We start from the raw sequence: 271,429 nt of genomic DNA, 5'->3' as shown, positions 1-271,429 counted from the left end.
TTATGTCTATATGACTTCAGTTGGTGTGAAGTTTAGACAACTATTTAAGATCAGTAACTGTTTCTAGTGAAGGGATGTGCTTTTTTCTAATGCAAATGGAAAGCCAGCTTGGCAGATTTCTTTCCCTTTTTTCCCCCACACAGAAGGATACAGCATCTCAGACTTTGTCCTAATTTTTTTGGCAGATTTGGACTGCCCTACTCAAGGGCATAAAGAAGCCTCTCAACATTTCAACAATAAAAATAGGACAATGACCTGCCAAATGTAAGGAAATTAATAAACTGAGGGACAGTAAAAGTCACTGAAGTAGGAAACTTCAAGCAATGAGGAAATGATTTCCTATACAATATAAGCAAAATGTTCTGCTGCTTCAGTGTCACATTGCTACACTGAGGGCTAATACATTTTAGTAACCAATTCTGTTATGAAAACCAGTTCCATAGGTAGATCAGGTTGGCTTATGGATTGGGCAGTTTGATTATTTTGCAAAGGAAAAAAAACAACAGTCGTACTTTCCTCCTATTTGCATATATTCTTAACTGAATGAGACTAGACTCCTAATTCAGAATATTCAAATGAAATGTTAAGTCTCCAGGCACAATTACAGGTCCTGAATTTGTGTTAGCAAAAGGTAAAGCTACATTAAATTTGTCACCACATAGTAAGAGTCAGCAAGATGACATTGTACAACAGGGGTCGGCAACCTTTCAGAAGTGGTGTGCCGAGTCTTCATTTATTCACTCTGATTTAAGGTTTCGCGTGCCAGTAATACATTTTAATGTTTTTAGGTCTCTTTCTATACGTCTATAATATATAACTAAATTATTGTTGTATGTAAAGTAAATAAAGTTTTTAAAATGTTTAAGAAGCTTCATTTAAAATTAAATAAAAATGCAGAGCCCCCTGGACCAGTGGCCAGGACCTGGGCAGTGTGAGTGCCACCTTCAGCACGCATGCCATAGGTTGCCTACCCCTGTTGTACAATATCCTTAGCACTACTCAGTTAGAAAGTCTGCAGGGAGAAGGTCAAAGAAAGGTCAGCTGCTAAGATCAAATCAGGAGCCAGATGTGCTGACCCTTAATCATAGGCTTTATAGACTGCAATTCAGAATAACATTATTGAATTCACCTTTAGATTAAGCTGTTCTGCTTTGACATATACAACCCCATAGGCAAGTTAATGGCTGTGTCATCTACTTAATTATGCAAACTTTGATAACAGACCAGTGAGGCCACCTCTGCAACTGAGAGAAGTCTTTCAGGGTCTTAATTGTTGGCATTTTAAACAAAGTGACATTCCCAGTGTAGCTAATGTTTGGTAATTAGTTATATGTATACAAATTAAAACTTGAGAACAATCATAGTGAGAGAGAGACTTTTTTAAAAAATCAGGAACAAAGGCTGTGAGACTACTCAGGGGAATAAAACTAAGTATGTACATAAGTGTTTGAAGAGTTGGGACCTCTGTAAAGAGAACATTAAGGTTGCAAGGTAAGCACACAAAAGTCAGGAAATGCTAAAGTTAAGATTACACACAAAGCCATAAATCTTTCTCTTTGTCCTTTTGTATTGCTATACAGTCTTTAATTACATGATCACATATCATTATTTCCATTGAATCCCAATATTAAAACGGAAGTGAAGAAGAAGGCTTCTCACAATACAATTTCTGTGTGTTTATCAAATTTTAAAATACTTACTTTTTGGAAATTAAATTATGTATTTTAATAATTTATTATCATCTTTGTTCAATGAATGTGCTTCTGATTTATTCACTGCACATTTTTTAATCTGCAAATTGCATGATAACTAGTGACTGGCAGCCAGCCCTACCTCATTTACTGTGCACCACCAACCCATGAACTGAGGGATACATTTTGCTCCAAGTTGCACCAATGTAAATTCAGAGTGTCACTTCCGATGTCCGATGTCACTAGAGATACTCTGATTTTACACTGTTGTAAATGAGAACAGAGGATGTACAAGAACATGTCAGGGATCCTTATGGCCCTTGCCTCATTCATTGAGTACATGAGGTAGAGGTGTGACAGAAACAGTATTTTGTGATTGTATAGGGCCTGATCCACCTTCCACTGAAGTAAATGGAAGTCTCTCCCATGACTTTAATGGGAGTTGGACCAGGCCCATAATGAAAGGCTATATTCTGTCTGTCTATATACGACCTGCCAACCCACCCAGGTTTTTATAATCATGCCCATTATCACAGTGTTTCAATACATCACAGGGAATTATAAAACACAAACCAAAAAAGCCCAATGATCCGGTTTCATCCCTACTTCCGCCAAGGCAGTCAGGGCTATATAAGTGTATACATGGGGGGTTTTTTTGTTGAGTATTTCCTTCTTCTCTGTCTTCTCACCACTCATACTACTTTTTTCTCTTCATTATTGACTTACCTCTTTCATTTTCCTCTTTCTCCTTCTCTCTTCCTTCTTTGCTGTTATTCGTGTAGCTGTGGGAAGCTCAGTTGAAAAAAATATTTTTACACCTAGGTCTGAAGGCAGTGAAACTTGTGGTCATTCTAATCTCCTCCATATGTGCAATGTGCCTCAGGTGGCTCGTGACCAAGATTCATCACTGAATTTGGTCCACTGGTTGGATCATTAGCTTCCCCGTCTTGGGCTGGGTGAGTTCCAAAGCCTTGACCTTAATATCTCCTGCTTGCATGAACTTCATTCTGGTGACTGACAACTTCATCATTCCTGAGGAACATGGCTGCCAAGGGAGATTGTCATCACAGACAGAAAGGATCTCTTTTAGCTACACTGGAACAATTCCATGGAGGGCCTTGAAAATTAGAACTGAGATTTTGAAATGACTCACTATTATATTGTTAGCCAGTGTGCTATACAGAGCACTACAGTGATGTTGTTGGTGTTGAGAAGATAGGCTGCTGCTTTCTGAACTAATCAAAATGTTTTTAAGAGGTCTATTTTGATCATGCCTAGGTGGAACAAGTTACAGAAAGGTCACAAAGGCATGGATAACTCTGGTCAAATTATCATTCCACTAGAAGGGATGGTCTTTTACCTGAGCTTAGTTATGAGTCATTTTTCACAGTTCTAGTTATTTTAGACTCCAGCAGTAACAAGGAAGAGGGGGAAATCCAAAGGCTGCAGATTAATTTGAAGATGTGGGGTGGCCAGACATCCTCAGTAGAGGGTGATGTGATGCTAGCGAGTTCTTAAGAGTATCTCCCTCTTCATACTATTCTAACAACATGTCATTGTTTAAAAGGGTGTGGGAGAACTGAGTCTTGTAGAACATTACAGTTAAACGTCCTGAGGGTGAAAGAACTCATCACCATGTTATTCATCAGCATTTTATTTCATGTCTTGAAAGAAAGAATTGTAACTGTTTCAGTATTTTCCTATTGACCCATGGTAGTGTCTGAAGAAAGAAAGTAGTACACCATGGTCAACAATATCAAATGCTGTAGACAGATTCAAGCGTATGATATTAACATCCTCTTGCTTCTACTGTCAGTAGGAAGTCACCTGTCAGTGCCACCAGCACAGTCTCTCTTCCAGAATCAGATCTGAAACCTACCTGTGAGGGGTCTATTGGCAGTGGACAGATGCCTTCAATGATGACTTTTAGCTGCTTTCTTGATTACCTATCTCAAAGATGAGCATTGGATACCAGTGGCAGTTTGTGAGGGACACTGGCTCAAGAGAAAGTTTCTTGGGGAAAGGCCAGACTATTATATCAATGGATAATTATGACAATCTCTAGCAGCACACAGTATGGCAGAGTTGAGATTGTATAAGCAATCTTACCTTTGGCATTTGTTGCCTTTTGAGTGATTAACTTTGCAGCCTTTTTATAACTTTTTATATGGAATGTACTTTAATATCTACCATTAATAATTTCTCTCAGATGTATTCAAGACAATTTAGGTACTTGAAATGTAGGGTTTATTTCCAGGGATGCCATTCAGAAGTCCACTCTTTGCCATTTATTTGATGAGAACTTATAGGCTTTGTACATTGAACATTTGTCCGTGATCTTGCACACGACACCATCTTCTTCACATCCCTCCTTATATCTCACTTCTTTCTACATTGGACATATGTACTGTGTAAAAGCAAACACAGTACATTTGAAAAACCTAATTTTTAAAAATGTCTTCCTCTTTGCATTATTTGAGCTCTCTGTGTGTCCTGTTACATAGTATCTAATTAGACTGTAAACTCCTTGGGGTATGGAGCATGTCTTTTTTGTCTAGGTAAATGCTTTGATACATCACAGTGTGATATTAAAATTACCATAAATATAAAAATAATGTACTACATGAAATTAACAAAAGTTAGGGAAGAATATTTTTCATACATCAGACTAGGTATCTCATAATATGAATTGCTGTTTACATAAATATTATCAAACACCTACAATGCATACTTTATTTGTAAAAGTATATACGTATAATTTCATCCTGTATTGGATCTCTTTTCACCGTTGTCATACCAATGTGGTCAGAAAACATTAGCATTTCAGCGGCATCAGTGTAACAGGCATCCTAACACAGTCCCACAGTTACCCTGAGCTGCCTCTTCTGACTGCTTTGGTCAATGCTTTGCACCTCCAACCAGATATGTGTCACCTGTAAATTATAACCTCTTAAATGTTACATGTATAATTTCTTTAGGTTTTATATGTGTGCAGAATATTCATATGAACATTATCGATATAAAATATAATAATTTACATTTTATTAGGTATCCAGAATGAATTGCTGTGGTATTTGTGCAGATTGCACTGTGTGAATCTGAAACAGGATGGCTTGTGTTGTGGACATTGCAAAATTCACCAGTTCAAATATACTAGTGCAGAATGCAACAATCCAGTTCCCATATGGAGAAAACTTATAAAATATACTGGGATTGCATTCTAGTTCCTAATTGCCAGGTGTCTACATCACAATTGACCATTTCAGCAGATGTCAAGGAATGAATGGACACTGAGTGATTAGACTGTACCTTTTTACTCCATGTCATCCTTCAAGAACAGGGTGCATTGATGCTGCAATACATGGAAGCTTGCATTACTACTGCATCTATAATGAAGGCCCCATGTGCAGTTTGGCAAGGTGAACCTAAATTCTGCAGCAAGTCCCTGGATTCTGTTGCACTCCCAGATGGTAGAAGAGACTGAATAATTTAAACGAATCTGCTGTATACTAATTACAACCTTCACTTTTTAAATATGAAAAAGAATGATACAATCAGGGTGTTATCCCCTGAATTCTTATTTTGTTAAAAAATTATCCACCGGATTGCCAGCTTTAGACTATGGTTTAAGAACATTAGCTGGATGTTTCTGCTAAAATGATCAGCAGTGAAATAGTCACTAATATTGACATTTAAACTTATCTTTAGGTTCCAGACTTGTCAACCTATTGAGATGAATGGTCATACCCCTCTGATATACTGTTTCAGACTGTCTGCAGACTCAGAAAGACATCACTGCATTGGTTTACACTCAGTTCATGTTTTGTAGGTGACCTCTATGATGATGAGGGGTAGAAACTTTTTAATGAAAGCTGAGATTCTTGAGCATAGCTCTTCAGGAAGGGATTAATTCAATGACAAACTCCATAGCTATGGAATATTGGAATATATGGGACCCTGTTAACACTATGAATAAATTGAGGGTTTCAGATTACTGGGCTAGCAGTCTAGCACCTTGCACGAGTAATAAAAATTCTCTATAAAAGGATTTTAAAAGAGTGGGGGAAATTAAATTCAGAATGCATTAGTTCATATGTATCTGGTGCAATTTTTAAAAGTAACAGAGTAATAGAGTAAGCAGATACATTACTTCTAGCAGCTATATTCATGTTTATCATTTAATCCTATGAGAGAGAAAGGAAGAGAAGCAATTGCATTCATCTGCATAAATCTGAATTTTCGTAGAGGGATGTTCAGGTTTATTTTTAGTAAAAGTATTCAAGTCAGAAAGTAATTTTATCCTTAGTATGTCATCTCTGTGCAGACTGAGCATAGAAACTGCAAATGGATATATTACCAGGACTTTTGGAGATAGCTGCTGCATTTGCTAACACAATCACTGCATCACAATTTCTAGAGTACAAAACGCATTGGATCAAACCAAATTCTATTTTATTGTGTAACATCAACAGTAAATTCATGCTTGCACCAACTGAACTACCAATAAATACATAATTATTCAAATAGCTTCTACTTGAGATAAACTCAGTATCTAGAACTTGGAGAGAAACTGAATTAAAGGCTAGGTGGAGTTGCTCTACCTCCAGTTGAAGTCAGGAGGAGAAAAGATTGGAGAGCTATATTCCTATTGGGGGCATTCCTTATTCATGAAAAGTTTCTGTAGAATGCCCAGATATTACTGAGATAAGCACTTAAAATATGTATTTATTAATAGTACTTAATATTATGAGATACAGCCAAAGCAGTCAATAATGTATAACAAAGAGTGTTTATCTTTCTCACAAAAAAGGAAAATCCTCTTTTTAAAAAAAAAACCACCACATTTTATTAGCACTTTCCTAGCTGCAGGGCTGGCCTATAACATTTTCGCACCTGAGGCAGGGAGCTCAAATGATGCCCCTATGCCCGTGCCTTCTTGGTTGCAAAGATTTGTACTGCTTCCTGAAGGTCCACAGACTGGGCCAGCTCATGCTCTACTGAGATGGTCGCAAGGCCGACCAGCCTCTCCTGTGTCATTGTGGAGCGTAGATGTGTTTTTAATAACTTCAGCTTGGAAAAGCTGCGTTCTCCACTGGCAACTGTTACAGAAAGTGTTAGAAGTATGCGCAGAGCAACAAAAGCATTTGGAAAGAGGGTGGTCATCTTACTTGTGCACATATATTCCAGAACAGCCTTTGGAGTTGATCCTGCTGAAATGGATCTTGAAAGGGCTTTCAGTTCATCACTTAAATCACTCGCATCAATATCGCACATGTAATCGTATGTCAACACTGTCTCTAATGCCCTGCATTGCTGGTGTAGGTCTTCTTCAGATACAGTGAGGAGTTTTGGAATATCATACAGCATCCCAAATATACTGCTGTGTTCCTTGAGCTGGATGAAACATTCTTCAACTGACTGTATTACACAATCTTGCACCTGGTTAAAAAATTAAACTTTGAATTGTTGTTTGGGGGTCTCTTATGGGATTATCACGTGTCTCATAATCAAAATGTCTTCTTCTTCGGTGATTGTTGTATTCTTGGATGGGTGGGAAAATAGCTTCAGTGTGAAGTTCCTCTGCCAACTTCAGAATGTTTTGAAATCCCTCATCTGACCGGTAAGATTGTAGGTATGACTTTGCTTTGTCCAGTTGTTCCATTGCTCCAGATATATCAAGGTCAGCACCTTGGAGTCTCTTGCTTACAACATTTATTTCAAACAGTATGTCATGCCACAACACTAAGCCATGCAGAAATTTGAAGTTATGTATGTTTCTGGTGATTCCATTTCCCTCTGCCACTATTCTTCCACAAACAGTTCCTGTCATAGCATTATCCTCCATAATGGCAACTATGGCATCATCTATCTTTCCAATTTGATGTTTGATAGGCTTTATCACCTCCACTCGACTTTCCCATCATGTGGCACTTAGTGGTTTCAGTGTCAGAGGATGTTCCCAGATGTTGCTTCAAAATTTGCCATTGATGAGTTGATGCAGGGAAAAATACATAGATGCTTTGAATTACATTAAAAAATTCAGCAGCCTCACTAGAATCTGATGCTGCATCACTGACCACCAAGTTCAATGAACGAGGACTGTATGGGACAAAAATAGCTCGAGGGTTTAACTCTTGGATCCGAGTCTGCATTCCTCTGTTCTTTCCTCTCATTTTGGCACCATTATCGTAGCCCTGACCTCTCATGTCAGCTATCACAATTCCCGTATCTTCCAGCTTTTTAAGAAGCACATTTGTCATACCAGCTCCTGTAGTATAATAAATAAATTATTGTCAATAAATTCTAGAAAATGCTCTCTGACAGTCACCATTGCAGGGATATTTTCACTAGGTTCTGTTGTTGTTACAAAACTCACCATTAAAGTCATTTGTTCCATATGGCTGTCATCAGGTGTGCAGTCCAGAATAACAGAGTAATATCTTGCTGACTTCAGATCTGCCACAATCTTCTGTTTGACTTTTGTTGCCAGTAGCTGTATGATCTCATTTTGAATTGTTTTTCCAAGGTAGTGGCATGTGTACATTTCTTGGGTGGTGACTCTTCTTAGATGCTCCTGGAGTACAGCATCAACCTCAGCCATCAGCTCCACAATTTTAAGGAAGTTTCCATTGTTTGGCACATACAGTGGATCTGAAGTTCCACGCAGTGCTAGGTTTTGGGTAGCAAGCATTCTCGCAATGGCAATTAACCTTTTCAGAACATTTTGCCAGTAAAGAGACTCTGATGCAATCTTCTCTTGATGCTGATCATCTATGGTGGCCTTTAACCTTAGTCTCATCTCAAGCTCTTTCTACCTATGGAATGCTCTCTGGTGATTTGCTGCCTTCTCAAGGCATGCCAGATTTCTAGACAATTTTTTCCAGTCCTTTGTTCCTGTAAAACCCAATGTGGCTGGAACATTAGACTGGAAGAGTTTGCAACAAAAACAGTATGGAGCATTCTGGGTTTTTGAGTACATAAGCCATGGCCTCTCCACTTTGTCACCATTGGGGATTTCACACCAGCAATGTGTTGGATGGAAACTTATATTTTCATTGTCTTTGGGGAACATGAAGTTTTTCATTTGCTGTGGCCCATGCAGTACAAGGAAGTCCCTCAGGCTACTGCTCAAGTGGGTCCACAGTCCTGGATCATCTAGACTTAAGGAACTAAACTCAGCAGCAGCTGTTTCTTGCGCCTCCACCACACTCTTCTCTGATCTACACTTTTCTTCAGGAATGTGCATGGTTACATCCATTTGAGATGGAGATATGGATGCTGCAGTAGCTGCCAGGTCACCTGCACTCTGACTAACTGGAAGATCAGGCATCTCCTCACCACTCACATCCTGGGGCTGGAAGGCTCACCATAAACATTTGTGTCTATGTATCTCAGGAGAGCTCCTTCCTGCTTAGATAGAAAAGCTTCCTTTGCTTTCTTTCTTTTTCTGAGGGGCATTTTCTTCTTTCACTCATGACTGCTGTTCTGTGCCAGCTATAGTGGCTCTCAATACTCAATTGAAGGGGACAAGTAAGCAGGCTGGTAGCAGGGCCTGAGTGAGGAAAGATATCAGCGTCTTAAGGGGCTAACTGGCTCCTACTACTTCAGTTGACTGCTTGTTCTCCTCAAGTGGGTTCAGGGAAGCAGCAGGAAACAGGAAGCTCCCTGAGAGGCTGGTGTTAATCGGTCCAGGGGGTACTAGAGAGGTACATAAGAGGCTCCTCCTCCTCTCTCTCCCTGAAGCTCCTGCTGCTTTCTGTTATTCCCTCTCACCTTTTCTCCTGCCTGCCTGTTATGTCTCTTGTGCCCTCCTTTCTCCAGCACAGCACTCCACCATCTCTGTGCATCTAGAGCAGATAGAATACATATGCACCAGCAGCAGACACAATTTTCTACACTCTGGGTCCTAGTGGCGCCCCCACGCGCACACACACAGTCCGGCACCTGAGGCAGCCACCTCAGTTCACCTCATGGTAAGGCCAGCCCTGCCTAGCTGCATTAAAGCCTCTCTCTGTATTGCAGTTGGTAAACAGAATTAACTAACCAGATTTGTCTATTATTGTTAGCAAACAGATTTTTCACTTCAAGTTGGAGGTCTCACCATAACTCACCTTTTACTTTTTCTTCTCGAAGCAATCAGGGAGAGATGCAGATTCTATTCTAGTTCCATGATTCCTGCATCTAAGCAAAATAAAAGTGAATATAAGTGAAATTTTTAGAAAACATTATAATATTTGTAAAATAGCTTTTCTTTAAAGTACATAGTAGACACAAAATACTTGATGACATTGTGTGATAAACATACTTATAGGTACAAACACTGCTTTGGTATAAGTTAGGGCTGTCAATTAATTGCAGTTAACTCACGCAATTAACTAAAAAAAATTGATCGTGATTTAAAAAATTAATCGTAATTAATCGGAGTTTTAATTGCACTGTTAAACAATAGAATACCAATTGAAATTTATTAAATATTTTGGCTGTTTTTCTACATTTTCAAATATATTGATTTCAATTACAACACAGAATACAAAGTGTACAATGCTTACTTTATATTATTATTTTTTATTACAAATATTTGCACTGTAAAAATGATAAAAGAAATAGTATTTTTCAATTCATCTCGTACAAGTACTGTAGTGCAATCTCTTTATCGTGAAAGTGCAAATTACAAATGTAGATTCAAAACAAAACAATGTAAATCTTTAGACCCTATAAGTCCACTCAGTCCTACTTCTTGTTCAGCCAATCGCTAAGACAAACAAATTTGTTTACATTTAGAGGAGGTAATGCTGCCCACTTCTTATTTACAATGTCACCAGAAAGTGAGAACAGGCATTCACATGGGACTTTTGTAGCTGGCATTGCAAGGTATCTACGTGCCAGAAATGCTAAACATTCGTATGCCCCTTCATGCTTCGGCCTCTATTTCAGAGGACATGCTTCCATGCTGATGAAGCACATTGTATGTCTCCGGCTCTGTTTTAGCCGCATTCTGCCATATATTTCATGTTATAGCAGTCTCGGATGATGACTCACCACATGTTCATTTTAAGAACACTTTCACTGCAGATTTGACAAAATGCAAAGCAGGTACCAATGTGAGATTTCTAAAGATAGCTATAGCACTTGACCCAAAATTTAAGAATCTGAAGTGCCTTCCAAAATCTGAGATGGATGAGGTACGGAGCATGCTTTCAGATGTCTTAAAAGAGCAACACTCCGATGCGGAAACTACAGAACCTGAAACACCAAAAAAGAAAATCAGCCTTCTGCTGGTGGCATTTGGCTCAGATGATGAAAATGAACATGTGTCGGTCTGCACTGCTTTGGATTGTTATCGATCAGAACCCGTCATCAGCAGCATGTCCTCTGGAATGATGGTTGAAGCATGAAGGGACATATGAATCTTTAGTGCATCTGGCATATAAATATCTTGAGATGCTGGCTAGAACAGTGCCATGCAAACACCTGTTCTCACTTTCTGGTGACATTGTGAACAAGAAGTGGGCAGCATTATCTCCTGCAAATGTAAATAAACTTATTTTTCTGAGGGATTGGCTGAACAAGAAATAGGACTGAGTGGATTTGTAGGCTCTAAAGTTTTACATTTTTTTGTTTTTGAATGCAGTTTTTTTTTCTATATAATTCTACATTTGTAAATTCAACTTTCATGAAAATGAGATTGCACTACAGTACTTGTATTAGGTGAATTATTTTGTACAGTGCAAATATTTGTAATAAAAATAAATATAAAGTGAGCAATATACACTTTGTATTCTATGTTATAATTAAAATCAATATATTTGAAAATGTGGAAAATATCCAAAAATATTTAAATAAATGGTATTCTATTATTGTTTAACAGTGCGATTCATCATGATTATTTTTAATCACTTGACAGCCCTAGTATAAATAGTTTATTGGCATAAAATTAGGTTGATGGCATTACTCACAAACAAGGTGCATTGAAATGTATTAAAAGTGATATTAAGTACTGTTTGAACAATAAATTGAAGCTTATAATAATTGCATTATATACTTTAGGGCAATCGAAATGTACACCTGAGAAAAATCTATGAAATGCTAAGAAAAATGGTGTTTCCCTAAAATGTTCCTTAAAATAAATCACTGTCACTTATTTTTCAGTTGAATGGCCCTTTTTTCCATCCAATAAAGGTGATCACCCTACTCACAAATCATAAAATTCAGAGTCTCGTCAGTCTCTGTGCTATCTCAGATGGAAAGTAGTCTGAAACCACCTCAGAATTAGTAGTGTCTCAAACTCTGGAACATTCAAATTTAGATGTCCATAACATTAATATTACTGAATAATTTTCTTCAAACTTGGCTTGTTTTGTCAGTCTTCTGGAGATTTAAAGATCAACACAAGTCTGAAGACTCTGTATATTATGGTAACTTCCTGTAGTAAGATTTTAAGAAATTCCAGAATACCTTTATGAATTGTCAGCTAACTGATAATTTATAAGTAGGGCTTTTGATTTTAGGTTTTAACTGATAAAATACCCCAATACAAAAGAAAAAAAGGAAATCAATGTTTATCCAATAAACCCTGGAAATGGTTACTTACAATCTAAAGGTCTGTCTACATGGAGCAGTAATGCAAACTATGGGAGTTTGATTTCTAAAGTGCACTAATGTGTTGGGCATTAATTGGTCCATAGAGACCCTACTGGATTGCACTAAAGCTTCCTTAGTGTGCTTTCACATAGTACTGTTTGAAACAATAGTACGTTAATACACACTAGAGAATATTATAAAGAGATTACTCATTACAGTATATACAAAAAGAAGTCCCCTCCCCCCCGAACTCCAATTTTTGGATATCTATATAAAAATAAAAATTTGCTAAAAATAAATCCAAAAAAATTAAATTAATAAACCCTGAAAAACAGAAGTCCTGTTTTTAAGATATAATGAGATTTTAGGCTTCTAGAGGCAAACATCTAATTTTCTTTCTTGTTTGTAAAGCATCTAGCACACTGCTGGCACTACACAAATTAATGGCAATCATATTAAGGGAGGCTATATTAAGGCTGGGCTTTCAACATTAATTCTGCATTACTTGACTTTTTAGTCTTGCATTCCTCAGCTAGATGTTTGCATTAGTGCTAGTTTTTTAATGAATAAAAATTGCCATTAGACCATATGAATTACATTTTTTGGAATTTTTTTGACTGAATAAGTCCTGAACCCAACTACCCTCTACCAAGGCCAACAGAACTCAGCCTCCTTTGACTGAGGCCTCCTGGGCAAGCAGGAAAATGTAACCCTTAACCTTTATTTGTCATTTCTGTAGTTCAAACACTAAAACCAGAGTTTAGAATTTCACACCAGTTTAACAACTGGTTGAACACCACTTTGGTCAAAATTCCTAAATTTGGCAGGTCAGTTTGAGACACCCAAGTTTTTCTAGTGGTATACACAAAATTTGAGGCATCCAGGATTGGTAGACACTTTTGAAAGGGTCAATATTAACTACTTGGCATTAATTAAAACTGGCCCTATCACAATTTTTTGTTAACATTGTCACAGTTAAGTAGCAGTCATTGTCATTCACTATTATTTAGCTAAAAATCATTTTCCAGGGAAGTGCCCAGTAAAGTGACTGTCTCAATTTAGGCCTGGACTACACTAGGGTGGGGGGTCGAATTAAGGTACGCGACTTCAGCTACGCGACTAGCGTAGCTGAAGTCGAACTACCTTAGTTCGAACTTCTTACCTGTCCAGACGCCGCGGGATTGAAGTCCGCGGCTCCCCCGTCGACTCCGCCACCGCCGTTCACGGTGGTGGAGTTCCGGAGTCGACGGGAGCGCGTTCGGAGTTCGAACTATCGTGTCTAGATTAGACGCGATAGTTCGAACTCCGAGAAGTCGAACGCTACGCATTGACCCGGCAGGTAAGTATAGACCTACCCTTAATATGTGCCATTTAAATAGCATCTACTGTAGTAAGATTTTAAATGTATATAGAATCTTTCATTCTAAAGCTTTACAGTAGACTGGGGAGTGGAGGAAAGCTGCTAGTTTGTGAGTCGGATGCTTCAAAACAGTCAAGGAAGGGAAAGGTTTGTGCATTGGTACCAATGAGAAAGGGTGTATTTTTGTTTTTTCACACATGTGGAACTCAAACAGGTTGCACAGGTTTTGCTTATACATTCCCAAAATAATTTGCCAGCTTCTTGTCTGAGATGAGTCATAGAATTTGAGCCTGAAAAGCATTTGAGAAAGTTGTGAAGCATGGGGCTAAAAGGGGAGTTAAAATTTAAGCTTAACACCAGTTGCTATCACTACCGTTCCAGATACGATAAACCATATGAATTTACAGAAGTGCCAAACTCAAAACCAGGCATATTCCAATAACAGCTGTCAATGCTGGAAGATAAATGTAAATCCTTAGTCACCTTTATTGGTGGATGGACAGAACTAAAATGAGGATTAAACACAATAATAAGTATGATAAAGCATGGTTATACCATATCCTTGTTATAAAATTTTTGAAAAGCATTTTCACTGAAACAACCCCTAGATAATGATCTGCTATTTGAGAATCATCTGGAGAACAGGAATACCTGTGCACTTAGGATACCCAAGGGAAAAGAAGCTTCTGAGAACATCGCTTTCATTGAAAAATTTATTGCTGAACTACTTGATCCTAGAAGTAGAGTTCAAAGTGCTTACCAGGAACCTAGATGTGGATAGAGGTAATGGATGTATTCTAATAACTACTTTGTCAAATCAAGATGACTGCAAATGGATTTTAAGAATATCCCAGAAAGGTAGTCTAATGTTGGAAAGTAGCAAAGTTTTATTTTCTTGCACTGAAATTAACCATACAAAGAGAGAGGGTTTTGTTGGCATGAACCGTGTTTTTCTAAAGAAGTGAAATTGCTACACCAATACTGCCTGGATCACACTTAAACTACACCCTCTTCATAAACACAAAGATATTTTCTAGTACTCTGCCTCACCTCAGAAACTGCTCAGAGAGTAGGGTTTAGGAGAGGTATGGGACTCTAAATGGATTACTTAACTAGTGCTTTGAAGGATTTCCCTTTCAGTGGCTCTTTTTAGAAGGCATTTATTGGATTCTTTAGTGTATTGACATTTTTTAAAAAGTTCTTGGCAGCTTTGTCCATGTTTTCTGTTTGAACTGTATGGGATTAATACTACTGTTTACTAAATGTATGTCTGATTTCCCTTGAATCTAGAAAACTGTTTTTCATTTCTGTTCTGTTGTGTTAGGTGTATAACCATACAGTAACTGCTAAAAGACTGGGGGAGATGTCCTCATCTGAACTTCTTTCATCATTAGTTATGCTTTTATCCCTGGAGACTCTGCTTACAGAGACTGGATTTGATTCTACTTGCCTTATGCCATGCTACAGGGTGTCTAGAGGATTACTGCAATATTGCTGAGTTTGCATTTTGCAATCTTAACTTTTCATTAGCTTGTCAAAATCTTTGGAGAGTTGGATTCTAATTAACATATCTTATAAGATAAAAATCAATAAGCAGAATACATAAAACAATATATGAAATAAACAAATTGTGGGTTCCAAAGCAAACACAAAGGAAGCACATCTAGATGATTAGTGTGATTTCAAAAAATTAATAGAATGTCACACATGATTTAACATTGTAATTAACTATTTTAAAGCTGCTACATTTTCAGTATTAAGTTGGCATGTTTATTATGGTCCATATTGACTAGAACCTAAAGGCTAATAGATTGTCCTTTCCAGTGATCAGAAGCTGAGGTGTTTGGCATGATGTAATTAAAAAGAATACAACACACTTAGTTTACTAATCCTTGTTTAATATCCAGTAAATAAGAATTTCATTTAGCTACATATCTGTCTGAATTTTTAAAAGGGACCTTAACCCAACCTTCAGTTTTGCACTCTCAATCAACTGTGGGCATAAGTTAGCTGATGCAAATAATTGTGGGTGCAAAAGACTCCTCTAATCCTGATCCACCCAGTTAATCCCTCTTCCCCCAAATCTACCTCCAATCCTGCCCCTTAGCCCATCCAAACCTGCCACCACTCCCTCTTGCCCCTGAAATCTGATTCCCCAAACCTGGCCATCTGTATCCACCCCAATCTTGCCCCTAGATGCTCAAGCCCCAAAATGTGCCCCACCAGGTTTAAACAGCAGTAGAAACAATTCTTACAAGACTATACCACTGCAGTAAAAGAAGGTAAAAAGCCTTCTACTCCTCTACATTCAAGGCAGCAGAAACACAACTGGCAGAGCTATTCCACCTAGTAAACTGGCTAATCAATCAAGACTGCATAACACAGATGCTGGACCCAAGCATTGACCATTGTGAAAGGTTGTCAGTGTACTTTGTTAATAAGATCAACAAATACATATGGAACTAACTTGGAAATAAAACTTGATTCTTGGCCAGACTGTACTACTATCCATCCTGCCACCCATGATTGATTTTGTCTCCATCACACATGCTGAAGCACAAGAAGCCCTGCAGTGTATTAGAGCCACAACCTGTGAAATGGGTCAGTGCTTCTCCTGGCTGATAAGAGTCACTGAAGAACAGTCATACCTACCACTAATGGAAATAGTCAATGCTTGCTTTAGAGAAGCACACCTGCCAAACTTGAAAAATTAGTCCATCCTCTCCTCAAGGAGCCATCACTCAAGCCTGATGCCCTCTCGAAATACCATCCTATTTTCAGCTTCCCATTCCTAGGCAAAATAATTGAGAAATTAGTAACCACCAAGCTCCAACAGCATGCCTCATCACCCATCACCTTGGAGTCAGCACAATCAGGGTTAAGATGCACAGCACAAAACCTAGAGGCACTGAAAGACAGCTTCCTTATAGTCATGGACATAGAGAAGATCTCCATGCTTATACTGCTAAATCCAGGTACTACGAATCCACCTAAATGACATATCAGGAATAGATGGCACAGCACTACAATAGCGCTAATCATTCCTCTCCTGCAAAACTCAGAGAGTAGCAATGGATAACTGCTCCTCCTCTCCAAAGACCTGCGAGTTTCCACAGGGATCCATACTATTCTTCCTCTTCCATATCCACAGGAGACAACTGTGAGGGATAGTGAGACACCAGTATGATGATAACACTCAATTGTATATCTCATTCACAAATGATACAATCACCAGCACTGCTAAAGAAGTCAGAATACATACAAGAAATCAGCTTTTGAATGAACAACAGCTGGCTTATGCTGATCCCAAGCAAGATGGAAATGATGTTGGAAGAAAGAAACTATTGACCAAGATACTGTCCAAGACACTGTACCCTGCCCCCATTTGTCCAAATGGTGCAGAGCCTCAGGGTCCTCTTTGATGCTTCACTAAGCCTGCATGACCAGATAGCATCAGTGGGAGGCATTCAGATAAAGTGGTGATGAACAATTAGTAAAAAGGAAGACGGATACAGTGAGAACACATATTGGAATTCCAGAAGAGGAAATCTAGCAGGAATTAACAGAAAAAGATAAGTGGAAAAATAAAAAGCAGAATGATACAATGCTAGGGTGACTGTCCCTTTAAAGAGCGGGAGATCTCAGACCCATCTGTGACATAGCAAATTCTCCTTTCTAGAGGACAGGGGGGAAATGAAGGTCATTTGACCAGTGGGTCATAGGACCCAGTTAGGCCTCTGGGGTAGCGCCTGGACTGGGCCAGCTCCAGCTTTTTTGCTGCCCCAAGCAGCAAAGTGGGGGGGGGGGGAAAGATAAAGCCACGATCGGCGGCAGTTTGGTGGTAGCTGTACCGCGCCGCTTCATTCTTTGGCGGCAATTCGAGAGGGACCGAGGGACCCGCCACCGAATTGCCGCCGAAGACCTGGATTTGCCACCCCTTTGGATTGGCTGCCCCAAGCACCTGCTTCCTTTGCTGGTGCCTGGAGCCAGGCCTATGCCTGGGCTTATATCAGGGCAATCTGACCTAGTGGTCAGGGCCAGGGGGCAATATCAGGGTCACAGTCAGAAGTAACACCAAGAATCAAAGTCAAAGTTCAATGGTTAATCCAGAATCAGGGGACACACCAAGGGTCAGTACTAGTGTTGGAGTCAGTAGCCACACCTAGGCTTAAACCAGAATCAATCTTTGGAATTAGGGCAAGGAAGCAAGCAACAGTAGCAATGAGTAAAAACCACATAAAGAGGCAGAAACTAGGAACACGGATCAAGGTGTGGTAACAAGAGCAAGGAGCACCAGAACTTGGTCTCAAGGAGTCTAGTCAGCAGCAGACCTAGCAATTAGTTGCTCAGGCAAGGGTTGGGATAGGATTAGGAAGCTTTATGCCCAGTCAGCAGTCTGCTGCTAGCCACCGGACCCAGCCTCTGGTGGTGGGGTATTAGCTGCAGTTCCTTCACATGCCCTTGCAGTGTTCTGGTGCAGCAGGTAAGGCTGTTGCTTAGCAACCCTATAGGCCTAGGTTTGAGACCTGTGATACTTGACAGGTAGATAAGGAAGAGGCCTGTGGAAAGATTCAAGGTGGGAAGGCGTAGAAGTGGGGATGAGAGGGCTGTAGAGAATTAGAAGGGGTGGGGGAGCCTGAAACACTGAGGGAGAAAAGATGCTAGCTAGGTTGGGTGAAAAGTGACCTATCAAGGCAGAGAATACCAGATAGGAAGGCTTGGGAGTGGCTTGACGAAGAGCGGGGAAGTATGACTATATAGACCTTGAAATACTTGGACTTCGAGGATGCATTTTGGAACTGTTTATGATAATAAACCAGCCCAAATAAAGCTGTTGTTGGCTATGAGAAAGCCTTTCTGAAATTAAGAAAGGTGTCTTACAACTATATCAGTGGAAACAGAAATAGGTCTATTGATAATTAGAACTCAGATTATAAAAGTTTGAGGTGGAAAGGATCTGTCCAAATCATCCCTGCCCACCCCTTTGCCAGTACGCAAGATTTATATATATATATATTGTTCAGTCTAGTTTTAACTGTATCAACTGGTATGTCTTCCACACATTTCATTGTTAAGAAATTATCCCCTGATATTCAAATTAAATTATCCTTTACTTCTTCGAGTGGTGTCCCTGTGGGTGGTCCACTTTAGGTGGTGTTGTGCCCTTGTGCTCGTAGCCAGAGATTTATGGTAGCAGTGCCCCGGTTGGGCCGCACATGCACAGTCCCATCTTGCACTGCTTCAGGCGGTTAACTGGCACTGTGCGACCAAACCCTCCGCCCCCAGTTCCTTCTTTACCATCATTGGCTTGAGTTGGAAAACTCAGCAGCACCTCGCAGCTAGAAATAATCCTTTTTCCTGTCCCTTTAGCAGTAGTTCATAGTTCTTAGGCCTGGTCTACGCTATGGGGTTAGGTTGAATTTAGGCTGGGGGGCACATTCTATACAGGCACACTGGTCTCCAGCGAAGTCCCAGCTTCATATCAACCTGCTGGAACTACAAGCGGTTCGAAATGCCTGTTCTCATTTCTTACCACTAATCCAAACAAAACAGTTCAGATCCTTACGGACAATGTAGCCACCATGTTCTACATAAACAGGCAAGAAGGAGTGTGGTCACACTCCCTATGTGCGGAAGCCATGCATCTTTGGCAATGGTGCATCAAACACAATGTCTGTGTTATAGCTTCGTACCTACCTGGCTGCCAGAACAACACAACAGATGCCTTGAGCAGGAAGTTTTATCAAGACCACCAATAGGAGCTGAACACATGGGTCATCCAAGATATTTTCCAGATGTGGGGGTTCCCAACAATAGACCTCTTTGAAACCACAAAAAACTCCAAATGCTCCCAGTTCTGCTCCGGAGCAAGATTCGGTTGACACTCTCTGGGCAACACCTTCCTCATCAAGTTGGAGCGCCCTCCTCCTGTACGTCTTCCACCCTCCTCCTTGCCCGTGTACTATACAAGATAAAGCAAGATGGATCCAGAGTGATCCTAATAGCCCCCACATGGACATGTCAAATGTCATACCCTTACCTTCTCCACATGTTGGTCTGTCCCCCACGCATGTTCCCATTTCTGCCTTGGCTTCTATCGCAGGATGCAGGTCGCATCCTCCATCCAGATCCCAAAAAACTTCATCTCAAAGCCTGGTTACTACATGGCTCTCAGGATCTGCAATGACATGTTCCACAGAAGTTGAGAACATATTATTAAACAGCCGTAGGACACCTACCTGACACACATATGGACATAAGTGGAAACGATTTGAATCATGGTGCCAACGCAAACGGACTGTACCTGTGTCAGCCTCCTTACCTCTTATTTTAGACTATCTACTGGAACCTAAATCAAATGGGACTTTCCATGAGTTCCATCCACGTACACCTGTTGGCCATCACAACATTTTATCATAAAGTTGACGGATTCTCTGTTTCCGCACATCCCATCACTAAACGCTTCCTAAAGGGTCTCTCCAACTCCTATCTGGAAGTGAGAAATCCTGCCCCACCATGGGACCTCAACCTAGTCCTCCACGCCCTCACCAGGCCCCCTTTCAAGCCCATAGCCACAAGCTCGTTACTACACCTCTCTATGAAGGTTGCATTTCTAGTGGCCATTACATCTGCCAGGTGGGTGGGAGAACTAGCTGCTCTCATGATGGACCCACCCTAAACGATCTTTTTTAAAGATAAAGTATCTCTCAGACCCCATCCTAAGTTTTTGCCTAAGGTGGCTTCATCGTTCCACCTTAACCAATCTATATACTTACCTACATTTTTTCCGAAACCACATATAGACAGTAGACAATCCAGACTACACTCCTTGGACATCTGCAGGGCTCTCGCTTTTTATATAGATAGAACAAAATCTTTCCGCCATTTCCAAACAACACCTATCCAAATGGATATCAGACTGTATCAAGCTCTGTTATCTCCAGCATGAACGACAACCCCCTACAGGGATCTGTACGCATTCTACTAGGAGTCTCTCAACCTCCATAGCATTTCTCAACAACATCCTTATTAAGGAAATCTGTAGGACTGCAACCTGGACCTCACCGCACACTCTTACACAACAATATACATTGCAACAACACACATCTTCTGATGCCCTCTCCTTCCACTGGAAGGCACTACTCTGAAGTCACCTAAAGTGGAATTCCCACAGGGACACCTTATGCAGTAACAGAGGTTCTTCGAGATGTGTCCCCCTGTGGGTGCTCCACTACCCTCCCTACTCCCCTGTGCTTTGGAGTTCTATCAAATACAGACTCTGCAGTAGAGAAGGAATGGCGGGTGGGGGGGTTGGTCGCACAGCACTGGCTAACCACCTGAAGCGGCATGAGATGGAGACTGTGCATGTGAGGCCCAACCGGGGCACTGCTACCATAAATCTCTGGCTACGAGTGCAGGGGCGCAATGACACCCAAAGTGGAGCACCCACAGGCAGGGCCAGTTCCAGGCACCACTTTATCAAGCAGGTGCTTGGGGCGGCAACTCTGGAGACGGGCGGCACTTTCACGTATTATGCAGCAATTCGGCGGCGGGTCCCTCACTCCCGCTCGGAGCGAAGGACCTCCCGCTGAATTGCCGCAGATCGTGATCGCGATCGCGGCTTTTTTTTTTTTTTTTGGCTGCTTGGGGTGGCCAAACCCCTGGAGCCGGCCCTGCCCACAGGGAGACACATCTTGAAAAACCTCTGTTACTGCACAAGGTGAGTCACTTTCTCTTTATTTCACCCTATTACTCCTAGCTACATCCCTTTGAACAATACTCAACAATTCCACTCTTCTTTATGGCATTAATACCCTTCAGGTTCTTATAGATGCCTACTCTATGACAAGATATCTTCGCCATATGCTACCACCCTGGGGCAAGACCATCTTCAGTGCTTTGATTTTTCATGTCCCTATTGATTTCATCATACTTTTATCATCATACTTTTAAATCAAGAACTGCTTGAGACTGGCACTTTTTGTAACACAGAAATAAAAATACTTATAAACTGGATTAAAAACTGCACCATCAGTATCTCACTTTGGAAATCAGTGTTCCTGGGAATATTGTTCATAGAGGGGAAAAAAACCACCAAGAATTAAAAGTGAAAAAGTTTCTATGAAGTGTGGAAACCTTTTTTTAACTTATTACAGAGAAATCTAAAGATAATAGATCTAGGGATTCCAGGTTGAACAGTCTAATTTGGGAATTAACCCATCATATTATTTAGTTTGCTCTTAGGTTCATAGTGCAGCACTGGAAATTCCTTGTTACATGGAAGAAGTGGGAGCAGGGCTCCATCTCTCTCTCTCTCTTTAGTTAGGGAGGTGGGACTGAGATGGGAAAAATACAAAAATTACTATAACTATGCAATGTTATTAACACACAGTTCTGAAGAGAAAAGATGGATTAACTGATTACTGTTACATAATTGTTTTACAAATTAACTGGACAAAACACAAGAGAATATACAGGAGAAACCATCTGAATAAACAGGAGCATGGACAAGATAATTTAATAGGAGTCTTGCAATTCTAATTTCTATGATTCTGTGAACTATAACTGCTAACAACTGGATAAAGCATTAAAGCTTACTGTAATAGATCTGAAGAGTCTCATTACTTATTCTACATGTTCCTTGTATACAATATGTTTCTGCCTCAGAGATGTCAGTGGAAGTTGTGGGTGTAGAAGGAATGCAGGATCCAGCACAATTTTTCTATGTGTTTTGTATTTGTGCTATAAACATTGCATTTGTAGCATTCCTCTGATAGGAAAAACAACCTGTTTGCTTAAAGAAGTAATTACTAATTTATCATGTAGAATAAAGCTACTTCAGGAATGTAACGATTCTGATCTTAGGGAAGGAGCTAGGCAAGTATCATCTATGCTGTAGGACACGGAAAAGTCAATACTATCAGTCAACTTAGAACAAATAAAAGATGTAATCAAATCAACTTTGAAACAAGGATTATAATAATGGGTACATATGCCATCAGATAATATTTAGCACGTAGTGGTTTTATGGTCAAATTGTTTTATAAAGACTGTATAAGTGTGAACCTGTGCAATTCTCAGGAATAGGGAAGGGAAAATAGGGAGGAAATATAAAGGAGCTAAGAATACTTACAAGCTGAAAAAGAGGAAGATGCAGCAATCAGATCAAAAATGGTCAGTGCTTAGTCCTGCAAAAAGTGAAAGGCCAGCTCCAGAATGGCATGTTGGAAAAAGGGTTCCTAAACAGCCTTATACCGAGGAGAACTGAAGGACACCAGGGAAGGTGCCCATGTGCAAGGGGCTACCACCACAAACAACAAATGTAAGAGAGTAAAACCTGCTTAGTATAAAAATGTACATAACATTTTTAAATTTTTCAAAACCACTTAAGTGGTTCAGGTGCATAAGAATATTGACTTTCAACTGGACTTGGGTACTTTTGAAAATTTAACTATTTTGTCAAAATATTTTTTTTAATTTAATTTTTAGAAAATAATAATAGGAAAACAACTTAAATATGCTCCACAAAATACATCTTCATCCAAGAATTAAAATGTCACAGTATGAAGCTGGAGTCTGTGCCAAAAAAGTGGGATGTCAGTGGCAAACACATGGCTTCCAGTTTTAAAACCCTGTTTATTATGAAAAGTCTGATGAAGAAAAGAAATGCATGGTTAAATATTATTTAAATGGGAAAATTCATAGTTTGTATAGCCCTTGCCACCAGATTTGCTATGAGTCAGTTTGTGAACTGATTGGTAGCAGTGTTCATATGATCATATGATCAATGGGGGTTGGATCAAGCCATTAGGACATGAGGTGAAAAAAATGCCCAGAAAATGCGGCTTTCCTGATCTACATTTTTTTTCCCCAGTGGTGCCATTTAGGGTTAGAATTTTGTAAGTCTCTTCAACAGGAGAAACAGGACAGAGAGTTGGGAGTAGCAGCTGGTATAGGACAGTCCTGAAAAAGTTAGGAATAGCAGGTGGAATTAGAAGCTACCATGACAGTTGGGATCGGAAGGTCTCTTTGCAGTTGGGAAGAGCAGTTGGGACCAGAAGATCCTGCTATATTTAGAATTGGGATAGCTGATGAGGGAAGATCTGATTCTTATCTCACACTAGTTTACAACTGTGTAACTCTGTTGATTTCAGTGAAGCTACTCCTGATTTATGCCCCTGTAAGTGAGTCTGAATCAGCCCTAGAAGTCTGAAAAAAAATTGACAGGAGCAGGATCCCTTTTTATAAGGAGAGAACAGGGAACAGTCACTTAGGAAAGGTCAATAGAAAAGAGAGCAAAGTATGTAAGAAGTGTCAAGGGAGTGAAAAGGAGTTGAGAAAAGAGAGAGAAAAAGAAACTTGTGAAAACCGGGGGACAAAAAGCAAACTGAAATTCACCTGAATAAATATAAATAAATAAAGATAAATATGAAATGGGCTCTCACTGCACTGAGGGTATATGTAGACTTTGAACTACTGACTGACCTGTCAATATTTCAAATGCAAAAATTAAACATATTAGGCTAGAAACTCATGTATGTTAGAGCTCTGCTTGGTGCTGCTGGTATATGTGTGTGTGGACAGAGGTGGCTTTAGGCCAAACTAGTCCTCACAGTAATTTACACTACAGCTTCTCTAAATTCTGCTGGCTTGCAATGGCCCTCCTATAGATTGTTCTACCAGCCCAGGACCACCAACACACTAGGTTCCTCTGGCCCATGACCGTCTCCTCAGCATGCCCACTATATTGGGTTTGGTGGGGATATGGTAGGAGTTGATGGCATAAATCACCCCATTAATCCTCAGCTACCTATTTAGGGCAGCGTTGTAGACCCTTTGTACTCACAGAATGATACAATGAAACTTTAGCATGGGCCAGAATCTGGTACATTATTATATTTCCTTCATTTCTCCATAATGAATACATTTATTGTCTCTAGGCAATAGTTAGTTCTGGCATATTTAAATATGTGTAACCTCCGTGCAGGGTGAAGGTGTTTGAGAAATATAATTGTGTTGGTTTAAGGATCCTGCCACAACCACCAAAATGGACCTCTTCATCATCCATGTCTGCTAAAACAGACCTAGCCCCACAGAAAGAGGATAGAAAGGGTACAGACACATCCTGCTTGTTTGGTTTGCTGTCCTGCACACTTGAATATTGTTAGATTGTAAAAAAATTGAATATTTCAGAGTTTAATATGCTACAGATCCAAGTTAAAACAGCTAGGAAACTTCTCCAAGATGGTGTCTGCTGGGATGTAAACTGTCCACTAAAGTTGTAGCTTTGAAAGCCTGATAAAAGTAGTAGAAGATGTTCCCTTTTATAATGTATCAAATGAAGGGCTCAAATCTGTATAGAAATGTTTGAGGACAGTTATGGAAACACTCAATTTGAAAATCAGAAATAGAATACAAAATCTTGATATCTGCAAGTAAGTTTGTTGTTGGTGATAAATGAGTGGACAATCCTGTCTGCTGAGTGTGGACATTAATGATCTCATGACTCTTTTTTAAAATGTAAAAGTGTACCCCATTATTCTTGTTCCAAATCTCCCCTCAATCATTCTTGTGCAGCATGCTGCATGCCAGACGTCTGTCCACCTAAAAGTGACTGTATTTCAGTGTTGTATATCCCAATATCATTTATGAAATACAGTGGGATCATTTGGAAAGAAAAGCACTGTATACAGTAAATGTAATACATTGTTATATATTACCAGAAACATAACACAACTTCAAAACTTATCCACTCAACAACAATACCCAAATCTATGTTAGGTGTCTACACAGGTGCATGTGCCTCTGGGGGCAGGGAGAAGGAGTACAGAAGTCATGCTATCATAGACAGCTGCACCAGTTTGAAAAGCAGCAGTGTGCACCACCCACTAGCACAGGCTGTGATATGCAGGATGTACACTAGTTGGCTTTGGGGTCTGGCCTTGCCCTATGGTCAACAAGCCATACCCCCTTGGAATTCTTCATTGACTGGCTGGCGTGGTAGCTAATCACTGTTCTCAACACACATTTAAGGCTGAAATTCCGCCAAGGAGCAGCTCCATGAAGTGTGGGGATGGGGGTGAGGAAGCTCCCGACCCTGTCCATACACAGCATAAGGTAAGATTTGATCCATAATGTGCTGAAATCCAGTGTACAAGAAGCTGATTTATTTTTGGTATAACTTCTTGCTTCTTTGCTTAACGATTTTGCAAAGGGTGCGTATTTAGGGTACTGACAGTGGGAAAGAGAAAGCCATATAGGTGCATTCCTGACCACTTCTTAACAATTTGACTCTGTTCCTAGGTATTGCACAATATAAATAATAATATAATAGTTATGTAACTGGCATTTTATCTAGATTATTAACTCTAAGAGGAAAAGACATTAAGGCTGCAATGATGCCTCTTGTCATCTCTAAGCTCTCCAAATTTTGCTGAAAATATTTCAATGAGAACATTTCATTTTGTTTAGATTATTCATTATTTAAAATTATTTTACAACTAATGATCATTTGATAATATTCCTTGCAATAGATGAACATTACCTAATGATTTTACATTAGTTATTCCATGTTTGGCAGCACATAAATGCAAATAAAATTAAAATTCTGCATTGTAATTCAATATTGAAAGTAGTTATGAACATTGTTATTGCATTTTCTCATATAGATTATCAAACTAAAAGTATCATATCAATAACAGTCTATTCACTAAATATATTGCCAGCAACATGCATAAAGAACTTTTAAACTATATCGAATATGTAGATTAATTCATGTTCCAATAAATGTATAGAGACCATTAAAAAAACCCAGACCAATCTGGAACCTATAAATATGCACTCTATATTTGGAGTGGAAAAGATAAAAGATGTTCAAAGATGTTTTAATGAACTGTCCTGGAGATGGCAGCATTGAGTAATTTATTTTTTTAGAATTGGATTGCAACACTTCTCGTATCGTCTTTCACCTTACAGTGAAATAAAAGTTACGCATACAGCACATTTCAGTACTGTAAACGGCAAATCATGTTGAATATTCAGTTTAATGTAGCATATAATGATTTCGGGAAATATATTTAACTGCTTGACACCACATTGGAGAAATTCTACAGGAATCTCTACTACACAATTCTTCTGTAAAATATAATGATAGCATAGCTTTGCATTTCCAGCGATAAATCTCCACTCATCAATAAAAGTCTTTATTCAGGGCCCAACTGCGCCGACAAAAGATAAAATCTGTGATTTGTGGCTCCATGCTAACAGGAAACAAAAATAATAAAATCAGTCACTGCTGAGTTTGAACTATAAACACCCCCAAAAATGAAAATCACACAAAAATCTTCTATTGTCAATGTTGCAGTCAAAATCGGTCTCAAAACTATGCATCCTGTGTATGATTATTCTATTTTCAATTCCCAGCCCCAAACGTGTCTCTTCTTTTAATTTCTCATACCCTTTTGCTATTACTGGTCTTCTTTGGGCTTATACTATTTAAAACGGTACCGAATTTTCGGATCCAATTTATATGGAAAACATTATGCAACATAAAGTTGCGTTATTTTAATTTTTTGCTCACGGGTATAGTCTCAGCTTAATGTTCTGAGCCGCCCAGAGGACAACAATCTTACTTCAGCAGAGGAAAGTCACTCTGTATTGTTACAGAAATCTCCAGTGCCATAGACATTCGTGAACGGTTTGCGGATGGATTTTATTTGTTTGAGTGGGAGGGGGTTGGGGAGAGGGGGACTTTTCTGTTTTGAATTCAGCGGTTGCATTAACTTCTTTCGATCTTTACCCTCTCTGAAAGGGAAGCCTCAATTGCACTAATATGGTGGAGAGCTGGGATGGATGCGGGGGGAGATGATTTTCAGCACCCTTATGTCTATATTGCAGATCAGGCAGAGGCAGCACTGGAGTTTAGACGCAGCTTGAATGTGGAGGGGGGGAGCCTCGTGGTTACAACGCAGCAGCAGCAGCGCCTCGATCAAAGTTGCCACACTGCAGAGATTCACTCACAAGCCCCTAGTTTATAAATAACACGCCAGTGAATGGCGTCTACGCCTTTTTACTACGCTCCACTCCTCAACCTAGCCTGGGCACCTCCCCCCGTGGAGGAGTTGAGGGACAGGCCGCGCTGCCAATAGGAAGGCGGCCCCCCAGGGCGCCGAGCGGCTCAGGGCCCGAAGGTAATTGCAGCCGCAGCGGCGCTGAATGAAAGGAGCGGCCGGCGGGCGGGGAGGAGGGGGCGGATTGGAATGCCGCGGCACCAGGCTAGGTTGGAGCCTCCCTCGGCTGCTGCTGGGATGGTCCACGCACTGGCGCCGTCACGTGTTTCTCTCCTTGGAGTGAGACTGAGTCTCGGTGGCGGCTGGAGGGGGCCGGACTCATAAACACAGACACCGCCGCTTGTTTGGGTTTGGGGCGCTCCGAAACTCCGAGAAGCAGCCGGAGGAGGAGAAGTCAGCCAGGCAGCCCCAGACCCGCCTTCAGCCTGGGGCACGGGAGGGGGCTTTGCTGTTGGCCCCGGCGCCTTTCCCGACTGGAATGAGGAGGAGGAGGAAGAGAGGATGTTCCTTCCCCACTTGGGCTGCTTCCCCTCCTGCTGCTGCTGCCTGGTTGCATTTTGTGTTGAAATGGCACTTTCTCTTCCTAACGAGATGGGACTGAATGGGGTCGCCAGCCTCCTCACGCATAAGCAGTAGCAGCAGCCTCGGCGCTGATTTTGGGGCTGGGCTGTGTTTTTTGGGGGGGAGAAGAGGCGTGTGTTTTGGGGTGTAAGCCCCGGACTTTGCAAAACAAACCGTTACCCAGAGGATCTTTAATCTGCTACAGAGATTGCGCTCGCTGAGGCGAAGTTGTGAAGGGGAGGGGTGTTTTGGAGCGAAGCAAGGGGGACCCCTTCCTGCTCCTCTCTACAGAGGAATCCGACCCATACGACTGAAAGATGCGTTTCTTCTCCTCCCCGGCGGCGGCTGCTGGGAGAACTAGACTTTCATCTGGACTGACTGAGACTGGACTCTTTATGGATATATTGACCCTCCTGAGGGTGATTTGGGCATAAACAGCCATATAAACGCTGCTGTGGTGCTGGAAGCTGCCTCTGCCACTGAACAGCTGCTCTCACCCTGCCAGTATCCCCTCCCCCCATCCCGTTTTGGAGAGGGGATTCCGAGCTAGTTTGCTTTTTTATTATGATTGTTGTTGCATAAATTGCATTTTAAGAGGTGTTTTTTTTTCCTGCCGTGCTTGGCAGTTTTGGGGGCCTGTGGGCTGATAGCTACGGTAAAAACACCACCACCTCTCCTTCCACCATGGCTAGCCCCACGGATAATAATGAGGGCTTCTTCTCGGATGTCAGGAAGGTGGGTTACTTGCGCAAACCCAAGAGCATGCATAAACGCTTCTTCGTGCTGAGGGCAGCCAGCGAGTCAGGACCTGCCCGGCTGGAGTACTATGAGAATGAGAAGAAATGGAGACATAAGTCAGGAGCCCCCAAGCGTTCCATCCCACTGGAGAGCTGCTTCAACATCAACAAACGGGCAGACTCCAAGAACAAGCACCTGGTGGCCCTCTATACCAAGGACGAGCACTTTGCCATTGCAGCTGACAGCGAGCCTGAGCAGGAGAGCTGGTACCAAGCCTTACTGCAGTTGCACAATCGGGCCAAGGGCCACCACCACCTCCATCACCGTCACCACCACCACCACAGTGATGTCTCCTTTGGGGGTGGCAGTGCAGGGCTGGGGGAGGCAGGTGACGATAGCTATGGTGAGGTGGTCCCTGGCCCGGCTTTCAAGGAGGTTTGGCAAGTGATCCTGAAACCTAAGGGTCTGGGCCAGACCAAGAACCTGATCGGCATCTACCGCCTGTGCCTGACCAACAAAACCATCAGCTTTGTGAAGCTGAACTCAGATGCAGCTGCTGTGGTACTGCAGCTGCTCAACATCCGCCGCTGTGGCCACTCAGAGAACTTCTTTTTCATAGAGGTTGGGCGTTCAGCGGTGACTGGGCCTGGTGAGTTCTGGATGCAGGTGGATGATTCAGTGGTGGCACAGAACATGCATGAGACCATCCTGGAAGCCATGCGGGCCATGAGTGAGGAATTCCGGCCCCGCAGCAAGAGCCAGTCCTCTTCCAACTGCTCCAATCCCATCTCTGTGCCCCTCCGCAGCAGACACCATGTCAACAACCCCCCACCCAGCCAGGTGGGGCTCAGTCGCAGGTCCAGGACTGAGAGCGTGACTGCTACCTCCCCTGCTGGGGGTGGTGGTGGTGGAGGAGGAGGAACAGGGGGCAAACCCAGCTCTTTCCGAGTCCGAGCCTCTAGTGATGGGGAAGGAACTATGTCCAGGCCTGCCTCTGTGGATGGCAGTCCAGTAAGTCCCAGTGCCAACCGGACCCACTCACATCGGCACCGTGGCAACTCCAGGCTTCACCCTCCTCTCAACCACAGTCGCTCCATCCCAATGCCTTCTTCACGCTGTTCCCCTTCAGCCACCAGCCCAGTCAGCCTGTCATCCAGCAGCACCAGTGGCCATGGCTCCACCTCAGACTGCCTCTTCCCACGCAGGTCGAGTGCTTCGGTATCAGGCTCCCCCAGTGATGGTGGTTTCATCTCCTCCGATGAATATGGCTCCAGCCCCTGCGATTTCCGCAGCTCTTTTCGCAGTGTGACTCCAGACTCTCTTGGTCACACCCCGCCAGCACGGGGGGATGAGGAGCTCAACAACTACATCTGTATGGGGGGCAAGGCTGCCTCGTCCTGCAGCTTGGCAGCTCCCAATGGCCACTTCATCCCTCGCAATTGTCACCCACAGCATCAGCAGTGCCGCTATCCTGGCACCCCATGCTGCCCCCGGAGTGGTGGAGAGGAGGTAACTGACCTGGAGAAGGGCTTCAGGAAGCGGACTCACTCTGCAGGCACCTCACCCACCATCTCCCACCAGAAGACACCCTCGCAGTCTTCAGTAGCCTCCATTGAGGAGTACACGGAAATGCTGCCTTCCTACCCTTGTGGTGGCAACCGGCTGCCCTCCTACCGGCACTCTGCCTTTGTGCCCACTCACTCCTATCCTGAGGAGCATTTGGAGATGCACCACTTGGAGGGCAGCCACCACCGGACCAACTCCACCCCACACACTGATGACGGCTACATGCCAATGTCACCTGGGGTGGCCCCTGTGCCCAGCACTGGTGGCACTCCTAAAGGTGGTGACTATATGCCCATGAGCCCCAAGAGCGTGTCAGCCCCACAGCAGATCATCAATCCTGGCAGGGGGGGTCGCCACGCCCAAGCCATGGTGGACTCCAATGGGTACATGATGATGTCCCCTAGTGGCAGCTGTTCGCCTGATGGTGGTCCCGCCGGCTACGGCAAAATGTGGACTAATGGGGCTGGCCACCACCCAAAGCTCTCCGTAGAGAGCAGCGAAGGGAAGCTCCCCTGCAGCGGCGGTGACTACATCAACATGTCCCCAGCCAGCGGCTCCGCCACAAGCACCCCCCCGGACTGCTACTTCGCCAGCTCGGGGCCGCCGGGCCCGGAGGAGGCCTCGGCGCAGGGCCCGGCCGAGCCCCCCCACAAGCCCATCTACTCCTACTTCTCCCTGCCGCGCTCCTTCAAACACGTGCAGCGCAGGGCAGCCGAGGAGAGCGGCCCCCAGCTGCGCATCTCCCTCAGCTCCGGCCGCTTGCTCTACGCCGCGGAGGACTCGTCCTCTTCCACCAGCAGCGACAGCCTCGGGGGAGGCGGGGGCCAGGAGGGCGCCGGAGGTGGCTACCAGGCGCAGCCCCTGCCGCCGCCGCCGCAGCAGCCTACCCGTCAGGCGGCCGCGCAGAGCAGGAGTCGCCTGACCAGACCCACCCGCTTGTCTCTGGACGGCCCCAAGGCCAGCACCCTGCCGCGGGCGCGGGAGCAGCCCCCGCTGCTGCTGCCACCAGAGCCCAAGAGCCCCGGCGAGTACGTGAACATTGAGTTCGGGGCCAGTGACAAGCCGGCGGCCGCGCGGCCCCGAGAGGATGAAGGCTCCGAGTACATGAACATGGAGCTGGGGCCGCCGCGGGCTGCCTGCCAAGCCGGCTTCGCAGCCGTACGGGCGGCAGCTGCGGCCCGGCCAGGCCGAGGAGCTGCTGCCCTCAGCAGCCGGGACTACGTGACTATGGAACAGGGGGGCGGTGTCGGGGGGCCCTGCCCGGGCTGCGCCGACCCCCCGTCCCCCGCCCTCTTGCTCAGCTACGCCGACAGGCGGCCGGGCCGCGCCGTCCCGGAAAACCCCCCTGCTGCCCCTGCCCCCGCCCAGGCGCAGCCGCCGGCCGAGCTGGCCGCGGCGCCACCGCGCTCCTCCTCTCTGATGGGAGGCCCGGGGGTGAACAGCGCCTTCACCCGCGTCAGCCTCAGCCCCGGCCCCGGCCGCAATCAGAGCGCCAAAGTGATCCGCGCCGACCCGCAGGGGGGCCGCCGGCGGCACAGCTCCGAGACCTTCTCCTCCACCCCCAGCAACGCCCGCGGCGCGGCGGGCAGCGGCGGCCTCAACGCGCCCTTGCTCTACGGGGCGGGGGGCGCCGAGGAGGTGAAACGCCACAGCTCGGCCTCCTTCGAGAACGTCTGGCTCCGGCCTGCCGCGGGGGAGTTGGGGGCGGCCGCCAGGAGGGAGCAGCAGCCCCTCGGGGCCGGGGGTGGCTTTGAGAACGGACTCAACTACATCGACCTGGACTTAGTGAAGGATTTTAATCAGCGTCGCCAACACCCCCACCACTCCCAGGAGGGCACCTCTGTGCTGGGGGGGAGGCAGCCTCCGCCCAAAGCCCCGAATCAGCCTTGTGGGAGTAGCCACTCTAGCGATGATTTGAGTGCATATGCCAGCATCAGCTTCCAGAGGCGGGAGGACGTCTAATAGCTGGGCAAGAGCCAGAGAGAAGGTGAGTGCACAGGAATGGGGGAGGGGGGAAAAGGCGTTTAAACGAGTAGAAACGCCCACTTAAAACTGAGCCCAAAAGGCCAGGAAAAATCAGGCACCTAGGTGTTGGAGGTTGTTCAGACCACTGAACTGTGTCCTAAAGGGATAGCTTAAGGTGCGGTCTGTTCCGTTCTCTTGTTTTATTGGAACGTTGTTTTTCTACTGTTTCTTTGCACGTTCATATCCTGCTCTCAAATAGAGCCCTTAAAGTGTGTGCAGTGCTTGTTGAGGCGTGGGAAGAAGATCCAGGTTCACTCACTGAGTTAATCTTTAGATAGCTGCAGTTTCAAATATTGCACAATTAAGGGTCTGTGATGAAAAATAGACCTAAGTATGGTCCCTGCTTAACTTATGACAAAAATAGGTTGGATAAAGTCTGGAACGGTGATTAATCCGTTGAAGCTTATTTCTTATAAAAGAGGTTTCTGTAATTAGATTGGTGTGGTGATTTTTGTAAGCTAGATGATATGTTCTTAGATCTGAAAATATTTTTTCCACGTGGGAAGTGTTTTGGAAAATATTGCGGCCGCATTAAGTCTTAACTCCGAAGTGTTGAACGTTTTGGTTCATTTTGATTTTAAATATGCTGTTGCTTCCTGTAGCAAAATTAGCATTTGACACTGCCTCCTTGAGTCATGGATGCTTTTCAGACTTGACACACTGTAAGCTTGTCTAAGCAACCGGGACTGGGGTCTCATGTTTTGTGAACAGTTATGGTGAGGTGGTTCACTCTGTGAAATCTGCTTGAATATTGTTGCTGAGACTAAAGTGCTTTTTAGTGGCACTTTTATCTCACTCCTTTAATCTTTAAGAATACATAGTTTAAAAGACCCAGTAAGTGGAGGGAGAGGGTGTGGGGGAGGGGATGTAAAAGAAAGAGGTGTGGTCTATGTTGAACATGGGAGTGGGGATCAGATTCAGAAGCTTCTGCATTCTAAGTTTAGTTGTGGCCAGTTATGATTCCTGTATCCATAGGCAAATGAATTAACCTTTCTAACTCATTTTGCCCATGTGTAAAATGTGGGTATCTACCTCACAGGGTTGCTGTGAGGATTAATTAGGTAATGTTTGCAAAGTGCTTTAAAGGGACTCAATGATAGTGTGTTTAAAAAAAAACAACAAAAAAAAACACCCCCCCCCAAAACCCCAACAACTTTGTGTTTAGACTGATATTGATACTAAATATAATTTAGCAAAGGACAATTTTGTAAGTATCTGCAAACTGCAGAAGAAGCAAATGGTGTAGAATGGACTCTGTGATTATAAACTTAAAATGTTTAAAAATGAACAAGTTAAAAATCTAGGCATAATTTGTCAGCCTGTTGTATTAAGACTGGCATTACAAGGTTTGCCTGATGGATCTGCCAAATAGAAACTGAATACAGAGTATACACTGAAGAAATACAAAGTATTTTTTTAATAAAACATTTTCTCCACTAAGTATGTATTCCTGTATAATACTGATATTTTATACAACTGCGTTTTGCTCCAAGGTCTCTATTATGAATAGACAACTCCAATCTAAATGTTAACACCCTTCCTGATCTCTGCAGTTTTTCATGTATTTAACTCCTTGCAATCACTGTACAGTGAACATTTACAACATAATTGGACAAATTCATACTATTTATTTGACTGTAACTGTGGTTACACACTTATTCAGTGTATACTTTTATTGCTGCTTTGCTTGATGTAAGTACTAACACCACTTGGAGTGGATGTGATAGAAGATTTAACAATCATATGTAGGATTTTCCTTTTGCCTGAACTGGTGAGCCTAGCGTAGAAGTGTGAATTTCAAATACCTGGAAGAAAAACAATACACCCTTTCCCATATTTGTTACTTTAACATTGTTCAAATAAGTGATAATTGCAAATGTATTATTAAGGTAGTCTCACTTTATCTCATCGGTATATGCTAGACTAGTCATGCCTTTGGGCAGGACTTAAAATTTGGCCAGGGTATTGCCGCAGTGTCAAGGGGTGTGTGCCTTTTGCATACCTTGAAAAAAATCTGCTCAACATTGGCTGTTATAGGTTCCTGAAAAATCTGTTTACTACACACGTAGTAGAGTTGTAGAGGCTGGCAGCTAAATGACTTCGCTGCAGATTCCATCTGCATGGCGCATACTCCATTCACACAGATTCTGTGGGTGAGCTGGTTGTGCATGCACCATTTCCACAGAGCCAAGGGAGCATGCTCCTTCCTAGAACTAAGCTGGACTTCCCCTGAAATTCCTCCTTCTGGCTGCTAGGGCTGCACTGATCTGGCACTAGAAAGAATTGAAGGCAGGAGACTCTCTCACCTGTGCTTTCATTGCTCCCTTTTCTGGTGCCCCAGGCACTGTGAAGGAGGAGGAGGAAGCAACCTGATCAGAATGCAGAGAGAGGGTCAGATGGGTGAGAAGAGGTGTGGGGGCTAGACTGGAGGAGATATACCTGGGTGTGGCTCAGGGAGAAGAAAAGGGGCAGGAATCAGGGCAGGGGATAGAGGTGAGTAGGAGCAGAGAAGGATAGAGACAAGCTTATGCAACCTTTATTTGGCTCCCTTGTTCATATGCATTATGATGAAATCTTTAAGCCCAAAATTTGGCAAGGAGTTATACATATGATTCCATTCTATAATATATATTTCATAGGACAGCTTTCATCCCCAAAAGGTTTAAACTACTTGGACAGATTTTATTTATCCAGACCAAAATATTTTGTTGTCCCAGGTTGTCAGATCAGGACTTTGAGCATTTTCCAGCTTCTCATTAGCAGGTGAATAAACCATGTGCCACCTTGCCACAACCTCTCTCCCTCCCTCTCTCCCCCCAAGCCATGCATGTTATACACATTTAACTATATGGAAATATCTTCCATTGTGCATCTCCCTCAAAAATCAGTTATGCCCACTCTAATAGATTTCCCCCTGAACAAATCACTTGTTTCCAGATCTATTCTATTTCTCTGTCCTCCTTGCCCCCATCCATATTCTTGTCCCCATACCTCTTTGCTGTTGCTGTCCCAAGCCCTACTGCTTTCCTGAGTTTACAGGGAGGCTCAAACTTTTAGCTGTTTCTCAATACCGGAGTCCTCTGCTTCTTGCTCCTCTCCTAGCCTGTTAAAGGATCAGCAGTTTAAATGCCACCCTTTTCCTTGAGTTCCTTTACAGTGGTTCCAGCTGCTCTAATCCTTCCTTCCTCAGAAATAACTTCTAATGCTCTGGCTATTTCCCCCCCCCCCCCTCTTTCTAGAGAAGGAGCCTGTAGCTCTGTGGTTGCACTTACTAGCAACCTTGAGGAGCTGACACAGTCTTTAAGACCTGTGCCAGACAACTGCATTCCCCCCCCCCCTTTCCTCTTCTCTTCCTGGGTTATGGGAAAAGAGAGTTCTCGCTTTCTCTCTGTGCTCTTGGTAAGGAACAGTAATCTACTTGTATATGTACCACTCTTAGTTTTTTTTCTTTTCTGTGTCCTGCCTCTTCTGGAAGCTGTAAACGCTAGTATAGTGAAACTGACAAGATTCTTGTAAGTTTCACTTGCTTTCTCTTGGGATTTCTCTGTGCCGAATTAGCTGAGGCAACTACTTCTTCCTGTGCTTCTGGTGTGGTATTGAGGAGCCTCTCTCAGTTGGCAACAGTAGGAAGATGAGCAATTGATGGTTGATGTTCTGAGTACTGAGTCACAAAACATTTGAAGTATGAAGTCATGTTGAAATTCTTGTGTAATATATTAAGAAATTTTCAAATACCTCTTTTTTTCTCCAACTTGCAGTTAAAAATAGTTTTATAGCTTTCTTCTAAGTTTAATTCATAATTTAAAAAAGTTTGTGGAGTTAAGGAGTTACTCTAAAAATGTAACACATTTATCTACATGCAATTAAAAAAACTGAAGCACTTCCAAAGACAAAAGGTTCAAAAGTCTCTGTACCTCTGGGGAAGCAGTAACTTGAACATCAGCAAGATACAAGTTATACATGCTACAGTATTATTATAGACTGAAGAGGGTGTTTCATACTGTATGTGCACATTATTTCCCCCCTCACCTAATCATCTGCTAAAACCTAGCCTGTGTATCACTGTGTGCCTGCAGTTTGTTAAATTATTAGTATATTCTGCACTCCTTAAATATTTTTTTCATTATTCAAACTGCAGACCTATTCCTTTAATGTAGTTACTGTAGATGCTGTTAGCTTGGACTTCTGACTTACATGGCAGTTTTAGGAAAATTGCTTTCAAGATTTTTCTCTCTGGTTTATAGAGTCCTATAAATTGAGGCTATGTAATCAGAGACCAAGTAGGCGATAAAATAGCATCTCGTGACGCACAGGTTTTGTATTCAGTTAGTATTAAAATCATATTTAGGATCATGTTTAAATTAGAAAAACAAGAAATTCAAAGTTAAGGATGACTCCTTTTTTAGCTGATGATTGTAAGAAGAACATATGTATTCTGGATTGGTTTAAAACATTTAACAGCTGGGATGTAGAGCCCTAAAGAACATATGCAACTAACACCTGTGGAGTTGGAATGTGATCTGACCAAGCTCTTCAGTGTATTCTGTTACTTGTATAACTTAAGGGATGTAGCCTGGTGAACAGCTGAATTTGAAAATTTCAATTAGGAACATACAGTTTTATAATGGTTTTGCAAAAATTTGAATACAACCACTGAGGCTAATTGAATTCACATCTGAATATCTTTTTGATAAAGTTGCTGTGACTTTGTGTGTTTGTGCATGCACATGTAAAGGAAGGGAATTATTTTTTTAGTTTTCAAAACGGACTAAATTCAGTATTGATTGTAGTAACTATTTTTAAAAATAAAGTCTCAAGGGAACAGTCTTAAATTCAAATTTCTGTTTTTCATGACATTCAGGTGAAAATATATTTTTTTTCAAAACTAATTAGCTTTTGGACTTAGTTTTCGTGTACCAAGTTTCAACCTAGAACAGATCTTTTGTATTTGAATTTGGAAATCAAGAAAAGTAGAGCTCAGAATAGAAAAACTGTCAGTCTGTAAGCTTTAGATGCTATGGATAATTTTGAAAAATGTTCACAGTAGAAATCATTACACTTTTGTAAATTCATTCATTTATATTTTTCTTTCCTCCTCCTTCATTACTTAGGATAGCTTATTTTGGAAAATAGGCTCTCTTCCTTAGAGTTCCTGCTGCCTATTTATCACAGAATCCCATTCACATTGTTGTGCATCCTATTGTCCTGAGTGAGGGGAGCAGGATTTTTCCACTTGCTCTTTTGTCCTGTACTCTTTGTCATTGCAGTTGAATGCTGTGATTATATAATACACAGAACCCTGTTTGTTAACATTGGACTTTAAGTACAGAATAAGCATGAATGAATAACTCCTTAAGCAATAAGGATCTCGTTGTCATGTAAACATTCTCATAGTAAAAAGAGAATGATATTTACACTGATTTTTAAATTGCTCTTTTTTTCTTCCAGTTTTTCATTTTACCTTTTTTTTTTCTTTACACTGCCCTACTACTGAGACTACTATAATAAACCTGCTAGATGAAAAATCTGGATACAGGCTAATTTAATTATTCATATCCTGCATTTATAATTAAATCCCCTCTAAACTATTTAATTTAAAGGGTAGCTCATAAAAAGAAAAGCTCAAATTGCAAAATGATTGTGACTTACTGTTGGAATAAATCTTCTCTTACAAGAGTTAAAATACAAATAACAATGTCTACAATTCCAGATTGTCAGAATGCTGAAAACTGGAACTTGGTCTCTGAAATATAGTCTGAAAGTGTACATCTTCACTAAACTGAATAGCGTTAATTCTGTGTTTAATTGTTCCATGTTTTGGTAAATGAAAGATTTTGATTATAAACAATTATAGCAGTTTGAATATTACAAAATAGTGGCGAAGAGGAGAGTCTTGTGTAACACTTCTTTTGATCTATTTAAATATGGTGGGAAACTGAATAAAAACAGAGGTGTGAATAGATAAAGGAGATTTAAATAAGCCTGGCACTCTTAACTAAAAGATGACTTGATATGTATTCTCTCTGATTATGCTTGATATATCTAGGTCACATTCTTTGAAGACTGTCATTAGAGATTTAAACTAGAATAATTGGAAAGTGCTGTTTTCTTCACAATAATACACTACGGGGTTGGGAGGACAGTGAAAAGTTGGTGTGTGTATATGGAACTGTTAATCATAATATATTAGACTAAAAACCTAATATTTTAGTATCTGAATTGTAATATTGATTAAATCTTCTTGCTAGTATACATAATAGGTTTGCTATTCAATATATATTGTCAGCTACATTTTAAAATTCTATTGTTGTATGCAGTGTAGTTGTAGCTGTGTCTTTTCCAGAGAGGCAAAGGGGTGAGATAATATCCCTCATTCAGAAATTAGGCACATAAACTCTGCATGCAAAAACTGATCTGCTTAATGCAAGAATGGAAACACCTCTCATTTGCAGAAGTATTGTAGAAATGTCTGAGTCTTTGCAACCAAACTCCAAATATTTCTATTGGTTTCAGAAATTTATTCCTGATGAGTGTCTGCGCATATGTCAGAAGCTGGAAAGATACAATCTGTGAGCTCTTAAGACGGCACCCCCAATTTGATTTATGTCTTGTTTGCTTTTATCTAGATTTTTTTTTTTCAATTGCTATGTGGGTGAATGTTTCTAAATCATAGGAATTCTGAAATATGCAATCAGCATCACCAGTGGTTTCTTTGAAACAGTGAATTTCAAGAAACGAAGGGGAAAAAGCTACCTACCCCCTCAACCTCAGACATCCTCTTGGACTCCAGTTAGAAGCCTGATCTCACATACTCAACAAGAGGGCTGCTCTGTTTAACTCAACTGCTTCTTGCAGCATGGGAGGTAAAAAAATGAACCAAAAATGAGGTAGGAATTAGAAGTTCTAATAATCCATTCTCTCAAAGCAATGGGGAAGGGAATTGAGAGAGACACCTGCATCATCAGAAATACTAATATTAACTTAATATTTTTTTTTAAAAAAGTCTATTGACAGCCTTACTGTATATACTCGTTCATTATCCCGTTTGTTTATAAGCCAACCCCCCAAGATGGTTAGGTAAAAATAGCAAAACCTGTATGACCCTTTCATAAGCCGACCCTATATCTCAGGGGTTGGCAAACTTGGCTCCTGGACCATTAGGGTAAGCTGCTAGCGGGCCTGGACATTTTGTTTACCTTGAGCATTCACTGGCATGGAGCCCCTCGGCTCCCAGTGTCCACAGTTCGCCGTTCCCAGCCAATGGGAGCTGCGGGAAGTGGTGCTTCCCACAGCTCCCATTGGCTGGGAACGGTGAACCACAGCCACAGGGAGCCGAGGGGCCTCCATGCTTGCAGATGCTTCATGTAAACAAAACGACAATGTATTAAATATTCAATTCAATGATTCCATAGTGTTTAAAATCATCAAATTTTGGTGTAGATCCATTTACCAGCCAACCTCCGCTCTTTGATGCGTAATTTTTTTACCAAAAATATTCGGCTTATGAACGAGTATATACAGTATTTTGTTTCTAGCTCTGTAAGAGACATGTCCAGAAACAGCTTTGCAGATCAGCAGTTTTAGCATCTATGGCATGCGTTTTTGGAGAGTCTCCTTTTTTAGTCAATAATAAAAAGGAGCCCTGCATGCTATTGAGCATTTTTTTTATTTTATTTTTTTTAAAGATTCATAGTCTGTTTCAACGCAAACTTAACCTCCACAACCTTCTCTATTCAGGGAATGAAATAGCCCGCTGCCCTGTTTGTTTGCTTTTGTTTTTTGTTTTGTTTTGTTTTTCCTTCTTCAGTAAAAAGGTTCCTTATCTTTTGTAGTTCTGCCAGGGCCTGATCTGACTTGCTCTGAAGTCTCTTGGAGTCTTTCCATTGAAGTCAATGGAAATTGGATTGGGCCCTTAATGACAGTTGGTGTCACCTGAAAAAAGATTTTTGCATGTACTCTCCCTCTCTTCTGCCTCTGCCCCTTTAGAAATGAAATCTGATAGGGGAGTGTCTCAGTGGTTGTGGGTAAGTATTTGTAATACTTACCTAGGTTTTGTTTGTTTCAAAGGGGTACAATAAGTGACTCATCAGTAATAATTCTCAAGTCAAGCTCTCTCTAGAGAATATGAGAACATGATGGATTTTGTACTGTGGTAGAATCAGGATGAATTGATCCCTTTTTTTTTTTTAATCAGCAAGTAGGTACCCTTGTTTTAAATAATCAGTTTTGCATTTGTATTTCAGTCATATTCCATAAGGGCAGTTGATTTCTCATTGGTTGGTAACCATTAAAACATTGATTTGCAATTAAGCATTTACCTCTGCACCAATTTTGGAATTACTTGCTCACCAGGGGGATACACCGTATCTATATGCATCTAAGCAGTTATATAGCTTAAAAATATGTATTCAGATTTGTGACTTACCTTTTTATTATGTTAGAAATAGTGAATGATGGATTTCTTACTACAGTAACTTTTTCCTTTCGATTTGTGTCAGGCTGCATTTGGATGGAAATTTTAATTCTATTAAAAATGCACTAAAATAGCATTTTTAAATAGCCTTATTTAACTAGTAAACAATGTTAAATGTTCTGGATGCAGGGTAGTTGTAGCTGTCGGTCCCAGGGTATTAGAGAGACAAGGTGAGTGAGGGAATATCTTTTATTGGACCAACTTCTGTTGGTGAGACACACAAGCTTTCTTAGCGAGGGGGTGGATTTGATTTAAATCACTAGTCAGGAAGACTCTCTTTAATCATGAATTTCTACATAAAAGTGCATTCTTGTTGGTTGTTATAACCTTAATACATATTCTTCACAACTCAGAGAGAGATGTAGGTTTCACTTTTAGAAGGTACACACTATACATTTTTAAAGTGATTTATTTTGAAAACTTTTCAGATTAGTTTTACAGCTATATCAGAAGATGAGTGAATGATTGTTTGGTTATTTCATTTACCAAAGGTAATTGAAGCAGGCAGTTCACCTCCCAATTTCATAAATATCTCCAATTCAACAGGTTAATCATTAATATTTGGAGGATTTTCTTGCCATGCTGTATTAGGAGGAGAACATCACCAGAAAGACATTTAAGTTGTTTTATTTAAATAAAACAACAACGTTACGTATTCTGGGTTTTTTCTTCAACAGCAAAAATATAACATTTTAACAAAACAAGATATGAATTTTTGAATTTAGTTAAACATTAAAGTTTTTTAAAATCTGGTTTGCTTTTGTTAAAATTGTTTTAAACTAAAATAGTTACATGAAATATTTTCTAAAAAATACAAAAATTAAATTGACTATGTCAGCCAGGTCAACATGAGAAACTTAAAATATTGGCTTCTGCAGCTAACTCATTCATCTTCCCCTTCATTTTCCTGTTTGTTCATAATCTGGAAAAGAAAAACAAGCTTTCCTGCTTTTTCAGGTCCCAAATGATTTCTCAATTTTGAATGAATTAGTCCAAAGGAAGAAAATATTCTTTCCACACTGCCAGAAGAAGCTACTGCTGTTAAAAGTGAGATTATCACTACAACAGTCTCTGAATCCAAGTGCTTAAGTGACTTCCACCAGTACACTGGTGTGACTTTCTTTAAAACGTCATCAGTAAACATATATTTCTTGAATGGTTCTTATTCCCAAACTGGGTGTCTTTTACGGCCTATGCCCTTTTAGGTTTTCCTTTCTAGTGAGAGAATGGTATGGTAGATCTCAAATCAATGAAGGCTACACTCAGAAAGACCTCAAGACTTCTGGAATATGCTGCTCAAACAGTTTGACTTTTGTTTCTACTGCCTGTCCCTCCCTTCTCACATTTATCTCCAGACTTCTCCTTGTCCAGATCTATTCCGCCCCCAACAATCTTCTATTGATTTAACTTTTTGAAACTTTTCACTTTTAGAGAGAGGTAAGGGATTGACTGTGTACACAAATGTGCAGAGGGACAATATAGTTGAGGTCTGTTATTTCTCACCTCTATATATTATTTATTTAAAAACATTTTTGGATTTTACAATAATGTTATCTCTGGAGACACAAATCCACAGTTTGAGAACTGCAAAACTAAGCATCTCTGATGGTATCTTCTAGACTGAGCACTGAGTCCCATTGGGTAGATAGAAAGATTCACCTAAATAATCTATACAGAAGCCCCTGGAACCCCATAAAATTGGGTCCCTAATCCATGAACTATTGGAACTCATTTACAAAACTTTTCTTAAACATTATATGAATATATTTTCATACAATAGAATTAGACTTTCTAATCCCTATTCCATGATGAGACATTATAGCTCAAAGCTGTATCTTTAGATAGTTTTTTTCCTCTCAAAGATTTTATCAAAAAAATCCGATTTAAATAAAATCGGATTTTTTTTTACTTTTATTTATTTTTTTTATTTAAATCATTGAGTTTTATCCACCCTGGTGACAGAGAGTTCTTCCTTACGTCTGGGAAAGGTACTTCCAGTGTCGCACCAAAATGCAAGGCAGAACAGATTGCTTAGCGTAAGTAGTTGGCACACATTGCACAGGACCATTTAAGGCAGAGTGGCCTGATAGCATCTCAGCAGTCATAGGACAAAAAGAGGGCATTAGTAGGTTACAGGTAGTTGTAATAAGCCATAAATCCAGGGTCTCTGAATGGAAGCGGAAGCTCTGTGTGGCTCAAAATCTCTCTCTAACCAAAAGAAGATGGTACTACTTCTCATCCACCTTGTCTCAAATGTACTGGATGAATTTATAAACATTAAATTTATCAAAACACACTTGTATTTAAAACTGATTCCTTAAACGAAGTAAGTATTGTCTGTAATTAATTAATGGAACCGATTGGTTTTGGTTATCATGTCCTTCAATATTTTAGTACTAGTAGATGTCATCCTCACACTCCTTATTTTTATTCATAGCTTGGAAGCAGAAAACAAGCCTTCCTGCTTTTTTAGCTCTCCAATCAGTTTCTCAAATATTTGAATGAACCGGTGATTGAATTGAACTTGCTGAATAAAGTGAAAGAAAGAAAATACTCACTGCACCTGCACGAGAGAGTGTCTAAAGCTGGTTTAGGACTTTAAAAAACTCTGGATCCAGATGTATAGCCAGTGACTTCAACCAGTTTACTGATTTAACATTGATAGCAAACACATACTGCTTGAATATGTTTTATTTAATGGCTGTAACAGATTACGGTAATGCTTGAACATAGATTGTCAATTTCAAATTGATTTTTCAACATTTTTATTTTTAAAAAGAAAAATCTGATTTTTATTTAAGGATGGATTTTTATCCACTTTGTATAAAATTAAGGTATCCTATTTACATTTCAATTTTTGTGTTTATATTTTTTCTAACTACATTTTTATAATAGATTAAAATAATTCTGTGTTTAAAAAAAAAACAAAAAAACAAACCATGGCTTTACCACACAGAGCACAGCATGGACTGTTATATATAAGATCAGATTAGATGATTATAATAGTTTCTTCTGGCCTTTTTTCACAGAATCATTTGTTTTTTGTTTTTTTAAGAGGTTCCCACGTTCCTTCACAAGCTATTGAACTTAGAGACATTCATGAAGCATTAAAGGGTGGATGGTGCCATCTCAGGAATTGCAGAAAGGACAAACATCCTGGTAGAAGGGGAGGAAGAACCAAAAAGCCTTCTTGGTAGGAAAGTTGAGGCATTCCTGAAAAGATTTGAGTGTTTGATTCTGTTGGTTCAAGCTTCAGTTTATTCTACTCATGCCTCTTGTGCTGTGTGTAGGTGTCTACAGAAATTTTAAATGATCTTCAGCGGCCAAGAATGATGGCTGTTACCCATCTGCAGTGCTCTGTTTTATGGAGTGTACTCTTTTGTTCATCTCTGATTCTACGGTCAGAATAATACAAATTACATCCAGAGCTGTGGCCTCATTTTTGTCAGAGAGGGGATTTTTATGGCTAAAACAATATACAACAGACCAATCTTAGAGGTTTTTTTAGTTGCCTTTCCTTTAAAAGAGGCAACTCTATGGAGAAGAGCCTTATCAATTCTGTTTATTTAAATGACTCAAACCAGAGCCTGCTCTAAGGGAAGCCCGTTCAATGAGTCTCCGGCCTACTATCCTGGCAAAAGGGATCAAAACCTGCCGAATGAGAGAATAATCTTCAACTGATTTTAGTTCCTTTCATCCCTAGACAACAGGAAGTAAGCCACAGGGAGCCCCCTTAGGTTTTAAGCAGGTGCCTGAAGTTCAGAAGGTGCATGTGCAGAGCTGCACAATCAGAGGGAGGCCAAGAAAAGTAATTCATGTGTAGGCACAGGTGATGTCCAGTTAGTGGGTCCTGGAAATTACCTATTCAGGTATGCAGAAATACTTCAGCAACTCACTCACCCTGCTCCAAGATAAGCACAACACATCTGGGAAACCTAAACCATCCCCTGAAATAGAGGCCATCCTCCCAGTCCGTTTATGCCTTTCAATGTAGGCTTTCACATTAATATTTTACAGGCTGCAGTGTCCATAGAATATTGCAGGTTTTTAGAGGGGGGGGAAAAAAAGAAAAGAAAATGAAAACAAGGTTGGAATAATTTGGTACTGTCTTAATTCTCTCCTTCCCATGTATGTGTCTGTCTAGTCTTTAAAGTATGGATTAATTGTTTGCTACTTCACCGCAACGTCCTTTGGATTGATAGGGTGACATTTTATGGAAAAATGAAGTCTTGTCTTATCTGAACCTTTTTCTACGTTAGCTTCCACCAGTGCAGAGCACCCTATCTTAGGTTAGTTTAAATTGATTGTTTCATCTTTTATTTGTTTTTAGTTTTAGAATTTAACTCTGAGGGTTTCCTTTCATACTGTGGTCAGAATTTATGGAAGTAGCTAACAGTGATTGGCCCAGCTGCTTCAGTAGTTGAATAGCATAGATGTGTTCTTCAGCTTGTCATTACAAGAAAACAAATCTTACAGTTGAGTGGTTTTTGTTTTTGTTTTCTTTGAGATGGGGTAGGGAAGGAGGGAAGTGGGTTCACTGCCTGAACCTTGTCTCCACTAAGATTTTTTGCACCGAGATGGCTAACAATGTAAAAATACCCCCCCCCTTTTTTTTTTGTAGTGAAGACATAGCCACAGACTCTGAAATGGAACCATCTGGTAAAGGCACAACTCACTTGTACTTTCAATCTCTGTATCTTGATTTTCATTTTGCTTAGGAGCTGCTTTGTTGAAATGAGATTTTTATCTTCTTTCTCTGATATATAAATAGAACTTTTTCTCTCTGCCTGGTTCACTTTTCCCCTACGAAGTCTGGGCAGAGTTGAATTCTTTCCTTTGTATTCCTGTATGCTCTATTACATATTTTATCGAATGCTCCATTTATTGTTTCATGATGTGGATAATTAACAAGGCTGAGTTATAATTCTACAACTATTAATTAAACTGGGCTGATGAATATCTGCTTTTCTTAGAAATAATAGGATGTGTTTGTATTTAATTGCTAGCATATGTATATATCAAAGCAATAAAACATTTTAAATATAGGTAAGGGGACATTTTCCAACTTTTAAAAGCACATATTGTGGAAAAAAATGAGCTTAAAAATCCCCTAGACTCCTAACAAATAGAGAAAAATTTTATCACTTCTGTTATTACAGTTCAAAAACCTCAAAAACAGTAAACACATTTTACCTCCTCTAGTAGTCAAGTGTCTTAAGCAGTCTTGTTCCATAACTGCCAAGTTATTTTGAGTAGGCTTATTTTCTTTTTAATAAATTTGTGGGTTTTTTCCTGACTTCACAACAATATTCAAACTTAGGAGAAAAGCAAATTGAAGAAGGCTTTACAAAAAAACTACTTTGTTAGCAAGCAACTTGGTAAAAACTTTAATGAGCAACATTTTAACGTTTCTATTTATTCCAACAGTTTGTCATTATTTATGAAAAATAGTATTTTTTAACTTTCATTGTTTAGGTTTGTAGATAAGTAATGAGCAATTAATAATTTATTAATTTTATATGAAATGAAAACTGATGAGGAAGAGAGAGATGAAAATACACGCCAACCCTTCTGTCCTCCTCTTACAGCTGCTCCTTCTCCCCCCTCCCCGATTTAATGAACAAAAGTTAAGAACACATCCTCTGTAATAATCAGCATATGCAGTACTAAGTTGTGACTTACACATGTAAATAATTAAATATTTCAATCTTAAATGGGTTAATATTGCTGTTGGTGGTGTTCTTAATATTTCATTTTGATTATAATTTGAAGCAGTTTAACAGTTCTGTTTTTTGTTGTGTTTTTTTTTAAAGCCACACAAACCCAAGAACCCCCAAACACCTTAAATATTTTTCATCATGCAACTTGATCACATAGCAAGTTGTTACAAGGGAAAAGCCTTTCAGAAGGTGTGCAGACAAGTAGCTAGGGCATGTTGTTTTTCAGGCCTTTGAACTAAGTTAAGAACGTGTTTCAAGATGGAAGAATAAATGGTTGTTTGCTGCCTTTAGCCTCAGGGCTTGAAAATCATGAGGCATGTTATTGTTCCTTCAAAGCCTGTTTTGCATAAGCAAGATTTTGGTTAGAGCTTTGTATTATCAAGGACACAAGAATAAAACACTGAACCACCCAGTCTCACTTAATTGGTTGGTGATGTTCAGAAATTACATGCACTTAAGGGCCCTATAAGCTAGGGTACAGCAATAAATGGATTTCAGTTGATCAGTTTATTAGGAAAAATCCTTCAGAACTAAGGCTTTGTCTATATGGATACATTTCTCCAACTAGTTATATTGCTATAGCTATACAGATATAACTCCCTGCCTAGACACTCTTATTCTGGAATAAGAGTTCTTTTCTCGGTTTGTTTGTCACTTCCAGAGGAGGATGATATTTAAAAGGAAAAATATGAAGTTCTGTCTTTTGTCCCTGTTTAGCTTGAGATGGCCATAGTACAAGGTGGGCTGAGTTGAAGGAGGCAGGCTAGGTATGGAGAAGTAGATTTGGGAATCATTGGCAGAGAGATGATAGTTGAATCCATGTGAACTAGATGTAGTCATCTAGGGACAAGGTAAGAAAGTGAAAAGGTACAGGTCAAGGACCTAGCTCTATGGAAAGAAAGTGGCAAAAGGAGATGGGAATGAGAGAGTGCCACTATGAGAAATACCAAAAATGGTTGGAAGGGAAAATAGAGGAACCAAGACTGGATAGGACTGGGAAAACCAAGGGAGGATGGTGTACAGGAGGAGTGATCAGCTCTTATTGAAGGCTGCTGGCAAACTGAAAGGTGAGAATAGAGAAGAAGCCCTGTGACTTGCCCAGGCAGAGGTCCTTAGAAACCACTGTGAGAGCGGTTTGTCAGGAGTGGAAAGGACAGAAGCAAGGATAAGAGGAGTCCAAGCAGGGAGTTAGCAGAGGAATTTTGGGCCTAAGAGCTTCTATTTTCACTGGATGCAAATGGTATTAATGGTTTAGATTTAAACATAACATTACATTCTACATTAAAAGTAGAAATAAATGGAGTACATGGAGCTATTTTAGGAAATAGAATAGTGAAAGGAATTAATGTGTAAAGAATAGTTAAAGAAGAAAACTGTACTGCAGTTACGCAATCAGAAATACTGGTGGTCCTTAAATCTTACCCTTTCTGAGAAAATATTTCTTTGGAGAGAGCCATAAACAGTTTCCGCTCTGTATAGGCCACTTAGTGCTATTAAAAAAAATTGCTCATCTTGGGCCAGATGTTGAACTTGTGTGACTCATCATAGCCCAATTGAAGTCAGTGGAGCTAGGACAACTTTCACCACCCAGGATCTGGCCCTTTAAACTTACAGTTTTCCATCTTTTGCTTTCAGTAAGCCATTACTAAAGCATTCTGTTTGAATTAATATTAAGTCCCAGTTGAATTTAATTGCAACTATATCATTAATGTTACAAAATGATCTGATTCAGTGTTAAATTTATCTCATAGCCATGGGTATTTTATATTTTCAGAAAACTGTTCTCTTGAAGATTGACAAGATTGCTTTGTTTTGATGCAAGTTTGTTTACTTCTGTGCTTGCTACAGTAACATATCAGGTTTTTATTCTCTAGTACTAGCAGATAGATCTTGTGATGCTAATTGCCTTTTACTGATTCAGGTCATATCCTAGCATTTACATTTAGGTTTAAAAAATCAAGAGCAAAACATGATTATTAGTAGTATTGCTGTACACTTATTGTTTAGCAGTAACTGTTACAACACTAATTAAATAATAGCTTTTGTGTTGAACTCATAATTTTGCTTTGAATAGCTTTTCAATCAGAGATTTTTCTTTTTGGTGATTCATTGACTTTTCCCCCCCAAAAAAGCCTTTACAAGCTCATTAGTAGTGGAGTTCATGCTCTGGAGTCTATTTCCAGGTCTATAGATATCTTGTTTTAAATCTATGGATGGTAGAAACTTTTATCATTTAGCTTAATTTTGTGTGACTGACTGCTGTCTCTGATCCTGGTTCAGGAAAATATTTTAAGCATAGTTCTCATTTCAGGATGGTATGTCATAGATTTTAAGGCCAGAAGGGATTATGATTTTCTGCATAACATAGGCTGTAGAACTTCACTGAGTAATTCCTACATTTAAGCACATATTTATGTGCTGTCCTGAATGGGTTTGTTTTCCTGAGTCAGTATCTTACTGAACATTTAAGTACTACTTTTTAAAAGAAGTAACGTCTTGCACCATACCTTCTTTGAGATCAGGTGGAACATTTTCTACCACTTACTATTACTTTCTTCTTCTGATCTGGGTGCCTCTTCTTGCCAATGCCAGATACACCCCTTCATCAAGCTGACTGTTCCGTTTCCAGGAGAGTTTACCTTTTGCTAGAGGTAACCTTGTCTCACTTGTAGACAGATCGTTAGGGCCACAACTCAATCTGGACTGTGTTTCCTCAGTCTGGAAGTACCTCTGAAGAGCTGAATTCCCTTATGCTCTCCCACCAGTAGTTCTTAACTCCTTGCTTTACTATGGGCTTGTGTACACTAGGAAACTTTGCCACTTTAACTATACTAGTGGTGTTAAAGCAGCAACCTGCCAGCTGTCTCTCCTCCTCTTCCTCTTCCCCTGCCCCCCAAGTGAGAGCACAGTTATATTGGTACAAAATGCTTATACCCAGTGATGAGCTGCCAAAATGATAACAACCGGTTCCCTCCTCACCTCAGGAGGAATCATACCCCCCCACCCAGGGACCCCTGCCCCGTCCACCCCCGTTCCCTGTACCCTGACAGCCCCTGGAACCCTTGCCCCTGACTGCCTCCCACCGCCCCCGTCCAACCCCTGATCCTTTCTGACTGCCCCACCAGGACCCTTGCCCCTATTCAATCCCCCTGTTCCCTGCCCTCTGAACCCCCCAACCCCTATCCACTCCCCCCACCCCCGAACTCCCCTGCCCTCTCTCCAACACCTCCTCCCTGCACCCCTACTGCGCTGCCTGGACGTAGCTGGCGGTGCTACAGTCCGGCTGCTGCTGGAGCCGGGAGCCCGGGGATGCGGGGCCGGGGCAGGAATCGCGCGGCCGGAGCCCGAGGATATGGCGGGAGCTGGGCAGCTGGAGCCACGCGGCTGGCCGGCCAGAGCCGGAGCCGCAGCTGGAGCCGGGCAGCCGGGGCTGCTGCCTCGCCCGGACCCCAGCATCTGGGTAAGTGGTGTCGGTCGCGATTCCTGCCGCCGTGCCCGGAGCCGGGTTGCGGCGGGTCCGGGCGGCTGGGGAGGGACGCGGGTCCGGGCAGGGCGCCGCGGCGGCGGGAGCCCGAGCCGGGCGGCCGGGCAGGGCGCCGCGGCGGCGGGAGCCCGAGCCGGGCGGCCGGGCAGGGCGCCGCGGCGGCGGGAGCCCGAGCCCGAGCCGGGCGGCCGGGCAGGGCGCCGCGGCGGCGGGAGCCCGAGCCCGAGCCGGGCGGCCGGGCAGGGCGCCGCGGCGGCGGGAGCCCGAGCCCGAGCCGGGCGGCCGGGCAGGGCGCCGCGGCGGCGGGAGCCCGAGCCCGAGCCGGGCGGCCGGGCAGGGCGCCGCGGCGGCGGGAGCCCGAGCCCGAGCCCGAGCCGGGCGGCCGGGCAGGGCGCCGCGGCGGCGGGAGCCCGAGCCCGAGCCGGGCGGCCGGGCAGGGCGCCGCGGCGGCGGGAGCCCGAGCCCGAGCCCGAGCCGGGCGGCCGGGCAGGGCGCCGCGGCGGCGGGAGCCCGAGCCCGAGCCCGAGCCGGGCGGCCGGGCAGGGCGCCGCGGCGGCGGGAGCCCGAGCCCGAGCCCGAGCCGGGCGGCCGGGCAGGGCGCCGCGGCGGCGGGAGCCCGAGCCCGAGCCCGAGCCGGGCGGCCGGGCAGGGCGCCGCGGCGGCGGGAGCCCGAGCCCGAGCCCGAGCCGGGATAGTTTTCTGTGGGATAGTTTTCTTCTACCTTAAGTGACTCTGGCAGTGTCAGATATTTTGGCACCTTCTAGTCAATGTGGGGGAGGTGTCTGTCAGTCTGTCTCTCTCTCTCTCTCTCTCTGGCAGGATTCCTCCAAGTTCATTCTGCCTCAGCAAGTGAAGGTCACGCAGCACACACTTCCTTTCATTTGCCATCTGGCAGTTTATTATTAGTGATGGTATGGAAATCAGAAATAAGAAAAGCAGGACCAAAATGCTCCACATACTGCTTCAGCCAGCCACTACAAGCTTAGCCCATTTGTACTGCTTGGTGGAATCTCCTTTCGTTGGTGTCCAATTCAAAGTCCTTTAGAACTAGAAGAAACTTACAATACCACAAGAAAAGTTGGACTTTTCAGTGTGCTCCTTCCTCCCCTTATTTTTTTCTGGAGCTCAGAATGCTGCTGGAGCCTCCCCAGCTCAGGGAACTAAGCTCAGTTTTGAGTTCTGTGCTGCTACCAGCATACTTCTAAGCCAGCTTGCTACTTGCACCCCTCCATGCCTTCTGTTGCATGAGGAGATGACATTACTTATAGACCTGCACATTGTGGGTGAAATTCTGTCCCCATTGAAGTCAGTGACAAGACTCCCATTAACTTCAGTGGGGTAGGATTGCACTCAATGTGTCCTTAGCAAAACAGGCAGGAACAGATGACAATAATTGAGGTTTGTGTCACCCTACTTACTGCTCTTTTCAGAACTGCTGGAGAGTGACTGACTAAATTCTCAGAATTATCTTTTTTTATATATAATTCTAGTCCATATATGAAAATCATTGGCAATCCTTATTGACTTCCTTTTCATAACTTACTTATATTCTCCTGAAGTGGTATACATGTCAGTACAGCAGGAATTGCAAGCATTGTGCTGTTTTTAATTAAGAATGATCACAAAATGTTTGATTTCATGATCCTACAGAAAGGAGGGAGTGAGAGTACAGGCGAGTCTCATCTTACGCTGGAGTTACGTTCCGCTGTCAGCACGTAAAGTAAAAATCCCGTATAGAAGACTCAGGGAATTATAGACCAGTCAGCCAAACTTCAGTAGCTGGAATGATAATTTGTGCCAATTATTAAGCACCCAGAGGATAATAAAGTTATAAATAATAGCTGGCATAGGTTAGTCGAGAACAAATCCTGCTAAACCAACTTAATTTCCTTCTTTGATAGGGTTACTGGCCTAGTGGATAGGGGGAAGCTGTAGATGTGATTTTTGTTTTTCTTTAAGTTTTTTGACACAGTTCCATGTGACATTCTCATAAGCAAAGTAGGAAAATCTAGTTTGGATGAAATTACTATAAAGTGGGCGCAAAACTAGTTGAAACGACTTTCTGTCAGGCTGGGAGAATGTATCTAGTGGGATCCGTCAGTGGTCTGTCTTGGGTCTGGTACTGTTCAACATTTTCATTAGTTACTTGGATGATGGAGAGGAGAGTGTGCTTATAAAATGTGCAGATAAGGGTAATTGGGTGGGGTTGCTTGTATTTAGAAGGACAGGAATAGAATTCAAATGACCTTGACAAATTGGAAGAATTGGTCTGAAACCAACAAGATGAAATTCAGTAAAGGTATGTGCAAAATACTTCACTTAGGAATGAAAAATTGAATGCAAAACTACAAACTGGGGAATAACTGGCTAGGTGGTAGTACTGCTGAAAAGGATCTGGGAGCTATAGTAAATGGTGAATTGAATATGAGTCAACAACGTGCTGCAATTGCAAAAAAGGCTGGAGTACTGTGTCCAGTTCCAGGCACTCCACTTTAGGAAAAAGGTGAACAAATTTGAGAGAGTCCAAAGGAGAGCACCCAAAATGATAAGAGAACCTGAGCTGAGAGGAAAGATTAAAAGAATTGTGTGTGTTTAGTCTTGAGAAAAGAAGACTGCGGGTTGATCAGATAATAGTCCTCAAATATGTTACGGGATGTTGTAAATAAGATTGTGATCAATTCTTCTCCATATCCACTGAAGGTAAAGAGATTTTAAGTTAAATATTATGAGAGATTTTCTAACACTAGGCACAGTTAAGGACTCTAATTTACCAAGGGAGGTTATGAAATTCCTCTTGTTGAAGGTTTTTAAGAACAGCTTAGACACCTGTCACTGATGGTCTAGGGGTTTACTTGGCCCTGCCTCTTCACAGAGGGCTGGACTAGATAACCTCTCGAGGTTCCTTCCAGCCCTACATTTCTATGATTATATTTTCTGGAGAAGGGGGAATCACTCATTTGAAATAGCAAACTATTGTTCTATATTCAGAAATCTCTTTGAAACATACCAATCATGAATTCCCAGATTCTGCTAGTTTTTTGTTTGGTGAATATATGGTATCCTAATTTTATCTTAACCCTAAATCTAATTTGGCTGGAAAGTAACCTGGTCATGTGTCAGTGTTTTCAAACACGAGGCTTTGATTAAGTATGGGGGAAGTTTTGTAATGAAACTAAGGACTAATCTATGTACAAACTCGTACCACAATAATAAAAGATGTGAATTAAAACTAGTTTAGTTATTTTAGTACAAGTTTGTGTGTAAACCAGGCATCAAACTGAGGGTTACATTTGACAGACCACAGGATTAAACAAATTTTATGAAACTAAATCTTTGAAGGGACACACAAACATTCCCTGAGATTACACCAATTGTAAACAGTTCAATTGGAGTTGGTTAATTTACTTTGTTGTTGTTTGCTTAGTATAGGTTTCAGGTGTAAATGACTGCACAAGGTGTGAGGCAGTGCAGAATTAGGCTTCTGGTTCACAGAATGTTTAGCCATTATCCGTCACTGTTTTGGTCGAGAAATGAATCCCATGAAGAAGTCATGCGACACCCAACTGATGTAAAGAGCATTAACCAAGGCATGTTTTTCACATCTCCAGCTCAATGTGGAAATATTATGACAAACTTAAACCTATTTAAAGTAAGTTGGTGCAACTCCACTGAGCTAAATTTTATCTTGTGTGTCTATTTTTAAAGGAGGTTGGTTGGCTTTCTTGACTGTAAAGGGACTGGAAAATCTTAGGCTGGAAGACCTCTTAATCTGAAAAATCTTCAGATACAAAATTTGCTTCAGCAAGTAGCTGGTGAATCAGATTTCATGTTTGAGGAGCTTGGATGAACAGTTCTCCTCTATTATTGGTGCGTTACTGACAGGCCTACAGTATATGGAAAACACCTAATGCAAAATTCAAAGTTTGAATGCCTCAATGGCTACCATAAATATAATCTTGATGGAGATGAGGGAGGTTTAGGTTGATCCATTGTATAGAACTATAGCGTAGAAGTGTAGATTAGTAATTTAGCAAGAAGACCTCCTTTTCCTGTTAAGCCAAAATTGAATGTTTAGCCTTTTATTTTTTATTCATAATGGGAACTGTAAATAAATATTTTGGTTTGGGCCTTTAGCTTGGAGGAAGTGAACAAAAATGTATTATGTTTAGTTTATTTTTAAATTTCACTTGGGATTTTGGAAATAAATATCTCACCATAAAGAAGTTAGCCTCCCCTCCTCCCCCCAGCTGTTTTTCACACACTATAACCTTTTTTTCCCTTTTTTCATTTTTTTTTTAAAGATGGAAGAGGAAAAACCACAAAAATCAGAAGACAGGAACTTTTTGGCTTCTAAAAAACAGAATGAAACATTTTAAAGTCTAAATAAGACCAATTTTTTATCATTTTGAAATGAGACCGTTTTATTTCAAAATGTCATTTATTTTTCATTTTGTTTGAATTTTATCATTTTTATGTGAAGCAAAAATTCTTGAAAACGTTTTTGGTTGAAAATTTTCAAAAGGGGTTTTTCCCCACAAAATTCTCTGCAAGAAAAATTTGTATCTTCCAAACAGTTCTACTGCCATCTCAGCAGTTGGTTCTCTGGGTAGGGAGTAGGGACACTCCTACCACCCTAGTGGAGGGCTCTTTGGGGAGGGGAGTGTGTCTTGTGGCCACAATCTTGGCAGAACAGAGGTGGCTGTGTCTCTGCAGCCAATAGTTGCATTGTTTACACTGGGTTCCTGTTTGGAAGGTTATATTCATAATCATGAAGGTTCAAAATTTAATATTTTGAAAGGAAAGTTTTTCTGCAGAGGCTGATGGCACTTACCTGGGAAAGTGGGTGAGTGATTTCTTCAGTCTCTGTATTGTAATGGTATGTGTTCTCTTGAATTATAATTAGCAGCCTTAAGAACAAGAAAGTTCATTGTTTTGGAACATATACATTCTCTAATATTGTTGTAAAATGGTTTTGAATAATTATGTGGACATGGCTGTACATTCACCAAATAGAGATGAATAGCTCTTCCTCCCCAGCCGCCCATGCAGAGACTCATAGGAGATGATGATGAGCACTACATACTGTCGCATTGCTTCCTTATGCTCCCCCGTCTGCCTGTCTGTAACCACTTGTCTTGTCTTGTACTTAACATGTAAGCTTTTTTTTGGTTCTGTGTTTGTACAGGGCCTACCACTGTGAGGTTGGTGACTGGGATACCGCAATACAAATAATGGTGATTATTACCTGTTACTTATCACAGTAGTGTCTGCAGCATGCTGGACATTGTCAAGACACACCCCAAGTTGTCAGCATCTTAGAGTCAGATTGTTTAATGTATTAAATAAATATTTTCTTGTGATTTTGTCTGATGCAAATGTGCTGCCTTCTCAGTGCAAGCAGCTGGCAGAACCAAATTTGGACTGAAGGGTAAGCCCCAACCTCCATAGGAAGCTCCAGCTTGTTATACCTCTTTTTGTGTTCTTTTCTGAGCCATAGAAAGGTGATCTGACTGATTTTACTCTCAGTTCCGCTAAACTTTAATCTGTCATGATCCCAGAAATGATGAACCAGACAGATTGGGAGGTTCTTCGTTCAGAGGCAGCACCAGGCAATATGCGTTATAGAGCCAAAGGCCAGAAAATGCACAGCATGCTCTCTACAGGAGTGCATGAAGGAGAGCTATGTAAAACAAACAGTAGAAATGGTAAAAATGAGACTTCAAAGAGAAAACACCTTTTCTTTTCATAGCCCAGCTTCTGCATTAGAAAAGGGGCTGGGTAATATTCATTTGGGAACTGGTTAAAGAGCTCTCCCTCATGCACTGTTTAGGTGGAAGGAAGAGGGCATTGAAGGAGTGTAGGGCTGTAAGGAGTGGATAGGAGAGTAATTATAGGCTTTGCAAGCCCAAACCACCTTCATTGAAAAGGAAAGCCTTTTGCCCAGTATCTGCATAGAAGGTAGAAAAGAAATAAGGGGAAAGAGAGAGGAAATCTCTCACACCTGGTTCCTTTTTGTTTTATCCTTTTGACATAAGGAATACAGAGTTTTTTCCTCTTCATTTCATCCTCTCTGCGCACTGTTGCAAGTTGGTTGCTTAGCTCTGATACCTTTGAAAAGTCTAAAACAGCAAATGTTGGGATTCGTGGTGGTTTTTTAAATTTTTTTTATTTTTAATTTTTTTTTTCAAATTCCACTAATTTAGGGACTGGAAATGACCTGTAAATTCAGTAAATGAGGTGCAGCATGCCCTCTCCCCCCTGAGCTGGCTGGCACATGCACCCTTGGAACCATGGCTGTGCTTACTCCCCACCTACATGAATCCGAGGTGGAGGAGTGTTCCAGATGTAACCCCTGGATTCCCTAGAGTCCTTATTTTTCCTACTCACAAGAACTAGCCCTATGTTTTATTACTTAATTACTAAGGTGCATGATGGTAGCATTTGAATTTCTCCATAAGAGAGACATATCCATACTTTTCAAGCTGCACTACACCTGGCAACTTTGGTATTCTTATCAGAGAGCTCAGAAGGCTCCAGAAAGAACTTGTGGCAAATATGGAGAAACTTGCTCAACTTCAGTTCATTGAGAACCTGATTTCCATATAAATAGAGGTTTTATTCTCCAAAGAGTAAACACAGAACATTTTACAAGGACTTCCAATGCTTAAAGCACTTTAAAAACTTTTCTTTAAAAAGTGTGTGTAATCATGTAAAATTTGTAATTCTTTTGCAAAATATGCCAAACATTCTTCTGTAAGATGAAAATAATTACAATTTGAAATAAGTTAATCTTCTTGTTTTTTCCTCAACCTTTTCTAGCTGCCATTAAACTTTCTCCACCATCTGCGTCTTGCTACTCAATACTACTTTCCTTAGACCAGCAACTCTTGTTAGGTTCCTTCTGCATGAGTCAAATGACAATTTTTACTAGAGCAAGCGATTAGGTTGTTCAGAGTCAGAGAGGGCAGGGCAGCTGCAGAAACTCAGAGCTCATTGCAGGATCTATGCCACTGTGCACTTGAATTTTTAATCCTAGTTATGCCACTCATCCTTGTATGCTAAGGTTTGGTACTATTTCAGTACAGAAGCACCTTTCAGCATGTTTGCCAGACATCCTTGTTATGTATTTATATTGCAACTGTTCAAGTATTTTAATATAAGAATTTTGTTTCAGGTTTCCTGAGATAACTTTTTAGGTATTTGTTTTTGTCTTATGACCAGAATGTACATGTTTTTCAGTTACAAGCAACATCTCTATTTATATCGTAAGCAGTTATTACTACAGCTAAGCAAACAAGATGTTTTGACCTTGCTGACAATTGTTGGGTGCTCTCGTTTAGCAATCTATATAGCCCTGATCAACATGGCAGATCAATTTGAAAAGATTTAAAAAACATATTAGATAAATCCTCCTCTGTTTGCTAAACTGCCACTATCATTACTGTCTGTGTTAATAACTTAATACTGTACCTTAATATACCAAACGTTAGTCAAAAACAATTCATATTCATAATTAAAACAAGCACAATAGAATAAACATGAATCAAAATATGCCTAAACAAAACTAGTCAACTGCAGTTAATAAATGGGGGCATTTTGTTTTATGCTGCACTCTCAGACTCACTCTGGCCATCAAAGGAAGGGAATTTCAAATGACATGTCCCTGCCACTTGCATCAGAGTTCATACCCTAGAAGTAAGAGTAAGAATGCCTTTCATTCTCCAGCAAATCTCCACTCTTGCAATGGGGTATAAAGCAAGTGTCAAGATTATCATATGTGCAGTTGAAAGATACTTTATTAAAAGTGTTTTCACTTGTAATCTTACAAGTTTTCTTCTGCGAAATACTATGACTTGTAAACTAATTTTTTTGAAATACATTTATGATTCAGAGAGAAAAGGTGGGTGAGGAAATATCTTTTATTGGACCAACTTCTGAGGTTGAAAGAGACTAGCTTTTAATCTTACAAAGAGCTCTTCTTCAGATCTGGGAAAGGTACTCACTGCTAAATACAAGGTGGAATAAACTGGAGTTAATATGTTGCGAGAGATGATTCAAGGTGAAGTGGCAGTTAACACCTCTACAGTACTACTGAGTATAGATTGTTGTAATGAGCCATACATTTGGTGTCTTTAAGAAATCCATGAATTTATAAAGTCTAAAAAAATTAGGAATTTAAGCTCCCAGGCTCATAAAGGTGTTCTGAAGGTTTCCTTTGAGGACAAGAACTAAGAGGTCAGGTATGGAGTGATTGTTTTGTCATACGTTTGCCCACAAGTAATAGGGCATTTTTGTCTTTTTTCCTGTGGTAAGTTCATTCAGAAGTGTAAACCTAATGAAAGGATTAGAGAAATAGAGGAAATTTCAGCTATAATGTTTGACACGCAGTCATTGCCAGTCATTATTAGATTTTAAGATGGTGTTATTTATGGACTTATTTTTGGGCAGGATGGATTTCTTTTTAGTATAGGAAATAAGTTGGTATGCATGGCGGCCATGATAAATTTGATAGGCCTTGCTCCTGTTTATTGGCGTTGCTTTTTTTTCTCTTCCCATATTAGATAAAACAAACCTATGGTGTAAAACATATTAATAATCAAATTTTATTTTTTGTAGTTCAGGTTTAGATCTAATAAAATATCACAACTGTATACTTTTTTTTACTATATTTAGCAGGTTTTCTTTGTATGTATGCATTGGGGAATGTGGACAGAATCTATTTTAAAAACACTAGACCTGTGTAAGGATATAAGTCTCCCAAGAGCTGAAATTAACAAGACATGCTAAAATGTCTCAAAGCTAATGAAGTGTCACTTAAGACTTTCAGTGTCCACAAGACGAAGACCAAAGCTGAGAGCATATAGAGGAGGTAGTGGAATTTTAATGTTTTCTTCAAATGTTTATGAAGTTAGTTTTAAGGTTGCCTTATGTTTTCTGTGATCGAAGTAGATAGTACATCTGGAATTTGACAAGGCTGGAAATGATTCTTGTGATGAAAGGAATAACATTTGGAAATGGCTTTTCTGACAGATCAACCATTTACATAATTAATTGTTAAAGATTTTGTTTAAAATGATTAAACAACCCCTTCTTGTTTTATTAGAAAAAGTATTAAAGTTGTAGTTAAGTGTGGGTGTGTAATTTTGAAAAAAAAATTCCAGAAAGAATTGTAGCACTTCATTAAATTGTTTGAAATAAAAGTTATCTTTAGCTACTTTTAAGAGACAAACAGTATATCCTTTGTTTCCAATCACAAGGTCAGAAATAACTTTAAGAGGTTATATTGCAGTTCTCTCAAAGTAGTATCTGTTGATCTGATCTAGGTTGAGGTTCCTCCATGACCATGATTGCAGGAAGCTAGAGCGGTCATTCTATGGGATTGGGATGAAAGAACCACCTAGTCACTTCCTTTTCCAAAGTGCTCTGCTTCCAAGCTGGCAGTGCATGACAGGAACTCTCTTATACTATTCTTAGGAAGGTAACCACTTCATTACTCAACTTAAGCTTTTTGTACAAATGCTCTCAACCTAATTATCCTGTCCTGGGAGTCTCTTACTTCCCTCAGAGCATGGAGTGTCCTTTCCTCTGTCTGGGAAATGCAGAACCAATTATCAACTCCCTCAGAAAAGCGCTGCTGCTAAACTGGAGGGAGAGGAGAGAACCAAGAAAACAACTCCTGAGTGCAAATTGAAGGGAGAGCCCTAGGAGGGCATTGTGTCGTGGTTGACTACTAGGGGATAAACATTTAATGTTTCCTGTATACCTCAGTACAGAGATCTTGCAGGAGCTTTTTTTAAAAAAAATCCTACTATGTGATGAGAGACGTGTGCAGGAAATCACAGCAATTTATTTAACAGAGCATGAGGTGTCTACTTTAGAGACGATAAACTTGCAGTTCAGAAGACTAACTTTACCTTTGTACATGGTTCACTGAATAGTTCTGGTATGGACAGATGGCTATTAGATGTGGTATTATTATTCAGAACAAAGAAGGCCTGTGGGATTGGTTACCCTGTTTATATTGGATCCATCAGCTAGAGCCATAGATTACAAAAATGGTGTACTGTAGGTACATGTGATTTCACTTGTGGCGTGTTGACTTGCAAGAGGATGCTTTCATCCACAAGGCAGTACAAGAAAGTGTACAAGCTGTTGTACAGAAACAGGCAGTGTGTGTTCCCCTTTGCAAAACAAAGCAGAAAGGGTAATCAGCTCTATGAGAATAAATGGAATAAGTCTGGGAGACTACAGTAGAGGAAAATTTACAGAATGGGCCTCATTAATCTTAAATCAAAGTGCATGACTCATCAGTGCTAGTCTGAAGAGGATGATTATCTCACAATATGTGTACACTGCAATAGGGAAATGTTATTGCAGCACCTGTAGAGTACCTGAGCTGGCTTTGATCTAGCTAGCTCCTGTAACAGTAGCAGTAAAGCTCCTGGCAGCATGGGTGGTGGAATGGGTTAGCCACTTGGTATGTAGCCCTGGTCCCAGGAGGGTGGAGCTAGCCTGTGCTGCCAGCTGGCTGTGGCTTCATTGCTGCTGTTACTTTAGCCAGATCAAAACTAACTCAGCTAGGTCTACTTGTGCTGCAGTCACACTTCTGGATTGCAGCAGAGACATACACTCTCATCTCTTCAATAAAAGATGGCCGGCAACTAGGTAGTTTTTAGTACTGGATATTGTCCAAAGTGGTGACTTCTGTAGAACTAATGCAAATCCACAAACACAAGTTTTTCATCTTTAGCAAAAAAAATCATCAGAAAATGAAGGCTATACAGGTCCCAATCCACCATCTAGTCCAAACTGGAGTAGTGGGAAAAGTTCTTTACTCCATTCTATTCTTGGAGAAATGCAGCAGGTTCTTGTTGAGCACTTTTGTTATGATAGGCACCAGGATTTCTGCATAGGAAACTATGTGGTGCTCTAGCATCGACAGTAAGAGCAGTGCATTGTGGGTACTGTCCCCCCATGCTACTCACCACCTTTTGCAGCTAGGAGTTGTGGGAAGGTGGAGTGGATCACAGTGCAATTGTGGGTGTGGATTCAGCATCTCATGATGCATTTCATTCCATTCCATGGGTTTCCAACTGTATTATGTGGCATTTTTCAACAGCCCTTGTTTATTGTCTACCCGCCATCTCTGTCTGAAAGGATGGATCCCACACTACTCTTCTGTTGTGGTCACTGTTATGAACGCATCACGGATGGTCATAAAGTATATCATGAGTAAGGTTAAGTTTTTGTCTCAGATATTTTTAGTAAAAGTCACAGACAGGTCACGGGCAATAATGAAAAATTCACAGACGCCCATGACCTTTCCTTGACTTTTACTAAAAATACTCATGACAAAATGTCTAGCCTTGGCAACTGCGGGGAGGGATGGCTGGGAGCTCCGGGGTTATCACCCTCACCTCCCCGCAGTGGCTGGGAGCTCCGGAGTCCCTCTTGCAATCTGCGGCAGCTGGGAGCTTGGTGAATTCTCCCCTGCCCCCCACCGCCTGTGGTGCATGGGAGCGGCAGGGATTCCCCCCACCGCCCGGTCCCCCCCCCGGTGGTTGGGAGCGGCGGATCCCCCCTGCCACCTGTGGTGGCTGGGAGCTGCGGGGCTCCCCCACACAGCACCCTGCCTCCACAGGTGACAGGGGATCCTGTAGCTCCCAGCCAGTGTTGACTGAAGTCATGGAGGTCTTTGAAAGTCACAGATTCCACGACCTTCGTGACTAAATCACAGCCTTAATCATGAGCTCCAACTCTAAACATGAATCTGAGTTGCCTGACCTACTGTGTGCCATAGAAAGAAACAACACCAGATTACTTTTGGCATTCACGGAGCAGCTGAACATGGTGGACTGGCTCGGGAAACAAGCACTGAGTGGTGGGATTGCATCGTTATGCAGGTCTGGGATGACGAGCAGTGGCTGCAGAACTTTTGAATGCGGAAAGCCTCCTTCCAGGAATTATGTGGGGTTCACCCCTGCACTGTGGTGCAAGGACACCAAAATGAGAGCTGCCCTCTCAGTGGAGAAGCGCATGGTGATCATTGTGTGGAAGCTGGTGACTCCAGACTGCTACTGGTTGATTGCGAATCAGTTTGGAGTCGGGAAGTCAACTGTTGGGGCTGCAGTAACGCAAATGCCTAGGACCATTAATTTCATTCTGCTACGAAAGGACTGACTCATGGCAATGTGCGTGAAATAGTGGATGGTTTTGCAGCAATGGGATTCCCTAACCACAGCAGGGCAATAGATGGCACGTATATTCCAATTTTGGGCCCAGACCATCTTGCAACGGAGTTCATCAATAGAAAGGGGTACTTCTCTATGGCATTGAAGGTGCTTGCGGATCACCATGGGCGTTTCACTGACGTCAATGTGGGGTGGTCCGGGAAGGTGCGTGATGCACACGTCTTCAGGAACACTGGCCTGTACAGAAAGTTCCAAGCAGGGATTTTCTTTCCAGACCAGAAGATTCCAGTGGGGAATGCTGAAATACCCATAGTGATCGTGGGAGACCCAGCGTACTCCTTATTCCTATGGCTCATAAAGCCTTACATGGGAAACCTGGACAGTAGCAAGGAGTGCTTCAACAACAGGCCGAGCAGGTGTAAAATGACTGTAGAATGTGCCTTTGGCAGATTAAAAAGTACGCTAGCGCTGCCTTTATGGTAGGTTTAACCTACATGAGAAAAATTAAGCCTGTTGCATGCTCCATAATAATTGTGAGGCTAATGGTGAAGTTTCCCCCAGGATGGAGTGTGCAGGCAGATCGCCTGGCTGCTGAATTTGATCAGCCAGATACCAGGCCTATTAGAGAGGCACAGTGGGGATCTATTAGAATCAGGGAAACTTTGAGGCAACATTTGGACAATGAGCACCAGTACTGTGTTTTTCTGTATAGCACTCTGCCATGCTTTAACTTGCCACCTTGCATGAAAATTGTGATGATTTGATTCCTGACTGGGATTTGTAGTCAGCAAATGATCAGACTGACACTATCAGCAGCAACCACTCCCTATAGGAGACAACTAAAGATTACTTATCTTTCAGAGAGTTGGTTTTTATTAAATTGCAATTAACAATACACACACACAAGGGATTAAAACAATTGATTTGTTTGACCTAAAATAAACTTAAATTTAGATCCTAGAATTTAGACATGAAATTCTAATTAGCCTTTTCTGATTTATTAAATGATACCTTTATAGGCAGCTATTGGAAAATATGCATTACAGGCAGAGTCACAGATTGGTTAGTAGAGTAATACATTGTAACATGGGAAACCTGGGTTTAGAAACACATGTTTCTAGAATTTCTGCTTGTAAGATTCCCGTGACTGGAGGTAAAGTATGTGGAAAAACACACTTACTAAAGAAGAAAATAGGCATTGCCTTACACTGCCTTATAAGAGCATCTGCAATGGCAATTTTAGGGAAATCCCCCACTGTGGCACTAGCAATGGTGATAATGCTAGTGTAGATTGCCCACAAGTGTTTATACTGCCATGTTTTCTAAGCTTTTTCATAGTAGAACTAGAGACAGTGTGGTGTTTAGCAATGACCTACTGGTAAATTTAATCTAGATAAAGCCCTCATGGCTGATTTTGGAAATAGATGACTCTTGTAGCAGATCAGGAGACCATTTATTGAGTGAAATTTGGTTCACCTGCATAAAGCCTGAATAATTCAGCTTTATGTGGGTGGAAGGTTGGGAGATAAATTATTTTCCCAAATCTGGTCTCAGAACAGGAGAGTACAGCGCAGTCCCCCAGTAGCTGCTACTCCAGCCTATGGGCTGGATTAGCAGCTGCAGTCCCTCTCTCCTGTTTGAGTTAGCATATTAGTACAACTTGTTCTATGTAAAAGACCTCTTGGCACCGGGCTTGATTCATGGCTTCCCTCTTGTTGGTTTGTATGGAGCTGACATGGAGGCATCTTCTGTAGCATTGCGTAGTTGCTTTCCTTGTAATCTCCCATGTCCTCATACAAACATGTAACCATAATGGGATCGCCATCCACATGTGTCTGAAGTTCACTCTCTAGTAAGCAAAGAGATGGAAAAATAAATTTAAAATATAAATAATAAGCATGACATTTATTTTTCTTTGTATAACTATTTTGGTTTTATTTGAGATTTTAGGGAATGAAGAGCAAACAGGCACATAAAGATGATGCCTGGAGTCTGCTGCTGAGAAAGTAAGTCTTAAAATCTGAAACTTCGCACCAGGTCACATGAATTCAGTATACCTTCCTGATGGTCTGAGTTACTGCAAAGCTTACATAATACTCTTTTGCACAAGGAGGCCCATAAATTCTGTATAATGGATCTTCAGCCTGTTCCCAGCTCAGGAGGAAGAACTAGAACTGTTTTTAATACCTGAAGACCTAGTCTGCTTCCTCTGTTGCAGGCAAGCTTTTTCAGGCCCTCCTTGCTGCAGAGCAGAAATTGAACCCAAACTGAAATCCCTAAAAAGGGATTTTTAAAAGTTCCTGTTGTTTGACTGTTGGATTCTAAGATTTGCTGGGTTATTATTTTGCTTTGGGATATTGGAAGATAGGTTTCTGGAAACACCTAATAATGAGGTAAGGTATGCTCCCTTTACAGTATATGTGGGAAAGCCTCGCAGGCAGCTGCATCCCCACAGGTATAGGAAAGCCAGCAGAAGACATGTAGCTCCAAGCCAACTGGAAAAAGCTCCCTGTTGCTGATGCAGACTACTATGTCCCACCAAGAACTAGACAAGGTTAGCTTAGCTGTATGGTATTTTAAATAAACTAATTAAAGAAGGGGGAAATATTCTAAGCTCATACAACCAAAGGTTGTCCAATAACTCATATTCCAAAACATGATTGAGACTGTCTTTGGTGCAGCAACATCACCGTACTGGTCAAGGCCAAAACAAAGAATATCCTGGAGTTCCTTTAGCAAACATTGGCAGTGCACATAGAACTGTAGACTTTGATAGCCACCTGGCTTGCTGTGTTCAGTCTTTCTTATTGCCACTACTTCAGCATCAAAGTTGTCAGAACTCTGTGCATAATCTATTGTACTTTTCATAAGGAAAATGTAATACTGTGGACAAACTTTGCCTTTATTTCCAAATTGAATACTGTGCTCCACAGATCACAAGTGATATCCCAAGCACCCATTATGAAATCTGTGGTGGGCACTATGAATTAGTAGAGCATTTAAAATCTGCATAGCCTGTTCTGAGGCTTTCAGAAACTCCTGATTGCTTCACTCTCTCCTGTCTATCAGCAATAGCCTGGACTGCCCCTAAGTTTATCCACATATGTGTAGGTAGACAAAATGCAGTAGCCTACAAATCTAGGAGACTTGCTCCTCCTTTACATGTTAGGGGTGAAATTTTGGGCTTGCTGAAGTCAGTGGTAGTCTTGCTGTTGACTTCACTGGGGCCATGATTTCACCCTAGAGCTCGTTCCTTAAGTGTAATGGTAACTAAATGGACAGAAAGATCCTTTGTTTCAGATGAAGAAACATGTGAACCTTGGTCGTCTTCTGTTCATACTTTTTACCACAATTATACAAACTAGATGTGGAAACCTTTTCAGTCTCTGCTCCAAGCTGTCAGATGGATCAGATGCTAGTTTGGTGTATGTGGTTATTCCTCCCTGGCTGCAGTAGATGTTCTGCTGTAACGTACTGAAGTCATTGTTATTCGTTTCAAAGTTAGCTGCTGCCATAGAAATACTTTATTTATAGAAGCTACCTCAAACTGGCTGCGTCTTCAGGGACTGGATGACACCTTCCTTGTCACTGACCAGCGTATGTCTGCCTCTCAAACTGGGAGCAGTGAAACATCCAGTTGTAAAGGATGTGTGAATCTTTTACTAGGAGAGAGAAAATTTTCAAGCAAATGCAGAAAAAGTGCCTATTTTCATTCCATTGTTTCTTATTACTAATAAACATGCATGCCATTTTATTTTCAGAAGATATTTTTTGCCACATAAAATTATAGGTCCAGTATTGTTGTCGTTACTCAGGCAGAACTCCTGTTTACGTCAGTGGAAATCTTTCCTGACTTAACACACGATTGGGCTCTCTTAAGTATATTCATACATACTTACACATTTGTCTTGATTTTTCTTGATGCTCAGTTTGGCTTCTAACTTTAATTTCACATAAACAGCCAGTGAAATGTAGATGTATTGGTTTTCATTGAAGCACTGAGGGAAACCTCAGCAACTCTTGTAGCTCTGCTGAAATGGACACGTATAATTGTATGGTGCCGTGTAGTATAACAGTATTGTGTTGCACTATGATGACTTTAAAAGATTTTCCTCAACATATGCATATTGATTACTGGTCTTTTTATAACTGTAAAAGAGAACTTTCTACATAGTTACTTGGTTTTGACTTCTTAAAAGCAATTTAAACGACTGATACTGGATGATGAGTATTTGATTTATTTCTGAAGTTGATTGTTATGCTGCAGAGTTCATATTTAACAGCAGTTTTTAGTCTTGGGCTTGCTGAAGTCAGTGGTACTCTTGCTGTTAACACTTAGTTAATAAAATTTTTATTGGACACTGTTTTAAATCTGGTACATTTTCTGAAATTCTGTTGACTTATTTCGTTTTAGTGATTAATTCTTCGTTTAGTGTGTATATATGTGCTGAATAAAATCTGAACCAGCTGTACTTGTACTCTTACAGAAGCTTGTTGAGGTCTTCTGTCTCTGACGTTACTCCTATCCATCTGGAATGTCTCTTTGAAAACAAGTTACGCATGCAGACTTTGTTTATTAAACCTATGTTGAATTTTTTTCTTAAATGGCTATAACTATTTGTGAAATGTAAGTAGGATGTCATAACAATTGTTAACTATGATCTTTTTTATTGACACTTAAACATTCTTTGTATCTTCTTGTGTATTTACAGTAGCCAGTGCAGTTGGGGCCCCAATCCTGATTTACACATCTGTGCTGTTGTAATAGAAATAATGGGAGTGTTAATGACTATTTTAAAACTCACATATGAACAGTGTGAAATCAACATAAAATGAAAGTTTAATTGAAATGTGTAAATTATATAAAACTTGAATGGTAATTGTGTTTATTTAATGAAGTTCTACTGCGTGGTGTCACGTTTAGAAGCAGTCTTCCTTAAAAAGTATTTGTAATGTTTATCTAGAAAATTGAGACATGAATATCAAATTTTCATCAGATAAGAACGGTGTTCATTTGATGCATTACTTCTTAACATTAAATCATTGTTTATTCTTTGCAGTACGGTAAACTCTGTCTGTGCAGATGTTCCAGTATTTTTGTAGTATCTAAAAACTGTAAAATAATGCTCTCATGTTTTAGTGTCACATGGTACTCTTTTATATACTTGCTTTTTCTTCTTCGAGTGCTTGCTCATGTCCATTCCAATGTAGGTGTGTGCTTGCCCCAAGTACTGCCACTGGAAAGTTTTGTCCCTCAGTGATATCCGTCGGGTTGGCTCTGGTGCTCCCTGGAGTCGCGCTCTCCTAGCACCAGTATAAAAGGTCTTGCTGATCCTCCACCCCCTCAATTCCTTCTTACTACCCATGTTGTTCTTGCTCCTGCAAGTACTCCTCAGTGGACTTTCTCTACTCTAGTTGCAGATAGCGTATTGTGTTTAGCAGCAAGTTTCAGTTATTAGCTACTTAATTAGTTAGCAAGCCCGCTAAGTGGTTTAACACACCCTGTTCCAGCACTGGGGCATGCCTGAGTCTCTGGGTTTTAAGCCTTGTGAATCTTGTCACAAGCCTATGCCTGTGAGTGACCCCCATTCCAGCTGCCTTAAATGTCTGGAGGAAGCTCCTGTGTGGAAGCAGTGCAAGATCTGTAGAGAATTGAAGCCCCACACTAAGGATAGAGATGCTAGACTTCACTCTAGCCTTCTGGAGGCAGCGCTCTGACCTCCATTGGAACTGAGCCACCCGGACTTAGCGCGGAATACTTTGGCCTTCATAAGGAGTCCCCGACCTTGCTTTGAGACCCCTGGTGCTGTTCCCTGACTCCAGCACCGAGTCAAGACACTTCATCTTCATCTAAGGAACCCCGGCACCGTCAATCAGATCTGGTGCCAAAGAAATATATGCTGGTGAGAGACACTAAGCACCGTTCACTATCTCTGGTGCCTAGGAGGAAACAAATTAAGACCAAGAGAAACTGATCACCAACACTGAGATCGATAGGACAAGTGGATACTGCCAGGATGTGACCTAGTTCGGGCCACCCTGTGGTGCTGACAACCTATGCTGCGCCATTGAGTCTGGCGCTGACAGACTCTCTGCCACGAGAGAGGCTCTGGAACCCCACAAACCTACTGGTGTTGTCGACAACGGAGGCCTTTGCGGCAGTGAGGGACTACTAGTGCTACCGGTGCAGACATCGCAGGCCGTATGGGAACTGTCAAGGATGGCACCGACGGGAAGGACCTCTGCAGGCTCGAGGTCGCAGATAGTTTGGAAAGGGAAACTGGCCATGATGGCACAGTTCTGGTGCCCTCCCGGTGCTGCTCACCGGTGCTGGTTGGCACTGCTCCACCCTGGTTTCCAGAGGGATCCTCTGAGGCAGGGTCTTATGTCTCAAGGAGGAGCCAGTCTAGGCATTATCCCGCTATAGGCCCGAACCATGGTGTGCCACCGGTGGCGTGGCTACCCAGGCAGTGGCAGTTCCACATGCAGAGGCCTTTCTGGAAACCATGGGCATTTCCAGCCCAACCAGGGTCCCACTCCAGAAGGTCATATTCGGTAGCTTCAGAACCCAGACTGCTTCCACCACCAGAACATGACCCAGGCTCCAGTACTGAGACTGGTGCCATGTACCACGAGATTGCACCGCAGGATCTGGCCAGTGCCTAGGGCGAAGAACAGGGCCCAGTGCTGGTCCAAGCATCCTCCTCCTCTTCCCCAAATGGGGTAGTGGTAGGAACTGATGTTGCGCCCCCACTAGAGGATTATAAGGCACATTAAGAGTTTCTAAGGAGGATAGCTCAGAACCTGGGGATCTAGGTGGAGGAAATTATAGAGTCCTCCCACTCTGTTGTGGACATCTTAGTGGCAATAGGCCCTGTGAGAGTGGCGTTGCCTCTGAATGACCCCATCAGTGCATTGTGGCAGACCCCAGCATCCCCGCAGCAAAAAAGACAGACAGAAAATATTTTGTCCCTGCAAAGGTGTTTGAGTTCCTGTACGTGCACCCAGCCAACGGACGAGAAAGGCAAGGTCAACGGAGACTGACACCCCAGGCCAAGGATGCCAAAAAGTTAGATCTTTTTGGGAGAAAGGTCTATTTGACAGGGGCTCTCCAGCTCAGGATCACCAATCAATAGGCGCTCCTGAGCAGGTATGATTTCAAGACCTGGGACTCAATACAAAAGCTTAAGGACTTGCTATCTCAGGAGTCAAGATGAGAGTTCATGGCTCCTATAGAGGAAGGCAAGGCCATAGCAAAGGCGTCCCTGCAGGCAGCCCTAGATGTAGTAGACTTGGTGGCTCATTCCATGGCCTTGGTGGTCACTACATGCAAGAGTTCGTGGCTCCACCTCCTCGGGCTTGCTGCACTAACGTTGCATGACCTCCCCTTTGAGGTTACATCACTCTTTTCTGAGCAGACTCCAAATTACGCAACTTAAAGGACTCAAAGGCCACACTTGAGTCTTTCGGCCTTCTTACTCCAACCCCAGTGAGGAAGCACCGTAGGCCACAGTAGGCAGCTCACTTCTTCCCCCTGCCTGCTTGACAGGACTATAGCAGGAGAAGGAGCAGGGGCTAGCGGAGGAGACCTCAGCCACAGTCTTCATCTGTACCTTTGAGACATTCAGTGGGGTTAAAGCAGATGCTTTGATGGGACATTAGGAACGATATGCCAGGACAGTTCATGGATCCAGATTCCCCAGTTTTTGTGGACTGGTTATTCCACTTCTATCAGGTGTGGTCCTGTAGTACCTTGGACTGATGGGTGCTACACACAATAGCATTGAGATACACCCTTCAGTTTTGTTGTACTACCTCCTTCCCACCCTCCTTTCCCATCCCTCTTTAGGGATCCTTTTCACAAGCAGCTTCTAGCCCTAGAGGTGCAGTTGCTCCTAAGAATAGGAGCAGTGGAGGAGGTTGTGCCAGAGCTAAAGTGCTGGGTGTTCTACTCTCGCTATTTCCTAATCCCAAAAACCAGCAATAGTCTCAGACCAATTGTGGACCTGCGAAACCTCAACAAATTAACAAAGAAGCTGAAGTTCTACATGGTCTCCTTGGCCTCCATCGTTCCCTCCCTGGATCCCGGGGTCTGGTACACCGTTCTTGACATAAAGGATGTTTATTTCTACATTGCCATGTTTCAGGGACACAGAAGGTTTCTTATATTTGTTGTGAACCATGTGCACTACCAATTTACGGTGCTAGCATTTGGTGCTCGATGGCCCCTTGAGTGTTCACAAAGTGCATAGCGGTTATTGCAGCCTTTCTGAGGGTAAGGGGTTCAGATTTATCTGTACCTAAATGACTGGCTGGTTAGAGGTCAGGTAGAGGCAGATGTGAGACTAATACAGTCAACCTTCCAGGACTTGGGTCTGCTCATAAATGTGAAGAAATATACTGTCTCCCAAGTCCAAAGGATATAATTCATTGGGGCATTTCTGCAGGCCGTGGCTTCTCTCCCAGAAGCATACGTCCAAACAAAGAGGCTTACAGAAAGCCTCAAGAATTACCCTGTCACTACAGCAAGGAATTGCTTACAACTCATGGGGCCCCATCGCATCTTGTACCTGTGTTGTTCAGTACATGAGACTCCTCAGCTCAGACCCCTCCAGGAATGGCTGGATTGGTATACTTGCCAAGCCGACATTAGCTATACTCAGTCAATGCGGTTCCCCCAAGGGTGATCACTTCCCTCAAATGGTGGACCCTATAGCAGCGTGCGCAGGAGTCCCTTTCTTGAGACCCAAACCATCATCACAGATGCGTCCACAATGAGATGGGGGAGTTCACTTGGGGTCCCTCAGAACTGTGGGCCTCTGGTCTCTGGAAGAGCTCTGGTTACACATCAATATCAGAGAGCTCAGGGCAGTTCGCCTGGCCTGTCGGGTGTTCCATCCCCATATAGCGGGCAGATGCATGTCAGTTCTCACAGGCAACTCAACAGCCATGTTTTATATCAACAGACAGGGCAGAGCACATCCTCTCACCTGTGCCAGGAGGCACTTTGCTTATGGGAATTTTGTGTAGCCCACTCGACTCTCCTCGAGGAGTCCTATCTTCTGGATTGTCAGAACGAATTGGCAGATCACCTCAGCAGGGTCTTCTCCAACCACCATGAGTGGTCCATTTACCCCGAGGCCCTACAAGTCCTCTTGCAGAAGAGGGGAACTCCTCAAGTACATGCAACAGAGCATGACAGGAAGTGTCTCCAGTTCTGCTCCTTCCTGGGCCACAGTCCAGGATCTCTAACAGATGCCTTCCTCTTGCCTTGGGCAGGTCATCTGTACTATGCATTTCCACCCATTCCTCTCATACACAAGGTTTTGCTGAGTATCGGACGGGACAGAGCACAAGTCATCTTGATAAGCCCCAGTGTGGCCATGACAGCACTGGTTTACTACGCTCATGAACCTGTCACTGGATACACTAGTTTGGCTACTTCAGGTTCCTGATCTGATATCTCAGGACCATAGCTGCCTGCGTCACCTGAACCTCAAATCCCTTCATCTCACAGCCTGGAAGCTCCATGGCTGAACCTATTGGAGCTAGCATGCTCCGGACCGGTTCGAGAAGTTCTTTGAAGGAACAGAAAGCTGTCCAGTAAAGCGACGTACTTGGCAAAATGGAAAAGGTTCTCGATCTGGTCAGTGCAGAAAGGCGTCTTGCCCGCACTTTTGTCAGTACCATTCATTCTGGACTACTTGCTACACCTGAAGCAGCAAGGACTATCAGTGGCATCAATTAGAGTCCACTTGGCTGCAATTTCAGTGTTCCACCCATAGGTGAATGGCCGATCTGTCGTTTTCTCAAGGGATTGGACAGACTGTATCCCAGGTATGACAACCAGTCCCATCCTGGGATCTCAACCTGGTGTTGTCAAGATGCATGGGTCCCCCATTTGAGCCCTTCATAATGTGTTCTTTACTTATTCTTGTCCTGGAAAGTGGTCTTCCTGGATGCCATTATTTCGGCCAGAAGGATTTCGGAGAACAGGGCCCTTACTTCAGAACCTCTATACACTGAATTCTTCAAGGACAAGGGCTAGCTGCATCCTCATCCAGTCTTCCTTCCACAGGTAGTTTCATAATTCCATATTCCTTCTGGTCTTCTATCTGAAACCACATGCCAATAACCAGGAGCAGAGATGTTGCTCACTAGATGTCAGATGTGCTCATAGACTTTAAGGTCAGACGGGACCATTATGATCGTCTAGACCAGGGGTCGGCAACCAGTGGCTTGCGGCTCGCCAGGGTAAGCACCCTGGCGGGCTGGCCCGGTTTGTTTATCTGCCGCGTCGGCAAGTTCAGCCGATCACGGCTCCCACTGGCCGTGGTTCGCGGTCCCAGGCCAATGCGGGAGGCAGGAAGTGGCGCGAGCCGAGGGATGTTCTGGCCGCGGCTTCCTGCCTCCCGCATTGGCCTGGGACCGCGAACCGCGGCCAGTGGGAGCCGCAATCGGCCGAACTTGCCGACGCGGCAGATAAACAAACCGGGCCGGCCCGCCAGGGTGCTTACCCTGGCGAGCCGCGAGCCACCGGTTGCCGACCCCTGGTCTAGTCTGACCTTCTGCTCAAAGCAGGCCACAGAGTCTCACCCACCCACACCTGTAACAAGTCCTTGACGTATGTCTGAGCTATTGAAGTCCTCAACTTCTCGTTTAAAGACTTCAAGGTGCAGAGAATCCTCCAGCAAGTGACCTGTGCCCAATGCTGCAGAGGAAGGCGAAAAAAACCCAGGGCCTCTGCCAACTGTCCTGGAGGAAAATTCCTTCCCAACCCCAAATATGGCGATCAGTTAAACCATTATCATGTGGACAAGACTCACCAGCCATACACCCAGGAAAGAATTCTCTGTAGTAACTCACATCCCACCCTGTCTAGTGTCTCATCACAGGCCGTTGGGCATATTTATTGCTAATAGTCAAAGATCAATTCCCAAAATTAGGCTATCCCATCATACCATCCCTTCCATAAACTTATCAAGCTTAGTCTTGAAGCCGGATAAGTCTTTTGCCTCCACTGCTCCCCTTGGAAGGCTATTCCAGAACTTCACTCCTCTGATGGTTAGAAACCTTCATCTAATTTCAAGTCTAAACTTCCTGATGGCCAGTTTATATCCATTTGTTTGTGTCCACAGTGGTACTGAGCATAAATAATTCCTCTCCCTCCCTGGTATTTATCCCTCTGATATATTTATAGAGCGCAATCATATCTCCCTTCAGCCTTCTTTTGGTTAGGCTAAACAAGCCAAGCTCTTTCAGTCTCCTTTCATGACAGGTTTTCCATTCCTCAGATCATCCTAGTAGCCCTTCTCAAACTGGAACAGGTACAGAATTCGACACAGAGTCCTGTGGCACCTTATGCTCCAATAAGTCTGTTAGTCTATACACTTTCGTGGGTCAATACTCCCTTCATGAGACGCATATTACAGATCCAGATTAACACAACTACCCCTCTAACAGTTTGAATTCATCCTTCTTAAACATGGAGACCAGAACTGCACACAATGCTCCAGATGAGATCTCACCAGTGCCTTGTAGAACAGTACTAACACCTCCTGATCTCTACTGGAAATACCTTGCCTGATGCATCCCAAGACCACATTAGCTTTTTTCACAGCCATATCACATTGGTGGCTCATAGGCATCCTGGGATCAACCAATACTCCGAGGTCCTTCTCCTCCTATGTTACTTCCAACTGATGCGTCCCCAGTTTATAACAAAAATTCTTGTTGTTAATCCCTAAATGCATAACCTTGCACTTTTCACTATTAAATTTCATCCTATTACTATTACTCCAGTTTACAAGGTGATCCAGATCTTCCTGTAGGATATCCCGGTCCCTCTCTGTATTGGCAACACGTCCCAGCTTCGTGTCATCCGCAAACTTTATTAGCGCATTCCCACTTTTTGAGCCAAGGTCAGTAATAAAAAGATTAAATAAAATTGGTCCCCAAACCGATCCCTGAGGAACTCCTCTAGTAACCTCCTTCCAGCCTGACAGTTCACCTTCCAGTATGACCCATTGTAGTCTCCCCTTTAACCAGTTCCTTATCCACCTTTCAATTTTCATATTGATCCCCATCTTTTTTCCAATTTAGCTAATAATTCCCCATGTGGAACCGTATCAAATGCCTCACTGAAATTGAGGTAAATTAGATCCACTGCTTTTCCTTTGTCTAAAAAATCTGTTACCTTCTCAAAGGAGGAGATCAGGTTGGTTTGGCATGATCTACCTTTTGTAAAACCATGTTGTATTTTGTCCCAATTACCATTGACCTCAATGTCCTTAACTACTTTCTCTTTCAAATTTTTTTCCAAGACCTTGTATACTACAGATGTCAAACTAACAGGCCTGTAGTTACCTGGATCACTTTCTTTCCCTTTCTTAAAAATAGGAACTATGTTAGAAATTCTCCAGTCATACAGTACAACCCCTGAGTTTACAGATTCATTAAAAATTCTTGCTAATGGGCTTGCAATTTCATAGGCCAGTTCCTTTAATATTCTTGGATGAAGATTATCTGGGCCCCCTGATTTAGTCCCATTAAGCTGTTTGAGTTTGGCTTCTACCTCGGATGTGGTAATATCGACCTCCATATCCTCATTCCCATTTGTCATCCTACCATTATCCCTAAGCTCCTCATTAAAGACTGAGGCAAAGTATTTGTTTAGATATTGGGCCATGCCTAAATTATCCTTAACCTCCATTCCAGTCTCAGTGTTTAGCGGTCTCACTTCTCCTTTCTTTGTTTTCTTCTTACTTATATGGCTATAGAACCTTTTACTGTTGGTTTTAATTCCCTTTGCAAGGTCCAACTCTACATGGCTTTTGGCCTTTCTCACTTTATCCCTACATGTTCTGACCTCAATAAGGTAGCTTTCCTTGCTGATCCTTCCCATCTTCCACTCCTTGTAGGCTTTCTGCTTTTTCTTAATCACCTCTCTGAGATGCCTGCGCATCCATCCTGCTCTACAACTCCTGCCTATGAGTTTTCCCCTTTGTTGGGATGCAGGCTTCTGATAGTTTCTACAATTTTGACTTGAAGTAAAAGGGGGAGGGATAGCGCAGTGGTTTGAGCATTGGCCTGCTAAACCCAGGGTTGTGAGTTCAATCCTTGAGGAGGTCACTTAGGGATCTGGGGCAAAAATTGGTCCTGCTAGTGAAGGCAGGGGGCTAGACTCGACCTTTCGAGGTCCCTTCCAGTTCTAGGAGATTGGTATATCTCCAATTATTACCTTTATTACCTAAGTAATTCCAGGCCTCCTCCGCCTTTAGATCCACAAGTTCTTCAGTCCAATCCACTTCCCTAACTAATTTCCTTAATATTTTAAAGTTAGCCCTTTTGGAATAAAAAACCCTAGTCGCAGATCTATTTTTGTTTATCCTTCCATTTAGTTTGAACTGAATTAGCTCATGCTCTGGCTTTCTGCGTAGAAAGGACCAAACTGTTTGTAGCAATTGTGGTTAGGATGAAAGATTCTCCAGTCAACCCAGAGATTTTCATTATGGATCACCTCCTGTATCTGCACTTGCTACAACTTAGCGAAGGTCCCTGCTCTGGCCCTGACGGCATATTCCACCTGTCCGGGCACAGGCATCTTCAGCTGAATTCGTTGCTCAGGTCTCTATCCAGGAAATCTGTAGAACAGCAATGTGGTCTTCAGTCCATGCTTTTGCATCTCACTATGCCATAATTCAGCAGGCCATAGATGATGCTGGGTTTGGCAGAGCGGTGCTACAGTCATCTTGTCAGTGAACTCCGAACCCTCTGCCTACACCTGCTTGGGAGTCACCTAAGAAAAAATGGTTACTAACCTTCCGTAACTGTTGTTCTTTGAGATACGTTGCTCATGTCCATTCCAAAACCCACCCTCCTACCCTTCTGTCGGAGTTAGCAGTCAAGAAGGAACTGAGAGGGTGGCAGATCAGCAGGACCCTTTATATTGGTGCTATGAGAGTGCAACTCCAGTGGGCACCAGAGCCGACCTGATGATTACCATTGAGAGAAAAGCTTTCCGGTGACTGTGCTTGGGGCAGCGCACCTATGTTGGAATGGACATGAGCAACACATCTCGAACAACAACAGTTACGGAAGATTAGTAACCATTTTTGTGGTATTCCTGTTACTGTAAATGTTTTGCCAAACAAAAACTTGTATCTCTCTCTCTCTCTCTCTTCCCCCCCCCCCCCCCCGGTAGTGATAGAAAATAGTTCTGATTGGTTATGTGCACTACATTGGAAACAAATTGTTCTGTGTTCTTATTTTTCCATTCATTTAATAATCTCTTGCATGTCTTTGAAAGACATGTATCTGGCTTAATTGGTATCTGTTTATGCGATCTTCAGTCAATGACAGTGCGTATCAAATTATATAGTAATACAGGATGTGCAGATGTTTCAGATGCCATTAACAAACTCCTAAAAGTAGGGAAGGTGTGTGTGTGTGTTTTTAACTTGTAACTTTGGGCTTAGTACTTGTGATTCATACTAACAATATTTTGTCCCCCTACAAAAAGGTAGGAACGAAACAAAAACCAAACCCAGAAAGGAAGAAATATTATAGTTACTCTTGTAATGCCTTGTTTTTAAGTAACTGCTTTGTATTCTCTTCATCAAAATACATTTCAGGCATAAAATATAGCTTTCTTCTCATGATTATTATTATTATTATTTATTTTGGTAATATGCTGCAAGAACCAATAATTTAAATAGTTTCAAGAGTAGTCTGAATCTCTATAATCCTTGTACAGTGTAGTTTAGGTATTGGGATTTTTTTAATTGAGCCTCCATTAATCGTCAAATTCAGGCACAGTGGTTTTGTTTTCTTAGTCATCGTTTAACATTATGTAGAATATGGTACCTGTGCCTGTGTTGCAGAGCCATTGATGACAACCAAGTCAAAATCTGATTGAATGATACCTTATCTGTTATTTAATAACACTTTGTGATTCCTGTTTCCAGTAATGTTCAAGTTTGTCTGTAGTGGAGCTGCTTTTTGACATTGAGCACAGATGAGGGACAGTATAGCCCTCTTGGTTATACTGAAAAGATAAGACAGTATTCCATTGTGTGCTTTTTACTTACCAGATGGTGTATAAAGCCTAGTAGTTTGGACTGATATGTCAGTGCTTATATCTAAATGTTCATAAATGTACATAATCTTCTTGGATATATTACAAAGCTCTTTTTTTTTTAAAGTATTCAAGTTAAAAGATAACTTAAGGAATCTTTCAAAATCTCAGAAAAACTTGCATGTGCTGCAAGTACGGTAGCTTATAGCAGCTTTTATGTTTTGTAGCTATTAAAGAAATCTGTGCTGTTCTTGCTGTTAAGTATTAAATGTCTCAAATTCTAAAGTATAATTAAAAATTTGTACTGTAATCCATTTCAATATTTCTGGCTTTCACCACCCAACACACCAGTTTAAAAATAAAGTAGTTGTATTATGCAGTGCTGTATGTTATGGAGTTTGTATTGTAGTGAATCAGTTTCCCAAGTTGGCAAGGGGCCAAATCAACAGAACTTGAGGAGGTTCTGGCTAGGCCTCTTCAGTGTAACTTTATCCAAGGAACAGATAAATTCTTTTCAAAGTCAAAGCAAGTAACCAGTTCTCTCCTGATACACACATGTTATACCAAGTTATAAATGGCTTATGTGATGTTTATGGCTTCCTTATTAGGTGTAAAAGGTGTGAGAGGTACAAGAGGGGAAGGACTAACATAGTTGTTTTAAAGAAAATAAGTTTCACTAAGTCACTTGCACTAATTTTTATTTTACCTACCATGTTAGGCTTTGTTATACATATAAGTATATTTTATTCAGTGGAGGATCATTGGATAGAGTTCTGGAGCAAATGTGCCCAGCCTGTTAACTGCATTCCCACCACGTTCTTTGCAAGGAAGGAGACTTCTATAAACAGTGTTGGAATTGAGCATGTGTAAAATTTTGAGAGATGGTTCATTAACTGCTAGCAATACTAGGTTTGCTTTTGTAATAAGTGCTTTCATAGTAGTTTTATTGACCTCAGATGATTCTTGGATATTTGTCATATATTTTTGTGTTTACTGACATTGAGTACAGTCCTGCATAACAGGTTTCTGTGAGGAAAATAGAACTAGAATTTATTTTAAACATACCTTGTACATGAAAGAATAAAACAGTAGTTTATTTCCTAAGTGGCCTTCCATCTTCTCCCAACTCCACTCCTTCCATGTAGCAAAAATACGTGTTAAAATTATTCGCTAATCCTAATAGGCACCACAGGCACCAATTATAAAAGACAGTTGAAAATGACTGTAAGAGGGTAAATGTTTCTTGATAAAATGTGCTTTAGTGCTTTTTAACATTGTGCAACAGGTACTCTTATAAATAGGACAAATCACTTTGCTCCCAGGTAATGTTTAAACTGAAATGACTAAAATCCTAGTTACATTTCCTCCCGCCCCCCAGTTAAGCTTTTGTATAAGCTTTGGTTTGCTACAAACTGAAAATGAATTAAAAATACCCAAGAATCATTTGGGATCAAGAGAAGTGTGCTAAGAAAGTATTTTATTACAAATGTAATGCGAACACTACTATCATTAGCAACACTTCTCCTGTAACAAAATAGCATAACTGTGATTTTTGTGGTTGTATACACTCATACATTTTAGGGTGCAATGGGAGCAGAGTTAGCCCAGCAGTTGGTGCTTTTGAAAAATCCACCCTGAAGTCTCTGTAGATACCGCTAGATTTACATCCTATGTAGTTGATACTGCTAACAGTATTAAAATTTGTGACAATATTTCAGTGGCTGAAACAATGCTTTCTAGGATTTCTATTCCCACAAGTTTAGTATTATCATGTTCATCACCAAACTCTTACAACATATTAGCTATAAAATATGGGTATAATTGTTTCTAAAATTGTATACATGTCTTGGGATTTAAAAGGTTGTTTCAGGTTCCAATCCTGACTTTTCTATGTGGGGCTCTGCGCCAAAAAAAAAAAAAAAAAAAAGAGAGAGAGAGGAGAATGTTTGTTTGTTTATTTTTGACTTTAGAAAAAAGTACAACTGTATCATTTACAAAAAGAATAAACTGTAGTTTTCAATTTGAATTCTCTGTCTTTATCATATTAGACCAAATATTTTAACACACAATATTTTTTAACAAACACACATATTTTAAGGACAGGTGTCAGCCTAAGTTTTGGGAGTTTGACTCTTTTAGTTAAAGGTAATAGTTTCTGTCTAATTGCAAATAAATGTGTGTATATCAAACATCCCTATAGTTAGTTCTGACATGAATAGGTCTTGGCTTTGTGCCACTTGAAGGAAATAATAAAATACACCTCTACCCTGATATAACGCTGTCCTCGGGAGCCAAAAAATCTTACTGCGTTATAGGTGAAACTGCATTATATCGAACTTGCTTTGATCCACCAGAGCGCGCAGCCCCGCCCCCCCAGAGCACTGCTTTACCACGTTATATCCGAATTCGTGTTATATCGAGTCGTGTTATAATGGGGTAGAGGTGTAACTCTGGACTTTAGGCTAACCTGTATCAGCAGAATAGGAATGTGGGATGTTCTTTGTGATTGCAAAAATGAACAAAACCAAGGTTACTTCCTAGATAGGAGAATATGTGGGACATTCCAATGACATGAATGATTTTCTTTTTAAGATTATGGTTTTTATATTTTCTGCAGACAGTGATAATATATTTGGTATATCTTAAGGATAAAGCAATAATTACTGTCGAGAGGTCATAAGCATAAGTTTAAGTTTAGCTTCAGTTATCATAAACCGTGCAGTGTTTTAAAACTAGTGTCATTGTTTAGCTCTCATTCAGGCACAGTGTATTTTGATCTGCATAGGGAATATTTTAAAGAGTGGATGCCTTAGAAATGTAAACAATTGGAAAGGAAAGTGGAGCTCTTTTCTATTACTTTTTAATCTTGTGCCCTTCTGTGGCCTCTAATGTAACAGGGTACTTGTTTACTTATTATAGTGTGTGAATTATAATTTTATAAATATACTGTTTATTTAGAAAGCCAAAATACAGCCATGAAGAGAAAAAAATTAAGATGTGCTTGCAAGGATTTCAGTTTTTGAAATCAGAGCAACAAGCCAATGTAAGACTGAATGAGAAAACGGAAGTGGAAGGGTTTTGTATGTTATAGAGTTAATTAACTTCCATCCTCATACCTTTATTTTGGAGCTCCCTTTGACAGATTTTTACTTGCCAGGTGAAATTTGGTGTCTGCCTCATGTTGAAGTTTATTAGAAAGCTTGATCCAGAAGAATCCAGCCATTTTCAAGGATATGGTCAATGGGAAAATGGGTAGTTTTAACTAATGTAATTTTTTTGTGCAAACTATATTTTGAACATTTCTAGTGTCTTAAAGGTTTTTGAGTAGGACCTTGAAATTTGGCAGGAAGATATCTCTCAAACTTTTAGTACTGCTTTACACTGTCCCAGTGAATATCTGCCTAAATGTGTTAGAGGTCTAAACCACTGAAAATGGTCACTTGGGCATATGCAGTAGAATTTGTTATCATCTTGGTCATTAGTTCTGAAAGTTCTAACTCTTTATCACAGTGGAGTTATCTGTAGATCTTAAATTTTTTTCCTCATCATGGTGTTTGATAGTAATCATTTTTTCCAAGGAACAACCACCACTCTTACTAACTGGTAAAATAGTGATAGTATTGTGTAAAGATTAAACTAGGAACAATTTTTCCAAAAAGTCTGCTAATATGCTAGAACACTTAACAGTTTTCAAACCTGAATGTATAGAGTATGGTTTGGTAACCCTAATAAGTTAGAATGATAAGATTTTTCATATTTTTGAGAAATCTGTTTTAATAAGAAATTAACCTGGGGATCTTTGTTTCTGAAAGTAGTGTGGTTACTTAACTGAGCTAAAGAATAACCTATCTTGTTTGTTGGTAGTAATAGCACTGACCCACTCTTGCAAGCAACTGCAGCTTACTTTGACCCCCATAATTACGGGTAGTTCATCTGAGGGTACTTGGATACTTCTGCAGTATGTTAATTTTAGTTTGTTATATGAAGGTTTGTAATGAAAGTGCTGATTCTATCTTAACAGCAGTACAGTATTGTTATGTGAGGCCACTTGGAGCCATTGTGTCCCTGGCCCCCGGTGCATGAGCATACAGGTGGAGGAGAGGTGCAAGGTACTTCCTGCCATCCTCCACATTCCTCCTCTCCTGCCATAAGGACTGGGGGGGGACATTCATAGTGCCTGCGCTCAGGGGAACACGGACTGCCCGCTGCATGCATCTGTGGAGTGCAAACCAATGAAAAGTATTCAATACGTCGGGGGAAAAAAACATTAAAAAAAAAAATCTCAGGAAGTAGCCAGTTCATTTGACACTGTTGGTTTTGAATAAATAGGTAATGTAAGGCTAATTTGGTGGCCTTAAAAAACATAAATTGATACATGAATTGGAACATACATTTTGGAAGTTAAAAGTACTATTTAAACAATATGTATTGCCTTTTAGGAGAGTAGTACATTTCCTCTCATTGACCATGGGATAACCAGTAAACTTGACTTTGGTGTTGAGACAGCAAGTGTGGGATTTTTGCTGGAATGACACGAGTAGTCTCTGATTTTTTTTGTGTGACGAATCTTATTATGTAGCCTACAGATAGTGCCCAGTAGTGAGTGCATTTTTTTGAAGATACAACACAGTTTGAAATTCAATTCATTTTAAAATGCCTTTTAATATGGTATTTTTCTTTGTGTAATAGGCCCTCTATTTGAGTTACAGAACCGTTGGTGGTGGCTGGTTTTTCTATTCAGTCTTTGGTGAACCCAAATCTCTTTATTATTCCCTTTCCTAAAGTCATCAATATTTGTTCTTGCCACTTTTCTGTCACAAGGAAATAACAGCTCTAGGATGGTAATAAAGAGAAGGGGGCCTAATGTAATCAAATGTCAGATACTTAAGGGATATGACTTGCATTAAAATTTCATTGAGTGTAAAACTCAGCCTTGGCCTTGTAACTAGCTGCCTAATAAATAGGATTGAGAGACATGCTGATTCACAGGTGTCTTATTAATGTTGTTCACATTGTTTAAAAACTTTTTAACTGGTTGCCACTGCTGACCTGATTTAAAACTGCACTGTTTGTGTGTTTTGTTGCGGGTGCTGATCTGTCCCATCGTTCCCCCCTACTTCCACCACTTCTCCAATCTCAAACATACAATGAACCATTTGTTCCTTGCATTCTTTTGTAGTATATTACAGATTCATAGAATTTTTTAATTTTTTTTTTTAAAGTCTGGAATGGGCCATTGTGAACATCTACTCTGACCTTCAGCGTAACACAGGCCATAGAACGTTACCCAGTATTTAATTTAATATGCACTTTGTAGAGAAGTAACACAGTAGTAATAATAGCAGCATAGTACTAGTATTAAGAAAACACTTTCATCATTTATATGAAAACTCTGTAAGATTTACTGAATTCAGCAGTGTGTGTGTGTATCTTCTCTCCCTCTTGTCTACCATGCACCTCCTGCTCTGCATAAACTCTTTTTTTTTTTTTTTTTTTTTTAAGAAAATGCTGGCGTACTGCAGTTCTGCTGTGGTGCCAACAGCCATCCTTGCCTGTTGACTAATACACTGTCAGCTGCCAGTTGGGTAATCCATTTGACAAACACTGGGGGGGGAAAAAGTGATGTTCTGAAAATAACTCTCTTGGGTAGATTAGCCAACAGGAATTTTGAGTCTTCAAATATATTACAAATGTTAATACTGGTGTTAAATTGTAGATAAAAAATACTTCTGAAACAGAAGTTTATGATCGTTAGATAATATGTGGGTTTCTTGAAGCACAAGGTAACAAGATTTTATAACAGTTTGACTTGAGAAAAGTTTCCTTAAATATTAGAAACAGATAATAGTGTTTATCCTCCTCATATTTCCCCACCCACCGTTTGCACATACATAGCTGTTACAGCACTGAAGAGTATTTTGGCTTGTTAAAATCCAACTGTATGCCTTGTCCTGGGCATGAAGGAAACCATGCCCCAAAGAGTGTATAATTGAAATGCAGACACACACAAGACTGATAGATTCAGAGAATGGTGCTAAAGTAGGGTATATCCAGACTAAAATAAAACGTTCTTTGTTTTGTTGTGTTTAAAATGTTTTAAAATACTAATAAAGACAGGGTAAGTTGTATTTTAATATGTTGTTTGGTTGAGATGGTCCCTTAGCTATAGTGATACAACCAGTTATAACATATTAATTCAGCTTGCCTTGTTGGTGCTAGGGTCCTTTAATCATAGTCTATGTACTCATAGAGGAATTTTAAGATGAGTTTGCATTGGTAGGTCTTTCAGAAAAAGAAGAATTTGTTGTATGCCTGACGCGCAAGGGTAGAGAGGATGCCCCAGGCATATGTTGCATCATAAAAGGAAGGCACAGAGAAAGAAACATGGAGATGAGTGAGCATCTCTTAGGTAAAGCATGGACTATGATAAGCAAGAACAGAAAACCAGGTGTGGGCAAAGTTTGTGAAGAGCCTTGAAAATGAGGATGAGAAACTTGAATTTAATGTAGCTGGTGAGAGGCAGTCATTGGAGGAATTTGTAGGGGATCTTAGCACAAAGTAGTGAAAATCATTCTCACTTTTGTGTTCTTAGTGCTCCAATGAGCTAGATGGGATTTGGGGATGCCAGGAAAATCACTAAGAACAGTAATGAAGCAAGAGTGTACAGAACACAGCAATGGACTTGTGTTCTAAGTTAGAACAGTTATCTTAGACTGGAATTAACATGGGCTATATTGACCTTTATATTAGGTGGAATATACAGAAGACTACACATTTGCATTAAACATTATTTTAAAAGGATAGAGGAGACTAGGGGGAACATTCAGGAGGTGAATGGTCCTGTGTGGAAGGGCTTGGAGAGGGAGTGCCACCTCCACCCGCTAACTCACTGCAGCAGACCACCCAGCCTGTCTGGGTTGGGGGGAGGGGCACAACCAAAAATTGGAAAGCAAAGAAGGAATGCGTGTAGAGTTGGCAATCACAAAATCCTAAATTCTAATCCCAGTCTTGCCGATGACGTGTTGTGTAGTTTTGGGCAGGTCACTGCACATTTCTGCCACAGTTTCACCTAAAGTAGCCTAGTGATAATGCCTTCATGGGATTGTAATTTGGATTAATTAGCTAATGACTGCACAGTGTATTGAAGTTGTAAAATGCAACATAGGTGCAATTTCCATTTAGATATATTGTGTGAAATTATGGTCTCATTGACTTCAGTGGAGCCAGGATTTCACTTACAGAACAATGCACGTCCATGGTTGGTAGGGAAACCAAGGATTACCAACAAAACTGCAGAAATGAGTTGGTAGTCTCTTGCTGTATCTCTGAGAGCAGACATGCAGTATTGCACTCCTGTGTGTTACTAGAACAAAATGAAACTAATTATTACAATAAGGCTTAAGAAACCCTTTGCTCTCACAAGGTGAGATTCCATGCTTATCCCCGGTATAAATATCTAGATGGAAGGTCAGGGCTGATTGTTCGAGAGCACAAGCTGTCGTCTTGGCGGGAGTGAAGAAGTGCATTTTTTCCCGTGAATAATTTGTAATGGTCCCATTTAGAAACCAATCTGCAACTTCATTGACTTACTCTATGGCAACCTTCGGCACACGAACTGATTTTCAGTGTCACTCACACTGCCTTGGGGTGGGGCTCTGCATTTTAATTTAATTTTAAAAGAATCTTCTTAAGCACTTTAAAAACCTTATTTACTTTACTTACAACAATAGTTTAGTTATATATTATAGATTTATAGAAAGAGACCTTCTAAAATGTATTACTGGCACGCAAAACCTTAAATTAGAGTGAATAAATGAAGGCTTGGCACACCGCTTCTGAAAGGTTGCCGACCTCCTGCTCTATGGACTAGAATCCTGCTCCTACTGAAGTTAATGAAAGTTCAGACATTTATTTCAGTGTGGCCAGCATTGACCCTCTGCATTAGATGTATACAGTTTGTTGATGCAGCTCTTTTTGGCAAATGTTTGTTAGTGTGTGTGTTAAAATGTAGCGTGTTCCCCTCTGACCCTTTGTGCACTACTATAGATGAAACCCCATCAATCTGGACCTTTTTTTTTTTTTAAATGTGATTTCAGAGGCTTGGCTCAGTCAGTCTGGGGTCTCGCTGTTTTTCAGACTGTACTTTAGCTTTCTCATCATTGTGAGAGTATGATTTGCAGGTCCCTACTGCTCTCCTGTTGCACCTAGGTAAAATTCTTAAATGAAAAGGAATTTAAAAGAAATTAAATCTGTGGCTACCTTGAAATCTTGACTTGGTGTTGGTGTCTGCTGCCACGAAACTACATCTTCTGTGATGAGTAACGTGTAAGTTAGTAAGTGTGAATCTGAGTTGCAGATCCTGTTATTTAGTTGGGGGGAAAACTACTTTTGTGGATTTTTTTTGTAATCTCAATTCCATAAATCTCCCTCCTTATTCTTTATAAGTACATAGTGATAACTGTAAATGGAATTTATTTTTTTAATACTGGTGTGAGTTACTAGTAGTTTTATCCCATTATTTTGTGTCACTGCTTTGGGAAACTGTTGATATTCTTATGCTAGTCAAGCAAATATTTTAAAAATATAAACCTTTCTGCAATGTTATCTTTGTTTCTGCTACAATATTTATTTTGAGTAATTTTGAATTAATTTATATATCAAGGATAACGGCTAATGTAAATGAATTGCTTTCTAGAGAGGCTTAGGTATGGCATCAATGATATCTATTAATCATTGGGGGCTTGTATACAGAGTCACTTGGTACATAACAAGCCAGGGTATATGTCTGCACTGCATTATCTTACCATGCACTGACTTGCTGTAGTATGTCAACGTGCACTATGGAACTTCTAGTGTAATTGGTATAGAATCAAACAAGAAAATGGGTTACTTATATTCATGACTTAGTCATCTGTAACACTTGCTACTGATGTGCTTATAAACCTTTATAAGTAGGGCAATAAATTAACGGTCCATTTTGGTCAATTTCACGGTCATAGGATTTTAAAAATCGTAAATTTTATGATTTCAGCTGTTTAAATCTGAAACTTCACAGTGTTGTAATTGTAGGGGTCATGACCCAAAAAAGGAGTTGTGGGTGGGGGTTGCAAGGTTATTATAAGGGGGTTGCTTTCTTCTGCACTGCTGCTGCTGGTGGTGCTGCCTTCAGAGCTGGGCAGCTGGAGAGCAGTGGCTGCTGGTTGGGAAGGCAGTGCAGAAGTAAGCGTGGCAATACTGTGACCCCTTAAAATAACCTTGTGATCCCCCTGAAACTCCCTTTTGGGTCAGGACCCTCTATTTGAGAAACGCTGGCCTCCCCCATGAAATCTGTATAGTATAGGGTAAAAGCACACAAAAGACCAGTTTTCATGGTCCGTTACGCATTTTTCATGGCCGTGAATTTGGTAGGGCCCTACTTACAAGCGTGCCTGTAACATGTTGATAACCTCTACTAATCCATTTATTAAGCCTCTATAAACTATTAATATACCCTTAATGTTAAGTGTGACCAAAAAGATCAGTGTCTTACATAATTGGCTACTACAACATGGTATTGGTTATTTACTTACACATTTAGTGAAGTTACTTTAAGCCATTTCCATTTTGTGCATCAAATGGCTTAACTTACTATAAGTTAAAAATAATTACAAAATCTTTTAATTACTGAATTAAAATATCTTACTCATTCTCAAAATCCAGTTTGAGTATCAGCTTCAATTATTTTAGGTACAATTATGCAAACAAAATATTATTCTCACATCATTAGATTTGTTAAAATTATAACAGGTTATTAATGTAGCTGTTCAACAATTTTTCACTTAAAATCTTAGTTTTAATGCCTCTAAGTATTAGTTCAGTGAACATACGTCCATTTATTATGTTAGTGCCTTTAAATTATAGCTAGGGCCCTACCAAATTCATGGCTATGAAAAACTCGTCACAGATCGTGAAATCTGGTCTCCCCCCATGAAATCTTTAATGGACTTTTACCCGATTACTATGCAGATTTTACGGGGGAGACCAGTGTTTCTCAAATTGGGGATCCTGACCCAAAAGGGAGTTGCAGGGAAGTTGCAAGGTTATTTTAAGGGGGGTGTGAGATTGCTACCCTTCTGTGCTCCCTTCAGAACTGAATGGCCAGAGAGATGCGACTGTTGGCCAGGCATCCAGCTCTGAAGGCAGCAGCCGACTAGCAGCAGAGCAGACCACCCCCGCCTCCCAGTTCTCCCCACACACCCCCGCACAACTTTTTGGGTCAGGACCCCTACCATTGCAGCACCATGGAATTTCAGATTTAAATAAGTGAAATCATGGAATTTACTATTTTAAAAATCCTATAACCGTGAAATTGACCAAAATGGACCATGAATTTGGTAGGGCCCTAATTACAGCAATATTTCAGGCTTTTATATTTTCACTGAATGAAATTGTAAAGAAACAGAAACAGAGGGCTGTTTTTTGTTTAATCTATCTTTCATAATTAGTCTTAAATTTATTCACAGCTGTATCCAAATCAGCACCCCGGGTCATGCTAGATGCTGCTTTCTGTGTCCACCTAGTATAACGGTTCTCAAACTGTGGTTCGGGACCCCAAAGAGGGTCACAACCCCATTTTAATGGGGTCACCAGAGCTGGCGTTAAACTTTCTGGGGCCCAGGGCCAAAGACCGACCCCCACCTCCTGGGACTGAAGCCTGAGGGCTTCACCCCGGGGTGGTGGTGCTCAGGCTTTGCCCCCCGGCTTGGGGTCATGTAGTAATTTTTGTTGTCAGATGCAGGTCGTGGTGCAGTGAAATTTGAGAACTGACCTAATGGAAACTCTGTGTGAAGTGTTCCCCCTGGGGTGCCACGAACTGGAGTACCTCTGCGCCCCCTGACCCACCAGCTTGGGCTTCCTCTCACACTGTACTGCTGTGACAAGCTGCAAAGCCCTCCAGCCTACACTTTCACCAGCATACATACAGGTAGGGACACACACAGCTGCTGTTACACGCAGGCTCTCTAACCACCAGCTTCCCAATCTGGGACCCCAGAATAGTACCGTCCTGCCCTGGTCAAATCTGGCCAGTATATGGGTTTAATACCTGGTCCACCTCTCCCTCATGTGAAGAGAACAATGCACACTTGTAGTAACCAAGCAGAGATTTACTGCAAGCACTCCAGTCAAAGCTCACTGGTATAGATTAAAACAAAAACAAGTTTATTAACTACAAAAGATAGATTTTAAGTGATTATAAATGATATAAAACTGATCAAAGCAGATTACCTAATACATTAAATAAAAAATGCAAACTAAGCTTAATATACTAAATAGATTGGATATGAATTAGCAGAGTCTCACCCTGAGAAATGATACAAGCAGCCTGCAGATCCTTAAGGGCCAAGCTGCACTTGTTTTACAGCTTGGAATCCTCAGGTGTTTCATACACAGGCTAGAAATCACTTTAGCCCGGGTCCAGCACTTCCCTCAGTTCAGTCTTTGTTCCTCAGGTGTTTCCATGAGTCATCTTGTGTGGGAGTGAAGAACCACAGATGATGTCACTCACTACCTTGTATAGCTTTAGCATATGGCAGGAGCCCTTTGTTTCAAAACTTGGTTCCCAGACAAGTTTGTGGAAAAATACTGACATCCCAAGATGGAGTCCAGAATCATGTGGCCTGGTCACATGTCCTTGTAAAGTCATAGCAGCCATTACTTACAGGCTCTTTGGAGTGTTCTCAGGAAGCTAATGGTGTCCTGAATAGGCTATTGCCCTGAATAGGCCCAACCTCGCCCACTATCTAGACTGAAAGCATCTTGTCTAGTGGGCATTACCCAGGTGTAACTACACTTGAAATACAGATACATTGTCAGTATTCATAACTTCAAATACAAAAATGATACATGCATACAAATAGGATAATCACATTCAGCAAATTATAACTTTTCCAATGACACCTCACATGACTTATTTTGCATAAAATACATCATAATTATGCTATAATCATATAATAATATCAGTATGAAAAATATGGGGTGCAGTGTCACACTCCTTATTTGCCTTATTGTTCTGGACTAGCATTGACTATTTTTCTTTTCCTCAATCACTGTCTAGCTCTTATTTTCCTACTACACCTCTTCAGAGAACAACTAGAATGACAACAATTGTTTTGAAAGCATAATCCTAATATAAATAAGTATTACAGTGTCTAACAGGTTCACCAGCTAATTTAGCCCTTGCACTGAGAGCTGATTAAATTGCTCAGTGCTTCTTTTGAGGTTAATCCCATTGAAGTCCAAAATATCTTGATAGTTAAATCTGGGGGTGGCATATATCTGCCCTTCCAAGCTCTTGCACTTATAGTAAAGATTCAGTTTGCTGTAATTGTTGTCAACTTGCTGAACTTTTTTTTTTTAAACTAGAAATCCTGTTTTAAGTATAGCCCGAAGTAACTTCCCTCTACTAAGAAAAAGATGCTTTGAAGAGCACTGTAAAAATTGTTTCTTTTTTTCAGGCATCTGTGTTATTACCTTCTTCTTGCCACCATATGCTTTATAATGAAAAACGTAGGTTTTGGAAGGTTGTGTGTGTACATGTACATTTTCTCTCTCTTTTTTTTTTGGAAATCTTTTAAAAGAACATTTTTTAGGTTGCAAAGTGAAGCACTTGAAAGTTAGGAAAATCAGATTTAAGGTTGTGTGAACAACCTTAATTCTGCCCCTTTTTGCATATACATTGTGATAGTCTCTAACTGCATGGTCACACAATTTTTTCACAGGACCCTGCCTAGTCCAGTGTGCAGGATGGATGGTGTTCAGGGAATGAAGCAGTTGTTCATTTTTTTCTCTCTTATCCTCAAGGGTTAATTTATGCCTTTGTTTTACTTATTGCACACCATCCAAAGCCTGCACTGAATATGCAATTATTAATGGCCATGCAGACATTTCTGTGGCACTCATCACTGTAGTATCTGAACCTCACAAATATTAATGAATTTATAGTCAAACTCCCCTGTGAGATAGACTATTGTCCTCCTGTTACACGCAAGAAACCGAGGCATAGGGAAATAAAAGCTAAAACTTGCAAAAGTTTCTGCTAATTAGAGGTACTGTAGTGACTGTCCTAACTTGAGACATCCAGAGCCTGATGGTTTTTTTTTTTCAGAACACTTAGCATTTTTATAATTCATATGTTCAAAGCACTGTTCAGACATTGACTGAGTAAACCTCACTACAATCATGGAAGGTAGATGTGAAGTAGTATAATATCTATTTTACAGATGGGGGAACCTGAGACAGAAGGGATAAGTGACATGTGTAAGACCAACAAGAAATCAGTAAAAGAGCCAAGATTAGATTTAAGGATCACCTGACTTTGAATACTGTGCTTATACCTCCAGACCACACTGCCTTATTATCAAAATTTCCATAACTTCCATGGGCTTAGTGCAGTTACGAGTGCCCAGCCCTTCTGAGAATCAGGTCCCAGGTGTCAAATGGAGAATACACAAATGATCACCTGTGAAAAATCAGTTAATATATTTTCATGTGCAAAATTGTAATTTCTTATTGTACAAATTGTGCAAAATGTATGTGGATATTGATGATTGAGTACATGAGAATTACTAACACTAAGCACTGCTACGGAAGGGCAAACTGAGTGCAGATTACTGGAAGTATATGTCAGGAATGCATCAAGAATATTCGTATCAAAAACAATTTTATGGGTTTAAATGGCATAGATTTATTTTAAGTGCTCCAAATACATCATTTGCATATGATCTGTGTTTTCTTGACATCAAGATCTTTTAATCAGTCAGCTAAACTCGCCTCTTTAATGGAGTCACTCTTAGGAGGACTCTGGCTTATGGTCAAATGACTGCTTTATTTTCTTTTATGGGTTTGTCTGAGCTAGTACCTCATCTCTCTGTTGCAGTTTTTTCATGGAGGACTTCTCACTCTCTCCTTTTAATTCTGTATTTTCTTGAATTACATTTTTTCTGCTGAGCAGAACCACTTGCTGTAAGGCACAGCGAGCTCTTTTAACAGAAATGTAATGTGTTGTACTAGATATACAGCATAATGTGGTAATTGGCTGAATGGATGTTTTGTCTATTTCTTGTGTCCCAATTTCTCCCCCCTCCCCCATTTTTTGGCAACTTTGTGTTTTTTCTTGTTGGTTCTAATCTATTTTGTGCAATTTTTTTGTCCTGCTTTCCTGGATGTCTGTTAATTCTTCTGTTCTGCCTCCCAGTTGCTCCTTCATTATCATTGTTGATCCTTAGTGTCCTCTTGTTGGACACTAGAGAAAGTGTTCCTTCTACAGTCAGTAAAGCACTTGTTCCTTCAGCACTTCAAGTAGTGCTGTATAGGCTAACCACTTCATTTGGACAGGCAAAACACCAGGGGGACCAGGAAGAATGGTGCTGTGGTCTGGTGTCCAGGTTACCCACTCCAGAGACTGCTGTATATTTTCCTTTCACAGAGCAAAGAGAAACCCATGGCTGGCCCATGCCCGCTGACTCAGGCTTGGTCGGTGGGACTGTTTCAGTGCTGTGTAGACTTCAAGGCTCAGACTGGAGCCCTGGGACCCTCTTACCCCGCAGGGTCCTAGAGCCAGCCCGATCCCGGAAGTCTGAACAGCAATGAGACAGCACCGCAGCCTGAGCCCTGCTAGCCCAAATCAGCTGGCAGTAGGCCAGCTGACGGTTTTTTCTTTGCTGTGTAGACATACCCAGTCTCTCTCCACCACAGTCAGGTTCTGCACTCCTCATACATGTTCATCAATAGAAATGGCCACAGCTAAGCAGAATTTTGCAGGCTTAGTTTTATGGTGGACATACATGAATTGTTATACATACAAAAATCCAGAATGGTCACCACAAGGCTTCTGTAGATGTGGCTGTAGGCACATAGTTCTTTAAGGTGCTGTTAGGAAAACATTTCTGTCTCACTGTAATGCCTGCCAGTTCACTTATCCTTGGACAAATAAGACTTGCTAAGTGTAACTACACTTTTTGTGTTTTAAAATTCCTCCTAAGTTGTCTAGCATTCATTTTATGTTAGGAAACTATAATATTACTTAATAAAAGTTGTCTTTGATATCTGTGAATTTTGCCTCTCCCTTACACTGGCCCTGGAGATGCTTCATACTAATAAAACTGGTGCTGAGACATCAGTTTTATATATAGGTCCCACTCTTCTTGTTTAAACCAATGAAGAGAATGCCTTCACTTTGTAAACAGCATATGAATTGTTAGCAGAGTTGCAGAAAGATGGCACAAGTGACCATTGAAAATTGAGCTCTGTGATAGTCATATTGGATGCTAGAAAACCTTTTATCTTTGCTATGGTGGTCATACCAATATACGGGAAGCCTCAGTGTATCTTTGTAAGTTCAGTCAGGGTTAATTGTGTGTTCAAACTAGCTACAATTTTGAGGTTGTGTTAATATATCAAGAGGCAGGTAGGTTACCTACTTTTTCCCCCTGGAGAGAGAGCAGTTCAAATTGTTAGTAGTATTGGTGGGATTGTTCAGCTCCTAACTACATTAAAAGAAATGAAGCAATATTCTTTTGTAAGAAATTCCTTTTGAGAAATGAATTGCATCATGAAGACCATGCAAGGTAATGTCTTCCAATTATTAGTAATTTTGCACTTTCAGCTGTAAATGGCACTTATTTTGACAGACCACTTAAAACTTAACTGCAGTATTTTAACCATCCAATTTTGTAGTTTTAAAATGGATCAAATAAGATTTTTTTTTTTAGAAAAGACTTTTGACATCTTTGGTTTTTTTCATTAAAAAAATCAGGATGCAAAATATGTTGAGTTGGTAGTGTATTTAAAAAAAATGCAATACACTTTTTTTCTGTTCCCTATGTTTGGAGATGTACAATAGGGTCAGATTTATAGTAGTTCCCAAAATAAATGTTTTTATAATGCATTTAAGATTTTTAAAAACCTTTGGTATAAAAATAAAAGATGGGATTTTTCATAAAGCTCAGCATTTGGCTAACTGCTCTCATTGACGTTAATAGCAATTTTACCAATTTTTACCAATGCTACCATTTTTATTGGCGACAATTAGGACATTGCTAAGTGCTTTTTAAAATCCCACCCAATGTATCATAATTTAAAAAAATAAATAAAGCCGACTGGGATGAGGAGTAGTTTACATTGAGTAAGATGATGAAAATAAACACTGATCCAACTTTTGCTCTTCAAAGTTAACATTCAACATTCAGTTTAAAAGGAAGAGAGTAAAAAGGGATTGTTACTAGCAGGTTTACTACTTTGGATTCTCTAGATTGTGGGCCCAGTCCTGGAAGGCACTCAGCATCCTTAACTTCTATCAACTTGAGAGTAGATATCTTGATCTTCTGTGGGAACTGAGGATGCCCAGCATCTCTCATGTCCTTGAGTTTCAGCAAACAGTGCAACTTCTACAATAACCAGTTACTGCTTTGGCTGTCTTGATCAATTTCTGTGAGAGTTTTAGAGCAGCAGCAAACACTTTGTGCAATGAACATTGAAACTATTAACATGATGATACACATTTGGTATCAGATATTTGTACTCTATGCTGCAAGTTGTGATTTTTGGGGAGGGAAAAAGAGGATGGGTACCATCACTATTCTTATGTAAGGAACACCAGAGGTAGTCTAAGTTGCTGGGAGTATTAGAGCAGCGTTATAAAAGGTTTCAAGGTGAGCTGGATGAACCAAATCTAGTTGGAGTCTGAATTCTCTGACTTTATGGGAGCCTTTATTACTTGTCTTTTCTTCCTGGGGGGAAAAAATATTCCCTTCATTTTGGTTGGAATGGTGCTTTAGTTAAACGCTCAGCCTGGATTATTATTTAAAAAGCCTGTAGAGAGGGCAAAGGGATCCAAAACACATTGTGTTTTTATTAAACGGGGGCAAAAAGCCAACAAGAACTTCACTAAAAATGTAACATTTTTCCACAGGGACACACACTCTCCTGTGGTTCCCATTTTATAAGAAAAAGAAACCTACAATCTGCAGGCTGCAACTCACTTTCCTGTTACTCAACCCATTGTTGGACAATAATTTCTTTTTCAAAATTGGAAAGGTAAAAATGATAGACTAGAAATGCAGTTTTTGAGCTAAGTCAGTTGTGTTCAATCTTCTGTCTGTTGAACTTCCATAATAAAGTAAGAGGTTCCCTGCAGCATCTCTTTCCATTCGCAACCTGATTAATTGCATTTTTTTTAAACATCTTTCTACAACAGCCCAGAAAACTGACTTGTTTTCTGCTCCTTATAGATGAAGCATACACATATGACCTGTAATTGTCACTCCCTCCTAAATTGATGTTTGCTGGCTGTCGCCCCCTCACTTTCCTATCGCTAACCTGTTCTAGCCCTCTCTTGCTGACTGAACTGATTGGTTTGGATTTTGTGCTGATTTTTCACTGAGTAGACAGACTCTAAGGCTGAATTTAAACTGGTTAATTCTTAAGTGTATCTTTGCACTAGTGCTATAGCCATGTTGGTCCCATGATATTTGAGACAAGGTTGGTGATGTAACACCTTTTATTGGGCCAGCTTGTGTTGGTGAAAGAGAAGCTTTTGAGCTACACAGAGCTGCTCTTTAGGTATGGGAAAGGCCATAGCTAAATACAAAGTCGAACAGATTGTTTAGAATAAGTAATTCACAGGTTCTATAAGACTATTCAAGGTGAAGTGGCTTGTTAACACCTCAACAGAAAAGGACAAAAAAGGGGGAGTTTGTAACCCACTAACAGTTGTAATAAGCAATAAATTCACTGCCTTTATTAAGGGCATATCTACACGTACAGCGCTGCAGCTGCATTGGTGCAGCACGTCTGGTGAAGATGCTCTATGCCGATGGGAGAGAGTTCTCCCATCAGCATAATAAAACCACCTCCACGAGCGGCAGAAGCTATGTCAGCAGGAGAAGCTTGTCCACTCCAGTACTTTTTGTCGGTGTAATTTTATGTTGCTCAAGGGAGGTGGTGGTTTATTTACGTCCCTGAGTGACACAAATTCCGCCGACCTAAGCTGTAGAACCAGGGATTCCTAAACTGGGGGTCGGGACCCCTCAGGGGATCGCAAGGTTATTGCATGAGGGGTCGCGAGCTGTCAACCTCCACCCCAAATCCTGCTTTGCCTCCAGCATTTATAATGGTGTTAAATATATAAAAAAGTATTTTTAATTTATAGGGGGGGGGTTGCACTCAGAGGCTTGCTGTGTGAAAGGGGTCACCAGTACAATAGTTTGAGAGCCACTGGTATAGACATAGCCTTAGACCAGGATTTTTATTGTCTAGCAAAGTTATGAATGTAAGTTCCCAGGCTTGTCTCTTGAAGATGTTGTTTTGTAGATTCCCTTTGAGGATGGGGGCTTAGAGGTCAGATAATGGAGTGATTGTTTTGTGAACAGTGTTTGTGGTGCCCCTCTGCCATGTACATTGGCCAAACCAGACAGTCTCTATGCAAAAGAATAAATGGACACAGATCAGATGTCAAGAATCATAACATTCAAAAACCAGTGGGAGAACACTTCAACCTCCCTGGTCACTCAATTACAGACCTCAAAGTCGCAGTTCTGCAACACAAAAACTTTAAAAACAGACTCCAATGAGAAACTGCGGAATTGGAATTAATTTGCAAACTGGACACCATTAAATTAGGCTTGAATAAACACTGGGAGTGGATGGGTCATTACACAAAGTAAAAACTGTTTCCCCATGCTAATTTTTCCCCTACTGTTACTCTCACCTTCTTGTCAACTCTTTGAAATGGGCCGTCCTGATTATCACTACAAAAGGTTTTTTTTCTCCTGCTGATAATAGCCCACTTTAATTGATTAGTCTTGTTAGAGTTGGTATGGCAACACCCATTTTTTTCATGTTCTCTGTGTGTGTATATATATCTTCCTACTGTATTTTCCACTGCATGCATCCGATGAAGTGGGTTTTAGCCCATGAAAACTTACGCCCAAATAAATTTTTTGTTCTTCTTCGAGTGATTGCTCCTATGCATTCCAGTTAGGTGTGCGCGCTGCGCGTGCACGGCTCTTCGGAAGATTTTTACCCTAGCAACTCCGGCGGCTCGGCTGGGCGCCCCCTGGAGTGGCGCCGCTATAGCGCTAGATATATACCCCAGCCGACCCGTCCGCTCCTCAGTTCCTTCTTACCGCCCGTGACGGCCGTTGGAACAGTGGAGTGCTCCTTTGACCTCCACATCCCTAGCTTATCTCTGGTTCTTATTGTATATAGTGTATATAGTTAGTTAAAATAGTTAGTTTAGTTAGTTGTTAAGTAGATTAAGGGAAATTAGGGGGGCTTAACCCCTTTTTTCCCGAACCGGTGCGGGCTCATGCCCAAGGCACCGGGGTTTAAGCCCTGTTCGGCGTGCCAGCAGCCCATGCCGATTGGGGATCCTCACGACTCCTGCCTGTGCTGCTTAGGAGAGGCCCATCGCGCAGATAAGTGCCCTATTTGTAAATCATTCAAGCCGCGAACAAAGAAAGAGCGGGACATTAGATTAAAGCAGCTCTTAATGGAGTCGGCACTTAGCCCTGCGGTGCTGAAATCAACAGCTCCGCAGTCGTCTTCGGCACGGAGCGCCCCAGCGGTTCCCGACTGGTACCGAGACTCGCAAAAAGCGGCAGCCGGCACCGTTCCCTCTCGCCATCGGGGAAACGCAAGCCACAGCAGAAGTCTGTCAAGGCACCTGCGTCGGGACCGCTCGTCCAGCCGCCAGCGCCAGCTCCCTCAGCACCGGCTACGACAGCGCATAGGCCACGCGCGATACCGTCGACTCTGGCACCGACAGGGCCGTTGAGTCCGGTATCTCCGTGCTCCCTGGTGCAAACCGTGGTGGAGCTGCCTCTCCCGTCGATGCCCGAGACTTTCTCGACGGCGAGAGAGCTCATAGAGCTTACAGAGGCACCGTGCCTCCAGCCCCCGACACCGCCCTCCTTCCCCACTGTCGGAGTAGCCGGCAAGAAGGAACTCAGGAGCGGACGGGTCGGCTGGGGTATATATCTAGCGCTATAGCGGCGCCACTCCAGGGGGCGCCCAGCCGACCCGCCGGAGTTGCTAGGGTAAAAATCTTCCGAAGAGCCGTGCACGCGCGGCGCGCACACCTAACTGGAATGGATAGGAGCAACACATCTCGAAGAACAACAATTACAACGGTGAGTAACCGTCTTGTCTCTGAGGTGCCACAAGTACTCCCCGTTCTTTTTGCTGATACAGACTAACACAGCTACCACTCTGAAACTTGAAAAATAACAAAAATCCTGAGATGCACCCTCCCCAGGCGTCTCACCCCATCTGTAAGGCTGAAGTTAATCAGCATTTATGCCCTCTCTCCTGCATGTTCTGCTTACATATGGCAATGGTTGGCATCCTGCTTCAGAGCAATTCTCCTTCTTAGATAAAGTCTGTCTCCTTATGCCATACACTCAGAGGCTGCACAAGACAATCCACGGCCCTAGCTGAAACTTCAATGTACACCCCACCCCACCCCCATAAACCTAGAGTGGCAGATTTAGCGCTGCCCACCCCTCTGACATGATGGGAAGTGGGGGAGTGACATTGTGACCTGGTACATGGGATGCGGTGCCACTCATGGAGGGTGACTGGGCTAAATCTGCCACCATAAACTACTGTGTAGTTTGCTTACAGCTAGAGCAGCCCCTGTATGTGCTCAACTGCAAGGCTCCAGTCCCCTCCCCAGTCAGTCTTGCCTCACCTGTATAGAAAAAAGGATTGTTCCAGGGGGTGGGCCAGTAGTTGAGACTTTCAAAGTTGATAGCCCCACACTAATGTCTTGATTGATAGTCAGTGATCCTTCAGTGGAATGTCAAGCCCCTTTCATGGGCTGGATGGCTATCTGTAATGTACCTTAGTAGGCTTGACTTGCATAGGTTTGCAGTGGTGTCCTAGCTGTGTTGGTCCTAGGGTATTGGAGAAACAAAGTGGGTGAGGTGGTTCATTTATTGGATCAACTTCTGTTGGTTATAGAGACAAGCTTTTGAGCTATGCAGAGCTCTTTTTCAGGTCTTGTCTTTTTCACCAACAGAAGTTGATCCAAAAAAAAAAGGTTGCCTTACCCACCTTGTTTTTCTTGAGCAAGTTGAGACGTGATCAGCACATAATACAAAATGGAGATCATAGTGTAAAAAAGAAAGTGTTCACAATTGGATACAGATAAATTCCACTCTATCACAATGCCCACTGCCCCATTTATCTTCTCTCTTTCATGTAGCCATCTGCTACTCCATTTCACACCCCATCCTTTGCCTTCTTTTCTACATCTTGCACTCCTTAAATTTCATCTCCCCTTCACCCCCACAACCCTTTTCATCTCGTGTTCTGCACCATTTCCCTTCTCCTGAAATGACTAAAATGATAGCTTTCATTTTCTTTAAGAGTATTCTCTGCAGCTGTCTTCACTAGGAAGAAAGGTCTGTTCTTAACTAGAGTTAGCAAACTTGAGGTAAAAATCTTAGTGATTACAAGATGGCTTGTAGCTCTCACATGGTCAAAGTAAGGCCATAGTCTTTAAGTAACTCAAGTTAAGTACACAGCTTTTTTGAACTTCTGAAGACAAGGTCTGCCAGCAACATCTACTTGAAAACTGCTCAGCAGAATACCTTCTGATTTGTTAGTGCAGAAGGTAGAGATCAGACTTCCAGCAAATAGGGTAGAGAGAGTCCTGCATTTCCCACTGGCAGAATGAAGAAACTGCATGTGAGATGAAATGGGGGAATTTAGCTGAAGGGGTGAAATAGTAGGAGGGGGAAGAACACTATATGAAGTAAGGAAGAGTCGTCCGTCGTCGTCGTCATTATCACCACTCCCATAACTGCATTGGTCATTGGGGCACCATCACTGATGAGCAATCAACCAATTGTCTCCACCCCTGACGATTGTGTGTGAGTGCTTGAGTCTCTGCGAAATCCATTCTTGTCCACTCATTTATGTTTCCAATCCCTCTCTTCTTCTGTCTACCTCTTCTTCTCTTCCCCTGTCCCTTGGAGGATGATCTTGGATAGGCCCGATCTTGTTACATGGCTGTACCACTTCAGTTTGCGCTTTTTCATCAGGATGTCTTCATATGACCCGCGCATTCGGTGATGATGTTGTGGACCTTTTCATTAGTGACATAGTTGAAGTAGGAGAGGCCCAGGATTTTACGGAAGTATCTCATCTCTTCTACCTTTATTTTCCATTCAAGTTCTGTTGTAAGGATCCATGTCTCTCACGCATACAGAAAAATGGAGATGACCAGTGCATGCAGCAGTTTGTTTGGATTCCAGGGAGATGTTCTTATTCCTCCAGTTGGCTTTAGCTTTGCCGCTGCTGTTTACACAGTTCTTGCCAGTATTTCTACCTTTGATCCTTCATCAATGATGGTTGCCCCCAAATACTTGAACTGTTTCACTGTCTCCAGCTTTTGTCCATTGACAGTGATATGTGAACTGATCCTGTCACGTTTGTTTGTCATTAGCTTGGTTTTCTCTGTACTGATTTCCATGCCGTATTTTGCGGAGGTTTCATTCAATTGTTTCACAAGGTTGGCAAGTTCATCTTTGCTGCCTGCCAGGCCATCAATGTCATCAGCGTACCAAAGATTTGAGATTGGGGGGTGAACAATGCCGACTCTGCATATGTGATCTTCCAGGGCATCAGTCGTCATGCACTCCAAGTAGATGTTGAACAGAGTGGGCAAAAGAAGGCAGCCTTGCCAGGCTCCAACAGTGGTGCGAAACCACTCTCCTATTGTGCCATTGATGAGACCTGCACTGCTGGCCTTGGCGTACAGTTGTTTAATGGAAAGAATAAGCTTACAACCAACATTGTACTTCTTCATGGCTGCCCAGAGAGCTTCGTGCTGTACTCCGTCAAAAGCCTTCTTGAAGTCAACAAAGATGTGGTAGATGTCCTGCGGGTGTCGTAAGTACTTCTCACATAGAACATGAAGGTTGAAAATCTGTTCTGTGGTGGTACTTCCGGTATGAAAGCCAGCCTGTTCTGTAGTGATGATATTCTCTGCTTGTGGCTTCAATCTGTTCAATATGACTTTCAACATCACTTTGCTGGGATGGCTAATTAAGTTTATGGTCCAGTAATTTTGACACAATTGCATGTTGCCTTTCTTTGGCAGAGTGATGATTAGTGACTGTGTCCACGTGGAGGGCCACTCACTGGTCTGCCAGATCTTGTTGCAGATCTTGGTGAGTACATTTATTACTATTTCTCCTCCGTTCAGCTGGGATGTTGTCAATACCTGTAGCCTTTCCATTCTTGAATGATTTCACAACTGTCTCCACTTCTTCATGCAGTATTGGAAAGTCATCCTCCTGTGTTGAATCTGGGCTTCTAGGACACTAGGGTCTCCATTTGTCTGGTGGTTGTATAGATCAGAGCAGTAGTTTGTCCATCTGTTGATGATGTCCCTTTCTTCTGTAAGACTGTTCCCTTCTTTGTCTTGAATTGCATTAGCTTTGGTCCATCTTTCCTTCATCAGATCTTTTACAACCTGGAAGGCTCATTTGCTATTTTTATTATTGATACACTCTTCAATTTTAGAGCATTGTTTTTCAATCCATATCTCCTTGGCCACCTTCATTCCTTTCTTGATCTTTCTGCTAATCACTCTGTATTTATCAGCTCCCTCACTGCTGTTCTTGTCTCTCTTAAGTTCTCTTCTAATGTCACACATCTGTAGTATTTCATTTGTGACCTATGGTTTTGTCGTCTTACGGTGTTTCCCAAGGATGTCCATTGTTGCCTCATTCGTTACAGTGTTGAAATTGTTGGTCATTGTTTCTACATCTTCCTTTAGAGCAAGCAATGGGGCAAATTTTCCGCCAATCATTGCTTGGAATGACTCTGCAATGTTTCAGTCTGAGTCTTTCTAAGTCAATCTTGGTTCTGGTGAACGGTTTTCCTTAGCCACAGCCAAAAGTTTAGCATCACAAGGTTGTGATCACTTCCAATATAAGCACTGGAGAAAGCTCCTTGTTTTAGCTCTGTTAATCCCAGAATGAAATTGGTTTTGCACCATGATGTAGTCCATCTGGCTGTGATGTAGACCATCAGGTGCATGCCATGTTGATCGTCTGGATGCTTTATGTGCTCCTAATGTGTTTGCAAGAACCAGATTGTTATAGCTGGCAAACTCCAGAAGTTTCAATCCTCTCTCATTGGTTACCGCATTACAGAAAGGACCACAATAATCTTGCCAATCTGCCTGTGCGTCAGTACTCACTTTAGCATTCCAATCTCCCTCTACAATCAGGATATATTTCTTGTGTACCTTATTGATGATGTCTTGGAACTGATTGTAAAAATCTTCAATTTGCTCATCGTCATAGTCTGTTGTAGGGGCGTAGACTTGTACCACTGTGATATTAAATGGTACTGCCTTTAGACAGGGAAATAAGACTGCTGGACGTTGGGCGGCATGCTAATATTGAATTCTTGACATCGTTATGCACACGAAATCCTACGTTGTTGACATGTTTGTCCTCTCCATTGTAATAGAGTACATAGCCTTCTTCAAAATTCTTCCATCTGACCTCAGAGATTACTAGGAGGTGCCAAGTGTATTGTTCCATTTCGTACGTGAGTTCTTTCACCTCCCTATTTGTCTCAATGTCCTTGCATTCCATGCGGCTATGGTGATGTTATCTGTTCACGGATCCTCTTTGTTGGGGTTACACCAGTAGTATACTTGTTGCATCCGCCCTGGTGGGAGACGGATGGTGCGGTCATTATTAACCCAGGCTGCAACCAATCCAGTATGGACATGGTTGACTTGCTTATCATACGGTGTGTCTTGGGCAAATTTCTAACCTGGTGGAGCCCATCCCTCTCCAGGCAGCCCCCTTTTAGTCGCCTCTTACGACATGCATGGAGGAGCCAGTGGGCCTATTCTGTCTCTGGACCCACAGGGGGAGATAGGAAGAATAAAGAGAGGAAAAACAAGGGATGGGGAAGAAATTTTAAAAAATTAAATTCCTTCTCCCCCATAATTAGTCCTGCCTTGTCTGTAAAAGTCTGGAAAGAGATTCTTCCCACCAAATGAAGAGAGTCTTGAAGTTGGGAAGAGCTTGATTTCCGCATATCTGTTGTAGGGATGGGGAGAGGACAAGGAAAAATGTGGGGTTTCGAATAAAGTGAACCTCTTCAAACAACTCCCAGTTTGAAACGCTGTCTGTATTGAATAGGGGTCTTGAGTGTTTTCCCTTTCCAAACCTCCAAGGTAATCTGTCCAGGTCTTGCAGAGCAGGATTCTGAATTAGGGGCAGCGAAAAACTATGACAGCAGTCTGAAAAATCCAGGCTGTACATTAGACAGGCACTATTTTGCTTAGACTAAACCTCATCCAAAGTGTGTGTGGGTTTTTTCCTGCCTACAATACAGGAAGATAGAATGGTAGCCCGGTTTTTTGTTACGGTAATCAGTATTCTAGCACCACCCCATAATTGACAGTTTTTCAGTCTATCCGGGAATATTGTCATGTATGGTGATCCGCTTCTCCCCCCCAAACAAACAAACAAAACAGTTGTTAAACTGATTCAGTAAGGGTGTGTTTTGTTTTGTTTTTTAAATTTCCCTGTTGCTACCTTTGTGGAGGAGGGGAGAGACATCCCTACCTTAATCACCTTCTAGCTGTTGCCCCCCATTTCTGTCTGTGCTCTTCTAGTTGTTCCCCCATTTCTGTCTGTGCTTTTTTTATTGTATTGACGTTCAGTTGAAATTACAATGTAATGTCACAGTATGCCAAGTAGATCCAATATTACTGGAGATGCATTTTGCCCTATTTGCCTGGCATGTTAAGCAGCTGTAAACTAGTTGCATCTATTTGCTGAACTGAGAACAGTTTCAGCTGAATCAAATTATTGTGAAGAAAAGTACATACTTGCATTTCTTCTTTTAAACAGGATAATCATGTCGTTTGTATGGGACTGTTTTACGTATGCGTTGTACAGCACCAAACACAGTGTTGGCACCCAATAAATCAGAATAAGAAATTTAAATGGAAGGCTGGAATGCTTCTTTTGCTTTAACATAGCTCTATTTTTCATTTTCATAGCTTGGAGATATTTTAGTCTTGTGTTTTTTCAATGAGAATTGCTTGGGGAGGAAAGAATGAGGATGATAAATTGAATACTTTTTAAGCACACTTCCCTTGTATGCATGAGGTTTCAGTTGACTTCAGGAAAAAAAATTCTTTTTGTCTAGACTATTTACTGTTTTAGGATAGTTAAAGACTTAAATGCCCCTCTCCCCCTTTTTATTTACCCCTTAAGGGAAATAAGTGAACTTCAGAAAGTCTTCAGTTGCTTTCTCCAGGAGATGTAAATCATATGTTGCTAATATGAAATCTTAAAATAGACTTTAATAGTATTGGGAACTACAGTTGACCTGTCTTGTATCCAGTCTGGCCTAAAAATCCAGTGAAAAGAAAGTTCTGCTGACTGGATCATACATTAGTGTTAACTGTATATTTTAAGAGATGATGAGCAGAGATCGCTTGTCAAACATACCATGTAGTAACTTTTAAAGATGCTTGTTTGTTTCAGTACATTTTTCTTGCATTACCAACTTCTTCCATAAAGTTAACCACAAATCATATTATTGGGGACTCAGCTACAGCCTGTGGTGAGTAGGAAATAGATTAAACACAGGTTTTCCCTTTTGTTAAGCTGCCAACAATGATGTCAGTAATGTTAATGATCCTTACCTCAGCTCGCTCCAGTCCTAGCACCATCTATTAGAACATTTGTCTTGTGTGTGCTGTTTTGTATGTTGTTAAGGAAACACTGGTGCTTGTTGATAAGAAACAATAGGACACCCAGATGATGACTTAAATCTATATCAGGCGCTTTCCCCATTGAAACAGTTCAATAGTACACTGGGGAGAGGACAAATAAAATGCTCTTACTGTTTTGAGAGAAAAACTTTAAATACTTATTTAAAAGAAACATTTTGAGTCCTTTTTCATTTAGTAAAATTTTAGAAAATATGAAACGTATTTTTAAATGTACTACCAATGGATTGAAAACTAAAATTTGTTATGTTCTGTTTAGGCTGTTTTGAGTCTGTAAATCAGGTGTTGAACATGTGCTACTAGAATTATAGTGTATTATCCCTGCTGTTTCACAGTTGTAGAAAATATCAAGTAAAATATGTGGCATAAACTCTGGACAGCAAGTTCGGTACCTAAAATTAGAACATGATGCAAAAACACCATAATAAAAGAATAATTTCTGCATTTGCCATCGAATAATTTTAAAGGAGACACCACAACTTTTGCCATTGAAAAGCATACTACTCGTCATGTAACGTTTGTCAATGTGAGTCCAGGTTGCACAGTCTAACACATGCAAATTAGTGAAGCAGGTTTATCTTTGTCAGGATAGGCAATATAATTGGGCATTAACTTACTTTACGGTTTAACTCAGGAACCTTGTATAAAATATAGATGTATAAAATGATATACCGTTCCATGTTTAATTGTGCCATGTATATCCGAGTCATAACTTTAATGAAAAATTCCCTCTCCTTTTCGGTTTTCTGCATTTGCACCTGAAGTATTATGTTAAATCTCAGTATGGCGCATTAATGAGATCATATATTCCTAATGCTCTGGTACTCACTTAACTTGAGAGGTTTATTCAGAAATCTATTTTGCAGTTTAATTTACTGGACAAAACAATGAAGTCAAAATTTAATTTTGGTCCCAAATGGCCAAAATTGAGAGAGGACTGGATTTTTATTTGACAAAGGTGAAAACTAGGGAATAATAAACAGCCTGTTCAAGAAGAGGTAGTATATAGCTGTTTAGTTTTTGTATTTCAACATTGAGTATGAAATCCTAGACTAGAGTAATTTAATGTACAAATAAAACCTCTTAATGTTCAGCCTGCTGGGATAATCTGTGGATCATTTTGTAATAAACTGTCCCTAGCTATATTCTGTTTTGGTTGTATTTTCATCTTTCACAGATGAGGATCCACTGTTACGGATATTTTCTGAGGAAAACTCCAAAATTTTATTTAAAATTGCTGGGTAACAATTTGGGTCAATAATTTGGCCATTTTAATATCAGTTCAGCCCCCAGGCTGGACTTGCCTTTTGGGGACTCTTTCTCCATGACTCTGCTTCTGCAACTGAGGCTCTGAAGTGGCAGGTTTCATACAGAAAGCTAGGTTGGAAAGCCAAAGGCACAAGGAAAGGTCTGCATCTCATATTTAGACCGCCCTCACTCAAGTGTCCTATGGGGCTATTTAGCTTTTTCTGTGCACAGAATGCAGTTTCTCCCTCACATTCCAATTTGGGCAGGGTCACCTCCTAGCAAAAAAGCTGCAAGCAGGACTGATAAAGCTGACTCCAGTGACAGGTGTCTCTCTCACTATCTTCTTGTGAGTCATAATGCCAGAGGCCTTGAAACAAGCCTCAGCGTAGACAATAAACACAACTTCTTTAAGGGTCCTAATCACCTGAAATATTTCTAGAGTAATCCCTGAGCCCAATTTCACTTCACCCTTTCAATCAGGAGCACAGAGCCAAACACCACAGGGGAAGGAAATATTATTATTTTATTAATAAAAATTCCTCCTCAGGGGAGGAAGAGTCTCTGTCTGAATCAGAATGAGAGGATCAAAAAGAACAACCTCCTCCCCCGCCCCCCCCCCCCAAAAAAAACAACCACCCACCGCCAACAACATAATAAAACAAAACACAGAAGAGAGAGCATTTTGATACTGTGGCCAAGGTCTGTGGCTCTTTGATAAATATTTATATCCCATCTCATGCTCTGTGGGGAGATATCATAAGAAACTAATAGGATTTTCTAACCATCCCTAAGACTGGGAAAAAGAGGTTAATGTCCTTTGCTGTGTCACTGTGGTCCTCCATCTGGGCTATTGTATCTAGCTTCTGCTCCACGTCAGTCTGCCATTCCAACCAGGCTGTAATGCTCAGCTGCCATTGTGGATCATCATTAAGGCTCCGAGTCTGTCATGGAAGTCACGGATTCCATGACCTCTGTGACTTCTGGTGCGGCTGGCTCTGGGCCGCTGTTGGGGCAGTTTGGGTGTTTGAGGGAGTTGAGGGCTGGGAGTTGGGGTGTGGGAGCAGACCCTCTCTGGAAGTGGCTGGCGTGTTCCTGCATTTCCAAGGTGGAGGGGCAAGAGGGCTCTGTGTGCTGCTCCTGCCTGAAGACACCGCCCTGCAGCTCCCATTGGCTGCAATACCCAGCCAATGGGAGTTGGAGCTCGTGGCGGGGCAGCACACGGAGCCTCCCTGGCCTTCCCTCCCCCTAAGAGTTGCAGGGACATGCTGGCCACTTCCAGAGAGCTGCGTGAAGCCCGGTAGGGAGCCTGATGGGCTGCCCCCTGTCCCCCCGCCCACCCAACACCAGCAGGGGTCCCAGGCGGCACACCACCTCCTGCGTGCCCTCTTCCCCTCCCCCCCCAACACCAGCAGGGGTCTCAAGCAACCACCCTGCAACTCCCTGGCCTAAGTTTTAGTTAGGGGTATATAGCACAAGTCATGGACTGTGAATCTTTGTTTACTGCCCATGACCTGTCCATGACTTTTACTAAAAATATCCGTGACTAAAACATAGCCTTAATCATCATACCCCACCACCTTCTACATCGCATTCCCCCCCGAAGCTGCATATGGAAGGATGAGAGTGGCCCAAGATGCAGAACAACAAATGTCAAGAGGCTTCTTGTCCCACCACTTACTACTTTATAGTCCTCTTGCCTTCATTTTAAAGAATACAGTTGTTTGCATGTAGTAGTCAAAGTCCAACCTGGTGACACTACAGAAGATGGACAAGGCTATCTTTCCTGGTGGCTAAAGACTCAGCATTTCCAGCTGAAGGTTATTTTTACCTGAAAGAGTGGGCTTCTCACTCAGGAGGACTTACGTGGGATTGTCTGACAATCTATAATCCCCATATGCCTTGCGTGAGCAGTGCTAACGTTGGGCAGTACTGCATGTGTAGTGCCTCTCAAAACTAAAGATTTCACAGCCTAAGAGCTTCTCTCTGGAAAATGTCTTTTGACAGCCACTTTCTCTGTGCTCACACTAGGTATGCCATGTATCTCTTACTCTGAATACTGGGATACAACTCCTGTTTCTTGTAAGCATGAGTGTCTTTGGTCATTGAGAGTGAATTCCTATAAAATTGGCTTCCTCCTTTCTTGTTATATCAGTGGAAAATGTTATGGAAGGCAAGAAACAAAGGTGGTCATGGAGTCATCAGAAAAGTCAAGTTATAATCCGGGCACCTGCCAAACACAATGTTGGGAGCTCTTTCTGATGAGACCCAGTATTGTCCATTTAATTCAGACACGGGCATCCTCACAAGATGGGAATCATTCCCACAATAAATTCAGTTATTTTGTCACAGAAGTCAAGAAATACTGTAAAGTTTTTAAGTCTTAGTGGTGAAGCACTTCATAAGTTCTAATTTATGTACACACACACACACACACACACACTCCACAGATGTAAGGCCCTATTTATGCTATATAGTTATGGTGATATTACAGTGACCTTGAGGAAGCAGGTCTGCTTTCAGTATGGATGTTATCTTTGTTTTTGTTGTGTGTGGAATCAGTCAGACCACGCACTACAGTTGTGCAGTTATAGTATGGGTTATCAGCTGTCCTTGCTCCAAACTATTTTACAAGGAAACTGAAGTTGCTTATGTGGCTTCACAGTAGTGTGTCAAGAGAATTTTCAGGAAATCTGTACAAGAGTATCGTATCCTGTTGTAACCCTGCAGATGTAGAAGGTGTGGTAATAGATCTGAAACTGACCCATGTTACTACTACTACTACTATAAGTATCCTTTTCATGGTGCTTTTCTAAGGAACTCCTGAGAGCCAGCTTACATGTATTGAAAGCGTGCTACAGTTACTGCTCCATATATTTTTGACCAGTCATCCTGAGTCACAGAAATTCCTAGATACGTAACCTACTCCAGCCTTCACCCTGTTTCACTTTCCCAAAGGTTTTGGTAGCTTATGCACCTAGTCTTCCATAATTACTATTTTCTTCAGAACTGCTGAAGTTTCTGAATGGTTTCACTAGATAATATTTCCCTGTCTCCAGTAAATGCTTTTTCTCTTGTATTAGTTTCTGTGTCCAGAAGACTGGAGAGTAACACCCAGAGATTGCACCAGGTTTATTTACAAAAGAGTGGTGATGGTACTGGTTGTGTTGGGGGAAGCAAGAGAGGATTTTTATAAGTAATGCATGACAGATTTGGGAGTTGAGGTAGATTACAGAAACATTAGATAATAGATATGATATATTGCTTTGACGCTGAAAATTTGTTTTTATTTATTGAAAATATCTCAAAACAACAAGCTTGACATAAGTAGAAAAACTGTACATTTCCCTCCCTGTTTCTTCCACTGTACAGGTTGGAGCATGTGACCATACTACTGAGTACAGTTTGTTCTTGCACTAAATTCATTCAGCTATGCTGGATTAGAGCCAGATATGAAATGAAAAGCAAATCATGCACATTTCACTACTTCTCAGTTTAAATTAGGCAATTTCTTTCTTTGTCACTCCTCCTTTAATAAAGTGTGGCATTACTGTCTATTTATAGGTCCAACATAGTTGAAAGCTGTGAAGCTATGTTAAGCTGTATATAGATATTCTGGTAGGAACATTCCAGTAGATTGCAATATGAGTTCAGGAGAAAGTTGAAAGTAAATGAGAGATCTGTGAGAGAATTCTCCAGGGAGTTTTCACAGCATACCACGCATCATTTGCAAGGATAGATTTTCCTTTCACTTGGAGGACCACACAAAGTAAATTCTGTTTCTTGGGAAATGAGAGAGTATAGGACAGGAGGCCTTTTCAGTTTTGACTTGTGTCCCTATGGGAAGTCTTTATTTGCAGGGGGGAAATATACTGTTACTCTATCTTTTTAGGACATAGTTAGTATGTTATGGAAAAATACACATTTAATAAAATCTGAATCTTAGCTTATAAATTCTATTTAGCCCAGAAGTAAAACAGAAAGTAGTGGTGTCATGGAATATTTTTCACTGGTGGATGGGTCACTTTGTCAAAGTCCTAGTTTTAATGATGTCATAACCTCCCTACTGAGAGTAGGCTCAGAAGCAGAATTATGTCTGCAACATCCTGTGAGGATTGCCTATATGATGCATTAGTCTGCATCAGTGGGATGTAAATTCTAGTCTAGTAGTCCTGATGCTCTAGGGAACTTCTAGTGCATGCCACCAGGGTCAACATGGGCCAGTTGATGCGTGACATGCTGGGTTATACTAGTATTTATACCCTACTAGTAGAGACTAACACACCGCGTGGATGAGGCATCGGTATTCTGTCATTGATATGAACTATATTTTTAAAAAGGTGTCAGTGGATATCACCAATATGTCCTGACTTCTGGCTCAATGGGAATATTCAAAATTTGCATTTTTATAGCTTTTTATAACTTACTAATGGTCAGTGGTGGGCATGTTGAGTGATGCATGGCAACTTCTCATACAAGAAATTGTGCACATGGGTAGACTGGAAAGTGGGGTCAGAAATGTAACCAAAAACTTCCTTGCAGAGAGTACAAAACACCCCAGAAGTATAATGGTCTGGACTTTTTTCTTTGATATAGAAATTGGTGTCAAGGAATCTAATCAGTATAAACACTTTTAATTGTTTTCTTTTTTCCACATGTGACTCTCTCAAATACATTTAAAATATATTTCTAGTTTTCAACATCTTTAATACTTTAGTAATTATTACATGTTTTAGTACTGTTTATGCATGTTACTCTTTTCTAAGGTGCTAAAGACTGAAGTTTGAATGGCACATGTCATTTTTGTTGTTCAAAGCAGTAATTGTAAGCAGTGTGTTTACCAGCCTAAGATGGTTACTTTTTTTCTCTTTCAATTTCAGAATGATGACCTATACAACCTCAGCAAATCCTTCTTTTAACTCATGGGTATCCAGACTATAAATGTTACATGAATCACAACTAGGACCTCACATCCTCCTCTTCGTCCATAGATGGGTACGATGCATCCAGTTCAGTTTGTTTACTTTACACAAACCTCAGGAGTTAGTTGACTGAACTGCACATTCTATGTTGTGCCAAGCAAAAGCACTGTGACACCTGGACAATGAGTTTCTTTTACTTCATCCTCTACCATAAGGACTTAGCTGGACACAATGAACTGATGTGCCCACCACTATGTCATGGTGAGAATGGGTATTGTACTAGCACATTTACGTGATACATTACATTTCATTTGCTGCTGAAAACCTGTATGACAAATCATCATTGTAAATTATTACATACAAAACTGTTAATGTTGGTTGAAGAGTATTAAATATTTAACATAGGTTTTGATTTATACATGTACTTTTTTAATTAAAATGTAACTTTTCCTACAGCACATCTTTTTTTGATGTGGAACTGAGATATACTATATTCTGTTGTAAACAGAGTGGGGAACCTGCTTAAAACAAGGCTAATAAGAATAGAGTAGGGTACTATTCTTGTTTTAAGATTGTAATTCAGAAAATAATATAATATGAATCATTGGCCCCTGAGCCTTGATTGTACAGTCATATTTACTGATACTATCAGTTGTAAGATAACCCTGATGTTGAGCTAAATTCTTTCCAAAATAAAAAATAATAATTTTGTACTCCTTGTAAAATAGGCTGTATTAACTCAAATGAAGATAAACTTACTGTAGATGGTATTTACAAGCATCAAATTGAACTCATCTGTTGTACAGAAACTTACAAAAAGCAGAAAAAAGAAATCAACGTCTTCCATTGTATATATTGTTAGGAGAAAAAAAGGAAAAAAAAGAACCAATGGTGAAGTCTTCAAATCAAAACTCTTCCTGGAATGAAAAATGTGGGTGTATGTAAATTCTGGAAATCTTTCTATACATAATAAATTAGATACTGTTTTATCTGCTTATTTTTTTCCTGGTAAATTGTCTCAATTGTCTACCCATCCACTCAGACATTCTATTGACATTTTCTTTTTGTGCTACCATGAATGGTGGCAGGTTACCATAGACCTTGCTACTTCTGAGTTCAAATTTCAAGCATAATTAGGTAATACACTATATTAATAGGGAGCACACATCTCTGCGTTAGTTCACTAATACTCTTTTCATGTTTCCAGGAAATTATCACTCCTCCTCATTCCACTGAAGTCAATGAAAAAATTCACACAGGCTTCATTGGAAGCAATGTCTGGACTTCCATGTTTAGTTTAAAAAAAGTGGCCTAGACAATTTTTTGGAGTTCACTGTGTGCAAAAGGGGCCGTGGGGCAGTGCTGCTTCTGTGGCACTATTCTGTGCCCTTCTCTGATTCGGAGAATTTCCATGAATAGCACCTGCAGGGCTTCACTATTTTGATGTGGAGTAGAGCAACAGAGGTCAGGCTCTGCTTCTGGATTCCCATGTGAAAAGATGGTCAAGAAATAATATAACTTGAAGCTGTAGTGGTTCGTCCTATGTCCTTTCTGCTGCTGATGTTAAGCAGCTCTAGGCCACTGTCAGTTCAGGAGCTGCATTCCCAAGGAGAGACAGGCCACTGGAACAGTACCTGTCTCTGCAGTATGGCCCTTGAGCCGCAGGGGATGGGTTTCTTTTCTCTAACTCTGCCTATCTTGAAGGAGGATGAGTGTGCTGCCTTTGAAATTCTTGCCTTTGCCCACAGAAAGCCTCTATCCAAAGAAGTTGATACCAGAAAAAGGCACGAACCCTTTTCTTTGCCCCTCTCCTATAGAAAACACCAATCTAGTCCCATGGATTTGGTCCATTATTCTTGAAGGGCATTGACATGGTTTTTAGTAAAGAAACATTAATGGCTACATCATAAACCACATAAACGTCAGACCAACACTTATAAACCTACGTTACCTTTCTTCATTTGCATTGCACCTTGGAATCCTTCAGCTTTTCTTTCCAGATTTAAATTGCAATTAAAACTTGCATGTGTTTTAAAGTAAATGTCTGGCACACAACTTTGTCTGTTTGGGGGGAGGGATAGCTCAGTGGTTTGAGCATTGACCTGCTAAACTCAGGGTTGTGAGTTTAATCCTTGAGGAGGCCACTTAGGGATCTGGGGCAAAAAAATGGTCCTGCTAGTGAAGGCAGTTCTAGGAGATTGGTATATCTCCAATTATTACCTTTATTACCTATTAATATAATATGAGCGTTCACTGCATTTCATTCAGTTGCTGAATATTGGCCAATGCTGCTGTTAAATTAACCTTGATGCCTGAGTATTTCGTGGCCAAAGCACTCTGCATTGTTTCAGATAATTTGCATGTTCTCGCAATTACTCAAATAAATAGGTTGCAACTACCGTAGGCTACAATGAATTGTTTTTTTTTAAATGAAGTATTGAATACCCTTTCTATTACATATATCTATGAACAAAACTTGTGTAAGGGTATTGACTTTTTATTCAATTTAATTTAAAAATCAGCGTTTGCCATAATATTGGGTGGAAGGGAATGTGTTGGGTGAGAGCACTCTTCCATTCCTGTTGCAGTTAACACTGTTATACATAGTGCTAATTTTAATTTACTCTAACTCTTTTTATGTTGGTGCTTATTTTTTCTTAGTAAAAATAAAAATGCCTATTTCAGCAAATATTTATTGAAAAGTCTCATGAAGCAAAATGCATTCATAACAAACTTAAATCTCGTAATATTTTTTTCCTTGTTTTTTACACTTGTAAATTCCACAACTTACTTTAAAAAAAAATTTGGACATCAGGAAGGAAACCCTATTATATTAAAGCTTGTAAACCTTTTCAAGAAATATAGTATTATCTTGTTGGATTATGCATTCTCTTGCTTAAGTTACTAAACTGTACAATTGGGATCAGTTTTACATCGTTTATTTTCCCTGATTGGTTTGGCTTAGTTTTGCCTTCAATCCTTTTCAAAGGAAAGCTGCCTGTATCTAAAGTTTTATCTGACTGGGACAATTACAATTGAGAAGTCTGTTCAGGGCCGTCGGGGGGGGGCGCAAGTGGGGCAATTTGCCCCTGGCCCCGCTGAGGCCCCCACAAGAATATAGTATTCTATAATATTGCAACTTTTTTTAATTGAAGGGGCCCCTGAAATTGCTTTGCCCCAGGCCCCCTGAATCCTCTGGGCAGCCCTGAGTCCATTCATATGTGGCTTTAGCAATAGTTTCACACCACCATTAGAGAATGAATGGAACAGAAGCTGGTGAAAGATTGTGGTGTTAGCAGCATTTACACCTTATGTTCTGAGGATTGCTGTAGTCAAGCTCAATTTGCTGCTGAGCTGGCATATGTACCACAGAACTGTAAACAAACCCTGATCCTTTTAGTCTTTGACATTAACCTGGTTTGCTAGAATTTTAAATGTCAGATGTCTCAAATAATGTTTGTGTCTCAAATATTAAACATTTTCCAATAAAGGCACACTCAGGAACAGGAAGGAAGTTATGTCCATGTTATAGGCAACTTCTAATGCTGCCTTCTGTCTGTTACGTATTTAAATAATAGACTATTGGAGAATCTTGTTTTCAGCTCAATTTTGTCTGAAGAGACAGTTCAGTCTTTCTCCTAATTGACATCCTTTAGAATACAATAGAATATCAATTGAAATGTATTAAATATTTTTTGATCTTTTTCTACATTTTCAAATATATTTATTTCTATTACAACACAGAATACAAAGTGCACAGTAGTCACTTTATATTTTTATTACAAATATTTGCACTATAAAAATGATAAACAAAAGGAACAGTATTTTTCAATTCACCTCATACAAATACTGTAGTGCAATCTCTTCATTGTGAAAGTGTAATTTACAAATGCAGATTATTTTTTGTTACATAACTGAACTCAAAAACAAAACCATGTAAAACTTTAGACCCAACAATTCCACTCAGTCCTAATTTTTGTTCAGCCAATCGCTCTGACAAACAAGTTTGTTTACATTTACAGGAGATAATGCTGACTGCTTCTTATTTACAATGTCACCTGAAAGTGAGAACAGGCGTTCGCATGGCACTTTTGTAGCCAGTGTTGCAAAGTATTTACGTACCAGATATGCTAAACTTTCATATGCCTCTTCCATGCTTTGGCCACCATTCCAGAAGACATGCTTCCGTGTTGATAATGCTTTTTTTTTTTCTTTTTAAATGCGTTAATTAAATAGTGACTGAACTCCTTGGGGGATGATTGTATGTCTCCTGTTCTGTTTTACCCACATTTTGCCATATATTTCATGTTATAGTAGTCTCGGCTGATGCCCCTGCACATGTTCATTTTAAGAACACTTTCACTGCAGATTTGACAAAAAGCAAAGAAGGTACCAATGTGATATTTCTAAGGATAGATACAGCACTCGACCCAAAGTTTAAGAATCTGAAGTGCCTTCCAAAATCTGAGAGAGATGAGGTATGGAGCATGCTTTCAGAAGTCTTAAAAGAGCAACACTCCAATACGGAAACTACAGAACCTGAACCACCAAAAAAGAAAATCAACCTTCTGCTGGTGGCATCTGACTCAGATGATGAAAATTAACATGCGTTGGTCTGCTCTGCTTTGGATTGTTATTGAGCAGAACCCATCATCAGCATGTATGCATGTATTCTGGAATGGTGGTTGAAGTATGAAGGGACATATGAATCTTTAGCACATCTGGCACGTAAAATCTTGCGATGTTGGCTACAACAGTGCCTTGCAAACGCCAGTTCTCACTTTCAGGTGACATTGTAAACAAGACGGGGCAGCATTATCTCCTGCAAATTGTAACCAAACTTGTTTGAGCAATTAGCTGAACAAGAAGTAGGATTGAGTGGACTTGTAGGTTCTAAAGTTTTATATTTTATTTTTGAATGCAGTTATTTTTTATACATAATTCTACTTTTTTGGGTTCAACTTTCATTATAAAGATATTGCACTACAGTACTTGTATTAGGTGAATTGAAATATACTATTTTGTTTTTTACAGGGCAAATATTTGTATTAAAAAATAAATGTAATGTGAGCATCGTACACTTTGTATTCTGTGTTGTAATTGAAATCAATATATTTGAAAATGTAGAAAACATCCTAAAATATTTAAATAAATGGTATTCTATTATTGTTTAACGGTGCGATTAATTGCGCAATTAATTTTTTTAATCGCTTGACCGCCCTAGTTTGCTTTTGAAATGTTTAGCTTTTTCAGTGGACTAATTTCAAATCACGGAAACCTAATAAAATACTTACATTTAGTTTTAGGCATTAATAATTTACTATAAAGTGTCACTAGTGTTTTAATCACTTCCTACAGAGGAATGATATTGAAGCCAGTGATTTTATGTAATGTAGCAAGGGACATCATGTTCTCTAACACTACAACTTGTGCAGGATAGCCTCAATCTTATCTTCTTAGCTATAGCCTGGTGGAGCTCCCTTAGCTATCAAGCTTTTTGATTCCTGAAGTCAGTAGTAGTAAGGTAAGGCACAGATCAAGTCCCCTGCTGCACTCACCTATTGAGTATAAATGCTGTCCAAATGTTTCAGTTGGTTCCTTTTTGACTATAGTCATCAAAGGAGGTTCCTGCAAGATCTAGTGCTACAACAGGCTATTGTTCCAGCTGTCTTTTGCATCCCAGAAATACTCATTAGGTATCCTTTCTTGGTTCCTTCCAGTCCTGCTTTTCAGCCCAGGTATGTTTCAGTAGTTCTAAATCTGAGCCCTTTGCTTTCGGTTCATCTCTGTGAGATTTTAGTGCCTGTCTATTTTTGGGATTGAAACTCATTTCTGTATTGTATTTATAGTTTGCTTGTGTGGAAGAAAACAGTCTTCACTCTCATGTTGGTTGCAACCAGTCAGAGACCGTTTATTTTCCTGACACTTGCAAGGGAAGAGTACACACGGGCGGGGGTTCCCCCCATCCCAGGCAGGTCTCCATTAGATAAACAATTAGGGCAAGCATTTATACCTTTTTGTTACAGACAATAATGATCAACCACCATATCTTGTTTATACATATTCCTTCTTGATATCTCACTTTTTCTCATTAATTTCTGCCACAGTCTACATTCCATTCTTATCTAACACAAGGACAAAAACCAGTATCTCTTAGTTTTTTGTTCCACTCACTTTCCACTTGCCCAGGCCCTGCCTGAAATCTCACATTATTAGAGCTAGTGTTAGCCTGACTCCTACTTTATTCCTAAAAGTTAAGATATCTGCGTTCAAATTCCTTTTATTCTTTTCTCTGCTTCCACACTTGACATGTTTGCATATGGGGCAGTTTTGTGGACTAAGATCATGGAAGCAAGTAATATAGAGACTCTCATGCCATTGGGTAATAGATTATTTTGATCTTGGCTGATCATGAATGCACTTTAGGAACAATCTGTAGCTAGAAATGTGCCTGGCAGGAGGAACACGGTTGCAGACAATTGGTTTGTAAAACCAATCCTTATAAAAAGTTTCTGGATCAGAACATGAGGGCCCAGGTTTTCCTACAGTGTGAGAGACTGTTCCCATCTCACTTAAGCAGAAAGCTATCAAAAGGAGGTTTTGGTAGTAAGGGCTGCCTTCTCCATCCACTGGTGAAGGAGACTTCTGTATGCCTTTCTACCATCTCTTCTGGTAGCAAAGGCCTTAGCAAAGCCCAGGATTGAAAGATGTTCAATAATCATAACTGCCCTGTACTGGTCCAGAAAGGTATGATTCTCAACTGAGTTTTGTTGAGCAAAGTTGATGCAATCAGGCTGAAAATCTAACCTCAGCTCATCACTTGAAACCACAGCTTCTTGGGTGGGGTCTCTGAGCAGGTGCCTCTTGTCCCCTTGCCATTTTATAAGCCATCTGGCAGATAGCCATACAATTTCATGTTACTTCCCCTCTTTATACTTTCTTCCAGCTTGTTAGAAAGATCTATGCTTTTGACATTGGGGTCCACACCCATTGGTCAAGCATTCTCCATTGTCTATGTGCTGTCTGAGAAATCTCCATTGTATACAGTTCCTGAGATAGTGGATTCTCTTTAATGGGCCATCAGCACGTATGGCTACTCCACTGTTTGTACTTGAAAGGCTAGTTGTGGGTGTTCCCAACCTCACAATATATTTTAGTAACACCAATGATAGCTCGTGCAATCCAACAGGATATTAATGTTCAACAGATCAAACCTTTCAAAATGATACCTCACAAGGCATAGTCTTTACAAAACATAATTATATGAAAGTGATGAATATGGGAGTCCCAGGATGTTGCTCTGTGGTATGGAGTGCCACAATGTGTTCTCCTCAAAGCCATTTCCTTTTGTGAATTCATAGCAAAACGTGCAATTCCAGTTTGAGAATAGTTTGTGTTTCAGACAATTTAAACTCCATGTTGATTTAGCAGAGTGGTCTGAGTTTTAATTTAAATAGCTCTTCCAATTTTATATTTGCTTCATCAAGTCCAAAAATGTGTGTGCAAAGATAAATACAGCCACATTCTCAGCATATCAAAAGTATGAGAGCCTCAAAGTGGTCTCCTTACATACTAATACACTGTATACAGAAAGAAAAATGTCACAGCTAGCTACTTCCTAAACATGGACCCGATTGGCTCTTATTGACATCAATGACAAAACTCTCCCTTTGGTTTCAATGGGAGCAGGATCAGACTCTTCAAGCTCCGTATACCAATCCAATAAATGTAACCAACCAGATGTGTGTTTGTTTTTAGAGAGATTGAAGTAACCTAGCTTGACTTTTTTTTTTTTAATTTTTTTTTTAAAGGACATTTTGCTTCATGGTTCTGACTAGGAAATATCTTATATAAGTGAGCCCATCCCATTCTCACCTCTTTGAATTGATGTTGTTTGTTGTAAAAGTGGTTCTTGAAGCACACAAGCCATAAGACTGTTCCATGACCTATGGGTAATGCTGCTTGGGAATTCCCATAATACTACACAAACATAAAGAGCTTGCTGCATGAAGATGCCTCTTACACCAGGGCTACTCCAGGACCTGTCATCTCTGATGTTATATTAAGAACTCTGAGATTGAAAGCAAAAAGCTTTATGCCCTCTAGAGATTAGACAGGTGAAACCAGTCATATAAAATAAACTACAATAGAACCTCAGAGTTATGAACACCTCGGGAATGGAGGTTGTTTGTAACTCTGAAATGTACACAACTCGGAACAAAACACTATAGTTGTTCTTTCAAAAATTTACAAATTAACATTGACTTAATACAGCTTTGAAACTTTGCTATTCAGAAAAAAATGCTGCTTTTAACCATCTTAATTCAAATGAAATAAGCACAGAAACAGTTTCTTTACCTTGTAAAATCCAAATGAAGTGTGTGGTTAACCGGTCAGTTCGTAACTCTGGTGTTGGTAACAATGAGGTTCTACTGTACGTTATTTGTAGGCAGCTAAAGGGTGTTGCATCCAAATTGAAGGAAGGGGAGCTAACCAGATCATGACCTGCAGAAAATGATGCGTTTCCAACTGGTCTCTTGCACAATGCTGCTACAGATTTTTTAATCTAGTTTTATTTATATAGAATTGGTTTGTAACTGATGTATGGGAAGAGTTCACTTTTGCCAGGTGAAAAACTTAAAAGTAGTAAACATATTAAAAACTACAAATATTTGCTATGTTGCCTTTGCTATTTTTGCAGATATTTACCTTTGAATAGGAAGTCTTTCCCTTACACCCCAGCTTCTGCTTGAATGTGAAATGAGTGAAAACTATAGTTTTGTGACATCACAATCTATTGGGGTATACTGATATCAGAAATTCTGTGTTTTGATGTCACTGTAGGTGTGTAAAGACAGGCAAGGAAACAGTGATGAAAGATGAATGTATATAGTTCCTCATGTGATATACTAAAGCTGAGTGTGAAAGTTCATCTTTTGGGGCCTTCCAAACATCAGTGTTTCATTCAGAAATCAGTGGTTCTACTTCCATATTCTTTTCAGGACTTTCTTTTCAAAATAATAAATTATTTACACTTTGGACCCAATATCAATAAATTTCTAAATGATTTACAGTTAATGTTATATAATTGAAATAATATCAAAGGTCAAGTATCAGGAATATCTAACTCCCCCAGCTTTATCTGGTGCTTGTGGCATTCCCTTCGGTAAGTTTCCTAATCAAAACTGCTCTCCTCTTTGTCCACTTGTCATTTAGTTTTGAACAGTAAAACTGAAGGAAAAAGGCATAATATTTATTAATAGATTGTATCATTTTAGTGTATGTGACTGAATTTTGACCATTTCAGTTTAATGTTTTGAGTTCTTATTCTTAGAATTTTGGGAAAGAAGTGGATGGAGACAGCCAACAAAATATGCCTTATTCATTTTGAAATCAGTACAGCATAGTACAGTACAGTACAACACACTGTCCCGCAGGCCCTAACTTCTGGAGTTCTGTGGTCGGATTAGGATTTCAGCTTTCATTTTAAAAAAGCCCCAAAACCAAAGGCAAGTTTCTTGCTCTCATGGTTGTGGAAAAATCCTTGAAAACAGGACCAGAATATGACACAGTGATGCCTGCCTGAGTCTGCAGACAGCATGAAGCAATGATTTTGAGAGGTATGAGTTGCCCCATCCATCTCGGGTTGTTCTCAGGGAGGTCCTGCTACTATCGCCCCAGCACAGGATGCTTGGGTGGGGGCTGCTTTCCAGCTCTTCTGGGCTGGTGTCAAGCAGAGACCCCCACACAGCAGAGTCTTTGGCTTAGGTGGGTGGTGGCTGAGTCCAACCTACTGAATGTAGGACAGACCCTAACCCACTTGAAGGAAGGAGAAGGCCCAGCTTTCCCAAAGAAGAGTGGTGATGGGTGCCCTCTGTGAGTGAGCAGAGCCACCTAAGGATGAGGGCTTGTGCTCCCAAGGTACAGGGGCAAGGCACTGGGGAGCTCCAGGTGTGGTGTGCATAGAGCCCTAGCTCATCTTAATCCCATCATGAACCAGTATTTTCAAGTCATTATGTCTGTGCATGTACAGCAGTGTTTATGTTAATTATTAAGCCCTTTGAACATGTGTGTCAGTGAATATATCATGGGGTTAGCAGGGGAGATTATATCAAGTGTCTTTAAAATGGATTGCAGATTTTCAGCATTCCTAGCTTGGTTTCTTGCTTAGTATTGAATATTAAACTCCTTAAAATCAGGACTGTCCTGGCAGTGATCATATTAGCAACTTATTTCTTTGCCATCACAGTTTCTTATACTTGGGCACTCGCTGGTATATGTGGTGTTTGACGTGGTAGCTCACTCCACCGCAAGGCAGCTAGGATTTTCTTCTTTCCCTTTTTGAATTCCGATGTTAGGCTGACTGTTCTCCATAACGCAGAGCTGTAGAGAATGAAATTTTCTTTTCAAACTGGGGGGGTCTTCAGGTGTATTAGATTTTCAATAACAAATCTATTTTCCTTTTAGGCCAGCCCGAAGACTCTGTGCTGAGTTTGTGTTCCTTCCAGCTCCCTCAGAGTGGGTGGATCAGTGCAGCCCAGCCCAGCCCAGCCTGCCATTTACTACATCATCTTCTGGCTTTCCTCAGCTGCACAGCAGAACAGTCTAGCTCAGCCTGCCAGCCTGCTTGTGCCAGTAGACCTCCTGCGTTCATTCCAGCTCCCTCCGAGTGTTTGAGTGTCCTCCTCCAGCCAGCCGTTTCGCTCCCCTTCCGCTGGCTTCTCTCAGTAATTCAGCTAGGTGGTCTATCCCCTAACGCCAGCCTTTCTGCCACCCAGATAGAGGGGTCCTGCAGGAACAGGTAAGCTGGAATTTAATTTCTCCTCAGTTCCTGTGTGTGTGTTAGAGGAGCCTAGTTTAGGCTGCTGCCTTGTTGAGCTCATCAGCGGTTCTTCCAAGAGTAATGCAGAATGTTCTGGTAGATCAGACCACCAGCCTCTCAGTCCCTGTAGATAAACCAAATGGCTGTAATCTGAGGCAAAAGATCAGTATTAGGGAGAAAAGTCCCTCATATGTGACATAGACTCTGTTCCCATACCTCTTATAGCTACCTGCATGCAGAGTATTTTACGTTAGAATACTAAACTGGGACTCGAGACCTCTGCCTTCCGCTCCTGGCTCAACCATAAATGTCTTTGTGATCTTGGTCTATTCACTGAATCTCTCTGCCTCGTTCTCTACTGTGAAAAGGCAATAATACTTTCCAACCCCACTGGGCGTTTTATGAGGATAGATTAATAAGGTGTGCGAGGGGATCAGATACAGCAGTGATAAGTGCTATAGAAAAACCTATAAACAAAAAACAAAGTTTCTTTAACAACAGTGCTTTTGTCCAGTTGTTCTAGTCTCCTATGATTTGTGCTCCTTTAATGTGGTCTTGTCCTGGGCCAGCACCCTCAGTTACCTGAAGGTTCAATCCTCTGCCCTTGGGGTTATTAATCCAAGAATGTTGGTATCACCCTTCTCCTCACCTCTTCTGTTTCTTCATAGCAGAAGTGAGACTGCCAGGGAACTGTAGCACTTCAATCTGGTTCTGCAGGCTGTCTCTAAAGCTCCTTTTTAAAAAATCCTTGTAAGGAAAGGAGGCTGCTTAAGTTCCCTTGTGCTGATCTTTACTACACTAAGTCCAGAGATTTTAAGCAAGTGCTTAAGGCAACCCAATTCTGAATAAGTATAGATTTAAGCACATGCTTAAGTGCTTTTCTGAATGACGGCTTCTGGTTGCTGCTTTTCCTTCTTTTTAGGAATAACCTGAGCTAGGGGAATAAGTGAGCTGTGTGCTCTGTCAGCTAAAGAGCTTAAAACTTTCAATTTTCAAAACTTCCTTGAAAAGATGGCACTGTTCTTAGTCTTCATGTTTTGACTTTGTATGCAGCCAAAAGTGAGTTCCACTTAAACTAATATAGCACCCTCCCCTCTTTACAAGCCCACTTCTTCTGTGAACCTTATGTTAGACACCTTACCAGTGATCATTCCACATCTCCCCCTCCTAGAACTGTTTTAGCCTGTGTTTTGTCTGGTATGTTATGATCCCATTCTGTGAAGCACTGAGCACCTCAAAACTCTCTCATTGACTTTAACAAGAATGGAAGATGTTTGAGGCTTTGTAGCATCAGGACCTTTGCAACAAAAGCTGCGTGACTGAAGGCAAAGGGAGTTTCCCTCAGACATCAGTGAGTGCTGAACTGAGCCCTTTGTTGTAAATTCTGTGGCGTAGGGACACTCTGTAGTTTCTGTTTTGTTAAACACCTTGCTAGCTTATAGTGCCATGTAATTTTTTCTTAATAAAAACTCCCATCAATCTGTAAAATAGTCACAAATCCTTGTTAAGTAAATAACCTCACAATAACAGCTGTGGTGTTAATCCATTGTCTTAAGTGTTATTTAAGCAAGATGTTTCTCACATTTGACATTAATATAAGCTGATGCTGAATAGACTAAATCTTTTAAGACTCGCCATGATCAGCATGGTTCAGCATTCGTTGTTTTGCTTTTTAGCCACTTAAGTTTCTTCCTGTTCATGTGGATAATCATTTAAAAAACCTTATTGTCGATGAAGAATCTCTGGTTACTCACATTGTAATAATTAGTTGATTAGGTGGACTTTACTGTATTTACATCTGATTTTGGGTAGACATTGCTAAGGGGGTCTTGTCAAGAAGGTTGCAGTTATTACAGCCCCATCTGGAGTGATTGATTAGGGTGCTGAAATGCTCTATTAGGAAAACGCAGTGACTATATCGCTGATTTTTTTTTGTCTAAATCCATGATCAGTTCCTAAATACGGGAGTTAAACTATGCATAACTTTAATCAAATAATGCTACTTTTTAAAAAAAAACGTGTTTCAATGGCTGTGCTATAATGAGAAGGATACAAGAATTGAGACTCAATCAAAACATTAAATTAAAAGGCTCTAATCTGTCCTTTATCATTTCTGGTAGCTGTTGAAAGGCTTACATTATTTCCTCACAGCTCTTTCTCAAAGCCAAAATTTACCCAAGCAGTGGCCTTAATGCAGTAGATAAACTACACCCTTTGGTTTCTTTCCCATTATATCTAAGGAGAAAGTTTCTGTCTTTCCTTTATCTATACAACTGAATATAACTTCATAATGTAACTTTTACTGTGCCTATCTGATAGATATGATGGGAATAAAGGGAGGAACAGCCAGCTTCCACAGCTACATTATGTCTCCTAAGTCAAATCGCTCTGTTCATCCTTATGTATTATACTGGCAAATGCTCAAAAACAAAATTGTTGGAAACCTTTAAGGCCATGCTTTGAGAAATAGATCTGAACATCTATTAATACTTCAATCTTCCGCAGAGAAAAGAGAGGTCAGGAGAGTTAAAAATATGGACTCTGATTCTGGTGCAGCAAAATTCAGTATTTCCATATGATCAGAATTTCAATAATTTATTCTTACACCTCTGCCACCACCAAAGCAATCTGGGCAACATACAACAGAAAGAAACCAAATACAGTAGCATCTGTCACATGTTCTTAAAATACTAATGAGTGGGTCTAATTTAAAAAAAGGAATTGAAAGGGAGGGGCCGTGGATACATTTTGAAAATATTTTTAACAGCAGAAACATAAAGCTTTACGATGGTTAGTCTTTTTTTAAATGGAGATGTTCAACATGAGGCTGACTACTTCAGATGCAATGATGAGAGCCTTAAATGATGGGTTGTGTGCAAATCTGGAAACACGGTGGGCTAAAGGAGCAGGAGCTAGAGGTCTAATGGCCCTTAAGGTTTTAAATAAAATAGTCATAACTGAAATCAGTGTGCCATTTTAGAGTCAGAGACACCGTGGGAGAGGTAATAGCTTTTATTGGACCAACATCTGTTGGTGAGAGAGACAAGCTTTTGAGCTTACACAGAGCTCTTCTGCAGGTATGGGAGACGTACTCAAACTACATCTACATTACAGCCAGTGATGAGCTGCAGCCGGTTCGCGGGAACCGGTTGTTAAATTTAGAAGCCCTTTTAGAACCAGTTGTTCCCCGTGGGACAAACTGGTTCTAAAAGAGCATTTAAATTTAACAAGCGCTCCCTGCTGCGGCCCCAGCTCACCTCAGCTCTGCCTCCACCTCCTGCCATGAATGCTCCTCCCTGCTTCCCGCGAATCAGCTGTTCGCGCGGGAAGCCTGGGAGGGCTGAGAAGCAAGCAGGCTTCCCGCTCAGGACAAGGAAGAGGACGCTGGGGTAGGGAACTAGGGGGGCCGTGTGCCCCGGCCGGTCTCCAGCCGCGGCCCGCCCCGAACCCCGCGTCCCCGGCCGCCCGGCCCCGCGTTCCCGGCCCCGACCCTCCCCAGCCCCGCGTCCCTGGCCGCCCAGCCCCGACCCTCCCCGGCCGCTCGGCCCCGCGTTCCCAGCCCCGACCCTCCCCAGCCCCGCGTCCGGGCGTCCCCGACCCCGGCCCCACGTCCCCGACCCTGACCCTCCCCGGCCCAGCATCCCCGGCCGGCCCGCCCCCGCCCTCCCCAGCCCCGCGTCCCCGGCCCTCCCCAGCCCCGCGTCCCCGGCCCCGGCCCTCCCCAGCCCCGCGTCTCCGGCCCCGGCACTCCCCAGCCCCGCGTCCCCGGCCGCCCGGCTCCGGCCGCGTCCCGCCCCGCGTCCCTGACCCTGACCCTCCCCAGCCCGGCGTCCCCAGCCGCCCGGTTCCGGCTGCGACCCTCCCCAGCCCCGCGTCCCCGACCCTCCCCAGTCCCGCGTCCCCTGCCGCCCGGCTCCGGTAGTGCGGGTCCGGGCACGGCGGCGGCCGCAACCCCACCTACCCGGATGCCCGGCTCTGGACACGGCCCCCCAGCTCCGGCCCGGCCTGGCCCCGTGGCTCCAGCCGCCCGGCTCCTGCTGTTTTGCCAGGGGGCCGGGCTCCGGCAGCGTGGGTCCGGGCGTGGCGGCGGCCCCGGCTGCCCGGTTCCACCTCTGGCTCCGCCCGCCCCGCCCCCTCGGGCTCGTGCTCCCGGCTCCAGCAGCGGCCGGACTGTAGTGCCGCCAGCCACGTCCAGGCAGCGCGGTAAGGGGGCAGGGAGGGGGTGTTGGAGAGAGGGTAGGGGAGTTCGGGGGTGGAAGGGTCAGAGGGCAGGGAACAGGGGGATTGAATAGGGGCAAGGTTCCTGGTGGGGCAGTCAGAAAGGATCAGAGGGTGGATGGGGCGGTGGGAGGCAGTCAGGGGACAGAGAGAAGGGGTGGTTGGATGGGGCAGGGGTCCCAGGGGGCCATCAAGAATGAGAGGAGGGGTTGGATGGGGCGGCGGAGGGTACAGGGAAGGGAGGTGGATGGGGCAGGGGTCCCTGGGGTGTGGGGGGGCGTCAAGGAACGCGGGGGGTTGGATGGGGCAGGAGTCCGGGGGGGGGGGCATGATCCTTCCTGGGGTGAGGAGGGAACCGGTTGTTATGATTTTGGCAGCTCATCACTGATTACAGCATTTACAGCGATGCAGCTGCAGCGCTTGTGGTAGAGATGCTCTAAGTTGACGGGAGAGAGTTCTCCTGTAGGCTTAATAACTCCTGCCTCTGTGAGAGGTGGTAACTGTCGATGGGGAAGCTCTCCCGCCGACATAGCACTGCCAACACTGGTGCGCAGGTCAGTATAATTTACGTTGCTCAAGGGTGTGCGTAAGTCACACTCCTGAGCGACGTAAGTTATATTGAAGTAACCTGTAGTGCAATGGTTCTCAACCAGGGCTACGTGTACCACTGGGGGTATACAGAAGTCTTCCAGGGTGTACGTCAGCTCATCTAGATATTTGCCTAGTTTTAAAATAAGCTACATAAAAAGCTCTAGCGAAGTCAGTAAAAACTAAAATTTCATGCAGACGGTAACTTGTTTATACTGCCCCATATACTATACGCTAAAATGTAAGTGCAATATTTATATTACAGTTGATTTTTTATAATTGTGGTGAGAAAGTACACAATTTTTCAGTAATAGGTACTGTGACACTTTTGTATTTTTATGTTTGATTTTGTAAGTGAGGTGTAACTTGGGGATATATAAGACAAATCAGACTCCTGAACAGGATACTTGAGAGCTACTGCAGTAGTGAGACAGGGTCTCAGAGTGTCACAGCTAAATACAAAATGGAACAAATCGTTTAGCGTAAGTAGTTAACTCACATTCAAGCTGAAATGGCCCATTAACACCCCTCCAATCGTAGGGAGGAAAGGAAGAGGGGAAAGCAACTGGGGTGGCTTATTAGTTGGTTATAGATTGTTGTAATAAGCCATAAATCCATTGTGTCTGTTCAGTCTATGATTTTAGTATCTAGCAAAGTTATGAATGTAAGCTTCCAGGCTCGTCTTTTGAAAGTGTTGTGCAGGTTTCCTTTGAGGGTCAGGACTGGTAGGTCAGATATAGAGTGACCACTTCGGGAAAAGTGTTCACCCACAGGTGATCTGGGGTGTTTTTGTCTTTTCTCATTTTCCTGGTTGAGTTTATTTGAGAGAATAGTGAGTGTCTGGTTTCACCCACATAATTGCTAGTGGAGCTTTTAGTGCGCTGGATGAGGTACACCACATGTTGTCATATGCATGTGTAGGACCCATGGATCTTGAAAGGTGTGGTATGGGGAAGGGTGGTGGGTGTTAATCATTGTAGCAGTGGAGATATTTCCGCAGGTTTTGCATCTGTTGTTTTGCCAGGGTCTGGCGCCGCTTTGAGTTGGTGGGTCCTGGTCTGTATGGAACTTGCTTCTGATGATGAGATGGAAGAGGTTGGGGGCTGTTTGACGGCAAGAAGAGGGGTTTCGGAAAAGATTTTAGAGTTCAGGCAGTTTAAAAAATGGTAGGCAGATGTAATGATGACTTAACGCATTAAGTAACTGAACTGCTGACTGAACAAGCTGCAAATAATGGAGCAACCCTTCATGGTTTGGACATGCATTGTTCTGAGGTGGTCAGACACTGTGCTTGTACAATCTAGACAACCTTTAGGGCCAGGTCCTGTGCTCATTCTAGTAAATGACAACATTCCTATTGCTTTCAAGGAACAGAGCCATGAATCTGATACAAGATTGCATGGCTTTTCAAATATAATTACACTTTTGTAAATGTTCTCAATGATTTCTTCATTTCTGTAAAGTTTCTGCTGCAAAAGCCCAAAATGACTCTGCATCTGCACAGATAATCCTACCTTTGTAATTGAAATGATGTGTCCTTAATTTAAAACAACACAAACAAAAGGATTTCCAGCTGCATGCTTTCATTTGCATTGAAATTGAACTTTATCAAGGCCTATGTACTTTGGGGAAAGTTCTGGATTGGGAGTAAGATTAGAGAGGAATTCTGGCAACTCAATCCTTACTCTCAGATCCAGTTAACATAATTACAGTTTTGCTACTGGCCAGTAGCCCTGCTCTTGATATCATCGAAGCATTCTTGTAAAACATTTTGAATTGCTCCCAGTGACCATTTCTGTGGTCAGTATATAGCACTCTTAATGCACATAGTGAACGCATGCCTTGTACAAAGAGCTATGAAGATTTTACATATAAACACCAGTATAGATCCACGTGAACTACCAAGGTACCAAACAGCTTTGTTGTAAACAGCATACAATTTGAAATTTTGGCACCTATTGTGCAAATATCTTTCAAATAATTTGGGGACTCTGTGGTCTATAGCTTTGCTGCTGTAATCTGTCACATCAAATAATACATTTCGAGGGGGCTGTGCCAAAAGCATTGGTGAATCAGTGCCCAATGAACAGTCAATTGACTTTGATCAGTTGCATTGCTAAGATGACAGAGAAAAAAGCTAGAAAGAAAGCTGTAACAATACAGTCTGCTTACAGACATTTCAAACTATAACTTCTAGGAAATAAATTGATTTGTTTCTGGGACACATCTGCTCAGTTTTCTAGTACAGTGCAATTTATGTAAAGAAATTGACCTTTTTGAAAGACAAGATTAAGCCAATTGTGATGTAGTTTAACCACTCATAAATACGTACCTATTACTATTATTTCATTTGTTTCTGGTAGCATTAAAAATGTCCTGGGTGTTTTCAAGAGCTTTAAAAAGGAAAAAATAACAGTCAAAGAGAGAGATGGTAGGAGGAAAAGGTTAAAAACAAATAAGTTAGTAGGGCCAAGTCTTGATGATGATATGTTTGTATAATTCAATGGAGTGTGGGTGTAATACACATGCACTGGAATACTAATACCTACTTGGTCTGCTGGAATGCTTTCCTCGTTCAAATCTTTCCTGAAGGACTCTGTCTGCTGCACTGATATCTCAGGAACATTAGCGTATATGCCTGTTAGATATTTCCATACTAGTGTGATGTGGGACTGTGTGCATGGGAAAATACATGGTTTTGCTTTATAGCACAGTAGTAAGAAATATGCTGTGTACAGTGTTACTGAACATGTTGGAGATGTACTAGACATAGGGGCAAAGTGTCAGAGAAAGCGGTGACTAGGGATTGTTGTGGGTGTGGCTGCCCTTTAGCGCCCCTTGCTGATCTAATGTGGTGTTCCAGGCACATGCTTGCTCTTTGTCCCTTCTCTCAGGGCCCCTAAGAACGCTAATAGTCCAAAAAGGTTTCAGCCAAAATTCCCCCACTGCAATTCTACTATTAAATCCCAAAATAAACTTGCAATAAAGGCTCTCCCTTTGCACTTGTGGGTTTCACAACCATCCTCTTTGGGGACTCTGGTCACTAGGATTTCCACTTTCTTAGGAGAGTTCTCTCTCTCTCTCTCTGAGCACCTCCAAGCAGCTGAGCCCTGATGACCTTTTATCGGCCCAGGTGCTGGTTGTTCAATTAACTACCTAGATGGCCTCCTTAAATTAGTTCATCAAAGGTAGCTTGGGCCTAGACACCCTTAAATAAGTCAGCAACCCTGTGACAGGGATGATTGGAGGTTAAAGTATGTTAACCAGTTTCACCCAGAACAGCTTTTGTGCAGTGAAACTATTTATATGAAGATTAGGCAAACGTCTATCTCTGTTAAATCAATGTAAATTTGGAATAAACTGCTGAAATTGAATTATTCTGGGTTTACGCCAGTTCAAGTGAGATCAGAATCTGCCTCCTTCCCCATAGAAAGCTGCCAAGTAGATAATCCCTTGGCACTGGTGTTTGAAATGAGGGAGATCTAATTCTGAAGACGACAAATGTGCAGATAAATCTGCTTACCTGTTTGTATCACATTTGAAGTATTTCTGGGAAAAATCCTTAATACTGTATTTCAAATACATTTACAACACAAAAGACTTGCACAGAAATTCTAAATTAATAAATCAAGTGTTTACATTTAACTATAGGGATTTATTTTTAATTTTTATCACATATTCATAATACCAAGCGTAACAAAAAGGATTATAATTAACTTTTACACAGATGTGCATCAGGTTTCAGTAGCCTTGTAACGGAACATTCTGATTAGGGTGACCAGATAGGAAGTGTGTCAAATCAGGACACTTCTTTTTTCCAGGGGATAGAAGAGGGAGGGATAGTTGTGTATATAAGATTAAAAAAAAATTAAAAATGGAATGTGCACATAGGCCTACCTTGTACTGTAGGGCTTCTTGAAAGAGTCCCAGCCTTGCAGTGCAAGTCTGAAGGACCATGAGCTCTGCGCAACTGGGACTTGAGCTCCTTCAGCCCCTTGAAAAATCAGGGCAAATGACGTCCCAACAGTTCTTTGATCAGGACGGGGGACAAAGCCTCTAAGATCAGGACAATCCTGATTTTATCGGGACATCTGGTCACCCTAATTCTGATAGAGCTCTGCATGTGGGATCTAACTTTTAAATGCTGCCCTTCCTCTAGTTCTCTTCCAGCGTGAGCCCATGCATCTTTTGCTCTTTAGCAACCAGTATTTGGATTGGAAGGGAATAAATGTAGCTATTTTATACCCATACTTCTCAATGATGCATGCTGAAAAAATGAAAGCATAACATTACGTCCCTTTCTCTTCCCGTTTGAGCATTGCCACTATCTACCGAGTATCACTTCATGAGCACGTTAACACAAACAGAAACCATTTAGGGTTTTTTTAGAGTTGTGAATTACTGTAGGATACAGAGAATCTTGGTTATTTATTTCCCACTTTCAGAAGTGAGTGGCCTGATTTTCAAAGGTGCTGAGCAGTGCAGTTCCCATTGTCTTCACTGGGACCTGTAGTTGGCCAGTATCTCTGCAAATCAGCCTAACTTTAGGTACTCAGGTTTGAAATTGGTGATTTATATGCATTCCTGGTCTTGTGAGATACTTAACACACTTCTGGGTGCTCAGTAAATAACTAAAATAATAACAATACTGTCTACATACTCAACCAACCTCTGAAAAATAGTGCTGTTTGAATGAAGTATGGTGAATCATTTTGTAACTTATTGTTGATTATAGATTGCATAGTATAATGCTGCCTTTTTTTTCAGATGGTGCTGATAATCAAATGGTTTCCCTCCATCCAGGAGGTACAAATTATTGCTTGGTAAGAACTGGCACCTTTAAGTTGTCGAGCGATCTTTTAAAAAATGATTTGTATACAGTCAGGACTGAGCCAGTAACTTTATGAAATGGTGGAGGTCTGAGTGTTAACTGTCCTTGAGAGTTATGATCATTTAAGCTTCTATTCCCTAGTGCTGATCACTTCTAGGCCAATTATTACTCTTCGTGCCTTGTATAATATTTCCTATTGGAACTGTTGCATTCTTTCTAGGTTCTGCTTGTTTCTCCTTTAGGATCTGTAGCAGATTGGCAGTCCAATTTTGACACTCTGGCACAGCAAGTCCTTCAGTGCCTAACTTTGTGCTCCTCTGGGTGACGTATCAGCTTTGGCTTTTCCCTCAGTGACACATTCTGTCCTTCATCAAAATAATTTCGAATGTACTAGGATTAAATAAATGGTATGTATTGAAATACCAACCTGCCAATCTAACCACACTTAAGTTTGCCAAACCAAACATGATCACTGGAAATTTGCCTCAGCCTTGACGTCTGTCTCTGATAGGATAGGGCTGGCTCCAGGGAGAAGAAGCTGCTCAAGAAGACACAGACTCAGAGATCCCCTTCCTGGAGCAACAGAAAGCAGACTTTGTTTTGCAAATTCAGACTTTGGGTCCGTGTTATGGGCTACAGCTGAATTTCCACATCTCTGGGTTTGCTAATCTCTGTTACTCACCAATGATTTATCATAGTCCCACCATTTCTAGACTATTTTTAAAGGATTATCTCAAGATTCTTGTAATTTATAAAATATTTTGTCCTCATTGCTATTTATAATAACTCTTTAGAGACTTCAGATCGAAATCTATTTCCTGGCAGAAGATTCTCCCTCCATCGTACATGCTAGTTTTGTAGCATATATAGTGAGACTTGAGCTCCTTTTGGCATTGTGGTGTATTTGGGTTTTATTTTTAAGAAACATTAAAGCATTTAAAGTATTAGAAAGAAAACCCACATACACCGAATATTACATGAAGAGGCTGTTAGGGGGAGGAGGAAAGGTGGTAGGTAAGCTAATTTGGGGTCTATCAACCTTGAGAGTGAGCCTTCCCAAACTTTAACAGCAGCTAAAGAACTATGGGTCCCCTGCACCCATCTGTGAATGGACCATTGCCTGTTCCCATGAGATGGGGTCATTGCTCTGCTGTGGCACTTGCCCCACTTCCCCAGGACCTAACACAAACCTCTCGGTAGCTAACTACTGGGTTTCTGACTTCAGGAATGTGCAGGGGTTGGGACAGGAGAGCAGGCTGGACTCCTTCCCATCCTCCCCCTCTCGAATCCGTAGAGGTAGGGTGACCATATTTTCCCAAAGGGAACACAGGGTACTGCCGGGGGCCAGCCCGAGCCCCCCTGTAGCCTGCCCACGTGCAGGACCGGCCTGAGGCTCCCTGCCTCCTGCCCACCCATGTGGGGCTGTCCCAAGGCCCCCCTCTATCTCCTGCTTGCTGGACTGGCCCAAGACCCCCTGCCTCCCACCTGTCCCCAACTGCTCTCCCAAGCCCTCCCTCCTGCACAGGGCTGGCATTGCTGCTCGTCTCTGCTCTGCCCCCCCTCTCCCCCCTGCATGTTCTTCTGTGTCCCTCTAGGGGTCGCACCCCACTTTTTTTTTTTTTTTTTTTTAAGCAAAACTGGATTTGTCCTATTTGCTCTTTCCAATGCAGCAAACGAGACAAATGCCCAGTTTTACCAAAAAAGTCAGGACGGCCGGGGCTTAAAAAAGAGACTCTCTCAGCCAAAATGGGACACATGGTCCCCCTGCATAGAGGAAACCGGTGCACATTAATACAATCAATTTCTTCATTGGGTGGAACCCCCTTTTAGAGAGTGGATCTGAGAGAAGTGGTGATTGGTTGACACTCTTCACAGTGGCTTCCTGGTGGGACGAGAGGAGTCACTGAGCGGGCAGTGGAATAGGTGCAAGGGGCGGAATCCACAGGATAAGGAACTTAAATTCCCAGGGTGACATTCTGGCCTTGCTGAAATCAATAGGAGTTTTGTCATTTACTTCAGTGGGGCTAGGATTTCACCTTCAATGTTGGGACAAGAGGAATCATGTCTCTCTCCCCATTCCCTAATGAAGTTGGAACTGAGTCTTCTCTCCCCTACATGAATGACTCCTATGGAGACTAGGCCCTAATAGGGAAATAGCCTAACTTTGTTAGAAATTTCATCATTTTCTTTCACTCAGAGAAGCCTTTCCCCCCTTTCTTTCACATAAACTCTTGCATCGAGGATCTCCCAAATCCATACTCCATTCTCCTTAAGAATGCACCTAGGGTTTCATTTTATCCTTTCTCAGAATCTATCCTGCAGCTCTGTTTTTCCGAGCACACGTGCTGCCTTTTTTTTCCCTTTCTTGCTATAGTTCCTGTCACACTTTAACAAACCTTGAATATTCTTTCAGTAGCTCTGTTCTCACTAGTCTGTATGTTGCTATTTTTGAGCTTGTCATGCAATATCTGTAGGACATAAAAACATGGGAAATGCCCTATATCCCTCAGTTATATTTAAAGTAGTAAGAGCTCTATTACAGAGTTCAGCTGTAAATTACAGCTGACCTAGTGCTTTCTCTGTTCAATATTTGCTTAGTCAGTTTTGCTGATCTTAATTTACTTACATTTGGGTTTTGATGCCTATTACTCCTTTCTGTTTGCTATTCCTAGTAAATGTGGTTTTTATATTGCCCTTGCTCTTAAAGGAGATGAGGTTCACAGCAGCAAATCTTGAGATTGTAGCCTGTAGAACTTGTGAAGCAATCAAGGAAAAGTAGAGTACATAGAGGCCTGCCTGCTTTATATTATCATACATATATAGATTGCTAATGCCAATGCTGAGTATAGAGATACAGATTATGATTGACTATTTTAGTGGTGGCTGATGCCAGTGGTAGCTATGAGGGGAAATTACATCTTTTAAAAACAATCTGTTAATGCAAGTTATGCAGACTTTATGAAATCAGATTTCATAAATTCGACATTAGGTATGTGCGACAAGGCAGAGTTAAAAAACTATATGGAGTTGATAATGTAATGGGAAATCACTTCTAATACCTAAATAAAAACCTCTCCCCAAACTAGTCAAAAGCACCCACTCCTTGCCAGGACTAACATCTTAAATCAAACTTGGAATTCATAGTCCAAGCCGTTTTTGAGTTATGACATGCTAAAGATCACATCATTTTAAAAACTTTGATATCTCCCAAACACTTTGTTTCAAACTTTCCAGATAAATTCTACCTTGACGTAAGCGCTTGCCTGTGAAATTTCAGATGGCTTGGTTTCATTTTGACGAAGTTAAGGCAGAATATGTCTAAATCAGCCTGCAAGTGGAAGGATTCTTTCAACCTGAACTATGGAGAGACTATTGTCTCTCAATAATAAAGTAATAGAAGTGCTTTGAAGTTGTTCCAGCCTCTTCATGGTGCTGTGAAATCTGATACTTCAGCTTTTAAGCAGTCTGTGAAAGTACAAACTGTAGTACTTGTGGAATTCATTTAGTGACTTCCAAGCTCAAGTCTGGCCTGGGAATGGGAAGAAAGAGTTTAAGGGGAGGTGGGGCCCAGGGGGAGGCTTCAATAAAATGTGGTGGGCAGTTGTCAATTTTGGCCTATTTTCAAATTTGTGGCTTCATGCTTTCTAGAGATAAACTGTGACTTTTCCCAAAGGATTGAAGGATTTTTTTTCTCCCATTGAAACTTTTAGAATCATATGGCTGTGAAGTTAAGTGAAATACGGAACAGCCAAAAAACATGCTTTGTTATAGCACTTAAATGTTAAATCTTTTGGTTTGTTGCAAGACCTTGTCTCCACTTATATCAGTGCAGTGCATTTGTCATCTTCAAAAAACAAAACAACCTCTCTGCCCCCCCCCCACCAAGTTACCATACTGTGTAACAGTCTAGCAATGTTTCCCTGAAACCCCTCATCCAGTCAGCAGATGTTGGTTCTTCATGGAAAGGAGTAAATGGGTTGTGCTGGCGCTGAGGCTCTCAGTTGTTACCTCAACAGTATATGAGGGAGGTGGAAGTGATAGAGATGGACATTTTAGGGAGTATGCTGGACCGGAAAGAGATGAAGGATCTTCTTGTCTGTTATCCTTCACAATCGGACAGTTTTGTTTTATTTTACAGTAGGCTAGAAAAGGCACCTGATTGTATATTGCGTCTTAGTTTTCCTTTGGACTTTGTTTTCACTGCAGAGTTAACTTCAAGTTATAACTTGAGAATTGTCTGTAACTTGAGTCATGGCCACACACAAACCCCTTTAAATTCAAGTTGTGGGTGTGCTTTTAACTCAAGTTGTCTAGCTCACAGGGGGCACAGGCTACAGCTCCAGTTAGCACAGCTCCTCAGCTGCTAGCAGAACCACTCTGTGCATCTCTAATGTTGTTCTACAGCGTGGCTGCTTTCCACTGAGCTCGGCTAACTCCAGAAGAATTAAGTCAGGTATGGATAACTGATGTTAACAATGCACCAAAGACCAGAAGACTAACTGTGATTCAGAGTCACCATTTCACCATTCCTCCTCTGCTTCTCCCTTGCTTTGAGGAAGGAGTGAGTTGTTCCACTCTTTTTTGGGGAACAGTTTATTCTTCTTCGAGTGATTGCTCCTATGCATTCCAGTTAGGTGTGCGCGCCGTGCGTGCACGGCTCTTCGGAAGATTTTTACCCTAGCAACTCCGGCGGGCCGGCTGGGCGCCCCCTGGAGTGGCGCCGCTATAGCGCAGGATATATACCCCAGCCGGCCCGTCCGCTCCTCAGTTCCTTCTTTCCGCCCGTGACGGCCGTTGGAACAGTGGAGCACAGCTCAGCTGACCTCCACTTCCCTAGCTACTCGTAGTTTTCTCTCGTTCTGTTTATAGTTGTAGTTAACTCTGTTTGTTTGTAGAATAGTATAGTGTATTTATTTTACAGGGGTTGGGGTTTATCCCCTTCCCCTCACCCGGGGCCGGGTCCGATGCCCGGTCTACAGGGTTTTCTAATGCTCGGCCGGCCACAAGCCGCTGCCGACAAGAGATCTTCTCCTAAGTGCCTCGAGGGATCTTACCTCACAGATAAGTGCCGCATTTGTGAGGCCCTTAATCAGTGAACAAAGGGGAGCGGGGCTTTCGTTTTAAACAGCTCCTGAGGGAGGCAGCTCTTGCTCCTCCGCTCTCAGCGCCGAGCGCTAGTTAGTTTTCACGGCGCGCTCCCTCGGCACCGGACCGCCGGTGCCGCCAAGGCCTCCTGGCACCACCGTCGCTGACTCCGACGTACCCTCGGCATGGACCTCTCTCCTGGAGGATGAAGAGTTACTCCGGCCAGGCAAGAGCCGTCGAGTCCGGTGCTGGAAAGCTCCCCGGTACGCACCGTGGTCGAGCTCGCCCGGAAGCTGCGTCCGAGCCGCCTGCTCTGCAGCCGAGCGCTATGCTCAGTCGGATCGCCCGGCACCAATGTCTGCCGCGGCACCGACAATATCCGCACCTTTCACTCCGGCCAGGCAAGAGCCGTCGAGTCCGGTGCTGGAAAGCTCCCCGGTATGGACCGTGGTCGAGCTCGCTATGAAGCTGCGTCCGAGCCGCCTGCTCTGCAGCCGAGCGCTATGTTCAGTGGGACCGCCCGGCACCGATGTCTGCCGCGGCACCGTCAATGTCCGCACCATTAACTCCGGCCAGGCAAGAGCCGTCGAGTCCGGTGCCGGAAAGCTCCCCGGTACGGACCGTGGTCGAGCTCGCCCTGAAGCTGCGTCCGAGCCGCCTGCTCCGCAGCCGAGCGCTATGCTCCGTCGGATCGCCCGGCACCGATGTCTACCGCGGCACCGACAATGCCCACACCATTAACTCCGGCCAGGCAAAAGCCGTCGAGTCCGGTGCTGGAACACTCCCCGGTATGGACCGTGGTCGAGCTCACTATGAAGCTGCATCCGGGGTGCCAGCTATGGTCGAGCTCACTATTCCCTCCACGCCGGAGACAGTGTCCACGGCGAGGGGGCTGATTGCAACGACAGCATCTACGCTGCCTCAACCCCCGGCACCGCCGGTGGGGGTTACATAGTCGATGGGCAAGCCTGCCTTGATCAGACCACCCTACCTCGGCACCGCACAGCGGCACCGTTCAGGGTCGCGGTTCCGCAGATGTTCTCGGTCCCGTCACCGATCTAGGTCTCGGCGCCGTTCTCCCTGTTGGTACCAGTAGTGCTCGCGGCACCGGTCAGCATCCCGTTCGCCGGTCCGGGACACTCAGCTCCGATCAAGCCTCAGGCACCGCCCTCGGTCGACCGCCCGGCACAGCTTCGGTGGCAGATCCCGTTCTCGGTACCGGTCTGTCTACCGGTACCGATCCCCGGTGCCGCATCGAGCGACGTCAGTTACAGACGGAGACTCTACCAAGAGCTTTCAGCTCCTCCAGGGCCATCCAGCCACGCATCAGTGTCGTCCCGTGCGGACACTTCATATGCGTAGCACTCTGTTTTCCGATGTGCCCTCCAGAGTCTTCGAGGAGACCTATCAGTGGTCATTCTGGACGCCGTGGGTGTACTACCACGCCAGAGGCGTACCGGTGGCACCCCATCTCGCTCCGTTCCCTCCGAGCTCTGGGTGCCAGAGGTGACAATTAGTCGTCCCCGTCCGACCGGTACAGAGCAACCCCCGGTTCGGCACCGGGCTCCCAGATCCCACCGGATCAGGAGGTCGTCCAGGAGCTCGAGCCCACACAGGACCCGCTTGTCCCGGGCCTTTCTTCTTCCTCCTCCCCAGATGAGGCGGGGGCAGGAACATACCCCTCCGGCCCTCCTCTAATCGAAATGCGACCAGCTCCTAAATCCAAAGAGGCTGGGCGTGTGGTCTTACTGGGCCATAAGATGTACCCGGAGGGGGCCCTGCAACTTCATGTAGCGAACCAGCAAGCCCTGCTTATCCGCTACTGTGGGTGGCGGTGGGCAAATTTACAGAGTCGGTTCTTCGGAACGCCCGTCAAGAGTTCGATGCCCTCCTGCAGCAAAGGACGGAGCTGGAGAGAGCTTCCCTCCAGGCCTCGTTGGACGCAGCTGACTCCGCTGCCATGACTCTGGCCTCGGGTGTTGCCACGCGGCGCGTTTCAGGACTCCAGTTATCGAGCCTTCCCTCGCAGCTGCGGCACGCTATACAGATCTTGCCCTTCAGTGGCACAGGCCTGTTCTCTGACAACACTGGCCCTAGGCTGCAGAACCTAAAGGGCAGCAGGGTCACTTTGCTCTCTCTCTCGGCATGCACACGCCGGTAATTCAGCGCCGACGCTTCCGTCCCCAACCTCCGCTCTTACCCTGCGCCTTGACAAGGTCAGGACATGGCCAGCGGGCGTGGCTTACACGGTCGTGGCCATCAATCCGCACCCCAAAGGAGCCAGAATTAGGGTCCTTCTGACCACCAGTGGGGCAAAAGCCTACCCATCCTCGCCCCTCCTAAGGACCCCTCTCACGAGCGATTCCTCTGGCAAGAGGTGCGGACGCTCCTCCTCATCGGAGCTATACAGGAGGTACCTAAGGGCGAAACCTATTCCCCTAAGCGAAGGGAGGTCTCAGACCTATCCTAGGCCTGCAGGAACTCAACAAGTCACGATGCAGATGAGTTCCGCATGGTACCCAGGGCGACCGTCATCCCATCCTGGGATCCCGGAGACTGGTACGCCGCCCTCGATATGAAGGGCGCGTGTTTTTCACGTTGCCATTTCTCTTCCACACAGAAGGTACCCTCGGTTTGGGGCCTACCATCGTTATTCCCAGTATACGGCCCTGCCGGTTGGCCTCTATACAGCCCAGGGGTATTCAAGGTGCATGGCTGTAATCGCCGCCTTTCTTCGCCACCTTCTGATACATGTTCTCCGTGTCTAGACGAGTGGCTCATTCGAAGAACCCCCGGGCCCAAAGTACCAGTCATGTGGGCATCGACACGAACCTTTTCCTGTGTCTAGGCCTGATGATCAATAGTAAAATCCACTCTGATTCCCATATAGGGAAGGGAATTCATTGGGGCCGTCCTGGACTCCAGACTCGCCAGAGCCTGCTTTCCTCAGCCTTGGTTTCAGGCGAGGGTAACAATTGTACAAGGTCTACGGACCTTCCCGCCAACTTGGGCTCGCTCTTGCCTCGGTTTCCTGAGTCACATGGCTGTCTACACGTTTGCAACTAAACATACCAGGCTTTGCCTCTGTTCACTTCAATCGTGGCTCACCTGGGGGTGCCACCCAGGCAGAGATGGCATACTCGTGGTTGTCTCGTTTCCACCGAGCAGCCTAGGCTCCCTCGACCGGGAGTCGGCGTCCTCCCCGGTGTATCCGGGGATGCTGTTTCACTCACCCCTCGGGGTCCCTCGTGACAGACAGCCCATCTCTCGGCTGGGTGCGCACCTGGTGTAGTTTCGCACTCACGGCCTTCGGTCAGCGCAAGAGCTGGCCTTACACATCAATGTCCGAGAGCTGAGAGCAGTCTGCCTTGTGTACCAGGCGATTCAGCTGGCGGATCGTCTCAGCAGATCCTTCCTGTCTCACAAGTGGTGGTTTCCTTCCGTCTTTATCTATTCCGTTTTCCAGAAGTGGGTCTTCCCCCGCATAGCCCTCCTCGCTTTCGCGAGAACGGAAAGAGGGAGAGAAATTCTCCTCATTCCAAGGCCTCTCCCCAGGCTCGGTCTTGGAGGATTTTCCTGAGGCCATGGATCAGCCATCTGCCGTACGCTGTCCACTGTCCCCGCTGGTTCACAAGGTCCTGCTCAAACTCCGCAGGGACAGAGCGCCCCTGATCGGGTTCGCTCCAGTGTAACCTGGGCAGCACTGGCACACCATGTTGCTACACCTCTCGGTAGCAACCCTCTTGGCACAGACCCCATGACGCGGAATCACGACAACCTTCACCACCCGGTCTTGTAATCCCTGCACCTCACAGCAGGACTCCTGCGTGGCTAAACCGATCCGAGTTACGTTGTTCGGCCTCGGTTCTATGGGATTCTCCGGGGTGGTAGAAAATTCGTCCATTCGATTAAAGTATCTGGCCGAGTGGAAGCGTTTCTCATGCTGCTCCGAAACGCGCAATGTTTCTCCCGCCGAGATCCCGCTCCATTCCATCTGGTTCCTCAGGGCTTGGAGCGTTTATGCACCCCCCCCCAAGTGGGGCCCCGCCATAAACCTGGCTCTTCAATCTGGTTCTACCCAGTTTTATGACTGCCCTATTTGAGCCAATGTCAACATGCTCATTGATATAACTGTCCTGCAAGGCAGTTTCCTGTAGTCTTTCCTGCGGCCACACGAGTCTCCGAGCTTCAGACTCTCACAATAGGCCCAAGGGATACTGTGTTCCTCAAGGACAAGGGCAGTTATTACCACGTCCGACCTGCCTCCCCAAGGAGGTGTCGGCCTTTTATATCCACCAGGATATCTTCCTTCCGGTCTTATTTCCGAAGCCACTCTCTGTGCAAGGAGAGCAACGGTTGCCCTCCTTCGACATGTGCAGGGCGTCCGCAATCTATATCTAGCGGACAGAGCCCTCTCGTAACGCCCCCACAACCTTCATCGTACCGGCATACCGGACGAAGGGCATACCTGTCTCCTCCTAGAGGATTTCATCTTCAATGACGTTGTGCATCTGCAGCTCTTCTGTTTCGGCCCATGTGCCATAGAGCCACCTTGCTGCACATTCCGCCAGGGCTCACGCTTCTCAGCTGCCTTCCTGGCTCGCATTCCCTTTCGGGGGATGTGTTGTACACCTACCTGGTCCTCGGTCCACACCTTTGCCTCATTGGTCCGGGAGTCCAGAGCTGTTGCAGCCTCTGGCTTAGCGGTTGCGTTCTGCAACATCTAACTCCGACCCCACCGCCTACGTAAGGCTTGGGAATCACCTAACTGGAATGCATAGGAGCAATCACTCGAAGAAGAAAAGACGGTTACTCACCGTAGTAACTGTTGTTCTTCGAGATGTGTTGCTCCTATCCATTCCAGACCCGCCCTCCTTCCCCACTGTCGGAGTAGCCGGCAAGAAGGAACTGAGGAGCGGACGGGCCGGCTGGGGTATATATCCTGCGCTATAGCGGCGCCACTTCAGGGGGCGCCCAGCCGGCCCGCCGGAGTTGCTAGGGTAAAAATCTTCCGAAGAGCCGTGCACGCGCGGCGCGCACACCTAACTGGAATGTATAGGAGCAACACATCTCGAAGAACAACAGTTACTATGGTGAGTAACCGTCTTTTCTCCCCTCTGTGTGCCTATGCAGCTACTCTGACCAGTGAGTATGGAGGGTGGAGCTAGGGCTACTGCCATTTCTCCCTTGCCTCTGACTCCACCCAGCCCACTTGCTTACAGTGGGGAACTGTGTCTGCAGAGTAGCCCTTCCTCTGCCCAGTAAAGCCAGAGTCACAATCTGAGCTGGGGAAAGAGGAAGCGTGTGTGTGTGGGACATCGCGCCCTGCACCGCAGAGTAAGGGTTGTGACCATCTAGCATATATGGAACGTCCAGACTGGAGTTTTAAAAACAGTGCAGCACAAAATTTCAGAACTGCATGCATAGAGTTGTGTACACACAATCTGCACATATTTGTGTCCCTAAGTAGCATTCACCAGTACCCTGACAACACCCAGAGTAGTGGTAACTGTACGCAATCAGATTTAGTGGTTGGTGAAGTCACCCCTATATATAGTTTGTATATCAGATTAAGTTTCTATTGTGTTTTGGGATCCTTTGGTTTGAAAGACACTATGTAAATGCAGGAGCTGATTATTTTATTAAGGATAAATATAAGAATATATATATACACTTAATTCTCCTGGTTGGGGGATTAATATGATAGTGTAATGGAGCAAAATTTGACCCACAGGGTATAATTTTCAGGTTTGTGTCAGATGAGTATGGAGCTTTCTGATGCCAACTCTGATAGAAGGAAAACAACAACTGAAAAGCCCAGCCAATTCTGTTTAGGAATGGCACTAAGAAGCAGACAACTTGGATCAGTGGATAGTCTGCATTGATGCATCCAAAACAACTGCTTTTGTTCCAAATTGAGCTGATGCATTCTATAAAATATTTGAGGAATGTTGTGCCGTTTGTGGTGCAGTACTATAGATATCATTGTAATGAAACTAAACACTCAAATCCATGTTAAAATAACATTACCGTTGAAACAAAATCAACAAAAGCAAGGCAAATTCCAAGGGAAGACTGCTGCCGCCCTGCAAGTCTACTGAAGTTTGAAATGAAATGATCTCCATTTAACGCTCAGAGCCATCACTCCGAAGACCTTTTGCTTATGCCAGTTCAGTGGCTCAGAGAAATAGTTTTTAAACTGCTTAGCATCAAGAGGTCAGAATTACAGACAGTAGTTTAAGAATTTAGAACCAACTGTGTGATTTCAATGAAGGTGAGCCAGGAAGGCTCCTTTATATCAGGGAATAGTATTTTTTCACTTGACCTTGTTTTCTAAGTCAAACATAGGCGCACCTATATGTACTGTTATGATATTGTGTTTGTGTGTGCGTGTGCAATTCTTACACATACTGTAGGTATTTTTGGTGACATCATAATGAACAGTTAAGGTTGCATTCATATTTTCAATTAAAGTGGGATTTCATTCTTGTAGTTAAGCAGGAAAGCAGCTGTTGAGCATAACCAAAATTACACTGCTTGCTCTCAGGGTAAAGGTTCATAAGGTTCAAATTTATTCAATGGTCTGGGAATTCAAAGAGGCTAAAAGTAACTTTCTAAAAAATATTTTAGAGCAGCTAACACTTTATCTTTCAGAAGGTTTTACTGCTTGAAACTTTAGGTAGATATGGATCAAAATACATTGGATACTTTGAAAACATTGTAAACTAACACATTTATTAGCATTATGTATCATTAGTGTTTCTGTTTACATCACAATAGCTGCGGGATTTAAAAAATCCCTATCAAATATCATTATCAATAGTCTGGCATTTTATAATTTTGGATGTTAGCTCTTTTGAAAGAGATGAGAAGGTTTCTAGCAACTAGAACACAAAGTGGTCAGCAATAATAGAATATTTGGGTTAATTACCTTAACCAGTCTCTTCTATTCTTAATGCTTAGGGTTTTGTAAATGTAATATTTTTGTCCTGTATTTTGTGTAAATGTTATAATGCAATTAGAGACTTGTGCACTGGGATGACAGTAATATATAAGTGCCATGTAAGTATTTATAAATAGAAATAATAACACTAAATGAACAGCCTCCTTTGTATGGGAGTATCTGTAGTTTGTCCGACTAGTGATTTTGGTGCTTCTGAAAGGGGTTGAATTCTGAAATCTTCTGTTAACCTGGAGAACAGGTAGAGCACAAGCAGCAGTGCCAGTCTTGCCATGCTCCTCTGCTTTGATCTATAGGGACCGCTTCTCAGCAATCTTTAAAATGTTACAGTGGGGAGAAACTGAGTGAAAAATACACACAACTATCATTTGGATTTGTATCTCTCCCCACCTCCAAGGGAAAAAACAAACAAACAACAAAAAACTAAGTCCTTTTTTTCCTTCTCTTTTGCAGCCTGCCTAGTTGTGATCATCAGCTGGGAAGTAGGAACAGCAGCATCTGCCTCTGGAGAACAGGCAGCTGCTGTGGGAAACAATATCAATGGTCTGCAGAAAATCAGGGATGGATTAGGAGGGAAGAGGGCCTGTGCTTCTGTTCCAAGGTATCTGCTAAGTAGGGAAAGGGTGGGGAGGGAAAGGGAAGCACTGTGATTGCCTGATATAAATGGAAGGCTATGCTGTCAGAAACCATGGACTGGATAACGGGGTGCAGAAGCAAATGGGATGAGGAAAGGGGGGATGGCAGCCAGTGAAGCTGCTTTGCCACAGATCTCCCTCCTACCCATGCAGAAACAGTAGGACTTGTTGGGGCTACCTCTGCTCTTCTCCTGGCAGTGCTGTCACAACACAGAAACTGCAACCATCCTTGCCCACAGCTCCTCTCTGACTTGCTTTTGGGACGAGAATGAGGGACGGGAACAGCATTTTTGTGGAGGCAAAATTCCACCAGTGCAGGGTTCTGAAATCCCCACCTCTTCTGCACTTGTAACTGCACCAGGTCCACTGGGTCAAGGCCCTTTGTGGCAACGGAAAAGGGGGAAGGATTTGCCCCTTACCATGAACTTCATTGTTTTTGAAAAATGAGGGTTAAAAATATTATAGGAGGTTCTTAAGCCCCACAACATCCTGAGAGAGGTAAGTAGTGGTATCCCCATTTTAGAAATGAGAAAAGGCAGGCACACAGGACAAGAGACTTGCACACAGCCACACCGGAAGTCTGTGGTAGAGCTCAGAGTTCAGGTCTACCTGCTACAGTCTTGTGCCTTGACCATAAGACCACCCACTGTTTGACAGATCACCCAGCGGACGACCCCAGTTTGGACACCAGCACTCCAGTAACCTACCTCATCAAAAGGGGTCATTGCTGAGGAGTCTCTCAGCTTATGTATTGAGAAGATAGCCAAATAGTGTTAAAACGATCCCTTTATAATTTCCATATACCCTATATTTTACTGTAACTCAACTCAGAAAATCCATTAATTTCTGCCTCTCTCCTTTAATCTCTAAATCCATGAACACTAACAGGCTCTCCTATCTCTTTAAGGTGATAGTTTATAGTAGTAATAACTAAGATAGTTAAGGGAAAAGAAACAGCTTATTTGTGGTGCATTTATTACCACCAAGAAATGACAAGACGAATAGTAAAATATTTCTCTCTGTAGAACACAGTTTTATGTTTTAACGGATAGGCTTTGTCAGAGCTGAAAGGGAGTCTTATAATACATTTTTTGAGAGAAAACTTCCAATGTTAATGAGCAGCTGAATCTGTCTCAGGGAAACAGTTTGTTGCTAAAAATAGATCCCAGCCTAACTGTAACTAAACTCAGATTGCAGAAACCAAGCTATTCAGACTCCTGATTTCTAATGCAGGAGGAGATGAAGCTATTACAAACAGCTCTGATTAATACATATTTTCAAAATGTGCCAAATGAGCCCAGTTTTGAAATTAATCCACTTGTGAACTTCTATCAAATACAGTTACAACATTCTCTGGTGATTTTCTTCAGATTTCCAAAAGCCAATCAGAAACCAGTTAATAGTTATGAGGCTAAAAGGAAACACACTACACACAATCTATTTATAGAATACTAAGCAAAACAGTGTGATAAAGGGCAAATGTAAGCTTTCAGTGAGACTTCTCCCTTGCAGTCCCAGTCATGAGGTCTTTACATACAAACCATACAATGAACCATGGAAATTAATTTGCTTGAGAACAACGTTATTCTGATTAGAAGAAAACATTACGGTGTTTGTTTACTGTTTAAAATGTGCTCATTTGCAGGCCCTCTGTGTTTAAGGGATCATAATGGCTTACAGGGCCTAGAGATTTGGGGCTATATTTTCCAGTGGGCGCCTGCAGCTCTGCAAGCATGGGTGCATGATGGAACCTTCCATTTTCAGATGGAAAAATTGCAATGTTGGCAGATTTATTTTTTTTAATGCTCAGTTATGGGTGTCCGTGCAGATGGAGTCTCAACAGGTCGGTGCGAAAGGACACATGCAGAGCTCTGCAGAACTACTTGTGTCTCATTCAACTGATGCTATTGTTGCCATTTTTAAAAAACCCAGGTGGTAGGCTCGGGTGTCAGCCAGCTGGAATAAAGGACCCAGTCCAGAACGAGAATGGCAGGTCATAGGAGGTTCTGCTATCTGTTTTGCAGGTGAAGTTGAACTCCTGGCCATGCTGAGTCTGACTCAGGAACCCCTTCTTACTGCCACTGTGAAGAAAGTGCCAGTACCAGAGTCTAGCAGCATAGGTTGGGCAAGCTCTGGATAGAAGAGATAAGAGAGTAGCACATCCTTGGGATCAGTTGTCATTCTCAGGGCCAAAAAGTCAACACATAGGGCAACCTAAAATGGTACATACCACCTATTAGTAACTAAGAACGGGTACCACCTGGTGTCAGATAGGAGACAAACTATCTGAGGTACTGCCTGTTATGAGCTGTTGTCCCACATTTCTAACAACTAAATAGGCCTTGCAGCTCTCTCTGGAACAGAAAGACTAGTGCTATAAAATCTGATACAATTAATTTGGGTGAGCGGCAAACAATAAGGACAGTGACTTTGAAAGAGTGATGCTACACAGCATGGGATAAGTAGCCAGCAGTGCACCAGTAGAAGAGAAAAACCATGTATTTAGCAATGCAGCCACAGAATTTGATGTCCTTTCACTGGGCATATGTTGCATATGGACTTCCTAGAGCCTCCATAACATACATCCATTTACAGAGCAAAGAGTGGTAGCAGTGAGAACCAGGCTCAGCTTGCATAGGAATCAGGTCATACATATGGCGCTGATCACCAGAAAAATGGGACAGCAGTTCTGTGAGGCAGATGGGCACAAGGTATGAACAGAATGTTATTCATAGCCAGGCAGAACAAAAAACTGCTCAAATAAATGCACAAGAATTAGGCAATGCATTGGAGGCAACAGAACAGTTAGCTAGGTGTGGCATTTGTCACAGGTAATAGGGATGTCTGTAATCACATAGTAGTAGGTCAGAGGGAATTGCACCTGTGGTACTGCTATTCTTGCTTATAGTGCATCTTAAAGAGACATAATAAAGTGTATTAATTAATGTACAGCATCCACTATAAAGAAGCTGAACAAAATACCCAGCAAATGCCAAAAACCTACCAATACCTGTATGCTTGTCATGTACTTGTATTTAAGATCTATCAATCAAAGGTACAATACGTATATGGCCCTCATAACCATAGTTTCTGAGTGCCTCACAATCTCTAAGCACCATATGACACCCCTGTGATGTAGGGAAGTGCTGCTATCCCCATTTTGCAGATAAGGGATTATGGTATGGAGAGGCTAAGGCCTGGTTTTTTAAAGGTATTTAGGCATTACTCCACTCAGCATTGCAAGGCCTAAGTCCCGTTGCCCTTCAATGAGACTTTGGCTCCTAAGTCACTTGGGTCTTGCAGTGTTAAACGGAGCAATGCCTAAATAACCTTTACTAGTGTGAGCCTAAGTGAGTTGTCCAGGGTCCTATAGGAAGCCTGTTCAGGAGCACAAAATTGAATCTGGCTCTCCTAAATGCCAGGCTGGCACCCTAACCATTGGAGCATCCGTCCTCATGACTTGCGTATCATCTGCTTACAGTGACATTGCAAGCCTAGGCCCCAGTTATCATGGTTCTTTTTCATACTTCTTTCCCTGACCATTAGAACATAAGAACAGCCATACTGGGTCAGACCAAAGGTCCATCTAGCCCAGTATCCTGTCTACCGACAATGGCCAATGCAAGGTGCCCCAGAGGGAGTGAATCTAACAGGTAATGATCAAGTGATCTTTCTCCTGCCATCCATCTCCACCATCTGACAAACAGAGGCTAGGGACACCATTCCTTACTCATCCTGGCTAATAGTCATTAATGGACTTAACCTCCATGCATTTATCTGTTTCCTAGAGACTGGCTCCATGGGGTCCCTCACAAACTGGAGATGGTTACTGTGGGTTTGTCTTTAGTATAGCTTATGTACATACTCCACAAACTGAGCATTTGAGCTTGTCCAGAATCTGGGATGAGCCTATGTTCTGAAAACTGAAATACTCAAAATAGCACATGCATGTGAATGGACACAGGGTGCTAAAATTAAATTAACCCAGGGGTTCTCAAACTGGGGGTCAGGACCTCTCAGGGGGTCACGAGGTTAATACTGGGGGTCGTGAGCTGTTAGCCTCCACCTCAAACCCTGCTTTGCCTCCAGCATTTATAATAGTGTTAAATATATAAAAAAGTGTTTTCAATTTATAGGGGGGGGGTGTCGCACTCAGAGGTTTGCTATGTGAAAGGGGTCACCAGTACAAAAGTTTGAGAACCTCTGAAGCCTCAGGGAATGCAGGGGAGGGAGGGGTCTCCCTTAGTAGGGTTGGGAAGGAGGTAGGTGGTGTAGGATATTGCTCTTCTTATGTGATCCCTTCCCCAGTGGCTAATTTTAAATGAAGCTATCCTCCTCTGACATGAATCTCTCTATGGCAGTGAAATTAAATATAGACTATAATTTGGCATTTGAGAAGTGAAAGGGATGGTAGCCCTAATGGAAAAGCTAACAGCTTGGCTCTTCTGCAAGCCTCAAACGGCTGAATGAGCTTTAGGGTAGGGAAGGCTGTGCCTCCCAAACAGCCTGGCCCTGCCCCCTATCCGACCCCCACCCATTTCCTGCCCCCCGACTGCCCTGACCCCTATCCACCCACCCCCCCGCTGAGTCCTGACAGACCCCCGGAAGCCCACAATCCAACCCCCCCATTCCCTGTCCCCTGACCGCCCCCCCAACCTCTGCCCCCTCCCTGTCTCCTAACTGTCCCCGGGACTCCCTGCCCCTTATCCAACCACCCCCGGCCCCTTACCCCCAGCTCCCCCCTCACCCAGGGCCTCAGCGCACCGCATCCAGGAGCATCCCTGAAAAGCGCTGCAGCGTGGCTCCAGCGGGGCCTGAGCTCCCTCCACTCGGCCTGGAGCTCACAGCCCCACCCCCTTACCACGCGGCTCTGAGCGGGGAGGAGCTCAGGCCCTGCCGGAGCCATGCTGCAGCTGTTCAGGGATGCTCCTGGAAGTGCTGAGGCTCCGGGAGAGGGGCGGAGGCGGGGTCGGGCTGGGGAGGGAGCCTCGGCCGTTCTCGTGAGGGGCCCTGCGGAGGCTGGGGCCTGGGGCAAATTGCCCCACTTCCCCCCCCGCCCCCCGGGCGGCTCTGTTCAGTGGGACCTTGTTACCTCAAAAGGGGAGGACTGTATCATGACCTGGCTGGAGGGCTGAGTTAAGAAGAGCAAGCACCTTGAGGCATGGAAGTGAGGGTGGGGAGGTTGGGGGAGAAACACAATGGGAACAACTGACAAATGGGATAAGAGCTAATTGTCAGATTTAGCCAGAAAGACATAACCTGTTGTGTGTGGACCCATTTACACCTTGTCACTAGAAATATGCTAGTCACTACCCCAACATGATTGTGATATATAATGTGGTTAAACAAAGATGAAAAACGAGCCCTAAGCATTAGGAGTCAATCAAAACCAATAGTATTCACTGGAGTACATTGCCACTCCTGTAGCAATGGTCTGGCCATAGTATTGATTCTGAAAAGATTCTGCAATTTGCTGCTGCAGTAGGTGAGTATAGCCTAGCTAATGATGAGAATAGCATATTTTCCCATATTTCCTCGTCTGAGGCTAACTCAGAAAAACATCTCCATCCTTTCACCTAACTTCATAACAAGGTTTTTAGGCCAAGAGGGCTTCCCAGCTGCTTTGCAGAAACTCTTTCATAGTGCTAAATTGCAGATACCTAATCTCAGATTCCAAAGCAGGCTTTTCTTGGCATCCTCTGGCAGCAGCAAACTATCATTTAAACTGAATATATCAGTTTGTTATACCCGATTTAACAACTTACCTTTGATGGACCAGAAAGGAGAAAAACTATATAAAGCTCCAACCAAAGTGAACCCGTTCATTCCTTGAAAAGCATGAACAATTGTAAATATACCTTTGAAAAGCATTATTCTCTATCATCTGGGCAGAATTCCTGCTCCTGGGTTTTAGTTCCTTAGCATGATGCTGGTGGATCTCCATTAGCTCTTCAGGTTGTATGGAAAGCAGTGGTAGTAAGATAGGGCTCAGGCCAAGCTCCATCACATGCCAGCAGCTGCTGAATTTAAATGCTGCTTTCTGAATGTTCCTGTCATTTGTTCTTAATGCGATCAGCAGAGGAGTTCTTTGCAGGAGACTACATCTGATCAGGTATTACTCCACTTCTTCCTCAGATCCTTACAAAGTCTTATCAGGTATCTTTTGAGTAACTGTCTCTGATGTTCTAGTAGGTCAGGACAGTCAGCTGAAAAGCTAAAGTCTTTGTCTTAGGTGCCCTTCTAAACCATCCTGATACTTTGGAAAAAATTTTACCTGGTTCTAAGTTTTGTAGCTCAGGCCCATTTCATATTTGATCCTCTTAGAAGCTTTAGAGTTGCTAATTATCTTACATTTACTTGAATTAATTACCAACATCATTTCTTCGCTAGCAGTGATCTCTCCAGGAGGGAGAATGGTGCCATTTTGCTGGGAGCAGCTACAGGAATTGCATCCCTGGCATCTCAGACAAATTACTAAATAAGAACTCCTTCCTCACTCTCAGGGAGATTGTTTTTAATGCCTGTGATAAGGTGTGTGGGAAACTGTAGGCAGCAGGGTATTTAGTCACCAGACTTATATTGTGGATGATGTTGCTACAAGCTGTAACTTTAAATGTTTGCATACATTTGACTGCAGAAGCCTCTGTTGCTATGCACTGGCAACACCTGTTCACTTCTTCTGGAATTGTGGGTTCTCAGCTGCTCCAAATATCAAGGCAGGCATCCAAAATTAGTGGGCACCCCTTGAATATTTGGCACTTAGTCTTCCTCTGTCATAATTCTCTTCATTCCGTACAGTGCCACATACAAACTAAAAAAATTCAGATGCTGCAAACTCATTCTAAGTTGAGGTAAGTTAAACAGGGAGAAAATATCAAGGCTTTCACGTCTAACTCTGCTGTCTCTGATCTATATTTTGCAGCTAGGAAGCTGGGTAGCAAAGGTCAACCAACATGATGCATGTGTTTGTATACCCATATGTCAGTCTCTCAGACAATTTCACAGATTAGCTAATGGGAACTAGGCTTTTCAATACAGCTTCTTCAGGGCTCTTATGGAGAGATGTGAATGTACTCCAGAACCTTGGTGAGTGATAGAGAAAGCTCTCAAAGACAAATTTCCACTGCTGTTACTCAGACACACGACCTATATAGAAAGTCAGGAGTCACTCTCAGGTTAAAGAAATCAACACTGGCTTCTACCCAGGATGTGAATTGTTTAAGAGCTCCGCTATACTTGTGTTTTTATTTATTTTCAAACACACGGTGGCAATGCAACAAAGTTACAGAAACAACAGCCTGGACAATGGCCATATCCTACGCCTGGTAACCCAAGTTTTATGGGCTCTGGGTAGACTTGAAGGAGGAAAGCACAGAACAAAGCAAAGCCAGGGAGCAGTTTTGGAAATGTTCCACAGAATATGGCAATTACACTGGAGTAGAGTAGCCTTTACATTCCCACTGCACGTGGGGAACCAGAGAATCCATGCAGTGGTGGACCCTCTGCACCTTCCCCAGTCCCTCTGACCCAGTTTCCCTGCATGTTGCCTCATAAGAAGCTTGCATGAAGGTCCAGTTCCATGCTTCACAGGGTGTGCTAATTCCCTGGTTATCCCATGCATGGCCAAATTCTGCCTCCCTCTCATCTTGGACACCAAAACCTGCTCTGCTGCTATCTGGCTCCTCATAGCCACAGAGATAAGAACAGGAATTGCCTGTGCATGTGTCACAATGATGGAAAACAACAAAGGTAAAAAGCAAAGCACAGTTTGCCCCATAGTGTTTGTTGCCAAACAGACTCCTGTGCATATTCATCCTCCTTTTCACTCACTCATACACACAGACAGACAGAGTCAATGTGAGAGTATCCTCTTACTGGTGCATAGCCGAATTAATCTTGATTCGCACTAGAGCTGGTCAAAAAATGGGGATTTTCTCCATGGAAATTTTTTTTCTAAAATGAAAATAATTTTGTTTTCATAGAAATGTTCTATGGAAAACTTAAAATTTCCAGTGAAATATTTAGATAATATTTAGATTCTGAAAGTCCTCCCTTATGGAAATTGTCATTCAGGTGCCTCTTGTTCTCATTCTCCTCTGTAGGTTGGACTCCCCCAACTGTATTTTATCTCCCATGATGCACTACAGCCATAGGATTGCCATGATGCACTGCCTCCCCTCCTAAAGAGTAAAGACCATGGATGGTGTGAAAGTGAAGAGGAGAGTGGTCACGTTTGCAGCAGGTTGGAAACTGTTTTCTAGCTCCATCTCCCAGAGAGGTACCACATTTTTCAGGACACTGTGTCCTGAATAAGAGAGGTTGCATTTTGACCCCAGTAGCACTGGCTAACATTGGCACCCACTGTCTGATGCATGTGGGAGGTTGTCTCACCACTGGGACTGCATGATCTTAGTTTTAGTTCCCCTTACTTACACAGTTCTGAATATTTCACAAGGTCTCAGCTCCTTTGCTCCTGGCTATTGTGGCATCAATTATTTTTTTTTTCCCTCTTATGGTCATTTGTGCATGAAGTCATCTCAAAATTCTCTCCCAAATAACTTATGACGTAAACTATACTCACTACATTAGATATCTCTCCCCCTGCCCCCGCGGGAAAAAAAATTCCCAATCTACCTAGTTCCCTTATTAACAACCTAGAGTGAGGGTTAGTGTAAGAGAATCTCTTAAAAGCTGTTCTACTGGAACACAAATGGGTACAAATGTGCCTCACCACAGTGTACTTCTCAGTCTGAGACTCACACCTCGATAGCATGGAACACACTGATCTGATCCATTCCTGTCACCTTCAGATATAAACCTGCTAGAACAGATAGTTCTGCACAAAGCCATCCCACACTCCCACTAAGTGCTAACAAATAGGATTGTGCTTGGAAGAGCACACAGTAAAGCAGCAGTGTGTTCCATTATTTTGTAAATGATCTAGGGGACAAATGACACACCAACCCGGTTGAGTGCTATGCAGATTATGGAGGCTTTTCAACAGAGAGAACATACAGCTTACTGCATGGGGCATGTGGGGGAAATAAACATCATCGTAAATATTTATATATATCTCCCAACTTCCTTCTCCTTGTGAAGATTTCTGCTGACTTACCTAAGAATCCAAGAGAGGAGTTCTGAGAATTTCTTAGCCCTTTGGCCCTGATTCTTGTACACATGAAGGTAGGAATGGAGTAGCCCAGTGAGCGCATAAGGGGGTATTTTCTCCTCTTAACTCCTGATGGGTCATTCCATTCCAACTCTGAAGCACCATACTTCAGATTGCAGTATGTTTAATATAGGTGTGTAGGTGCACAACTTACAGTAAAGATGCAAAAGAGAGACACTTAATAGGCAGCCATCTGCTTCAAAGTATTCCCAGCCATGTGGGCCAGATGGTCTGGTGTGGTCAGCTGCTTTGTGTTGCCATCCTGGCATAAACTGGCCCTGCTGCTGACATAACACACACGCAGAGGGTCACTTTAGCACTCTGGGGGCTGGTAGGGGGAGGCTGAATGTCTGGAAGAGGGGAGAGGGGGGAGGGCATGGCTAGGATGCCACTCTACCACTCTGATCCTCAGCTATGCTCTTGGCCCTACGGGGCATTTTCAGCCAGTATAAATTAGAGCAGCCTTTCCTCGAGGACACCTGCCTGGCACAGACACAACACCAGGACTGGAAGAGTGTCAGATTTTATTGTGTTTTTATTTTTACTGTTGGGAATATGTGATCTTAGTTTTGGTTTCCCCTACTTAGTCATTTCTGAATCTCGCCCTCTCCTCCACTCCCTGCTTGCTCTTCAGCAGGATTAGATCCTTTAGCCTCACAGCACAGACCTCTGTCATTTGAGCTAACAAAGTAACCGATAGCAGTAGAAGGTTCTCACGCGCTGTGTGGACTAGCCACTAAAGGGAGATGAGGCATGTGTTTTGCCAGTGGGTTTCACAGCCATTAAATACAGCAGAGGAACGTTGGAACACACAATCCTGGGTTCCAGAGTCTGAGAGGAGCATTCTCTCGTGATCACAGATTCTTCTGCCCCAAGCACTCCTCGCCCTCCACCAGGGGTGGTGGAACAATTTGTACAAGTGGGAGTGCTGAGAGTCATTGAACCAAGCTATAAACCCTGCATCTAATGGAAACCACTTCAAGCCAGGAGGTATGGCTGCACCCCTAGTTCCAGCACTTATGATCCCCACTCCTCCTTTCCCTGGCACCTTCAGCCTGTACTTTTCCCAATCTCTCCCTCATTCTTTGCTTCAGTCTGCCAGCTGACCACCCCTCAAGCCTGGCTCTGTGCCCCGCTGCATTTCAGTGTGCTTATTTCCTCCTCTGCCTGGGCGCCAGTAGTGAGAGTATTGAGAGCACAGGAGAGGCCATCTCCCTGCTGTCAGTTCCTGTGCTCTGTGCTACACTGGCTCCCTGGCAACCAGGAGGAGCAATCAGAGGGAAAGTCCTGTTCAGCTCATGCAGCCCCAGTTGCAGCATGCTCACTCATACTCTCAGAATGGCACATAGGAGCTATGAAGAGGTGGAGCATGATCAGTGCAGATGGACTCTTCAAAGAATTAAGCCGCCGAACTAACAAGTCTCTACTAAGCAAGTGTAAATTGAGATTTTTCAGAGGGAGCTTATAACATGGCCAAATTTGGGTGAATTTTCAGAGTGCTAGCAGAAGGCATATCTCTGACCTCAGGGCAATGCCCCTGCCAAATTCAAAGTTCCAGCTCCAAACAACAAAGGCACTAGAGGTTCTCAGTGAAACAGTTGTAGCTTTTTTTTCTTTTAACATGGACAGAACAAAGTCCTATTTCTGAACCTCGTTCCGAGAAATGGCGTACCTGTTTTTGCTGAAATTTTTTCAAAAATACTCAGCCTGAGGCATGGGAGATTTCAGCCCAAATGGTTCAAGTTTGTCAAATTATAAGAAACTAAAAACAGGTTCTTATCATGGGGAGTGTTGGGTAATTTTAACTAGTCATTGCTATCTGCTCCATTTTTATAAATCACATCCATAGAATAAGACTGTTTGGTGCGGTATAAAAGTTCTGGGATGGATGTAATATAAGTGGTAAAGCACAGGTGAGTTTTGCAGGTTCATCCAAATATATTCTTTATATAGCACATTACAAAAAATTATTTTAGAAAATGTTAAACCATTTTTATTGGGGTTATTTTTCGTACCCTTTGCCAGTAAACCAAGTGCCTTAGTTATTATATTCACAATGGTACAAGATTTTCAGGGAGCCATAAAATTGGTCCCAAGTAACCTTTTATACCTAAAAATGTCAACTATTATCTTGACATCTTCCTGGGCTAAAAGCTGGGAATCTCCTCCATCCAGTGGTATATGGTTTCTCTTCCTAACCCATGATATAGCAGATTCTCTCTCTCTCTCTCTCTCTCTCTCTCTCACTCACTCACTCACTCACACACACACACACACACACACACACACACACACACACACACACACACACACACACACTCTCACTCTCACTCTCACTCTCACTCTCTCTCTGCTACTGTCCCAGGATTGACACACACACACACTCTCTGCTACTGTCCCAGGATTGAATCGTGTCTACCCTGGGCTGCGGACATTTATGGGATTGTGGAGAAAATTCTACATTTTTGTGTAGAACGGTGAAAATTTCCATTGGCAATTTGATTTTAATAAATGGTGCTTGTTTGGAGAGGCACAGTGAGCTGTACTGTTACACTAAGTTTAGGGAGATGGGAACAGATTTATTAGACAGAAATCTCCTTCTTTAGGATGTTCTAATGGGTTTTACATCTGATGCCCTTTCAGTTTACTTGTCTAACTAGATAGAAATTTTGAAAGAAATATTAATTTGTAAAGTTGCTGATGGCTCAGAGAAGCATGGAGAATGTAGTATCATCCAGTTTATGCATTTCTTTTTCTTCAGCCATTACTATTGTAAGGATTCTACAAAAAGAGGAATTTTGTTTGTTCCAAGAGGTCATCTGCCTCTTCTCCATATTCCTCATCTGAAATGGATGATGTCAAAATCCAGAGATGTAAGATGAATTTTCTCAGCCAGTTTCCAATCTGAAAGGCTCCAAAATAGAGCAGCAATATTTGACTCCATCTAAACTCCATTCCACAGGTACATGTGATTTGGATGCAGTATACCAAATGCAGCTGTATTGCTTCATTCATGTATGTGCCACCTTTGGGTTTTCCTTCACTTTTGTATATTTCAGAATAAGATACAAACAAGCCTTCCCATAGAATGATCTGTTTGTGTGCATGGATATACACAGGTGGATAAGAAACAAGTTGTTTGCGATAGTTATGTGTGATGGATATATGTTAACGTAATAAAAATACAGTCGCTTCTCTTTCTGCTCTTTCACAAGCCAATCTGTATACTAAAGTTGGGGTCTAGTCTTTAACGCAATTACTGCCAGAGGACAGCAAAATTGTCCATGCAGCTAGTCTGCATAAATAGGTTCTCATATTATTGATACTTCATCCTCATCTCCCCAACCCTTGCTTGTTTGATTTCATGCACCAGTGGCATGTTGTCCTTATCTTAGGTTGTTTAGCATTTTAGGGCAATAATTTTTTTACTACATGTTTTTACTATGCCTAGGACTAGTGGGCTCTAACCCTAAATTTCGGCTTGTGTGCTTCTGTAATGTAAATAATAATAAGCATAGTGAGTTACATGCAGTCCCAATGGAATCGATGCAACTCTGCCTGCCAATAACTATATTTGTGCATTCAACTGTTGGCAAAGTTGTTCCGTTAATTGGTGACCAAGGAGAGACAGTCCATACAGTGTATTTAAAACAACCTATCACAAGTACTGTAAACCACACCAATAAATGATGCATTTCTTTGCAATACAGCCACTGCACTTTAAGCACTGCTCTGTTTGTTATACATTTGGGGATATGTAAATGTAATTAATTCCATTTGGATTATCCTAATATGAGTTTATTGAGGAGTCCAACGTCAGAAATCCTCAGAGAATAAGAGAAACAGGTGCTTTCCTGGAACACTGCAAATTATGTTGGAATTTCTTTCTTCCTTCCCTTTGGGCTTAATATGCTAATGCTGTGATACAATAGTGACGGCAACATTTATAACAAGAAATTATACTAATACAGCAAAAGTACAATATTTTTGCAGGATTATTAGAGGATAACTGGTTGCGTATGAAATGGACTCCAGTGTTGAACGTTACTTTCTATCACAGGCAGCTACAGTTATTTATGATAGCAATATAGCTGCTGTTTATTATTGGACAAATTTCTCATACACGAAACAAAAAGAACATAAACTTTCTTTGGAATCTCCTTAGTAAATAACAGAGGAAAGTTTTGGAGTTTCAGAAGTTCAGTCCCTTAGGATAAAAAAACAACAACCCAAAAGCTATAAATCAGACCGTACTAATATGAGCGCTTCTTATTAGCATCATAGTTTTCAAATAAACAATGTGTTTAATAAGCAGTTACTCTGGGATGTAAACTGCAAATGGAACCTATTGGTAGGTAACATAACACTAAAATCTGTCAATAAAACAAATATTGTTTTGCTTCAACAGCTCTGATTTTTTCGGAGGGAGGGATAGTTCAGTGGTTTGAGCATTGGGCTGCTAATCCCAGGGTTGTGAGTTCAATCCTTGAGGGGGCCACTTAGGGTTTTGGAGCAAAAAATCAGTACTTCATCCTGCTAGTAAAGGCAGGGGCTGGACTCAATGACCCTTCAGTGTCCCTTCCAGTTCTATGAGATAAGTGTCTCTCTCTATATATATATTTTTACTCATAGAGAACAGAGCTTTCTAGGCAGCTTTATGGGCTAATGTGTTACAGCACTTCTCTGTTTACATGACCGAATCATGTTATATGGAGTCTTTAACCTTTACAGTTATTTTAATGTTATAACAAAAATAAGCAAGAGATCATTATTTAGTTAATTTCAAAATAATCTACTATAAGCATTTGGATCAAATAATAATAAAAAAGCATAGCAAAATGTATCTTCTGTATAGTCTTGTAAACCTGAGGAAGTGTGCTGGAAGTGATCTTTTAAAAGTTTTTTCACAAAATAGAGACCAACAAATAAAAATTCAGAATGCTCATACTTCCTCTGGGATTTCTAAGGAAATGGAAGCTACATTTTAATTTTGTTTTTGCTTAACATTTTAAAATATAAAAAACAAGAAACCCATTGCAGCAGCATGAAACGTAAAACAATAATTTCTTGGAAATATATTAAAATATTGGATCATTTTCCAGTAATGTTTATTATTTCAAAGTTGTTTGTGTACACAATTTACCTGTCGTTGGAAGACTCTGTATACTCTGTTGGATTCTATTAACACAATTATTTCCCAGAAATCACATTCTCTCTCAATCTCTGTGTAAACAAGGATACTAGGTATTCCTTTCAATCCCCAGGTGATTGTAGTTCATTTTAGTTTATTTATAGCTTTGAAGAAACGGGATAATTTTTAAATGCAAATCTTGAGCCATTCTTATCTTTGTTCCATTTGGGACTGACATCATTTTGTGAAAATGCAAAGAATGTACAGTAAGGCGTAGAGTGGGAAGAAGATCTTTGCAGAGAGATGATTAATGGTGTTTAAAAGAAGGAAAACAATTATGTAATAAATACAACCCGTGAGATTCAAAGTGAAGAAAGCATCACAGGTGCAGACTGTGAACAGGCCCCAAAAGCAAGAATATTAGTCTCTTAAAGATAGATTCTGTAAGCAAACAGAAGATACATAGGATATCTCCTTTCATAAAGTCTGTATTTTATAAATCATTACATGGAGAATTTAAAGGTCTAAATGTTTATAAACTCAAAAGAACATCTGTACTCCTGTATAGTACAAATAGTACAACAGTGTTAATTTACATGAAGTGGGAAAGATGTGTGGGCTAATGGGTCAGTTTGTTTTTTACTTTTGCAAACTACGTGATTTCTGCCTCTCTTTGGTTTTGTTTTGTTCCATTTAGCTGTTCTCAGCTACATAATTGTTCTTTTAGCCTGTAAATATTATGGTCAATCTCCAGCAAAGTTTAGATGAGGCCAGTCTAATGTAAACAAGTGTGTCCATGCCAAATAATGAGAGTAAGCATAGCCATCTCTTGTGATATTTCTTTCCCCCTTTTCCCAAATATCCCTTGATTGCAAGAGCATTGCAAAGCCTGTCACAGTAGCACACAATTCTGAGCTCAGTTTGACTGTCCATCTGGTATTTAGTCTTGATGTTTGATGCAGGAAACATTCAGTAAAATGCAATGCGGAAATGGGAATAAGAGAGTTTCGGGAGCGTGTCTTGCCTCCTGCAGACTAGGTCCCTGATCTGCCACATGCATCCACACAGATGAGAAGCACCATCTGTAAGATGGACATGGGTGTAATGTAGTTTTCTTCTGATGCGTCAGGGGGTTCAGGTTCCCCTTTCTCTACTATTGCCTAGTAACCTCCCACTCTGTCCTCAGTGCCTGAATCTCCTTGCTCATCCTGTTGACCTGGTAGCCTTTCTTCATTAGGTCCTTAGTGCCTGAGTCTCCTGCTTCTTCCTCCAACTGTGGCAACTCAACTCCAGTACCAGGTCTCTCCCCCTTCCTCTGTCCCATTTCCCATGCCTGCCCCCCACCCCCACTCCGGTCGGTGCTTATCAACATCCATATCTGTTTGTTAGCTGTAGGACACTGATGGTCACTGTTTTGGTACAAGATATTCACTACAAATATGGAATCTTCACATCCTTATTAGTCCCTAAGGAGCTACGGGTGAGAGGAGCCTGACATTTTCCATTACCTAGGGGAGAGAAAGGAGTCAGGCTGTTCTCTTCTCTCCTTCCCTCCTCCTCCCCTCCCAAGAAATGTATGTATTTTTGAATGCAGAGTACTTTCCCTGCCATGGAACCCAAAACAATGTTCATTCACTGACTCTCTGTCTCTGGAGAATTTTTCCCCTGAGCTTAAGAGGCGAGTGTTGTGGTGATTTGCAGCTGGAAGAGTTGCAGCATGCTTGGCTAAAAACTATTTTAAATAGCAGGTAAAAATATAACCCATTTATAGGCACATCTCAGCTTTGGGGGCATATTCAAATAGTTTCCACCAGCACAGTCCCTCCATATTTACATTCAGAGTTACTGTAGAATTGATCATAATGGCTATTGGGGGGAGAATCCAGATGCAGTACATTAACAACAGATGAGTTATTCTGTATTTCTTGTGTAGGAAGCCAAGCTACAATTTCAAACGTTCCTGCCTTCTCTTAAGGGTGCTTTTACACTTCTTTTCTTTTTTCTTTTTTTTTCTTTTTTGATATAAAAATCCTTTAGTCACTACCTTGTTAAATCCGCTCTGTTGCCTGTTTGTTTATTGGTAAATGCTTTCAGATTAATCATTCCTTCTTGGGAAACAATCTTTCTAAAAGCTGGGCAAGAGCTAAGGAAAATCCACTAGACTGGATCTCTCCTCTTATGGCCTATGGTAGAATGTGGTGCAGAAACAATTTCTCCTCTAACCCATAGATTTGATGGGACAAATACAGCCATTAGGTAAATGTGATTAACTTATTTCAGTTCAGTGGAGATGCTTTCACTAGGACTGAATATAGGCTGTGTCTTTACCTTAACCCATCTCTCAGTTCCTGCTTCCCAACTCTGGATCTGAGTGGGTCCTTACTTCGCAGGATTCTGAATGGAACAGTGTGCTGTTTCCACACAAAGCACTTTACCAAAAAAGGTATTGAAGGCCCTGACTATATGTAGTTTATCTTCACATTATAAATTCCACACAATATATGAAACAATAGCAAATGTGTACATTAATGCTTCTCTTTGACTTTGATTTACTAGGAAATCTATGCACTCAACCAGTTCTTTAAACTAAAGTATAGGAATAGCAAAGTGGGACAGATTTTAAAGAAATGCTTGGAGAAATCAATTCTTTGGGCACTGTTTTGAAAATGTAGTACCTACTGTCTTGTCTCATGTTTTCAATGCTCTTGTTTTTATGCAGGTCAGTTTAGTTAGATCCGAGCCTCAGAGTTTGTCACAAGCAGCAAACAATTTTCATGAAGAATTTTGCTGCCATTTGGTTAATCTCCGTAGTCCAAAATGTGTAAGGCTTCAAACTGCAGCTTTATTTTAGCACTGCCTTTCCTGGTTAGGAAGTGTCAGAACATTGACCTGTTAATTGAACTTCTCCTGGGAAATCACTGGGTAAATGTCATTCATATGATGTTTTTGCATGTTAATTTCACAACTGGATGATTAGATGCAGTAGTCTCTTTTTTAAAAATCTTTCTGGTGGACAGAAGTGTAGTAGAGATGTTCAGTGTATACATTTTCATCAGATGCGCCTTCAACTATGGGCTCTTCGATCTCTTTGTCATCTTGATGGGGCTCAGCTTTCGCGGAAGTATAGTCTCCACAGAGATGCTATACAGATGAGTCCCTCCCAGGTATTCTGCCTTGGTGGCACACAGGTAAGCAGAATGCATCTTGGAGTTATGAGGTTGCACACTGAGAATTTGCATCTTACCCCTTCATCTTGGCGGTGGTCATGTATTCTCTCACTGCATCAGCTTTTGCGGAAAGGGTGGGGCCATGGCTCTATCTCATTGGTATGTCTAACACTGATGGCAGTGCCAACACTCCCTAATCTTTGCACTCAGGACTGGGATCATGACTGCCCCATGTGTGTGTTCAAACGGGTGTCCTTTATGCCTCCTTTCCCTGTTTGTTCATCATTGCCAGGCCCTAAATATCCTCATTAACATGTAGCCCTGTATGTTCTTAGCCAGGTACCATCTTTGACCTTGATCAGCAGTAATCTGGCTGCAAAGCAAAATTTGACATAGAAAACTCAGTCCATGATGCATTCTCTGAAGAATAATATCCTCTTCCTTCTATCAGCTAGAGTCCACTTGAAGTACAGAATAATTGCTCAAAACCCCTTCATATTGACTCTCCATGTCTTCTGTTTTCCATTATCTGTCAATTGCTAAATATCATAAAAGGCAGAGTTAATTATTAGAGCAAGCAAAAGCATTTCATCGGGATAACCAGTAGTTTCAGAAACTTCATATGTTCACCCTGCTTTGTCACCTATTTAAAAAAGTGTCCATATTTCGTTGCTATCTAACAAACAAACTTCTGCCCTAGATCCATTTCCTCTTGGGCAGTTTGCCAGAAATAACAAATTCAGCTTTAACTCTTTGCTTAAGAAGTTTCACTTTACTGAGTAGAGTTCAAGTGCAGTCTATTACCCTAAACTAAGTGATAAAAAGGCCTTTGATGTTAGCTTCTTGAGTGACTTATATAGGCCAGTGCTTCCTGTAGGGAAAATAAGACACCATCTAAAGGAAACGTTTGATTTATCAGGTACCGGTAACTCCCTCCCCAAGTGCAAATGCTTGACTGCCTTGTGGAAGAATTATACATACTCGTAAATAAAGGGCCTGATCCTGATCCCATTCAGATTAAGGGGAGTTTTGCCATTGACTTCCATAGAACTATAACCAGGCCCAAAATAACAAGAAAGCAGAGGATATGGTAATGTGGATATTCTGAATTCATTGCTAGTCATCTTCTAAACGTAATTCCAAATATAGAGATTGAAAATGTGTCTCCTCTCCCTCTGGTCAGTGGAACAACAGCTTCTTATTGTACAGTATCAGTAGTTCTTACTAAGCTGGAGCTAAAACGCTATTATATATGTGTCTTAGTTATGCGTATGTGATAGGTTATTTGTTTATTACTAATTTATTACATGCATTTGTAAGATGCCCATTGCCATGTTATCTGGAGTTATTTTTTTCCTGCAAGTTTGACAAGGCAAGATTTCATTATAGCCCCACCCAACTCCTACTGGTCAGTGGGAGCCTCCCCCGCCTACCCCCGATACCAGTGGGAGCAGGTTCAGGCCAAATCAAACACTAATTACAGAATTAAGACATATATCTCCATCTGCATCTTAATTCTGAGCGCTTTTATTTTTATGCAGCCTTATTATAAGGCAGTTAATATGTCAACATGTGGAAAGCCTGCATTAGAGGCTGTCTCTAGTACAAACACACAAACCTGTGTATGTGTAGAGTCCCTTCTGTATGTCTACACTACCACGGTAAGTCAACTTACACTATGCAACTCCAGCTACATGAATAACATAGCTGGAGTTGACGTACTTTAGGTCAAGTTACCGCGAGGTCTACACTGCAGGGGGTCGACTAGAGAAACTCTCCCGTTGATTTACCTTACTCTTCTTGTCAGGGGTAGAGTACAGAGGTCGACTGGAGAGTGATCTGCTATCAGTTTGGTGGGTCTTCACTAGTCCTGCTAAATTGACCGCCTGTGGATCGATCTCAGAGTGTCAGTCCCGGTTGTAGTATAGACATAGCCACATATGAGAGTAGCTCATGGGCTGTGATCATAGCCTGCTCGCTTCTAGTCCTCCCCCTCCCTCCTGTTCAGAACTCACTGAACCTATCGATGAGGGGATTTGTGAAGGGGCCTGGTTCTAGTCAGAGCTAATGGCACCAAAATGAAGTGATTCCCTATATGTTGCTGGCTGTGGGTTTGAATCCTGATATGGCATGTTAGCAATTCAAAAAAAAAATTGGTCTGGTTGGAAGAACTTTGACAGACCAGTTGGTTGTGGGAAAACGCAGCTCCATCGCAATTGAAATGCTTTGTGAAATCAAATCAATTTCGCAAAAATTTCATTTCAGAGGAAAAAAGGGAACAAGTATTCAGACAATAACTATTTTGATATTTTTGGAACTAAATGTTTCCATTTTTCCTTTCAAATAACTTTTCCCTTCAAATCTTTATTTTGTATTATATTTATATAATATAAAGTGTAAAAAAAAAAAAAAAAGTCAAAATCAAAATGGAATGTTTCGATTGAGCCAGAACTATTTTTTAAATTTTCTCGTGTAAAATTTTGAAATCTTCAGGTTTCATCCCGAATTGGAATGCAAACAGATTTCAAAATCCTCCATATAATAGGATTCCATTCTGCACACACCTCCGGAAATATATCTTCCATACTAGGGGACGGGGTTGGACAGTATTTGGTTAAGTTAAATTAAGAAAGTCAAGGCCAAGGGTAAGTGGACAACATCAGAACCAGGACTGGAGTTCTGCTGTATCTGGTTCTGTGGACAGTGCTCAGGCTACATTAGATCTTGCCTCTCCTGAGAATAAGGAATATTTGTTACTTTTCAAGAGAGCATGCCTGGCTGGGTGTCAAAGTCCAGATCTGAATCAGCCAGCATTGTCTCACGCTGAGCAGGAACAGAATGATTCATTGCATGATTCTGCCACCGCAGCAGTGTACCTTACTTCGCCAGTAGTCCTCCCACTGGCTTCAATGGGACTTCCCAGGAAGTAAGGTACTACTCAACTGGAGTAAGAGGGTCAGAATCCAGTACTAAACACATTGATTATATAATAAATTAACTGTATATTTCCCTAAGGAGGAGAAAAACCACACAATTTCCTGCCTATCCAAAAAATCAATCACTGGTTGGATTGTGCCATCTTGGATTTATGCCAGAATGTTCAACACTGGCCTGGGTGGATGGGGTTTTTGTCATGAACAGGATTGGCCACTCAAGGCAATTTAGATCAGACAGTTATTGCAGCCAAGTTCCATGAAGACTCTTTGGAAGCTGCAAGTGGGTTCTGGGGCAGGGACGTAGCTGACAGGCTGGCTGCTTGAGGAGGATTTCCAGCAGCACTCGGCGCCCCCAGGCATTCAGCTATGTGTTTCTGACTTGGTTGTGTCAGTGTCACAACTAAACCAACAGGCACAAAGGAAGCCATTGGCTAGAGCTTTCTTTCTTTCACTGCTGCTGAAGCTGCTCTGCTTAAATCCTTCCATGATGCATTCTGGCACGGTTCTTGAAACATATACATCAGGGGCGGGCAAACTTTTTGGCCGCATCGAGTTTCAGAAATTGTATGGAGGCCCGATTAGGGGAGGGGGTCGTGGCCCCGGCCCCCACCTCCTATCTGCCCCTCCCCCCCGGACTCCTACCCCATCCCAGTTTCCTGACTGCGCCCCTGGGACCCCTGCCCCATCCACCACCACCCGCTCCCTGTGTCCTGACCACCCCCAAATCCCCGCACCTCACTGCCCCCTGCTGCCCCACCCAACCGCTCATCTCATTCCTGACGACCCCCCTGAGACTCCCGCCCCCTCCAAACACCCCTTATACCTGTCCCCTGACTGCCCCCAGAACTCCTCCCCCTGACTGCCCCCCGCCAACCCATCCAGCCCCTCCTCTCATTCCTGACTGCCACCCAGGGACCCCTGTCCCCATTCAACTCCTCTGTTCACCCCCCTCTGACTGCCCTTACCCCTATCCACTCTCCCACCCCCTGACCACTCCCCCAAACTCCCCTGCCCTCTATCCAACCCCCCCGCTCCGTGCCCCCTTACTGCACTGCCTGGAACACTGGTGGCTGCCAATGCTACAGCTGTGTCGCCCAGTTGGAGCCAGCCACGCCGTCGCCACCGTGCAGCACAGAGCACCGGGTCAGGCCGGGCTCTGCAGCTCGCAGCCCCACTGCCCAGAGCATTGCACCCACGGCGCAGTGAGCTGAGGCTGCGGTGGGGGGGAAGGACAGCGGGGGAGGAGCTGGAGGCCAGCCTCTCAGGGCAGGAGCTCAGGGGGCAGGCAGGAGGGTCCCATGGGCCATAGTTTGCCCACCTCTGGTGTACATGGTTGAACGTGATGTACACTTGATTTCCGGTTTCAGAGTAGCAGCCGTGTTAGTCTGTATCAGCAAAAAGAACAGGAGTACTTGTGGCACCTTAGAGACTAACAAATTTATTTGAGCATAAGCTTTCGTGGGCTACACCCCACTTCATCAGATGCATAGAATGGAACATACAGTAAGAAGATATTTATACATACAGTGAACATGAAAAGGTGGAAGTACCCGTACCAACTGTAAGAGGCTAATTAATTAAGAGAAGCTATTATCAGCAGGGGAGAAAAACTTTTGAAGTGATAATCAAGTTGGCCCATTTCGGACAGTTGACACGAAGGTGTGAGGATACTTTAACATGGGGAAATAGATTCAATTAGTGTAATGACCAAGCTATTCAAAGTCTCTATTCAAACCTAAGTTAATGGTATCTTGTTTGCATATTAATTCAAGTTCAGCAGCTTCTTGTTGGAGTCTGTTTTTGAAGCTTTTCTGTTGCAAAATTGCCACCTTAACGTCTGTCACTGAGCGATTAGAGAGGTTAAAGTGTTCTCCTACTGGTTTTTGAATGTTATGATTCCTGATGTCAGATTTGTGTCCGTTTATTCTTTTGCATAGAGACTGTCCGGTTTGGCCAATGTACATGGCAGAGGGGCATTGCTGGCACATGATGGCATATATCAGATTGGTAGATGTGCAGGTGAACGAGTCCCTGATGGCGTGGCTGATGTGATTAGGTCCTATGATGGTGTCACTTGAATAGATATGTGGACAGAGTTGGCATCAGGCTTTGTTGCAAGGATAGGTTCCTGGGTTAGTGTTTTTGTTGTATGGTGTGTGGTTGCTGGTGAGTGTTTTCTTCATGTTGGGGGGCTGTCTGTAAGTGAGGACAGGTCTGTCTCCCAAGATCTGTGAGAGTGAGGGATCATCTTTCAGGATAGGTTGTAAATCTTTGATAATGCGCTGGAGAGGTTTTAGTTGGGGGCTGAAGGTGACGGCTAGTGGCATTCTGTTGTTTTCTTTGTTGGGCCTGTCCTGGAGTAGGTGACTTCTGGGTATTCTTCTGGTTCTGTCAATCTGTTTTTTCACTTCAGCAGTTGGGTATTGTAGTTTTTTTATAGTATGTAAGAATGCTAGATAGAGATCTTGTAGGTGTTCGTCTCTGGCTGAGGGATTAGAACAAATGCGGTTGCATCTTAGAGCTTGGCTGTAGACAGTGGATTGTGTGGTGTGTCCTGGATGGAAGCTGGAGGCATGTAGGTAAGTATAGCGGTCAGTAGGTTTCCGGTATAGGGCGGTGTTTATGTGACCATTGCTTATTAGCACAGTAGTGTCTAGGAAATGAACCGCTTGTGTGGACTGGTATAGGCTGAGGTTGATGGTGGGATGGAAATTGTTGAAATCATGATGGAATTCCTCAAGGGCTTCTTTTCCATGGGTCCAGATGATGAAGATGTCCTCAATGTAGCGCAAGTAGAGCAGGGGTGTTAGGGGACAAGAGCTGAGGAAGCGTTGTTCTAAGTCAGCCATAAAAATGTTGGCATACTGTGGGGCCATGCGGGTACCCATAGCAGTGCCACTGACTTGAAGGTATATATTGTCCCCAAATGTGAAATAGTTGTGGGTGAGGACAAAATCACAAAGTTCAGTCACCAGGTTTGCCATGACATTATCGGGGATACTATTCCTGATGGCTTGTAGTCCATCTTTGTGTGGAATGTTGGTGTAGAGGGCTTCTGCATCCATAGTGGCCAGGATGGTGTTTTCTGGAAGATCACCGATGGATTATAGTTTCCTCAGGAAGTCAGTGATGTCTCGAAGATAGCTGGGAGTGCTGGTAGCATAGGGCCTCAGGAGAGAGTCCACGTAGCCAGATAATCTTGCTGTTAGGGTGCCAGTGCCTGAGATGATGGGGCATCCAGGATTTCCAGGTTTATAGATCTTGGGTAGCAAATAGAATACCCCTGTTCGGGGTTCTAAGCATGTGTCTGTACAGATCTGTTACTGTGCTTTTTCAGGAAGTTGAGCAGATGGTGTAGTTTCTTTTGGTAACCCTCAGTGGGATCGGAGGATAATGGCCTGTAGAATGTGGAGTTAGAGAGCTGCCTAGCAGCCTCTTGTTCATATTCCAAGTTATTCATGATGACAACAGCACCTCCTTTGTCAGCCTTTTTGATTATGATGTCAGAGTTGTTCTTGAGGCTGTTGATGGTGTTGTGTTCAGAACGGCTGAGGTTATGGGGCAAGTGATGCTGCTTTTCCACAATTTCAGCCTGTGCACGTCGATGCAAGTGATCTATGTAGAAGTCCAGTCTGTTGTTTTGACCTTCAGGAGGAGTCCACGCAGAATCCTTCTTTTTGTAGTGTTGGTAGGAAGGATTCTGTGGGTTAGTATGTTGTTCAGAGGTGTGCTGGAAATATTCTTTGAGTCAGAGACGTCGAAAGTAGGATTCTAGGTCACCGCAGAACTGTATCATGTTCATGGGCCTGGAGGGACAAAAAGAGAGTCTCCGAGATAGGACAGACTCTTCTGCCGGGCTGAGAGTATAGCTGGAAAGATTAACAATATTGTTGGGTGGGTTAAGGGAGCTACTGTTGTGGCTACTACTGATTTCCGGTGGCCCAGGTAATACTGAGTATAATCCTCTGAAGGTGGCATGGCAGTTTTTGTTGTTGTTGTTGTTGTTGTTTCCTTCTCTGTGTCCCTGAAATATCAGGACATTGTCGTCAGTTCCTGGCTATTTCACAGTCAACCTCACCTATGTTCCCCATCTTGTGGGTGACTGAGTGTCCAGAGTCAGGGTGATGTTCAGTGTACAGAGGTGCTGCTGGCAAAGGATACTTCTTGATGAAGTCTTGTGTTTGTATGAGAAATGCATCAGTTTGGGGCGAAAGGATGCTGCAGTAGCTCCCTGGATAAAGTATATTCCTTTCCTGCAATATGTCTCCATCAGCCAAGCTAAGCAGGCAAATTTAAACCAAGAGGCAGGTTTTCTCACACCCTTCTCAGCACTTCCTTTTGTGCTGTTGTGCTTTTTTTCTTTTATCTCCATGAGTTCTTCCTGTCACCTAGTGTCTGCCTCGTAGACCCAACACAGTTTTCTGCTGAGTGCTGGGTACCCATGGTAGCAGTGGTATTTAGCAACAAGTGAGCAGAGCAGTGGCTGGATACTGCAATCCGATATGACAAGCAGGTTAGACAAACACCTGTCAGGGATGGTCTAGATAATACTTAGTTCTGCCATGAGTGGAAGAGACAGGACTAGATGAACTCTCAAGATCCCTTCCAGTCCCACGATTCTATGATTCTATGACAACTGCCTTCTGAGAATCCTGATGATTGGGCTCACTGCTAGAGAGAGTCTCAAGACATATTTATTTTTATGAAACATCGAGTACCACCCACCCTCAGCTCTGAAAATCCTTTCACTGGTCTTGGCTGCTAAAAGAGAGATCATGGGTTTCCTGTTGGACATGCAATACTCTCCTTTTGAAAATCCCTCAGTGCTAGTCTACACCTGGGCTGCAGAGACTCTTGTTTCTTCTGCAAAGCTTTTTCACCTTCCCTTGAAAATACAGCCTATCCACTGGTTCAAGGGGAACATTTGTGTCTTCCTTATACTGGCCTACAACCCAGCAATACCGGTCTGTATTCTGAAGGGGGATAACATTAGGGTTCTTAGATACATGGAACCATATTTCACCCCCTCAAGAGATGTGTTTTTATCAAGCTAGTTGCTTAAGGAAACATAAAAATGCTGGAAACCAGAGACGTGAGCTGCCGAAAGCCTTGGAAGCTCTTGGAACCAATTCATTTATCTGACTGCAAGCTCATCCTTATCTCACAGTGTATTGTGACTGTGTTGTCAGCCTGTCGGGTGCATGTTCGCAATAGGAGCAAATGGGGTTTACAAGGATTGTACAAATACATAAACTTGTTAAAAAATTTCACTGGCAAGATCTAAATCTCATTTCCTAAATCAAGTAAGATATGGCAAAGGTAAAGCAGGACTGCTTCTTTTCTCACTACACTCTGATCTTTGGGTGAGATGTTTAAAATGAAGTCCATTCTGCCCATTATATACAGGGCTTCTTCAGAAAGGGTAAGTGATAAAATCCTAGTCTCCTTGCCAAGATTCTTACATCTACAAGCAATAAAGCACGTTCTAATGCCTGTAAGGTTTTATAAGCCCCAGGAGCTGGGTTTATCATACAGAAGAATCAACAGTTATTATTAACTGCTCACATGTTCAGCTCAGTCTGAATCCGTTTAAGCTCCCGGAAACCTCTAGTTCACACTCAGCATGCACAGAGAGATGCAAGTGTAGTCACTCCAACATTAATGTTACATTATTTCATTTGCATAGTCACTCCTAGGCCACATGCGAGCTTATTATTGTGAGTGCACAATGGCAGCACACTAATTATGCAAGGTATATTGCATATATGTAAAGAGAAGCAGGATAGTCTTGCAATAACAGGAGTTGTGCTTTATGGCTGCCAGATTACTTCTGCCTAGAAGCAGGGGAAAGGCCTCAGACAGGCTTAAGATGGGGGTTGTGATAAACCTAACAAGCATCTTCTCCACCCACAGGTTTCCCCCCCCCCCATTTTGGTTTTCTGTGCACTTGGACATTAGGGAGCAAGCATGAAAAGAGCTCGAGACTTACTTGCACTTATGTGGAGGGAGGATCAAGTCTAGTGGCTGCCATTTTTTGCATATGTATATAGCCGCTCATGCTTGTGATTGATCATAGCAATCTTCCGCTTTCCGTTACACATCACCCAAGTTATTCCAGGCTGAAGTCAGTCATTCAGCTTGCTGGGTAGTTGGCAATTTTTCTTTGATAAAGGCTAAAAAATAAAATAATTGCCTAATTATAAAATACCATTATATGCATGAAAGGACAGAAGAAATATCTACATAATACCATAGACCAATGATGAAAAGCCTTGGCTTCTTCCTGATCAGCTACACTTTAAGAACCTCTCAAATCATGTTGTCTTTCATCTAGGAGACAGGAAATCTGAGCATCTATTTTAGAAACCCTGGGCCTGATCCTGTGACATAAAGAGCACCAACTCCTATTGTAGGGCTGGTGACTTTACATTTGATGTGATAATGGTAGATGCCTCAATGTTTATCTGTTACTGGTGTTGTAGCCCATAGAGAAACGTATGCTTACAGCCAGGTAATGTCATTGATGACAGTGTCTTTGCTCATTATCCAAGATATTGGATAATCTTTAACTGTTTCTTTAAAAATCACTGATGTATCTTTAAGAAGAGGATTTAAGCTTAGAGGTATGTGCACTTTGTCATGTCGTCTTATGCCTATTACCATTGAATCTGTTATGACAGGCTCATGCATAGAATAATGATATTCTGTTCGTCTGCTTCCTTTTCCAAGCTCATTTTCTTTGCACTCATATTGCAGAACCACTGTACCACTCACTTCCGTTAGTGTTGGGTGATATTAAAAAAAAACACTGTTGGTGAAATAAGGACTCTCCCAAACTCAGTTTGAACCCAGACTCGATCTTTTAAGGGTTTTAGAAAGTATAAGTATTTTTTTTAAAACTATTTTCCAGGATTTGCACACTGCTTGGTTTAGGGGGGCAGGGGGAGAGTGGAAGTGTCAACAAAAATCCCCAGAGAAAGTTTGTTCTCATTCTATTTCCAGCCCATTTTTTTTAAACAGAGCCAAGCGATTTGGAAAAGCATCTGCACTTGTGGATGTCAATCCAAACTGAACCTTTTGAGGTTCACCTATTACCAGGCTCACTTTGAGACAGGTTTAATTAGAAGTGGCACCAGCTTGCCCAATAATAGAGTTGTTGTCTACATTGTAGCTGGGAGTGAGCCTTCCAGCCCGTGTCGATAAGCCCCAGTAGTGGGAGTCTGCCTTAGCATGCCAATGGTACCTGTTTAGACGCTGCTTTGACACTGCAGGTCACGCTGGAGCTCGGGCTCTTGAGCCTTGGGAAGAAGGTAGGGATGGGGAGGGTAGGTGTCTTGAGAGCCTGCGCTCCAGCCCAAGCTGCAATGTCAAAGCCATGTCCATGCTGCTGTTTTTAGCACACTAGCACAAGCCCCGCTAATGCAAGTCTGTCCACTTGGGCCGGGAGGCTTGCTCCCCAATGCAACATAGACGTACCTGAGTTTGGTTCCAGCTGCAGCTCCTGATCCAGTGTTCCCCAAAGCTCAGGGATGCTGATATTCAGCAAGTAGCAGAGATAGTGTTTGATCATCCAGCCCAATGCTGCATGTACTTGGTTAATAACCCAGGCCGTATTTTTAAAAAAGCTGCCACTCTTACAAGGGGGAGTCAGCATGTGCCTGTGGAGGGTGTCACTCTTGCTGGGGGTGGGAGTGTAGCCTACTCCAAGGTGCTGTTAAAAGCTGAAGGCTTTTCTTCCTCTGCCCTCACCCCATTTCATAGGGGAGGTGGTGCCGTAGTCTCTGGCCATTCATGCCAGTTGCTGACACACAAGGAGGAGGCTGCATTGCAGGTCTGGAGGTAGAGCTGGTCAAAATAAAATTGTCCACACTTTTTAAGGAGAACAATGTCTTTGGCCAAGAATTTTGTAAAATGTTTTCATGGTAAAGTTCTTTTTTTCTTTTTTTTTCCTTTTCTTCTTCATCTCCCTCTCCCCCTCCCCCCCAATCAAAACAAAAATTTGTTTTATTTTGCGGGGGGAAGGAAATCATTGAGGTTTTTTTGTTTTTATTTTTTCCCCCATTGACTCTCGCTTGTTTGCCTTTTTCCACTGCAAAAATGAGAAAAAAAAATGTGGAAATCCCCTTAAAAAAACCTCAAAGGTTTTTTGGGGAAGGGCCTGAAAAACTGTAACAAAACAAAATCATTTTTCATTTCATGTTTTGATTTGTTTGGATGAAAAATTTCAAACCAAATGAAAACTTTGTTTCTTTGGAAGTGTTTTATGAAAATGGAATTCTATTACTCAGCGAGCCCTACCCACAGACTTCCTGCCAACGTTCAGACAGGCCTGCCAACGTTCAGACATTGGTGCCTGGGGTGTAACAGGACTGTGCATGTGCATATTTCTTTGTCTGATTCCTCTCCTGAATTGCCTTTCCTGTGCCCCCCACCTCAGTCACTGGGGGATATAAAGGGCGCCCAAAGGTCATGGACCATGCAGCATTGCACATGTGCAAATAGAGCATCTTTTTTAACCCCTTATGTCCATGCTACTTGCCAATAAAGATTCTTTGTATAAAACCATATTAAAAGTGGCGATCTGAATCCAAGGAATTATCAGTTATTTTCTGTTTCAAATATCTCCATACTTTCTGTGACTGCTTATTTGATCTTGAACACTTTGATTAATACAACTTAAAAATGTAAGGGGTCATGATAATTGCACTGAGCATTAGCGTTTTATGGTATACATGAAACCTAATGAACAAAAGGAAAGGTTATTATTTGCTGTAAACATTTTTATATATAAATGTCACATGAAAGGCTGCTGGATTAAAGAATTACACCGTATTGCCGAGTGCCTGGAAAAAATCACTTAAGCATTATGTTAGCCCTTGGCAGGATATATTGCAGTATATACTGTTTGTTTAAGGAATCTACATCTCTGTTTCTGAAATGACTTTCTTAGGACTCTGTGTATAGACTCAAGTACAGGAATCTATGTATAGGCTAGTAGAAATAGTCTATCCTCTTTGTGTATGTATGTAAGACCATGTAAGGGCACAGAAGGCCTCTGGATGTACCTCGGAACCCCAATAACCAGCATGGGTAAAAAAATTACTTCTCTGTAAATATTTTTGGCCAGGAATGCAATTAGACTGGGGGCAAGAGAGTATAGATTCACCATCCTAGTGCTCCTCTTCGGCTGCTGCTGATCATTTACCCATTTCCTCACAAAAGCTCAAAGGGAACTTGAAATTAATGCACTCAATCTGCATTCATGATGGCACAACCCTTAGCCAAATGCACATAGCCTAAACGTGAATAGTCATCTGGAGATTCATGCAGCCCTCAACCAATACGCAATGCTTATAGATTGACAGTTGGCAGCCTTTACTCATACCTTCTCAAGTTGTTTGGATTGTTTCATTAAGGCATGGGTTTAGCTGGAAATCCTGCATCATGGCATAACAAATACCATTGCCTTTTACAGGAGCTCTCTCCTCTGGGGCAGCAATACCACATTGATCTTCCATGCCTCATTCTTCTTGCTTGCACTGATTATTCTTGGGCATATAAAAAGAAAAAAGACAGCTGAAGAGCAAAGAAAGATTTCATAACTGGAAGATAGTCAAAGGGTTTGAACTTTCAGGTGGAGTTAAGACAAAAGAGATAGATCATTACCCATTAGTTCTGCACTTAATACTGTACGTCACTGCTTTTGTGGGATACAGTTAAAGTTGAGAGAGATCCCTTACATGTGAATAGCAGGTTAGTGCAATGGCTTGGAGCCTGGAAATACCTCTTGGCAGAGGGGAGGCACTAGTATGAAACATAAATGTCCTCTTTAAAGAACAATCCGTGGCAAGGATTGCCCCAAAGGTCCCTTCCTCCCCTCAATGTCACTGTGATTTGTAGGAATGATCAATTCCATCAGTAATAGAATACATCATTAGAGAAGCAGGACGGAGCTCAGGCTTGAAGTATGTTTTCAGCACTGGCTTAAGTTGAACCTCCCCTGCTGCTCATGCCATGTTGGTGGTTCCTCTGCCCTGAATTGTCTAAAGGCAGTGCCTTTAGAAAAGCCAGGTTAGTGTGACAGTCTGGTGATGGGAACATAAATCTCTTAAGGTATGGCAGGAGAACTGAAAAACAGGAAGGAAGACAAAAAGGTGAATTTAAAGAGAAAGAAATAGGGGGTGGGGGAGAGTAAAATGGGAAAGTGAATAGAAGGGGTGATCCCTGAATGTTTAAAAAACCTTTTCCACCTATGTGATAGTCACTGCTTACCTACATGATGGGGGTCTCATGAAGCTAGTTCTTTCTTCCAGGAAATTACTGTTTTTGAAATATATTCTTATATAATCAGGAGCCTAGAGAAGAGTGGTCTGAAATCTTCAGGGAAAAAATATAAATAAGAAAGTGCAACTAGTTATCAGTGAGGTCCTATTTTACCCCACAATTTACACCTAGGCCGGTGGGGTGCTACAGGGTCACATGACTTGCCCAAAGTCACATAATGAGTTTGTGGGTTAACTGAGAAGTGAGCCCATAGCCTTCCTGGTCCCTCTCCTTTGCTGTCACAACTAAACCCAAATTACCTTCAAATATTTAGAGATGTACCTTGTCAGAACAGAATTTCTGGATTTCTCCCTGCTGAGTTCCCTCACCTGCCTGACTTAATTAACACTTGGTCTTTATAGAATCCTTATTTCTGGTCACATGAAAAGCCTTCTAAGATTTTTTCCCCCATTTAACTGAAAAGAACCATTGAACCAGGAAGCTGGAGGTATTTCTGAGATTTCCCTGTCATGGCAAGTTGTCAGGAAACCTCCAGTAATTGTTTTTACTCTTATATCAATTGCATCAACTCAGATCCATCAACATTACTGTCCTACCATTTTTTTTACCTTTCAGCAAGATTGCCAGTAGCAACATCTCATTTGCCTGCTGCGAAGGGAAGCATAAAAAAACTGATTAGCCTTTGTGTGTAATTTCATTGACATACAAATAACGCAACCAGTTAGAATTCTAAATCCAAATGACTCTCATTATTGACTATTGGGATTCGGCTCTTTTGATTATACAAATTATCTGAACATAGAGATACTGTGTGGAAGGAGTCCGAGGAAATTATACTTTAAAGAATAACTAAGTTATTGGCATAGGCACTGATCTTGAAAAAACACAAGTGCGTAAGTGCTGACATGAGTAGTCCTGCTGAAGACAAAGTTACATCTGTGTGTTTGCTGAATCAGGACCACGGTACTCTTGGTGTATAGCCTACGTCTTGAGATAATTGGCTTTTAATCATCCCCACTGTATTCCATTAAGGTTTTTGGAGGGGTGTGTGTGTGTTATTTTATATATCTTATTATTTGAAAAATATAATAAACTTTCTTGCTAAGACATGTATAATGCATGCTACATTCAGAAGTTTTAGGGTATGGCTACACTGGCGAGTTGCAGCGCTGGAAAGCCTCCACCAGCGCTGCAATTAGTAAGTGGCCACACCTGCAGGGCACTTCCAGCGCTGCAACTCCCTGGCTGCAGCGCTGGCCGTACACCTCACTCAGCATGGGGAATAAGGATTCCAGCGCTGGTGCTGCAGCGCTGGTCATCAAGTGTGGCCACACACCAGCGCTGTGATTGGCCTCCAGGGTATAAGGATGTATCCCAGAATGCTTTTATAAATTACTCTCTTTGTTTTGTTATGCAGCCTCTCTTTGTTTTGTTGTGAACTCCGAGCTCCGTAGCTGTTTATCTACAAACTCCTGTTTGCTGTGATCAATCTGTGAACAATCAAATGAGATAACGAGGCAGGCAGGGAGTGAGTGTTTGCTTGACAGAAACAGCGGGGGCAGAGGGGAGAAAGGGAGTGTGTTGGCTGCAGGCTGTTTGCAGTTAAGAGTTAAGGGTAAGGGATCGGGAACATGTTCTGATTTTTCAAGTCAGGAAGCTAACACACAGTGTTGGCTCCAAAAATCCACTCTCTCTCTCTCCCCCCGCTCCCTGTCACACTACGCCCCACCCCACCCCCCTCTTTTGAAAAGCACCGTTGCTGCCACTTGAATGCTGGGATAGCTGCCCATAATGCATCACTCCCAACAGCACTGCAAATGTGGCCACACACCAGCGCTGGCCCTGCACAGCTGGATGACCAGCGCTGCAACTACCAGCGCTGCAGATTTGTAAGTGTAGCCATACCCTTAGAGAGGTTTGGTTTACTGTATCAATGTACTGTGTGTGAGAGACACCATAAGAAATCGGGGGTCAAATTCAGAGCTGGTGGAAGCAAGTGTAATTTGGTTGAAATCAGGGACAATTTCAGACATGATGTAACAGTGGGTGACTCCACTGTGATTTTAAGAAGGCAAGAGATGGAAAAGAATTGAATATATGTGGGATGTTTTGGGGTTTTTTTTATGGAGGAGGTAATATACCAAAATTATGGTATCAGTTGTAAGTGGTAACTGAAAACTGAAGGGGTTTGGGAAATCCTTACATTCCAGAATCACCTCTCAAAGGAGTATCCAATAAATGTTCATTAGTGACACATCCTAAAGCTGAATTTATCCAGCTCTGATTTCTGCAAGTAGAAGTACAAGAGACTTGTTTCTCTAATCTTTTTTGTTTTTAAGATAAGAACAAGTTATAGTGATGGGTGGTGATGCTCAAAAGGTTCAGCAATATGGTCTGTATAATCCCTGAAAATCCAGATAATTCCTGGAGTTTTCCTTTCTTTTTCCCCAGCCAGACTTTCTGACCTGATTACAAACCTTGCTGGTTTCCCACTTTGGAAGAGGGCCTGATATGGACCAGCTGCCTCTGTTCTTCTGCATCATTTGAAGAGACTTGGCACATCTTTCATCTTGGCTACCAACTTCATAGCTTGCTTGCTTTTGAACTTCCCTAGTATTAGATAGATGCAAAATGTATTACATGCCTCTGACCCTGGAGGAAGGCCACGAGTATGCAAGGTTTGAGACAGCAGTCAGCCCAAAAGAGAATGTCAGGTCTGTTAAGACACAGAAGTAGACTTTGCAGGATATAAGCAAATGTAAGAAGGGCCATTGGGAACAGATTGGGTGAAGTGGAGATATGCCAGGTTGATCTGAGTCTTCAAAAAGGTTTGGTTCTGTTCAATCTTTGTGAGAAAAGTCAGGGTCAAGATACTTCCATCAATGTACTAATATCTAATATAGTAAGTGTGACTTTTGGAGGAACCTAACTATATCCTTTCGTGGGTCTTGATAAGCCTCTTTCTGGGACACATTCCCTTCTTAGCACTTCCAGATCTTTTTGATTGTGTCAGACCAAGAGATTAGAACACCACAGCAACAATAATGTACATAATTTAACAATGCAGCAAGCCACTGTAATGGAAAATTTGGATTTCTAGCATATCCTGAGGATAGGGAAGTACAATGCCAGTTGAGAAGGTACCTGTATAGACTCTTCCAATCCATGCCAATTCATGCACAGGAGCAAAGGAAAGTGTATAAAGATATTGAAGCGTGAATGTGTTCCAGAAGACAACGAGGAGTCCTTGTGACACCTTAGAGACTAAAAAATGTATTTGAGCATAAGCTTTCCTGGGCTATAACCCACTTCATCAGAAAGTGGGTTATAGCCCACGAAAGCTTATGCCCAAATAAATCTGTTAATCTCTAAGATGCAACAAGGACTCCTCGTTGTTTTTACTGATACAGACTAACATGGCTACCCCTCTGAAACCTTCCAGAAGACACTTTCCTTAGCAAATATCATGAATTTCTATTACAAACTTGCTTTAATATTTACTTGCTTTAAACATCTATTTGATACCAAGCTGTAGTTGCTAATTTAAATCCATTGACATCTTGTGCGACCTATTTGACAGAAAACAGTTTGTAATAACAGAACAGGGCATGATTGTCTGAAGTGAAGGCTTTTTCAGCTTGAAGGAAAATTTGATAACTCCACATTCTTTTCAGTGTGGTATGTGATAAATCCATGATAACACCAGGAGAGTGCTTGTGTGTGTATGTATGTTTATATATATATATATATATATATATATATATATATAAGTCATCTTTAACACTGATGTCACTGATGAAGTGTAATTTAGGACAGCTGTTGTGGTTTGTAACATTGTGCTCTGTCTTTCATTGTTTATTTGTGCCACCCTGATAGCTGAGTGATGGCAGTAAATGGAACTGAAGAGGATAAGATTACAGGAAGGAGGTGATATGAGATACTCTTATACCTGAAATCAATTGGAACAGGTCATATGTGCAGTATTCTATAAAGAGAAATAAGGCTATTCCTGTTTGTTAGCTGTTACTTTCATAGTGGAGCAAAGGAAAAGATAGCGCCTCTTCAGCCCCGTTACAGTATGGAAGAGGCCATTGCTCGTCTAAGCTCTAGTAATTGTTTATTCAAGCTGACATGGGAATAAGGACATAAAAGGAATGGCTGGAAAGGAAGAAGCCACTTGACCTAAAAATCCGGTCCCCCTTTAAGTTTATCTTAGCCCCAGTTCTCTGCTCTGTCACGGTATCCTTTAATCCCTTCTCTCTCCATAAAAGTGCCAAGATGTCTCTTCAACCCACTTATACTACAGTACTTGTTTCCATGGTCTTATTTGGCAATTAATTCCGTAAGTTTATTACTCTGACCTTAAGTGAAATAGTTTTGCTCTGTATACACTTATTTTTTTCATTATTTTTGAATGTGACTCCTGACTTTTGAACCCCTCATTAAACTGCTGTGAGCAGTTTAAATGCATACACTTTATCAAATCCCTTTGTAATCTTTGAGTCCTGTTACTGGGTCATTTCAATGTCATCATTTCTTTGGGGGCAGTAGATTATTCAGAATTTCTTCATAACAAATATTCTCTTGGAAGCATGATAAAACCTAGGATCATCTGTTTGCCCTATACAAGTAGGGTCTAATTCTGCCATTCTTGTTCATATTAAGTAGTACTTTACTTCATAAAAAATGGGACCATTTGTGGAATAATGTACAACTCAGTGTGTATAAGGGGAGGAGAACTGGTCTTATAATAATCAGGATTGTCATATATTCTATTCTCTCCAGGACAATAATATCCAAACGCAGAGGCTCTGTTCTGATCTCATTTACAGCAGTATAAATCAGGAGCAACTCTACTGTCTTCAGTATATTGTGTGAATGAAAAAACGAATATAACTGTGGTCAGGATAAGGGTCTGATATTCCGATGTCTAATCATTCTATAATGAAGTATCTATAGTTTTTTTTTAAATATGTATCTTGTTTTCCTTTTTGAAGTATTTTTCAATTAATATTTTTTATAAAATATCCATGAATTAAAATAAATGGCAGATATTAAATATCCAGTTACCGCACATAGAAATAGCACAATGGATTTACCTTCTATTCTCTTTCAGGCATTCCACTCTATCGTTATAGCAGGTAATAAGACACTGAAGAATGATTTCCTCTTTCCTCCCCCATTACTGCATCCATTTACTAGACTGACTTCTTCAAGTACTTCTGTAAAATAAACTCTGTTCAGATCCATTTAATATCTCCAACCATTAGTCTAACAAAATGCATCTATTTCAGTGAGGATTGAGTTGGCGTAAGAGTATAATTGAAGGTGCAAAATGGACACATGGATGGTTTCCCAGCTGGAACAGTTTTGAAGTTAGTGCAAAAGCTGATAATAATCTCCTAATGTGCATCGCCAGCCAAAAAAAGAGAAGAAAAGGGCTTACACCACTGAAGTGGTATTTACTATTTTTTTATTTCCTTTCTTAGCTTACTATCAGCCATGGGAATTTACAAGCATTCCAAGGAGCCTGAGGAAATCCAGGAAACCACAATGACAGCTCTACTTGAAAAGACCATTATATGATAGTGACTTGAGAGAGAAAATGTAGCATATTTTACCCCATTCATGAAAGATTAGAAATATCACTTATATTAAACTGTTTGGTTTAATAAATGATTTGGTTTTAATTAGAGCTGGTCAGGAATTTTTTCATAGAATGTTTTTTGTTGAAAAATGCCAGTTTGTTGAAACCAAAACTTTGTGCAGGAATGTAGCATATTCAGCAACGTTTTCAAGAGAGGTTTCTGAGGTACAAGATGGAATATGTAGTCACAGAGGGAGAGAGACAGACAGATACCAGAACAGCCTGGGACTTGGGAGGCCTGTGTTCATGACCTTGATCCAAATCAACTACAGTGGGGATTCAAACCTGGGTCTTACAGATTGCAGGTGAGTTTCCTAATACAAGGCTATTCTGGGGCCCTTCTCTGTGTGGGGGGAAAACTTCAGAAGGTCTGTTTTGTCCCAAAGTGCAACAGAAAATTTTTTGAAATCTTGAAAATTTTTGTGGGACAGGTATCAGAGGGGTAGCTGTGTTAGTCTGGATCTGTAAAAGCAGCAAAGAGTCCGGTGGCACCTTCTAGACTAACAGACGTATTGGAGCATGAGCTTTCGTGGGTGAATACTCACTTCGTCGGATGCATGGGACAGGAGAGCCATTTCCCTACTAGCTCCAGTTGTAATGCCTTGTGGGCAGACATTTGTTTGCATCAGCTGGGATTTTCCATATAAAGGTCATAGTGATTGACTTCTTGGAGATATGGCTACGTTCTTACTTGTGTCTTGCTGTATCATGTGCAAACTTTTTTTTAAATGTACCATTTGTTCTCTTTAAGTAATTTACACATTATAGGCAAGAAGCCTCCTCAGAGAAATTACTGGTTATTTTCCCATCCATATGTTTAACAATGAGCTTGGTGTGATGCTGTGTATAAGAAAGATGATCATTTGTATCATTGTTTCTACCACTATTATACAATTGCAACACATTTTGTACGACGTATGTCATGTAAGGTGTCAATGGAAAAGTTACGATTTACTAAGTATGATTATCCTGTTTATATGCATGGTATCGTCTTTGTATGTGAAGTTATGAATATTGGCTATGGACTTGTATCTTAAACATGTGTTGTATTCCTGGATGACACCCCTCAGACAGAATTTACATCAGGGCTAGACAACTATGTGTTGATGGCCCATCAAGGACACTCCACTCTCACAATGGGTCATTGAAGAAACTCATGCTGCCCAGTACATCTTTCTGCAGATGCCTCAGACAGAGAGGAGCCAATGGCCATCCCCTGTGATTCAGCAAAACATGTAGGGGTATGTGATATGCTCATGTGATCCCGGACTCCATCTTGGCCTGAAACTTTCCACACACAGGGACTGTGGGCTTTGTTTGGAACAGTAAGTTTCCATGCACATGACAGAGGATATAAAAAGAAACCCGAGACACCTCCATGTTGCCTCTTTCCTGCTCTACTTCTCTGGATTGTGGATTTACAACTAAAAGGAGCACCTTGAACTATGGACTGAGCACCTTCCAATCTTTTGGAAGTTGCCAGAGAGACTTGAAAAGCCAGCAGTCTGTTTCACCACTGTGACTTTGCAATCATTAGTATGTATGTGATCTATTAACCATTTATAACTCTCTTCTTTTCTTTTATTATTGAATTTTTAGTTAGTTTACTAAGGATTGTCTGACATTGTGATCTTTGGGTAAGGTCTGAGATTCATATTGACCTGAGGATAGAAAGAATCTCACATATGGTGAAATGGGTTTTCAATAACCTCTCACTATATTAGATTGGGTTGCCTGGATGGGAGCCAAGGGCTGGAATGCCTAAAGGGGACTGTGTTTGGCTTCTGGTTAAACAGTGTGGTACTGCAGATGCTCTTTTGTTACTGATTTGGTGAATCTAATTATAAAGTAAACCACCAGATTTGGGGATTGTCTGCCCTGAGTGTGGCATTATCAGTGTGGTCTATCACAGGCACCCAGTCACACCTGGTGTAAGAGCTCTGGCTGGATAAGCACCCAAACATTCTGATATATATTTTTTTAATCCTTGTCAGATCTGGAAATTTCTCCCTCTGTATTGGACAGAAATACAATGGAAAAAAGCCTCTCTTGAAATATCTTGGTTGCTTTCAGCAAGAACCAGAAAGTCCAGAGGCACACAAATATGAAGTAAAAAAGATTAAGCACATCTTTGCAGATCTTAAACCTACCAACCAAATCAAACATCCTACCAACAACAAACCACCACCACCACAAATTTGGTTTGAGTTTTTGGGGTAAAGGTTTGGCTCTTTCTTTTGAGAATTTATGATTTATTGTTCCAATTTTTTAAATAAATTTCTTTTGTGAGAAGTTAATATTTCCTTTTGTAGGGTGAGTTTAGATAGTAAACCTCAAGGCCATCGCTCAGATAATTTTGAGGAAATGTATAGCTGGCATTTTCCAAGTTTCATAGGTGGATTTATCCCCACAACTTCCATCAGTTTGAATGGGAACGTCGAGGCAAATTCATGTTGTCAGTTTTGAAAACCTCAGTGTTCTCTGCCTATAACATCCATAGTACTTGTCTCCATACTAGTCATTAACTGAGGAATTTTCAACCAGTTGGTTAAGTTGTGGTTCTACTCTGAAACACTGTTAAGATAAAAGATGCCTCCACCCAATGGATCTGCTTTTTGTATGTACCTACTTCTTGATATTAGTGACAAAGAGGTGTTCATTCTTCATTAATCTCATTTAACACTAGAGTCTGGGCTAGAGAAAGGAATCTGTATTCTATTCTGTTTTGTGAATCTTCAACAGAATTGTTTGCTACGTTCCAATCAGTGTCACATGCACAGCCCCGAGGTTGCACAGGTGTCACCGAGGGCATACCTTAAAGATGCACAGATATAACTGCTGTTGTGATTTGCCCTACAAAACCTTCATTACTAGTTGTGATACATGAGAAGGAAAGAGCCCATCTTGATTCTCAGGTCCCTGGTTGTTTCCAAGGCTAGCAAAAGGAGACTTAGGGCATTTGATATGGAAATCAATTTGAGACAATAAATGTGGAACCCCATGTGTAACATTATTGGGTTTCACCAGACTCCTGTACTGTTGCAGGTGGTGAAAGTGGCTCTTTGTAGCTGAATGTATAGCCAGTTAGACTGTGGGGAAAATGACTTTTGCCATTGATGCTGTAGTTGCTTTTAGGTGCTTTGCTGAGCCTATCACCAGTAAAAGCTTTGTCTTAGCTTGAATCTTTCTTCTTTAGTCTCTCTCACTCATTGGGCTATTTCTTAAGCATGGAGCTGCTGCCACAGAAGCAAACAAAATATTACATGGTTCCAAAGCATTATGCAATGATGCCATGTTACAGAATCATTTTTCAGAGCAGAGCTGCACCTTAAGCAAGATTTTGGTCCAAATAAGTTGACATGGGCCGGCTTGAAAGAAATTGCATGCTGGTTTTTTGCTATGTGCTGCTTGCTAAATTCCACATCCATCCCCAAATGCTGTTAATCCAAGTGGGCTGTGTTCTTTAGTATAATAAAGTACCTTTTCTCTCCCTTTTAAAAAACTATTGTGTTTGATTTGCCAGGCTACAATCCTCAGGAATCTTACATCTCGCTAGAGAATGCCTACAGTTAGCAACTGATTTTGATCCTTTCCATCTTCATTTCTTTTAAATGGATGGAGGTTACCTGGACCTGGACCTTTGCCTCCCCTGAAATCTGCAGTCTTTAAATAATGCTACCCAGAGTGACCGTCCCTGTTTAATTCCTTCATTTTGTGGCATTTGGCAATGAGTGATTTTTCTAGTTTTGCTCCAGGGAACCCATCCCAGAACAAAATGTTATGCAGGTACAACTGTAAACAAAACTGAAATGGCTAGGCCATGCAGTAGCAATTCAGGATCATTTGCCATCCTCTTGGAATTCAGGAAAGTGTCAGCTAAGGTCAGGACTCTTCTGGGAAAATTAGACGGATGGTAAAAGTATTACCAGCCGACTATCAAACGCCACATACCATGAAATATCCCTGACTTAGGCAACCCTTCCCTTCCTGTAATGACAGAAGGAAAGCAACTGTTTAAGAAATCTGTCACTTTCTTATCCCCCGTCTCCAATTCCCCAATACCAATTTTAGTGAACCAAGTTTCTCCATTACATTCTGTGTGTTTGTGGGCATATTTGTAAAGCTCTTTATTATTAGATGAAATATTATCTGCAATTTAACATTTGGTGCTTCCCCCCTCCCCCATAACATGGTGATTTTCGTAACACTGCTCCACTTCTTATCAGATTTTTGGCTGGTTTCTGTTCTCTGTTACACTGATATAAACCAGGACTAGTACCCCTGACTTCTTTTTTGGCTGCTTGCTGTCTGTTTCATGAGGACTTGGAGAATCAAAGCCTTTGCACCAATGGAACTGTTCATGGAAAGAGAGATTTCAGGATAGGGTCCATAAATGGCCTGGTGTAGCTAGAGAAACTTCTATCCATCTACAGCATCTCCAAGATGCTGCTTATCTTGGCAGCTAAGAGCTGACTTGAATTGAATTGGACTTGATGACTTGAACTTGAGCACTGACCCGTATCCTCAGTTTGAGGTAAAGATTTTTGAGTCTCTGATTTTGATGCTGGGCTTCAGTGGGACTAAGCACCCACAATACCTGTTGATTTTGATGGAAAGTGAAGCTGCTTGGCACCTTTTAGAGTTAGGCCCTTTGTTTGTTTCTTATTGTACTTTACTGTTTATTGAACTTTACTGTTTCAGTAAATAATCCGGTATAAAACTATATGCTTCTGGTCAGGACCTTCTTTCTTCTCTCATATATTTCATATTTTCATGTATATACATACATGTACACCATAAACTGGGATGACCAGTGTAATTTCCTCATGATTCTACTATTTGTGTCATGCAACCATCTCAGTTATGCTGATTTAAACCCCTAGACATCACCACTCTTTCTGTGTGTGCTCACTTTCTGTCTCTCATGTATGAGTGTGTGTGTGATGTTATGGTGCAATCTAGAGATTTATTGTTATGAATTTGGGATGACCATACCACTCATGAGTGGGAGTTATGTAGTTCATCCCAACAAGTGTCAATAACGACTTTATACCACATATTCCCTATATGTGCCAGATGTTCCACAGAAAGCTTTTTAAGGAATCTTTTAGAGAGTTATAAAGTTGTTTCTTGGTGCAGATTTTCAAACCCCTTCACCTGGAAGTCTTAGTTACCATTAGTACAATGGTAGAAACTTCCAAGGGAGAAGAAAATCATAAATAATACATTTTAGAATCCTTAAAAATGTCCTAAAACAGCTTTTCCATGCATAATGTATATTATTTCACCTGTGGGATTATACTAAACAAAACTAAGGACATAATGGAAACAATTTTCTATAAATATTCATTCAAATTAAAAACCAAATTTCAATTCAGCTATGTTCATGATCCTTTGTGTTCACTTTCTTTGAACTTTCAAACTTTACTAGCACAGATACAGAGAGAAGTGATGACTTTAAAGTGTATGTTTATTTGTAATATTCTGATTCGCATTATCTTGGTTCATTATAAATCTTAGGGTGCTGTTTTGAACAGGTGGCTTTTGTAACTCATGAACACAGTTTGCAAATATTTGCAATAAACAGCTCACAACGGATTTGCAGATCAAGAATTGTTCATACATATTATTTGTGAATAATTTTGATTGCAAAATTCTCTAATATATTTAATAATCTGCTTGTGAACATTTTCCAAACAGAAACAAAGATGAAATTTGTCAAATAAATTATTTGTTCAGATCCACCACATATAATGCTTGGAGAATGTGGTGATGGGCACAATAGAAAATGTAAAATAAGATTAAAAGTAAAATCTTGTGACCTCTCAGAGGCTCTGTCTCATAGGAGGGATTGGGAGTCCATCCAACCTTTCAAACAGATCATGTATTTGTATCCCTGCAGGTTCATAAGATATCATACCTTAAGCTAATGTCACCCTGATGTATAATAAAACTGCATTATATCATTTTTAGACATTTTAAAAATTTAGACCTCAACCCTACACTGTTGTGCATATGGACAGATCCCTGTGCCTGCAAAGACTTCAAGGAGGCAGCGGCACAGACACAGAGATCCTCCTGCATGCTTCACAAGGCAGGATAGGGGCCTTTTTCTTATTTTGTGTCTCTAAGGCTTTTACATGAGAACTAAGGCAAACTGGCTTTACAGCCACAGGGGTACAATTAACTTTTCTCTAAAAAATGGCGTAGAAGAATGGTATTTGTGGTAATATAAAGATGTGACTGGAACTTACATCTATAATTGTATGCTGCATCAATAGAATCAGTTATTATTTATTACTACTGTGCTTTAGTTGTGTGTGGCACTTTTCAGATATAGATGGCAAGTTCTATGCACCACAGAGTTTACAATGTTAATTGGAATGTTCACTTGGCCATGTTGCACAAATCCCTTTATGGCCCTGATCCTGTAAAGGGAACTAGGTTGGCATAAGAGTCCATCCATAGAGATCCCTTTGTAGGATTAGGATAATAAACAGTACAGGAAAGGAAAATTGGAAGAGAAAATATCCCTGTGAGATACTATGGATTTAGCACTGTGGGAGAACAATATTTAGCTCTTTTCATCAGTAGATCTCAGTGATTTACAAAGGAGGCCAATATCATTATTCCCATTTTACATGCGGGGAAACTGAGGCACATAGAGGTTAAAGTCACTTGCCCTAAGTCACCCAGTAGGCCAGTGGCAGAGCCGGGATAGTAATCGAGGTCTTCTGAGTCCCAGTCCACCGCTAGACAACACGGTCTCTGGAGAAGTGTTTTGTAAATAAAACTTTGGAAATGCCTGACTTTTGAGTGTATAATTGTCAATTGTGCAACCTTAATGTTGCATCAACAGTATTTTTTCTATTTCAATTTTTGTAATTTTTAATTTTTAAAGGACCTCTCCACAGTTCTTTGGATTGGTTATCTTGCAAGATCTACAAGTTTTACAATGGAGCTTGGTACATTTCTTGAATCACATTTCTTGGTTCCCCAGTCTTGGCCAGTTGTAACTAGTATAATAAGGCTGAAATTCATCCCTGTGCAGAGGGCCCACACAAATTCCATGTGTATCATTTTCAGGGTAACTACATCTGTATTCCCTCTCCGGAGTTCATTCCAGGAATGCCCAGTCAGGTCTGAGGCCTCCAGCCATCACCTGTCTCTGAGCAGGAACCCGTGTCCCACTCTCTTCTAAGTGGGAGTTTTAAGGCTACACAGCCCACTTCCATACACTGTGATATCCCCATCAAGCCAGTCTACCTGCTAGCCCTCAGTGAGAAAGCTGAGCCATGACCAGTGTGTGCCAACAGTTACAAGTTACCATGCAGCTCTTTCTCAGCAGAGTACATTTACTCTTCGGAGAAGAGCATCATAGCGAAAACACATAAACAATACAAGTTCCTACACACTTACTAAACATACCAGAAATTTCCCACCTTCCACTTGGGGAGTCTGATAGGCTAACATCCCTTGCAACTCTTCAGCAAGAGTTGGGAGTCGTCTTAGGACCAAAAGTCCTATCTGTTTGCTGAATCAAAAGAAAGAGACCCTGTGTTAGTTCAACTCAGTCCATATGTCCTAAGTTCTTTCTTTTGTCTCTTGGTCTCTGGAAAACCCAGTTTGAACCAATATATGGAAACCATCTCTAGAGTTGTTTCCAGTCTTTGCAACTCACCTTAATCCCCACCCCTCCATTAATTTTAGTTTCTGGAAGTGCTGTGGTAGCCCACCCCCATGGAGTAAAACACAATTGTACATAAACCATTCATAAATGTAATTTAGTGGTGCCTAAAGATACTGCATGAGGTTACATCTGTCACACCATGCACCACTCAAATCCCATTTACACCCTTTTTTGAGAGTTTAAAAGAATTTATGTGGTGCATAGACCTTGAACTGGCTGTCTGCACTGGCATGGATTTGACTGTAAGTCCCTTGCTCCAGAGCTATTGGGCTTATAGAAACACAATATTATTGTATGATCTTAGTCTAGAGTTAATCAGCTTGCTTCACTTGCAAGCTCCACCACTCATTGCTTCAAAGCCATTGAATCCCTCAAGTTAACAATATGATCTCTGGCTTCAGCTGCTGAGTATGTCCTGGAACCAAATAACCAGGGCCAGCTCCAGACCCCAGCGCACCAAGCGCGCGCTTGGGGCGGCATTTTGCCGGCAGGGCGGCAGGCGGCTCTGGCGGACCTTCCGCAGTCATGCCTGCGGGAGGTCCACCGGAACCGCGGGACCAGCGGACCTCTCGCAGACATGACTGCGGAGGGTTCGCTGGTCCCGCGGCTCGGGTGGACCTCCCACAGGTATGACTGCAGAAGGTCCGCCGGAGCCGCCTGCCGCCCTCCCAGCGCACCCTCCACAGGCACGTCTGCAAGAGGTCCCCCGGAGCCGCGGGACCGGCAGTGCGCCCCCTGCGGCATGCCGCCCTGCTTGGGGTGGCCAAATTCCTAGAGCCGCCCCTGCAAATAACTGTGAAGCTAACTACCTGCACATGTGTTCATCCATCTTTAATGACTGATTCTTGCCCCTGCTTCCACAGCAGTGGAGGGTCAACTGGCAGTGGAGCTAATGCAGTTCCACTGTGCAAGAGAGAGCAGTACTTGTGGGGGTAATGTAAGGGATATGCACCCCTTATGTGGATCAAAGCCATGCTTTATGGGTTTAACCCTTCTGCCCATCAGAGTTGGCAGCAACAAGGGCCAAGTTCAGTATCTAGGGGTTCCTTTTCAATAACATAATGAAAGCTGCCACCCAGTGACCTGGGCCAATTACATACTACCCTACTGGGCCCTCAGCAAGTACCTACACCTGTCTCCAGCCTCTCTCAATTCACTGGGCTTTGGAACCCATGTCCCTTGCCTAGCAAGTGCTACTTAGTTGAGAGTGAGTCCCTCCGTCATAAAATGCCAAGTACAGTTCTACTGTCCTTTTGATTCACAGAACCAGGATAACAACACTTTATTACTCCTGCTCCAATAACAAAGAGACTGGGGATCCCACAGCAGCCAAAGTAACCATTTGGGCAAGCAGGATGGATGTGCCCATGCAAACGAGATCAGCCCCTGAAGTCCTCTTCCACAGCTCACCACCAGATGTCAGGGTAGAGCTCATTCTGACTCTGCTTACATGGGGTTCCCTCAGGGAGTGGGGCATGAGGTAGGTGACAGGAGCGGTGGAGCTGAAGGATTGTCTCTCCCCCATCCTCTGCAGAGGTCTGCATAAGGGCCACTGAGGCTATTCCAGATACTGATCCACAGTAGCCTTGGAAATCTCATGCAAAATTGCTCCATGGCCTTCAGGGAGGCACACATCTTCCAGGACCTGGACCTGCTCAACTGGGCTGGGCACTAGGTGAAGGATTTGCCACTATGTGTGCATTTCAAAATGACTTGGAAGTTTCTACTGTGCATCTTCAGTCTCCCATTTACAAATATTCACTGCTTTGTTATTTTGAAACTTTTTTTTTTCAAACCTAGCAAAACAACTTGAGCCAGATCCTCATCTGGTGTAAATTGGCATAAGCTGATTGTCAGCTAGCCCGCACCATTCATCAAGAAAATTTCTGAATTTATTTGGGGGGTGTGTGTGTGTGGAGAGAGAGAGAGAAATTCTTACCTTTGTCTACTTTCAAAATGGTGGCTGGGATTTCGCTCATACTTAAAATATCTAGGTGAAAAACTACTAACAGTGGAAAATGTCAGTGTAAAAGGTAAAATCTTTCAGAAACTCATGGATTTGTTTAATTCTAAATTAGTTTTCATTTTAATCTTATAACCTAGATTTTAGGGATTATGACCTGTATGACTGTTATACTAATAATACATCGTGTGGTCTGCTATAAAATTCTTATCACCATGTTTTTGGGATGATCACATTATTCACCATGTAGTTTTAGTGTCAGATTCTCAGCTGGCGTAAATTGAAGTAGCTCCATTTAAGTTAATGAAGCTATGGTGATGTACACCAACGGTGGACCTAGCACTAAGTGTCTAACATTTTGCTCATTGCTTTGACTACTCTCTCTTACATATTCTTTTGTATCGCTCCCATCACAGTAGGATCTGGGCACTTTGGTATCCCTTTATGGCAATATCTCTCTACTAAAAGTTATAAGAAGTGGGGATTAAAACTGTGTGAATAATCAATTTTTCTATTCAGGGGCTGAACCAAAAAATTGAAAAAAAAATTGTTTCAGGTTGAAGAAAACATCTTGTTTGACCCGAGAGGAAATATTTTGTTTTGTTCTTGGGTCTTTTTTTAAAAAAAATAAACTGTAGTAAAATTCAAAACAAAAAGGTATTCACTTACCCCAAATCTGTATTTTTCAGCCCCCCTCCCCCCCGCCAAAAAAAAAGAAAAGAAAAAAGTTTGGGCCAAAAACTTGGCCCAGCTGTAGTGGGGATTGAGTCTGATTTTATACGGATGGATGAACTTGCACAGATGTGAGAGAAGTATTTGGATCATGCCCTACTTCATCTGTTGGAGGCCTGGACCTGGGGTTGCATTTGATGGAGTAGGACTATAGGATTCATCTATGGCTAAGAGATTAGATGGACTGGCTGTTTCTGCTGTTTTAGTGCTTGACTCTCCAGAGTCAACAGTAAAAAAAGATGGTGTTTGTGAGAGTTTTTTCACTGTACCATCTCTGTGGAAGTGATGTCAGAGCACCTCCTATGTCAGGGGGTCTCTCAAGAAATTTTTTGGTGGCCTCAGAGTGCGGCCACCAACTCTTGCTGGTGGCCACGCTGACAATTTTTCCTAAAATAATTAACATTAGGAAAAACAAATATCCACATATGCATATCCAAATTGTAATTTATGTAGGTTTTTATTGCAGACTCAATAATAAAAATAATGTACAGTTGTCTCTATTCTTTACTGGACCTAAACAGAATAGAAACAAATAATATGCCTTGTACATTCTTGTCTTTTGTTGTTGTTGTTGTTGTTCCTTTTGTTTTTTTTTGGTTGCTTTTTTAAAAAGACTTGATTGCTAGTAAGTGAAAAGTGTTATTTGTGTTTGTTAACACTGCTTTGCCCTCCCCCGCTCCAACCACTACCCAGGAGTCTGTGACTGCACAAAAAGCCCCTGGTGGCCGCATGCAGCCATAGTGGCCGCATTTGAGAAACACCGTTTTATGTGGCTATTGAACATGAAATAAGTATTGAAAATAAATGATCCAACTGGGAAGAAAAAAAAAGGTAACTGTTGTCTTTACTCAGTTGCTGCAGAGTTTGCTGTGAAAAGTAGCAGTTAATCTGAAACACCGGCAAAAATAACTGCAGCACTAAGGATATGTTTGCCTTGGTTGATATCTGTTTTGCATTCTAAGCACTATATAGTACCAAGCAGCTTGATGGCCTAATGCCAGACTGTAATATTTCCTTTTGCTGTTGTTCATAAAGGCATTCAGGAAAACAATTGAGCACAATAAGGGCCTTCCTGTTCCGGCAGGCGTGTGAACCACCCAGTAAACTTGGAATGAGTCATCCGAATGAACTGTGAATTTCCCTTTCATTTGTAAATAGAGCCTCTCAGCAGCAGCTGCAGCAGTCTGAAAAACACTGAACCCCAGATAGCTGAGCTCAGGACGGCTCCAATAGATTAGCCTTTTCAAAATCAATTTCTCTCACCTCTCAGTGCACAACAGGATTTCCCCAATCTCACAAAAGTAAATGTTTATACAAGGAAACGTCACAAACGTATTTTGGTTTGAATGTTGGAGGCTTGGGGCTTAAGCGCTTGTCCACCCACAAAAGTTGTACCACTTTAACAATGCTTGTATGTAAAGACAGGACAACCCTCCTGGGTTAGACCTAGTTATACTGCTATAAAGGTGCTTTGTAGTGGTGGTGGTTTCCTGTGTAGGGAGAGGAATAAGCGCCTATAAAGCAACTTTATATTGGTATAGTTGTGGCCACTCCAAGGGTTGTGCTGGTATACCTATTTCAGTTAAAAAATGACACCTCGAAATGGAATAGTTCCACCGTTGCAAAATCTCTATGTAAACCATATGAAATCAGCTACCCATGAAATCAGCTGCGCAAAGGAAGTCATATGGAATGTAAACTAATAAGGATAGAAATGTCTTGAATTACATCTGCATGAGCTGAGACACAAAAGCAATAAACAGGAACAAAATGGAAGCCTTTTAGTCATTTTCCTTTTCTACATGTAGAACTGTGCTATTACAGCCTGATCCTTCAGGAGGCTGAGTTCCTCCTAGTTTCAATAGAAGTCAAGAGCACCCAGCACTTTGCAGAATCTGGGCCCTTAATGCCCCAGTAAGGCTAATGCCCCTTTGACTTCAATAAGAGCAGAATCAGGTCCAGACATAGCACAGATAAGTAGGCCATGTCTACACTTGGTAATAGCCATGATTCAGCACTCAGTGGCCAGCACTGATGTAGCCACGCTGGGGCAGACCCCTAAGTATAGACAAGAGTGTGCTGGAGTTTCCGCAGATTGTGCTAATGGATGTTGGGGTCAGCACCAGTGCAGTTGCAGCTAATCTTGAATTGGGGCTATTCCTGGATGTTGACAAGGTCCAAGGGTTCTTGTTTTTACATTGTGTGGGGTGGGGGTGGGGGTATATGCATAATTATGAGGTCATGGTCATCGTGTTGGCTGCAACACCCATTCCACGAAGAACCCCAGTGGGCCAGCCTATATTCCACCTTAGTCCCATGGCCTGCTGGGGATATTGGTTGGTGGCTCCTTCACAGAACCATGAGCACAGGCATGTAATTGGCATGGTTCATCCCCATCCCTGATACCTGTCCCTTTTGCAGTTTGAGGGAAACTCTGGCGCATGTTTACCTAGAATGTGCCAGGTTGCAGCCCCTTTTCCGGCTCCTCCTTGACCTCCTGCTGCATTTCTGGCTGCACTTCTCCACCCACCTTCTTATATACGCACACTCTATCCATGGCTCCACAAAGTCACGGGACCTCCTCGTCCAACTCCATCTACAACAGCAGGCAGAGGATGTTGGCTGAGAGGGTTGTCTGTGACAGTGGGGCCTATTTCTGATTCTCCCTCCATTCACACTTCCAGGCAGAGTTCCTCTGGGCAGCGTCCGCTGGCTCCCTTGACACCGTTGAGGAGCAGTGGACGCTGTCTGGGGTTCTCTGCTCGGTGTTCCCTTCAGGTTCCCTTTTTTTTGACCTTTTGACCTTCACACCTGTACTTGTTTAATATTTATGGGCGGAGAGTCCTTTGGCCATGGATGGGCTTGCACCCGCCCACCTCGCCCGAACCCAATAAGACCCATTCCAGTCTAACCCAAGACATTTTAGAGCTAGAGAGTAGAGCGAGTTTACCTTGTTTGACTTTTTGCAGACGTGCCCACTGTTCCAGCATGGCCAGCACTGTTCCCAGTGTCCAAATCCAGTTCTAAGCAGCTGACTCAGTATCTTTAAAAAAAGAAATAGGGAGTGGTGGGGGAAGGAGGGAGGAATTTGGTCTCCTGCCAGTAGAGGCCACTATTTCGGACTACTCCCTCCATCCTTCACCAGTGCTCCAGTAGCTTTGAAGTTTCTGGCTGCAGAGAGAGCTGCCAGGAAAGAGTCAGCAGTTGGCTCCTGACCACACAGCACCAGCATACTGCAGAGAAGTGGGGTTTAGAAGAGTTCATTTCTTCTCTTTCTCCTCTGAACATCATCTCAAAGCTGAGAAGGGGGCAGAGTGGCCTGGGGGAAAAGGAGATATAACAGAAGATGGGAAGAGGACAAACCCAGAGGAGAAAAAGATAGGAGAAGCCCTGAGGCGTAGTGAAGAGGAAATAGAAAGAACCCCTTTGCTCCCCAATCTACATGAGGAGGAAGAGGCAAGATGGCTCCAGAAACTCTGCAAAGCACCAGCCTAAGGTTTTTAGCGAGGGTTAGTGACAGGATTATTTTGCATACACCCAAAAACTTAACTAACTCATTTTAAAAGTAAAAAATGTGTGAGAGACTGTGGCATTATCCAGGGTACAATCTGGACTGATGGATGGCTGTATCCCCTCAATTCTCCAGCCTCGGGTGCCTTTTACACTGCTTCACAGTGAGACCAGCCACTCCTGGTCTGTGCGCACACAGCCTCCAGCATGTAAATCACTCCCAGTTATACTGTGTGAGTGCTGTGGTCAGCCACTCGTGAATTACACTTGCTGAGCAAAACAAGCAAATTCCCAGTCCCAGACTTTCCCCCAGAAATGTACATCTTATCATAGAATCATAGAACTGGAAGGGACCTCGAGAGGTCATCTAGTCCAGTCCCCTGCACTTATGACCGGACTAAGTATTATCTAGACCTTTCCTGACAGGTGTTTGTCCAACTTTCTCTTAAAAGTCCCCAATGATGGAGATTCCGCCACCTCCATAGGCAATTTATTCTAGTGCTTAACCACTGTGACAGGAAGATTTTCCTAATATCCAACCTAAACTGCCCTTGCTGTAATTTAAGCCCATTGCTTCTTGTTCTATCCCCAGAGGTTTAGAACAATTTTTCTCCCTCCTCCTTGTAACAACCTTTTATGTACTTGAAAACTATTATCATGTTCCCTGTCAGTCTTCTCTTCTCCAGATTAAAAAAAACCCAATTTTTTCAATTTTCCCTCATAGGTCAAGTTTTCTAGACCTTTAATCATTTTTGTTGCTCTTCTTTAGACTTTCTCCAATTTGTCCACATCTTTCCTGAAATGTGACACCCAGAACTGGACACAAAACTCCAGTTGAGGCCTAATCAGCATGGAATAGAGTGGAAGAATTACTTCTCAGGTCTTGCTTACAGTACTCCTGCTACCACATCCCAGAATTATGTTTGCTTTTTTTGCAACAGCGTTACACTGTTCACTCATATTAGCTTGTAATCCACTATGACTCCCAGATCCCTTTCTACAGTACTCCTTCCTAGGCAGTCATTTCCCATTTTGTATGTGTGCAACTGATTATTCCTTCATAAGTGGAGTACTTTGCATTTGTCCTTATTGAATTTCATCCTATTTCCTTCAGACCATTTCTCCAGTTTTTCCAGATCATTTTGAATTTTAATCCTATCCTCCAAAGCACTTGCAACCCGTCCCAGCTTGGTATCGTCTGCAAACTTTATAAGTGTTGTGATAGACCCAGGCCAGTTGGGAACAGCAGAGTAGTAGAAGGCAGATATACTGGCCACTGGAAAGCAGTTTTCTGTTCCCTGAGTGACCAGAGCAGGGGCTGCTCCAGGCTAATGAGAACACCTGACTCCAATTAACCTGCTAAGAGTCAGGTGAGGCTGTTAAGCACCTGACTCTAATTAAGGCCCTTCTGATGCTATAAAAGGGCTCACTCCAGTCAGGCTAAGGGAGCCAGGGGATAGGAAATGCATGTGAGGAACTGGGAGCAAGAGGTGTGCAAGAAGCTGAGAGTAAGTAGGCATACTGTTGGAGGACTGAGAAGTACAAGCATTATCAGCCATCAGGGGGAAGGTCTGGTGGTGAGGACAAAGAAGTTGATGGGAGGAGGCCATGGGGAAGTAGCCCAGGGAGTTGTAGCTGTCGCACAACTGTACCAGGAGGCATGGTAGACTGCTGCAGTCCACAGGGCCCTGGGCTGGAACCCGGAGTAGAGGGTGGGCCTGGGTTGCCCCCAAACCTCCCAACTCCTGATCAAACACAGGAGGAATTGACCTGGACTGTGGCTTCTACCAGAGGGGAAGGTCTCTGGGCTGTTTCCTGACCCACAGGGTGAATGTGTGAGGCGAGCAAATCCGCCAATAAGCACAGGACCCACCAACGTAGAGAAGAAACTTTGTCACAGTGTACTCTCTCTGCCATTATCTAAATCATGGATGAAGATATTGGACCCAGAACTGATCCCTGTGGAACCCCAATCATTATGGCCTTCCAGCATGACTGTGAACCACTGATAACTACTCTCCGGGAACAATTTTCCAACCAGTTGTGCACCCACCTTAAAGTAGCTCCATCTAAATTGTATTTCCCTAGTTTGTTTATGAGAAGGTCTTGCAAGGCAGTATCAAAAGCCTTACTAAAGTCAAGATATACCATGTCTACCAGTTCCCCCCATCCACAAGGCTTGTTACCCTGTCAAAGAAAGCTATCAGGTTGGTTTGACAGTGCCCAGCCCCGCCTTGGACAATACAAGTTCATATGAAGTCTATCATTTCATTAATAGCAAATGATATGCACAAATCCTGTTATCTCAAATGAAGTTTCCCAAGTTCAATCCAAATACACTGGTTTAGATAAAACAATTAAACAAATTTATTAACTACAGCAAGATAAACTTTAAGTGATTACAAGTAATGAAGCATAACATGAGAACTGGTTATAAAGAAATAAAGGGTAAAACACAATTAATAATTTAACAAGCTAAATGAATTCCAAGCAAAGGTCTCTCTCACCACAAGTGCCAACAATCTCACTGGCTAAGGCCATGTCTTCACTTACAAGCATACAGTGGCACAGCTGTAAAAGTGCTTGTGTAGCCGTGTTATGCCAACGGGAGAGAGCTCTCCTATCAACATAATCAAACCAGCTCAATGAGCAGCAGTAGCTATGTCAGTGGGAAAGCATCTCCTGCAAGCATAGCACCGTGCCCAAGAGTGCTTATGATGGCAAAACTTGTATTGCTTGGGTGTGGGGGTTTTGTTTTTTTTTCACACTCCTGAGTAACAAAAGTTTTGCCGACATAAGTCCTAGTATAGACACGGCCTAAATCTTTCAATTAGGATCTCTTCCCAGTCCAGTGTTGTTCCTTTCTTCAGGTGTTGTTGATGCCATTGCCAGAGAGAAAGGGAGAGAGGATTTGGGGCATTTGATCACTTCTCTTATACTCATTTCTCTTGTGCAAGAATCATCTCCAGCTGACGTTCAGGAGACAGAAAGTCTATATGGCCAGGAACCTCAAGCTGCTGCTTTGTCAAAATGTGGATTCTTTGCCCACACCCTCTCTCCTGCTGAAGGGTGGCCACTTAATCATGTCCATTTGATCTTGTTGACACCTGGCCAAGACACTGGCTAACCTTCTGTCTCTGGGGAACTGGTTTGTGACTGTCCGCCAGAACATATTGGAACATGGCTCAGCAATATCACACAGTGGAATCTTATAACTTGACACACAATGTTGCCTCTCATATTCTACCAAGACAATAATGATCATCAAATCATGAGTTTTCAAATGATACCTCACCAGGCATACTTGTACAAATTTTAACATAATCCTCTAAAGCGGGTGAACATAGTGGTAGAGACTGTCACAGACATTTAGACCTGGCCACGTGTCTGGAAAAGTGAATTCTAGTTGCTTTTTCTCCTTAACCTTAGCATTTGGTTTCCACTGTTTTATGTTTTCAAGACTATTTTGAAAAGGAAAGGTCTGGAAACTCTCTTAAAAATAAAGCTCAATTTACATTATTTATCTTCCTTCGCATTTTTCTAGCTCTCCCATATCAGAGGAGAGTGGCAGATGCCAGCTTTGTTGTGGGCACAAAGGCTGTCTCTGACTAAGGACATGGCTACACTTGCAAGTTGGAGTGCATTAAAGTAGCCCCATGCCCTCTAACTCACGACGCGTCCACATTGGCAAGGCATGTAGAGTGCTCTGGTAATCCACCTCGGCGAGTGAAATAACGTTTGATGCGCCCCCACTGGAGTGCTGCGGTGCCAGTGTGGATACCCTGGTCTGTTAATGTGCTCCGATTGGCCTCCAGAAGTGTCCCACAATGCCTGTTCTAGCCACTCTGGTCATCACTTTGAACTCTACTGCCCTGCCCTCAGGTGACCAACCATCAGACCTGCCCTTTACATTCTCTGGGAATTTTGAAAATCCCCTTCCTGTTTGCTCAGCCAGGCGTGGAGTGCTCTCAGCGAATCTTTCCAGGTGACCATGCCTCCACATGCCAGGTGATCCCCAGTATGGAGCAATAACAAGGTGCTGGACCTCATCAGTGTTTGGGGGGGAGAAAGGTGTCCAGTCCCAGCTGCGCTCCAGCTGTAGGAATTACGATACCTTTGGGCAGCTATCAAGGGACAGGATGGAAAGGGGCCATGACCATGATACACTGCAGTGCAGTGTTAAAGTGAAGGAGCTGCGGAATGCCTACCGCAAAGCCCGTGAGGCAAACCGCTGCTCTGGTGCTGCCCCCATGACCTGCCATTTCTACAAAGAGCTGGATGCGATACTTGCGGGCGACCCCACCTCCACTCCGAGTACCACCATGGACACTTCAGAGCCCAGTTCAAAAAGGCAGGAGGAGGAAAGTGGGAGCGAGGGTGCTGAGGAGGAGGAAGACACCCTGGTATCCGTAGATGTATGCAGCCAGGAGCTGTTCTCAAGCCAGGAGGAAGGTAGCCAGTCGCGGTGGCTGGTGCTTGGGGAAGAACAAAACACCAGAGGAGGTGCCCAGTAAGTGGCTTTTATTTTGGGAAGGAAGTTACTTTGTGCGAGCTCTTGGGACAAGGAGGGTTAGGGCTGCATGCGTGCCTAGATGCAGAATAGGGCGTTGATGTGCTCTCTCACATCATGGTAATTGGCCTCAGTGATCTCTTCAAAGGTCTCATCCAGAACTTGGGCAATGCGCTTGTGCAGGTTTCTTGGGAGAGCCACTTTGGTCTTTGTCCCCGTCAAGCTAACGTGTCCGCGCCACTGTGCCATGACGGGTGGGGGGACCATTGCTGCACACAGGCAAGCTGCATATGGGCCAGGGTGAAAGCCGCATTGCAGTAGAAGACCCTCCCTTGCTTCCCAGGTCACCCTCAGCAGTGAGATATCATCCAGGACAAACGCCTGTGGAAAATGTGGGGACAGTGTTCAATATAGGGGCCCCCTGCAACTGTTGGCTCTTCCCAAGGCACAGAAACCCAGAGGACAGTACGACCGTGAAACAATCAGTCCTTCTCGACCCTGTGCTTACTCACCATTTTGGGGCTCCCATGGGTTATGTCCACTCGCTTTGGGACGTGAAAATTATGCTATTGTGTAGACTGTGCTTAACATAAGAACGGCCATACCGGGTCAGACCAAAGGTCCATCTAGCCCAGTATCTGTCTGCCGACAGTGGCCAATGCCAGGTGCCCCAGAGGGAGTGAACCTAACAGGCAATGATCAAGTGATCTCTCTCCTGCCATCCATCTCCATCTTCTGACGAACAGAGGCTAGGGACACCATTCTTATCCATCCTAGCTAATAGCCATTTATGGACTTAGCCACCATGAATTTATCCAGTCCCCTTTTAAACATTGTTATAGTCCTAGCTTTCACAACCTCCTCAGGTAAGGAGTTCCACAAGTTGACTGTGCGCTGCGTGAAGAAGAACTTCCTTTTATTTGTTTTAAACCTGCTGCCTATTAATTTCATTTGGTGACCCCTAGTTCTTGTATTATGGGAATAAGTAAATAACTTTTCCTTATCCACTTTCTCAACATCACTCATGATTTTATATACCTCTATCATATCCCCCCTTAGTCTTCTCTTTTCCAAGCTGAAGAGTCCTAGCCTCTTTAATCTTTCCTCGTAAGGGACCCTCTCCAAACCCCTAATCATTTTAGTTGCCCTTTTCTGAACCTTTTCTAGTGCTAGAATATCTTTTTTGAGGTGAGGAGACCACATCTGTACACAGTATTCGAGATGTGGGCGTACCATGGATTTATATAAGGGCAATAATATAGTCTCAGTCTTATTCTCTATCCCCTTTTTAATGATTCCTAACATCCTGTTTGCTTTTTTGACCGCCTCTGCACACTGCGTGGACATCTTCAGAGAACTATCCACGATGACTCCAAGATCTTTTTCCTGACTCTTTGTAGCTAAATTAGCCCCCATCATGTTGTATGCCCTTAAGTACGGGGGAATCATTGCTCTGTCTGGTGTGAACAATGCTGCCTCTGTTAAGTGTTGCATTTTGCCTTTACAGATGCAACCTTGAGATCTCAGCCATCCATTTTATCACCGGCCGAAAGACACCAAAGAATTAGGAAGAGGCCACATAGAAGCAAAGAAGACATGCTGCATGAAGTAATGCAGCAGTCCCTTAATGAGAATCTAAAAGTGCAGGAGTGAAGGAAGAGTGAAAGGAGTATCCGCCAGTAGAACGAGGAACGCCGGCACAAAAGCATGGAGCTCTGGTAGCAAAGCACGGATCAGCTGATAAGCATCATGGAGCGCCAAGTGGACTCGATTCAGGTGCTCGTAGCCATGCAGGAGGAGCACTACTGCACCCCTCCCCCCTCGCATCCCCTGTCCCAAAACTCTTTCCCTTGTCCCCCCCTGTCACCTCCAACCCACTTTCCCCAACATCTGGGTTCTTATTGCCACCAGCTGCCTCCAACACCTGTAGCTTTACCACCCAGCCCTGAAAACTACGACCCTTAGTCACTGCACTCAACCCCCATCATCATGCATTATAGCCATCCTGAAGTGCAGCACTCATTGCACTGCACTCCAGACAGGAAGGCTGAGTGTGAGAACAGGACATATGCAAATCTGTGATTGTACCATTCTCCACCCCGCCCCTTACCCTTTCTGTTTCCCAAGCAGTTGTGTTTCTTTTCAATAAATGGCTTTTTTGGCTTGAAAACATTCTTTATTATTGCATAAAGTAAAAGATACCTTAACCCAGGAAAGCAATAGGCAGTGCAAGTCAGCGTAGCAAACACAGATTCCTACTAACATTGGAACCACTGCACTTCACTCCTGTGCAGGGCACCAAACATTACTGGTGGCTTTCAGTCTCAAATTGCTCCCTTAAGGCATCCCTAATCCTTGCATCCCCGTGCTGGGCCCCTCTAATAGCCCTGCTCTCTTGCTGTTCAAATTCAGCCTCTAGGTGTTGAACCTCCGAGGTCCATGCCTGAGTGAATTTTTCACCCTTCCCTTCACAAATGTTATGGAGGGTACAGCATGTGGATATAACCGCAGGGATGTTGTCATTGGCCAGGTCCAGCTTCCCATACAGAGAGCACCAGCGGCCCTTTAAATGACCAAAAGCACACTCCACAGTCATTCTGCACCAGCTCAGCCTGTTGTTGAACTGCTCCTTGCTGCTGTCAAGGCTCCCTGTGTAGAGTTTCATGAGCCATGGCATTAAAGGGTAAGCAGGGTCTCCAAGGATCACAATGGGCATTTTGACTTCCCCTACAGTGATCTTCTGGTCTGGGAAAAAAGTCCCTGCTTGCAGGCTCCTGAACAGGCCAGTGTTCCGAAAGACGCGTGCATCATGCACCTTTCCGGGCCAGCTTGTGTTAATGTCAATGAAACACCCACAGTGATCCACAAGCGCCATAGAGAAATACCCCTTCCGATTAATGTACTCGGAAGCTAAGTGGCTGGTGCCAGAATTGGAATATGCGTCCCATCTATCACCCCTCTGCAGTTAGAGAAACCCATTTGTGCAAAGCCAGCCACGATGTCATGCATGTTACCCAGAGTCATGGTTCTTCTGAGCAGGATGCAATTAATGGCCCTGCAAACTTGCATCAACACAATTCCAACCATCGACTTCCCCACGCCAAACTGATTAGCAACCGATCGGTAGCTGTCTGGAGTTGCCAGCTTCCAGATTGCAATAGCCACCCGCTTCTCTCAATCTTTTGTCCTTGTGCCGCGTGGGGGGGGAGAGGGGGGAAGCTTATCACACAGTCCCATGAAAATGGCTTTTCTCATCCGAAGGTTCTGCAGCCACTGCTCGTCATCCCAGACTTGCATGACGATGTGATCCCACCACTCAGTGCTTGTTTCCCGAGCCCAAAAGTGGCGTTCCACAGTGGTGAGCATGTCCGTGAATGCCACAAGCGATCTCGTGTCATATGCATTACTCGAGTCGATATCGTTGTCGGAGTCCTCACTGTCAGTTTGGATCTTAAGGAGTAACTCAACTGCCAAATGTGGCATGCTGGTGATACTCATCAGCATATTCCTCAGCAGTTCAGGCTCCATTCCCGCAGACCGAAAGAGAAGACAGAGTGCGCAGTACAAAAAACATTGAAAGATGGCGCCAAATGTGGATGGAAGCACAGGGATTGCTGGGATGCGAACCAATGCATTATGGGGCATTGGGACAGGACCCAGAATGCCCCACTCCCGTTGCCCCCTTCCCACAAGCCACAGCGCCAGAATGGGAAGAGGTGCTCTGGGGGATAGCTGCCCATAATGCACCACTCACAATGCTGCTGCAAGTGCCGCAAATGTGGCCACGCCAGTGCGCTTGCAGCTGACAGTGTGGACACATTGCAACGCTTTCCCTGCTGTGCTCTCCAAGGGCTGGTTTAACTCAAAGCGCTCTACATCTGCACGTGTAGCCATGCCCTAAAAGTGAAATGTTTCTGTAGGAGTGGTAAGTTTGGAGGGGTGATCAGGCTGTGCATGTGTGTTTTGTGATCTTGTATCTAGCAGGATCAAGAATTTGAGTCTCCAAGTGCAGTTCCACCTATGTATCAGAATTCAAACTTCATATGATTTGAGGAAATACTAACTTTCCATTTTCACCCTGAATGTATTCATGCCATTCCACAATATATAAAATTTCCCTAGAGATATTGTTACTACTTTATTTTACCAAGAAATGGGCTGTCTTCAGGGCTGCCCAGAGTGAGGAGCAAGTGGGGCAATTTGCTCCAGGCCCTGCAGTGGCCCTGCGAGCCCTGGCCCGGCGGTGATCCGGGTCTTCGGCCGGCATTTCAGTGGCAGGGGGCCCTTCAGTGCTGCTGAAGATGCAGAGTGACTGAAGGGCCCCCCGCCACCAAAATGCCGCCAAAGACCTGGACCGCCGCCGGGTGAGTACAAGCGCTGCTGCTCCCCCGCTTTGCCCCAGGCCCCCTGAATCCTTTGGGTGGCCCTGGCTGTCTTTGGAATTATAAACTCTGAGTTCAAATCCTCTCACTTCTTGGATCTGCATCGAGTGTGTGAGGTTTGTAATATTATGCAGCTGTGGATCATTGCGAACTGCTTCCTAATATTTGGCCGCTTGCTTTTTAATACTTCCAAACACTCCTGTTATCTCTCTTCAGCAGTATGATTCTAATCACTACAATAAATTCATGATCCTCTCTTAATCCAGCAAACCCTCAAAATTATCAGCATATGCAGTTATATTTGCATTTTAGGAATGCACATTGAAGCAAATTTTTCCACTTCTTAGAGACTTGAGTCTTTTAGATGTAAGATGCACATTACTAACTGGGAATGGTTTTTCAGCAAAGGCTTGTAAATACCTGTAAGTATTTAGGATTGTGCAGATGACATTTTCCTCAATGAATGTAAGAAGAAAAGCTGCAGGGTTTCAGCCAAATTCAGCAGGAAGAAGGAGAAAAGTATTTCCACATCTCTTCTGTATGTTATTAAAATGGAAAAATGAGATAATTCTGCAGTACACATGAAAACTAAATAGGAGGTCTATTCTCTGTATAACTTTAACCAATTTCAATGGCTGTTACATGCACATTGATGAGAGAAAAGACACCTAAAATAGACTGATATATGAATGACATTGTACATTTAATACTAAAGAAAATGCTCATTTTATTTAGGACAGTCACTTTTTATTCCAGATATATACATGCATTCTTTTTACAGCAATTCTTCCAGTTGTCAGAATGACCTGATACATTTGTTCTTTGATGTCAATTTGAGTTGCATCACTGTGGAATCATTGCTACAGAAATTCCAACCCATTTTTTAAATGTATTGCATTCACTCATTTTCTTCACAGAAGCCGGGTTTGATTTCTCATAGTCAAATGGAGAAAAATCTCTAAATCTACGGCAGTGTGCATGGCAAAAGTACCCAGAAAGCTAGATCAGAGACAATATGGAAAAAAAGTGATTAAAACGCCAACAAACAAAATTTATCTCTTGATAATACGTGCTTCATTGTAATTGAAACCAGTGCTAAATTAGATTAATACCAAAATATTAAAGTGTGCCAAACCTGTTTTCTGTAGGCTTTGCCATAATTGGATTCTGGTGCGGATGATAGTTTAAGTAGATAAAGTCCTTTGATTAAGGAATTTTATTATTCATAGGGCAGGAGTGCTATGCTTTTTTTTTTTTTTAAAGAATCACTCATCCCCCCTTCCCTGCCCCTATGATCCATGCTTATGTATCTAAAGTCCATATCTTTCCTACAGTAAATCTTTCTCTTGCTCAGAAAGAAACTATTTCACTATGTAAGCCAGGCATATTGACAACAGATTTAACCCAGCCAACTCAGCTTTCTTCAATCACAAGAGAGCTGGGTTGGTTTCAGGTTTCTGGGATACAGGCACAAAAAATCTTCATGCCCCAAGTAGAATCCATTTGTTTTCCTTTGAATGCACCTAGGGGGAGGTAAAAAAGAAATAAATATTTTAGCTGCTCAGAACAAGATGATTTATGGGATTATGGGATTATTTGTAATCCAGAGTGAAAATTTAGTTACAACAAACAAGGTAGCACCAAAAATAAGATCTATTAACTCCTGAGAGACAAAAGCATATTTTATATTGCTCCTTTAGATTTATTCTGTGTCTTTTTTCTATTCAGGTTTATGGCAATCACTGCATAGCTCATAATACCCCTCATGTCTTTGTAGAAATCCCTATTTTTGGAAGCTATAAGAAAAATAGCCATTTATATATCCTGTCTGTTGTATTTCTTATATTGTTAAGTATCAGAGGGGTAGCTGTGTTAGTCTGGATCTGTAAAAGCAACAGAGAGTCCTGTGGCACCTTATAGACTAAAAGACATATTGGAGCATGAGCTTTTGTGGGTGAATACCCACTTCGTCGGATGACATGCATCCGACGAAGTGAGTATTCACCCACAAAAGCTCATGCTCCAATACGTCTGTTAGTCTATAAGGTGCCACAGGACTCTTTGTTGCTCTTATATTGTTGTAATTTACAAAATGGATTGAAGTCTAGACTTTTGTTGTGATATTAAGAATAAATCAAGTTAGACTCAATACTAGGGCCCCCAGATTCTCTGTGGAGTTCAAACAAACAATGGTAGGGACAATTTGTCACTAACGTCTCTGGCTGTTTGATTTTCTGGAGGTTTTACTGATTGATATTTAGGTTTTCACTACCACCTACACTACAGCTTTAAAAAAAATGCATAGCTGTATGCAGGGTGTGTAAGTGTTCACGGAAACAATCCTTTGAACATTATAAAAGTGAAATCCCTGGGTAATAAAAGTTGCCTTAATGAACAATGAAACTGTGGAGGATAATAAATTGCTTTAATAAATAATTCAACTTTTTTTCTCCCTCCCCAACCTGTTGCCAGAAATAAATTCCAAACTAGGAGCTGCTTTCTGCACAGATCATAAATACGCAGTATTTTCTTCAGGGACTGGCCTAAACACTGAACCAAGCTCCAAAATGAGACACTGGAAAGGTGAACTGGTAATTGTTTATAGAAATACATAGACTTCTGCCCCCCTGTAGCTTGACCATCTACTCAGAGGTTAGAGTATTTGGAATATCCCCTGTCTACCTGCCCTGGCCTATAGTATGCCTAAAACAAATGCAAAATATTCCCAGGTCTGGTTAGGTTGTCTAGTGACAGTAAAGTAAGGATCAGGGTTCAAACTGTGAATGTGGTCACATGTCTCATAGGCCAGCAGGAGCTGGGGACCCAGCAAAGGTGGTGTGTACTGGCCACAGAGGTTGGAATGGCTTGCACTGTTCTAGAGTGAACTAGTTGTGGTGACAGGATTAAGATGAAGCTGAGGCCAATCCACTTCAAATGGTTGGAAGGTGGGTGAGCTGCAGGCCTTTCAGCAGTGGATGTGGAAGATCTCACAGGACTTCTGTTTAAAAGAAAAAAAAATAAATATTATTTGATCCAACTAACGTTGGAATGGAAAAGCCCTCCTTCCAATTTTAAGTGTCCTGACCTTAATGGAACCTTAGTGGAAAGGATTATAAAGCCTTTCACTTCTGTATTGCTGGATCACATCCAATGTAAGTAGGTTTTGACCAGAAGTTGATATCACAGGATGATTATTAAGGAGCCAGTGTGAGATGAAGCGCAGTAGTTTCAGTACAGTTCTCAGTGAGCAAATGTCCACATCACAAAAACTACCATAAATGACATCTTCGTTTGTTCGCAGCTTCAGCAGAGAGGCCCAGTCCTGCAATTTTAGCCCTGTGGCCTCCAATGGAAGTTTTACCTGGATAAGTGAAATAAAAACAGGACCTTAGGTAATAATTTTTTTAAAAACAAGTCAGGGTAGGCTTTAGGAACGGCGGGGCCCAATTCGGCGGCGGTCCGGGTCTTCAGTGGTACTTTGGCAGCGGGTCCTTCATTTGCTCCAGGTCTTCTGCGGCACTGAAGGACCTGCCGCCGAAATGCCGCTGAAGACCCAGACCGCCGCCGGGTGAGTAAAAAATAAAAAGTTAGGCGCTCTTCCTTAGGGTGTGGGGCCCTCTTAGGCGTGGAGCCCGATTCGGGGGAATCAGCCTGAAGCCGGCCCTGAAATCAGTAATGCCTTTTGTTGTTGTTTATATTTGTATAGCTGAATAAACTACACATCTAGAAGGAGAAAATGTTCTTTCCCCATCTTTTCCTTGTTTAACTTTGTTGAAAGATAGAATAAATTATTTCTTACGATTTATTCTATCTACCCCCTCTCAGGCTGGAGCTTTTATGAATCAAAGATGATAAAGAATACTGTAATAACGTAAATCTGAAAATATAAATATGGCCATGTATGTACATTCTACTACTTCATTGTATTCATTTGTGTTTCTAATAGTATTAGTCCTGTAAATTTTGTGCTCTAATATGAATTATTTATCAAAATACTTTTGCACCAAAGGAAACGTATTAAAATATAATCTTCTCCTGAAATGAATGCCCATTTAAAGAATAATACAGTTAAATTAATATATTTTTAAGAAACTGATGTGTGTATTTGACAGGTATCTATTTATGAGCAGAGAATAGCGGGAGGAAAATGAAGTATAACTGAGACGAGCACAAAACCCACTAATGGCTATAGATTCCATGCCATCAGAAAAAAAACATAGGGAGCAGTTTTCCACAGGAACATCTTGACAGCAGTGGCCAGTAATGAAATTGGAATACAGCAAGGTAAGAGCTATTAAAAGAGCAAATTTAGGCCCCAAAGAGCCCCCAGAGAAATCACTAGGGCTTTGTGAGTGGACGGGGATCCACCTGGCTGGAGCTCAAGGCAGGCTCAGGGCTAAGGTTGTAGTGGTTTCAAGCAGTAAGTCTGGGATTTGAGTAGTAAAATTCTCACCAGCAAAGCTTGGTACAATTTTGAAGATGGCTGAATATGTGTGACAAAATTGACGTGCTGAGGGAGGTGACCTGGGACCGCTGCTAGGGGAAAGGGGGTTTGGGCCGAGGTGCACGTACTGGGACCCCCGCTGGTAATGGGGGAAGAGGAGGCTGGGCTGTGGCGTGTGGCCCGGGACCCCCACTGGTGCTGGGGGAGGGAGGGTTGGTTCCGTGTTCCTGCAGCTCCTAGGTGGCAGAAGCAGGGGCCAAGGCAGGAGCTCCTCCTCTGCTCCCACCACAAGCGCTGGCTGCCACAGCTCCCATTCGCCGGGAAACGCACACAATGGGAGCTGCAGGGGCGGGACCTGCGGGCATGGAGATGACTCCCCCAACCCCTCCACTGTCTAGGAGCTGCAGGGGGGCTCCCACCCCAGGTAAGCACCCCACTGCACCCCCCAAACTCCTGCCCCTAGCCCTGAGCCCCCCTCCCAGACACCCAAACTATTGCTGAAGTCACGGAGGTCACGGAACATCATGGAATCCATGACTTCCATGACCTCGGTGACAAACTTGCAGCCTTAACTATCACCCATTTTTATTCTCAAGCAGAACATCCCCAGGCCCTCAAACTTCAGCTAGGTGCTCTGGTCCAAAACAGGCAAAATTATAAATAAGCATTTGTGTTAGCAAATATATCATTGCTAAAAATATATAGGGCCAAATCCACCACCCCTGTAAGGGGTGTGACAATTGACTTCAGTACAGTTCCACTGGCTTATGCTAGTGGTGGTTTTGGCCTGTACGGAGTACATTAACTTAAGCACATTTAAACACATTTATTAGGGTTTATTGGTAAAGTTATCAACATTGAAACCTTACTGTTTTCTTCAAATGTATTGCTATTTTTATCAGTTTACAAATACTTAAAATACTTACTTACAAATTTAAGAAAGCAACGTTCATTGACATTCCCACAGACTGATACAAGGGAAAAGTAAAATATAGTGGTTAGACTATACAGTATGGAAGAATCCTGTACTCCATTTCAGGAAGAAGGACAAGAGAGTCTATCTTGCATCAGGAATTTATGCCTTTTACTATGCAGTCCCAGATTGCAGTGGCCTTAAGGCTAGTCATATTGTGTTGCTAAATCGTGTCAGATTTGCACCCTCTGTCATCTGTCGATCTCTTTCCCCCTCTCATAGAATGTGTTTCCTTCCCCCTCTGATAGAATGCATCTCCTTCCCCCCTCTGATAGAATGCATTTCCAATTATTTCCTCCCAACTTATATTAGGTTTGTTTTTTTCCCAAACTGAATCCAATTGTTATGCTTAGCACCAGGTTTTTCATAATTCTAGTTCCAATTGAATCCCACTTGTAGATCTAATTATTAGGGTTGGTCAAACATTTTCCATTGAAATAATTTTTATTGACAGGCTTTTGGATTTATTTGTTTATTGGTAAAAAAAAACAAAAACTGAATACCCCAAAACCAGAGTGTTTTGATTTGGATATACCATTATGGTGCCTCATCTGAGTTGTAGTTCAATTGCTTCATTTGCCCTGTCTCTGTGGGCTTGGCTTCCCAGCTGGACTTCATCTTCCATGATGCACTGCAGCAATGAGACGCCTATGACACAGAGTGGTGAGAATGCACCATGGGAAATGCAGTCCACCTGGAAGCCTGTTCTGCAGACAAGAATGGGAGTATGAGGTACCTGATCTACAACTTCAGAAGACATCATGGCAACATTTCCAAATAAGATGTTTCAGTTCTTGGCTTAAAAATTTTGGATTTTGATTTTTCACTGAAAACTGGAAATTGTCCATGGGGGGTAGGGAGGGGAACAAACATTTGCTGGCCAGCTCTACTAATTATATTACTTCTCTGTCCCGGCTGGTGTTTGCAATACCCTCTAGTTGAGCATCCATTGCAAATTTCACAAAGGCACAATTTATTGCCTCTTCCATCTAGTTAATTAACATGTTAAAAATTGACTGGATCTATTACTAATCTCTAGATGTGTCCTCCTGTTTGATATAGTGCCATTTACCACAGCCTTTGTTGGGAGTTTTTGCTCTTATGTAAGCCATGTGACAGCTTTCACTATCCAAGCCATTATGAACTTTATTGAAAAAATAAGTTCTGTAAAGAACCATATCAAATGCTTTAGTAAAACCCAAATATCCCCACCCCCCCGGCCCGGGTTCCCTTCATCTACCATAGGCCAGATTGTGTCCCCCTTATTTATACTGATGTCACTGGGGCTACTCATTAAAATATGGGTCTAAGTTTGCTGTCTTGCCATATATAGTGGAATGGGACAGTCACCTCTCTGGCACCATATCCCCTTTCCCCCGAACTACACAATGGGTTTCTTCAGGGCCTGGTCTCTGCGAGTAATTGAGGTGGGTTATGTAGGGGGCATTAGGGGATGGATCATGGCAAGGAATGACATGCATCATCATCCTGAACCCATCCCTTCAGGGAATGCGGCTGAGTCTGTATTAGCTCCGCAATGGAGCGTTCTTTGAGTTGTGGTCTTTTTTTAATTGGGATTCCTCAGGGCAGTTTCTGTTGAAAAAAGTGACGAAGGGAAAAGATTCAGGAGTTCAGCAGTTAAGCTGGAGGCAGAGGACCTTCATAGAGCATGGCGGAGCTTCATGTTCTGAAGGCCAAGCCTCAACTTTCTTCAATGGCAACAACTCTCATAGAGCTTCCTGGCCCCTTTCTTATCTCCCCCAGATTTGCTATCCTAAAGTCCAATGTCCTTCTCCTGCTTTGTTTTTTGATCCATCTTGCTGAATTCAAGGATTTCATGATACAGTAACTCCTCACTTAATGTTATAGTTATGTTCCTGAAAAATGCGACTTTAAGTGAAACGATGTTAAGCAAATCCAATTTCCCCATAAGAATTAATGTAAATGTATATAATGTAAATTTATATATAAATTATATATATATATATATATATAATTTCCCTGAAACCTAACTCTCCCATTTACATTAATTCTTATGGGGAAATTGGATTTGCTTAACATTGTTTCACTTAAAGTTGCATTTTTCCGGAACATAACTACAACATTAAGTGAGGAGTTACTCACTTATATATATATATATATATACACACACACACACACACAGAGTATAAGTTTTAAACAAACAATTCAATACTGTACACAGCAATGATGATTGTGAAGCTTGGTTGAGGCTGTGAAGTTAGAGGTTGGAAGAGGGTGGGATATTTCCCAGGGAATGCCCTACTGCTAAATGATGAACTAGCACTTGGATGAGCTGTCAAAGTTTAACTCGTTGTTAATGTAGCCTCACACTCTACAAGGCAGCAGGAATGGAGGGAGGGGAGACAGCATGTCAGACAGAGACACACACCCTGTGTGTGTGTGTGTGTGTGTGTGTGTGTGTGTGAGAGAGAGAGAGATGTGCATTTCCCCTTTAAATAGCTGACCCCACTCTTAAGTACATTGCCTTGTTAAGTTAATCAGCAAGCTGAGACACAGCTGCTGCCAGGAAGCTCCCTCCATCCTGAGCCCTGTCGTGTGTCCCCCCTGCTCTATAGAAGATGGGGTAAGTGGGGTGCAGGAGCAGGGGGGAGGGGGACACCCTGACATTAGCCCCTCCTCCCCCCAGCAAGCAGGAGGCTTGGGGAGCAGCTCCAAGGCAGAGGGCAGGAGCAGCACATGGCAGTGGGGGGAGGGACAGCTGAACTGCCTGCAAGTGGGAGCCTGCTGGGTGACTGCTGCACAGGGAAGTTAGGGGAGTGGGGAGCTGCCGATCCACCCTGGTTCCAAGCCCCCACCAGATAGCTGTAATGGACTGCTCTTCCTGCAAGCAGTGGACAAAGCAGGCAGCTGCCAAACGATGTTATAAGGGAGCATTGCACAACTTTAAACGAGCATGTTCCCTAATTGATCAGCAATGTAACAACGAAACAACGTTAACCGGGATGACTTTAAGTGAGGAGTTACTGGAAATAGTTTGCCTACTAGTTTAACATTTTCCATTAGTTCCTTCCTGTTAGTAATACACAGATCTGTAATGGCTTCTCCTTTAGTTTGGAGTCTTTACTTGCTGGATCATAAAATTGTCTTGTATGTATCTTAGGAATCTCTTTAATGTTTTTATTACTCAGCTATCTGAACAGTACAGTAAGTACAGTCAGTATCCTGTCACTTTACCTTGGGAGTTGGCCCAGGAGTTTTTTGCTCTTTCCTTTTCCTTGGCTTGGTGAAATGTATCAGATGCCTGCAGCAATTTCTTTGCTTTTCCATTCCTTATGTCCTTCAGAAATGATTTCAATACTACTATACTATACGATAGTATACTATACTAGGGACTGGTTGTAATTAAGGGTCTTTTGAAAAATAGTCTTCTACTGCCATTGTACCGTAGAACCATTCCAGTTCAGCTATTGAATGACATTTTCCCACTGAATTTATGTCATATCTACAGATCCTGTGTGTACAATTCAGTGGAAGTGTTATTATATTCTTGCAATGTGCTATTGATGCTTGTGGCACAGATATGAATAATGCTGTGAAGAGTTATGTAACTCAGCTCTTTTATATTAGAAAAAGCTGTAAAAGGCATCACTCCAGATCCAAGGCTTGAATATTTTAATTTTTTTAACAAAGCACATTTTGTTTTACTTAGAGCATGCCAAAAAAGCATCTGAATCCACTAACCCCTGATACTTATTGATTTATCCATATATAAATCACAGCATAATTTACATCAGTTTTTAGAGAGAAATTTGCATTTAGACTGACAATTTTACACCATGCTTCAGTCAAGTGTGTCTTAAATGGTGAAATTATGAAGTGTTTTAAATTGAAATTAAAATGATTCTTTAAGGGAAAATTATAGTGATTATTTATAATACCTTAGCAAGCTAAATAAATATTTACTCAAGGAAAATACATACAGTATAGATTTTAAGAAAAGAATGTTCAAAACAGCATTAGAAATGCCTGTCACAATCTGTCTCTCCATTCAACAACTGGGGCTGCTTCTCACAGGGTGTGAAATTCACCCTTGGTGGTTGGGGGTCGGGGGGGCAGCATAAGGCCCGGACACCACAGGTTGAAGTGGATGCGTGTGCTGGCCTTCTGTGTCAGAGCAAATATCACCAAATTAAGGGCTGCCCTGTGAATAAAACATCCCAGCAAGGACCCTATGTGAGGATGTAGAAATAGGGGTGAAATGTTCTTCATGCTATTTGAAAGCACTGGCTGTTCCAGAGTCATATGGTAAGGAAAGTTCTGTTATTTTTAAAAAAAATGTTTAATTTAACATTTGGTTAAACAACTGTTACATGAATCAATGTTTCAGAAAACATACAGACCTTATAGCTCGGCAATGTTCAGATTTCCATTGCTTCCTAATGAGAAAGGATCAAAGATTCATAGCAATTAGAGGAAAAAAGACCTGATAATCATAGTCTATTCTTTGGCATGGGCAGGCAATCATTTTTCTGCAAATCTGGTTTAAAGTGTTTTGACAAATCTGTGATAAACCAAATGTTAAATGAAATTTAAAAAAAATAATAATAATTGCAGAACTTCCCTTACCATATGACTCTGGAACAGCCAGTGCTTTTGAATAGCTGTTTCATCCCTATTCTGTACTTGTCAACCTTCTCTTCCCTTCCCTCATCCTTTGTGAGCTATATTCAGCTCTTAGTTATGGCAGTTTCTGCTGAGGACTGTGGGATCATATTGATGTAAACTCTGTGTAGGGGAGAGGGCCACAGTGGTGAATGATGCCCTCAAATTCATGTGGTTGGTGGCTGGAGCTGACCGGAGCTGCTTCAGAAGTAGAAAGCCAGCAAAAAGGCTCATCTAAGGTACCTGTAGGATCTGCTAATTCTCGCAACCCAACCACAACTTAAAGTAGACTTTTCCTGACATGACCTCTGAGAATGACAGCATTGTAAATACCACCAGCCTGGTGCTGGGGTACGCCCCCTGCACCATTGGCAGTGAATTTAGCCCAGTGATTGCAAACTGCAGTATACTTGTAACAGGAGATTACTGCAGTATCTCCAAAACCAGTGAGTGGAAAGTGTGGGCAAATGTTGACTTCTATTTGCAAAGTGTACAGTGATTGGAATATCATTCTTGTTGAACTGAAATCTGAGCCATCTTAAAAAGGCCAGGAAGCCCACAGACCTGGGTGGGTTCTTGAGTCAAAGACGCCTTTGTCTGGTCATTGTGGCTTATGTCGACCTCCTGACTGAGAAGGTCGCAGTGGCACTGTAATTTCTCTGCTGGCTACCAGCCAGCTGCTTCAGGTGTGCTGTGGCAATGCTGATCAGTCGCTCTGGCCTGTGGCGACAGGTGGATAAGGAAGCACATCCAAAAAGCCGCAGCATGCTGGAGGCAGCCGGTGCCCCATGTGGAGACTCTCAGGAATAGCTCTGTTCCCCCTGGTGAGTGGAAGGAGGCCCCATGTGAAGAACTTAAGCTGGTGGGGGAGGTAGATACGCTGGAGGGTAGGGATTATTTAGGCTAACCAAACAAAGGCTTGGGGGAAGATATGATGGCTCTATATAAATACCTCAGAGGGATAAATACCAGGGAAGGTGAGAAGTTATTTAAGTTAAGCACCAATGTGGACACAAGAATAAATGGATATAAACTGGCCATCAACAGGTGTAGGCTTGAAATTAGACGAACATTTCTAACCATCAGAGGAGTAAAGTTCTGGAACAGACTTCCAAGGGGAGTAGTGGGAGCAAAAAACCTAACTGGCTTCAAGACAGAGCTTGATAAGTTTATGGAGAGGATGGTAATGATGAAACTGCCCACAATGGCATGTAGCTGATCTGCAACTGCCAGGAGCAAATATCTCCAATGGCTGGTAATGGGACATTAGACGGGGAGGGCTCTGAGTTACTACAGTGAATTCTTTCCCAGCTGTCTGGCTGATGAGTCTTACCCACATGCTCAGGGTCTAACTGATGGCCATATTTGGGGTCAGGAAGGAATTTTAACATAGATCAGATTGGCAGAGACCCTGGGGGGTTTTCACCTTCCTCTGCAGTACGGGGAACAGGTCATTTGCAGGTTTAAACTAGTATAAATGGTGGATTTTCTGTAACTTGAACTCTTTAATTCATGATTTAAGAACTTCAGTAACTCGGCTAGGGGTCTATTACACGAGTCTGTGGGTGAGATTCTGTGACCTGCAATGTGCAGGAGATCAGACTAGATGATCACGATGGTCTCCTCTGACCTTAAAGTCTATGAATCCATTATCATCCTATGATTTAATTAAACGAACAGGTTGGAGAGTTTCAAATTTGATTCAGGATTATAGAATGTATGCTTGTAAGTATACTCCAAACCAGTGGTCCCCAACCTTTTTGGCCGGCGGGCGCCAGCCGAAGGACCACTGCGGTGGTGGAGCACCCGCCAAAACGCTGCCGAATTTCGGCGGCATTTCGGCGGCGACGCCTCTCGATGACGTCGCTTGCCGTCGACAAGCGACATCATCAAGAGGCGTCCCCACTGAAATTCGGGAGCGACGCCTCTCGATGACGTCACTTGTTGACGGCAAGCGGCGTCAGCGAGAGGCGTCCCTGCCGAAATTCGGGGCCGACGCCTCTCGATGACGTCACTTGTTGACGGCAAGCGGCGTCATTGAGAGGCGTCGCTGCTGAAATTTGGGAGTGACGCCTCTCGATGACATCACTTGTCGGCGACAAGCGTCGTCATTGAGAGGCGTCCCCGCCAAAATGCTGCTGCGGCATTTCGGCGGGTGCTCTCCTGGGGGCCAGGACGCGGGCGCATTAAGATGCCCCCGCGGGTGCCATGGTGCCCCCGGGCACCGCATTGGGGACCCCTGCTCCAAACTGTTGCCAAGGTCAGAGTTGAATTAAAAAGGGATAGATGTATTTTTTTTAACTTGTACTCATGTCCTATACTGGCAGTTTAATTTATAGCTAAGAAAATCCAAAACTGATTACAAATTTATCTTTACATTTACAAAATTTTTGAGATTAAACCATAACACTTTCAGAATACAGACATTTACCTTTTTAACAGGTCCATAGAAGGTGGCATTGAGATCTGCCGAACCCATGTGATGCTGGAGTGTCAGCTGTCGATCACTGTGTTTGGCTAAATAAAATCTACGAGGCAATTAAAATGAAAATTTACATATTTATACGGCTCATTTTATGCAGATGATCCAAAAGCACTTTACATACATAGAAAATTTTGAACTCTTCAGGATGGACTGTACTAAGTGTAATGTGTAACAATTACTTAACCTCAATTTAACTTTTTTTTTTTTTAAGGTCTCATCTGAAACAAAAAACCAAGTAGTGAGTAGTTGGTTTTCTAGTTTGCCTCCAAAAGAACAAAGCAGCTCTCTAATATGCCTTTAATACTCACAAAAGTATATTTACTGTACCCATTGTTTTAAAAATACAAGGCCTGATTTAATACATACCTTCTAAATACTTCAAAAGCATGTCTGGGGGCTGGAGGGATGTTGCACTTTGGTGTGGCTGACTGAGTAGACCAGTAGCCTGTTGTGAGAACCCGCACTGTGAGATCAACACCACCTAATGAGACCTACAGCAACATTGGAAGAAGACATCCACCGTTTTAAAACAGGACAGTGTTCTCCACTTCTCCTATGGTATTATTACACTTTCTATTTGGCATTGGTGAGGCCTCATCTGGAATACTGTGTCCAGTTTTGGGCCCCACACTACAGGAAGGATGTGGAAAAATTGGAAAGAGTCCAGCGGAGGGCAACAAAAATGATTAGGGGGCTGGGGCACATGACTTATGACAAGAGGATGAGGGAACTGGGGTTATTTAGTCTGCAGAAGAGAAGAGTGAGGGGGATTTGATAGCAGCCTTCAACTACCTGAAGGGCGTTCCAAAGAGGATGGAGCTAGGCTGTTCTCAGTGGTGGCAGATGACAGAACAAGAAGTAATGGTCTCAAGTTGCAGTGGGGGAGGTCTAGGTTGGATATTAGGAAACACTATTTCACAAGGTTGGTGGTGAAGCATTGGAATAGGTTACCTAGAGAGGTGGTGGAATCTCCATCCTTAGAGGTTTTTAAGGCCCAGCTTGACAAAGCCCTGGCTGGGATGATTTAGTTGGTGTTGGTCTTGCTTTGAGCAGGGGATTGGACTAGATGACCTCCTGAGGTCTCTTCCAACCCTGATATTCTATGATTCTGACCCTTGCCCTTCTGTGACCACAGAGTAGCAGGAGGCAGAGTCCAAAAACAACTTCTCCCTGCCTGCACTTTTTTAGCATGTATGGCTGTGGGGTAATGGGAAGAGGCAGGTGCAAAGCTGTGATGATCTGTGTGAGGGAGATGCTGCAGTGATGCACAGAGATGGGAGAGGGAAGACAGAGACAGAAAATCAGGAGGGTCCTGGGACTGGGAGATCCTCTAAAATGAAAGCGATTATGGGAAGATGTGGGAAGTGTGGAAAGGGTTAGCAGCAAATTAAGGAGAACAAATGTAAAATATATCAGGGATGATGTACACACACAGCTGGTTGTAAAGAGAGAGATTTCCTGAGTGCATCTTCGGCATGTGCTTTGAAAAGCATGCCTTGTAATTCAGCCTCCATTCGAAGCTGTGAAGTGCCATGCAAGCCTATTCCCTGCTCTGTAGGAATTTTCTCCTATTTTTGTTAATGAAAGTGAATGAGTGTGGGTCATTCAGTGGTGCTAAATCTTCCGTTGGGGCTGTCTGAGGGCCTGGGAATTTATGTGGGGGAAGAGTGTCCAGACTACCTCACAGGCATGTACAGGTGCTCCCCAATGATGATTTCCAGGTGATTTCCTTGTGGCTGTACCAGCAGGAGTGACTGAGCAGCTCAGGAGTCAACAGAAGAAGAGAGTGAAGCTGAATGTATATTAGCACAGCACACAGTGGAGAGCAGACTTGCCTTGTATGAAAAAGATGAATGGTCAGAAACTGCAGAACACACTGTGATTTTGACACGTTCTGCAGTTTTATCCACAGGATGTAACCCATGTGAAATCTATTCCTCAGAATTGTTTCCATGATGCATGTGCATCAATTATCAGCGGAGGTAAAAGACCAGATAAAAAGAAAGCATTGCCGGTTAGATTTTTATTTTTGCATTTAAAATTTCATAGCAGAAGAACTCCTCTGAGACCCAATGGGATCCCTGAGCAACAGTAAACAATTACAGCTTGATGGAGTGCCTTCTTGCCATGCAAGGAATCCTGATCTCTACAATAATGTCTTCAAATGAGGGAGACAACCTTCACAGCTTGTGTGATTAGATGGGGGCCCATTGCATGAATATTATTTTTCTATTGTACTCTTTCCTCCCCTCATTTTAAACCTGTTACACAGTATGTGGACAGCATATGGTATAGACCAGAACCTACAGAGACCAAAAAGGGGGAAAAGAAGGAAAATTTGCAAATGAGAGAGAAACATATTGTTTGGTAAAATGTCTGGTGAGCACTGAATTTTTGCTGCTAGGATAGGGAATAGGGAGCGCTGCCTATAGGGTAATCTACTCCCAGCTAATCCCACGTCATTTTCATGCCATAAAAATGGGGTATAGGGAATGAGTGGGGGTGGGGCCACATTGAACAGTTTTACTCACAGGCCTCTGGTGCTACTTCCACTTCATATCCGAAATGCCATTGCACTGGACTTCCTGTTAAGTGCAGCATAAACTTTTGCAGGATGTGGCCCAAGATATTCAATAGAGGGAACAGAGTATCTGAGAGCAGGTATGGTAAAAGACATTAAAGCTTATTTGTTCCCACCTGTGAAGCCAGAGCCCTCTCAGACAAAAAATGTGCTTTAACAGAATTAACTTTAAAAAAGTGTCAGACGAAATTGTGCTTTGAATGCATTATAGGAACTGACTGTTGTGGAGTGAGAATAGACAGTCAGGTGTTGATAGCATGTAGGAGGAAAGAGTGGTTTTTAATCAGTGGGAAGAAACACTGAGTGTGGTGTGGGAGTAGGGCAGATGGGAGTGAATATACAGGCTCTTATCAAAATTATTCACCTTCTGAATCAGCTTCATACAAACCTACTTTTAGAGCCTGCAGCACAGAGTAGCCTCTCCCTCCATGGTCTGACAACGTTGCCAGGATGAGTACGGCATTCAGAGAGGTGTTGAGTCAGCTCTAAGCACACTAGTAATTCATGATGTACAGCTAGTGCTTTTATCACTGTTTCAACCAAATAGACTGTGACTATAGTATACTTGTGGGAAGCAAAGCCATTAATTCAAGTGCTCTGTGGGATGGAGAAGTAGTAAGAGGTTGTTGTTAAGGTAGTTAGAAGAATTGTTTGTGCATCTCTGTTTCCATATCCACCCCCTCATAAAGCCAACTGCCTTGTTGCCATGAGTCCAGGTGTATAAGGCTCAGTGGGAACCATAAAAACCTCTACTACTGACCTATCCTGGCTTTCCTATACTGAAAAATCCCCACCATTGCCTTGGGCTTGGGGCAAGTGCTGTGTATCTCAACTGGAAAAATTCAGCAGCTCCCTTTCCCAATGGAAGTACAAAGCTCCCATTTCTAGCCTTGGAAGCTTTTATACATTTACACACACACACACACGTAAAACATTGCAGAGTCATGTGATAAGTTATCCTGCAGCTTTGACCACCTCACTGGCAGCCCCTGCCCTGCTCACTAATCCATCCCCTCGGGACTTATTTGAACATTCCAACTCTTTCCTCAGCATCTTCAAATAAGTGCCAGGTTAAACAGAGAAATATCTCCTCCTCCCCACAAATGTGGAATTTCTCCCCTCACCACTCAGTTACCCCGGCTAATGTGTATATGTGATGAAATAAGTGGGCCCAGAGAGTCAAAGATATTAACCTGATTGTGTTGTTGTACATCATTAAGCAGTTAAATGTGGTTCAGGGATTTGAATACAGACTTTGTTTTCCTCAGGAACATCCAGAACTCAACACACCAGTGAGGATGCCTGCTTATCATTGGCAGACAAGCAATGATCTCCAGATAAAGGGGTGTCTCAAATCCAGCAAGGGAAAAGATGTTAATAAACACTTTGTTGGGCCCAAGACCCCCTTATTAAAATGACACTACCCAACCCTCACAACAAGCTAAATTCATTCCTGGGCAGTAAGACCTTTTTCTGTACATAAAAATGTCATGCTTTAAAGTCTATTGTCTCACAGTCTCTGTTATATGGCAGCCTCAAGCCTGGCCCATTCAGCCACGCAGCCTTTCAGAAAAATGTGCCAATTATAGGTACTTGGCTATGCTGTAAAATAAGGTGACTCCTATACCTTTGCAAAACACTTCCATGCTCTCAGCTGAATGAGCACTATGTGATTGCAAAGCACCAGTAACTACAAACAGCACCCAAGACTTAGTCCTCTGTTCTAAACACTTGCACGTATTCTCCCTCTAGAGCCAGGAACAGAACCCAGAAACCTCGATTCTCAGCACTCCACTACTGTCTACCACAGGAGTAGGCAACCTATGGCGTACGTGCCAAAGGTGGCACGTGAGCTGATTTTCAGTGGCACTCACACTGCCCAGGTCCTCACCACCGGTCTGGGGGGCTCTGCATTTTAATTTAATTTTAAATGAAGCTTCGTAAACATTTTAAAAACCTTATTCACTTTACATACAACAATAGTTTAATTATATACTATAGAAAGAGACCTTCTAAAAACGTTAAAATGTATTACTGGCTCGCGAAACCTTAAATTAGAGTGAATAAATGAAGACTAGCATGGAGCTGTGCCTCCCATCCCCAGCCAAATTATGGCTGGACTCGCTGCAGTGGAGCAAGAAAGGGGAAAAACTTCACGCTCCTTCTGTCTTCCCTTGTACCTGCGAGGGCCAGCCACAATAAGCCTCTGATATATTAATAAGAAATAGGCACCTTTTTAGTTAATAAAAAGCACAGATGTAAACAACTCAATGTGAGCTTAACTTAATGAAGCATATTTTCTGGGCCTCTCACAAATCCATTAACACTCTCTTCTTGTGTATGCGCTAGTTCTGAACAGAATGTACCTTTTGCAAATATTTTTTTTCCAGTTTTTGGTCTTCTAAAATAATTTTCCCCCAAAGGGCCAAAGGAGGTTGATTTGACAAGTTTATTCCTGAGCTTCCCAGTGCAAAAGCAGTGGTTTCACTCTCAGGGTCAGCGTTGAAAGGTATTTCCTGCGACACTTGTGAAACATAGAGGAAAATGAGGCTGTGCACTCCACTCTTGTGGCTCTATGTATGTACTATTACACTTATTGGATATTCTTTCTGAAGTTTTATATGGTAGAAATGTTTCAACTTTCAGGGCCTTTGTCATTAACAGTGACTCAAACAACATATAAGGATGTGTGTGCGTAGATAGATACAGATAAATAGGTAGTTTGCTTCTGGAAAAGTCTTATCCTGCCTACATAGCAATTGATAAAAAGAAAAGGAAAAAATTCTAGTTGGAAAATATATTCTTCTTTGAGTGATTGTTCATGTCCATTCAACGTTAGGTGTTTGCTCGCCATGTACATGTTGTTTTTGATTTTTCCCTCAGTGATATCTGTCAGGCCGGCTCTATCGCCCTCTGGTGGCATGCGCTTATGCGCTGGATTAAGGGGCACTGCCAGCCCTGCACCCCCACTACCCCTCGTTTCTTCTTACCGCCTGTGACAATTGCTGGAACAGCTTCTCTTGCTTAGGCAAGGCATTTTTCCGTGGTTTTCTTCTCTGCATCTTTGGTATTATTCTTAGTATAGTTGTAGTGTAAATACACTAGTGTAGATAGTTAGACCCACTCCTTTATTGTAGAGGGGCTCCCATTACCCCTGAGGCTGGGCATACCCCAGTCTGTGGGATTCAAATTTTGTGCCTCCTGTGGCAAGCCCATGCCAGTGATCGACCCACACTCCAGTTGTCTGAAGTGTCTGGGAGACTCTCACGTAAGAGAGCACAGTCAGATTTGTCGGGACTTTAAGCCTTGTATGAAGAAAGACAGAGAAGCTAGACTGAGGGCTATCCTAATGAAAGCCACTCTTAGATTGACATTGAAACCAGGTCGCTCAGATTCGGCACTCAGCACTTTGGCCTTGGTTCGAAGCACCCCTTCTGCACCATGCGTTTCCTGATACTGTTCTCCATCTCTGGTGCTGAGGAAGAGAGATAAAAAGCAGTGCTCTGAGAGAGGGCACTCTCCGGTGCTGAAGAAAGGCAAACAAGGGGTAGACAGTGGAGTGCGACACGTGTTGGGCCACTCCTCCGCCCGAGAACCTATGGTGGCACCATCAACTCTGCCCAGATGGACATCGAGTTCAGTACAGAACCCCCCACCGATGCCAAGAAATCATTGCGGCGCCAGTGGGATCATGGTACCTTCTACCCTGGAGGTCTTTGCAGTGGCCAGGGACTTATTATTGCTCCCAGTACCGCTGACCTTGATGGGACAACAGCCGGCTCTGATGAGCATGAGCAGGAGAGAGCATAGTGCTCTGAGCTCCTTCCTGGCACTGGGACCTTTGGTACCTTCCAGGGGCAAATCGACCTTGCTTTCTTCTGCAAGGTTGTCTCTGGTCTGGCACCGGTCCCCAGACCCTCGGCACTGAATGGTGGAAGTGAAGGGTACTGCTCCCCGTGATCACCTCAGGAGGACTCTTTGTTGGAGTCTGAGTTGGATCCCTATGCCCATCCCAAGAGATGCCACCAGTACCCATCTTATGTACCACCGCATCCTGGTGCAGGTTCCTGTGCTAGTACCTTGTCAGGTGGATGATGGCCTATGCAATGGCTATTCTGGAACTCATGGGGATTTTCCCCAATACCGGGTCCGTCGTCCCACTGATTATACTCGCTTCGCTGCTATGCTCGGCACTGGACCCTGACTCTGGTACCTAACCCGGCACCGATACACAGGATGTGGGCTCCATGGAAGTAATCGACACAGAGGAACAGGAGGAAGCTCCTTCTCTGGTACAGGCCTCTTCCTCCTCCTCCTCCTCCCCAGACAAGGCTGCCTTGGGACCCAGCAGCTCCACCAGGAGCTTCTAAAGAGGATAGTGGCTCACCTGGGACTAGAGGCTGAGGAGCTCAAGGATGGAGCTGCAGTAGCACCATCTAAGGTGGCCCTACCCAGTAACAAGGCTGTAATTGGTCAGAGCCCCTGTGGCAGACTCCTTTGTCTCTCCCTCCTCAAAGAGGGCAGAGAATTCTTGCCTGGAGTCCTGAAGAGGGAAAAAATGTTGTGAGGGCCTCAACTCAGGTAGCACTGGACAGCGCTGATGCGGCTGCCAAAACAATGGCCTCTACAGTGGCCACGAGGCGATGCTCTTGGCTACAGTCCTTGGGGCTACCTCAGGAGGTCCAGCAGTCGATTCATGGCCTCCCTTTCCAGGGCACCTAGTTTTCGGAGCAAACTGACTCAAAGCTCTGTGGCCTGAAGGACTCGAGGGCTACCCTCAGGTCCCTGGGCCTCTATGCCCTGGCTACTTACAGGAAGCGCTTCAGGCCTCAACAACCGGCCCACTTCACAGCTCTGCCACCAAGACGACCTGTTCAAGAGAAGGGGCGGGTATTACAAGCCCCGTCAACCACTTCCATCCACCTCAGTCTCACTGCTGGGGTTGCATAGGTACTCCCAGAGGGCCCAAACAGGCCTTTTGAAGGTGTGCCTGAGGGCACTATACCAGTACCTGCATCAGATCCTACCCCCCTGTTTTTGGACTGACTTTCCCACTTCAGCTCAGCGTGGTTCCTCATCACATCGGACCTCTAGGTGCTAAATATAGTGGTGGATGGTTATACCCTTCAGTTTTCCCTCCACCCCTTCTTCCCACCCCCCTCCATGTCCCTCTTCAAGGACCCTTCTTACGAGCAACTCCTAGCCCAGGAGGTGCAAACCCTTCTATGGGTGAGGGCTGTGGAAGAGGTGCCTCAAAACTTGAGAGGGAAGGCATTTTATTCCTGATATTTCCTAATCCCAAAGCTTCGTCCCATCCTAGACCTGTGTCACCTCAACAAACATCTCAAGAAACTGAGATTCTACATTGTCTCCCTGGCCTCCAGCAGCCCCTCCCAGCACCCAGGTTCCCTTTCAGATGCCTTCCTGCTTCCATGGACAGAGCGCCTATTCTATACATTTCCTCCAGTTCTTCTGGTACACAAGGTCCTACTGAAAATCAAGCATGCGAAGGTGAGAGTTATTCTTATAGCTCCAGTGTGGCCATGCCAACACTGGTTCAGCACACTGCTAGACTTATCAGTAGCACCCCCACTGCTGCTCCCCCTCTGCCCTGACCTGTTCTCACAAGACTACAGCTGTTTACTCCACCCAAACCTCGAGGCCTTTCACCTGACTGCATGGAAGCGAGGAGCAAGGCTGTTCAGAACAAGTTCTCCAGGTCTTGCTAGGTAGTAGGAAGCCGTCTACTAGCGCTACCTACCTCGCTAAGCGGAAGCGTTTCTTGATATCATCTTCCCAACGAGGTCTCTCTCTGATTCGGTCTTCCCTTCAATCTATACTGGATTCCCTGCTCTACCTAAAACAGCAAGGTCTGGCCCTTGCATCTACCAAGGTATGCCTAGTAGTAATTTTGGCCTTCCACCTGCCAGTGGGCGGTAGGCCTATATTTTCTCACGAGATGATAATCTGCTTTCTTAAAAGTTAGCGAGGCTCTACCCTCAGGTTTGTGAACTGATTCCCCCATGAGATTTAAACCTGGTCCTATCAAAACTTGCTGGCCCTCCCTTTGAGCCACTAGTGTCATGCTCTCTGCTGTTTCTCTCATGGAAGGTTGCCTTTCAACAGCAATTACCTCAGCCAGAAAGGTCTCTGAAATCAGGGCCCTTATGTCAGAACCCAGTGTCCTTCAAGGACAAGGTTCAACTCCATCCAACCTTCCTTCCAAAGGTGGTCTCACAGTTCTATAGCAACCAAGTCATTTTCTGGGTTTCAGCCCAGAGAATCTCAGCCAGGGTAACCTCTTGTATTTGAGCATGTTCTACCTCTTGCCATCTTGACCGCTCATTCCACAAAAGCTCAGGCCTATACAGCATCATTTGTGGCGCAGGTCTCAATCCAAGACATCTGCAGGGTTGCAACCTAGTTGTCAGTGCATACCTTCTCCTCCCACTGTGCCATCACCCAGCAGACTTTAGATGATGCAAGGTTTTGGTTCCAATCCACATGTCCATGAGCTCTGAGCCCACCTCCTTGGGTACAGCTTGTGAGTCACCTAAAGTGCAATGGATATGAACAATCACTCGAAGAAGAAAAATGGTTACTAACCTTTTCGTATTTGTTGTTCTTCGAGATGTGTTGCTCATGTCCATTCCACGACTCACCGTCCTACCCCTCTGTCAGAGTTAGCTGGCAAGATGGAACTGAGAGGGTGTGGGGCCGGAAGTGACCCTTATGCTGGTGCATAAGCATGTGGCACCAGAGGGCACTAGAGCCAGCCCAACGGATACCACTTAGGGAAAAATCTGTGGCAACAGTGCATGCGACGTGCGCACACTGAACGTGGAATGGATATGATCAATACATTTTGAAGAACAACAGTTATGGAAAGGTTAGTAACCATTTTTTTTCCATTTCTAAAATAGCTGAAGGAAGAAGGACAGGAAAAAAATAAGAAACGGGATAGTGAATGGCAATAACAGGTGAAGTGTGCCCTGACTCAAAAATAAAAAAAGCCTCTGGTTTTTGCTGTGTGTTCATGAAGCCCCAAAACAATTTAAAAAGTGAAAAGTATAAGCTAATTGAGAATTGATTATTGAATTGGCCCCAGTTTTTTTGTTTTTCTCTTTTCTTTTTTCTCTTCTCTTCTCTTTTTTTTCAATAAACTTTTTCTCATTATAAACTTTTGCATGACAAAACAAAAAACTACCACAACAAAAACTGACCCCTCTCCATAAATATCTGGAAGAGGCATTCTTATATAATAACCATTTTCTTGCAGTGAATTTTTATTATTATAGCAATATCTTAATAGTTTTGATCGCCAAGTTACAGCCAATCAAAGCTATTAAAATAATGGAGCATTTAACCATTTTGGAAATTAAAAGTGTCACCATGGCATTGAAATGTCTCCAAACATGATTTAAAAGATGTATTTTTACCAAATGATTTGTACATTATCTCACTTCATTTGAATTTGAATTTTATTAAAACTGCACCATTGATGTTCTTTTTTTCCCTTTTTGCTCCTGCAGCAATTTTGCAATAGACCTTCCCATCTGTTTTCAATTTTTCTAAACTTGATCATAATTTGCTCAAGATCAGATCTAAACATTCTCCTTTGTGGGTCATAATTTAGCACCTGACTACTGGTGACACTGTAAATTATGCTGTAAATAACTAGCAGGCTAAGTGCCTTGAAAGGGTAGCAATGCTATCAAAGTCAGGAGCTAAACTGGTGTCAGTAAATGAAAGAGGTTAATACAATTCTTTTTCTCTTTTCAATTAATGTTTAAATGGTTTTTTCAATGTTATAATTTCATTTTGTATGGACTTGCATATTACGATACATTAATTTTATTTTATATTATGTTAATATCATATAATAATTATAAGGTTACATGACATTTATTATTACGTAATATATATTATATTTTATAATGTTTTTACATTATTGAAACAAAATAATTTGACATGAAAATAAAACAATTCAACATGATTAACACAAAATGTTTTGCTGTTTCTGAATCAAATTTTTATGAATTTCCATTCCAAGAGAAGCAGCAAAGAATCCTGTGGCACCTTATAGACTAACAGACGTTTTGCAGCATGAGCTTTCGTGGGTGAATACCCACTTCTTCAGCTCATGCTGCAAAACGTCTGTTAGTCTATAAGGTGCCACAGGATTCTTTGCTGCTTCTAAAGAACCAGACTAACACGGCTACCCCTCTGATACATTCCAGGAGAAATTTCAAAATTTCAACTTTTTGTTCCAATTGAGAATGAAAACAAATTTTGAAATGACAGAATTTCTCATTGGACAGAGATTCCATTTTCTGACCTGCTCTGCTCAGTTGGTGTAAACTGGGGTAGCTCCACTAGAGTCAATGTAAGTGTGCTAATTTACATCATTTGAAATGTTTTCCTCCAACTATGAATACTTGATCTCCTGCATACTCCTACTAATGAGGTATCAGTTTACTCCAGTGGTATTTCATCACTGTGGGTAAAATCCTGATTCATTCCTTATTCAGGCAAAACACTCCAGATCTCAATGGGAAGCTTGCTCAAGTAAGGACCGAGTAAGGAGTGCAGGATGTGGCTGATGATGGTACTTTTTATTGCAAGTATTTCTTTCACTTCACTTCATACTTTTATAGTTGCATGTATAAAAGGGGCAGTTAATTCTGCAGAACAGGATGACAGTAGGCCCAGTTCTGCTCTTGGATATGCTGGTGTAAAGCTGGAGCAACTGCTGATGTTTTTGGGTTAATTTAGATTTACAGTGAGATCTACAAATGGCAATGAGAGTAGAATTTAGTCTGCAAGTCAATTTTCTGAACAGTCAATTTCCTTATTCAGAGGGAACTTTTCCCTGATGGTGAGAGATTATCTGCCTCCCTGCCAGAACACTGGGGATAATTCCTCATTGTAGCCAATATATTCCTATTTAAATGAGCTGAATGGGGCTCCTTTCAGAATCCACCAGTGCTGACCATAGGGTTCACCTGTGTTCTTATTCAGTAGTTCAGAGCACTGCCAGTAGGCCACTGGGTTAACTTAGATTCACCCTTTGTTGTGGAGTAGAGTTGCTTACCAGTCAAATATGTAGCCCAAATGTTTTGAAGAGAAACAGAATGCTATTTTCCTAGATTGAAACCAAGACAGCAGTGTTTCCTCTAAAAAAAATATTTAGATTTATACCGTCCAACTCCTATTTGGGGATGTTCAATAGGCCTTTACTGCCAAGCTGGGGCACATTCAGGTCGGTGAATAAGAACAGCTCTGTTCCCATTACTAATCCCCCTAGCAAGTCCTGCCCTCATAACTGGCTTAACAAACTTAAGTTATAGGAGGAAAATGGCACAGATCAGCTCTTTTCTCTGTCTGAATCAAGTGCTCCTGGCTCTCCATTGTCTCTCATTGGGAGGGCTCAATTCCCCGTTGTCCTTTGCAGTTGATTCCAGCTTTCCTCACAGAATGTTCTCTTCTGTACAACTCTTGCAGACAGGTTTCCTCAGCAGTTTCCTAGAGATGATCTCTTTGAACTCAACCCACATGATTATTAATGTTAGGTTCTTCCACATACAAAGAGCAGCCATACAGTGTCAGCGGGAAGGAGCTTGGATTATATTAAGTGAGCACTCTGTGTGTGACACCTCTGTAGTAGGTGGTATCTGAACACAAAACGACAGCTGCTTCTGTGGCAGGAAGTGGGGCTTTTCTCCATTTAAAAGTATAGTTACCAGAAAACACATCAGAACAGAGACCACTGTTAAATGTTACTATTCCCTTATTGGACCAAGATGTTCCTGTTTACAGTAAATGGTTGTGATGACAGATAGCAATTCTAGGCTTACTCTGACTTCTATTATCAGCTCTAGCACATGGAATCTGGCCCATCATCACACTAACACTCTTGTACAAATCATGCTTTTATGATGTATCGACGACTGTGTTGGAATTGCTAGCTATCATTTTAAGTTTGTGTGGGCGGGGTGGGGAGTTTCTGGTCCTGCTTGTAGGCTACAGATCTCTTTCTGTAGCAAAGCCTGTGATCAGAGTCAGCCTGGAAAGGACCAGTTTAAAACAATCTAGGCGAGTTATGCCTCACTGCCTTGGGGAGTAGTCTATTTTCTCTGTCTCTGTTTCTAGGTTCTTGTGTGTTCTGAATTCTAAGAAATAAAACAGTGTTACACTTCAACCTTCCAGCAAGAGTATTTGTTCTCTTTGTGTGTGCTGTGAACATACAACTTTAAGGGCTTTCTTTTCTGGATCTAATCTTTCTGCAAGGTGTGTATGGAGGTAAGGGCAGGGTTTCACACCCCGTAGTTTGTCATCTTTGATCTAGTTAATGAAATCAGGTTCTGAGAGCACTCGCTACTGCCCTTTTTGATGTTTTTAAGCTCCCTCGTGCTTTCTTCTAGATTCCTCTCTGACTCTACTTGTCTGCATCTATTTTTCTCTCCTTAGGAAGAACACCAATCCTGTTTCAGTCTCTCTCTTGCAAAGGTTGCCTGCTGCTGGGTTGGCTTCTCCTGGGCCTGGTTTACACTGCAGAGCTGGGTTGATGTAAGGCAGCCTACACTGACCTAACTCTGTAAACGTCTACACTAAAATGTAGCTCCCACCAATGTAACTTACCCACTACACTGACTCCACTGCCACAAGAGACGTAGGGTAGCATTTAGGTTGATGTAGTTAGGTCTATGCAGTGTCAGTGTAGACACTGCATTGTTTACATGGACTGTTGCTGCCTTTTAGAAGCCTTCCCACAATGCTGCACACTAACAGTTAAATTGGTGCACGTACTCCTGGTGAGGACCTGCATCACTGACACAAGGAGCGTAGCGTGGACATGCCAAAGTGATTTAATTACTGCAGTTGGCTGTATGTCAACTTAATTTTGTAGTGTAGGCTTGCCCTGAGTCTCTGTTCTTTTCACCAAAAGTTCCCATAATTAAAAACTAATGGGAGAAAAATCATTCAAACCTATTTTCAAACACTAATCAGATTTGGGTTGAGTTTTAGTGAAGTTCAGATTGTTATTTCTCGTTATATCCAGGTAAATTTACTTAGCCCTTCCTCTAATATGTAATTGCAGAACCAAATGCAAATGTGCATAAGCAGTTATACCACCATCAAAGTCAGTAATGGAGCTATGCCCACTTACATCAAGACCATGTTTGGCCTTTTCTGTTTTTCTGCATCTTTTGCTCATTTTACTAGCTAAATCCTGCTGCTTTTCAAATTAGTAAAAATCAGGATAGTTTCTCTTTTCACGGCATCATTACCAAACGTAACCGGATTCCTGAATGCTAGACTTTGACCAGTGTTTTTGAACTGTCAAAAGATAACCACTGTGTATGGTATTTCATACTGAAAGAGAATAATGTCATGGTAATGGTAAGTGAAATATAATGGTGTATTCTGAATGTAGTGTGCAGAGAATAAAAGCAATTGTATAAATCTGCTTGCTTTGATATAGTAGATTGCAGGATACTTGACACATATCTCATTCAGTTTGTGCTTTAGTTATATGGCGTGGCGGTGGGGAGGGGGGAGATACTGAAATTGGTGAGCATGCAGAAACCACATCTATTCTGTGTATTGCTTGACTATTTTAAAAATACACATTGCACTTTTGGTAGGTGTTGTAATGCATTTAGCACAGTGTGAAATCTTGACATAGACCTGAGTTCTAAAATAAGATGAACTCTATCTTTTAAAATAAATGTTTGCCTGTGAAATACTTTTGCTGTTGAGGGTTTGTGAAAGCGACAGTACCTGCAATAGCAAAGCAAATTCACTTTTTAATGTCAATAAATATTCACAGAACCATGCAAAAAATTCTTCTCAGTGAATGCTGAGTGGATGAGATTTTATTTCCACATGTGCTGTTCTAATATCTTTCCCTTGTCATCTATATCCAGCCAAACTCACTCTTGGGTTTTCATGTGTATTTGTGGCAGCAGATTTGGGGAAATATGCAGAGATTTGCACCATACATCTGAGATTGGAGTCGGATCCACTGACTACCTATCAGAAGTTCTAAGCAGCCTTGTGCCGGAACAGAGTTAGCTGGCAGCCAGTGCAGGCTCTGGAAATCACTGCTGGACAATTGTGTCAGGCAGAGCTTTTTACATATAAAAGGATCTGATTTTCAAAGAAGCTGAGCACCTGCAGCTCCTGTTGACTTCAGAGGGATTTGTGGGTGTTCAGCCGCTCTGAAAATCAGGCTACAGATTGCTTATGTCAATGCAAAGACAAACCCCAAATTCAAACAAGGTTCACTGAAAGATGTGCAGTCCTTGCAAGCAAATCTGTGCTGTCTTTCCAACCAGACTGTGTCACAGAGGCAGGGCTGGCTCTAGGCACCAGCAAAACAAGCAGGTGCTTGGGGCGGCACATTTCCAGGGGGCGTCATTTTGGCCATCTTTTTTTTTTATTTATTTAAACTCACTTCCTCCCCTCTCACAACCCTGCAGGAGTGGAGCCATGGAGCAGCTGGGGGTCCAGCATGGGAGCTGAGAACCCACGGGACCTTGGGAGCTGTAGTTCCTTGCCTAGCTCCCTGCCTATAGAGCCAGCCCTGGAGCAGGGAAAGAACTACATTTCCCAGCAATCCCTTGGCTGCTATCAACAGGAAAGGGAGGGGTAGGGAGTGAGGTAGCTGAGTCATGCTGGGAGTCGAAAGGGGTGGCATTGTGAATGGGGAACAAGTGTGCCCAAGGAGTGGAAGGCTTTGCCCCAGATGTCCCCTTCAGATGACTTCCCCAGACTGCATTAGGGATACTGGTGTGACCTCTCCTTTCAGCCCACAAAGAAGGAATTGGGTGGACTAAATGGACAGTGCACCTCTCTATCTGAAGCCTAGCAGGGGAGGTACATGGATCCCACTAGAATTTAAAATGAAAAGTAAGGGAGGGGAGGCTTTGCTAGGGGACTTCAGCAGCTTTAGATACAGTACCAGGCACATAGGAGGATATCCATTTCTGAGCCTTGGAAGCAGAAATTGACTTCTCCTTTCCAGATTTAGCTAATATTCAGAAAGGGAATCTAGCACCTGCCTTCCAGATTTGAACACCCTCAAAATTCAGGAGTGTTCAAGCTCAATTTGGGCAGCTGTTACTTCATTTCTCCCAAATCAAATATACGGATCCACTGTAACTTGCTGTAGAAAAAAGTAGGATAAGAAATGAAGAAGCAAGAAATGCTTCCCAGTGGTTTTTAGGACTGGAATTGCTATTTTCAATAGCTATTACCTTTTTTGTTTAAGTTTTATTTGTTTAAAAGGAAGACAGTAATATTGCATTGGCAAATTCCTCATAGAAACAAAGAGTGGAACAAAAGAATAATAAAGGCACCTCAACTTTTCCTCATTTATGTAGGACAGTCTTATAATATGTATCCAGGTATCCTTCAATCACACAAGCTGAAAACTGTTCCACTTTACTGCAGTTCTGGAACCATATGGGAACCAATCCTGTCTCTGTTCTGTGCACATCCAAAATTTCTGCTGAATGACCCACCCTGGGAGCGAGTTACCAGTGACCCAGGGCTGAGACAGCAGGAGAGTGCAGGTTGGGAGGAAGGGGAGTGCAGGTGGGGGGAGGGCACTGGTGGGGAGGAAAGGAAGGAGCCCAGCATTGGGGCAGCAGGGTGTGCAGGTGAGCGGGGGGAGCCCAGGGCTGGAGCAGCAGGGGAGTGCAGGGGGGAGCCTATGGCTGGGGTGGGGGGCAGCCAAAATTTTTTTTGCTTGGGGTGGCAAAAAACCTAGAGCCGGCCCTGCACAGAGGGCATATGGCTCCCTCCCAGTTCTCTTATTCTGTGCTGTGTTCTGACCATCATGGTGTAACTGCTCTTGAAGGAGTCTGAAAACTTCCCCATGCTCTCCAGAGCAATGAGTCAGAAAAAATTTAGCAGGAACTTTGTGCAGCCACTTAGGTGCTTCTCCAGCAATCAGTCAGCACTGCAACTCGAGAGGTAGGCTGGACTTTCAAAAACATTAGTGGAGCTGCTTCTGCCATCTGGGTGTAGCAAGTCCAGTGCAGCTAATGCAGTTACACTGTGGTAAGATCAGAATCAGACCTGTTCTCTTTGGATGTAAGATATAAATCCTCTCTCTTAAACAAGTAGTTTCAATCTACTGTACAACAGGAGGGGCTGGAAAAGTACTCCATACTCCCCTACTGGAAGAATAAGACTTAGCTAACATCCTTTTCTGTTCCTAACAGATCAGCACTTTCAGAATATTTTATATAATGAACTCAGTGGTGAAGTGAAGGAGGAAAGGAAGAGCTGGTGTGGCATCACCATTCGCTAAAGCCAAATTTGACTCCAAGATTCTCACCTAGGCTTCAAGAGAGCTCCCCACTGTGGTGTTACTGTGGCTTAGGGTGACCAGATGTACTGAGTTTATAAGGACAGTTCCGATTTTTGGGTCTTTTTCTTATATAGGCTCCTATTACCCTGCACCCCCTGTCCCGATTGTTCACATTTGCTGTTGGTCACCCTACTGTGGCTGTAAGAGAATAAATAGATTCTTCAGGGTACAGGAGCTGACAGTGGGAGGAGGCAGTTGGTTTAGATTAGACTGATAGATTGACCTGAGTTAAGATGCTTTGTCTATATGTTTATTATGTATCTAATAAAGCTTGTTAGCTTATTAGCAATGAATTATTATTAAGACTAGTGGATTACTTGAATATAAAACACCCCATAAATTCATAGATTCATAGATTCTAGGACTGGAAGGGACCTCGAAAGGTCATCGAGTCCAGTCCCCTGCCCTCATGGCAGGACCAAATATTGTCTAGACCATCCCAGATAGACATTTATCTAACGAACTCTTAAATATCTGCAGAGATGGAGATTCCACAACATCCTTAGGCAATTTATTCCAGTGTTTAACCACCCTGACAGTTAGGAACTTTTTCCTAATGTCCAACCTAAACCTCCCTTGCTGCAGTTTAAGCCCATTGCTTCTTGTTCTATCCTTAGAGGCTAAGGTGAGCAAGTTTTCTCCCTCCTCCTTATGACACCCTTTTAGATACCTGAAAACTGCTATCATGTCCCTTCTCAGTCCGTTCTTTTCCAAACTAAACAAACCCAATTCTTTCAGCCTTCCTTCATAGGTCATGTTCTCAAGACCTTTAATCATTCTTTGTTGCTCTTCTCTGGACCCTCTCCAATTTCTCCACATCTTTCTTGAAATGCAGTGCCCAGAACTGGACACAATACTCCAGTTGAGGCCTAACCAGCGCAGAGTAGAGCGGAAGAATGACTTCTCGTGTCTTGCTCACAACACACCTGTTAATGCATCCCAGATTCAGGTTTGCTTTTTTTGTAACAGCATCACACTGTTGACTCATGTTTAGCTTGTGGTCCACTATAACCTCTAGATCCCTTTCTGCTCTACTCCTTCCTAGACAGTCTCTTCCCATTCTGTATGTGTGAAACTGATTGTTCCTTCCTAAGTGGAGCACTTTGCATTTGTCTTTGTTAAACTTCATCCTGTTTACCTCAGACCATTTCTCCAATTTGTCCAGATCATTTTGAGTTATGACCCTATCCTCCAAAGCAGTTGCAATCCCTCCCAGTTTGGTATCATCTGCAAACTTAATAAGCGTACTTTCTATGCCAATATCTAAGTAGTTGATGAAGATATTTAACAGAGCCGGTCCCAAAACAGACCCGTGTGGAAGCCCACTTGTTATACCATTCCAGCAGGATTGGGAACCATTAATAACTACTCTCTGAGTACGGTTATCCAGCCAGTTATGCACCCACCTTATAGTAGCCCCATCTAAGTTGTATTTGCCTATTTTATTGATAAGAATATCATGTGAGACCGTATCAAATGCCTTACTAAAGTCTAGGTATACCACATCCACCGCTTCTCCCTTATCCACATGACTCATTATCCTACCAAAGAAAGCTATCAGATTGGTTTGACATGATTTGTTGTTTACAAATCCATGCTGGCTATTCCCTATCACCTTACCACCTTCCAAGTGTTTGCAGATGATTTTCTTAATTACTTGCTCCATTATCTTCCCTGGCACAGAAGTTAAACTAACTGGTCTGTAGTTTCCTGGGTTGTTTTTATTTCCCTTTTTATAGATGGGCACTATATTTGCCCTTTTCCAGTCTTCTGGAATCTCTCCTGTCTCCCATGATTTTCCAAAGATAATAGCTAGAGGCTCAGATACCTCCTCTATTAGCTCCTTGAGTATTCTAGGATGCATTTCATCAGGCCCTGGTGACTTGCAGGCATCTAACTTTTCTAAGTGATTTTTAACTTGTTCTTTTTTTATTTTATCTTATCTTCTAAATCTACCCCCTTCCCATTAGCATTCACTATGTTAGGCATTCCTTCAGACTTCTCGGTGAAGACCCAAACAAAGAAGTCATTAAGCATCTCTGCCATTTCCAAGTTTCCTGTTACTGTTTCTCCCTCCTCACCAAGCAGTGGGCCTACCCTGTCCTTGGTCCTCCTCTGGCTTCTAATGTATTGATAAAAAGTCTTCTTGTTTCCCTTTATTCCTGTAGCTAGTTTGGGCTCATTTTGTTCCTTTGTGATATCAGGAGTGAAGGAAGAGACAAAAAGAACTGGAAGAAGTTGGGGAAAAAAGGGTAAAAGTTATTCAGAAGTGAAAAACAAGTTTTGAATAAAATAAGATGGATCAATTAAGAGTTCCCACATTTCTAAAAATGTTGAGAAATCCAGCAGAAAACTGGAAAAGTTTTAAACAAGAGCTTGATTTATTTCTGAGGGCATAAGGAAGAGGAACAAAAGATTGTTATCTTTTTGGATATTGCAGGTACTGAAGCAATTTCATTATATAATTCATTTGAACTTAATGTTAGAGAATGAGCTATGAGTTTGTCTTAAAATTTTTTGAGGAATACTGTTTACCAAAAACAAATGAAATATTTGAATGATTTCAGTTTCACTCAAGAAATCAAATGGAGAAAAAGACTTCTGAATAATTTTTAACTGATATAAGGATAAGAAGTAAGACATGGAATTTCCAGAATCTGAGTCAGTGAAAAGAGTTCAAATTGTGATGGGTATAAAAGATATCAGTGGAAGAAAGACTGTTAGAAGAGCCAGATCTGAAAAAGCAGTGAGAATTTGCCAAACTGCTGAACTTAATCAACAACGATTGCACATTTTAGAAAGAAAAGAAACTGATGTGAATATGGACTTAATAAGAAAAAGTCAAAAACAAGTCTATGGAGAAATACAGAGTGAAAGTATTAAAGTTAAAACATATGAGCAGATGAAAGAATGATCTAGATGTGGATGGACAGTGTCCCAGCATATGGTCAAACGTGTCCCAGCATATGGTCAAACGTGTCATCCCTGCAAGAAACAGAATCATTTCACAAATTTTGTAAACAGAGAAGTCTGGAAAAACTTAGAAATATACATTTATTTCAAAATTCAAAACCCGCAGACAAGACACCAAATAAGGAATACAGAGCTGACATTATGGATGAAGAAAATTTGTTTCTAGTTATTTTGAAACAGAGTCATCCTGTGAACTACAAGGATGATTGGACAGTTACACTATCTACTAATGGAACACTTATTTCGTATGTACTAGATACAGAGGAACAAGTTAATGTTATTTCAGAAGAAATTATAAAATGTCTAAAAGTAAAACCTGTAATAAGAGAACAAATATATGTTAATTTACAATCTTATAGTGGTGAAAAAATTCCTTTTATTGGTATTTGTGAATTACATGTCATAGTTAAAGATAATTTAGAAAACATAAGATCTGTAGTAGTTAAGGGTCAAGGTATTTCTGTTTTCGGTTTAGAAACATGTGTAGTGCTAAAGCTGATAGAACAAACTATCCAGGATTCTGAAACACTGGAAATAGAATGTCAATTTACAAATTATTCACCGGCATTGGTAATTTGGGTACAATTATTTGGTATACAATAGAGTTAAATGAAACAAAGAAACCAGTTATACACACAGCTATAAAAATGCCATTAACTTTAAGAAATAGGATACAAAAGGTTAGTTCATTTAAATATAATTAAAAGAGTGGAAGAGCTGCCTGAATGGGTGAATTCATTAGTAATAGTAGAAAAGAAAGATGGAAGCTTGTGTTTATGTTTAGATCCAAAAGAATTAAGTAGGTATGTTAAAAAGGAACACTTTAAAATACCAACCAGGGAAGAAATATTGGAAGAAATATCAGTAGCAAAATATTGTTCTTTAGGTGCTTTAAATGGATTTTGACAAATACCATTGGAAGAAAATCAGTTGCTGTGTACATTTAACACACCTTGTAGATATTACTGTTTTAAAGGATTACCTTTTGGATTACGTTCAGCTCCCGAGGTATTTTATAGAGCAATACAAAAGAGTTTTGAACATAGAGATGGCATGCAAGTGTACAAAGATGATATAATGAGGTGAGGAAAAACTTTAGAAGAACATGATAGAAGATTAACAAACATTATCTAGAGCAAAAGAATCAGGATTAAAACACAACAAAAATAAATGTAAATTTAGAGTGCAAGAATTAACATTTCTAGTAGGAAAACTGACCAGTCAGGGATGAGCCACAGTGAATACAAACCATTGATACTATTGCTTACCCAAAAGATAAGAAGTCATTACATATCAGAGGGGTAGCCGTGTTAATCTGGTTCTGTAGAAGAAGTCATTACAGAATTTTTTGGGTATGGTTAATTTTGTTGGGAAATACATATCCAAGCTAGCAGAAAAAACAACAAATTTAAAGGCTTTACTTTGTAAAAAATAATCTGTGGAAATGGGACTGTCACTATCAACAAGAATTTAAGCAGCTTAAGCAACAAATAAAAACAGCTCCAATATTAAAAATATTTGATAGTAAAAGACTGACAAAATTGTCTTCAGATGCATCCAAACAAGACCAAGGAGCAGTTCTATTACACAAATATGGTGATCTCTGGAAAGCGGTTGCTTATGCATCTAGAGCAGGGGTGGGCAAACTTTTTGGCCTGAGGGCCACACTCGGTTTCAGAAATTGTATGGAGGACTGGTTAGGAGAGGCTGCGCCTCCCCAAACAGCCAGGCAAGGCCCGGCCCCTGCCCCCTATCTGACCCCCAGCTTCTTGCGAGGCCTGGCCCCTGCCCCTGCTTCTTGCCCCCTGAAGTTTCCCCCCTGGGACCATGGCCCCATCCACCCCTCCAGCTCTATGTCCCTTGACCACCCCCGGACACCCCCACACCTAACTCCCCCCCACCGCCCCATCCAACCCCCCTCTTCCTTCCTGACTGCCCCCCCAGGACCCCTGCCCCATCCAATTACCTCTTCTCCCTGACTACCCACAGACCCCCCGCCCCTAACTACCCCGCTACCGCTTCCCCCCACTACCCCATCCAACCTCCTTCTCCTTCCTGACTGCCCCCAGGGACCCCTGCCCCATCTGCCCCCCTTCTTCCTGTCCCCTAACCACCTCCAGAACTCCTGCCCTTGACTGCTCCCTGCTGTCCCATCCAACCCCCTTCCCCCCCAGGACCCCTGCCCCATCCAACCACCCCTTCTCCCTGACCGCCCCCAGAACCTCTGCCCCCATTCATCCCCCCTGTTCCCCGCCCTCTGACCCTCCCCACCCCATCCACACCCCTGGCCCCTGACCACCCCCCGAACTCCCCTGCCCTCTATCCAACCCTCCTCCCCCACTCCCTGCCCCCTTACCGCGCTGCCTGGCGCACCAGTAGCTGGCGGCGCTACAGCCGTACCATCCGTCTGGAGCCAGCCACGCACCGCGCAGCACAGAGCACTGGGTCAGGCCGGGCTCTGCAGCTGCGCTACCCCAGGAGCTCACAGCCCTGCTGCCCAGAGCATTGCGTCCGCGGTGGAGCGAGCTGAGGCAGCGGGGCAGGGGGAATAGCAGGGGAGGGGCTAGGGGGGCAGCCTCCTGGGCCAGGAGCTCAGGGGCTGGGTAGAATGGTCCTGGGCCATAGTTTGCCTACCTCTGATCTAGAGCTATGTCAAAACCAAAGTGTCATTATGCTCAAATACAAAAAGGGGCTTTAACATTGGTTTTTGCATTAAAAAAATTCCACATATTTCTATATGGTAAATCTGTACTGGCAGAAACAGATCATAAACCATTAGTTAATATTTCAAAAAGGAACATGATAGACATACTGCCTTGTGTTACAAAGATTATTTTTTTCAATTGTACTCCTATGATTTAAAATTAGAATATCAGCCAGGCAAGTCATTAATTGGTGCTGATACTGTTTCTAGAGTTTGATGTAACCAATATAATTGAAAATGATAATGATACGGTATATATAGATGCACATAACAATTGTTTTCTATATCAGAAAGAGTATGGGAAGAAATTGTACAAACAACTGGACAGGATAAAAATTTACAAAGGGTTATTACACCTATTGAAAAAGGATATAATAATGATACCAGCTATACTAACAACTATACTAGCATGGTTGTCTTGCCATCTCAGAGTGAAATTCATGAGAAAGGGGCTAACCCATGAAAACCACAACTGGGGAAAAAGTCTACACAAACTCCTGTAAAAGAGGTTTCACGCAGCTCTAGGTTGGAATAGCCAAACAACGACTAGTGAGAAAACTAAGCCTCAATTGCTTCATCTTCCTGTATGTTCCTACCTGGCGCTTCTCTCATCCCCACTCATACCCTCATAGTGTTTTACTCCATCATGATTACAAATGTACAGATAATATCAAAAACAACAAGGAGTCCAGTAGCACCTTAAAGACTAACAGATTTATTTGGACATAAGCTTTTGTGGGTAAAAAAACCCACTTCTTCAGATGTACAGAGTGAAAATTACAGATGCAGGCATTATTATACTGACACAGGAAGGGAAGGGAGTTACCTCACAAGTGGAGAACCAGTGTTGACAGGACCAATTCAATCAGAGTGGATGTACTCCACTCCCAATCATAGGCGCCAACTTTTCCCGGCACAGGTGGATGCTCAACTCCCACTGCCCTTGGCCCCACCCTGACTCCACCCATGCCCTGCCCCTCCTGCCCATGCCCCGCCCCCATGCCAACCCCTTCCCCAAAGTCCCCGCCCCAACTCTGCCCCCTTCCCTGCTCCTATTTGACTCCTTCCCCAAATCCCTGCCCCAGCCCTGCCTCTTCCCCGAGAGCGCTGCATTCCCACTCCTCCCCCCTCCTTCCCAGCGCTTGCTGCCGCGAAACTGCTGTTTCGTGGCGGCAAGAGCTGGGAGCTAGAGAGAGAAGCAGAGCCGCGGCACGGTCAGGGGAGGAGGCAGAGCAGAGGCAGAGGTGATCTGGGGCGGAGGGGTGGGGCAGGGAGCTGCCAGGGGGTGCAGAGCACCCACCAATTTTTCCCTGTGGGTGCTCCAGGGCTGGAGCACCCATGGAGTCAGCGCCTATATTCCCAATAATTGATGAGGAGGTGTTAAAGTTGAGGGAGGAAAGTTGAGGAGGGAAAGTTGCTTTTGTAGTGAGTCAGCCACTCCCAGTCCCTATTCAAGCCCAAATTAATGGTGTTAAATCTGCAAATGAATTTTAATTCTGCTGTTTCTCTTTGAAGTTTGTTTCTGAAGTTTTTTTGTTCAAGTATGGCTACTTTTAAATCTGTTACAGATTGTCCAGGAAGATTGAAGTGTTCTCCTACTGGCTTTTGTATGTTACATTCCTGATGTCCGATTTGTGTCTGACAATATCAGTAAACTTTACACGTGTTTGCATCAAAAAACTTAAGAACGTCCAGACTCAGTCAGACCAAAGGTCCATCTAGCCTACTATCCTGTCTTCCAACAGTGGCCAATGTCAAGTGCTTCAGAGGGATTGAACAGAACAGGTAATCATTAAGTGATCCATCCATCCCCTGTTGCCCATTCCCAGCTTCTGGCAAAGAGAGGCTAGGGACGCCATCCTTGCCCATCCTGGCTAATAGCCATTGATGGACCTATCCTCCATGAACGTATCTAGTTCCTTTCTGAACCCTGTTATAGTCTTGGCCTTCACAACATCCTCTGGCAAGGAGTTCTATAGGTTGACCGTGTGTTGTGTGAAGAAATACTTCCTTTTGTTTATTTTAGACCTGCTCCCTATTAATTTCATTTGGTGACCCTTATTTACTTTCTCTACACCAGTCATCATTTTATAGACCTCTATCATTACCCCCCCCCCTTAGTTGTCTCTTTTCCAAACTGAAAAGTCCCAGTCTTTTTAATCTCTCCTCATATGGAAGCTGTTCCAGGCCCCTAATCATTTTAATTGTCCTTTTCTGTACCTTTTCCAATTCCAATATATCTTTTTTTTAGTTTGGGCAACCAGATCTGCACACAGTATTCAAGATGTGGGCCTATCATGGATTTATATAGAGGCAATATGATATTTTCTGTCTTATTATCTTATTAACAGAAAGCACAAGCAGAATGCTTTATGATGTTCCCACCTCTGAAGCTGCACAAGACATGCCATTTATATATCATCAGTCAAGGTTTGTGAGTGGCTGTGTGCCAGTGCCAGGGATAAAAGCCTGTTAGGTTGAAATGGTCTGTGTATGCTTCTCAGAAAGTGGCCCTACCCCGAGCTACCTAGCAGATAATGGGTACAAGCAGGAAGGAGGCGAATAAGCTTGTACATTATGTCTCATCCACTCTGGGGATGGGAAGAAGGTGGAAAGCCTGGGGAAAAGTGGGGTGGATATCACATATTGCCTGTGTTCCCTCAGTGCAGCCATTCCTATATGTGGAAGACATGGGGCCTTCATCCTGTTCAGAAACATTCCCTCTGCAGCTGCTAGTATTGGTGGCAGCATTAGCTGGGCTCTCTGTGCTCCCTCTGTGCTCCCTAGTGGCAGGGGCCAGCTTACATCTGGCCCTTGCCCAGGTGTGGTTGAGGAAAGGAGAAGGGCTCCATGTGGCCTCTTCCTCATCTTGTGCATTCGTTGGAGGGGGAAGGCATGATTTAGCTCTATAGCACTAACCCCCGCCCCACATTATCCCGCCTTTCCCCTGAGCAGTAATAACGTCCAACCCTTACAGCTTAATTTCAGCATATCTAAGGATTGATGAGGAAAGGATGTTGCTCCTGTTTTTAATTACAAACATGCTCCATGCAGTGTTTTCTATTTTGGTCTTTCTGTTTCCATGTCTAGCCTACGTCTTAGGTGTGTGCACATTTTTTCTGCTATGTTAGGGGGTTTGCTTAGCTATTCATGTGTTCAAACCCAAGGTAAGATGCTTATGTTTTCAGGCAGACCAAAGACTTTTCTTTAGGAGTTTGGAATATGTAAGCAGGGAGAAAAACATCTTTAAAATGATGATACAGTATAACTTCCAAGTAAAATATAGAGTTGTATACATATGTACATTTGTGTGCGCTCAAAATCAGTGTTTTTCAATTACACAGTAAAATACATTACAGCTGAAAAGTTAATTGCAATGGGTGTCAACCAGGGTGGCTCTCCAATGGCTATTTCTTTTCTATTTCAGCGACAAACAAATTCCCTTTTATTGGCAGGACTTATTGCCACAGCAGCACAAATGCAGAAGCTTAGTTCTTGAAGAAAAAGGTTCTTGACCTGGCAGATGGGTCCAAGACTGGAAAATTCTGGCCTCACAACACAGAGACTAACAGCATATGTTGTTTCTTAATTTACAGATTTTATATGTCTATGTTGTTGTTTTCAAAAACAATCCACCAATCTGTTGATCAGATTTAAAGATGGGGGAGGCAAGGGGAAGCTGTGTTAAGGCTGTATTCTTACCCGACTCCAAAGCACACATTTTCCATGAGAGATGGTTTGAGGGAGCCAAGTCTCGTGCCCCAGCCAGTCCAGCTCTACTCGTAAGTTAGAACAGGCCCCAACAAATCTTTGGGCTTTGCTCTCTCTCTCTCTCTCTCGGGTTTACCCAGTGGATCCAAATGGCTGTGGAGTCATTGGTCACACCCATGTCCCTTCTCTGACCCCTCCGCCTCCAATGCCATCCCTTTGCTCTGTGGTGTGGAGAGAAAAGACTTCTAAAACTCTAAAGGGGCAGCACACAAAAAACTAAACCAAAATAGTTACATGGTGACATGCACTGCACTAGTGAATAATTTTGTAAAAGTCATGATGTTTTAGTAACCTGAGGCCTCAGCACAGTGCTGAAAAGTGATACACGATTTAAAAACACTAAATGCTTTAATGGTAGGTATACATTTGCAATTACATAGTGGGCTGTCGCTGGGTGATGGTGATGGTTGGTGCCAAAGGGCTGTCGCTGCCTGGGGGTGGCGCTGCTGTTGCCCAGGGCTGGGTGGGGAGCTGGGCTCTGGGTCAGGGGGTGCCCGGTTCACAGGGACTGGGCTCAGAGCTGGGGGTCAGGGCTGTGGGGGGATGGGGTCGAGGGTTGCCTGGCTCAGAGGGGATGGGCTCAGAGCTGGGGGTCAGGGCTGTGGGGGGAAGGGGTCAGGGGGTGCCCGGCTCAGAGGGGCTGGGCTCAGAGCTGGGGGTCAGGGCTGTGGGGGGATGGGGTCAGGGGTTGCCCGGCTCAGAGGGGCTGGGCTCAGAGCTGGGGGTCAGGGCTGTGGGGGGATGGGGTCGGGGGTTGCCTGGCTCAGAGGGGATGGGCTCAGAGCTGGGGGTCAGGGCTGTGGGGGGGTCAGGAGGGTGTCAGGAGGGGATGAGGTGGGGGGTTGCCCGGCAGAACTCAAATTTTGCGCAAGTCGGAAACGTATCTCCAACCATTATGCAACCCCCTCCCCCCAAACCCTCCTATTTCTAGCTTACGGAACTTTTTCTGTAAGCTTGGATTTGCGTATGTCGGGTTTATGTAACTCGGGGAGTGTCTGTAAAGGTACAAAAGCCCCCCCCCCACCTGCTGCCCCCTTCCCCACCCCCATTCCAACCCCTTCCCCAAATCCACTCTGTCCCTGCCCCAGCCTATTCCAACCCCTTCCCCAAATCCCTGCCCCTGCCCCGCCTCTTCTCCACCTCCTCCCCTGAGTGCACGGCTCCCTGCTCCTTTCCCCTCCCACCTGGAAAGTGCTAAGCGCTGCCAAACAGCTGTTTGGCGGTGGGAAGCACCTGGAGGTAGGCAGAAGAGCAGGGACGTGGCGTGCTGGGGGGGAAGGGAGGTGGCAGGGGACAGGAGCTTGGTGGCCGCAGGAAATAACTCTGTGGTGGGGGGGGGGAGGGCGGCAGCACAGGGAGCTTGACTGGCCACAGCAAATAACTCTGCGGGCCGGCCACGTGTTTGAGACCCCTGCTATAGGGCTTTTAACACTGCTTAGTGGCTATTGAAAAGATCAAAACTCCCAAGTTTGCCTTTCACTGTGATAATATAAAAATGTGAGGTATTATAAAATGGAAATAATGGGGTATGTGATGTACACTATGTATTATACTAACTTGTGTGTGAGAAGTGTGGATAAGTAAATATCTAAATTAGGACCAGAGATTTTTAGATGTTGAGCTGTTTAAAATGCAGACAAATCAACATCATTCAAATAACACTGGACCCACAGAAGCAAGGATAGCAACATATACAACAGATAAGGATTAATGGTCTATGGTTCTGACATCAGCTATCTAGGCAAAATATGATAAATTAAGGACATAGGCCAATTTTTTTTTAAAGAGTGCTTAAGTTAGGTTCCTGAATCCTTATTTATGCTCCTAAATTAAGGGCCTGATCCATTGATTTCCACAGTCTTTGGGAATCCTAAGCAGCTGGAATTTCAAAAGTGCTGAGCATCAGGCAGCACTGATGCCATTTTTAACTGCACATCCGAGCCCCATTTAATTACACTGGTGGAGAGTAAACTTCTTCAGCTGGTCGGTTTCAGTTCTTTTGCTTTGTAAATTGGACAGGAAAGAAAAATGACTCCCACGCTGCTCCCTTGGTTTAGCTGGCAGGGAACGTTTACAGCCAACTTAAAAACCTTTAAAAACAAAAGTCCCCCACCTCAGAGGCACAAATACAACATTAACAAGAAATAGCCCAAGCAGCTGATATTAAGTAAGAACCAAATTCAAACCATTGCCCATCTCTTAAACAATGTTGTATTTTTTTAAGGTTTGTATGTTTGTGTAACTTTTCCCTTCCTATTTTCGCTGGCCTCACTGTCTGCACCTCTTAATTCCCATCGGAGCTACAAATGGAGATGTCAAAATACCACAAGAGAGACTGTTCTCAAAGCATTTCTGGTTCAGCTGGATGCAGGAAGCTCTGGAAATCACAGGACTAAACCTGTTCTTACAAGAGTTAGAGCCTAGTTTTGCTGAGCAAAGGCGAGTAGCTAATTTGGATAAGGTCTGTGACCCTTGTTGTTAGTCCATTGCTAACAGTAACTACAAGGAGCCACTTAGGGAATAAATAATCTCCCAGTGGGAGTTCTGCCTGAGTAAGGATTGCAGGATTTGACTCATTAAGAACAGGAGATTAATATACATACATATATTGCACTGCAGAAATAAGTTACAGCAAATCAATACCTGGGAGAAGGACAGCATATGACTAGCTAGACAGAAATCCCAATGCAAGGCTGAGATGTTTACATTCAAAGCATGGGACTGCGGTAACAAACAGATGTAATCATTTTATAATGCCAAGGAGCCTGCAATTGTCTTGTAAAAATGGGTGAGCTACTTCCTTATTGTTAAGTGCTGATGTCAAGAGAAGAAAGTGGTGTCAGAAAAATACACAGTAAAGTGTTTGATGCCATTCTGGGAACGTAAATACTTCTGTGTATATATATATATAAAATAATTTGGAGAGGGCAATGGAATGAGAAGAGGGTCAGAAATACAGAGCTGGGAATTAGGTTGAACCGTTCATGAAGAAGCAATACATCAGATCCTTTTTCCATAGGTAATAATACTTAAGCACTTTTCATCTTCACAGCATATATGAACATTAACTAGTTAATCTTCCCAGTGCTCCTGGCAGGTTGATAAGTGACTAAGTCTTTTTATCTCCATTTTACAATTGATGAAGCTGAGCAAGAAAGGATCAGTGACTTCCCAGGGCCACCGGGGTGTGCCCGTCAGAGCTGGGATCTAACAGCACTATGTTAAAGTATGGTAGGGAAACTTTAATGTGCACCAGAAGGGTCTACATGAATCAATTAATGTGCAACACATTAGTGCACTTTAGAAATCATGCCCCTGTAGTCCTCATTACATGTAGATAAGCCCATAAGTACGCCCCTAATTATCCTCACAACACCCCTGTGAGGTAGGAAAGTACTCTTTTACAGAAGGAGGATTGAGGTATTGGGAGATTAAGGGTGAAATCTTGTCCACATTGTGGTCAATGGAAATTTTGTCACTGACTTCAATGGAGTCAGAATTTCACCTTAAGTAACTTGCATAATGTCCCAGTGGCATAGCAGATCAGGGAATTGAACCTGATTCTCCTGTGTCCCAGATCCTAGCCACTGGATCTTTCTTCTCCAACACTGTAGTCAGTGGAACGAGAGCAAAATCAGGCCCAATGTATTATTATTTCCCAATCCAATGTTCCGGGAATATACTTGTGATGTTGTGAATTAAATGTTATTGATAAAGCTTTATAAAGAAATATGATAATCTTATTGCAATCAAAACATATTAACAGATAACATAAGAATCTTTTATGAAAAAAGTATTTGGAAACATGCAAGATAAATTTGTTTTAGAAAGGTGACTTCTGTAACTCTATTTACCATCAAAGTGGAGGTGTTTGGAAACTGTAACTAGAACAGAATTCTAGGAAATCCTATGCTCTTCTTAGAGAAAATGGTAATAAACCATAGCTCAGCTGCTCAGTTCTATAAATATTTATCAGATAAAACTATTATCTACCCTACAAAGATGAAAGAACACTAGGACTTGGATATGAGCACGCAACTGTCTGATTTGACATGTGATGGGTATGCGTTAACATCAAAATATCTTTAGACTTAAAAAGTATATCATGCAGTAACAACAACATTATATTTGGATTCTAAACAGAATACTGTGAATCAGTATTTTAACAGCACTAAGAGCTGGTGCTGCAATATGCCCTTAAGGTCTTTAGTATGTGTGTTATGGGACTGTGAAAAAGAATTAAAGGATAGCAGAAAGATACTATCATCAGAATAGGATTCACCCTAAATATTAGTCTTCCATGGGATCCTAAACTATTCATTTTGTGTGAACTTGATGACAACTCTTCAATGTTCTGAGGCTAACAAGAAGTAATTATGAAAGATAGAATTTCCAGATGCCTATGGGTATGTCTCTACGGTAAAAAAAGACCTGTGATGGTGCAACTCAGAGCCTGGGTCAACTGACTTGGTGTCACAGGGCTTGCACTACAGGGCTAAAAATAGACATTTGGGTTCAGGTTGGAGCCTAGGATTTGACCCCCAGAGAGGTGAGTGGGTCTCTGAGACCAGACTCCACTTGAGTCCAAATGTCTACACTGCTATTTATAGCCCCACAACATGAGCCCAACGAACCTGAGTCAAATGACTGAGGCTCTGAGACTTGCTGCTATGGGTCTTTTTCTGCATGGTAGATAGACTCTATGTGTCTTAGGATAATAAGGCCTGGTCTACACTACAAACTTAGGTTGACGGAAGCATTAACCTAATAATGTATGCGTATACACTACCAGGTCCCTTCCGCTGACCCATCTTGCCTGTTACATCGACTTAATTACTCCACCTCTGTGAGAGGCATAGTGCTTAATTCGATGTTGATGGGTCAACAGAGAAGCAGTGTAGACACAGTGTTATGCTCCACTGTGACTGTTCTAGTGATCGTTTTCAACCCCACTGCATAGCAGACAGGTTCACAGGGAACAGCCCCTCCCGTGTTAAAGCCAGGCGAGCTTTTGAATTTCCATTTCCTGTTTGATCAGTATGGAGATCAGCTCAGGTTATCATGGTGGCTCAATGTATTTGGAAACATGCAAGATAAATTTGTTTTAGAAAGGTGACTTCCCCCAGCGTGCTGCATCGAGCCCCACCTCCTCTCCCTCTATGCCGCTGATGGCCTTTGCGAGGGAGGGGAGAAGAGCAGCCCCAGCGCCCTTGCTGCTCAGACCGGTAAGGAGGCGGGGAAGGGAGGCGGGAAGGGGGGTAGGAGTGGAGCGTATCCCTCCAGCCCCCTGACATGAGCCGCTCAGGGCAGGGGGCTGGGAGCACCACCCTAATCCCAGCCCACCCCCTCCCAGTCCTCTGCCCTGACCCCTGCACCCCCTTGCACCCCAGCCCCCTGCATCCCCCTATGAGCCCATCCCTGATTCCTGCACCTTCCACACATACCTAGCCCCCTCACACCCCATGCCCTGTATCATGCACCCCCTCACCCACCCCATCCCTCTGTCCTGACCCCTGCACCCCCTTGCACCCCAGCTCCCTGCATCCCCCTCACGACCCCATCCCTGACTCCTGCACCCTCCACACATACCCAGCTCCCCCACACCACATGCCCTGACTCCTGCACCCCCTCACATGCCCCCAGCCCTCTGCCCTGACTCCTGCACCCTCCACACATACCCAGCCCCCCCCACACTCTCTGCCCTGACTCCTGCACTCCCCACACCCCCTGCCCTGACTCCTGCACTCCCCACACATACCCAGGCCCCCAACACCCCATGCCCTGACTCTTGCACCCCCCACATCCCCACCCCCCACCCTGAGCACCAAATAGGAGCTCCTGCACCCCGCCCCACATTCCCACCTGCACCCCTTGCACCAAATGGGAGCTGCCCAGGTAAGCGCTCCACACCCAAACCTCCTGCCCCAACCCTGAGCCCCCTCCCTCATTCTAGCTACTGGCCAGACCCTGTACTCCAACCCCCAGCCTGCTCCTTCACCCCCAGCCCTGTGCTCAGTGCACCCCCACCCTCAGCTCAGTGCACAGAGAGAGAGGAAGAGAATGGGCCAGAACCAGGGAGAAGGTAGGTACCCACTCTAGGTGGGCAGGGCCAGGACCCCAGGCTGGCAGCGGGCTGATCGGGGCTGGCAGCCGGGACCCTGGCTGGCAGGAGCCAGTGGACGGAACCCCAGACCGGCAGCCGTCTGAGCAGCTCAGCCCGCTGCCGGTCTGGGGTTCTGGTTGCTAGCCCCTTGCCAGCTAGGGTCCCAGCCGCTGGCCCCGCTCAGCCTGCTGCCAACCTGGGGTTCCGGCCGCAGGCCCCACTCAGCCCGCTGCCAGCCTAGGTGAACGGAACCCCAGGCTGGGAGCGGACTGAGCAGGCCGGCAGCTTAAGATCAGCATTTTAATTTAATTTTAAATGAAGCTTCTTAAACATTTTGAAAACCTTGTTTACTTTACCTACAACAGTAGTTTAGTTATATTATATATAGACTTATAGAGAGAAACCTAAAAAACGTTAAAATGTATTACCGGCATGCGAAACCTTAAATTAAAGTGAATAAATGAAGACTCGGCACACAACTTCTGAAAGGTTGCTGACCCCTACCCTAGGCTATACTCACCATGACTGGAATAGCAAAAAATGGTTAATTGAATAGCTAGGGATACTGATCATGTTGCATTCAGTGGAATAAGGGGAGTGATTTTTAAAGAGTAACTTTGTACTAGACCCAGGGTACACACTGGCAATGGTTGTCTTGTGCTTTGCATAGCCCTGCACACTTGGATCGCAACAGTTCTCATGGTGGATTTACCAACTCCAAATTGATTCCCCACTGACCAGTAGCAGTCTGGCATTGCAAGCTTCAACACAGCAGTCGCCACTCACTTCTCCACTGTTAGAGCAGATTTCATTTTAGTGTTGCGGCACTTCAGGGGTGGGGAAAGCTCTGTACAAAGTTTCTGGAAAGTAGCCTTCCACATTCGAAAGTTCTGCAGCCATTGCTTGTCATCCCATAACTGCATAATGATGTGATACCACCAGTCAGTGCTTATTTCCTGGAACCAGAAACTGTGCTCCACCATGGTCAGTTGCTGCACGACTGCCAGCAGCAACCGGGAATTGTTTTGTTCTATGGCTTGCAAGCAGGGCTGCTTGTATGATGTTCCACACGGAGGCTCCTGTCTCAGCTCTGGAAATACTGCAGGACAAGGCATGAGGTGTTTGTAATTCTCACAACAGGAGTACAGAGCTGAGTGGAGTCCATGCTTCTTGGGCTATGGTGTACTCATGGCTATTATCAGGAGGAAAGGAGTAAACTGCATCATGGGAGGTCAAAGCCATGTTCCCATTCCTCCTTGCAACAAAGTTTTGCTCCCATGAGGCACTGCAAGCCCTTCCCCAAACCGCCTGCGGCTAGTTGCACTGTGGGATAGCTACCCATGGTGCACTGCTCTCTGCATTGATGCAAGCACTGCTAGTGAGGACACACTCCACCGACACAATGAGCGTGGTGTGGACACATCCAACCGATTTAATTACTGTGGTGGCTGGATGTTGTTTTAAATTGTCAACTTAACTTTGTAGTGTAAACATGCCCTTCAGCTAAGTTCCCTCTAAGCTGCGCGGCCACGCAGCAGCCTATTAAGTGCCACGCAGGCTCTCAGGCTGTGGCGGAGAGAGATGCCCCGGACCTGCCACAGCCGGGGGAGAGGTGCCCCTTCCCCAGCCCCGGACTGCCACAGCCACGGAAGAAGTGCCCTTCCTCTGGCTCCAACCCAGCCCGCCCAGACCTGCTGCAGTGGGGGAAGAGGTGCCCCTCCCCCGGCCCAGGGGCTGCTGTGGTGAGAGAGGGCTGGGGGGAGTCCTCTCTCCCTGCAGTAGCCCTGGGGCAGCCTGCACCCCAAACCCCTCATCTCCAGCTCCACCAGAGCCCGCACCCCCAGCCAGAGCCCTCACTCCCCCAACCCTCTGCTCCAGCCCTGAGCCCCTCATCCCTGACCCCACCCCAGAGCCCGCACCCCCAGCCAAAGCCCTCCCTTCCCACACTCCAAACCCTTCAGCCCCACCCCCACCACATGAATTTTGTTATGTGTCACACACTACCTCCATATTGGTGCACGTAACAAAATTCATTCCGCACATGCGTGGGAAAAATTAGAGGGAACACTGCCCTTTTTGATGAGACTTAAGCTGCTAAATGCCTTGTCACTTCTGAGAATAGAACTTAGGCTCTTTGGAAAATTTTACCTTAAGTTCTCTGCTAGTAGCCAAAATCCTAATACTAATGAAAAGAGGGCCCATATGCACTGCAGCTATAGAGGAATGAAGAAAAGATCTTAGCCATCGACTGTTGCTGTAGTGAATATTTTCAGGGTTTTAAACAAATTTGTTTATTTTTGCAGGCAGCTGGGGCCAAAATCTGCCCTGATGTTTACCCCACCACACCCAGCTGCAGTGAATGCCATTGCGCGGGATGTAAGTCAAAAGTCAGGGAAGAATTTGGCCCCTGGGCTGCATTTTTGATCTGCATGACTAAACATTTGTTTCAGTTCCCAGTGAGCGTGTGCTCACATCCCAACCCCCTACACAACTGGTACCAATTACCGCCCTGGTTGGCCATGGGAACTGAACTACCTTTTCCCAGGAGGTAGGCCATCCAGCTCCAGCCTGAGGCACGCTGGTGGGGAAGGTTGCACTACCAGTCTTATTGTTGGTCTGAGGAGACACACAGGGCTTCACTCTCCAAGCACCTTCCAGAAGCTCTATTCACATGAAACATTTAAAAACACGGAGTTTTCTTCTTCTTTTTTTTTTTTTAAATCCAAGTGTTCCTTTCTTTCCTTTCTCTCTGCATTATTATTTTGTTTCCTTTCCATTATTCTGTACCATTTCTGTTTAATCTTAACTATATGTATGTAGATATGGCATGTAACATTTCAGATGGTTCTTTATCTCACATGCTGCTCTTATATAGCTGAAAGAATTAAAAAATAGAGGAACTGACATTCAGATGCAAACTGCGAGTTTTACAATTTTCTTTCTAGATTTTATTAATGCTTAATCCGTGAAGAAATGACAATCATGGTTTTATTTCGAAAGTGCCAATTACTAAGGTGTTTGGGGCACCTTACAACATACAAGTTTATATCTAACTAATACCTAGTGGGGTCTGAGATGGAAGAAGGGAAATAGGCCAAAGAAGGTTATAGCATGACCTGTTTGGGGAAACATAACAAGGTAACTGCCCCCTTAGATGAAATTGGGCCCTATGTTCCTGTTCCAATCCAGGTGTGCCCTCATTTGGTGTAATGGGGGGTGGGGGAGGGGAGGATAGTTCTGAGACCTATAAACTAGAGACAGCCCAAAGGGAAAGGGGAGTTCAGAACCCAGAGTCCAGAGAGAGAGAACATGCTCAGAAGAGGAGCAGAGCTGGGCTCAGAGCTGCAGGGAGGGGATGCTGCTGAAGGAAGGAGTGGTGAGAGTTCCCTACTCAAGTAGTATAGCTCAGTGGTTTGAGCTTTGGCCTGCTAAACCCAGGGTTGTGAGTTCAATCCTTGAGGGGGCCATTTGGGGATTGGTCCTGCTTTGAGCAGGAGGTTGGACTAGATGACCTCCTGAGGTCCCTTCCAACCCTAATAATAATCTATGATTCTATCAGGCTGGTGAAAATGGAAGGTGGTCCAGGGGGGCACTTTCAAATTTCCCCACACTGGAAAGCCATGGCCAGAAATAGCTGGAGAAGGCTGATAGCTGTAGACAGAGATGCCTGCTGCTAGAGAACTGAAGCCAGAGGGCTGGGGAATGAGGGAAGTGTGAGCCCCTGGTGTCTCTGGATGAGAGCTAGAACTAGAGCAGAGAATGAAATACGGTGGAGAAACACCTCAGCTAGAGGGCCTAGTTGAGGTGTGGTGAAAGAGCTGTACCAGAGAGCTGGAGCATGGTGAGACATTGGAGCCATGCTGGAGAGCTGAAGCGTGGTGAGAGACACCAGAACTGTACAAAGTGTGTTGATGAACTGTTAGGTCTTGAAAAATTGAATGTACTATTTGAACTGAATTGGGGGATTCTGGATTATGACTGTGGGAATTTTGTAATAAATAACCCCAGAAAGTGCTATTTATATTTGGAGGCTCCAGAAGATATGGGAAACTGAGGCAGGAACACTGGTTGTGCTGTGGTTTGCCACTGGATGGTGTTTCAGGAAGGGGCTGCCTTTTCACATGTGTTGGAGAATGTGAGCAGGCAATGGGTTGCTGGGAAGAGGGCCACCCTGAGACACAAGGGGATGCCCTAAAGGAGGCCACCCTTTGACATGGAATAATATTTTAGGGTATTGTGTAAGGATTTGGAGATTTGAACTGAGAAGGATGTGAAAAGGACTGACTTTCATCTTGTAAACTTCTTTCTTTGCCACTCAAACAAATTATTTTGTGCTGAAATTTGTCATGCTTGCTCTGTTTCTTTTGGCTAGTTTGAGCCATTTTGGGATTATGTGAGTGTGAAAAAAAAATCCCATTGTCTGCGTACATTCCAACCAAAAATTTTGCACTCTCATAACTCATGAGTAACAGGAGCTAGGCTCTTTGGATGCAGTTTGTTTTATAGTTCTCACTGAGAAAGGAGAAACAATTGTAACTAGAAGAAAATTGGTTCAGTATTTTTAAACACGCAGGATTGGATACTCGTTTACACTTGGGCCCGTTCACAGTGTCCCATGAATCAGGCCCGGGAAGGTTTTAATTTGGCATTTGGCATTTCTGCACATGCATGTTAGAGGTTTCTCTTCATTTTTCGCGTGACAAGTTTAATTTAAGGACGTCTCAGCTATGCCCTCCTGAGTTAAAGACTTCTCAGTAAATGTGCTTTAGCTTAGGGTGTGCAATGAGTTAGTAGCACTTTTCTTTTCCTGCTTTCTTTCAAACAATTAAGGGAAATAGAATGCTAACACCCAACATTCAGTATTTGAGTGAGAGAAATCACGTCTCAAGAGCCAGGAAATTAACCTAGTCCTGGAACCTGATTCTCCTCTGCCTCACACCAGTAGCGGGCCCTGATTCCACAAAAGGTTCTGCTACCATTGGTCCTTACACTTGCACAGAGTCCTAATGACTTCAGTGGGTTTCCATGTGGGTGGAGGGATACTAAGTTTGGAACCCCTGTGCAGCATCGGGCCTTAATTGCAAGTGAGCCTGTCAATAGAGCTACGTTAGTGTAAGAACAGGGTAAATGATAGAACCAGGCTCCCTGTTTCTATCACAGTCTGGGAGCAGTGGGATCCAGTTTTGATTCAGCCCAGTGTAGGAAGGATCCAGCTGTGAAATTTAGATCTGGATCTCAGTTATTTTTCTGACTTCCTCAAAGGGCAAAGCCATTTGGATCTGGGGTTCCATTCTGGCGTATCTCCAGTTTTATAAATAATTTGACAATCTTTGCTTTCTTCCCAAGCATATGGGGTATTTGTATAGGCAGCATTGATTGTTGTGAGTGCTAGATTCACCCACACTTAGACAATTAGGCTGAGAGTTTCAAAGGAGCCTAAGAGAATTAGCCACTGAATTTCCATTGAAATTCAATGGGAGTTTTGTGTATGACTCCCTTTGGTTTTTGTGAAAATCCCAGCCTTAATTTACATCATCCCGTGTGAACTGGCCTCCTGGTCCCTTCCAGGGGGAAAGAGGATTCACCTGTGTGGAGAACAGGTGAGTTATTGCTGGGGTGCCCAGGGGTATCCCATTGGTTGAATTTGCTGAGAGTATGCATTGAATCAGTTCATCCTACTCTTACCCTGTCCATGACCCTTTCACGACCATGCCACCTGCATTTTGGGGAGCAAAGTGCCCCACAGAGGAGAGGACCCTGGGGCTGATTACTGCCAGGCCCTGTGTATTTCATGAGCTAGCCTGATTAGAAATGTTTCTATATTTGTAAGGCTGAGGAAGATGTTCATTTGAGCATTTTGCTTTGGCTTAGTCTACCATTTTGTGGCTACATGTGCCGTATTGAAAGTGAGGGAATTGTCCAGGACAAAAAAGAAATTCCACAAAATGAACCCTTGGAATTTATTCTACTTTGGCCAGTTCCTTTTTTTGCTTGCGCAGTGTGTATAGATTGTCAGCATGGTGTGGTATGTGGTAACCAATACATGCAGAGAGCCATTAATCTTCTTGTACAGTAGTTTGTTAATATAAGATTTAGGAGTACAGTGGGATTCATTTATAACAGTCGTACCTTGTAGCAACTGTTTGGCTGTGTGCATCTAATACTTGCCAAAAGCCACTTTCTATTAATGCTGGCATGTGTGCCCCTTATTTATACTGTGCACTGGGGCAGTCAGCTGTAATGATCAGAATAGTTATTATCATTCCTTTGTTTATTGATGTTTCAAAGGATAGGGAGAGATTTCATATCTTGGGTACACTCAGCTGCAGGTGAAGAATATTACAGATATAAGAATGCCAATTAGACCTGAGTGACTTGCCTTGGTATTAAAATGCCTAGGAGAATTTGTTGTGTCATTGAAAGATGCAGATTTTGCTTCTATGTATGTGTGTCTAATTTGGGAAGTTTGCTCATGTACAGATCTGGATTTAATGATCATTCAGATATAACACTCAAAAACAACAGCGGCCACAACCAATGTTTAGAAGAGGACTCCATTGCTGCTTATTATCTCTACACATGCAATTCTGTGCAAAACAACTGTGAGTTTAGCATATTCCTCATTTTGTTTAAATTCTAAGAACTGCTTTAATACACACTATAGAGCATTGTCTACCTAGATAGAAAAAAACAGAAATGTCAATATACTACAACAGTGAAATTTATAGAATAAAGATTACAGTTATACATCAGTTTAAGCACAACCACGTAGCCCAAAATAATACAATCTCCCCCACAAACAAACAAACAAACAGCCATAAACCCTCTGAGGAAAATGATTGATTAAACTTTATATTTTCATTGCCTCTGCAATTATAACACATCACATTATGCAGAGATTTTCACTATACTGCTAATACTCCCACTGGATGTAGGTATATTTTTTCTACAGTGTTTAAAGATGCTTTTAGCTGATGCTTTTAGCAGTTTAATCCAAACCAAAGCATTTATATCATGGGACTTGCCATTAATTTTCTCTTAGATGCCTTTTTTCCCATATGCCAAATTAGATATCATTCTGAAGGCATGCATTCTTAATTAGATTTTTTTTTATCAATGACTGGATTCTCAGGAGGTTTTTTGCTATGCATCATTATTTTTCTCTCTCTACAGCATCTTCACGGAGTGGATTATTTAAACATAAAGAAACACTTTGTGGATTTTTCTTGTGACAGACCACAAACCTGTGAACTTCTTTTTTTATTTTTAACTTGAAACTGCTAATTGTAGGAATATATAATGAATGCTTTATCCATGACAACAAGGTTACATGGTTTGTGTTTGGCGAATGTGCATATTCTGGAGGGGGAAAATACATAACTGAAAGGCTTTTAGCACTGTGCTGTTCTTTACCATTCCACGACAACTGCTATTTCAGTCATCATGGGAACTGTACATCTTATCTGGCATGGGTGGCTCTGAAAATGCACCCCTAAAATTGACTGAAGCCCTATCATTGTCATTTGGACTCACAGCTGGAAGCTTGCTATTTAACTTTCACAAATACGTTATTATATCCAGATATTCTCATAACTGGAATGTTTGCACCGCTAATTGGCACATTCCTACTTCAATTTGGTAGGGCATTCCAATTTGTAACATGACTCAAGAATTTACTTCTTTATGGATAATTGGTTCAACTTTTTTAAATTTTTCTGCCCCCCAGCCTCTCCTTTCTCTTGTCCCCGCCTACCTTTCATTTAGCATTTATAATCTTTTATTATCTTAACTTCCCTGGGATTATTTCATGTTTTTAACTCATTTGGGATTTTCCCTGCTCCCTGACCTTTACATAATCAACAATACTTTGGCATACATTGGATATGACAGAATGATTTCCTTTTAACTTGCAGCAAATTGGTGTTATATTAGTGCTGCATTTTTACTGCAATATTAGGGACATTTTTAACAAACCAAAGAGTCTGGATTCAGAAATCACACACAGGCTTCTTGGTGACAATTGTAGTACTGGGAGTCTTGGTGACACCAGAGATTACCTACCTGGTCCCCTGTGTGAAAATGAGGTGGTGACTTATGACTTGTACAAATATTTATGAATCTCTAATTCAAAGAGATGGCTGTAAATCCTGCTGGTTCAAGTCTCAGTCAGTCTTTCTAATTGGTTTAAGTCACATCATTTTTAATCCACATTTGAAGTACCTCTGGTCCTTTGAGTTTCTCTGAACTAAAAAGCCCAGGGCAAAACATGGAGAAAACTGGGTGAGTTTTGCCAGAGCCATCATAAAATTGAGTGTTGATAGTGTCCTGGTGCTGCTAGTGACAGAGTCAGTTCCACAATGAAACCCAAGGAATAAAATTTGCTGGCAGGCAAGCTTTTTCATTGGTTCTGCTCTTTTTAATGTCTGTGGAGATCCTGATGATGCACAGTGCTCAGTCAGCTTTGTTGGTGGGCACAAAATCTGACTTCAGGTATGTTTAGAGTCTTGTTCTAACATTTTCACACAGCTCTCCTAATACTTAATATGATTGCCCTTTTACCAAAATGACTGATGATAATGAAAAAAACCCATGATGGTTTTTCACCCTTCCAGAAATAAAATAACATACAATTGTTTGTCCTTGGATTGTGCACAAGTACGATTTTGCAAACGTGACCTAACTAAAAACATTAAAAAGGATGTATCCAAACTTGCTAAGTATCTCTTAATTAAATGTTATATTCACATTGCTGATCTTTGCAAGTCCATACTCTGTTTCTCATAATTATAATAGTAATTGGCTTGTTTATAGTGCTTTTCCTCTGTTAGTGACATGGTGCTTTCAAAGGTGGATAAACATCATAATTCTCAGTTTGCAGGTGGGGCAGCTGAGGAACTGTAAACTGGGAATAACGAAGATGTTCACCCACCTTTTTAAGCAATATGAGATCTGCAGTTGAAATGTCTTGTGCAGCGGGCCATGCACATCAACAGTTATGGACCATGGTCCTAAATAGCACGGCAGGAGAAGACAAAATCTAGTTCTACTCTTGTCCCATAATTGTATGTCTATAATTGATTGCCTTTGAGGACTGTCTTATCACAGCATCAACTCATTAGTCATTTAATACAGGATAAGCTTATGATAGAGAATCTGTTTACTGAATGGCCTTACTGCAGAGCAATCTAGTTAATAGCATCTTTTGAGGATTTGGCTCCTGGATATAGCTGTTAAACCATTTTATCTTTGGATTGTTCTACCCTTCTAAACAGTACAACTATAATGGTTCAAAATACTAAATCTTGCAATGATATCTCCATCACTTATTATAGAATGTGATAGTATTAGTTTATAAGAATACTAACGTATCCTATATATTGCCCATTTAGCACAAAATAATAAATATAAGAGCACCCCTCCTTCCTACATTGTAAAGTCAGTTGGCACTGCCTGAAACTTTGACAAAGCCACAACATGATATACCCTCATCCACACAGCTGCTGCTGTTACGTGATGTTAGTGGTACCATTTCAGGGTTAGTATCCCAGGGTACTGTGCATCACCAGGAGACACTTTGCTGTGTGGTGATATTATCCCCTACGCTCACACATTTGCTGATGGAAGTTCCTGATCACGTTTCCCCTTTGCCAAACGGGGTGGAAGACATGGAGCAATGGGATGATGAAGTGGTTCTGCTTTTGCTACTGATCACAGGATAAATGTTTATGTAGCAGAGTAGGCAATCGGCAAAATGCTGGATGAAATTTGGGGAGAACTTTCTGACATGTCAAAGGTAGCCAGCCTTGAGGGTCAATGACCTTTCATTCAGTTCCCATGTTATAGAGCTGGTGAATGTTGGTATTGGCACAGTATGCCCATGGATGGACTGTTGCCTCCAGTGCAGAAGACAAAGCATGGTGTGGTGGGATCACATCGTTTTGGAAACCTGGGATGGCCTGCAGTGGCTTCAGAACTTCTGAATGAGGAAACAGACATTCCTAGAGCTGTGTGAGAAGCTTGTGCCAAACCTCTAGCACCAGATCACTCGATTCAGGGAAGCCATGTTGGATGCAGAAGCGGGTGACTATTGCCCTGTGGAAGCTGGCAACACCAGACAGCTGTTGCTGACCACTTCAGGGTAGGAAAGTCCACTGTCGGGGTCATGGCTGTGGAGGTTGGTGAGGCAGTTAACACTGTGATCTACTTCCGGGTGGTTACCATAAAAAAGTTCCAGAAATAATAGCTGGATTTCAGAGGATGATGTTTTCAAACTGTGCAGGGGCTGTCATTAGCACCCCATCCCAATACTTTGCCCACCAAAAGGGCAAGTGAGTAAGTGAATTGAAGAGGCTATTAATGCTTCGCTCTGTTAGGCTTAGCCCACTGCAGAGGCAGATTCATGAATACAAATGTCAGAAACACTGTTGTCAGCATGCTAAAGAGATTGGGATTATAGTTGAAGGGGTAAGAAGGGACTTTATTCCACAGAAATGATGCGGTTCTCGACAGTGTGCCTGTGCCCACTGTTATTTTGGGGGCCCTCCGCATACCTGTGTAACATCGACAGACCCTGGTCATCGGTGGGCGGGATCGCACCTGGCACCTCTGGAGCTAAATGCATGAGCCTCTACTGCATGAGCTAAAAGCCACGTGGCCTTAGCGAAGGCTGTAGAGCAGACTCACTAATCGCTCTCTAAGTGGTCTTGGTGCCACTAGATGGGACAGAATACCACACCCAGGAGGTATGTGGGTTACACATGCTCCTAACTTGGTCCAAAAAACCATACCCCAACATCAATGACCCTGGAAAAAGCTAATTCAATTACAAACTCAGTAGCTGCAGAATGGTTGTGGAGTGCCCATTTGGTAGGCTCTAATCTTGTTGGTGCTGCTTATGCACCCGGCTGCTTGCCAATGTGGCCAGTGCCAGTAATATAAGTGTCGACTGGTGCACACTACGACATTTGTGAGGGTAAAGAGGAGTGCTTCTGTCCCAAGTGGGCTCAGGATAAGTCTGATTTACAAACTCTGTACGGGCTGCTGGAACCCACCCATCTTCACACTGGGACTGGTTCCTAGTGGCCAAGGGAAATCAGGGATGCCATATGTGCACACATCTTGGCACAGCAGGGAGGCAGAGGATGACATCTGGCTGTGCTGAGGAACATTTTCACACCCTGTGTGGCAGCTAGAAAAGTAGGAGGGAACATCGGCAGATACTTATGAGGCTATGTGGCTTTGTGAGAGTTTTGTTCCTCTGTAGCCAAAGGTCATTAGCTATTCCTTCTTGTGGCTATTCACCCATTACAGACAATTATCACTGGGTTAACACCTTCAGGGATTGTGTTTGTGCTGTGTAGAGGGTGGGTGTCTGACTTGTAATGCTTTGCTTTTGTCTTCACTGTTCACACTTGTTTACAGACCTCTGTTATTGGGAACACTGAATCTCCCTTAATGACCTTATCAATGTTTGCTTTGGTGTGTGCACATGTGCACCCATTCTTTCCCCATAACCATTCATTGTCAGCAGTGCTAGCTGCAACTTATTTGCTCTTTTGGAGCACTAATCACTACTAAGGTTGAAACTGATAAAGGTTTTGGGGGCAAAGGACGGGGCCAGTTAAATATTTAATCACTTGGGAGTGGCAGATGTCTGTATTATTATTTTTCTGCATGTGAACTACGCCATAAAAAGATGTGTCCCCTCATTTTCTCTGTTGTGAGTTCTGGTGCATTTAGAATTAGTAGTACTTTCTGTAAGCACATAATACTAACACACCTTCCCCACCCCTCTTGGGTAACCTTGGGACTTTAGATATTTCTGAACCTGTGGTGTGGGTGGGTGTGGAATGGACAGGAAAATGTTTTGCGGTATGAGGGACAATTGCACCATTCCAATTCATGTGCTACGAATCATGGGGTCCCATCCTGAACCTGAAAACTTCTCTATTCATCATACCTAGGAAGGAGGGTCCATGCACAAGTCACAGAAACTACAACACTTATTAGAAGTACTATAGGGTACATGTAAGTACAATATTTAAAAAAAATATGGAAACCAACAAAACATAACAGGAACAATGGCCAAATGTTAATAGAGCTGCACCAGTCTCCTTGATGTACCTATGACAAGTGGGGAATGATGCAAAAATTATTCTTGAGGACAAATAGGGAGGTCTGCTGGCCAGGGTTTGGGAGACAGGTACTTGGTGGGGTTCACATTCCCACAGGCAATTTGTTCCCATGCTGGACACCTGTATGTGCGGGGGGCGTTCCCTATGCAAGGAGTTTCAGGTACCAGTGGAGTCCTGCAGGCTCCTCCTGGTCACTCAGGGAGGGGGAGGATGGATTCTCCACCTCAGCAGCACCATGGGTAGCAGCAGGATGAGGAGGTGGTGGTGATTCACGGATGACGAAATGACCATGGCAGCAGGCACGCCCTGAACTCATTCAGCCACCAGGTCTATCAGCCTCTCTGTTAGGGAATGCTCCTGCTCCCTTTGGCATCTTCTGTATTCCTTCCTGCTCCATGGACCAGTTAATCAGTGTCTCTTCCTGTTGAAGAGCCCAATCCTCCTGTGCCCTTAAGGAACTCAAACTTCTCTTGGTTCTGCCAATAAGCAGCTCCTCCAAGGTCCTCCTCCTTCTGCCTCTGCTTTCTGTGGGTGCTGCTCTTGTCCCCTGGTGGAATGGTTTCCCTTTTGAGAGAAAAAGCTCCTGCCAATTCAGAGACAAGGGTATCATTTCCTTTGGAGGAAGCGACATGACATAACATACTGTAGGCGGCCAAAGTTTTGATACTTTTCAGCATTCCAGGCATGCAACTATTAGACTACCCTTGGTTCTCAGACAACTTTTGCTGCCCAGGAAGAAGGAGCCGAGGCTAGTAATGGTAAGATAAATGTACTAATTTATTTTTTTTAAATTTTCATAGTGTCTCCAAAGGGATGGGGGTGGAGAGTGGCAGTTCCTTCCAGTGGCTGCCAGTTTGCCATGTCTTCTTCAACATTTCCACCATTCCACCATTTGGAGAACATAGAAGTTTCCTACAACTGTCCCATCCCCAAACCAGGCCTTTTAAAACGTGTTCTCTCCCTTCCTCTAGTCTGCGTTGCCCCAGGATCATTGCTGGGGTGCCGGGGCAGGTGGAGGGGCCCGGGCTCCCTGGCCTGTGTTAGGATATAGATATTCAGGCCTGTTTGTAAAGGCCTATACTTTAAGAATTTAGGTATGTTTATTATTTAGCTAGTTACAGAGGTATAAAAGAAAGAATTTGGGTAAGGGCCTTTTTTCACTGTGAGAGTCTGAGGCCCTGTTTTTAAGCTAAGGCCTTTGGCTAAGCAGCAGAGGCAGCCATAAGTTGGGAAGCTTATGGTCACATCCTCCCATTCCAAACTAGTCATATTGAAATAAGGCAATCGGAGGCTGTTAGAAAGGTGACCTGATCTATCACCTCTAGATTAAGGGAAGAGCCTAGAAGATGTCAAAGGAAATTTAGTTTGATACTTTTCTGTTTGATAAGAACTCACTTATCAATAGACACAGCTGGGAAACCCTTATGTCTTTATAGATGTAGTTGTGAAATCCCCACTTATGTATTGTTTAGTCATTATACTTCCCACTTTGCTATTGTTTATTTGCATGGTCTCTGTCTGGTTCTGTTATTGTTTCTGTCTGCTGTATAATTAATTTTGCTGGGTGTAAACTAATTAAGGTAGTGGGATATAATTGGTTAGCTAATCATGCTACAATATGTTAGGATTGGTTCGGTACATTTCAATAAAATGATTGGTTAAGGTATAGCTGAGACTATGACTATATAAATTACGAGCAAACAGTAAGTAAGTTGGGATTTGAAAATAAGGAAAAAGGAACTTGGATTTAAGCTTGGAAGTTCACCCCAATAAACACTGAATTGTTTGCACCTTTGGACTTCGGGTATTGTTGCTCTCTGTTCATGCGAGAAAGACCAGGGAAGTGAGAGGGTGAAGGAATAAGCCTGGCTCTGGTTTCCAGCTTGGCCAGGGAATGGGACCTCTGGGGGAAGAGGAGGGCAGGGACAGGGCCACAGCGGGGTGTGGCTTCGTGCCCCCCACTGCTTTTAGGAAGAAACTGCTACCCCTGACTGTTGCTGCCTACATGCTGGCTGAGAAGTGCACAGACAATGGAGTACAATAATTGTTCATTAATAATTTGCTTTTCAACATAGTGCCTGCCAAATGCATAATAGTGTTTCATTGGAAATCAAGAAAATCATTGATTTATAGCAATGTCTTGCTGGGGGACCATTGGATTGAAGCAGAGTGGGGGGCTGAGCTTAAAATCTGGTGTATAGCACCAGAGCAAGAAGGGATATAAGCAGGGAGGGTGAGGGATCCATTGTAACTTAGCAGCCTTGGGTTCTGGTTCCTGCTTGGAGTCCTCCTCAGGTTTGTCAGACTCTGACTACACATTGATCAGCACCTGTGCGTGGCCAGTGGTACAGGCAGCTGCTCTCAGAGCAGGATCCATTTTCACCCGTATTGATCAAGAGTGCAGCAGAAAGCTGTTCAGATGTGGTCAGCACAGCTACTACTGGTGAAAACAGCGAGGAGTGGGGATGGGGAGGGAGGGAGGGACCTTTATAGGGTGGGTAAGGGTCATGAGGAAAGAAAGATTTCAGTGCATTGTGGGACTGTGGGTAGAGGACTACTGAAACTTGAGACTGGGTACATTCCCCTTACTCCCCTCCACACTATACGGTGGCATGGGTATGGGGCTAGGCCACGGCCCAAGGCATGTACTTACCCACACTCCTCAGGCGTGCTAGCTTACTTGCTCTCTACTCACCGTTAGTGAGTGAATTCTGTTGTTTTTCATAAGAGTCCATGGTAAGATTTCAAGTTAGGAGCACATTCATTTTGCAACCCCTGCTCCCCAAATTCTGTCCCTTCCCATTGAGAATGCACTGGTACAGAAAGGTACCAACCCATTTATACATCTTCAGTGAAAAAATAGAACAAGCATCTCCCTGCTGATGAGGTTTTTAGAAATGTGGTGTCCATTCTTGTTTGATTTGAGAGAATATTGTCGCTTCGATTAGAATACAGCGGCTACTATGGTGTGATTTTAGGTGAAGCAGTACAGCTGCTCTTTGCAAGCACTTTAACACATTGACTACTATTCTAATTCTCTGAGTCCCAAGAAGTCTAGTACCTCGAGCTTGTAAAACACACATCTTTATTTGGCCCGATGAATGTTTAGTCTGTTTCTTCTTGGCAAATGCACTTCAGCAAGGGTGTCCACCAGATTGGTGCTAAAGTGTTGTCTTTACTTGCCATCTGTCTGGACTGACTGGGAAAAAAAGCAAAGTGGGCTTCGTTTAGGAAAAATATAAGCAGTTTCCTTGACACAAAGAATATCATAGATGTATGAAAAGCAGCTGGGTCCAGAGTGGGAGGTACAGAGGAAAATTCTGTTTTACAAAGATATTTTTTCTTGTTTCATTCAATAAATACATCTCATTTTGTTCTTATTTTGTTTTGTCTTGGAAAAAGTTACTAATTATTTCTAATGGAAATTTGTTTCCAGTCGCATTTGTTTTATTTATGGTTTTGCCCAGTCCCATAGTTATGACATTTTAAGTGTATGGTCTGCATAAGGATCCAATTCTGCAAATGGTTACTATTCACAAAGCACAGCAGAGTATGTGTGTACAGGACCTGACTCAAAACTGGTTAAGTTTCTCTTAGGCCTTGAAGTGCTATAATGTTATTGGTGCCTTATTGTTTCCATCTTTGGTTGTACATGTTCTAGGGATTTGCAGTTTATTTCTCTCGTGCATTGCCTTGCTTGTGAAAATCCACTAGACAGAGTTTGGATTGGCAGTGAAATCCTGTTCACAATAACTGTATTTGAATGTGCCCACAAGATGCTTTTTCCTCCAACTCACCTCCACCTTTAGAAGTACTCAGAATCAGCCTTGGTTAGAGTGAACTGTCCAGATGCCTTTTGCAATTAAATGTACTTTCTCCCTTGATTGACTGAACCTATCCCATGGTGAGTGTGCATCTCAGTGAAAACCAATATTACATGATTTCTGAAAGAAAGAGGGGCTGAATTTTAGTTGAACTGTCTGATCAGGCTGTTCAACCACAACCTTGGATATATATTCACAATGAGCCTCTACCACATGAAAACAAAACGTTGACCACTTGAATATGAACTTTTTTAAAACTTCAGGGCGCATAAGCCACTAAAAAAAGGCTCTCATACTCACTCATAAACTTCTTGCAAACTGAATTGGGAAGGTTTTACACAGCTTTTACATTTTCCCCTCTGAGAGTCCAACTCTGGAATCATCACTCATGTTGATAGGTACTTCCTCACATGAGTAAGTATTGCTCAGAATGAGCAGGGGTTCCAGATCTAGGCCCCATATATTAGATTTCATAAGAACAGCTGCCAGTAGGTGCTCAGCCTCCACCATTTTTTCCCCGTGGGTGCTCCAGCCCTGGAGCACCAACGGAGTCGGTGCCTATGCTCTATACCTTAGTGAAGAGGAGAGAATAGAAGTGGATAAGTACAGGAGCTGAAGAGAAACGGTCAAATAAAAAGAGTCCCATTCAATTACATCACATGAAGGCAAACAACTAAATATTGACAAATTTGATAGATGCTTGTACACAAATACTAGAAGTCTAAATACTAAGGTGGGTCCACTTGTGTGCCTGGTCTTAAATGAAGATATTGATATAATAGGCATCACAGAAAGTTGGTGGAACAATGATAATCAATGGGTCATAACCCTAGAATATAAATATATAGGAATGACAGAATAAGTCACACTGGTCGGGGAGTGGCACTATATGTGAAAGAAAGCATGGAGTCAAATATAATAAAAATGTTAAATGAATCAAACTGTACCATAGAATCAGAATGCATAGATGGTCAGGAATAAAATCCCATTCTCTGGGAGTCCCTAATCCTCTGACTGGGACTGCAGAATAGGGGATGGATCACTCAGTAAATTGCACAGTTCTATTTATTCCCTCTGAAGAATTTGGCAGTGGCCACTGTCAGAAAATAAGATACTGGGTAACCGGGCTCGGGCAGGGATTCAAAAGGCTTGGCGCTCCCATGGCTGTGGGGAGCCCTGAGCCCTTTAAATCCTGGCCCCAGCCGCCGGGGCTGCGGTGGGGATTTATAGGGCCCAGAGCTCCGCGGCGGCTGGAGCCCTGAGCCCTTTAATTTGCCCCTGAGCCCCGGGGGACTCCCAGCCACCTCTGCAGCTGGGAGCCCCGAATTGATTTAAAGGCCCTGGGGCTCTCAGCCACACCCAGTACCCCAGGGCCTTTAAATCTTGAGAGGCCCCGCCTCTTCCGGTTGAGGCCACGCCCCCTCAGGACTCCAGCAGTACCCTTAAGTCCTGTAAATTACTTTCACCCCTGCTGTTTTCTAGCTCCTCTGGTCATTTACTAGCTGGTTTTTTAAACCCCCATTCTGCCTGAGTTAGCCCCACCTCCTTGTCAAGGGATCAAAGGATGGCAGGCTAGAGCCTCATCAGGAAGCTCTCAGCCTTGCCTAGCTGGCCCGTCAGTTCACAGCCTCCCAAACAGACCACACTAGAAACTTCAATTAAACAGGCACACAGCCAGCAAGCCAACACACAACAAACAAACAGACAACAAACTCACTAAGGGTCACATAGTTGCTTCTCCTTCATCCGGAGAAGTGCCTCTCAAAACTCCCGTTTGCTGCTCCTTTTTGTTATCTTTGTGGGACAGTAGTTCTCTCTGGTTGTGCATGTTTATTACTGTTGTTAGAATCTCACAGAGCACATCAGGAATTAGGATAACATATGAATATCTGTGTCTAACTTTAGGCTCCCAAGTTTAAAATTTTGAATAATGGGGTATATTTTTAAAGGGATGAGGCCCAGCCTCTCCTTTTTGATCAAAACAAGTCGTGTCAGTAAAATATCAACTGAGTATGCAAATCTGAGTACTTGCATGTTTAACTGTCTGAGAGTTTCACCATCTGTTAGATACACAAATACTCAGAATTGCACTTGCATGTAAATTGTGAGTGTAAATTGTGCCTGCAATGCCCTGGTGGCTGCATTGGTGGGATGAATTTTGTGGGTGCAAATTGGGCCGTCCAAAAAATTGCAGCTGTTTTGAAATTTGCTAATAAATAGATTTTTCCTGGAATTAGATTAGCATACAATTGCCTTTCTCCATATTGTTTGCCTTGCATCATCTCTTTTGCGTGACATGTTTACTTTGTCTCATCTCTTGTGCAGCATGTTTACATTTTACTGTGTTTCAAATATTGTCTGCTGGGCTGGATGATTCATGTTTTTGTTGGATCTATTAGCTCGATTTACTGTTTTTATTACTGTGTGTTTTGAATGTTAATTTAGAGGTTTTTACCCTGACCTTCCCTCTTTAAAATTATAACTTTTAGTGCATAATATTTTGAATAATGAGTCAGATGCTTTTGTAGATAATGAGGCTAATTTATTGAGGAATTTAGCACATAGGCATTGGGCTTGATTTTTTTTATTATGTTGTGGTGCTGGATATCAATGGAGATATCCTGGTGTAAAATTGGTGTAGCAGAGTGGGAAATTAGTCCCTTAATTGATGCACCTCAGGGGAATACAAACTACTTCTCAAATATGCTAGAGTGGGCATGTGTGTTTAAAACACTGACACAATGCATTTTGTGGTTAAGGTCCTCAGCTTACGTAAATTGGCACAGCTCCCATGCTACAACAGAGGATCAGACCCTGTATATTTTCATATTTACACACAATGAGATCAACAGAAGGATTTGGAGAGGTCCATGTATGCAACTGGACTGCACACTATTCAGTTAATGTTATTGATTACTGAACAATTATTATAACAACTCTACCCTCTTAAACAAGGTGTTGATTGATATCAACAAAATATAATGGATAAACTAGATTTGATGACATATAAGGAGGCTCTGGATTCTTTACAACAATAAAGGAAATACCAGGAAGAAGCAAGCCAGACCCACTAGATAAATACAAAAGGCATGATTGATTAAAGGGGTAATCATGTGTGCCAACAGCTTTTGTTTCAAAGCAGAGACAAATGAGCTTCTTCCTACATGTTCTTTTGAAGAAAGAACTCGATCTCCCATTGAAAGTTTACCAACAAAGTGAGTCTCTTCATGCATCCTCAGAGGAATATTTCTCTTTCTTTTTAAACTAATTGTGGGTAAACGTAGGGCTTAACAAAGTAAAGGGATAATAGTGTTTTCTATAGCCAGGCATAGCGTAGGCAGATGTGATACAAGCGATCCTCACACAAGGCTGCCAATGACCTCTGTTCTGACCTGCAAGGGCTATGCTATTCTAATCCTGGGCTCCTTTTGAGCAGAGACAGTAAACTGTGCTGGAATTGCATGGTAGTTCATGAAGGGGATAAATGGGGACTAGAATAAGCACAATAAATTTGGTATTAAATTCCACAGAATTAAGCCATACTTGAAGAAGGACTAAGCTATGGAAAGGACAGGGAGAGCTGGAGGACTCTTGTGGTTAACGCCCAGGTTCAGTTTCTCAGACCTTCCAGATAACTTTGAACAAGTCATCTAGTCTCTGTGTGTGTGTCAGGATACTGGGCTGGAGGCAGTCAAGCCTAGTGGTCAGAGCAGGAGTCAGAACTGGATTATGTGAATTCAGGGAAGGCAGGAGTAGGGCTTGTTCCAAGGTAGGAGCAAGGCTGGAACAGGACTGGGGTGCAGGGCAGGGTCTAGGCTGAAGCAGTGCAGGAGTAAAGCTGGTTCCAAGGTAGACAAAGCAAAATTATTGGAACAAAGCAAGCACAGGAAGGCAGAGAAGTCACAGGTATGTGTATTGAGCAGCCACTGGCCCAGCTGCACTCATTGACTACCTGATGACTGGACAAGCACAGGTGCAGGCCTTCATTCCTGACAGTGCCTCCATTCCCCATCTGTAAAATGGGAATAATAGTACTGCCCTATCTCACAGGGTATCATGAGGATAAATTTGTTAATGTTTGTGAGACTTTTAGTTATTACAGATATGATAAGCACCACAGACAAGCCTATAAGTAAATATTGCAATACGTGTGGGAGATGACACTCTCACCTGAAGATAGCTAAAAGTTTTGGCTAAGTAGCCAATCCATTGCCCCCTTTCCCTAATCTCCCAGGGCTGACCTGCCATTATACATAGTGTGATCACTAACAATGCAGCAGCCAGAGATAGCACATTTGTGGTAAGGAAAGTTGCCCCATAAAATAAAAGCTGCACTCTGTGGCAGACATGTGCATACTGCTGTCTGTACCCATGCTCTCAGACGATAAGGACATATTTATGACTGCACATTCTAGACACAAACAAGAGCTTGCATTTCTTTCTCTCCCCCCTGCTCAGGATTCCTTCCCTGAGGATCTCTCCACTTTAACTCTCTCCATAGTCCGAAGGTCGAGTGTCACAGCAACCTTTCCTCTAACTGAGGAAAACTGGATGGGGTATTTTTCTGAACTGGCAATGCCATTCCTTATGTGGGTGGAGGATCCCCTATTTACATGGGTGGCAAGTTTGTAGAAAGTTTGGTGGTGCCCAGAACCCACTCCGTCCCCCCAAACTCCACCCCCACCTGCCTAAGGCTCTGGGAGGGGGTTGGGGGGGAAGGTCTGGGGTGCAGGTCCTGGGCTGGGGATTGGGGTGCAGGGTGCAGGCTTTGGGATGGAGTTTGGGTGCTGGGTGCAGGCTCTGGGCTGGGGCAGGGGGTGGGTGTGCAGGAGGGGGTGAGGGGTGCAGGCTTTGGGCTGGGGGTGGGGGCATAGGAAGGGGTTGAGGGGTGCAGGGTCTGAGAGGGAGTTTGGGGGCAGGAGGGGGTGTGTGGGAAGGGGGAGGGGGTGCATCCTCTGGGAGGGAGTTTGGGGATAGGAGGGAGTGCAGGGGTGAGGGCTGTGGGGCTGAGGATGAGGGATTCATGATGTGGGAGGGCTCAGGGCTGGGGCAGAGGGTTGGGGTGTGGGGTGAGGGCTGTGGGGCTGAGGATGAGGGGTTCATGCTGCAGGGGGGCTCAGGACTGGGGCAGAGGATCAGGGTGCAGAGGGATGAGGGTTGGGGCTGAGGATGAGGGGTTCATGATGTGGGGGGGTCAGGGCTGAGGCAGAGGATTAGGGGGAAGATGGGTTTGGGGCGTTGGAGAGGCTCAGGGCGAGGGCGGAAGGGCAGGGTAAGGGCAGCCTGCCCTGCCAGTAGGGGATGGCAGGCTCTAGGACCCTGGGGCAGCAGACAGCAGTTCTGCCGGGAGCCGTTCTACTCTGGCAGCTCGAGCAGGCAGGGGAGAGGCGCTGCGCTGTTTTCTGTCAGGCAGGGACGCGGCGGGGTGGGGAGAGACCCACGGGGGCCGGGGCCCGATCCAGGCAGGGCAGGGGAGAGACCCAGCTCCAAATATTGCTGGAGCAGGGCCCCCAGCCCTGAATATTCCTGGTGCTTGAGCACCGCAAACATATATAACCTGCCGCCTATGCCTATTTAGTGATATGAGGCTGTCATGGGGTGTATATACCGCATGCTGTCTCAGATCCCCATACTGAAGCCGGCAAGTGGGTAGCTGACTTTAAGTATCCAATTGCTGGAAATATAGTCACTCTAGACCAGGGGTGGACAATTTTTGGCCCAAGAGCCACATCTGGGTATGGAAATTGTATGGTGGGTCATGAATGCCCATGAAATTGGGGATTGTGGGGGGTGAGGGCTTTGGCTGGGGGTGCAGGCTCTGGGGGGCTGGAGATGAGGGGTTTGGGGTGCAGGAGGGCGCTCCAGGCTGGGACTAAGGGGTTCAGAGGGTGGGAGGGGGATCAGGGCTGGAGCAGGGGGCTGGAGTGTGGGAGGAGTTCAGGGGTGCATGCTCCAGGCAGCGCTTACCTCATGCAGCTCCCGGAGGCAGTGGCATGTCCAGACTCCGGTGGAGGCATGGCCAGGCGGTTCTGCATGCTGCCCTGTCCGCTGCAGCTCCCATTGGCAGCGGTTCCTGGCCAATGGGAGCTGCAGGGGCAGTGCTTGGGATGGGAGCGGCATGCGGAGCCCCCTGGCTGTCTCTACATAGGAGCCAGAGCGGGGACATGCTGCTGCTTCCAGGAGCCATGCGGTGCAAGCCCCTGACCCCGCTCCCTGGCTGATGCACTGGATCAGGGTGAGACCTGGACCCCACTCCCGTGCGGGAGCTCAAGAGCTGGATTAAAACGTCTGACAGGCCGGATGCAGCCCACGAGCCGTAGTTTGCTCACCCCTGCTCTAGACAAAAGACTGGTCCCTGGCCAGAAGAACTGGTGTAGCAGGAGGAGGTTGCCTTGGCAACAAAGTCACCTAGCAGGGGTCTGTGCTCATGGAGAAGCTGGTAACGGTGTCACATGACACATGGGCAGAAGGCTTTTAAAGGGCAGAAGCTGGTCTGCTCAGGAGCCATTGTCCTCTAGTCCACAAGAGAGAAACAACCCAGCATGTAATGGCTCAAGAGGCACTGGACTCCCTGCCTGCCTTTCTAGACCCAGGGAAAGGTGAGCTAAAAAGTGAGGGATATTGTGGTTTCAGATGTTTGTTGTTTTATATGATCTGTGCTTTACATGGTGAAATATAAAAGAGCATAAAAGTGTTAGACTGTCCAAAGTTGTGTGTTGACTGTTTCACAACTGTGGTGTTCTCCCCTGAGAGTAAAAACTGTAAACCAGAAGCTTCTTCGTGCCATTGAGTGGGGTTCTGGGAGAGGGATGTGTTTAAGTAACTGAGGAATCATGAGGGAGTCCACGCTGGTCCTTAGGCCTAGTGCAGATGAGCTGAGGAGCCTTAATTCCCAGAAGTGGTAGCAGCTTAAAAGTATGCATCCAGGAAATCTTCCAGAAAGGCCAAGGCCAAGACCAGTGCTGCAACCTGCTAAGGTTACAGAAGTTTAATGCACACCAAACTTCTTAATGCACACAGAAGTTTAATGCACAGATTTTAGTGAGGTTTGGATTCCCCTCACGGCAATCTTACTGCATGGCCAGCTGGGGATGCTCTCTAAAATCTGTGACAGCTCCTTCATAGTCTGTTGTGGATGCAGGGCATTCCAGGTGTTACTGCTTTGGAGCCCTGTAGTGGTATATGCAGTGTACGCCTGGGGAGGGCAGGCACAAAAATTTTGAACAAAATTTTTTCCCATTGGAAATAAGGCTTTATTGAAATTGAAATTTTCTATGGGAAAAGATTGATATTTTTGGTAGAATTTTCTGTCAGGAAAATTTAAACGAAACATTTAACTTCAGGTCAGATTTAACATTAACCTCTACATCCTGGAGCTGCTGTCTCATGGGAATTGTCATTTGGGATCCCTCTCAGCTCCATTCTCCCCTATCAGCAATGCTTCCTGGCTGGTTCTGCATCATAGTCTCTTCCTGGGCCATAGATGCCACAGTGGGTGCTGCTGTGGGCAGCACCATGAGCACACGCGCCGACTTTCTAAAGTGCCAGGGGGTGCTCAACCCCTGGTTCTGCCGCAGGCCCCCTCCCACTCCACCCCTTCCCGCAAGGCTCCACCCACGCTCAGCC

General features: G+C 42.9%; 1 protein-coding gene and 1 long non-coding RNA gene across 4 annotated transcripts; both read left to right on the top strand.

Moving 5' to 3' along the window:
• Positions 1 to 27,885: 27,885 nt before the first annotated feature.
• Positions 27,886 to 111,505, top strand: IRS1 (insulin receptor substrate 1). 3 transcript variants are annotated; one of them, XR_006582342.1, is made up of 3 exons: positions 27,886 to 32,553; positions 94,484 to 94,608; positions 110,482 to 111,505. XR_006582342.1 is itself a non-coding variant. In XM_045031117.1 (2 exons), exon 1 carries the CDS (start codon positions 28,947 to 28,949, stop codon positions 32,526 to 32,528), a length of 3,582 nt encoding a protein of 1,193 aa, XP_044887052.1. In that variant the 5' UTR covers positions 27,886 to 28,946; the 3' UTR covers positions 32,529 to 32,553; positions 110,482 to 111,505. The 3 variants fall into 3 exon arrangements, 1 of the variants encoding a protein (XP_044887052.1); XR_006582343.1 differs by lacking the exon at positions 94,484 to 94,608 and adding an exon at positions 55,454 to 55,502; XM_045031117.1 differs by lacking the exon at positions 94,484 to 94,608.
• Positions 111,506 to 120,995: 9,490 nt separating this feature from the next.
• On the top strand, positions 120,996 to 185,418 carry LOC123377052. Its single transcript, XR_006582056.1, has 5 exons — positions 120,996 to 121,324; positions 143,482 to 143,629; positions 151,766 to 151,905; positions 155,594 to 155,794; positions 179,840 to 185,418. It is a non-coding gene; the product is annotated as an uncharacterized LOC123377052 (long non-coding RNA).
• Positions 185,419 to 271,429: the final 86,011 nt, after the last annotated feature.

Source organism: Mauremys mutica, chromosome 9, assembly GCF_020497125.1.
Source record: "Mauremys mutica isolate MM-2020 ecotype Southern chromosome 9, ASM2049712v1, whole genome shotgun sequence".
Classification (NCBI taxonomy): domain Eukaryota; kingdom Metazoa; phylum Chordata; order Testudines; family Geoemydidae; genus Mauremys; species Mauremys mutica.
Note: the sequence above shows the minus strand (reverse complement) of the source record. Positions and strands in the feature narration are given on the sequence as shown.

Excerpts from the sequence above, each read along its gene's own strand:
- IRS1 (XM_045031117.1), top strand. The coding sequence starts at position 28,947 with ATGGCTAGCCCCACGGATAATAATGAGGGCTTCTTCTCGGATGTCAGG.